Source organism: Rhinatrema bivittatum, chromosome 1, assembly GCF_901001135.1.
Source record: "Rhinatrema bivittatum chromosome 1, aRhiBiv1.1, whole genome shotgun sequence".
NCBI classification, from domain to species: domain Eukaryota; kingdom Metazoa; phylum Chordata; class Amphibia; order Gymnophiona; family Rhinatrematidae; genus Rhinatrema; species Rhinatrema bivittatum.
Window position 1 is genome coordinate 699,989,888 of NC_042615.1, and position 248,450 is coordinate 700,238,337.

A 248,450-nucleotide genomic window follows, 5' to 3' on the forward strand; every position below is an offset into this window, starting at 1 on the left:
TGTCGAGGGGAGCGGTATGACTTACCCAGCTCGCACCAGCCTTTAATTGAGTTTTGTTTTAAGGCAACATCAAAGAAACACTGGGCAAATTGGTTTTCCTGCCGATAAGCTTCCTCCGTCCATCGGAAAGTAGATAAATAATGGCGCGTTTGTAGATATGCGAAAAAGTGCTTAACTGGTAATTTGTAGTCTGTTGCCAACGATGCAAAGTCTCTCACCAGTGGTGATTCCCGGGAGTAAAATTGAAAAATAAATGGTAGTCCTTTTTGTTACCAGGCATCAAAGATAGGGTAGTTTTCACGCCCTGGAAGGAAATCCCGATTACCCAACAATGACATTAAGAGAAAGACTATTCCATTCAGGCCTCCCTGTGCCCTGATCCACTGCCAAGCCTGTCGACATGGTTGGACCAAGCTACGGGGGATTTGTAAATTACGAAAAGTGTTATTACTAGATTGCAATAGATACAGTGGGGACCACGGGGAGACCATGCTGATGACGAACCCCTCTTCACAGTAAGTGTATTGATCTAGGAGCCACTCTCCAACGTAACGAAGTTGGCAGGCCGTATTAAAGAGCTGAATATCCGGCAGGCCCAGGCCTCCCTAGAATGTTCTTTTAATCGTGCCAGTGCAGCTTGTACTTTGTCTCCAAAGAGGTTTTCCCCTGTAAAAGGTAGGTCTGCCAATTTTCTTGAATTTCAGACCTGAGGACAGAAGCCTTTAACCAGAACATAAGAACATAAGAAATTGCCATGCTGGGACAGACCAAGGGTCCATTAAGCCCAGCATCCTGTTTCCAACAGAGGCCAAACCAGGCCACAAGAACCTGGCAATTACCCAAACACTACTACTGATGCAATTAATAGCAGTGGCTAATCCCTAAGTAAACTTGATTAATAGCCATTAATGGACTTCTCCTCCAAGAACTTATCCAAACCTTTTTGAACCCAGCTACACTAACTGCACTAACCACATCCTCTGGCAACAAATTCCAGAACTTTATTGTGTGTTGAGTGAAAAAGAATTTTCTCCGATTAGTCTTAAATGTGCTACTTGCTAACTTAATGGAATGCCCCCTAGTCCTTCTATTATTCGAAAGTGTAAATAGAAACATAGAAATGACGGCAGAAGAAGACCAAACGGCCCATCCAGTCTGCCCAGCAAGCTTTCGCACTTTTTTTTTTCTCTCACATACTTATCTGTTTCTCTTGGCTCTTAGTAACCTTTTTTTACCTTTCCCTTCCACCCCCACCTTTCCCTTCCACCCCCACCATTAATGTAGAGAGCAGTGTTGGAACTGCATCTAAGTGAAATAGCTTAATTTATTTAGGGGTATTAACCACTGCAATAAGCAAGCTACACCCATGCTGATCTGTTTATTCAGACTGTGTAATTCAGTCCTTGTTGATTGTTGCCTGAATATAGATCAACCTTTCTTCATTCTCCCCTGTCGTTGAAGCAGAGAGCCATGCTGGTTATGTATTGAAAGTGAAGTATCAGTCTTGCTCCCCTGCCATTGAAGCAGAGGACTATGCTGGCTTTGCATTGAAGTGAAATATCAGACTTGCTCCCCTGCCGTTGAAGCAGAGGGCTATGCTGAATATGCGTGAATTGTCAAATTTCCTCCCCTGCCGTTGAAGCAGAGAGTTATGCTGGATTTGCATTGAAAGTGAAGTATCAGGTATTTTTTGGTTTGGGGTAGTAACTGCTGTAACAAGCCAGCTACTCCCCTGCTTTTATGTGGTTACAAATTCTTTTTTTCCACATTTTCTCTTGCCGTTGAAGCATAGATCAATGTTGGAGTCGCATTATTGAATAAGGATATTCATCTCCAGGTAGTAGCCATCATTACCTCAAGCCACCCCCATGCCTCTTCTCTTCATTCACATCCTCTAGACTTTATGGATTCACATCTACTCGTTCAAGACCTCATGATCTTAAAGACCTCTTTCCCTGTACGTACCCGGATCAGTCCAGACTGTGGGTTGAGCCTCCTTTGCAGCAGGTGGAGACAGACAAAAACTGAAAGGATGCCCTATATCAGGACAGAGCCTATCCTTTAACCCAGGGGTAGGGAACCTATAGCTCGCGAGCCAGATGTGGCTCTTTTGATGGCTGCATCTGGCCTGCAGACAAATCTTTAATAAAAAAGTAAACATTTTAACAAAACCTCCCACCCTCCTGAACCCCCCCCCCCCCCCCAAGACCTGCCAAAAGTCCCTGGAGGTCCAGCGGGGGTCCAGGAGCGGTCCGGGAGCGATCTCCTGGACTTGGGCTGTCGGCTGCCAGTAATCAAAATGGCGTCGACGGCCCTTTGCCCTCACTATGTCACAGGGGCTACCGCTGCCATTGGTCAACCCCAGTGACATAGTGAGGGCAAAGGGCCGTCGGCGCCATTTTGACTACTGGCAGCCAACAGCCCAAGTCCAGGAGATCGCTCCCGGACCGCTTCTGGACCCCTGCTGGACCAGCAGGGACTTTTGGCAGGTCTTTGGGGGGGGGGGGGGTCAGGAGGGTGGGGGATTGTAATAAATTAATTTTGGAGGTCTTGGGGGGTGTCAGGAGGGTGGGGGGTTTTGTTAGATTTTTACTTTTTTATTAAAGATTTGTCTGCGAGCCCTGGCCCCCGCTGGACCACCAGGGACTTTTGGCAGGACTTGGGGGGGGGGGTCAGGAGGGTGGGGGGTTGTAGTATGTAGGTCTTGTATGGCTCTCACGGAATTACATTTTAAAATATGTGGCGTTCATGGCTCTCTCAGCCATAAAGGTTCCCGACCCCTGCTCTAACCCTTCAGTATTCATCTGTCTCCAGCAGCTCACCCTTCGTTCTCTGCTTTAGGCTAGTCAGCCTTTCTTTCTTCTCTTCTTACAGATCAAGCAAGTACTTCTTCTTTTTCCTTTTCTTAGTGATTTTTTCTTTCTCCTGTGGGAGACGGTTCCGTCTCCCAGCTCTTGCCGGTCTCAGGGGGGCTTTGCCCCTTGTGCGCTGCATAGCCTGAGTCCGTTCCGCTTCCAGGTGTGGGGACAGAGTCTCTCAGGGTCTCGCCTCCCCCCCCCCCGACTGCCGAAAGGGTTTAGAAACCCGACTGCTGCGCTCAGTTATAAAAAGAAGCTGAATAAATGGAAGAGAGAATTTCAGTTTCTATCCTAAGTTGCAGGTATTCCCCTACCTCCAACTTAATTGCAGCAGTAGACCCATATTTTTTTCTTTTTCTTTTCCTTCTTTGGGTCTCAGGAGCAGGGCCGGTGCAAGGGGATTTGGCGCCCTAGGCGAGCCTTCTCCCTTGCGCCCCCCCCCCCCCCCCGGTCTCGGCCCCGACCCTTACCTCATTCTCGATCACGCCCGCTGACTGGGGTTTTCTGGGTCGCAAGCAGGTTGGGCACTGCTTGCGGCCTGCCAAACTCCACTCCTCTTTGCCACCACTTGCGGCTCCATATGGCTCGCACCCAGTGGCGTACCAAGGGTCTCCAGTGCCCGGGGGCCAATGCATGTGTGTGCCTCTCCAGCATCCCCCCCCTTAATCCTTCTTATACTAATGCTTAAGGTCACAGAAAATCAGTGGTGTCTCCAGACAGAAGAATTGGGGGGGGGGGGGGGGGGGGGCGCCAAAATGACATTTCTTCATCTCACCCACCTCTATAGCATGGATCCTGCTTTAAAATTGGTTATTAAAAAAAAGTGTTAATAAAAAAGTCCAAAGGGTCCTCTGCGTTATTTTAAAAAGCTGGCCAGTTTCACACTATAAAATTATGTTGATAGCCTCAGTCAACTGATTTTATGTGGCTATGAGAGTGAAGTCAGGAATATATAGGAAGGGACAGAATGTCAATATAAATCCTGTACCTCCAGTTCTGTAACTCTGTGCATCCACTGAAATTCCCCCAAACAATGGAGCTTGGATGTTTCCCTTACAGCTCATCATACTGAAAGATATTTTCAAATTCTGGTGTCACTTCACAGTAACAGCAGCACAAACAGCTTCCACTGCCAGGCACATTGTGAACTAACACAAAACACCACAAAAAAGACACTCAAAATCTATACTGCAATCCCATCATAACATAACAGTAATAACACCAAGGACTCAAACAACAATAACCCTACCTGTGAATAAGCAAGGGTAAATATTACACTGGGTCCTAGAATACCAATACTCCACCTACTGAGGAAACAAAACAAACCCGATTGCTATAGATCCCTATGCTAGCAGAATCTCTCATCATGGTCACACACACAGAGCAGAGACAGACCCTCACCAAATACAGAATACAAAATAAAGGAGCACAAATTAGAAAAAACTGAAATGGAAACCCCAAGAAGCCAGACTCTGTGTATTAACAATGGAAAAACAGAACCACCATTCTTCATAAAACAAATAAAATCAAGAAACATAAAGCATCAGTTATAATAGTAAAACCATACTAATAAAATAATATTTTAAAACTACTGATAAATAGAATTTCTATTAATTAAAATCATATACATTTTTTACAATTTCCTAAAACCAATAAAATATTTCAAAACAGCACATATATCAAATAACACACAATAATTAAAACTAATAAGGATTTTAAAAAGCCCCTGCTGTCCATACATGGGAGCTCTTGATTGAGGTTATCCTCTCTCTCTCACACATACTCACATGTCCATTCTCTCTCACACATACACTGTCACATACATACACATTCATGCTCTTATACCCAACCATAACCTCTCGCTCTCACAGACACTGACACACTCAGGCTCTAAGGCACTCTCTCCCCCTCCACACCCTCCCCCCCCAAACTCTTACTCCCCTGGATTTTCTCATACACACTCATGCTCTCACTGGCTCCCTCACATACACACAAACACACACTCCCAGGCAAGCTTCCAATCATTCTCACACAAACACACACACACACACACAGGCAAGCTCCCAGTCATTCTCACACTGACCCCCAGGCGGGCTCCCATTCATTTTCACACCACTCCCTCCCCATCCCCCAGGCATGCACACATTCATTCTCACACCCAGACCCCCAGGCAGGCACCAATTTATTCTCACACATACAGCACAAACAGGCAGGCATCTATTCTCACACATACAAACCCCAGGAAGACACCCATTCATTCTCATACACAGACACACCCTCAGGCTGGCACCCATGCATTCACACACATACACCGCCAGGCAAACTCCCATTCATACACACACTAAAGGCAGAGACCCCCCTCTCTTTCTTTTGCCAGCAACCTCAGAGCCTCTCTCATTCCTCTGCTGCCACTGTCACTGTTGCTGTATGGCTATTGCGGAGGTGCTGATTGCTACTATTGGCACTGAAGCCCATTCTGCTGCCTCCTCTGTGCAGGCCTCATGGTACATTGTGAGATCCGCATAGAGAAAGTGCTACTCTTGCACATTCCCAAAGATTACATGTTCCAATCAGTAAAAAATAATTTATTTTTTTTTACATTTGCTGTCTGATCTTAGTTTTCTAATCAGTTGGTCACAGGCTTTTTTTTTTTCCACCTTCCCTTTCTTATTTTTTTTTGCCAATTCCTTTTATAACATATTTCTTTTCTCTCCATCTGTCTTCTTCCCTCAAACACACAGTCAGGTTTCTCATTCTCACATGCTTTCTCTCTCTCTCACACACACACATACACAGGCACTCACTCTCACATGCTCTCTCTCATACAATCATGTATACACCGTCTCTCTCTTGCACATGCTGTCTGACTCTGGCACACAGGCTCTCTCTCACTCCCACATGCTGTCTTGCTCAAGCACAGGCTCTCATTGTCACATGCTCTCTCTCATACAATCATTCATACACACAGTCTCTCACTGGCACATGCTGTCTGACTCTGGCACACAGGCTCTCTCTCACTCCCACATGCTGTCTTGCTCAAGCACAGGCTCTCACTGTCACATGCTGTCTCTCTCACACACACACAGAGGCTCTCACATGCTGCCTCTGCAAACATTCAGGTCCTCACTCCCACACACAGTCTCTCAACTCATCTCATACACGCACACATACACACTGTACAAACCCTCAGTCTCTCTCTCACCTCTGGGCCTCCTCTTCATGGCCGCTGCAGGATGGGCTCTGCAGCGGCCCCGGACTTCTCGAGCCGCGCTGCTCCTCTTCTGTACGCGGCTGATGATGCTCCTCCTCTTTCCTGCCCCCGCGGCTCCGGCAACATTTTTCTTCCGGGGCCGCGCGGGCAGGAAGGAGGAGAAGCTCCTGCATTGGCTGATGATCCTCCTCCTTCCTGCCCGCGCGGCTCCGGCAACATTTTTCTTCCGGGGCCGCGCGGGCAGGAAGGAGGAGAAGCTCCTGCATTGGCTGATGCACCTCCTCCTTCCTGCCCGCGCGGCTCCGGCAACATTTTTCTTCCGGGGCCGCGCGGGCAGGAAGGAGCTGGAGCACCAGCATGTTTAGACGCGATTATTTTCTTCCGGCCGTGGTGACTTGAGCTCCACCACGGCCCCGCCGATCTTCTTGCTGTGTGTATTCGGCACACAGCATAGCAGTAGTTCACCGCTCAGCCGCTATTGGGATGACGTCCACCGGCGGCCATTGGCCATCAGCGGCTCGGCGCCCCCTAATGCTCAGCGCCCTAGGCGATCGCCTAGTTCGCCTAGTGCTTCCGCCGGCCCTGCTCAGGAGGCATTGAACCGGCAGCAAGACAGGCAGGATAGCAGGTTTCCCCCCTGCTTCACTCCTGGCCTCCAGGCTGCCAATCACATTTTTTCTCTGCAGCCTTTTTCCTTTCAGAGCGGCTCTGTCTTTGCTGCGGCAGGCAGCCTGCCTCTTCTCTGCAGCCCCCCTTCGAGTTTTTGGCGAAGGGGCTTCTTCTGGGCCTCGCTGCCGGGTGGGGAAGGTCCCCCCTCGGCAGGGAAGGCAAATTTAGCATGGGGATCAGTTCCCCAGAGCTTGGCCAGGCAAGGTTCTCCTCGGTTTATCTTTGTTGTGGTCGGGCGGTTCCCGAGGGTCTGACAACTCATTCACTGCGTTCTTGAGCTACTTCCTGGGTGAACAGTCACTGGATCTGTCCGTAGGGGATTGGCAGTGCGGACACTTGGACGTCCTTCCTTATTTTTGATCGACGCTATCGCCCAGATGTACAAGCTCCGCTTTGGTTCTTTTGGGCTACAAGTACTTCGAGCAGGCCTGTCGTGGTCCCACCCGTTTTAGGGAAGTTTTGGTACATCCCACAGTCTAAACTGATCCGGGTACGTACAGGGAAAGGAAAATTAGTTCTTACCTGTTAATTTTCATTCCTGTAGTACCACGGATCAGTCCAGATGCCCTTCCCTGTATGTTGTCTTTGTCTGTCCTCTCGAAGCTTGTTTCTCTTACAGATTCTTCGAATTCCACGTCTCTTTTTTAGGCATAAATACTGAGCAAATACACCGGAAGCCTTGGTTGCCCAAGCACCAAGTATATGCAAGAGCGATTAGTCATTCCATATACCTTACATAGAAACATAGAAACATAGAAATGACGGCAGAAGAAGACCAACCGGTCCATCCAGTCTGCCCAGCAAGCTTCACACATTTGTTCTCATACTTAACTGTTTCTCTTGGCTCTTAGTAATCTTATGTTCTAATTCCCTTTTCACCCCCACCATTAATGTAGAGAGCATTGCTGGAGCTGCTTCCAAGTGAAATATTAAGTTTGATTAGTTGGGTAAGCGGCAGCATAGCTCTCTGCCATGAAGCAGAGGGCAATGCTGGAAATGTGTGAAGTATCAGTTTTTCTTTTCCCCTGTCATTGAAGCAAGGAGTCATGCCGGACATGCACCGAAAGTGAAGAATGCCTTGAAAGTCACATTAACTATCATCAAATATTGAAAAGCCTAATAATTGGTAATACCTATAAGCCCATGAACCCATCCCTGTTTTTTTTTCTTTTTTTCTTTTCTTTTTTTAATTGGGAGATGGATGCCCTTCATCCTTCTACTCTGTGAAGGTGGACACCTACCACCGGCCACTGGCATCCCGCTCCGTTAATGCCTCTGTGGCTACTGCCGCTCCATGCAGTGTTTTACTACCTGCTCTTTATATGCGTCCTCTAGAACTGATGGATCCCATCCCTGGGGTTTTTTATTATTTATTTAATTGGGAGATGACAGCCCTCCATCCTTCCGCTCCGTGAAGGTGGACACCTACCACTGGCCACTGGCATCCCGCTCCGTGAATGCCTCTGTGGCTACTGCCGCTCCGTGCAGTATTTTACTACCTGCTCTTTATATGTGTCCTCTAGACCTGATGGATCCCATCCCTGTTTTGTTTTTTGTTTTTGTTTTTTATTTAATTGGGAGATGACAGCCCTACATCCTTCCGCTCCATGAAGGTGGACACCTACCACTGGCCACTGGCATCCCGCTCCGTGAATGCCTCTGTGGCTACTGCCGCTCCGTGCAGTATTTTACTACCTGCTCTTTATATGCGTCCTCTGGACCTGATGGATCCACAATATTTATCCCATGCCCCTTTGAAGTGCTTCACAGTTTTGGACTTCACCACTTCCTCCGGAAGGGCATTCCAGGCATCCACCACTCTCTCCGTGAAGAAATTCTTCCTGACATTGGTTCTTAGTCTTCCTCCTTGGAGCCTCAGCTCGTGACCTCTGGTTCTGCTGATTTTTTTCTGTTGGAAAAGGTTTGTCATTGTCTTTGGATCGTTAAAGTTTTTCAAGTATCTGAAAGTTTGAATCATATCACCCCTGCTCCTCCTTTCCTCCAGGGTGTACATATTTAGATTCTTCAATCTCTCCTCGTATGTCAACCGATGAAGACCCTCCACCTTCCTGGTCGCCCTTCTCTGTACCGCCTCCAACTTGTCCTTGTCTCTTTGTAGATACGGTCTCCAGAACTGAACACAGTACTCCAGGTGAGGCCTCACCAAGGACCTGTACAAGGGGATTATCACTTCCCTTTTCTTACTCGATATTCCTCTCTCTATGCATCCCAGCATTCTTCTGGCTTTTGCAATCGCCTTGTCGCATTGTTTCGCCGACTTCATATCATTAGACACTATCACCCCAAGGTCTCTCTCCTGCTCCGTGCACATCAGCCTTTCCCCCCCCGTCGAATACAGTTCATTCGGATTTCCACTCCCCAAATGCATGACTTTGCACTTCTTGGCATTGAATTTCAGCTGCCATATCTTCGACCACTCTTCCAGCTTCCTTAAATCCCGTCTCATTCTCTCCACTCCTTCCGGCGTGTCCACTCTGTTGCAGATCTTAGTGTCGTCCGCAAAAAGACAAACCTTACCTTCTATCCCGTCCGCAATGTCGCTCACAAAGATATTGAACAGGACCGGTCCCAACACCGATCCTTGCGGTACACCACTTAAAACCGCTCTCTCTTCAGAGAAAGTTCCATTTACCATCACGCATTGTCTTCTGTCCGTCAACCAGTTTGCAATCCAGGTCACCACTTCGGCACTCACTCCCAAGCTTTTTGTTTTATTCACCAGTCTCCTGTGCGGAACCGTATCAAAAGCTTTGCTGAAATCCAAGTAGATGACATCTAGCGCTCTTCCTTGATCCAATTCCTTGGTTACCCAGTCGAAAAAGTCAATCAGATTTGTCTGACAGGATCTTCCCCTGGTGAATCCATGCTGCCTCTGGTCCATCAATTCTCCGGACTGTTGTTCTACATCTGCTCCATTGAGCTTTCTGGTTACTTGCTTGATCCTACTTTGGTTTTGTTGTTTTCTGCTTTGACATACATTATACTGAAGGGTTAAAGGATAGGCTCTGTCCTGATATAGGGCATCCTTTCAGTTTTTGTCTGTCTCCACCTGCTGGAAAGGAGGCTCCACCCACAATCTGGACTGATCTGTGGTACTACAGGAACAAAAATTAACAGGTAAGAACTAATTTTCCTATCATATCCCCCCTCAGTCGTCTCTTCTCCAAGCTGAACAGCCCTAACCTCTTCAGCCTTTCCTCATAGGGGAGCGGTTCCATCCCCTTTATCATTTTGGTTGTCCTTCTCCGTACCTTCTCCATCGCAACTATATCTTTTTTGAGATGCGGCGACCAGAATTGTACACAGTATTCAAGGTGCGGTTTCACCATGGAGCGATATAGAGGCATTATGACATTTTTCGTTTTATTAACCATTCCCTTCCTAATAATTCCTAACATTGTTTGCTTTTTTGACTGCTGTAGCAACTGAGTCAATGATTTTAAAGTATTACCCACTATCATTCCTAGATCTTTTTCCTGGGTGGTAGCTCCTAATATGGAACCTAACATCGTGTAACTACAGCAAGGGTTATTTTTCCCTATATGCAACAGCTTGCACTTGTCCACATTAAATTTCATCTACCATTTGGATGTCCAATCTTCCAGTCTTGTAAGGTCTTCCTGTAATGTATCACAGTCCACTTGTGATTTAACTACTCTGAATAATTTTGTATCATCCGCAAATTTGATAACCTCTCTCGTATTCCTTTCCAGATCATTATATGCTAATTGGCCTTCCAACTATCACCACCAAACCACTACAAATGTTGCAGAACTCGGCTGCCAGGATTCTAACCAACACTAGTAGAGGAGAACACATCACACCTATACTAAAAAACCTACACTGGCTCCCTATCAAATCCAGAATCATATTCAAAGTACTAACCATAACCCACAAGACCATTCATTCCCAAACTTCGCTAGATCTAAGCTGCCCACTTCGTCCTCATGCATCATCAAGACCAATCAGAACCAGCTACTTAGGCACCTATTATGCACCTCCAGCCAAGTCATTGCTCAAGAAACGTGCATTCTCGACTGCTAGCCCCTTTCACTGGAATGCCCTCCCCACTGACCTTCGTCTTGAAACTTGTAGTCGAACGTTCAAAAAGAAGCTCAAAACTTGGCTTTTCACAAAAGCCTTCACTTAAAGATCTCTCCCCGAGCCATGACTCAGGGCTAGACTTATTCTCGCATTTCATAATCCCTTATGCTAGATGTCTGATGCCGTAACTATTTCATCTTATAACTTTGCCTCATGATTCCACCTGTTAGATGTACGTTATGCTGCACTCATGCTTATTAAGTCAGATGTAAACCCAACTTTTTGGTGACTTATTTGTAATTATGGGCATTTATTTATAATGATTTATAATAATTTAATTCTTGTTCTCTGCTTTATCTAAAAGTTCTAAGTTCTTACGAAGTTATCCCTGTTATTTGTACCCACTTGTTTGATGTAATTTCCAACTTTGGTTCTATGTAAACTGACGCGGTATGTACTAGTACATGAACATCGGTATATAAAAGCCTTTAAATAAATAAATAAAATATATATATTGAAAAGCACCGGTCCAAGTACAGATCCCTGAGGCACTCCACTGTTTATCCTTTTCCACTGAGAAAATTGACCATTTAATCCTATTCTCTGTTTCCTGTCTTAACAAGTTGGTAATCCACGAAAGGACATCGCCTCCTATCCCATGACTTTTTAGTTTTTGTAGAAGCCGCTCATGAGGGACTTTGTGAAACGCCTTCTGAAAATCCAAATACACTACATCTACCGGTTCACCTTTATCCACATGTTTGTTAACCCCTTAAAAAAATGAAGATTTGTTAGACAAGACTTCCCTTAGGTAAATCCATGTTGACTGTATTCCATTAAACCATGTCTTTCTATATGAGCTACGATTTTGATCTTGAGAATAGTTTCCACTATTTTTCCCAGCAATGAAGTCAGGCTCACAGGTCTATAGTTACCCGGATCACCCCTGGAGCCTTTTTTAAATATTGGAGTTTCATTGGCCACCCTCCAGTCTTCAGGTACAATGGATTATTTTAATGATAGGTTACACATTTTAACTAATAGATCAGAAATTTCATTTCTGAGTTCCTTCAGTACCCTAGGATGCATACCATCCGGTCCAGGTGATTTGCTACTCTTTAGTTTGTCAATCTGTCCTACTACATCTTCCAGGTTCACAGTGATTTCGTTCAGTTCATCTGACTCATCACCCCTGAAAACCATCTCTGGAACTGGTATCTCCCCAACATCCTCATTAGTAAACATGAAAGCAAAGAATTCATTTAGTCTTTCTGCAATGGCTTTATCTTCCCTAAGAGCCCCTTTATCCCCTCGGTCATCTAATGGTCCAACCGACTCCCTCTCAGGAGTCTCATTTCAAATACTCTCTTCGCCTGTCTTATCAATGTTTTACACTTAACTTGACAATGCTTATGTTTTATCCTATTTTCTTCAGATGGATCCTTCTTCCAATTTTTGAAGGATTTTTTTTTTGGCTAAAATAGCCTCTTTCACCTCACCTTTTAACCATGACGGTAATCGTTTTGCCTTCCTTCCACCTTTCTTAATCTGTGGAATACATATGGACTACGCCTCTAGGATTGTATTTTTAAACAATGTCCAAGCCTGTTGAACACTTTTAACCTTTGCAGCTGCACCTGTTTTTTTTTTCTATTTTCCTCATTTTATCAAAATTTCCCTTTTGAAAGTTTAGTGTCAAGCTGCAGATTTGTCCCCCTTCCAGTTATTAGTTTAAATTTGATGATCACTATTGCCAAGTGGCCCCACTACCGTTACCTCTCTCACCAAATCCTGCATTCCACTAAGAATTAAATCTAAAATAGCTCCCTCTCTTGTTGGTTCCTGAACCAATTGTTCCATGAAGCAATCATTTATTACATCCAGGAACTTTATGTCTCTAGCAAGTCCTGATGTTACATTTACCCCGTCAATATTGGGGTAATTGAAATCTCCCATTATTATTGCACTGCCAAATTGGTTTGCTTGCCTGATTTCTCTTAGCATTTCATCATCTATCTGACCATTTTGTCCAGGTGGACTGTAGTATACTCCTATCACTATACTCTTACCCAACACACATGGGATTTCTGCTCATGAGCATTTAGTCTCTTGTATGATCTTTATCCTGTTGGACTCTATACCCTCCCGGACATAAAGTGCCACACCCCCACCAAGTTGATCCTCCCTATCATTGCGATATAATTTGTACCCTGATCTAGCACTGTCCCATTTGTTATCCTCCTTCCACCAAGTCTCTGTGATGCCGGTTATGCCAATCTCAACATTTGCTGCTATACACTAACTCTCTCATCTTACTTCTTAGACTTCTGGCATTGGCATACAGACATTTCAAAGTGTGGTTTTTGTTTGTTTTAACAACCCGCTTTTCAGTTGTTTGGGATAACTTGGAAATCATTAGCTTCAGTGATTTTTTACATATAGTCCATATGCCTATGTTTGCTTTTAATGGAACTTCTCTGTTGGATGCCCTCTCTATTTTCATTAGAATCCTTCAAGGATACATTTCTCTGAACCATGCACTACTGAGTGACTGTCTGCTTTCCCCCTTGTTCTAGTTTAAAAGCTGCTCTCCTTTTTGAAAGTGTCAGCAGCTTGGTTCCACTCTGGATAAGGTGGAGCCCATCCTTTCAGAAAAGTTTCCCCTTTCCCCAAAAGTTTCCCCAGTTCCTTACAAAGCTGAATCCCTCTTCCCTGCACCATCGTCTCATCCACGATTTGAAACTCTGGAGCTCTGCCTGCCTCTGGGGATCTGCACGTGGAACAGGAAGCATTTCAGAGAATGCCACCCTGGAGGTTTGGGATTTCAGCTTCCTACCTAAAATCCTAAATTTGGCTTCCAGAACCTCTCTCCCACATGTTCCTGTCATTGGTACCCACATGTACCATGACAGCCGGCTCCTCCCCAGCACTGTCTATAATCCTATCTAGGTGACGCGTGAGGTCTGCCACCTTCACACCAGGCAGGCAAGTTACCAGGCAGTCCTCACGTCCACCAGCCACCCTGCTATTTCTAATAATCAAATCACCAACTATGATGGCCTGCCTAACCCTTCCCTCCTGGGCAGTAGCCCTGGGAGACTTGTCCTCAGTGTGAGAGGACAATACATCACCTGGAGAACAGGTCCTTGCTACAGGATCATTTCCTGCTACACCAGGGTGATGTTCTCCTACTGGGAGACCTTTCTGATCCAAGGCAGTACTGGGGCTGCCAGACTGGATTTGGGACTTGGCTATTATGTCCCTGAAGGTCTCATCAATGTACCTCTCTATCTCCTCAGCTCCTCCAAGTCTGCTACTCTAGCCTCCAGAGATCGGACTCGTTCCCTGAGAGACAGGAGCTCTTTGCACCGAGTGCACACATACAATCTCTCAACAGGGGGTAAAAAAATCATACATGTGACACTCAATGCAAAAGACTGGAAAGCCCCCCTCTTGCTGCTGGACTGCTGCCTTCATCTTAGTTTTATTGAGTTCCTAGTTAAGTTTAGGATACTAAGGGAGTTGGAATGAGAGTACTTTAAATTTACAGGTGAATTTACTAATTAATCAGCTAGTATCCTACAAGGGGATAATTAAACTTTCAATGAGGGCTGGTACAATAGTATGATTTAGGTAAGACTTTGATTGATTTTTAATGAGAAAGTGTCTCGTGCCTAAAAATCAAGGGTTGAGTGGGTGGGAAAGACAGACACTAGAATTAACTATCTCTGGCTTGCTTATTACCTCAGACACACACAAACTCTAAAGAATATCTCTCTTAATTTCAATTTCTCCAAACTGTTATAAGCCCAAAAATTTCTGAAAGCTATACTTACCAATCCTCTTTAACCACCGTTAAATTAATCTTCACTCAGTTAATGGAAGGGTTTGAGATTCGCGCGCCGTTAGGCACCAGCTTCCGGTCCTCCTCTACTGCAAAGGGTGCGTGGCCTCTGGAAGCTGGGGCTGTGGAAGTCAATCCCTGGATCGCTTGTGGCGACCTCTGGACTCCTCTCCTGAGGAATACTGGGAGCAGTATATGCAGATGAGCCTTCCGGTCCTCCTCTACTGCTAATTCCCGTTGCAGCCATCCTGGACGATGTTTCAAAGCTGTCATAAGCTGCATGAACTTTGTGCTTTCCTGCCTCTAGGCCCTTATGAATGATGTTAGTAAGGGAATCTTGGTATTATTGAGGGAGTGACTCAGACAATTCTTATATTTGTTTTCACAAATTGCGCTGATATTGAGTCATATACAACTGATATGATGCAATTCTGGAGACAAGCATTGACCCTTGGAACATTTTTTGGCCAAGAGTATCTAAGAATTTTTGTTCCTTCCCAGGAGGCGTAGACAAGTGAGGGCGGATTCTCTTTGATTTCTTTTGGGCACATTCCAGCACTACAGACTGGTGTGGGAGCTGAAGTTTCTGGAAGCCTGGTATGTGCTGAACCAGGTAAGTGGCGACAGTCCACTTGTTTACTGGGGGTATAGAACAAGGGTGCTCCCACAACCTATGCTGAAGATCCACAAGTACTTCATGCACAGGGATTGCAAGAACTTCCTTAGGAGGATCTACAAATTGCAAAACCTCGAGGGTTTTCTGTCTGGTGTTCTCTTCTGCTTCTAACTGGAAAGGTATGGTATCTGCCAGTTCCTTTACAAAATTTGAAAAATAGAGGCCCTCCAGTGGTGATGGGTCTGATAGAATATCCTCTGATGAAGAATCTGTGTTTTCTTCCTCCCAGGTGTCTGAAGAAGGTCACCGTGGAGTGAGGAATAAAAAGAGGCATCGGAGGTTTCATTGGCGGCATCGATGGTGGAAAGAAGGGAACCGATGGAGGACTCGGGAGTCTCGGCTGTGAAATACCCGAGGGTCCCAGGATTGGTTCGGGCATCGAGGAATCCCTTGAGGCATCATCTTCCCTGGGGTTGGAAACCGGAGTTTTCGTACCCGATGATTGCTTTGGAAAGGCACCGTTAAGGGCGTCGAGCCTATCGAATATCGGTGCTAACAGGGAAAGGTCTGGTGTCGGTATCGGTGATTATATCGGTGTTGGTGGAGGCAAGTTTCAAAATAAATCCTTCTTCAGGAGTCAATGTTCTTGTAACCATAGTTATTCCCCTTTTGGATCATAAACATCTTCCATTTCGTCACTCATTCAATTCCTGTTCGGGCAAAAACGCCTCCTCAAACACATTCAGTGGCGGTCTGACTATCCGCCATCTTTCTCCATATTATAAAGTCACCTAGGAATACCTGGAGCACCAATCAGAATCACAAAATTCAAATTAAAGACACCCAGTCCAGTTCTTCATTCAACCCATAGGGTTGTTCCGTCTTCAAGTTGTAAATCCAAAGTTGTTCACAATAGTTTAATTTAGCTGACCGATTTCCTTCCCCTTTGGGTATATGATCAATTACTGTCCACTTTAGATGTTCAAACTTGTGGTAAGCTTCTACACAGTGTGAAACGAGCGGAGCTGTCATATTGGTAGTGTTTAATCTCGACCGATGTTCGATCATTCTTTGCTTTACTGTTCTGCTTGTACGCCCAACGTACCTTATAGCAGTACCTTATAGTGTGTACACAGGATCTATTATAGCATCTATAAGACAACATTGGCATGTTTTGGCCTTACACCACATTTTTCAGGATATTCCACTTATAGCAATCAGCAGAGGCAGAAACATCAGAGATCGGCTTGTTCATGCAGGTTTGAGAAACAAAGTTCCGACCAGATGGGGAACTCATAACAAATGTGGTCGGTACACAGTTTGCGCTTTTACCACTGAAGGCAGCAATTGGGTTGATCATCAGAAGGAGACATGGTACCAACTGTACATTGGACAATGTAGTACATCCCCATCTGCCCACTAACGTGTTCAGGGGTGTAAGTGCTGCTGGGTGCAGGTTACCCACCTTCAGAAAAGTTAGCACGTTACCTCACTGCTTAATTTCTATCCTCTTGCCACTAGGGATCCCTGTATTTATCCCACACCTTTTTAAAGTCTGTCATCATTTTTGTCTTTACCACCTCCTCCAGGAGGGCATTTCAGGTATTCACCTCCCTTTTTCATGAATAAATATTTCCTGATGTTGTTCATAAGAACACAAGATCAATCTAGCCTAGCATCTGACTGCAGCTAGTCCCAAAAAATAGATCCAATTTCTCATCACTCACTCCCAGCGACAAGTGGCAGGTCTCCCAGACTCTCCTGGTTATTAACCAGATAACTTATTAACACATTACAAAACAAATCTAGACAAATTACAAAACAAACAATAAAATAGCTAAACAAGACCCTGTAACATAGCTTGTAATCTAAAGCAAAGATGTCAGAAGGCTTATACAGGCCTAATTGTGCTGCCATTCATAGATTGCTTTGAGGATGGCAAAGCCTATTTGTTCATAGAGACCAGTTCCATGTAATAAGTTAGATAAGCCATGGAATGATTGCCCATCATCAAATAGGGCATCTGTTGATGCCTGGTTGAATATAGAGGCTTCTAGTTGCTTCCAAAGCAGACTAATGAAAATTTGTTCTTAAGCTCCTCTAGAAGGGCATTCCAGAGAAAAGGGCCTGCAACCCCAAACATATTCGCATGACTTGGCAAGATGGACTGTTTTGTTTAAAGATATGTCTAAGTATCCAACAGGGCGACAGCCATTAAGAAGCAGTCTCAGAGATTATTGATATAGTGGGTTAAATAGGTAACCACCTCTACTTTACACACCAATGCGTTAATTGGTATAATATTTTCTTAACTGGTTGGTATCATAATTTTATTTCATATATGTTGAGACTGAAGTCTTGAAAGTCATGTGATTTTTAGTAAACTGAGCCTAGAAAACAAAACTCACTGATGAACGTCAACATACTTTTTGACCGTTTACACACATTCTAGCATTTCAGCAGACATTCTGGCATTTCAGTAACCTTGGATAGTTTTAAAATTTTGGTCATTGCAGTAATAATCTTTTAACTAGTCTGGTTTCATAGAAAACCCCTTTTCAAAGCATCCCTACAATCTCCCCTTTGACACATTTAGTATAACATAATACAACATAGGCACCAATACTTAGGGAATAATACAAGTCTTACTTCTATTATAATTAGATAAGCAGCAGCTTGTTGAAAGAGTAGAAAATACCTATAAAAAGAACATGATGACCGATTTAAATAGTAAATATAAGAAGGTCCATTGGGACTAAATTCCATGACTTGGGTCATCAGGATACAAGATAATAGTTTTATTGCAGGTGAGTTTGGCCCTTTGCACACACGTTACCACTTGAAATAGGGAATATTGACATTAAGAATCATTTTTGGTTTTGAATTCAAAGTGGTCATCCCTAGGGAGGAGGGAGCAGGAAATGGCCAATTGTCTTTTGCAGTACATTAGTTAGATTAATGTAAATACGTCTGCTGGTTAGAGCAAATGTAAGCTAGTAACATAATATTCTAGCTACTTCTATAAGACCAGCACAGAGCTTAGCTAGACAGTAGAAAACACAAACACAGGCAAATTGAGTCTTCATCTCCGCCCCAATACTGCATTATTCCTATCTACTTTTGACACAATTAGGGAAATGTTTGACAAGAATCTAAAATACTTCTTGGTCTTAATTGATTTATCTGCAGCTTTCAGCACCCTAAACCACCATATTTTTCTGTGCTGTCTCAAATCTCTGGGTATCTGTTCCACCATTCTCTTCTTTCTTAATCGACGGTCCTTCAGAGTGGTTACACGTAACTCATCTTCCTCCGTTAGGTCACTAACTACTGGTGTCCCTCACTTTCTCCTACTCTATTTAATATCTATCTTCTCCTTCCATGTCATATCCTTTCACAGTTGAACATCTCTTTCAAACTATATGCTGATGGTTTCAATTGTTTTTCCTATTACCTCCACCTTTGCAACTGCATTTGATAAACTCTGGCATTGTTTTTCACAAATCAGTGAATGGCTGTCTAGCAACAGCCTAGTATTGAATCTAAAAAAAACAGAGATACTGTGGTCTATATTCAGACACTAACCAGACAGAAAAGTTAGCTAGATAAGTTTATCTAACTTTGGAGGCATATTCAACAGTGCAGCCACACTATTGAATATAGCTGGTTATCTTAATTAGTTAGCTGGCTAACTTTAGGACAATTCTTTGACAGGACCAGTCTTAGGGGCTGATGCAATACTGTGCGCTGCGGCTAATAAATGGCTTAACATGCGACCGGACGTGTGTTTTGGGCCTGCGTACATAACCCCCGATGCAATACGGGGATTAGCGTGTCCAAACCACTGCATAGCTAGTAGCGCTCAAAACATGTAAATTCCATGTAGCTGAGGCTATTAGCTAATATTCACAATGCAAAAAATTTCCCATGTGGCCAATGTGCCTATTGCAACACATCAAGTTTTATGCCAGCATGGGGTTGGCATAAAGATCTGTCATGGTCAAGGGCTCAGTGATAAAAACAAAAAATCCTGCTTTCTGTGATCCTATTAGTATTGTAGCGATAATAAGTAGGAGGAACCACAGAAAGCAGACTGAAGTGTAAAAACACAAAAAGTCTCAGGTATATTGTGCCAGTAGCAGGAGAAAACAGACGCTCGTACTGAGCATCCATTTTCCCAACCTGTACTTGACAGCCACCCGATGCAGAGGAGGCACTAGGGATGCACAATTTTCCCTAACTCCTTTTTAGCATGACCCATCATTTAAATATTGCATCGCACACCCATGAGAGGTGGCTGGGAGCGCATTAGGAAAATAGGCGCCCCATTTTCTACACACAAATATTGCATCGGACCCTTAGCCAGCTAAGTCATCTGGCTAACTCTGAATATCAGTTAGCCGGTTAACTTAGCCAGCTAACAACTTCTCCCAGTTACGCCCCTAACTTATCTGGCTAAATTCTAGCCTCCTAACTTATTAGCCAGCTAGAATAACTATTATGTTATCTGTCTAAATGACTTTTGAATATGGACTTCATTGTTTCTCTCATGCTCTGAGACTGTCTATACCTTCCTGCTGGCCCTTTAAATATGTTATCATCCCAATTAAATGTGAAGCTTGGGATTTAGGAATTCAGCTAGATTTGGCTCTCTCCTTTTACCCACATATTTAGCTGTTGGTTCACAAATTGTTTTTCAAACTCCACATTTCACGCATCATTAAGCTGCTATTAAATTTGTCCAATTTTAGTCGTGTTATACAGTTAAAAAAGCAAACAGAATGTTGGGAATTATTAGAAAGGGAATGGTGAATAAAACGGAAAATGTCATAATGCCTCTGTATCGCTCCATGGTGAGACCACACCTTGAATACTGTGTACAATTCTGGTCGCCGCATCTCAAAAAAGATATAATTGCGATGGAGAAGGTACAGAGAAGGGCTACCAAAATGATAAGGGGAATGGAACAACTTCCCTACGAGGAAAGACTAAAGAGGTTAGGACTTTTCAGCTTGGAGAAGACACGACTGAGGGGGGATATGATAGAGGTGTTTAAAATCATGAGAGATCTAGAACGGGTAGATGTGAATCGGTTATTTACTCTTTCGGGTAGTAGAAAGACTAGGGGGCACTCCATGAAGTTAGCATGGGGCACATTTAAAACTAATCGCAGAAAGTTCTTTTTTACTCAACGCACAATTAAACTCTGGAATTTGTTACCAGAGGATGTGGTCAGTGCAGTTAGTATAGCTGTGTTTAAAAAAGGATTGGATAAGTTCTTGGAGGAGAAGTCCATTACCTGCTATTAAGTTCACTTAGAGAATAGCCACTGCCATTAGCAATGATAACATGGAATATACTTAGTTTTTGGGTACTTGCCAGGTTCTTATGGCCTGGTTTGGCCTCTGTTGGAAAACAGGATGCTGGGCTTGATGGACCCTTGGTCTGACCCAGTATGGCATTTTCTTATGTTCTTACAGTCATTAATTCTTACTTCATCAGATATTGTAATTCTCTCTTATCTAGGTGTGTTCCATGTTCCATGGTATCTGAAATAGCATTTTTTTGAACTAAATGTTATGATTCTCCAGTTTTTTCTGTCCTTTATTTCCTGGCTACTCTAGCCCCCAAGTTCATTCTCCCTGTTATTTGTACCTGCGCTTCGGCCTTTCTGTTATATGGTTATGTTCAGTTAATCCCTAAGTTTGATGTAAACCGGCCTGATATGAAGCTTGTCATGAAGTTCAGTATAGAAAAATGTTAAATAAAATAAATAAATAGGTCTACCCCAGTCAACGGACAGCTTTACAAGCTATCCAAAACTCTGGAGCTATTTTGTTCTCTGGAATGCCCCTATATCTCTGATTTTAGCCCAGCTTCACTGGCTTTCTGGCATGTAAGATTTAAAATTCTCACATTATTTATCAAATCAATTAAAAGCCTTGCTCCCAATAGTCTACCCAAGCATGTCATTTACTGTCCACCCTGTTCCTTACGCTCAGTATCGAAGGGCTTACTTGTTATCCCCACTTTTAAAAAGATACGTCTTGTCCAGTCCTGTGAGCAAATGTTGAGCATTGTGGGTTTTCAGTTGTGGAATGAACTCCTTGCATTCCTCATGAGAAGGACCTACTATGCTTTAGAAATTTCTGAAAACCCACCTGTTCTCTGTTTCAAGCCTAGCTGTCCCTTTCAGCTTCTGCGATACTTGGGGTCTGTGATATATCAGGTTGATGAAAGGCTATGTTTAACTTTTATCTTTTATTTAGAAATGTTTTAATTTAAATGTGTCTTGGTTTATATGTTTATTGTATGTTTACTGTAACCTGCTGAGCTCTATGGATCAGTGTGCTATAAATTTTATAAATAAATAACTGGGCCTACTAAAATAGATGATTTCTCCCTTTTGTTATTTTCCCAACCTGTTTAGCTAAACAGATCTTTTCTTTTGCATACCTTGCCACCACAAACCATCATTAACACTTATACATACCCTTAAACAACTTAGAGCAAGTCCATATTCAATCAAATGCTTCCTAAAAGGAGAACTTTAATTTCTGTCTTGTTATTCATGATCACCCTGATAAGTAAGAAAACTTCTTTTTGAGACTCTATCAGTCCCTTTGCTAGTTTTGTTAGTTATTTGCTCTACAATATAGGAGAAGTTATCACAAGTGCTTCCAGTTCATATACTCTAAGGTTGGGAATTAAGTAAAGCATAAATTTGAGACAACTGAAAGGAAAATTAGTTCTTACCTGTTAATTTTCGTTCCTGTAGTACCACAGATCAGTCCAGACAGTGGGTTGAGCCTCCTTTCCAGCAGGTGGAGACAGACTAAAACTTGCAGGATGCCCTATATCAGGACAGAGCCTAGTCTCTCACCCTTCAGTATAACGTATGTCAAAGCAGAAAACAATAAAACCAAGAATAGGATCAAGCAAGTAACCAAAAGCTCAATGGAGCAACCATAGATTAATGGAGAAGCATAGTATACCTATACACTCTTGCATAAACTTGGTATAAAATAACCACCAAGGCTTCCGGTGTAAATGCTCAGTAATCTTGCACCAAGGAAAATATGAAATCTGCAGACCTGCAAGAAAACAAGCTTCGAGAGGACAGAAGAGACAGGGAAGGGCGTCTGGACTGATCCGTGGTACTACTGGAACGAAAATTAACAGGTAAGAACTAATTTTCCTTTCGTGTACGTACCCGGATCAGTCCAGACAGTGAGATGTACCAAAGCTTCCCTAAACTGGGTGGGACCGAGACAGTCCCGCTCGAAGCACGTGCCACCCAAAGGAACCGAACACCGGAGCGTGTACATCCAGATGGTAGTGCCGAGCAAAAGTATGCAGTGACGTCCAAGTGGCAGCCCTGCAAATCTCCTGCGGAGAGACAGACTGACTCTCCGCCCAAGAAGTAGCCTGAGAACGCAGAGAATGGGCTTTCAGACCCTCAGGAAGTGGACGACCCTGACAAAGATATGCCGAGGAAATGGCTTCCTTCAACCACCGCGCAATCGTGGTCTTAGAAGCCTGTTTACCCCGGTTGGGACCACTCCAAAGGACGAAGAGATGGTCCGAAACGCGAAAGTCATTGGTGACTTGAAGATAACGAAGCAAGACTCGCTTGACATCCAGTCGACGGAGGTCGTCCCCAGCCGAACCCACAATCTCCTCCGGAGAGAACGCGGGGAGTTCCACCGACTGGTTGTCGTGAAAAGCGGAGACAACCTTAGGCAAGAAGGAAGGAACTGTCCTAAGAGAGACCCCGGAATCAGAAAAACGCAAGAAGGGCTCCTGACAGGACAGCGCCTGAAGCTCGGAAATACGACGAGCAGAGGAGATAGAGACTAGAAAGACAGTCTTAAGAGTAAGATCCTTGAGCGTAGCGTGGCGAAGAGGATCAAAGGGAGCCGCACAGAGAGCACGAAGGACGAGGTTGAGACTCCAAGATGGACACGTGGCCCGAGAGGGAGGGCAGAGGTGTCTTAACGCCTCTCAGGAAACGAATGACGTCCGGGTGAGCAGCCAAGGGTGACCATCCCCCCCGACCCAGGAGAGAGCCAAGCGCAGAGACTTGAACGCGTAAGGAACTGAAGGAGAGACCCTTAGAGAGACCCTTCTGAAAGAAAGAAAGAACCAAAGGAATCGAGGCGGAGCACGCCGGGACGCCCGCTTCCGAACATGCGGACTCAAAGACCTTCCAGATGTGCACATAGGCCAGAGAAGTCAACTGCTTCCGGGCTCGCAGCAGGGTGGAGATGACCTCCTCCCTATAACCCTTGCGCCTCAGGCGACGCCGTTCAAAAGCCAGGCTGCTAGACAGAAGCAATCGGCCTGGTCGAAAAATACAGGCCCCTGCCGGAGGAGACGAGGGAGATGACTGAGGCGCAGGGGCCCGTCCACCGCTAGATTGATGAGACCCGCGAACCACGGCCTTCGCGGCCACTCGGGAGCGACGGGAATCACCGGACCTCGGTGGAGTTCGATTCTCCTGAGAACTTTCCCTACCAGAGGCCACGGGGGGGGGGGGGGGGGAACATGTACAGAAGCACGTCCGCCGGCCAAGGGAGAGCCAGAGCATCCACGCCCTCTGCGCAGTGTTCCCTCCAGCGGCTGACGAACCGATTGGCTTTGGCATTGCACAGAGCCGCCATGAGGTAGAGATGAGGAGGACCCCACATGTCCACTATCAGAGCCATGGCCGCATCCGAGAGTTCCCATTCTCCTGGATCGAGCGACTGCCGGCTGAGGAAGTCTGCTTGAACATTGTCTTTTCCGGCGATGTGAGAGGCCGCAAGGCACTGTAGGTGACGCTCCGCCCAAGCGAGTAGGCGGCTGGCTTTTAAGGCTACCAGGGGACTGCGAGTGCCCCCTTGGCGATTGATGTAGGCGACTGTGGTGGAGTTGTCGGACAGGACTCGCCTTGTCGCGGATTAGCCTTGTCGCGGATCAGAGGAAGGAACTCCTGAAGGGCCAGGCGGACCGCCAAAGTTTCCAGTCGATTGATGTGCCAGCGCGACTGAGTCTGGGACCATGTCCCCTGAGTGGACTGAGATAGGCAGACCGCACCCCAGCCCAATAAGCTGGCGTCCGTGGTTACTATCGTCCACTGTGGAGCTTGAAGAGGCATCCCTTGTAGGAGATGAGGAAGGGACAGCCACCACTGTAATTCGTCGGCAGTAGACTCCAAGAAGGGAAGGACTACGTGGAACTGCTCAGACACTGGTTGCCAACGAGACAGCAAAGTTTTCTGTAATGGACGCATATGAGCAAAGGCCCAGGGGACCAGATCGATGGTAGAAGCCATGGAGCCCAGGACTTGGAGATAATCCCGGGCCGTCGGTGAAGATAGCGCAATCAAATTCTGAACCTGACCGATCAGTTTGAGGGCTCGTGCCCGAGGTAAGAAAACCTTGCCTACTCGGGTGTCGAAGTGTGCTCCCAGAAATTCCAACTTCTGGGAGGGCTGAAGCTTGCTCTTGGAAAAGTTCACTATCCACCCGAGAGAGGCAAGGAGCTCCAGGACTCGATCCACCGCCCACCGGCAAGAGGTCTCAGACTTGGCCCGGATGAGCCAATCGTCCAGATAGGGATGAACGAGAATCCCTTCCCGGCGCAAGGCCGCAGCCACTACTACCATTACCTTCGTGAAGGTGCGAGGAGCGGTCGCGAGGCCGAAGGGGAGAGCTCGAAACTGGAAGCCCTGGTTGAGAATGTGGAATCGGAGAAACTTCTGGTAGTCGTGGTGGATTGGGATATGAAAATATGCTTCTGCGAGATCGAGGGAAGCAAGGAACTCTCCTGGACGGACCGCCGCAATGACCGCCCGCAGGGTTTCCATGCGAAAGTGGGGGATCTTGAGGGCCCGATTGACCCTCTTGAGGTCCAGGATTTGGAAGGACCCGTCCTTTTTGGGCACGGTGAAGTAAATAGAATACTGGCCGGTGCCAATTTCCCTTTCTGGGACTGAGACCACTGCCCCAGATCCAGAAGCTTGGAGAGAGTCTGGACCACCGCGTCCCTCTTGGCCCGGCCGCAAGGGGAGAACAGAAAGAGATCTGGAAGTTCCCTGACGAGGTCGAAAGTGTACCCGTCTCTGATAATGTCGAGGACCCACTGATCCGAAGTGATTTTGACCCATTCCTCGAAAAACAGGGAGAGGCGTCCGCCGAGGTAAGGGACCGAGGGATGGGCCGGCTGAACTTCATTGTGTGGCAGGTTTAGCGGTGGTACGCATGGGCTGGCCCTCGCGAAAGGGCCACCTGCCACAAAAGGACTGCGACCAGAAGACCCCCTAGGAGTACCGCCCCACCCTCGAATAGCGAAGCGACGCTGAGCCCTGAAGCGAAAGCGAGAGGCCGTGAAGGACAGAGAAGCCTTAGGGCGGTCCTCTGGAAGCTTATGGACCTTGTTGTCAGCCAAGGAGTCCATAAGCTTGTCGAGGTCCTCACCAAAGAGCATCTTACCTTTGAAGGGAAGCGTGCCCAGCCAGGTCTTCGAGGACTGATCAGCCGACCAGTGGCGAAGCCAAAGGAGCCTCCGGGCAGCCACTGCTGAAACCATCGCCTGGACACGGACCAAATCGTAGAGGGCGTCCAACACGTAAGCGATTACCGCCTCCAAACGTTCGGCCTGTTCTGCATCACCTGGCGGAAGCTCCTGGGCGCAGAGTAACTGTTGGACCCACTGGAGGCCTGCCCGCATCATAAGGCTGCTACAGCAAGACGCCCGAACCCCGAGGGCCAGGACGTCGAAGATGCGCTTCAGGTGAGCCTCCAGCTTATGATCTTGCGAATCCTTTAGGGCCGTAGAACCTTCCACCGGGATCGTGGTGTGCTTGGCCACTGCAGAAACATAAGAATCCACTGATGGATACCGCAACAGCTCCAAGCCCTCTTCCGGGAGGGGATAGAGCTTATCCATCGCACGCCCCACCCGGAGCGAACCCTCAGGCGCCTCCCATTCCCGTAGGATAAGGAGCTTAAGCATGGGGTGGAAGGGAAAGGCCAAGGCCGGAGCCCTCCCAAAACCGGGTTCATATCCTTAGGAAGTGAGGCCTTGAGATTATCCACGGAGGGACTTTCCAGACCCAGCTCCTCCAAAACAAAAGGGGAGGAGGGGCTCTAGCTCCTCCTTACGAAAAAGACGAAGGGCTCTGGGGTCATCCCCCCTCTAGGGGGGGGGGGTGGGCATCTGCCGAATCCGAGGAAGCAGCGGGGTCTGAGGACCCAGGAGACACCGGGGGAGGGGAGCACCCCCAGGACCACCCGCACCCAAACTGGTCCCTGAGGCTCTGCAGCCGGTCCAGAGGTCAACGGCGCTGCGCGAGGGATTTTAGACCGGGGGGGGGGGGCGGCTTTCATCCATTTCATGCAGGCTAGCTAAATAAGATTTGTGCATGAGGACGAAATCCGTGAAAAAAGGGACCCTGGATTTACCGGGGGGGGGGGGGGGGGTGTGTGTGTGTGTGTGTGTGTGTGTGTGTGTGTGTGTGTGTGTGAGGGAAGGTCAGGACCCCCCTCCTGGGAACCCGCGGTGGCCAAATCAGGGGTTAAATCGAAAAAATCCGGCCCCCCAGCCCCAGGGAGCACTGAAATCGGCCCGGACGAAAAATCCAAGATGGCGGCCGTTCCCAGGCTCTGCCGACCCGGGAAAGGCCTAGCCATGCCGGGAGGAGTGAAGCCCCGGGCTAAATTTGCTTGTCCTGCCGAGGAGGGACCTTCCCCACCCGGCAGACAAGCAGAGCAGAGGCCCTGCCGCGAAAAACACGAGGACGACAGCCCACAAGAAACACAGGCTGTCAGCCGGGACATAGCAACCTCGGCTGAGGAAAAAAAAGCTGAAAAAACAAAGCTTGATTGACAGCCTGCACAGCAGGAGAGAGCAGGCAGGAACCTGCTGCCTTCTGCTTCTCTGACTGCCGGTTCTAATCCTATACTGACCAGAAAAAGTTAAAAAAGCTGGTCAACTCCTGCAAATAAGTTAGAGGTAGGTGAGTACCTGCAACTTATTGAAAGTTAAAACTTTGAAACTTTTTTTTTTTTTTTTTTTTTACTGAGCGCAGCAGCGGGTTCAAAACCCTCTTGGCAGCCAGAGGGGGAACGAGGCCCAGAGAACGTTGGTCCCCACACCTGGAAGCGTACATGGACTCAGGACTAAGCAGGGAAACCCCCTCCTGCAAAAGGGGACAAGCCTCCCTGAGCCGGGCAAGAGCTGGGAGACGGACGTCTCCCACACAAAAAGGCACTAAAGGCGGCAAAAATTCCTTCAGATTCACTTTCTATAATTTTTATTTTTTTTTTTAAAACAAGAACCAAAAGAAATACTTGCTTGAACTGAAAGAGAATCAAGAGGCTGACTAGCCTACAGCAGAGAACCGAAGGGGAGATGCTGCACCTGCTTGGAGACAGACGAATACTGGAGGGTGAAAGGATAGGCTCTGTCCTGATATAGGGCATCCTGCAAGTTTTAGTCTGTCTCCACCTGCTGGAAAAGGAGGCTCAACCCACTGTCTGGACTGATCCGGGTATGTACAAGAATGGATTTTTATGGGGGTTAGTCTTCTGTTCACTCAACAATGGATATCTGAATAAGTGGAAGCAGAAGTAATCATAGAAACATTGGCATAATTATGAATAGAGAAGTTGGGAAAGGTGTATCCAAGGGTGACTCGAGAAGTGTCAGAAGATATTCTTTTGAAAGTTCTTTTTTTCATTCAGATAAAAGACTTCCACAGTTCTTAAAAAGTTACTTGTCTAGTAGTACGAATAGAAGATACACTTGCCATTTCTTTTCTGAAAATGTATATGATTTTGGGTCATCCATATAAACCATGATTTAGTCAAGATGAAGCAGGTTCAAGAACAAGATCAGTAAGGACTTGGCAATTACTGTCAAAGTATTATTCGGCAAAGCCAAAAAGTTTGGAAGCGGATGATTCTTGGAACTAAAGAACAGATGATAAATGTTAGAAGTTGAAAAGTGTGTCTTATTAAAGTTCCAGGATTGATATTGATAGACCCACTGTGACAGTTGTCATTAGTGGGTTGCCCCAGGAATGAATGGCCTTGGATCTGGAGAGGTATATATCCAGGCCGATGACAATGGAAGCAGGAACTTTGTGTCTTCCGTCAATGCTAACCACCATCCCTTCAGGTTGGGCCCTTCGGTGTTGTTGGATGGTGAGGCATGAGAGGCGTGGGTAGCCGTGATGCAAACAAAGCGAGGGAGGCCTAGAACTGAGCAAGGAACTGGAACACATCAGGAAACCAGAAGCCAGGGAGAAGACTAAGCAGCAGAGCAGGCTGCAATGTCAGATTAAGTTTTCCCAGAGTAAGAGAACTGAGGTAGGAGCAAGTTTTGGCAACTAACTGCTGAGACATTAGGATAAACTTCAAATAATGTAGACACGTGCATAATCATCCTCATGAGGTCATGATGTTTCATCTGGATTGTACTGGAAACACCATTCAGCTGAATCAAGAATATGAGACAAATCAGTTTGTAGGGTCTGAGATCAGAACATGGCCTTTGAGGGGTCCAACAAATTATGCAAGTAACTTAGACTAGTCTCCTGGCAGGCTTTGTACACCATAATACATTTAAACTTCACACTGCAAACTCACCAATGCTGGTGTAATATGTGCCTTCCATAGGATATGCGTAATCAGTCTAGAGGTTACATTCTAAATAGTTTAAAGTACTAGTGGTGACTTCATAGGCAAACCATTATAATGTTACAATAACAGAGAGCTAAAAGAACCAGACTTTGAACAACAATCAGTGTCAGTTTTACTTAATACCTATCTCAAGGGTTTTACAACTCACAATTTGAAGAAAGTGACCTTCAAGATTTTCCTTAACTGGGGTTTAAAATGGTAACTTTGTATCCAGTATTATCCCTAAATCTTTTACTTCTGATTGTAATGGAAAGGCCCTTCCATTAATCCAGATAGAGAGTGCATCCGAGTAGAATATTCTGACTTACCCAAAGCAGTTCAGTTTTAGCAAGGTTAAGAACAATCTTGTTGGAAATCATTCATTCTTTAATCTTACTCAAACAATGTGTTATTTGTTCCTTAACATCTATTTCTGCACCATTCACAGGGAATAAGCGCTGAATATCATTTACATTGAATTAAAATTTTATTCTTATTGTCCTAAATAACTCTCCTAGTGGAGCCAAGCACTAGTCCTGGGGGAATTCTGCGCTACTGCGGAGCACAAAATTTGTGTAGAATTCTCTCCCTGCGCAGAATTTCCATTTCTGCGCAGAAAATAGCAGAGGAGACCCCGGCATACCGCAAACGGAGCGCGTCCCATGTGTGCTGCGGAACATGCTCCGTTTGCAACGAAGATGAATGCCCCGGCGTGCAGATCATGGCAAAATGGAAGGCCCCTGTGTGCCGCGAATGGAGTGTGCTCTACTCGCGGCAAAGAAGGAAGGCCCCGGTGAGAGAGAATGAGTAATATCTTACAAGCATTCACATTCTGGTGCTGGGAGTTGGAATATATCATTAGTAGTGTGAACAAAAATAAAACTGTTCTCTGTCTCCATCTGCTGGTGAGGAGGCAAAACCCAGGAGTCTGGACTGATCCGGGTACGTACAGAGAAGACTGGATGGGCCAGTTGGTATTTTTCTAATATCAATTACTATGTTACTATAGAAAAGCAGAAGAGGAGACTTTTCTTGCCCATACTGAAAATAATGCAAGCATACAGGTGAGCACAAAAAAATAGGCATATGCAGTTTCAATGTGGGTATCTGTCACTATGTCCCCTCTTTTACCTCCTTCTCTGGCGCCTATTAAACTATCAGTAACAGTGGTAAACTTCTCACAAGTCAGGCTTGCTTGAAGAGCAGCAGTAGGAGCCTTGTCCCCTCTAAAAGACAGTACTGAAAGGATACCATTTGCCAGGACAGTGGCAGGGTTGGGCTCCACTGCTGATATTCTGGAGCTGGAAGAGCAGCATCCCACCACCTGCACTACAGGAAATTTAGTTTTGAAACTACATGTGTTATGAGGGAAGTGTTTTTCTTCATAGCACAGAGTGAACACTAGATGCCAGAAAACATTTTGACATTTTTAAATCCTTTATCTTCCCAAATCTTAAATAAGGTTTATAAGCTACAAAGAACATAAAATTCAAATATGTTTATAATAATATTCCTTAATTAAGACAGATCAGTCATGACTTTCTAGGAACTTCTTTATTGCTATGTTCACATTTAATCTTATATCAAGAAGGTTTTCTATGTATTTCTTCAGTAAACTGAAGTACTAAAACAAAATAAAATGTCTTGCCATAACAAATCTGCAAGAATGGTGATTAAAAAGGAAATTAATATTTTTTATCTGTGTCGGAAAGTAATTCAGTAGAGCAAAGTCACAGGGTCCTAGATAGTAAAGATTCCAAATGTCAACTAGTGCTCAAAGCAGACAAATGCATATTTATATACAGTACATAAAGCATATAAAACAAATTAAATTATGTAAACACTATAAAAAAAAATTTCTAGATTTAGGTTAACAGAAGCAACGACTCTCATACAAATACCATGATCAAGGGGCAGCTTCAACTTATTTACACAGCTATCAGCTGGGGTATATAGACTGGATGAAACCCAACTGGCCAAACTGATGGCTGACTGTGGTTGTTCACCTGAACAAAGCACTGCCTCTTAGTTCTCTCTCAGCCTCATTAGATGGGCTCAGGACCAAAGGGTTTTAAAACCAGTTCCTAGGCTCCCCAGTGGAGGCCTGATAATTACTGGTGTGAAAAGGTCACTAGTGAAAATGGGATTGCAACAAGAATTTTTATACAACTGCATATATTGCTTCTCTTATGTATCATATAAAGAATATATAAAATCAAAGAAAATAAAAAATACATATTTGAATCACCAAAGAATTACAGCCATACTATTTAATTTTTTTTTCTCACAGAAAATTTTACAACTCATTCATTTTCCTTAGAGAGATTTTATAGTCGAGGTAAAGCTGAGGCACACCTCATCCAGTTCAGTCAAATTCTGGGGTTTTCTCCAGCTTTAGAACAATGGCTTTTAACTGTGGATCCTCTGCCCAGTTGACTCGACTGCCAATGATAATGTTCTGAAATAAAAAGAATCAGTTGAAAATTAATTCATTTATTCTCCGTCATGAAAACAGAATAAATTCTTGTAAAAATGTCCAAAGGATAACAAACATTTTAAGATCATCTTCAGTGTCATTGTAACCATGTGTCCAGTAGAGCATCTGCATATTGAGAACTGCGGGGGATTGGACTTTTTACCCTTATGGAAAGCAATTCTTGCTTACTTATTGTATCAAAATGACAAATAAGAAAGCATAATTGCTTACCTGTAATAGGTGTTATCCCAGGACAGCAGGATGTAGTCCTCACATATGGGTGACGTCACTGGAAGGAGCCCTATCATGGAAAACTTTGTCAAAGTTTCTAGAAACTTTTGACTGGTATACTGAGCATGCCCAGAATGCCATGATCCCTCGAGTCACAGGGGTCTCCCTTCAGTTTCGTGTGTAGCAATAAGCGTTAGCAAAAATAAAATCAGAAAACGTACCGGACCCAAATCCGCGGGGTGGCGGGTGGGTTTCGTGAGGACTACATCCTGCTGTCCTGGGATAAAACCTATTACAGGTAAGCAATTCTGCTTTATCCCAGGACAAGCAGGATGATAGTTCTCACATATGGGTGATTAGCAAGCTACAGGCAGAGTCATTCTTGTGTTGGACCAACAGCAAATAACTTGTGCAACAGGCACAACAACTGATGTATTGTTGGAAGCCTGAATCACAGTAGATTGGATGTGGAAGGAGTGGGGATTCCGCTGGAAACAAGTTCTTTGTCCATAGGCTGAATCTTGTCGTCCTTCCTTGTCCAAACAATAATGAGCTGCAAAGGTGTGAAGAGAACTCCATGTTGCAGCTTTACATATGTCAGCTATTGGTACTGAACGATAGGGTGCTACTGAGGTTGACATTGCTCTTACTGAGTGTGCCTTTACTCGCCCTTGGAGAGGAAGGCCTGCTTTTTCATAGCAGAACTCTATACAATCTGCAAGCCAGTTAGAGTTTGTTTGCCCACTGCTGTACCCGGTTTGTTTTTATCAAAAGAACGAGTTGAGTGGATTTCCTATGGACTGCAGTGCGGTCTAGGTAATATGCAAGTGCACATTTACAGTATAAGGTGTGCAAAACCCTCTCACCTTGGTGAGTGTGAGGTCTTGGGAAGAATGTGGGCAAGACTATGGACTGATTCAAGTGGAATTCCATAACTACCTTGGGAAGGAATTTTGGATGAGTATGTAGGACTACTTGGTCATGTAGGAACCTTGTATATGGTGAGTATGTGACAAGTGCTTGTAACTCACTAACCCTTCTAGCAGATGTAATAGCTACTAAGAAGAGAACCATCCATGTAAGAAACGTAATATCGCAGGAATCCATGGGTTCAAAAGGAGAACGCATGAGTCTTGTTAGTACTACATTAAGGTTCCATTCTATGACTGGTGGCCTTAACGGGGGTTTTAGGTGAATTAAACCTCTCATAAACCTATTGACAAGGGGTTGTGCTGATATCGGTGCATCCCCTATTGTATGATGGTAAGCTGAAATAGCACTTAAATGTACCCTTACTGATGTGGTCTGGAGACCAGAGTCTGAAAGGTGCCAGAGATAGTCTAATAAAGATGATGTGGGGCAGGAAAAGGGGTCAATACATTTCTGTGCCCACCACGTGGTGAATCATTTTTCGTGTGGAAGGTTTACATGAAGCTACGAGCACTTTAGACACATTAGTTGAAAGATTGAGTGGTTGTAGGATCAAGCTCTCAACATCCAGGCTGTTAGAGCTAGGGATTGAAGGTTGGGATGGCGCAACCTGCCCTGATCCTGAGTTATGAGAGTGGGAGCTGTACCCAGGCGAATTGGTTCTCTGATGGATAGGTCAGGAATTATGGGAACCATACTTGTCGAGGCCAATAAGGGGCTATGAGTATCATTGACCCTTTGTCCTGTTGTAGCTTCAATAGAGTTTTGGTTATTAGCAGTATCGGGGGATACACGTATAGAAGGCCTGAGTTCCAGGGGTGAGCAAAGGCGTCCCTGGCGAATTTGTTGGTCCGCTTGGTTGAGGCCTAGTTGCCCTTTGTTGCCTAGGCTGTCTTCTCTGCGCTGCTCTGGATGCCCTACCACGGGGTGCTGGTGGATAATACCTCCGTGGTCGGTAATAGGGTTTTCTGGTGTCTTTTCGTACTGTTATACATGCAGAAGATGGTATTTCTGTTGGAATAGCAGAGAGCTGGCGCAGAGTTTCAGAGTGTTCTTTTAACTGTGCTACTGCATCTTTAACCTTGCCCCCAAAAAGGTTATCACTAGCACAAGGCAGATCTGCTAGCTTTTCCTGAACCTCAGGCCTGAGGTCAGAGGCCTTCAAGCCAGGCCCACCTAAGTGCATTGATTCCAGTTGCAGCCATCTTGGACGAGGTTTCAAAACTATCATAGGCTGCACAGACTTCATGTTTGCCTGCTTCTAGGCCCTTGTGTATGATGTCATTTACTGAGTCTTGATATTGTTGAAGTAAGGACTCATAGTTGTTGCATCTGCTTCCAGAGATTGCGTTGATACTGAGTCATATATAATTGATATGACACTATCCTGGAAACAAGCATTGATCCTTGAAAGACCTTTCTGCCCAGGGTGTCTAAGAACTTTTGTTCTTTGCTAGGAGGTGTTGATGAGTGGGGACGTATCCTCTTTGCCTTCTTCTGGGTCGATTCTACCACCACAGATAGGTGTGGGAGTTGGGCCTTTTGGTAACCTGGAATATGTTGTACTAGGTAGGTAGCATCCATCCTTTTGTTTACCGGTGGGATTGAACATGGGTGCTCCCACAGTCTGTGTTGTAATTCAACCAGGACTTCATGGACTGGAATTGCTAAAACCTCCTTAGGAGCATCCACAAACTGCAGAACCTCCAGGTTCTTCTGCCTGGTGTCTTCTGCTATTAGTTGAAAAGGAATAGTATCAGCCATCTCCTTTTCAAAGTTTGAAAAGGAGAGGTCCTCTGGAGGCGACTTCCTCCTTTCTTCAGGTGGGGATGGCTCAGACAGTATATCTTCTGATGAGAAATCAGTGTCTTCCTCCTCCCAGGTGTCTGAAGAAGGGTGTTGTGGAGGAGTAGAGTGCGATATGAACATCAATGGTTTTTGCGGTGGCACCGATGGAGACATCGGAATTCTCGGCCGAGAAATCCCAGACGGCCCTGGAATGGGTTCAGGCATGGGAGAAACCTGGGAGGCATCGTCTTCACTCTCAGGGACCGGCATTTTCGGTGTCGTTGGTTGTGTTGGAAGAGCTCCGATGAGGGCATCGAGCTTCGAAAGTATTGGTGCGAAAACTGAAAGGTCCAGCATCGGCTCAGATGGCATTGATGGTTAAAGGTCTCGAAGAGCATCTTTAACTGCCTGGAGGATAAAACCATTCAGTTTCTCCCATATAGCTGGTGATGTCAGAGCAGTTATAGAGAGTGGCAGAGAAGGCGGAACCGGCACTTCCACAGTTCCCTGTGGGAGCTTGGTACCGGGCACCGTTACCAGTGGGGGACGCCTTGGAGTGAGAGGCATCGATGGCTCTTCCACTCGAGACCTTTTCAGCGATGGTTCCCTTGGCATTGACAGGGTTCCCGGAATTGATGCGACATCGGATCTCTACGTCTGTTGATGACTATGGCGATGCTTCTCCCGATATTCGGTGCTTTTCTTTTCAAGCATCGATGTAGATTTTACCAATGACCGGGATGGAGTCAGTGATAATCTGTCACCGGAGCAGTCAGGATGATGCTTTTGAACAACAAATATTTTTAGCCGCTCCAGCAGGAGACGACTGAGTCTATGTTGATGGTATTAATTGAATATGGAAGAGATGTTCCATCTTCTCCTTACGGGCTCGCCTGCCTTTGGCCGTCATTTCAGCGCATTGTGGACAGAAGGACACATTATAATGACTCCTCTAAACATTCAGCCCTTAACCATGCCTTTTGTATATAGCATTTAATTTGTATATTGTTTAACCATTTCTATTCTTTCCTATCTCTTCCTCCTTTCTCCAAGTTCTGCTACCCTTGTTAAATGTAACTGCACCTTCGGTCACCACAGTTCTAGTTTGATATATATTCTGCACTCCCGTTTTATGTAAACCAGCAAGATATGTTTTCAAGATTGCCGGTATATAAAAACCTTAAATAAATAAATAAATAAAAATAAATTATGAAATTCACCCAAGCACAGCACACACTCGACATGCAGGTCGGTGATAGACATAGTGTGAGGGCAGTTCAGGCATTTTTAAAAACCCGTTGCAGTTATGAAGGCCGGACAGCTGTCGACGGCCTTCTGACAGAAAAATTTTGTTTAACCGGAATTGACCGGGAAAAACCAAGTACTCACCAGCCGGTGGAGACAGGGAGACCCCTATGAAGGGGATGAAATGACAAATTTTAAACTTTTTTTCTCTTAGTATTTTGTGTGAGAAAAGTCACACAGGGCTCCTTTCACTGTGATGCTAACTGCAGCGCAGAAAAACGAAGACTGAAGGGAGACCCCTGTGGCTCGAGGGATCATGGCTTGCTGGGCATGCTCAGTGGGCTCAGTATGCCAGTCAAAAGTTTCTAGAAACTTTGACAACGTTTTCCGTGATAGGGCTCCATCCAGTGACATCACCCATATGTGAGGACTATCATCCTGCTTGTCCTGGGATAATATCCATACTGTAGCAATTAAATATTTTATAGCTAACTCATACTTGAAATTCTTTGAAATGATAACTCTCTCATTGGAATAACAAAGACCCATTGTTTAGTAAGAAATATGTTAGTATAGACTTGTGTGCTGTTTTAGAGGAACTGGGAGTATTATTTTTTTGAGTTGTGCCATATAGGAAAATTATGTTCTTACCTGATAATTTTCGTTCCTGTAGTGCCAAGGATCAGTCCAGACTGCTGGGTTATGCCTCCCCTCCAGCAGATGGAGTCAGAGAGAAAACTGAAAGCACCCCCTAGATATACTGGTGTGCCACCTGCAATCCTTCAGTATAATCGATAACAAAGCAGAAGAAGTAACAACTCCTCCGCTAAATGATTAGCTATGGCAACTGTCTAGATCAAGTAGTAAAACTCTTTAACATTATTAACATTCTTCAAACAAACCAACCCCATCGAAACAAAATGGGTATCCACTTACCCAAAATACCGGATACCTGAAAGAGCTGGTAAGAAAAGGGAATCGAGCGGACTCTCCTGAAAACACAGAATTCGGGTGGGCGTCTGGACTGATCCTTGGTACTACAGGAACGAAAATTATCAGGTAAGAACATAATTTTCCTTTCCCTGTACGTACCAGGATCAGTCCAGATTGCTGGGATGTACCCGAGCCGACTTAAATGGGGTGGGACCCAGAGAGTCCCGCTTGAATTACACTGCTTCCAAAGGAATCAGCTGACGGCCCTCGAACATCGAGCCGATAATGTCGAGCGAAGGTATGCAACGACTTCCACGTGGCCGCCCTGCAAATCTCTTGGCTAGAAACCAGCTGACTTTCCGCCCATGAGGTAGCCTGAGAACGCAGTGAATGGGCTTTGAGTCCTTCAGGGACAGACTTACCACAACCAATGTACGTGGATGCGATCGAGCTCTTCAACCAACGGGCAATAGTCGCTTTGGACGCCTGCAGCCCCTTCTTGGGGCCCTGCCACAGAACAAACAGGTGATCCGACCTTCGAAAGTCATTGGTGACCTCCAAATATTGCAGGAGTACTCGACGAACATCCAAACGTCTCAGATCCGAACCTTGAGCAGACTCTAGCTCTGTCGCCGAGAAAGAAGGCAATTCCACCGTCTGATTAACATGAAAAGCCGATACGACCTTAGGTAAGAAGGAAGGTACCATACGCAATGACACACCGGACTCCGAAATCCGCAAGAACGGTTCTCTGCAAGAAAGAGCTTGTAGCTCCAATACCCGACGGGCGGACGCGATGGCCACTAGAAACACCGTTTTGAGAGTTAAATCCTTTAAGGAGGCCCGCTTGAGAGGCTCAAAGGGGGCCGCGTTGAGGCCTTTGAGAACCAAGTTCAAATTCCAAGAAGGACAAGGAATCCTAAGCGGAGGACGTAAGTTCTGAACGCCACGTAAAAATCGTGCTATATCTGGGTGACACGCGAGAGAGGACCCGTCAACCTTACCCCTCAAACAACCCAGAGCCGCTACTTGAACCCTCAGAGAGCTGTAAGCCAAACCCTTCTTCAATCCATCCTGCTAAAACGTAAGGATTTGACCTACGGAAGCTCGGCGTGGCGAAATGTTAGAGACACCGCACCAGGAGTCAAACACTTTCCACACTCTAGCGTAAGTAAGCGTAGTAGAAGGCCTCCGTGCACGAAGAAGCGTGGAAATGACAGGTTCCGAATATCCCTTCTTCCTCAACTGTCTCCTCTCATAAGCCAAGCCGCCAGACAAAAGCGATCCGCCAGATCAAAAAATACCGGTCCCTGTAAAAGGAGGTGCGGAAGATGACCCAGACGTAAGGGCCCGTCCGTCGCGAGATTGACTAGATCCGCGAACCATGGCCGTCTTGGCCACTCCGGGGCCACTAGAACCACCCGACCACGATGTGATTCTATGCGTCTTAACACCTTGCCTATCAGGGGCCATGGAGGAAACACATAGAGAAGGATGTGACGAGGCCATGGAAGCACTAGCGCATCCATGCCTTCCGATCCGTGTTCTCGCCTTCGGCTGAAGAACCACACTGCCTTTGCATTTAGCTGAGTCGCCATCAGGTCCAGACGCGGAATCCCCCACCACCGGGTGATGAGACTCATTGCCTCGGCTGAGAGCTCCCACTCTCCGGGATCCAAGCGTTGTCGACTGAGATAATCTGCCTGAATGTTGTCTACTCCTGCGATGTGGGTGGCTGCGATGCGGAATAGATGACGCTCCGCCCAGGTCATTAACGACGCTTCTGCCGCCACCGGCCGACTCCTCGTGCTGCCTTGGTGATTTATATACGCTACCATGGTCGCGTTGTCCGAGAGAATCCATACCGCCTGACCCTGCACCATCGGGAGAAGGTGGCACAAGGCTGGACGTACCGCTCTGGTCTCCAGACGGTTGATGGACCAAGAGGCTTGGTGAGGGGTCCACGTTCCCTGTACCGCTCTGGATTGACAGACCGCTCCCCAGCCTGAGAGACTGGCATCCATAGTCACAACAACCCACAGAGGAGGATCTAGGTCCACTCCCTGCAAGAGATGGTCCGGGACCAACCACCAAACTAGGCTTGACCGTGCCGGCTCCAACAGTGGCAACTGGATGCTGAAATCCTCCAATCTCTGGTCCCAGTGAGAAAGAAGAGCCGTTTGCAACGGACGCATTTGCGCAAAAGCCCACGGCACCATTTCTAGAGTAGAAACCATATGCCCAATGACTTGCAAATAATCCCAGGCCGTGGGTAACGGGAGATCCAGCAGGTTCTGAACCTGAACCATCAGGTTTTCCATTCTCTGCTGCGTCAGGAATACCTTGCCCTCCAAGGTATCGAAATGTGCTCCCAAAAATTCCAAATGCTGGCTCGGAACGAGCTGACTCTTTGCAAAGTTGACTACCCAACCTAGCGATTGAAGTTGCTTCACTACCAACTGGACCGCTCGCCTGCATGAGTCCTCCGACTTTGCCCGGATGAGCCAATCGTCGAGGTAGGGATGCACCAGTATTCCTTGACGCCGCAGGAAGGCTGCGACTACTACAAGAACTTTGATAAACACTCTCGGAGCAGTGGCCAAACCGAACGGGAGGGCGCAAAATTGGAAGTGTTCTCCTAACACCATGAACCTCAGGTATCTCTGATGACACTCTCTGATCCCAATGTGAATATACGCCTCGGCCAGATCTAAAGAAGCCAAAAATTCTCCCTTGTGGACGGCCGCAATAACAGATTGTAGAGTCTCCATATGAAAACGAGGAACGCGCAGGGCCTTGTTTACTCTTTTCAAATCCAGGATCGGCCGGAACGTGCCTTCCTTCTTTGGGACCCCGAAGTAAATGGAATACCGGCCCGTCCTGGTCTCGTCCGGTGGAACAGGCAACACTGCCCCCAGGGTCCGGAACTGGTCCACAGTTTGGGCTATAACCAGCTGTTTTTCCCGAGGACCGCAAGGAGATATCATAAAAAGATCCCGGAGGGGCCGAGCAAACTCCAACTCGTAACCGTAACGAACAACGTCGAGGACCCACTGGTCTGAAGTGATCTTGACCCATTCCTCCAAAAACAGGGACAACCGACCTCCGATGCGTGGAAGGGAGGAATGGGCCTGCGCGCCTTCATTGCGAAGGTTTGCCGGCGGCCAGATTCTGCGAGAATCCCAATCGCTGCGGCCGCCTGCCTTGAAAGGAAGGAGTTCAAGACTGAGACCTAGGCCCCTGCTGCTTCTGGGGAAAAGGACCTCCCCTTCCCATGCGAAACCGGCGTAGCCCCCGAAAGCGGGTCCGCGAATTTCCGAAAGAACGAAACTGCCGGGGCTTGTTCTCCGGCAACTTATACACCTTATTGTCTCCAAAGTCTTTGAGTTGATCCAACTCCTCACCAAACAACAACTTCCCCTTGAAGGGAAAGGAGGCTAGACGCGATTTAGAAGAGGCATCTGCCGACCAACGACGGAGCCAAAGTAAACGCCTAGCTGCAACCGCCGATGACAGTGCGGGCCGAGGTTCTCAGCAAATCATACAAGGCATCCGCAGTGTAAGCGACTGCCGCTTCCACACAATTGGCTTGTTCTGCTTCGTCCGGCGGGAGCTCCTGTGTGGTAAGCAATTGTTGAATCCAGCGGAGGGTGGCCCTCTGGACCATACTGCTACAAGCCGCTGCCCGAACTCCCAATGCAGCTATCTCAAAGATGCGCTTCAATAGGACCTCTAACTTCCGGTCCTGGAGATCCTTCAAGGCTACCCCTCCTGTGACGGGAATGGTAGTATGCTTAACCACAGCTGTGACTACCGAATCTACCGAAGGGACCTTAAAGATATCCAAAGATTCTGATGGCAGAGGATATAACTTATTCATTGCCCTGCTAACACGCAAGGACGCTTCCGGAACTTCCCATTCCTTAGAAATGAGTTGTAATACCTTGGGATGCAAGGGAAAAGATTGTGGAGGGGCCCTGAGACCCGCCATAGCTACATCCCCTGTGGAAGTATCCGTGTCTTGCTGCGGAGCCGGGATTTCTAACTCCTTCAAGACATGAAGGATCAAAAAATTAAGCTCATCTTTGCCAAACAGGCGCAAAACCAGTCCCCTTCCAGGGATCCTTGCTCGTCTGAGACTTCTGTCCCAGCGCCATCCTGCGAGCCTTGGGTGAGATCCGGGACCCCCGGATCCCCTGTACCCCCAATAAATGCGCTCAGGCTTTTTCTGTAGCCACAGCCTTCTCCTGAGCCCCTGATTTTTCCTGAACAGGAGCCAACTTGGGAACCTTTGCAGAGGGGGGGGAGGTTCATCTGGCTCCCAACCTGCTGCTGCCTCTAAAAACGCTTTGTCATCAAAAGCACAAATTCTGAAAAGGTACTTTCCTTTTAAATGAGCCCCCCGCGGGTCTTGCTGGGGGGGGGGGGGGGGCTCGAGGAGGTTCAAAGTTGGAGCCACTGCGCGGGCTTAACGCTGGCGGTGAGAGAGGAAAAGAATCCTCTTCTTCCGACGTGAATCAGAAGACTGCTGCGTGTCAAAGATGGCTGCCGGCTCATTTTCAGTGGGAGGCGGGGCCGAAGAACGAGCTACAGACCGGCTCTCCCGCCGCGCCGAAGAAGACACTGACGTGCTGCTGCAGGCAGCGCTCGGCCCCCGGGAGGGTCCCTCGCCCCCGCCCTCCCACAGGCCATGCAGGCCGAAGAACGGGGCATCCCGAAGCAGGAGAGAAAAAGCGCGCCAAAAGTTAGTCCCCTCAGCAATAGCTAGTAATGCCGGGTGACCTCTGCCACCCCCTCCGGAGTCCCTGGTCGATTAGTAAGAAGCGCGGCAGGCTAGGGCTATAGTACAGAGCACTGCCTGCTACCAACAGGCCTTATGTGTCCCTTTGCTCTCTCTTTTTTTTTTTTTTTTTTTTTTTTTTACAGCAAAAAAGAAAAGCCCTCTTCAGATGAAAACACCTGGTAGAATTGCGGGGGGGGGGGGGGGGGGGGGGGGCAGGTGACCGGCCCACCGGTAAACTCTCCCCCAGGACCAAAGGGATACACAGCTTCCGGGCACTTTAGTGAGAGCAGTGCTCTCAACGCCTGCCTTTACGCTGCGCTTAATGTAACAGGACTACTAACTAAAAATCAATAGCATTCTACTTTTTTTTTCTAAACTAAGAAAGAAAGAAACTAGTTGATCTAGACAGTACAGACAAGATAATAATAAATTACACCTGAAACTTATTTTAGTCAGGACAGACAGGACCGCAGGTTATGCCTCTCAATCTGCTGGAGTCAGAGGAAATACTGAAGGATTGCAGGTGGCACACCAGTATATCTAGGGGGTGCTTTCAGTTTTCTCTCTGACTCCATCTGCTGGAGGGGAGGCATAACCCAGCAGTCTGGACTGATCCTGGTACGTACAGGGAAAGCCTGTTTCCTTTCACTAGTCAGAGTAGGGGATGGGTTTGGTCTGCATTAGGGACTTATTACATTTGTTTTATTATGCTGTTGAAATGCATTGTATTGCTTTTATAATGTAAACGGCTTTGGGTTCCTTTCTGAGGGAAGGTGGTATATGAGCATGATATTGAAATAAATTAGAATGCCTGCCAAAATGGGTGATAAAGTTCAGACCCAAGCAGCTCTCTAGAGATCTTCCTTCCAACCTGTAACTCTCCGAACAATAGGGATTTGGTGGGGAGAGGGGGAACATATTTAGTTTTATCCAGTGATATGAATGTTGTGCCAAGCCAACTAAAATTTTAATTTCCACTTAGAACAGTGTAGATCAGAAGTATCAGACACAAATGCAGTAGCCTACAAAAGTTTGTTTACAAAATTTTAAAAACAGTGTATCTTTTGCCAGAGACTAATTTCCTATAAATTCAAAAACTAGAAACAAAAAAATCTCAAATGTAAAAAAAAAAAAAAAGGAGCAGGATACTAATTGACCAAGGGAACAACAAAAATATCGTACAATGAAAATGTGCACTCAATCCCTCTGAGACAAACTGTGTTGGGGCTACACATTATAAATGAAAATTTTCAAAGCTATTTCCACAAGTAGAACAATGCTTTACCCATGAAAGCAGGAACTTTGAAAATTGCCCACTCCATGAGTAAAGCAAAATTGCTTACCTTGTAATAGGTGTTATCCCAGGACAGCAGGATGTAGTCCTCACATATGGGTGACGTCACTGGCGGAGCCCTATCACGGAAAACTTTGTCAAAATTTCTAGAAACTTTTGACTGGCACACTGAGCATGCCATGATATTCTCAGCCACAGGGGTCTCCCCTTCAGTCTCGTATGTAGCAATAAGCTTTAGTAAAAATAAAATAAAACATATCGGACCCAACTCCGTGGGGTGGCGGGTGGGTTTCTTGAGGACTACATCCTGCTGTCCTGGGATAACACCTATTACAAGGTAAGCAATTTTGCTTTATCCCAGGACAAGCAGGATGATAGTCCTCACATATGGGTGAATTAGCAAGCTATAGGCTGAGTCATTTTGTAGAGAAGCAACATTGAAGTATTGTTGGTAAAAATGAGGCAGCCAAAAATCACAGCAGGTTGGATGTAGGAGTTGGGATTATACAGGAAACAAGTTCTTTAAGACAGATTGTCCGTAGGCTGAATCTTGTCATCCTTCTTTGTCCAAACAGTAATAAGCTGCAAAGGTGTGAAGAGAACTCCATGTTGCTGCTTTACATATGTCAAGAATTGGCACTGAACGATAATGTGCTATCAAGGTTGACATTGCTCTTACTGAATGCACCTTTACTCGCCCTTGGAGAGGAAGGCATGCTTTTTCATAACAGAATTCTATACAATCTGCTAGCCAGTTGGAGAGAGTGTGTTTGCCCACTGGATTACCCGGTTTGTTTGGATCAAAAGAAACAAAAAAAGAGTTGAGTGGATTTCCTATGGACTGCAGTGCGGTCTAAGTAATATGCTAGCGCACGTTTACAGTCCAAGGTATGTAAAGTCCTTTCACCTTGGTGAGAGTGAGGCTTTAGGAAGAATTTATTTATTTATTTATTTTAGTTTTTTCTATACCGGCATTCGTGAGGGTATCACATCATGCCGGTTTACAATAAACAGTGTGAAAAGAAAAAAAAAATGTGGGCAAAACTATGGACTGGGTTCAAGTGGAATTCCGTAACTACCTTGGGGAGGAATTTTGGATGTCTACAGAGAACCACTCTGTCCTGAAGGAATTTTGTATAGGGTGAGTACGTGACAAGTGCTTGTAACTCACTAACCCTTCTAGCCGATGTAATGGCTACGAGGAAGATAGTCTTCCATGTGAGAAATTTAACATCACAGGAATTCATGGGTTCAAAAGGAGAACTCATGAGCCTTGTTAACACCAGATTAAGGTCCCATTCTATGACTGGTGGCCATATTGGTGGTTTAAGGTGAGTTAAACCTCTCATAAATCTACAGACAAGAGGTTGTATGGATACTGGTGCATCTCCCATCTTGTTATGGTAAGCCGAGATTGCACTTAAATGTACTCGTACAGATGAGGTCTGGAGACCAGAGTCTGAAAGATGACATAAGTAGTCTAGCAAAGAAGGTGTGGGGCAGGAGAAAGGGTCAATGTCCTTTTTGCATGCACCACAAAGTAAATCTTTTCCATTTCGAAGAATAGGTTTTTCGTGTGGAAGGTTTACGTGAAGCTATAAGCACTTGAGACATTAGTTGAAAGATTGAGCGGTGGTTAAGATCAAGCTTTCTACATCCATGCTGTCAGAGATAGGGATTGAAGGTTGGGATGGCGCAACCGGCCCTGGTCTTGAGTTATGAGAGTGGGAGCCACACCCAGGTGAATTGGCTCTGCGATTGAGAGGTCGAGAAGTATGGGAAACCACATTTGTCGAGGCCAATGTGAGGCTATGAGTATTATGGACACCTTGTCCTGTTGAAGCTTCACTAGAGTTTTGGTTATGAGCGGTATTGGAGGATACGCATATAGAAGACCTGAGTTCCAAGGGCGAGCAAAGGTGTCTTTGTGCAGAGGTGTGTTTGTGCAGAGAGCAGAACTTTTCCACTTTGTGATTCAGGTGTGATGTAAAGAGGTCTATTGTTTGTTGTCCCCAACGTTGAAAAATCCTGGTCGCTACTAAGGGATCCAGGGACCATTCGTGAGGTTGGAACTGATGACTGAGGCGATCTGCAACTACGTTGTGGATGCCCGCTAGATAAGTGGCCCAGAGAAATATGGAATGTGTCAGGGCCCAGTCCCAAATCTGTGCTGCTTCTTGACAAAGGAGATACTAGCCAGTACCTCCTTGTTTGTTCAGGTACCACATGGCTACTGTATTGTCCGTTTGAATCAGAACAGTCTTGTGAGAAAGGCAGTCCTTGAACGCATGCAGAGCATAACGTATAGCTCGAAGTTCCAGGAAATTGATTTGAAATGTAGCTTCGAGTTTTGTCCAAGTACCCTGGGTTTGCAGATTGTCTATGTGAGCTCCCTAACCGAAGGTGGATGCATCTGTAGTTAAAGTTATCTGTGGGACTGGTTGCTGGAAGGGTAGGCCCTTGCGCAAGTTGTCTCTGTTGATCCACCAAAGGAGAGAAGAACGTAGTTGGTGGGTTACTTGAATTGGAGACGGTGGTTGAATGGCTTATATCCATTGGGACCTTAATGTCCATTGGGTTATTCTCATGGCTAGTCTGGCCATAGGAGTGACATGAACCTTGGAGGCCATGTGGCCTAGTAAAGTGAAAAACTGATGAGCTGTTGCTTGTTTCTGCGAGTGTTTCTGCCTGATCTTAGGGTAGGAAAGCTCTTGAAAGGATGGTGTTCAAGTCTGCCCCGATGAACTGAAGTACATAAGATGGGATGAGATGGGACTTTTGGTAATTGATGAGAAACCCTATCGAGTGAAGCAGAGTAATTGTTTGACTGAGAGAAGCCAGAGCTCCTTAAAATTGACTTCTGATGAGCCAGTCATCTAGGTTGGGGAAAACGTGTACAATTTCCTTGTGTAAGTGTGCTGCTACTATTGACAGGCATTTCGTGAACACTCTGGTTGCTGAGGCAAGTCCGAATGGTACTACTCTGTACTGGAAATGCTGTTGACCCACCAGAAAACGTAGATACTTGCGATGAGGAGGGAATATTGGAATGTGAGCATAAGCGTCTTGTAGATCCAGAGAACAAAGCCAATCTCCTGTTTGAAGAAGGGGAAGCATGATACCTAGAGAAACCATCCTGAACTTTTCTTTCCTTAGAAATTTGTTGAGATTTCTGAGGGCTAGAATGGGACGTAGGCCTCCTGTTTTCTTTGGAATGAGGAAATAACAGGAGTAGAATCCTCTGCCCTGCTGAGTCCGGGGCACCAGTTCTATTGCTCTGGCTCTCAGAAGGGTGGATAATTCTGCTTGCAGATGAATTATGTGATTTTCGTTTTGCGAAAAAGGTTTTGGAGGAGAGTCTCTTGGAATTGAGAGGAAAATGAGTTGGTAACCTCGTGATATTATTGAGAGTACCCATTGGTCTGTTGTTATCTGTAACCAATGGTTGTAGAAGGAGGAAACTCGACCTGCTACTGGCAGGCTCAGTTTGGGGATGAGGAGATGGCTTTTGCTCTCTGGTGGTGGCCTCAAAAACCTGCAGCCAGTCCCGTCTGCGGTGGCGGTTGAGGCCTAGCGGTTCTAGGCTGTCTGGGCTGAGATCTTTGCTGTGGGCGAGAAGATCTACCCTGGATGCCGGTGGATAATACCGCCTCTGCCTATAGAAAGGTTTTCTGGTTTCTTTCCTTGGTGGATGGTGAGACATTGATGAGGAAGAGTCTTGCGGGATAGACGATAGTTGGCACAATGTTTCTGTGTGTTCTTTTAGTTGAGCCACTGCGTCCTGGACCTTTGACCCAAACAGGTTGTCACCTATGCAGGGTAAATCCACCAGCTTATCCTGTACTTCAGGCCTGAGGTCAGAGGCTTTTAGCCAGGCCCAGCGGCGTGCACCGATTCCTGAGGCTGCCACTCTTGAAGGTGTTTCAAAAGTTGTCGTAGGACTTCATGCTTTCCAGCTTCAAGTCCTTTATGTATGATAGCCTGAGCTACATCCTGGTACTGAGGTAGGGAATCAGTGAGTTCCTGCATCTGCTTCCATAGATTCCTTTGGTATTGCGTCATATATAATTGGTAAGACGCTATCCTGGAGTTAAGCATAGCTCTTTGGAATACCTTTCTCCCTAGAGAGTCCAGGAATCGATGATCCTTTCCTGGTGGAGTAGAGGAATGAGGTCGTACTCTTTTGGATTTCTTTTGAGCCAACTCAACTACTACAGATTGATGCGTTAACTGTGACTTTTGGTAACCAGGAACATGTTGGACAAGATATGTAGTGTCCACTCTTTTATTAATTGGTGGAACATGGATTTTCCCAAAGCCTGTGTTGTAATTCCAAAAGTACTTCGTGGGTAGGAATGGCCAGGACCTCTTTGGGTGGATCTATGAATTATAAGACTTCTAAAGTCTGCTACCGTGTATCCTGCTCAGACACTACGGTGAAATGGATTGTGTCTGCCATATCTTTTATGAAATTAAAAGGACAAAGGTGGAGACTTTTTCCTTCCTTCAGGAGGAGATGGCTCAGACATGAAGCTTTCAGATGAGGAATCAGTATTTTTCTCCTCCCATGAGTCATAAGGCACTTGTTTTGAAGGAGAAGTAGGAGAAGACCTCAGTGGAAGTGATAGAACCAGTGGTCTGAAGAGTCCTGAAGGTCCCGGTTGAGGATCATCAAAAGGGTTTTGTCCAGGAATGTCCCCTATTCTTCTAGGATTAGTAGGGATAGGTTGCAGTAGGATGGCACCGACGAGGGCGTCAAGGCTATCCACTAGCATTTTAAAGATGGAGCATTCCGGTTGCCCTGGAGCCCCAGGCATGGGTACTGGCATCTGTGTTGGTCCTGTTTTTGGGGATGGCCCCGGCATCGGCTCTGGCGTCAGCATCGACAATGGTGTCTGCATCGATGGTCGATGCTCCTGGAGTGCTTCTCGTACCGCCTGGCGGATTAATCCACTCAGTTCCTCCATAATAGCTGATGCAGGCAGAGCAGCTATACTTGGTGGCGGTGGGGGTGTCATCGGTCCTACCACAGGGCCCTGTGAAGGTTCGATGTCCGGCACCTCGATAGAAGGTGAACGCCTCTGTGTCGAAGGCCTCTGTGTTTCTTGTAAGTGAGGCCGCTTGGCTGTTGACTTCGTGGGGATAATAGAGATTCTGGAATCGAAGGATGTTGATGCCGATGTTTAGACTGGTGCTCCGAGGTTTTTTCTAGGCCCGATGCCATGGATGGGGTCGGTGATGAGCGATCCCCTGAACCATCCAAACAATGTTTTTTTTGTTTTTTCTTTTTTTTTTTTTTTTTTTTAAGGATTATCCTTTTTGAAGCTCCGGCCGGAGATGACTGAGTGGACTTCGATGTGGAAGGTATTAGTTGAAGGTGGAACAAATGTTCCATCTTTTCTTGCCGTGCTTTGCGACCTTGAGCGGTCATTTCTGCACATTTTGGGCAGGATGAAACATCATGAGACTAGCCCAAACAAAGTACACACTCGAGGTGTGGATCCGTAATAGACATGGTCCGATTACATTTGGGACATTTCTTGAATCCCGTGCCCATGATAAACCGCGACAGTCTTCGTTGGATATCTGACAAAAAATTTATAAAACTCAAATGAGTCGGAAAGGAATTATTGTACTCACTGGCTGGTGGTAAAGCAAAAGAGACCCCGATGTGGGAGAGAAAAATGAACTTTTAATCTGATTTTTAGTCAGAAATTGTGTGAAGAATTTCATACAGGGCTCCTGCTCCGCGATGCCAAAAGCAGCGCGGAAAAACGAAGACTGAAGGGAGACCCCTATGGCTGAGAATATCATGGCATGCTGGGCATGCTCAGTGGGCTCAGTGTGCCAGTCAAAAGTTTCTAGAAACTTTGACAGAAAGTTTTCCGTGATAGAGCTCCGCCAGTGACGTCACCCATATGTGAAGACTATCATCCTGCTTGTCCTGGGATAAAATCATTCACAGTGCTGCTAAATACCTAATTTTACCCACAGCGAAAGGAGGCGTTTCCAGGGGAGCAGCAGGTACCTGGATGCCTTTACATTTTCAAAGTGTGTGCAGAACTTTATCCCGAAAAAGTAACAGTACAAAAGACGAGAAAGCTGTACAAGCGCTTTTTCTAAAGTAATATAGAAAGGGAAAGTTTTCCCTTTGAAGAATGGAGCAAAGTCCACAGGTTAAAAAAAAACTCTCTACACCTCTGTGGGTAGTTTGAAAATTGCCCTCTATTTGTTGCAGGTTTTGGGATTAAGTGCTTACATAATACACAATTTTAAATGTGTTCCACCAGGCATATGATTATATACAGTACAGATACATCTAAAGACAGTGCTATACTATTCTATATGAGAGCTGCTAGACTGCTTTCTTTTACGTATATTTGCAGTGATTTGTTTAGTGTGCCATTCCTTTTTTCATTTACATTTGAGCACAGTTTGCCTTTTCTGTTACATAAAAAAAATTCCATCAAAAATTTGTTAAACCATAAACTTGTGAAAAAAGTGTCATTGGACTTTTTACAGTTCCTAAATTTAATCCTTAAAAGAAAACCTCATTTTTTTGCATATGTTCTTGTTTGCAAAATTTTCCACCTTGCAGAATTTTTAGCATATTAACACTTTGGGCAACAGTCACACTGTTTCAAAATGGTGTAAATAGACCTACTTTTAGGCCTTTTGACTTTCCACACAGTTCAATAATCTGGTCAATAATCCTAAGTAGGACTTCAGCATTTAGTTGGCTTTGCAGTTCCTTCCCACAAGAATGATTTTTCATTTTTATGTCTTTTCTGTCAATGGCCACATCAAATTCTTACAAACTAAACACTGCAATTTTTTGACTGCCTGATTACAGGATGGCTATAATAAATCAGAATTATATATCTCCTCCTCAAAACTTCCATACTTGATAAACTAGCAAATTAGCTATTCCTATATCTTGTGACATCACAAGATTGATCCGGTATTAATTGGCATAATCATCTCAATTACTAGGTCTATGCCATCATCCAAGATACAAGCTTGCATAGCAGAAGAATTTGAATAAACTCTTGTAACTCACAATCATAAACCATGAAGTTCTAATGAGTATGGCATAACTATGGACATCTGTGTATAACCTTTAATCTCCCTAATTCTTTCTTCACTATCTGTTAGTTCTTTTATTATAGAGCTTTGAAGGATACTACTCAATGTCTTTTCTCATATCAGCAAGTTCCTAACTCCTCTGAGTTCTGCTAGTCCTCAAATAATATCCAGTCACCTAAAAAGATCTTTAATTCTTAAATAAATAAATAAAAAGTAGTGACATTTAGGAAGAAGAGGATGTATGGAACTGTTCCGTGTCCCTACTGTGCAATTTCTAATTTACCTGGAAAACATTCTGAACCAGCGTGCTCATCTCGATTTCTTTTTTTAGGATGTAGCGTGTCCTTTTTAACTTCTCACTTTCCATATCTTCCAATTCCTCTGTTCGCTTCTTCTTCATGATCTGAAGTTGCAACAGCTTCTCTACGCCAATTTCTTTTAGTGCTTTTAAGATATCAGTAAAATATTGTACACTGCATGAAACTAGCTGCACAACAGATCATACAATTGAAAAGTGAATTATAATCTGTGCTTCTGGGACAGACTCCATAGGTCATAATACTATGTGCAGGGAATCTAATGTTTGGTTTCCCCATCTGTCAGAGCCAGCTCAGCCTGGGTGTACCATAGAATTGATGAATGGGTGGCACAAGGATTATACTTCAGAGGTGGCACCTCTCTAATTCTCAAGTTGGTGAGGGTCTCCTGAGCCACTAGGGCATGCTATTTGGTGATACTGATGATGGGGTGGATATATGGTATAGGTGACAGCAGCAGAAACTGTTTGCAAGCAAAAGGGAAAATTATAACAAAAAAAGCTGTACTTTAAAATACTGAAAACTTGAACAAGACTTCATGAGTACAGAAATAAGATTGCTATTCATCATTCATGTCGGCACACCTGTTTTAGTACTTACAATTTCACAAACAAATGCAACTGAAGCGATTACAAGTCAGTTTTCCCTGACTACCTGAGAAAGTGCATCAGCCCTGCCAATTAGGCAGTGCTGTATGCATTTACAACTCAACTGTGTTTAAACAAACATTCCACAAGTAGTATATTTATGGCTTTCAATAATTTGGAAAGAAAGAAAATAGCATGAATCAAAACTAAATAGTGGCATCCTCTGAAGGAGAAATTTAGGCTTATTTGTTATTTTCCTTTCCTTGAATCCTGCTAGACCAGTTTAAACACAATGTTATCTTGCCAGGAGATGGAGACAGAACCGTAACCTTTTCACTTACACCATCACTGTTGTAAGGAATAGTGCAGCACAGGAAATTCCTAGTATTCTTATGTCAAAGCAATGGAAAGGTAAAAAACCCTAAGAAAGCAAGTGTTGCTTACCTGTAACAGGTGTTCTCACAGGACAGCAGGATGTTAGTCCTCACATATGGGTGACATCACAGGATGGAGCCCTGTACGGAAAACATTTCTGTCAAAGTTTCTACAAAGCTTTGACTGACACTGGCACACTGAGTGCACTGAATATGCTCAGCCTGCAATTATCCCTGTGAGCCACAGGTGTCTCCCTCAGTCTCGTCTTATAGCTAAAAGCGCAAGCGAAACTAAAATAAAAGTAAAGACTTATACAGACCCAACTCCGCGGGGTGGCGGGTGGGTTTTGTGAGGACTAACATCCTGCTGTCCTGTGAGAACACCTGTTACAGGTAAGCAACACTTGCTTTCTCACAGGACAAGCAGGATGGTAGTCCTCACATATGGGTGAGTACCGAGCTGAGGATGCCCGAGAGTGCACCAAATGCACCCAAGACGCGCGAAGGGCGCGATGACGTGGGTAGAGTTTGGAATGGAGGGCATCCGGAAAGCCTTAAAGGGTTGTTGCAAGATCCACTGAACAAACAAAACAGCCCAAGACTTCCTAAAGGAATTAGTCACCTTCAAATATCTGAGAAGAATGTGACAAACATCCAAATACTACAGAACTATCTGTCCCCTACCATTAATTTCCTTTTTGGGTAAGGAGGATAGTACTGGATGAAAAGAAAAGTCTAAACAGAGAACTCCAGGTAAGTTCTTTGCAAGATAAGGCCTATAATTGCAAAATACGCCTGGCTGAACATATGGCCACTAAAAAAAAAAAACCAAAACATCTTAAGTAAAGATCTTTCAAAGTGGACCCACCAGTACACTAAGAACTAAATTAAGATCCCATTGGGAACTAAGGCTCTAAAGGAAGGATGAATACATTTAAACTTTGGGAATAAAACATATATGAGTGGGAAGCCACAAACCCCCTTCAATCTGACCCTTGTAAAAAGAGATAGCTGTCACTTGAACTCTCAGGGAATTAAAAGCCAACCCCATCTAGAGGAAGGACAAAATAATTAGAATATCCGCTTGCCAGGGCAAAACAGACAGATCTTTGTAACAATCCTTGAAAAGATGTTAGACCTGAAGTTAAGCCAATGAAGTGGAATTCTTATGCACCTTTAAGAAAGAAGAAATCACTGCAGAAGTATATTCCTTCCTGCGCAAGTGAACCCTTTTCAAATACCAGATCATAAGATAGATTGGAGCTGGATCCTCAATGAGGACTGCGCCTTGGTGTAACATGTCCCAAGTACTGGGCAGAGTGAGAGATCACCAGCCTGCAACCTCATCAGATCTGGATACCATTGTCTTCTTGGCCAATCTGGATCCATTAAGTTGACTATAGACATGTGATTCTCTATTCTTCTCAGAATCATGCCTATAAGAGGCCAAGAGGAAAAACAAACAACCTTGTGTCTTTTGGCCATGCTGGATTAAGGCATTGATTCTGCTAGAACCCCATCATTTCCTGTGGCTGAAGAATTCGATGGCCTTGGGAGTTTTTGAGTCACCAATGGGTTCATGTGAAGGAAGTCCCCTTGGTCTACTATCCTCTGAAAAGTTTCTTGGGTGAGCTGCTACTCTCTGGGATTTAATGGATTCCTGCTCAGGAAATCAGCCTATACGTTTTCTACTTCCACACCGTGAACTGCCAAGAATTGTAAGAGGTTTTACTCTAGGGATGGCCAGCTCTGGTCCTCAAGAGCCACAAACAGGCTGGGATTTCAGGATATCCTTAGTGAATATACATGAGACAGGTTTGCATACAGTAGAGGCAGTGCATGCAAATCTCATGTATATTTAGTAAGGATATCCTGAAAACAAGGCCTGTTTGTAACTCTTGAGGACCATAGTTGGCCACCCCTGTTCTACTCTGCCCACTGGAACAGCAAGCTTGCCTCTTTGACCACCTTCGGGCTCAAGTGCCCCCTAGCCTGTTCACATAAGTGTTATGGTTAAGCGGTGTTTGGGTGGATTCTTGGGTACTGTGGCAGATGATTACTCCCACGGGGAGGAGCCTCATGAGGAGCCACAGTACTGGGCTAGACTCAGGATGCACAAACACAGAGTTTGTTCTTTTATTATAGAGCTTTGAAGGATACTACCAGAGGTGGCAGTAGTGAGGTAGTCTGGATGTAGCAGTTTCAGGACCCTCGGCAGAGGGGACCCTTCTCACCCCATGGGTATAGGGGAATTCCGGTGCAGGTTTCCCAGCAAGGCATACTGTGGATGAGATAGAGTTAAGACTACTTACTAGATGGTTGCTGTAGGTATGCGATTCCACCAGGTTGAAGTAGATGGCAAAGGCACCGAAGCAGGGAGAGCAGGCCCTCGAGGAGCGAGTACCTAATCCCTGTAAGGCACCTGAAATAAAGCAGAGGGCACCCGAGGAGCGGGTACCCAGGTTAGCAATTACCCCGAAGGGCAGCGAGGGAGCTTCCAGCGGCAGCACAGAAGCAGCAGAGTAGCTTAGACCGGCTGAGACCAATCCTTTGCTAACTCAACGAGCTAGCGAAATAGTACAGGCTATATACCCGGATGGCGTGACATCAGTAGAGGGGAACGCTCCCGAGGTTCGCGCCGATGCTGGAATAAAGATGTGGGTTGCGCGCGCGCACCCTAGTAGGGTCCTTGGGAGGAGCATGGCGGGAAGCAGCACCATAGCCGTTCCGGGGACGGAGTGGACGGCTTGTAGACGCAGCGGTAGCCATTTTCCCAAGGTAAGCGGGAGGAGCCATGAACAAGGTGAGACAAACGGGGCGAAGCAGTCTAGCACAGACAGATGCAACAGTACTCCCATTCAAAGGGCATCCTCCAGGCTTCCTACCAGGTCTTGGTTTCTGTGGATGCATTCTGTGGAATTCTTGAAGCATCTCTTTATCCAATGTATTAGCCAAAGGTGTCCAAAAGTTAACTTCAGGTCCATAACCTTCCCATGACAGGAGGTATTCCCATACTCTGCCTCTTTTTCTTACATCAAGGATAGCATCTACCTTGTATTTGATGTCTTCTTTTGCATCTATTGGTATAGGTTCAGGTGTCTTGTTAGAGAACTCACTAAGGATCAATGGCTTCAATAGTGAGTCGTGGAACGCATTATGAATCTTCAATGTAGGTGGTAGCTTCAGACTATAAGTGAGATTGCCTAATCGTCGGAGAATGGAAAAAGGTCCAACGAAGCGTGGAGCAAAGCAAGCTGAAGGTAGATTAACTCTTAAGTGCTTAGGGATAGCCAGACTTTGTCACCAGGCTGGAAATCTGGAGCCTTGCAGTGGTGAGCATCATATCCTCTCTTAGCTCGGTCCTGCTTTGAGAAGCATCTCTTTGGTCTGAGTCCAAAGTTGTTGAATATCTTTAGCAGTAGACTGAGCTGCCGGGGATGACACGGACAATGGAAGTGGCAGTGGTGGCAATGGTAGTCGTCCGTAAACCATACCAATACAATCACGAATACTGTTCAAAACACTTTCCATCATCCATAAAAGCCTCATAAATGAAAACCTCCACTGGATCAACCCGCCTCTTCTTCCCCATACGTCCACAAGACCCACTCGCCCTGCCCTCCAAGGAACACTCCTCACGCCCTCAATCAAATCCACCAAACTTACCTCCACTATGAACAGAGCCTTCTCCCTTGCCGGCCCCACCCTATGGAACTCCCTACCTCCAGACTTACGCACAGAGACCTCCACTCCTAAATTTTAAAAAAAACAAACTAAAAACATGGTTGTTCCTTCAGGCCTACCCCTCACAATCCTCCACGAAGAATCCCTAAATTCCTTATATTTGAACCTCAGCACTTGGTTAATATAACAGTAGCAGTCTCTCCACTCTCTTCCACCACTAATCCTCAACCTATTGTACCCCCTGTTTCTGCCTGAGTTTTTATTACCGCTCTCTTCTTCGTTCTTTTTTCACGGTCCATTCATTCTCCATTCATATTGTCGCTCTGGAATGACCATGAACTGCTGTACCTTTTGTATTATAGTTCACCTCTATCTAGTATTATAGTTTTTCAGTTTTATATGTAACACATAGCTCCTCGAAGTTAACATTTAGTTATTTTACTGTTCCTTGCCTCATATATCTGTTACTGTTCCATGTAAGGGCTCTGCCTATATCTAAATGGCTCTGCCTAAATGTTCCTAGTTATATGTAAACCGATACGATGTGCAAACGGCTGTTGGTAAGTAAGTAAATAAGTAAATAAATAAATAAATAAATAGATAAAATAAAATAAACCACTTCGAATGGTATTGATCCAGTGGATGTTGCTGGATGAGGGATGATGGCAAATTCAGCCAAGGGCAACAGTTTACTCCAATCATTCTGGCGAGTGTTTACGTAGGCACGAATGAACTGCTTGAGTGTCCTATTCATTCTCTCTGTTTGCCCGTTAGATTGTGGATGGTATGCTGAGGTGAAGTCGCGAGAAATAGCAAACTTCTTGCACAATGCCTTCCAGAACTTAGCTGTGAATTGGGCTCTACGGTCGGAGACTATGTGCTTAGGCATGCCGTGTAGGCGGAAGATGTGCGTGATGAAGAGCTTAGCAAGCTCCATGGCTGTGGGTAAGTCAGGGAGAGCCACGAAGTGAGCCATCTTTGAGAACCGATCTACAGTTACCCAAATCGTGTTGTTTCCTCCTTAGAGTGGTAAGTCTACCACAAAGTCTGTAGTAATGTGTGTCCATGGCTCGTCTGGAACTGGTAAGGGTTGGAGTAGACCCCAAGGACAACCAGGTGGCGTCTTCTGTCTGGCACAATTAGCGCAGGAAGCAACGTAGGAGAATGTGTCTTCCTTCATGGTGGGTCGATAAAACAAGGAGGCAGGCGATCTAAAAAAGCCGTGAGGGCAACACACACAATAGATGCCTGGTAATGTCCGTTAAAATGCTTTATTTAGGAGACTTGTTGATCCAATACACGCAATGCCCGACTCAGGCTGAGTTTCGCCCCCCCATATGGGGGCTGTCTCAGGGGCTACAATAAACAAATAATGATTACTGCTTAAAAACTAAAAGATGTACATGACTTACATTTATTTATTTATTTATTTAAGGCTTTTTTTAATATACCGCAGCACGTTAACATAAACATCACCTCGGTTTACAATGAACAATAATTCAGCAACAAGCTTTACAATCAAATGAATTTAGAATGGAACATAACAGATATAAATTAAAACCAGTGAACAAATTAAAATCATATAATACAATGGAAACGTACTTAACAGGTGAAGGGTATATAACAATACAATTATATTTATAATTTGGGGAATATATAACAGGAGATGTATATAACTTGGGAGTCTGTATTTTTGGATCGATCCATGGATCATAAATAGTCTTTACAAAAGTAAAAGTAGTGCAAACATTTAGATCAATGAATGTAGATGGAGTTATTGTATGTCTGCTTGGAGAGTGAACGATAATTGTATGTGTAACATATTTAGCAGTTTCTGAGGGGGAGATGTTCATTAAGTGTAGGCGTGTTAAATAAATAAGTAAAAAATAAGAATAAATAAATAAACAAATAAATAAATTTATTTGTGAGATGTAGTTATAACTGTTCTCACAAATGCTGTGCAGAAGACCAGATTTACATTACAGGTTCCTAATTCCAAGTAAGCATATTATATTTTTTTCTAATTTTATTATGTTATATCCTTTGAGCCACCTGACTTTCACCTATTTTTTCACATTCATTCACGTCTTCACATTTAGGTTTACAATCGTTCTGACACAGGCTCTTATTTACTGTTTGGTTCCTGCCTAAGTCATATGCACACATTCACAACATTTGGTTTCTTTTGACTCATTTTGTTTTTCATCACCTCAGTTTATTAATATTTTCATTTTTTGTTCCCTCTCCTGTCTGTTTTGTCCTACTCACTCAGGTAAAATCATCTATATTGCTATCTTATTATGATTGAGTGGTCATTTCAAATCTCACTGTCAGCACACACCTATTTAGGAATAGTGTTCTACTTTAAATGTCACATATCTGTTTCATATCCAGTTGTTACCTTTTAAGTATTTATTTGTTATTATTTATGTAAGTCATGTACATCTTTCAGTTTTTAAGCAGTAATCGTTATTTGTTTATTGTAGCCCCTGAGGCAGCCCCCATGTGGGGGGCGAAACTCGGCATTGTGTGAATTGGATCGAGAAGTCTCCTAAATAAAGCATTTTAACAGACATTACCAGGCATCTATTGTGTGTGTTTCCTTCAAGGTGGGCCACCAGTAAAAAGTCTGCAGTTTAGACAGAGTTCTGCGTTGACCAGGGTTTCCAGCCAGTTTGGAGTTGTGAGCCCATGCTAGTAGCTTTTTTCTGAGGTTCTTGGGTAAGACGGTTTTACCTGCAGGTACTGAGTGAGTAGTTGCCAAAATAACTTTTCGGGTCGATATGTTGTGGTTCCTCTGGGATATCCCTCAGAGAGGAATGAGTGAGATAGGACATCTGCTCTGATGTTCTTATCTCCAGGGCGGTATTTTAGCACAAAGTCGTATCTGTTGAAAAACAGAGACCATCTCACTTGCCTATGGTTTAGGCGCTGTGCGTGGCGGAGGTACTCCAGATTCTTATGTCTGTAAAGACTGTGATCTGATGTTGCGCTCCTTCGAGCCAAGGTCGCCACTCCTCGAATGCCATCTTTATTGCCAGGAGCTCTCTCTCTCTTATTCCGTAATTTTTCTCTGCTGATGAGAAAAGGTGGGAGAAGAAGGGACATGGGTGTAAGGCCTTGGAATCACCGGCCTGGCTTAGCACAGCCCCTACACAGACATCTGAGGCATCGACCTCAACGATGAAGGGCTTAGTGGGATCTGGGTGTTGGAGACACGGCTTGCTCGAGAAGGCATCTTTTAGTTTCTGGAATGCAGTTATTGCCTCCGTAAACCAATTGGCAACATTGGCACCTTTCTTCGTCATAGCTGTAAGCGGAACAGTGAGTGAGGAGTAGTTCTTGATGAAAGTTCTGTAATAGTTGGTGAAACCTAAGAAACGTCTGAGAGCCTTCAGACCAGTGGTTTGCGTCCAATTCTTAATACTCTCCAGCTTCGGTGGATCCATCTGGAAGCCTTGGTTGGAAACAATGTAGCAATGCAATACCTCAATAGACAAGGTCCTAATGTTTGCTCACTATATATTGCACTTCAAATTTTTAATATATACTATTTCTTTATTCATATTCTTTTCTTCAATATTACAAATTTCCTTAACTAATAACCCTATATAGTAACCACTTATACAAAATTACTAAAAAAAAAACCCAAAATTCATTCATCCGGATTCAAATCACACCCCATTCATACTTACCCCCACCCCTTAAAAATACAACACAATCCTTCAAATCCCAGGTATATTCATAAAAACATTCTTATCCTATTTGCATATAACACACTTAACAGAATTGTGAACTGTAGAAAACTTAGCAGCTATAATCACTGTCGGGAAATGCCCCGATCCCTTGTTGTGAATGAAAATTAATTTTTTATACGGGACTAATATTGCATCTTTTGTAGATTTCACAAAAATGTCCACTTTTCTTATATTACTTTCTCAAACCAAAACCATATATGGATCATATTTCTTCTTTTGTAGATATCAAATGGGGGTCCATTTTCATAAGCCACTTCCCTTTGATCTTCTTCTCTAATAGATGTCACAAAGTCCACTTTTCATTTATCCATGTAAAAACATGGATAAATGTTCCAATGGAATCCATTTTCTTTTTCAGCTTGCTTTGACCATACCCACAGCTGTCTTAAAACATGACAGATGCCATGGCGTTTCGGCGGCTCCTTGCCACCTGCATCAGGGGACAGTTCACAAAAATATTCCGATTTTACCAATGAAAAAACAATTCCAAGGAGTATCTCAGCAGCCCTTATGACTCAATTTCATGAGCGGGAATATCCCCAAATATCTTCAAGCCTGCTCTCAGCATTCCAAACGCTCTCTGCTAACGGCGGCTGCTCAATCAAGGACCACACAGGGAGCTAGGACTGGAAGCCTGCTCTACCAGAGGAACAATCACTGGAATTGTTGCCCTAGGAGTGGAAGGACTACTTCTACCAGGGAAATCAATCTGAAGACTGTTGTCCTGGGAGCAAACCAACCATGAAATTAGTTCTACCAAGAAAAGCCTGAAGCCCATAACTTGGGAGCAAGAAATCCTGCTGCACCTCCCACCATCTGCTGGAGACTGAAAATACTGGCAGTTTCCTGTTCTGCACTATTCCTTATAGCAGTGATGTCACTGAAAAAGAGTTATGGTTCTCAGTCTTCATCTGCTGGCATGTCATTAACCCCCACATCTGGACTGGTCAAGTAGGAAAAGAAATAACCATTAAAATCAGAAAAAAAACCATCAGTTAATTCATAGTAAGATGCATATTAGTCTGTGTACAATATTTCAAAAGTATACAATTATTGAAAAGGTGACTGACTGAATCTCAATTTTCTTCTTTCCTTGATAAAACCATGGTACTGCATCCCAAATAGTCCGGGTACAGAAGGTGGGCACAGTACAGGAATAGCACTTGCAGGCCTTGTTAACGATATCTCCTTATGTCTAGACAGAAATGAGGCAGCCCTTCTAGACTATCTAGAATTGAGCTCAGCTTTCAATACAGTGAATCACCAGTTACTACTCAATTTGAAATTGGTACTTTATAAGGAACACCACCCTCTTATGGTTTAAATCATTCTTAGAAAACCACTCATACAGTGTCAACTGGAATTCTGGGATCTCTGCCCCCTGTTCTTTACATCTCTGTGGAAAAATCGAAGCACGGTCTGGTGTGGCTCCAGGCCTGGAGGGATTTCCCGTCCTCCAATGAATCCCCTTCATCATCTGTGGTGTCTGGGTCCCTGTCAGGGATACCCTTGGTAAGCCGAGGCATGCTGACAGGGCTGGGAGGGCGAGGTCTTCCCAGCTGGGGCTCAGCCCAGGCAGGGGCAGTAGTTGATTGCGCCTGAACAAAAAGCTTGAAGGCCCTGAAAGAATTCTAACCAAGAGAAGGCCGCCGGGTCCATATTTAGCCCAGGAGGAACCGGGGTAGGGACTGCTGAACTGCCCTCTCCCGGGGAGAACACAGCCCCGGAATTGCTCAGGTCTGGGGTCCTGCCAGATAAGGTCGTGGCTGACCTGTCCTCTGACTGGGAGGGGCTGGACTTGGAAAAGTTCTGAGTCTTCAGCCCTCCCTGGGCCTCCTCACAGTGCTGACAGGAAGGATTCCAGGTCAGACTGTGCAGTCCTAATATGGCAGGCAGCACAAAGGGAGAGTCGCTTGAGCTTCTTTGCTGCCAGAGCCATAACACTCTGTAGCTTGTGCGTTCAGCATGCACAGACTCGCCTTGGTGCGCATAAATCTAAGTGGCCAGTTGTGCACTAAAGTGTGCGTGCGCTTATGCGCGCATGTTAGGCACATAGAAGGCCGGCTCGCACCAAGCATACCGACGAAGGGGGGGAAATGGCGCCGCACCAAACTGCGCACAAGATGATGCCGCTGTGGGCCGCCACGTAGAATGTCCACCAAGCCTGAAGTGGGGCCTAGCCCATCGGGGGGCTGCTCAAAACATAAGAACATAAGAAAATGCCATACTGGGTCAGACCAAGGGTCCATCAAGCCCAGCATCCTGTTTCCAACAGTGGCCAATCCAGGCCATAAGAACCTGGCAAGTACCCAAAAACTAAGTCTATTCCATGTAACCATTGCTAATGGCAGTGGCTATTCTCTAAGGGGCGGATTTTCAGAGCCCTGCTCGCGTAAATCCGCCCAAAACTGGGCGGATTTACGCGAGCAGGGCCCTGCGCGCCGGGAAGCCTATTTTACATAGGCCTCCCGGCGCGCGCAGAGCCCCGGGACTCGCGTAAGTCCCGGGGTTCTCGGAGGGGGGCGTGTCGGGGGGCGGGCCCGGTCGTCGCGGCGTTCCGGGGGCGTGTCGGCAGCGTTTGGGGGGTGGGTACGGGGGCGTGGCTACGGCCCGGGGGCGTGGCCGCGCCCTCCGTACCCGCCCCCAGGTCGCGGCCCGGCGCGCAGCAGGCCCGCTGGCGCGCGGGGATTTACGTCTCCCTCCGGGAGGCGTAAATCCCCCGACAAAGGTAAGGGGGGGGGGGGTAGACAGGGCCGGGTGGGTGGGTTAGGTAGGGGAAGGGAGGGTAAGGTGAGGGGAGGGCAAAGGAAAGTTCCCTCCGAGGCCGCTCCGATTTCGGAGCGGCCTTGGAGGGAACGGGGGGAGGCAGCGCGGCTCGGCGCGCGCAGGCTATACAAAATCGATAGCCTTGCGCGCGCCGATCCAGGATTTTAGTGGATACGCGCGGCTCCGCGCGTATCTACTAAAATCCAGCGTACTTTTGCTTGAGTCTGATGCGCAAGCAAAAGTAGGCTGATCGCGCTTCTTTTAAAATCTACCCCTAAGTGAACTTAATAGCAGGTAATGGACTTCTCCTCCAAGAACTTATCCAATCCTTTTTTAAACACAGCTATACTAACTGCACGAACCACATTCTCTGGCAACAAATTCCAGAGTTTAATTGTGCGTTGAGTAAAAAAGAACTTTCTCCGATTAGTTTTAAATGTGCCCCATGCTAACTTCATGGAGTGTCCCCTAGTCTTTCTACTATCCGAAAGAGTAAATAACCGATTCACATCTACCCGTTCTAGACCTCTCATGATTTTAAACACCTCTATCATATCCCCCCTCAGTCGTCTCTTCTCCAAGCTGAAAAGTCCTAACCTCGTTAGTCTTTCCTCATAGGGGAGTTGTTCCATTCCCCTTATTTTGGTAGCCCTTCTCTGTACCTTCTCCATCGCAATTATATCTTTTTTGAGATGACCAGAATTGTACACAGTATTCAAGGTGCGGTCTCACCATGAAAGGATCGGGAACAACGTTGGTAAGGCGTGCCGAGCTAGGAGACCAGAAGAAAGACTTACCAAAGTCCTTCCAAGTCTCTGGATAGGAGGAGTTCTTCTCTACCTACCTGGACTCAGCGCTTACCGGCTGAGTTACAGAGATGGTTTCTGGCTGCAGGGGGAGAGGGCTTAGGCAATCACTGCTATGCTCGGCTTCCTGCATCCGCTGCCTTTCAGCTGCTTCAGCAGCAAAGTCCATGCCGGGAGCCGGCTACCAGACAAAGGCACACCTCTGAGGGATTTCGGAAATCACCTCAGGAATTCACAACTGGGGGAGGGACCCTTAGGTATTACCGCAGGAGAGTGGGCTCAGTCTTCCTCTCAATTTAAAGGTAAATTTCTTCTTCAAATTAGAGCTGTAATCCCGCTAAATACCGCTGCTGGTGTGGGGATAGTGTCTAGATCTGCTAGGAGATGGAGAGATACTGAATGGCTGAGGTCTCTGCAGGGGTATACCTAGGGTGATGTCAGCTTCAAAACCTGACTCCGTCTCCATCTGCTAGCAGGGGAGCATATAACCCAGTGGTGCAATTGGATAGAATGTGGTACTTATAGTCATACTGATCATGTGTTATCCTGAGGTTGTGAGTTAAAAACCTTACCTGGTTATGTGCTCCCCTGCTAGCAGATGGAGACAGAATCAGGATTAAAAGCTGACGACACCCTATATACACCCCTGCAGTGACCTCAGCTATTCAGTATTCTCTTCCAAAGATATTGCGGACATACTATTGAAAAAAATTAATTTTAACTTGGATACAACTTAATACTTGATTAAAAACTTGATTAAAAAACTAAAGACCGCATGCTTATATTGACTTTACAATAATTTACTTAATGGTAATCTCATGACTTTTTATTGTACATCATTCTGATTTGCTTATTGCAACAAGATGCAATTAATCAAAGTATTGAATAAACTTAAACATACAAGTACCAATACCCAAAAAAATGAAACCCATGCCACACTACTGAACATGGTAAAAACATCCAACCATCTTAGCAATCCTCTCTACATAACCCACCGAAGACCTCTCAACACAAACTCCTAGATATACATTCATATAGGCTTAGCACAATCACTATTTAACAAGGGCCCTTTGGCAACGACTAAGGCCTTCTAAAGCATCACTCACTGCCATTTTCAGCCTTCAACACCTAACAATGTCTGACATCCCAGTAATATGGGTAAGAGGAAACCATGTTCACCTCAGAATATATAGAAAGCAAAAGGACAAGTGCAAAGATAAACATCAACCACCTATCAAAATTGTCACAGTTACCACCTTCCCATCCAGAAAGAGGACTTCTTACACCTGCTCAATACTTTTTAAAAAACAATTTATAGACAATACAGTCTGTATCTGATCTAAACATGTGAATAAAATGACGGTAAAAGCCAGAAAGATGCTTGGCTGTACTGGGAGAGCAATAGTCAGCAGAAAAGGGAGGTGATATTGCCCTTGTATAGGTCCCTGGTGAGACCTCACTTGGAATACTGTGTACAGTTCTGGAGACCTCGTCTTCAAAAGGATATAAATAGGATGTAGTCTTGAGATCATGTAATGCAGTAAGGTGATCAGACGCACGATTTCCCTTGCCGGCCCTGCTGATTCCATCCCGGCCCATCTAAGCCCCACAAACTCACTCTGCACTACATGAACTGCTCCATCTTCAAGGCGAGACCCTTTATTACATAAATTCTGGCAATATATCTTCCCGGACTGCAAAGAAGGACAAGGAAAAGGAGAAGGCCCGTCCACCAGATCAGGCCCTGGAGGAGGAGAACACTAACCTGGAGGCCACCCCAATTGCAGCGCTTGCAGAAATAAAAATCGGCAATAAGAGAAGTATAGGGACTCGAACTGCTAACAATCTCAAACCAATTGCAAGAACTGACAGCTTCTATAACGGGGTTTGAGCCCCGGTTTGCTGTGATTGAGCAGCGCGTTTCTGACATACAGGACGACCAGACCGATACCAGACGGGAACTCGATGCTCTGAAAGCCGTGGTGACCAAACAGGCAGACCGCTTGGAAGACTTGGAAAATCGATCACGGCGCTCGAATTTGCGGTTTGTCGGGCTATCGGAAAAAATAGCTGACAAAGACTTAGCGTCCTTTCTGGAGGAATGGCTTCCACGTGCCTTGGAGATCTCACGGGCGCATGGGCCCTTAAGAGTTGAAAGGGCGCATCGCATAGGCCCTAAAAGGGCAGACAACACGCGACCTTGAGTTACTATTGCCAAGATTTTGAATTTTCAACATAAAACAGAAATTTTACGAGCTGCTCATTTCGGATCCGGTCTGATGCATGAAAACTCCAAGATACTTGTCTTTCAGGATTTCTCAACGAATCTCAGCCAGCAATGACGGGCCCTTTCGCCATTTGTGCTCGCCTCTACGTGCTGAAGATTAGAGCAACCATCGTTTACCCGGCACGTCTACGAGTTCCCACAGCGAATGGAGTGCGGTGGCTTAATACACCTGAAGAAGCGCGGCAATTCTTGGCAACTTTGGATCGGTCTGCCTCGTTGGAGGTGGGCGCATCGGGTTTGGACCTGTGATCCTTTAAACGGCTGCTCCGGCCGGGTGCCTGGGTAAGACTTGTGGGGTCCTATGGACGGCGACTGCTGAGACTCTAGCAAGTATCCTTGAGTTCTCTTAGCAGTTCATTTTTCTTTACCTGAGACAGTTTGAGTAGTCTGATGCCCCTGAGTGTCCCTTGCAATTTTTCACTGCATTCGGATGTTACAGAAGAGCGCGTTCCGATTGACTTTTGCATGTTTGGTGCACAACCGCTCATTTAATGTTTTTTCCCTGATGCCCATGCTGTGGTACCAGCAACTAAGCTAACATCACTCTCACTCTATGGGTTTACTGCCTTCTTTTTTTTTCAAATAGTTGGCTTGTTTGTGATATTGGTCTCTTTTGCCCTCTCAGAGGCCAGTTCTTAGGGGTGCAGCCATGCCCTGATTTATTGTATACTGTTCGGGGATTGAGATGTGTGCTCGATGAATGTGGGGGGGAATGTACCTGTTATTCCTAAAATTTTCCTGTTATAAGTGAATTGTATAGCTCATGGAATAAGTTGTTTGTACATCGGGGGGGGGGGGGCTGGTATTTATCCGGGTGATCTATCAAGTTGAAGGGATGTGTTTCTCAGTATTCATGGGGAATGGGGGGTGGGTGAGGGAGGGGAGGGAGCTGGGGTTTAATTTTATATGTTGATTGGTTTCAATACCTTGATGTGGGTTTCAACATTCAAACTGATATTTCTATTGTGGCCCGGGAGATAGTGCTGGGTGGTACGGGGATCTCAGCTTGGAGGATCCCTGTCTTTCAAGACCATTTCATTTTTCTCATTTCACTCTCTGTGGTATTAGAAGATGGCTAGGCAACATACTCGTATGATCTCCTGGAATATTTGTGGTATTAACTCGCCAATTAAAAGGACAAAAATTCTCTCGCTTCTAAAGAAAAAGTCCACGGATGTGGTGTTTCTCCAAGAAACGCACCTCATGGATGTAGAACACCAGAAACTTTGCCGGGATTGGGTAGGGTTGGTACATTTTGCCTCAGCCACTACCAAATCTGGAGTCGCTATTCTAATCCATAAGCGTTTGCCATTTTCCGTTAAACTTGAAATTAAAGATCCTCAGGGTCGCTATATTATATTAATTGCGGAGCTCTTTGAACACCCGTTGGTGCTGTGTAATTTATATGTACCCAACAATCCACCATTGGCGCTTTTTTCAGACTATTCATGACCAATTAGTACCCTATATGAACTTAGGCCTTCTTGTCGGGGGGGATTTCAACACCATTAGGGACCCTCAATTGGACAGGGGGGAGCCGTGGGTAAGGGGAGAGGTCATTGGGGTAAACCTTTTTCCCTGTTCGAACAGGAATTGGATTTATTGGATGCCTGGCGTACCCTGAATCCTACAGCCGTTGACTTTACACATCTGTCAAGGGCACACGCCACGCACTCTCGCCTCGACTATATTTTGCTAAGTAGCAACTTATTCCCCCAACTTACCAATGTGGGCATTGATGACGTTATTCTCTCAGATCACGCCCCTATTTGGGTGGAGTTTACCTGGTCTGGGGGCAATCCTATGACATTTCATTGGAGGTATCCATATTATTTACATGGAGACACAGTTTCAGGTGCATATTCAGACTCGCTGGAAAGAACATGCTTCCCATAATTTGCAACATATGGGGGACCCAGTGTTATATTGGTACACCTCTAAGGCCGTCATGAGAGGGGAGATTATATCATATGTGGCTCACAGGAAGAAAATGTTAGACAAACGGATTTTCACCCTCAGCGCGCAACTTACGGGGGCCAAACGAACTTTGATTTCTGCTAATACTCCGGCTCATAGAGCCCAATATCTTTCAGTGCAAAGTGCACTTAACTCTCTGCTGCACCAGAGGGCGAAGAAAAGTGTTTTATATTATCAACACAAGCTTTTTCAAATGGGGAATAAACCGGGCAAACTCATGGCCAATTTACTTCGAGCCAGCCGCGCCCCAGCTTTTGTGGCTGCTCTAAAATCCCCTATGGGACAGTTGGTCACTGAAACTCCCAGGGTTTTACAAGTATTTAAGGACTATTATGCTAATTTATACTCTGCTGGCCCTAGAGATATGGATAAGTGTCGCCAGTTCTGTGACAACATAGAGATACCTCAACTCACCCTGGAGCAGCAGGGTCAACTCAATCAACCGATCTCGGAAGCCGAAACTAGGAAGGTTATTTAGCAGGCTAAGGGTTTTAAGGCCCCTGGGCCCGATGGGTTTACCACTTAGTATTACAAGGTTTTAATGGATTCTTTGATAGGCCCTCTTACTAATACTTTCAATGCCCTGGTGGACAATGGTGTATACGCGGCCTGCAGCAATGAAGCACTCATTACCTTGATTCCTAAGCCGGGGAAGGACCCACAATCACCTTCTGCTTATCGCCCCATCTCCCTCTTAAATGTGGACCAAAAGCTCCTGGCAAAAATCTTACCTGACAGACTGGCTTTGCTGCTTCCCTCTTTAATTCGACCGGACTAAGTGGGCTTTGTTCGGAAGCGGTATGCTTCTACGAATATTTGACGAGTTCTGACTGCTATGGCACTTTGCACACAGTTCCAAGAACCCTACTTGGCTCTAAGTTTTGATGCAGAAAAAGTCTTTGATAGGGTGGAATGGGAATATTTATTTTACATCTTGGATGCAATGCATATCACTGGTTGGTTCCAGAGTGCAATTCGCCTTCTCTACAGAGACCCGGTGGCACGGATAGTGGTGAACCAATCTTATTCTGACACGTTTTCTATTTATCGTGGCACCCGTCAGGGGTGCCCCCTATCCCCTTATTGTTCTTATTACAATTTGAACCGCTCCTTCTGGCTAGTCAAGCCGCCCGGACTGTAAAGGGGGTCAGATTTCAGAGTCAGACTTTTAAATATACGGCTTTTGCCAATGATCTCCTAGTTTTTCTAACTAACCCTGTCGCGTCCCTACCACCCCTGTTGTCCCTTCTCAGTGGGTTTGGGTCCTTCTCCGGCTTTCGCTTGAATTGCGATAAATCTGAAGCACTGGCATTTCCAGCTACCTTGCGGAATAATTGGGGGGGGGGGGGGGGGGGGGGGGGATCCTTTTCTGTTGCTTTGGACTGCGGGAAGCATGCGTTACCTGGGCATTTACTTATCCATTGACCTCCCGCAGCTTTATGCCTTGAATATACACCCCTTGGTTACCTATACTTTGGAATGTTTGTGGCGATGGGACTCCTTACCGCTGTCACTAGCCGGCCGAACTCAACTATTTAAAATGATCATTATGCCTAAATGCTATATGTCTTTCAAAACTTAGTACTTCGGCTCAAAATCTGAGACATTCACAAACTGGAGGGCGGTATGAGGGTGTTTTTTTGGCGGGGGGGGGGGGGGGGGGAGTCTAGAATTGCATTGAAACATCTCCAGAGTAGGTGGGGCAAGGGGGGCCTTAGTGTATTTGACCTATGTTTGTATAATTGGGCTAGCAATTTAAGGGTGGTCCGTGAGTGGTTGATTGGGGAAGGATTATACATCCATTTAGCTACTGAACGGGAAATCTGCGGGGCTCGGGACTTACGTTATACCTTACAAGCTGCCTGGGATAAATTGACTATACCCGAACCGTTGGCTGGCTTGATACGCCCGATACGATATGCTTGGTTTCGGTTGTTGAAATTATTGCAACTCCCCCAGGGATGTGCTTTCTTCCTCCCCTACAGGGAAATCCTGACTTTTCTCCTGGGTCAACCTCCATAGTGTTTAGGCGCTGGGCAGCCCGAGGGATTACGCAGGTGGGACATGTTATGGATAATACAGGGCGCATGCTTCAACCCACTCAATTGTCCACGCTTTATGGGTTTGGGAATATTTCGGTGTTTTCATATCTGCAACTTTCTCACTATGTACGTTCCCTGCCGGCGGCTGGTTTTCGGCCAAGTGTATTTCAGGCTATTGTGGCTTGCTTTTTACTAGAGCGGGCTACCGTGCCTTCTCTTTCTCATTATTATAATCACCTGAGAAAGCTCACTTACCAGAACCCATGCTCCGACCTAGCGGAACTCTGGAACAGGGACAGGGAATTCCAGGTTTCGGCCACTCAGTTGGGAACTTGCTTTCAGCGTATTGCGAAAGTGTCTTCCAACTCATATTATCGGGAAATGCAATTTAAGTTTCTCTGGAGGGCATACGTATCCACACAAGTGGCGTTCCACTCTAAACTAGTTCCGACTGCCATCTGTGGGAAGTGCAATAGGGAGGAAGGCACTCTTTCACATATGTTTTGGGGATGTCCCGTAATCCAGCAATTCTGGAGGCGTATTATTTCCTATTTGGCTGGGATGTTGGGTGTACCTTTACAAGCCCCCCCCCTTATGATTCTCTTTGAATATATCCCCCTTGTACGCATTCGGGAAGCGGGGCATCGTATGTTTTTTATGAAAGCTTGCTTTGTAGGTAAACGACTGATTCTCCTTCAGTGGCGAGACACAGCGGCACCCTCTTTTTGGGCATGGCGGAATCACTTACACAGACTCTTCTTGAGCATTTGGGAGTCGTACATCCAGGTGTTACCACACAGGGCGTGTAGCTTGATTTTGAACAATTGACCGATGTCTTCAACCATGGATGACTGGGTCGTTGCACCTTCAGTTTCTACATCACAGTATGACTGTTGGGGGATGTTTGACTTGGGGGGGGGGGGGGTAGGGTGGGTTGATGTTATTACTTATTCTTTGGTATGTAATTGCACTCTACCAGTTCTACTGATAGTTGGACACTGAAGTGTACCTATGTCCAGCTGTTCTGTTCTTGTTATGTGTAAAATGCAATAAAAATTGTTTAAACTAAATAGGATGTAGTCTTAAGATGGTGGCTACTAAAATGGTCAGCATTCTTCATTGTAAAACATATGGGGATAGACTTAAAAACCTAAATGTATACCCTAGAAGAAAAGCATAATAGAAGAGATATGATAGACACATTCAAATGTCTTAAAGGTTTCCATGCACAGGAAGTGAGCCTCTTTCAATGGAAAGAAGGCTCTAGAATGAGGGTTCATGCGATGAGGATGAAAAGGGGGTAGACTCAGGAGTAATCTTAGGAAATATTTCTTACAGAGAGGGTGGTGGACATATGGAATAGCCTCCCAATGGAGGTGGTGGATACAAAAAAAGTAATTGAATTCAAGAAAGCATGCGATACAGGGGTTCTCTAAGGAGGTGATGGGAATTTTAATGCTAAATTAAATTGTATGGATGGGCAGTCTAGATGGGCCACATGGTCTTTTTCTGCTGTCATGTTTCTAATCTAAAATTCGTGGCCATGTACAATAAAAACATATTACAATAATATAATAAAGTCAATCAACTAAAATACAATTAATAACAAAACCAGCTGAATCTTCTCTCAGACATTCAAATCCTGAATGTAAAATTGTACCTTCTGTGATCTTAACAACTATTGTGAATTTTAACACATAGACCTAAGTAAATGACAGAACAGTAAACAAGAAATTGCCAGTGATCCATGACATTATATATGAGCTAATCTTAGATACTGTAGGGATAATTGAAACATGGCAAGATGAGGCATGAGAAGTGTTGTTGAACAAAACTATGTTCAGAGGGCTTCTTCATCCTACACCAACCTAGATAAGGAAGACACAGAGGAAGTGGCAGTCCTATTCCAAAACACAGTCAAACTTCTCTCTCAGCGAAATCAGAATGCTTGCTAGCCCAGCTAGGAGGCAAGAATCCAATAGGGCTCTTGGTGGTCTACCAACCCTCTCAAAACAACATATCATCCATTCAAAAACTACTAAAGCTCATCTGATTCTAAGATTCCCTAAGCTAGTTATTATGGGCGACTTTAACCTACATATAGAAAACCCAGTATCCCACATGGCTGATTTCCTTGCACTATACCAACACTAGGTCTCTCTCAGGTTGTTAAACTCCTAACACATGAGAAGGGATACATGTTAGATTCAGAATATCACAAGGACCTACCACTCCTAATTACGTTTTTGTTATGCAGCAACTTTAAACAGCTGGACATGACAAGATCTCAAAGTAATCTGGAACAAGAAATGCAATATCTTCAAAAACCTTTAAAATGTTGATTTCACCCATGGATGAAAAGCTATTATTTGTAACAAACCGGGTAAAGGTATGGAAGGAAAACCTGGCAAAAGTTCTGGACAAAATTTCCCCACAAAAAAAAAAAAAAAAGTAGTCCCTTGCCCTCCTTACAGCTGTTTTCCTTGGTACACCAAAGAACCTCAACTTTTAAAATGACTAGGGAGAAGACGACGATATGGCACAAAGTATACCTCGAAGACAAACTACAATCAATGTAAATTGCACATGACAACCTACCATAGAGCCATAGCTAAAGCCAAAAGAGGATACTTCTCTCAATCCATTGAACAAGACCCAAACCCAACCAAGACTTAAGAACATTGATGATTTGTTGGTCTAGATCTTAATTATTAACCTATTTATGAATTCATATTTTAATTGCATATTTGAGGGCTTGATTTTCCAAAGCATTTACCCCCTTAAAACTGGGTTTTACACATGTAAAGCAAGTTTGCTTACTGTAAACTGTTTCCATAGATAGCAGGATGAATCAGCCATGCTGTCTTGGGCTGTCCGTCAGGCTCGGGAAGGTGGAGCTTCTCAAAGCTATTACACAGAGTTCAGCTCTGTGCAGCTGTGCGTGAGTTCCCGTGCAGGAGAAGCAGATTCTCCTCAGTTTATAATATATATATATATATATATATATATATATATATATATATATATATATATATATATATATATATATATCAGTAGATGACTTGAGTCCTTTTACGTGGCTGTCCAGGGAGGCGGGTGGGTCAGCATGGCTGATTCATCCTGTTATTTATGGAAACACCGTTTTCGGTAAGCAAACTAGATTTTCCCGCACTTGTAAGTGCAGTATAAGCGACATGTGCTCTAAGCTTCCTCAGTAATGAGGTTCATACATATACTTACTCAGTCTCTTCTTTCTAATTTCAAACAACTGTTCTTCTAATGCACGAGCTTCCTGTATTATTAAACACAAATAACAAATAGTGGACTTCTCAAATATGCAAACTTTAGGAAAATATGTGCATCTTAAGTTATATTCTTCCCAAACAAGTAAGAAGCAATAGAATTAGTACTTTCTGATTTCTACCTATAAATTATCAGGAAATTAATTTATACAAAAAATTATTTTATCTTGCTTCTTGCTTTGTTGATTGTGATAAAAAAAAAAAAAAAACAACAGAGGTAGAGAAATCTCTGGCACTAGTTTAACCAAAATATATTTGCTGCTGCAGCTCAGGAAGAGACTCTGCCTTTCTCAAAGGGAAGGAGACATTGCCATGGAGCCCTGCTACATCAGTATGTTGGGAAAAAGGATCAATCTGTGACTTAAGAGGTTGGGGAAGGATGATGAGAAAAGACCAAGGAATGGGTTTAGTTTAAAAACAATGCTGTATTTGAATTGTAATCAAGAAACAGTTTAAACATAAAAAAAAAAAGATGAAGAAAAATCCAAGAAAGTAAACTCCCCTATATTGCCCTTTAACCAAAAATTAAAAAACAAAAGTAAATTAAGAATTCAACCACACAAAAAAAGTGAGCAAACAAAATAGGGAAAGAAAAACCATTCTTAACGCCTAAAAGATTTGGGCTGGCACTCAAGTTTTCTGAATATTTTTCCATGTTGATCATAACCATGCTGTATGTTTTTGGGTCATTTACTTCACCATCACTTTACAGTGCACCACTGGATGCAGACCTCACCAGCTACCCTCCCCATTCATTTGCTGAGTGTGCTCTTACCCTAAGGAACTCCAAGAGAGCTCTTTGAGAAGTTGTAATGTGTTACAGGATTATTTACAAAAGCTGTTATAATACACTTATTTAAAGGTGGGATCAACAACTTTGTTCTTGATGTTGAATTTTTTTCTGTTGTATTTTTCCTTTTACCTAGAACTGGGTTTGAACTGGACATTTTTCTGTGTGTACTAAATAGATATGGCTTATGTCTGTTGCAAGAAAGATAATAGTAGAGATTTGATAAAAATTTGATTCCCTGAATCAAGCTATTTGCTGAAACAATGGCTGCTGTCTGGACTTTTTTGTCCTACAATACAAGATAATTGAAAGAGTCTAATTTGGACCTTTTAGTCCTGCACCTGGATTTGTTTTGTCCTATAAGAAAAAATGATTAATATTAAAACATCCAAAATTCATAATAATAATTAGAATTGAACTTTTTCCAGTAGATCAAGTGAAAAATACTATTAAACCAGTAGTACGTAATTTACGCAAAATATAAACTTCTGATACTTTCTATTGAGTCATACTGATAAATTTTAATATATTTTACTTTTACTTTTGTTCTTCTTTGGTTATGGCCAAAACCTCTACTTTAAATTATTCAGCTGTTCCTGCTGTATTTATACTTTATATACACACCATATGGCAGTGATTTAAGCCATTCAACTTATCTTCTTTAAATTATAACATCCTTGATTTTTTATTTCATACTTTCTGTAAAAAAATACAGCTGGGGTTCTGATAAAAGTTATGCTCAGAGGGGTCAATATTCAAAACTGACCGGTTAAGTAACTTAGGCCCTATTTAATAAGCTTTTTTTCCCCCATAGACATAAAATGGGGAAAAGCCTTTATTAAATAACCCCCTTAGTCAGTTAGAACTAACCCAACTAAATTACAATAAATATTCAGCGATACGGCTGTATCCATATAACTGAATGCTTAGCTGGATAAGTCTAACTGGCTAAGTTTACACCTGCTCTGTGGCACGTATAGGTGTACAGCTTATGCGGTTAAGTCCGAATATCAGCAGTTAGCCACAAAAGTTGTATGGCTAACTTGCTCTGTTCCGATCTGCCCACCCACAACTTTTGCAGTTAACATATTATCCATATAATGGACTTGTATGGCTGAAGTCCCGCTTATCCAGCTAAATAGCGCTGAACACACTTTGAATATTGACCTCAGAATTGTTGGCATGGCAGAGTAAGAGGGTCTTTTAAGAATGTTAAACTTATTAGAGAAGAATTTTAATTTTGTTTCAACTGCCAAACATTTAAAATACCAATTCTCCTAGTACTGTTGCTTTAATATCATTGGTTATTTGCTAGAAATGATTACATACAGATGGTACTTGCCTGTTGTGATTTCAGTATTGAAGAACAAAGCGTTAGCGAGTGTTTTACCACTTCCAGGATCATCCTATCAGACCAAAAACAAATCATCAAACCCTGGCTACGTAAGCTAGCGTTATAAAGAATAAAGAGTGGTTTTACATTACATAAAGGTTTTATTCTTAATAATCATGAGTGGCAGAGGGATGGATGGAGGGGGTACACGGATAGATGCTGACTCTGTGACATCAGTATCTGATAAGCTAGAGATGGTGAAATTTCTCCTTACCTGAATATTTCTTTTCCTTGAGCCAGTCAGACCAGTCCAAACACATGGGTTATGTTCACCAAGTGCAGATGGAGACAGACTAACAAGCTTGCTGACAGTCACTCCTAAGGCCTCATGCTGACATCAGCCTACCAGTATATTCTGCAAAAGCTAAGATACTGTTCACCAAAAACTCTCACTCGGGGGCTTCAAAGAATATATGAACCAATGTAACAAATCTTAAACCCTGAAATATCCATAATGACAATTAACTTGGAATTTATCTCTGAGTAAGAAACATCTCAATATCAATTACATAAGAACATAAGAAAATGCCATACTGGGTCAGACCAAGGGTCCATCAAGCCCAGCATCCTGTTTCCAACAGTGGCCAATCCAGGCCATAAGAACCTGGCAAGTACCCAAAAACCAAGTCTATTCCATGTAACCATTGCTAATGGCAGTGGCTATTCTCTAAGTGAACTTAATAGCAGGTAATGGACTTCTCCTCCAAGAACTTATCCAATCCTTTTTTAAACACAGCTATACTAACTGTACTAACCACATTCTCTGGCAACAAATTCCAGAGTTTAATTGTGCGTTGAGTAAAAAAGAACTTTCTCTGATTAGTTTTAAATGTGCCCCATGCTAACTTCATGGAGTGCCCCCTAGTCTTTCTACTATCCGAAAGAGTAAATAACCGATTCACATCTACCCGTTCTAGACCTCTCATGATTTTAAACACCTCTATCATATCCCCCCTCAGTCGTCTCTTCTCCAAGCTGAAAAGTCCTAACCTCTTTAGTCTTTCCTCATAGGGGAGTTGTTCCATTCCCCTTATTTTGGTAGCCCTTCTCTGTACCTTCTCCATCGCAATTACATCTTTTTTGAGATGCGGCGACCAGAATTGTACACAGTATTCAAGGTGCGGTCTCACCATGGAGCGATACAGAGGCATTATGACATTTTCCGTTTTATTCATCATTCCTTTTCTAATAATTCCCAACATTCTGTTTGCTTTTTGACTGCCGCAGCACACTGCACCGACGATTTCAATGTGTTATCCACTATGACACCTAGATCTCTTTCTTGGGTTGTAGCACCTAATATGGAACCCAACATTGTGTAATTATAGCATGGGTTATTTTTCCCTATATGCATCACCTTGCACTTATCCACATTGGATGCCCAATTTTCCAGTCTCACAAGGTCTTCCTGCAATTTATCACAATCTGCTTGTGATTTAACTACTCTGAACAATTTTGTGTCATCTGCAAATTTGATTATCTCACTCGTCGTATTTCTTTCCAGATCATTTATAAATATATTGAACAGTAAGGGTCCCAATACAGATCCCTGAGGCACTCCACTGTCCACTCCCTTCCACTGAGAAAATTGCCCATTTAATCCTACTCTCTGTTTCCTGTCTTTTAGCCAGTTTGCAATCCACGAAAGGACAACGCCACCTATCCCATGACTTTTTACTTTTCCTAGAAGCCTCTCATGAGGAACTTTGTCAAACGCCTTCAGAAAATCCAAGTATACTATATCTACCGGTTCACCTTTATCCACATGTTTATTAACTCCTTCAAAAAAGTGAAGCAGATTTGTGAGGCAAGACTTGCCCTGGGTAAAGCCATGCTGACTTTGTTCCATTAAGCCATGTCTTTCTATATGTTCTGTGATTTTGATGTTTAGAACACTTTCCACTATTTTTCCTGGCACTGAAGTCAGGCTAACCGGTCTGTAGTTTCCCGAATCGCCCCTGGAGCCCTTTTTAAATATTGGGGTTACATTTGCTATCCTCCAGTCTTCAGGTACAATGGATGATTTTAATGATAAGTTACAAATTTTTACTAATAGGTCTGAAATTTCATTTTTTAGTTCCTTCAGAACTCTGGGGTGTATACCATCCCGGTCCAGGTGATTTACTACTCTTCAGTTTGTCAATCAGGCCTACCACATCTTCTAGTTTTTAAACAAACTCTTCCTGAAATATACAATAGCCATCAATCTCATTTGGCAGAAAAGAGAGGATTGTGACTGGTCTGGCTGGACTTAAGAAAAGGAAATTATCAGGTAAGAATACATTTTATTTCTCTTACCTTTCAGCTAGACCAGATGCATAGGATGCACCAGAGCTGCTTTCCCCTTGAGTGGGATACTGCCAAACCTGCTCTTAAGACTTTGGATCCAAAGGATGCCTCCTCTCTCACCTACACATCCAACCAGTAATACTTCAAGAAGGAATGTAAGGAAGACAAAGTTGCCACTCTACAAATATCCACTGGCGAAACTAGTCTAAGTTCAGCCCAAGAAGTCGTATGCGCTCTGGTAGAATGAGCGCTAATTTTCTTAGGGAGAGCAAGACCCTTGTCAACGTAGGCGACCCTGATCACTTCCTTTACTCAATGTGCCAAAGTGGTTTTAGAAGCTGCAAAACTGTTCTTATATCCTCCATAAAGAACGAATCAGATGATCAGACTTTCAGAAACTGTGATCTTCAGGTAGCAAAATGAAATAGTTCTCACCTCTATAGTTCAAACTCCTCCCTGTCTGACTCCCTAAGGAAGGAGGGAAGACACCACGTGGCCACGATGAATGGAAAAAATCACTTTTGGAAGAAAGGAAGGAACTATAAAAATTTTAATCAGCTCATTTGTGAAAACCAGAAAAGGTTCTCTGCATGAAAGCACTTGCAATTCAAATTCTCCTTGCTGAGCATATAGCCACCACAAAGATAGCCTTAAGAGTAAGCAGCATAAGTGACAGCTTCTTCAGGGGCTCAAAGGGAGACTCCATTAAGGAGGACAACAACAGATTCAAATCCCAAGATAGAACCAGAACTCTCATCAGTGGCCTGATATGCTTTACTCCCTTAAGGAGGCAAGACACATCTGGATGGGATGATAGACATTGACATAAACACAACCCTAAAACATGCAGTCACTGCTACCTGCACTTTCAATGAATTCACATCAAGTCCTTTAGGCAGTCTTACAAAAATTGCAAGATATAGTAAAGAGGCCTCTCTCACTGAAATATCATGAGATTCACACCATATTCTTAGGGAGGCAGATTTTTTTCTAGAATGCAAGAGAGTCTGAATGAACTCACTAGAATAGCCTTTAAAGACTAGACATGACCTCTCAAGGGTCAAGTTGTAAGACAAAATAGAGCTGAATCTTCATGCTGCACTGGACCTTGAAACAGCAACTCTTTTGGACTAAATCAACAGTAATGAATTGCCATCCAACAACCTGACCAGATTTGCATACCAAGGACAATGTGACCAGTGAGGAGCTACCAGGATCATCAGTCCCCAAAAGCTGAATATTTTCTGAATGACTCTGCTTAGCAAACGTCATGGAAGGAACATGTACAGAAGATACTTCAGCAGCCAAATCTAAACTTTAAAAAATGTATTTATTTATTTTTATATACTGGTGTTCGATTTTACATTCCAACAAAATCCAAGTTTGCAGAACTGCTTTTTCCTTCTGCTGAAAAACTTCTTTACCTTTGTGTTTTTCTTGGAAGTCATCAAAAGTCCATCACTGGCTGGCTCCACCAGTTCACTATTTGAGCAAACGTCTCTTGTGACAGACACCATTTCCTGGGATCCAAAGTGCAGTGACTCAAAAGTCTGCCTGCACATTTTATACTCCTGCTATATGGAACTCCAAAAGAATTTTCATATTCTTCTCTGCCCATTACAAGAGGGGAGCAGCTTCCACTAAGTCCTGAGCATTCTTGGTCCCCCCTCAATGCTTCACATACGTTACTAACATCAAGATGTCTGATAACACCTTATTGCTTGCACCGGAGAAGATGAGCAAAATGGAGCAGTACCAAACATATTGCTCTAGTTTCCAAGTGTTATGGTTTCACCTGCTGTGCAGCCTCCCCTCCACCAGGGGTCCTCAGCGGGCACTGCTCCCAGCTGCACCAGTTGCCTCCTCTCTGGTCATCTGATGCCTCAGCACCAGCCCTAATTATCCCTACCTGTACAGTCCTTCAGTGCCTCTTCATTGACTCATCTTGGCTCCTTGACTTGGCCACCTCCTTCTTGCTATTCTACCTTGCCTTGCAGCTTACCCAGGCCTCCTGCCTTGCTCTGTGGCCTCCCTGTCCTCCTTGCGGCCTCCAGGCCTATTAGAGTTACCTTGTCCAGTCTCATGCCATGCTGGGCTTTTTTGTTCCCTGTTGCCTGTCCAGTCTTGGCCTTGTCCACTCCACTCCTCATCCAGTCCTGTCCTTGTCTTGCCCTATACAGTCCAGTCCCTTGTATGTTTTCCCAGACCTTGCCCTTGCCTCTGGCCTTGTCCTCAACTCCAGCCTTGTCTATACTTAGTCCCAGTTCCCAGCCAGTACCTGTATCCAGCTTCCAGCCAATATCTGAAGCACCATGATGTTCGCCAGGAGGAAAGCCCTACTGGCCCCAAGAACCCAAACGGCTCACCCTGCGGGGGAGGGGGGCTGGTTAGGCAGAAGAACAACACTAGTCCCACCCTGCAGTACTGTACTGCTTCTGCAGGGGTGCTCCTTGACTCCAGCCCGCTGTTCTGTGACATCAAGTGGTTGATGGACCATCGATCCTCCTCCGCTGTTTAAGTGCCCTGAACCACTAGACTCCTAGCAGACTGGCGCCTGCTGTGACAGTAATCCAGGAGGAGAATTTCAATTCTACTTCTTGCTCAAAGTTCTTGGGCGACAACCACCACTGAAGGCTGACTTTCACTTGTTGCAGAACTGTCAGTTGAATTGAGTAATCCCATCTGGATAACAAAGCTTTTTTCAAAAACCTAATGTGCACTCTTGCCCAATGAACCAAACCCAAGGCTGCAGCCATGGAGCCTAACAGTTGGAGATAATTCCACACAGTCTGTTTCCTGGTTGACTAAAGACTAAAGCAACCAACAAGGACCCTAGCTTTTATGGTCTGGGGACACAAATAAGCATGAGGGTAACTTGCTGATGTGGCTGTTACTACCCTTAACTAATAAGCTTGATACTTTTGATGCAATTCCAACATTTCTTTCTGCTTCAACGGCAAGAGATAATGAGGAATTGGACGTAGACAGCAATAAACAGGGGTTTTTTAATCTGAGAAACTGATAAGCATGGGGGTGACCTGAATAGTGCAGTAGATACTACCATAACCTTGCTGGGCAGACTGGATAGACTATTTGGTCCTTTTCTGCCATCATTTCTATGTTTCTATAACACCATATTTGATTCTGCAGTTTCTGAATTCATTAAACAGCTGAACCCATCCTCTCTTGTGTCAAAATTAGGTAGTCCAGAAACCAAGAAGGCTGTGACTTGCTTTTTGCAAGTTTATTATCCATCCCAGTTCCTGCAACAAGCAAACCATTCTGGTTGCTGCCTCCTTACTCTCCTGCACAGACTTTGCACAAAACAATCATCGTCCAGCTAAGGATGAACCAGATGTAAAGTATGCTGGTGCCACCACCACCATGGAAAAGGTAACTTTTTTAGCCACTATGGCTAAACTGAAAGGTAGCACTTGAAACTGAAAATGACTTTTGAGCACCATAAAACAGATAATTCTGGTAGATACCCTAGTGTGAATGATATTCAGAACCCACTGATCTGATGTAATTTGGACCCATCTCAAAGAAAGAGTCAATATCCTATCCATTCTATAGGATATTGGTGCCACTGAGTAGGAACTGAGTGGCACCAAGACTGCTGCAGCCACTCTCCTTTCCATTCCTATTTGAGGATCAAACGCAATGCTACCTATTAAAAAGTCATACTCTGGCACCCCCAGAGTAAAGTCCTTACTTGTTCTTTCTGGAAACTCGAAATCTAGATCTATACTGCGATTGACGCAAAAGGCTTTTTGGTTTATCTTCTGGAAACCTGGGCACTAAGACTCTCCATAGGTTTTAGCCAACTTCAAGATTCTCCCCAAGCAGTAGTTTCCCTATGAAAAGGGACCTTGGTTAGATTATTCTTCGAAAACGAATCCGCCAACCAATTACAAAGCCCCAGGAAATGCTTTGCTTCTATAATGGAGGCCATGCTTCTTGCCAAAGTTTGAACCAAGTCAAAAGAGACATTTGCTTAAAAGGATGCCCCCAGTTCCAAATGAGATGACTCATCATAATACCACCTCAGAATGATCTGAAGTCCTTTCCTGCATGCACTGGGACAAGCACAAGATTGCCCCTGCAACAATAAAGCTGCACACTGCCACTTGCAGAGCCATACTGGAAGCGTCAAAAGCTTGTTTAAGCACACAGACTTATCCTTCCTGTCCTGCGCATCCTTAAGAGCTGCACCCCCCTCCACAGGAATAGTTGTCCTTTAACTGAGCAAACCAAAGCTTCTATCTTAGGAAACCTCAGCTTTTCTTTCTTGAGAGACCAATGGGTATAATTTTGCCAGAGCTTGTCCATCTTTAAAAGCTGTTTTTCGACTATTCCCATTCTAGCTCAACATGATCCTTCACCACCTTGGGTAAGGGAAATGACTTGGAGGGTTTGTGCAAATTAGTCATAGAGAACCTCTGATGCCTCTGGACAATCCTGCATTCTTTTCTCTCTAATATTCAGAATTTGCAAGGACAGAGAAATTAGGATCTCTAGCTCTTCCCCGTGAAAGAGCCTAACCATAGTGGAACTTTCTTCCCCAGAAAGACATTCACCTTCATCCAACTACTCTTCTCTGTCACTGCCTTTAAAGTCCCCAAAAGAGAAGTGTCAGGCTTGAGGGATTTATCTCCTTCCTCCTCCTCTCCTTATTCTTTTCCTACCAGTACCTCTTACCCAGTACTCTGGGTGAGAGGTACCAACAAAGAGGGCCCCAGAATGATCTGAAGTCCTTTCCTGCATGCACTGGGCTCTGCTCCATATAAAATGCCTGATGAAGGCATTTCAAAAATTGTTCTGACAATGTGGCCCAGGGGGAAGAAGGAATTGCTGCAAACGAGGACACTGTTCCTTTTAAAGGGAGTCATCTCCACAACACTGGGAAAATTAGTAACCATGTTCTGCCCCTCAGGGATACAAGGATAGTTCTGGCAAAGTCTCCGCAGAGCTCATCCCAAACATGTCTGCTGTTCCCACCATGGCAGCAAGAACACTGTTGGGAAATGACTGAATCAGATGTCCTGCCAGTGTGGGCCCCCTTCCCACACGCCAAGAAAGCAGACTGCTGCGCCGCCCTGTCACCTCCTTTGAACAAATCACAGCGCACCAAGGCTTCCCTCATCAACTGCAGCAAATCATGGGTTTCTTCTCACACTCAAAAGGGATCGCCATAAGCGCCACTACTAACTGTCAAAAATAAATGATTACTGATAAAACAAAATTTCGGAGCCATTCACCCAAGACCAGATGAAAAATATTTTAGCATTGAAGATCTCCAGGCTCCCAAACCTTCCCCTGCTTCTGATTACTGCCTCTCTCACTTTTTTTTTTTTTTTTTTAAACTTTATAGCTCAGTCAAGAAGAAACAACCAGAAACAGGAAGGGAGGTTATCACTGCCTCCTCTATCTTAATTTTATTATTTTGGAGGACTCCTAAGAAGAGTTTGGGGGAAGGGAGAGCAGGAAGAAATTAACTGATAAAGCAAATGTTGCTTACCTGTAACAGGTGTTCTCACAGGACAGCAGGATGTCAGTCCTCACATATGGGTGACATCACAGGATGGAGCCCAATCACGGAAAACATCTGGCAAAGTTTCCAGAACTTTGACTGGCCCCTACTGGGCATGCCCAGCATGGCGCTAACCCTGCAGCCAGCAGGGGTCCCCCTTCAGTCTTGTTACAAAGCTACAGGTAGTGCCGAAAAATAAAATAAGAAACGAACCCAACACCGCGGGGCGGTGGGCGGGTTTCGTGAGGACTAACATCCTGCTGTCCTGTGAGAACATCTGTTACAGGTAAGCAACATTTGCTTTCTCACAGGACAAGCAGGATGGTAGTCCTCACATATGGGTGAGTACCGAGCTGAGGATGTCCGAACATGCACCAAATGTATCCAAGGACGTGGCAGAGGCACAACAACTGGGGAGGAATTTGGGAGAGGGCATCCTGAACTCCACCGGGCAGGCGGATGGGTGTTGGTACGTCACATCGTAAATAGGTTACGCAATACAGACTGGCCGAAGTTGGAATTTTGTCTTCCGGCTTTGTCCAAGCAATAGTATGCTGTAAAAGTATGGAGAGAACTCCAGGTGGTAGCCTTGCAAATATCAGGAAGCGGCACTGATCGGAGGTGTGCTACTGAAGTTGCCATGGCCCTCACAGACGGGCCGATACAGTAAAGTCTGCGGGAGAGCAGACGACGCCCGCTCTCCTGGCGCGCGCGATTCTGTATTTAAATTAGGTGACACGGTAAAAACGGGGAAAAGGAGGCGCTAGGGACACTAGTGCGTCCCTAGCGCCTCCTTTTTGACAGGAGCGGCGGCTGTCAGCGGGTTTGACAGCAGACGCTCAATTTTGCTGGCGTCGGTTCTCGAGCCCGCTGACAGCCACGGGCTCAGAAACAGGATGCCGGCAAAATTGAGCGTCCAGTTTTCGGCCCGACAGCCACGGGCAGATTCAATTTTTTTTTTTTTTTTTTAACTTTTCGGGACCTCTGACTTAATATCGCTATGATATTAAGTCTGAGGGTGCACGGAAAAGCAGTTTTTACTGCTTTTCTGTGCACTTTCCCAGCGCTGGAAGAAATTAGCGCCGACCTTTGGGTCGGCGCTAATTTCTGAAAGTAAAATGTGCGGCTTGGCTGCACATTTTACTTTCTGTATCCCGCGCGCATACCTAATAGGGCCATCAACATGCATTTGCATGTTGAGGGCGCTATTAGGTGCCGCGGGTTGGACGCGCGTTTTCCTCCCCTTACTGAATAAGGGATAAGGGAAAACGCGCGTCCAAGAGCAGGCTAACAGCGTGCTCCGGAGCTCACTGTACTGTATCGGCCTGAGAGTGTGCCTTAACACGGTATTGAAGTGGAATACCTGCTTGCTGATAACAGAAGGATATGCAGTCCGCTAACCAGGAGGAGAGGGTCTGCTTACCCACAGGCTGCCCTAATTTGATGGAACGGAAAGAGCCAAACAATTGAGTGCTCTTTCTGTGGGGAGCCGTGCGGTCTAGGTAGAATGCTAGAGCCCGTTTACAGTCAAGGGTATGCAGAGCCTGCTCTCCTGAATTGGAGTGGGGCCTGGGAAAAAAGGTTGGTAGTATGATGGATTGATTGAGGTGAAAATCCGAAACTACCTTAGGTAAAAATTTAGGGTGAGTGCGGAGTACTGCCCGGTCCTGCAAAGTTTAGTGTAAGGCAGATAGGTAACTAGGGCCTGTAATTCACTAACTCTGCGAACTGAAGTGATTGCCAAAAAGAAAATCACTTTCCATGTGAGATATTGAAGTTCACAAGAGTGAAGAGGCTCGAATGGTGGTTTCATGAGCCAACCCAAAACTAGGTTAAGGTCCCAAGAAGGGGCCTGAGGACGCAGTGGAGGCTTAAGGTGAAGCAAGCCTTTCAAAAAACGTGTTTCCAGGGGTTGAACTGATATAGGGACATCCCCGACACCTTTATGGAAAGTGGCTATCACAGTGACATGCATTCTGATGGAAGACGTTTATAGACGTGACTGACAAGTGCCAGAGATCATCCAGAAACTTCGGAATTGGACAGGTAAACGGGTCAAGGGCCTGAGAAGAGCACCATGACGTGAATCTGTTCCATTTGTATGAGTAAGATTTTCTTGTGGAAGGCTTCCGTGAAGCAATCAGGACATGGGAAACTGGTTCGGAAAGGTTAAGTGGTTGAAGGATTAACCTTTCAACATCCATGCCGTCAGGGACAAGGCTTGAAAATTGGGGTGGCGAAGGCACCCGTTGTTATGAGTGAATAGAAGCGGGTCTGTTCCTAGAGGAATGTGCCTGCGAATGGAGAGATCCTGAAGTATTGGAAACCACACTTAGCGCGGCTAGTGGGGTGCTATCAGGATCATGGTTCCCTTGTCCTGACGTATTATTTATTTTATTTATTTAAGTTTTTTCTATACCGTCGTTAAGTAGCTTCCGTCACAACGGTTTACAGTAGGCACATAAATATAGTTATGCTGAGACATTAATTTACACAAGTGCCATATCGTTTCGGTACATAGTTTTTTAAAATAACATAATTGAAATGTGATATAATATTGTTTGGAGTGTTTTTATTTTTTCAGAATTAAAGTACTACTAACTTATAAGTGTCACTTTATCTTATAGAAATGGGTGATAAAATAAAGTAATATAGAATAAAATACAGCTCCACACGTATTGATTGTGGTGGTGTGTGTTTGATTTTTCATTTGTTGCTACGTAACTTCATGAGAGTCTTCGAGAGAAGTGGAAGTGGAGGGAATGCGTATAGGAGACTGGTTTGCCCATGAGAGGGAGAACGCATCTCTTGGTGGATAATGTTGGCTGCGAGTGAGAGAGCAGAAATTGCCTACTTTGCGATTCTGCGGTGATGCAAAGAGGTCTATCTGAGGATATCCCCACTGCTGGAAGATGGAGTTCGCTACTGAAGGGTTGAGAGACCATTAGTGTGGTTGAAAAGTGTGTCTCAACTTGTCTGCCAACACATTGTCCACTCCCAGCAAGTAGGTGGCTCTGAGGTACATCGAGTGGGAGAGGGCTTCCGCCCATATCTGTGCAGCTTCCTGACACAGAAGGTAGGAGCCTGTCCCTCCCTGTTTGTTGATATACCACATGGCCACCTGGTTGTCCGTCTGGATCAGGATGACTTGATTGGAGAGGCGATCCTGAAATACCCTGAAAGCGTATCCGATTGCTCTTAACTCCAGGAAATTTATTTGGTGTTTGGCGTCCTCTGGAGACCAAGAACCTTGTGTCTGCAGATTGGCCACGTGGGCTCCCCATCCGAAGTTGGAAGCATCAGTGGTGAGAATTATTTGAGGGCCTGGCGCCTGAAAGGGCAATCCCTGTAGAAGATTGATTTGATTTGTCCACCAGGCGAGAGACAGACGGAGTAAGTCGGTTATGTGGACTATGGTCGACAGAGGCTGCATGGATCGAGTCCATTGTGACCGCAGAGTCCACTGCATGACTCTCATGGCCAAACGGGCCATTGGGGTGGCCTGAACTGACGCCATGTGTCCCAGGAGGATGAGAAAACTGTGTGCAGTCGTTGAGTGTTGAGACTGCAGCCGATGCGCCAGAGACACAAGAGTGAGAGCTCGTTGTCGAGGTAGGAAAGCCTTTGCCTGCAAGGTGGCCAAGTCTGCCCCAATGAACGATAAGGTTTGAGATAGGACTAAGCAGGATTTGTCGTAATTGACGAGAAATCCGAGCGAAATGAGAGTGTGTAAGGTGAGATTGTAGGGATGACAGAGCAGCTTGCTGAGTTGGAGTCCTGATTAACCAATCATCTAGATAGGGGTAGGGTAGACGTGAACATCTTGAGTCCTGAGGAAGGCTGCAACTACGATGAGGCATTTTGTGAAGACTCATGGTGCAGACGCGAGGCCAAATAGAAGCACTCTGTACTGATAGTGCTTGTGGCCTACTAGAAACCTCAGGTATTTGTGATGAGATGGAATGATCGCGATATGAGTGTAAGCATCCTGAAGGTCTAGAGAGCAGAGCCAGTCTCTTCTTTGTAGAAGAGGAAGAAGAGAGCCCAAGGTTACCATCTTGGAGGTACTTGTTTAGGGCTCGTAGATCCAGGATTGGACGAACGCCTCCCGCTTTTTGGGGATTAGAAAGTACTGGGAATAGAACCCTAGGCCTTGCTGAGGGGATGGTACTGCTTCTATTGCTGCGGACTGGAGTAGGAGGGAGACCTCCTGTTGCAGGAGCAGTGAATGGTCGGATGTCTTCCATGTCATTAGAGGCGGGGAATCTGGCGGGATGGAAAGAAACTTGAGATGATATCCTTAAGCTATAATCGCTAGAACCCACTGGTCTGAGGTGATTGTGCCACTTCAACAACAAATGGCACTCAATCGACCTCCCACTGGTATGTGGGTTAATGGAAGCTGGCTGCTGCTCTCTATGCGAGAGTCAAAAGCCCGAAGCAGGGCCCGGCTGGGGGGCTGTTTGTGGCTTTTGTTTCCGGGTCTGACGAGACTGTGCTTTGAGAAATGGTCTCGTAGAACGGGATCTGGCTGGTGGCGGGTAGGACTTCTTCGGTCTGAAGAATGACTTTTTAAGAGTCCTTCCGGAAAGGCTGTTTGGAAGGATAGTCCGAAGATATCAAAGAAAGCTGTCTTAGAGTCTCATGATGATCCTTTAATTCAGCCACTATCTTTTGAATCTGCTTGCCAAAGAGATTGTCCCCTACACAGGGGAGGTCAGACAATCTGTCCTGGACTTCAGGGCGAAGGTCTGAAGACTTGAGCCAGGCCCATCGTCTTGCTGAAATAGCAGCTGCAGATACTCTGGTTGCAGTGTCAAAGATGTCATAACATGATCTGATTTCATGTTTGCCTGCCTCAAACCCTTTGTTAACTAGGGTTTGAAGTTGTTCTTGAAGTGACTGAGGCATGGAGTCTGACAAGTCTTGTATCTGCTTAAAAATGACCCTATTATATTGGGTCATATAAAGCTGATAAGCGGCAATTCGAGAGATCAGCATTGATCCTTGAAAGACTCAGCGACCAATGGCATCTAAAAAGTTCTGTTCCTTGCCAGGGGGAAAGGAAGTGTGAGGTTTTGACTTTTTTGCTCTCTTTTGCACAGATTCAACCACCACAGATTGGTGATCCAGTTGAGGCTTCTGAAAGCCTGGAGCTGACTGCACCAAATAGGTAGTGTCAGCTTTTCTGTGGACTGGGGCAATGGAGCCAGGATGTTCCCAGTTCTTCTTGAGGAGGTCCAGAAGAATTTGGTGGATAGGGATGGAGGTTATTTCCTTGGGAGCATCCAAGAATTGGAGCAACTCCATCATCTGGTGTCTATCATCCTGTTCAGTCTGTAATTGGAAGGGAACCAATTCAGACATTTCCTTCACAAAATTTATGAAAGAGAGGTCTTCTGGAAGAGAATGCTTTCTACTCTCAGTGGGTGAAGGTGGTGATGGCAAATCATCAGTGTCTGGTGAGGAGTCATCAGGTATCATAAGGATCAATACCTGTCCCTCTAGGAACTAGAGGGGGACGGGGTGGTTGGATACCTGAAGGCCCTGGTCTAGGCTCCGAAGGCATCGAAGGAATAACCGGAGGCACCGATGAAGGCATTGAAGGCCCCGGCACGGGCATCGATAGGATGGTTCGATGGCGCCGGACGTATTGGCACCGATTGAATCGGTGGGGATGGCCGTATCGGCCTCGAAGGCTGAGGCAAAACTCCCGATGGAGGGATGCGGAACGGTGTTTCTCCTCCTGGTGACAGAGTAAGCGGGGAGGGCACCGGAGCCATCGGTGGAAAAGCGGCAATAAGTGCTTCCATCCTGGACAGCAGCAGTGCCAATGCTGCTGGAATCAGGTCGATGGTCGGTTCCGCAATCGGTACCGATGTCTGAGGAACCTGAAGTCGTTGCATCGCCTTGTCGATGGCCTCCTGAACCTTCCGGTCTAGTTCTTCTCGGAGACCTGGAGCAAGCAGCCCTGGCTCCAGAACAGAAGAAGGAGGCAGAGGCATAGCTAGAGGGACCACTGTTAAAGGCGGAGTCGTGGCTCCCGATGCCCTGTTGGGCGAGAGTTGCCTCAGTGACCCGGTCGCCAAAAAGGTCAGTGCCTTTTCTGGACGGGGTATTTTTCCAACGGCGGATTGGATGATGGCGAGGTCGATGATTTCGCTCCCTTAATGGTCAGAGTCTTACGGTGCCGATGGCGATGTTTCTCCCTACGATCCCCTCGGTCCTGAGGGGGAGTAGAGGGTGTCGAAGGCCGAGAAGTCGTTGATGCCGGACGGTCACTGGCTGGTGGTCGATGCTGGCGCGAAGTTGACGGTGCCGGTTCAGACGATGTCGATGCAATGGACGGAGTTGGGGTTTGAGCACGGAAGAGAAGTTCCATCTTCTCCATTCTGGCCTTGTGCCCTTTTGGTGTTATTAGGGCACATTTGGTGCAGGGTCAAGACATTGTGCTCTCGTCCAAGACACATTACACAGACTTTATGGGGGTCTGTAATGGACATGGTGAGAGTACAGTCCAGGCACAGATGAAACCCTGACGCCATGGCCATAGAAAAAAATCGAGCCGCTGTACGGTCGACGGCCAGTAGGCCGCAAGGGCCAAACTAGACTGTAATCCACGGAAAAATGGGTAAAAACTTACCGGAGTACTGCGGTCTGAAAAAAGTGAAAGGAGGGACCCCTGTGGGGCAAATTAACTTTTAGCAATTCCGTGAAAAAAATTCCTGTCAGGAATCTCTGCAGAGCTCCTTAACCGCGAAGCTACTGCTGCACGGAAAAAAAGAAGACTGAAGGGGGACCCCTGCTGGCTGCAGGGTTAGTGCCATGCTGGGCATGGCCAGTAGGGGCCAGTCAAAGTTCTGGAAACTTTGACAGAAGTTTTCCGTGACTGGGCTCCATCCTGTGACGTCACCCATATGCGAGGACTACCATCCTGCTTGTCCTGTGAGAACGTTTAACCCAAACCTACATCTAGAAGCCCTCTGAGTTCAGGAAACTGCTCAACTGAGGAAGGGAGTAAGTGACTCATCTCAGGAACTGTCGTCCAAGAACTAAAATGTTCTTTCATTGGGCCCAACCTGGCCTCAGTTAAGAGGACAGGATGCTCGCCTTCCATTTACTGGAGACAGAATATTGGCAAGCTGAGGTTGGCACAGGAGCTTATAAAACGTGATAAGAGCAAGCTTGTTAGTCTGTCTCCATCTGCTGGTTGGTGGGCATAACCCATGTATCTGAACTGTTCTGGCAGGAAGATAAGGACAGTCTGCTACAACATTCTAGCCAAATTTTAGAGTTCTGTTCAAGGTATAGAGCCGTTGCTTACCTGTTACAGGTATTCTCCTGGGCCGCAGGATGTTAGTCCTGCACACTGAGCATGTCCAGCATGCCACTATCCGCACGTCCATGAGAGGTCCCCCTTCAGTCTCGTAACAGAGATAAAAAATATGAGTGAAAAAATAAAACAAAACGCAGGAGAACCCAACTCTGCGGGGAGGAGGGCAGGATTCCCGAGGACTAACATCCTGCTGTCCTAGGAGAACACCTGTTACTGGTAAGCAACTGCGCTTTCTCCTAGGACAAGCAGGATGGTAGTCTTCACATGTGGGTGAATACCAAGCTCCAGGCTGCCTTCGTGAATAGGAGAGATCAACAGTTGCCGAACAAGGTGCCAATTGGCACAACGCAACTGCAGCTCTGCTGGCTGGCAGGAGACGGCTTGGCATCAACCAAGGGCACTAGGCTGGAAGAGTTGGGTTCAGGTGTGGAAAAGATTGCGCAGGATAGACAGACCAAATGCACTGTCCTGTCGCCCACCTTTGTCCAAGCAGTAATGAGCCGCAAACATGTGAAAGGAACTCCACATAGAGGCCAGATAAATTTTGACGACGGCATCTGCTTGCAGATGAGCCACCGACGTTGCCATGGCTCGCACAGTGAGCTTTGAGACCAGTCAGCTGAAGGCCCGCCTGCACATAGCAGAAGGCGATACAATCTGATAGCCAGTTGGATAAAGTATGGTTACCCACCACCATGCCCAGCCTATTGGGATCAAAGGACACACAGAGCTGAGTGGACTGTCGGTGCCCGGCTGTGTGATCTAAGTAGAAAGCCAAGGCCCTCTTGCAGTCCAGAGTATAACGAGGCCTGGGAAAGAAGGTGGGAAGAACAATGGACTGAGGTGAAACTCAGTCACTACCTTAAGCAAGAACTTCGGGTCATATGCAACACCACACGATCATGGGAAAAACGCATGGATGGCAGGTATGTGAAGCTCACTGACGCTACGAGCCGAAGTAATCGCCACTAGGAAAATGACTTTCCAGGTAAGGAATTTCGGATTGCAGGAACACAGCGGCTTGAAGGGAGGACGCATGAGCCATGCAAAGACAACGTTAAGGTCCCAGGATGCAATAGGGAGCCGAAAAGGGGGCTGCAACTGAAGTAAGCCCCTCATAAAATGACCCACCAAGGGCTGTGCTGATATTGGTATGCCAGCGATGCTTCGATGGTATGCACCAACCATGCTGAGATGGAACATGACTGAGCTAGTTTGGAGCCCAAACTCTGAAAGGTGCCACAAGTAGTCCAACAGTTTCGGAAGGACATGTGAATGGATTCAGGGCATGCTCCGCACACCAGATGTAGAATTGTCTCCACTTTGAACTGTAGGACTTCCTGGTGGAAGGCTTTCTAGAGGCCACCAGGACCTGGGAGACACTGACTGAAAGTTTCAGGGACTGGAGAATTATGCTCTCAACATCCACGCTGTGAGGGCCAGTGCCCGAAGGTTCAGGTGGCACAGGGCGCCCTGGTTCTGAGTTATCAGATCGGGCGCAGTCCCCAGCTGAATAAGGTCCAAGACTGACAGATCCCAAAGAAGGGGAACCAGACCTGTTGGGGCCAATAAGGCGCCACGAGGATCATGGTCCCTCCGTTCTATTGAAGCTTCAGCAGAGTCTTCAAGAGGAGCGGGAGAGGAGGGTATGCGTACAGCAGACCCTTCCCCCAGTGAAGGGAGAATGTGTCACAGGCCAGATGTCCGCCACCTAGCGAGAGGGAGCAGAAGCTGTTCACCTTGTGGCTTACAGGGAGGCGAAGAGATCCACATCTGGGGTACTCCACTGACGGAAGATTCTGTTAGCCACCCCTGGATTGAGGGACCACTCATGTGGCTGAAAGTAGCGGCTCAGCCAGTCTACTACCAAATTTTGCATCCCAGGCAAGTATGTCGCCCGGAGAGAGATCCCCTGTGACAGAGCCCAGGACCACACCTGCACTGCCTCGTGACAGAGGAGGAATGAGCCCGTGCCTCCCTGTTTGTTGATATACCACATCGCTACCTGGTGATCAGGACTTCCTTGTGGGACAACCGGTCCCTGAACACCCAGACAGCATAGCTCCAGGAAGTTTATTTGATAGCGGGCTTCGCAGGCAGTCCAGAGACTCTGCGTGAGGAGCCCGCTGACATGGGATCTCCAGCCCTGAGACGACGCATCTGTAGTGATTAGCACTTGAGGCAGTGCTGCCTGGAAGGGAATTGCCTGCTGCAGGCTGGAGATGTTCTCCCAACAGGACAGGGACGTCCTCAAATGCTCCGTGACCAAGAGAGCAGTCTCAAGGTCCTGGGAGGCCTGTTGCCATTGCATCCGTAGGGTACACTGTGCCCCGTGCATGTGCCAGTGGGCAAGAGGGGTAACATGAGGCTGCCATGTGGCCAACAAAGCAGAAGGCAGGCAGTCACATGTTGGTTACTGCTCACAAAGGTTGCCAGGGAGATGAGTTCAAGGGCCCAGTCGTGAGGCAAAAACACTTTGGCCTGCACTGTGTCCAGCCTCCAGCTGTTGAGAAATGGGCAGATTTGAGACTTGGAATAGTTGATCACAAACCCCAAGGATTGCAGCATCTGCACTGTTAAAGCCAGAGCACTCAGGGCCCCTGGGCAGGAGTCGCTCTTCATCAACCAGTCGTCTAGGTACGGGAAGATGTGCACTGCACGACACCAGAGGTATGCCATCACCACTAGACACTTGGTGAAGACACGAGGGGCTGAAACCAGCCCAAAAGGCAACACCTTGTACTAGTAGTGAGCCCTCCCCACCACGAAACAGGGGTATTTCCTGTGGCCGGGGAAGATCGCTATGGGAGCATAAACCTCCTTGAGATCGAGGGAGCAGAGTTAGTCTCCTCTCCTGAGGAGAGGCATCAGCATACCCAGAGAGATCATCTTGAACTTTTCTTTTAAGAGAAAAGTGTTCAATTCCCTGAGGTCGAGAATGGGGTGCAAGCCCTCGCTTCTCTTTGGTATAAGAAAATACCTCGAACAGGACGGGCTCTATCACTCCTGCTGCGAGAAGGGCGAAGAGTTCTGTCTGAAGTATAGCCTGCTGGGCGGATGAACCCCAAAATGGACATGGGGGAGAGGTCTCTGGGAGCCGTTTGAAGTTCAGTCGGTACCTCTGACGGACTATAGTAAGGACCCATCGGTCTGAGGTGATTTCCTCCCAGCAATGGGTGAAGCTGAGAAGCCTGCCCCCTACTGGGAGATCTTGCGTCAAGGGTATACTCAGCTGACTCATGCTCCCTCACTGCCAGTCAAAAACCCCGAGGCTGGGGCTTGCGGGGGACTGGCTGAGGCCTGGGTGCTTGCTGCTGACGAGGGCAGCCTCTAGACCTAGTGTGCAGCATGCGAGCTGTGGAGACCGGAGGATAATATTTCCTCTGCCTGTAACAGGGCTTCCTGGAACTGGGTCTGGAAGATTTCATGGCAGAGAAAGGGGCATCTGAGGTGCTAGCAGAGAGCTGTGAAGGTTGTCATGGCGGTCCTTCAACTGGGCCACCGCATCCTGGACCTTATCCCCAAAGAGGTTGTCACCTGTGCAGGGGAGGTCACCTGTGCAGGGGAGGTCAGCTAGTTTTTCCTGCTCCTCTGGATGGAGGTCAGAGGCCCTGAGCCAAGCCATCCTATGGGCACCAATACCCACAGTGGCTACATGAGTCACAGTTTCAAAGACATCGTAGGTGGACCACACCTTGTGTCTGCCAGCCTCCAAATCTTGCAGGACAATAGCTGAAAGTCCCTCCTGCTGCTGCAGGGTCTCTGCGAGATCCTGGACCCGCTTCCACAGGTTCCAGTTGTACTGAGTCATGTACAACAGGTAGGTGGCAATATAAGCGATGAGCATAGCGCCCTGGAAGACTTTGCGGCCCAAGGCATCAAGCTCCCTATGCTCATGCCCAGAGAGGCCAAGGTGTGGGTATGAGAGTGCCTGGCTTTAAGGGCAGACTCCACAACAACCAACTGGTGGGGGGAGGTGCCGCTTCTCATAGTCCACTGCTTGCTGCACCAAATAGATGGCATTCGTCTTCCTATTGACAGAGGAGATGGAGATCGGGTGCTCCCACATCCAAAGGAAGAGATCCTTGAAGATGTCATGGATGTGAACCGCCACGATCTCCTTAGGAGCACTGACAAACTGGAGTACCTCCAACATTTTGTCACACATCCTCCTCTGTAAGCAGTTGGAAGAGAATAGCCTCGGCCATGCCCTGACAAAGCCCACGAAAGACAGATCCTCCAGAGGGGACCAATGCCGCTCCTCAGGCGGGAAGGCTCAGAGAGGGAGTCGTTCGAGTATTTATTTAGTGCTTTTTTATACCGGCATTCATGATACAGATCATATCATGTCGGTTTACAAATAACCGGGGTTGTAGCCTAACTATTAACATGATATAGAGAAGACAAAAAGTTACAATGAACAGGGGTGCAGGAACTGGGAAGAGGAAGATATAGCAGACAGTAACTAGATAACCATATCAATTATTTACAAAGTGTTGAGTGATCGGTCGTGACAGCTGGAGAGGCTCTGGGTTTATGGAAAGGCCTGTTTAAATAAAAAAGTCTTAAGCCTTTTTCTGAATGTCAACAGGCAAGGTTCTTGTCTGAACTCTGGGGGAATAGCATTCCAAATGGTTGGTCCCGCTGTGGAAAAGGCCCGTTCTCTAGTGGTTAGATGATGGGTGGATTTTGTTGGGGGGGGGGGGGGGGCATGCAGGGATCCTCTGAAGGCTTCTCTGATCAGTCTGGAGGACATGTGAAGTCTGAGTGGGAATTGAAGATCCACGGGGGCTTGGTTGTGAATGGTTTTGTGGATGATGGTAAGGGACTTGTGTAAAATTCTGAAGCTGATTGGTAGCCAGTGCAAATTTCTGAGGATGGGCGTGATGTGGTCTCTTCAGCAAGTATTTGTTAGGATTCTGGCTGCCGCGTTTTGAAGCATCTGCAGCGGTTTGGTAGAGGAAGCAGGGAGACCTAGCAAGATAGAGTTGCAGTAGTCTATTTTGGAGAATAAAACGGCTTGGAGTACAGATCTGAAGTCTTGAAAGTGCAGCAATGGTTTAATTCTTTTTAGTACCTGCAGTTTGTAGAAGCAGGTACTAAAAGCAGTACTAGAAGCAGTATGATTAATTAATTTTTTTAGATTTAGACTTTTGTCGATTAATACTCCCAGGTCTCTTGCGTGGGAGACCAGGGAATTGGGTGTTGGTATTTGCGGTGTATCGCTGTCGTCCGGGGAAATGATGAGTTCAGTCTTGGCTGAATTGAGTATTAAGTTTAACTTATTGAGGAGGAAGTTGATTTCTTGGAGGCAGATGTCCCAGAACTTGAGAGTTTTTGTAATAGACTCTGATATGGGGATCAGGATTTGGACGTCATCCGCATAAAGATAGTGTTTTAAGTTTAGGTTTGTTAGTAGCTGGCATAGGGGAAGGAGGTATATATTGAAGAGAGTAGGGGATAAGGAGGAGCCTTGGGGAACTCCTAGTGATGAATTGATGCGAGGGGATTCTTTATTATTGATTCGGACCTTGAAGCTTCTGTTGGTGAGGAAAGATTCGAACCATCTAAAGGCGGTTCCTGTTATCCCGATATTGGATAGTCGATTGATGAGGATGGAGAGGTTAACGGTGTCGAAGGCCGCCGAGAGGTCGAGGAGTATCAGTAGGAAGGATTGTCCCTTGTCCAACCCATGATAAGGTGGTCCGTTAGAGAGAGGAGGAGGGTTTCGGTGCTTAGAGCTTTGCGAAATCCGTATTGGGAAGGGTGCAGTATTTTGTGGTCTTCAAGATAGTTAACAAACAACTCTCAGACTATCTTTTCCATGATCTTGGCTATGAATGGCATATTGGAAATGGGGCGGAAGTTGTTGGGTTCTCTAGTGTCTAGGTTAGGTTTCTTGAGGAGAGGTTTGAGAGAAGCGAGTTTTAGAGCGTCCGGGAAGATTCCTTGAGATAGTGAGCAGTTTATGATATTGGCCAAAGGTTTGGAGATAGTGTCTGGTACCATTAGAAGTAATTTTGTTGGTATTTGGTCATATGGGTGGGAGGATGGTTTCATTTTCTTTATTATAGATTCAATCTCCAAGGCGGTAGTGGGTTCAAACGATTCAAGTGCGAACCCTTTGTTTGAGGCATGGTAGGAGCAGGGGGAGCGGTAGGGCTTGCAGGCAGGAGGGTCAAGAGCTTGGCGATTTTGCTTTGGAAGAAGGTAGCAAGTTCGTTAGCTTTAGATTGTGCCTGGTCGTTAGGAATGGGTGGGGTGCTGGTTTGTGTGAGTTCCGATATGTAGGTGAATAGTGCTTTGGCGTCAAATACAAGGTTGTGAATTCTTTGAGCATAGAAATCTCTTTTTGTCCGTAGGATGGTGTTTCTGTAAAGGTGGAGGGCGGATTTGTAGGCAGATAGTGTGCTGGGGCAAGGGGTCTTGCGCCATTTGTTTTCTTTCTGTCTGAGATTTTGTTTGAATTTTCGGAGCTCATTGGAGTACCAAGGTTGTCTTCTGTGCGAGGTAGGGTTGATTTTTGGAGGAAGACTCTGTGCAATCGTCCCCCCGGGAGTCATAAGGCCCTTCCTCACTAGGGCCAATGCAACACAAGCGAGGCCTGTGGGGATATCAGTCCTGGGCTCCGAAGGTCACGAGGGCACTGCGGAAAATGACAGCTTTCCTGGCATAGAGGGGACTGGAGGCTGCGGGAGGCCAGAAGGTCCTGGTAAAGGCTCGGGGAACCAAGGCCTCGGGAATGTGATACCTGCTGCGTCTTCCATTCCGGAGGGGCATCGGTGCCGCTGGGGAAATCGACGGCCCCTCAAGCACCGGTTGCATCGGCAGGGCGCCTAAGAGAATATCTAGATGTTCAAGCAAAGGTGCTAGGATAAACGGTGGGGGCTCCGGCACCAGCATGGGGGCCAGTGGCATGGGCGGCTTGATGTTCTGAAGAGCTCTGAGCTCCATGGTCTGCACTCTGCGGTCCAACTCCTCCTGAAATTCCGGGGAGGTGAAGGCTGAGGGAGGGTGACGAGGAGTCACCGGCTCTTCCTTGGTCCTCAGAGGTGGCACGTGCCCAGCACAGATATCAGTGGGGAACACCTAAGACTCCCAGGGACGTTGGAGGATGGGGCCTCCGATGGCTGAGGTCACTTTGGTGGCAGTGTGGCTGCCGCTGGTACCGTACCTGAACTACACGTCAACAGTGACCAGTGGCGATGCTTGCAAGATCTCCCACGGTGCTCAGCCCAGTCTTTCCCCATTGCCAAAGAGGTGGAGGATCCTTACGTCCAGGATACTGGTGAGATCATGGAGGATCGGTCACTTTCCCCGTGATCCTTCGAAGAGGTGGAGAGAGGAGTAGTGCGAGGGAGTGTATCGAAGGGCTCCCCTTGATGTCGATGACTCAGACGCGGATGGAGCAGACTTTGCGGGGCCGAAAAGTTTCTCCATCTTATCAAGGCACACACGACGCCTTTTTGGGGTCATCTGGTCACACAGTCGACATCCACAGACATCGTGCGAGGCCCCCAGGCAGAGGATACAAACCTCATGTGGATCTGTGAGGGACATGGTCCACGGGCACAGACGAAAGCCGGATGCCATAAAAGCTACCCAACGTGCGGTCGATGACCGGCAGTCACCGAGAGGCGAAATGCCGGGAATTGATCGCAAAGAAGAGAAAAAACAGTGACTTTAACCTACCACGCCAAGGAGGCACCGATCGTGAAGGGGGACCAGACAAGGGAACTGGGAAAAAACACTGTACTTTCAGCAAATAACAAGAAAAGTTGGAGCTCCACGAACCACGAGGTAACTGCACCGCGGAAAAGAAGAAACTGAAGGGGGACCTCGCGTGGACATGCAGATAATGGCATGCTGGGCATGCTCAGTGTGCAGGTCAAAGTTTCTAGAAATTTTGATAGAAGTCTTCCATGCCAGGCTCTATCAGATGATGTCATCCACAAGTGAGGACTACCATCCTGCTTGTCTTAGGAGAATCGTGCATTCTGCTCATAGCAAAATTAAATTCTGTGGTGCATACAGTATCTTATACTGTTAGGTCTGTTTCAGCAAAGAACAAGGGTTTAGCGCTATTAACTAGGAGCAAAAAACACGGCGTGTATTTTCTCTCTGTCAAATGCCCCATCCACCACTTGGGAGCTTCTAAAAGTGCAAACAGTTAGTTGTCAGAGGCACTGTAAGAAGAGATATGAAGGAAGAGATACACAGCACCCATAATCCATTTTCTCAGCTTCTAGTTAATTCTGCTAAAACCTCAGAAACCAAGCAAAGAGGCAGGTCACCTTACAAGTATCATGGCTATATGGCTGCTCTATCACAAATCCTCATGGTTATGAGATAGACCACAGCATGCCATGTCCTCACTTCCTGATCAGGTTCTGTTGATATCAGGCATTTTTTCAGTGAACTATAATGCATTTGATTTGTGAGTGCTTGGTTCATTTTGCTTTATTTTGTGGATTCTGGGTATAGGTATTGAAGTTTCTGGAATTTACTTTGAGTTTAGTTTCTTCTCTTTTGAATTTATGTTTTATCAATCATTCATCAAATACCACAATTCATTTACCTCTACATGCCATGCACCAAGCAATATTTCAAAATGTAAACAGCAAGCAGTAATACTCATCCTATACTAACTAAACATTATACTACAATACTCGAACTCCCTACAAGCAGCATTGTCAGAAAGTTATAAAATTACCTTACATATATGGAAATTGATCAATATTATTGGCTATGTCACAAATGACATTAACAAACACACACAAGAAACAGATCAGATTATAGATGGTGTGCTTTTGCGCAGTTTTGAACCTGGTTGTAATTAGAGATTTAGGTGAATTACAAAGGAGTAGTTTAAAGATTTATAAACTCAAAAGTAAAAATTGTAATTGATATTTTATGGGTATTTTTACATTATATGCAATTATGAAATATGTGGAAGGCTGTCATTTTAACAAAGGATGCTTTTTAGACGGGGAACATTTATTTCTCAAAAAGTGAACATCTGCTGCTTCCAGCAATGAGATTTTAATATGCAAATGCTAGGAATACAGTAATTAAAATATAAGTATCACCTCTGATCATTCATTTTCTTTTGATCTCTAACAGTTTAATTCAATGGTATTCACATCCTTGAGGGCTGCACATGGGCCAGATTGTCAGGATATCTCTAATGAATATGCATGAGATATATATGCCTACAACAGAGGCAGTATTCATGCAAATATCTCTCATGCATATTCATTAGGGATATCCTGAAATCCTGATCCATTTATGACCCTTGAGGACTGGAAGCAAATACCCAGTGGTCTAAGTCCATGTTTCTTGATAAAGATGTAAATAAACTACTACGGCCCTTGCGGAGACGCCATCACTGCTCAGCTGCAGGTTAGTAAGCTGTTCCCTCATAAATGCTGAAATTTCTCTGTAAGCCACTGGTCGTGGCTACTTGGCAGCAGCTCCTTTGAATATCCCTCCGCAAGGTGCCTGTTTCTCACCTTTGGCAATTCCCTTTACTGATTCTTTGGAACATATGGTAATTTTGTCTCAGTGTCCTCTGGGCCTCTCTCCCTCCCGACGCAGCCCATGTGGCAAAACACGGCCCGTGTCGGGGGACTGAACCTTTACTCTAAGTATCGTTGAATAAAAGGTGGAAACATTTGCCTTAAATCTTCATTTTTTTGATTAATTCACTACAAGGATCCGTGATCCTTCAGCGCTGTACCATTTTTACTTATGGTTAATCACCACTAACGTACACTGCTCATCGTCTCCACTTCCTATTGAATATTAAACTGTCATCTTAAACTCAGAGTTAAGGAAGAGCCAAAAAAAAAAAACCTAAACTGCAACTTACTTTGATTCATTGTCATTTTCTTGTAATCTGCTCAACAGAGCATTTGCCACCTGGATTCTACAGTAAGAAAGAGAGCAATGAAATCACACTGGTTACAGAAACTATTAGAACAATGCAAAAGCTACATTACTGCAACTCTAAAATTTAAAGCCTAAGCTCCAATTATTGATTTTGGATTTTTTCATAAAAAGCTGAAGGCACTTTTGTTCAGGAGGTGTTCTTTGGCATTGAGATGCTAGTTATTTTCTGCAGATATGTGCTCAGAGTCCAATGCTTTCAAGATGTTTAGCAAGTATTTGTTGTTTGTTCATTTTTTTGCATAATTGTTTTCCTGTAACCTGCTTAGCACGGCGGGTCTGATCTAGGTGGAAAGCGCAGTTGCTTACCTATAAATGATGTTCTCCTAGGACAGCAGGATGTTAATCCTCACATATGGGTGACATCATCCGATGCAGCCCGGCAAGGAAAACTTTTGTCAGAGTTTCTAGAAGCTTTGACCAGCGCACTGAGCATACCCAGCACGCTGCTATCTGCGCGTCCACGCAAGGTCTTCCTTCAGTCTCGTAATACAGATGAAAAATATGAGCAAAAAATGAAATAAACCGAAAGGAGAACCCAACTCCGTGGGGAGGCGGGTGGGATTCCTGAGTACTAACATCCTGCTGTCCTATGAGAACACCTCTTTCAATTCCCATCTGAGAACTCTTAAGAACAATTTTCTTAGCACTTCTGCTTGTAATTGTTCATCTGGAATATAGCTCAACAATTACAATGTTAAATGGCCTCCTGGACAGGGGAATGTCTACTGTGCAAGAAGCATGTGTGATGCTGTATACATCACTAGCATTACACACATATTCCATCACTGAACAGATGGTTTTGTTATAAAACAAGTTTTAATCTACTTACCTTTGCAATACCAATGTTTTGTTATGGCAGGAGGTTCTTGCTTTCTCTATTTCTCTTTCCAGCTCTTTAGCGCTATTGTAAGGAAAATGTGCAACAGAAATTTTAAAAAGTCACTCAACCAATATCTACAGAAAAAGAAATACATAAAGACACCAACCAAAAAAAAACATTTTGATAATCTTAAAAAGTAATCTTTTGAGCACCAAAGAGCTTGAAATCTGGAATGTGTGTAGCTGATGTATTTTTCTAATAGAAAAGGTGAATATTTCAGAGCTCTAGCCTTGGCAAAGAAAGCTGTTGTATAAGTAGCAAGTTCTGGGGAGGATAAATCCTGGGGAGTAATAGGCATTTCCCTGGAAAGTACTTGCATACCTGCCACTTGTGGAGCAAGGGATAGTAACCCCAGTCCTCCTGAAGTGGAAGCTTCAGAGGGTAGAGCTGAGGAAGCCACAAGCCATAGGGTTTGAGCATAATTAGCTTCTTCTGCAATGGAAGCCAGGTTCAGTGCCACCCCTTTGGCTACTTGACCCTCTAATGCAATCATTGCGAGGGGCCTCGCAATGATTGCATTAGAAGGAGAAGGCCCTGTGTCACCGTCGTATACCCGGACGAATGAGCCTGGGATATTGGAGACACATTGGGCACTGCAGGTCACACACCTATGGCCCCAGTTCATAGTACCAACAAAAGAAAGGAGAAGAGAGAACTGAACCCTGTCTGTACTTAACTTATACGAAGAGATGCTGCTTCAGAAGGATCCCTTGACTTGCTGGGGAGCCTCAGCTCTTCCATTTTTCTTTTTTTGGGAGGGGGAACATTTTCTCCACAGAAAGGTTGGGAGTGAGACTGGGGCTCTGCCTTGAGACTCCCTCTCTAACCTCTCCAGGCTGAACTAGGCCAGAACCCAAGAGCCGCCTACCTAGGGTGATCTACCAGGCCCAATGGAGAACCTGAGATTAGCACAGAGGGCTTGCTCAATTAGGAAGATAAAACCCCGGGAGGCTGGCTCAAGTAAGAAAATCAGCCCTGCACAGACTGCTTCTCCAGGAGCAGACTAGATAAACTGAACTAGATTAAGGCCTAACCTTAGGCCCTGGGAGACAAAATCCAAATACATCAGTCCTCACGTGCTCACTATCTGCTGGAGAGAGAGCCTACTGGCAAATGCCTGGCCAAGGATGATTAAAACTCACATGAAAAGTGTCTAATATCCTATATTCTATAGTATATTGAATTATTGGGGAAACAGAGAACTCCCATATGTCTGTGTGCTACTCAATCATAATTTTTTGTAAGCAACAATTTTTTTAAGGAGGAAATGGAATGTTTCATAAATCTTTAAAGCATTACTGGCTTGTAATGCTTTATGGTAGCTTTAATCATGAACTTTCCACCTCCAACCTTACATGATTTTTTGTGAATATTAAGGTGCGCATAAAACATTTAAATGTTTAACAACTGTGGTAACGTTAGAGTGCCAAACTTGTAATGATAACACCAACTTATATTAAGAGCAACTTTTATAAGTCGGTGTTATCATTACAAGTTTGGCACTCTAACGTTACCACAGTTGTTAAACATTTAAAAGTTTTTTTTTGTTTTTTTTTTATAATGGAAAGTTTATTGAACAGTTCAAACAGTAATACAACCATTACAATTGTGTATATTAACAACGGCAGTCTAAGCAGTTATAAAGACAATAAGGAAACAGTCATATACCATACAAAAGTGGCAGTTACGGATAAACTCCTCAAAAACCCAGAAAGTGTAGCCCACTGTACCTTTGAAATTAGACATGTATCGGACACGTATGTAACGCTACTGTCCATACCCCAGATGGAAAAGGCGAGAAGAAATATATGCAAGTATGTTGGGAGCTAGAAATCGTACCCGATCCCAGCAGTGTAGGAGCGTCCCCCATCAGGAAAACCCACGCACCGAAATCTCAGGAATGTATATACTGCGTGGATAGAAAGAAAAGAGATAACCATAAGACAGGAAATTGGCATAAAAAATTTTATAGACACCTCTGGGGAACCAAAGTCATCAGTGAGGGACATGGGACCCAGCCGTTGCCAACATTGTCTCCCTCCAGGTAAGATACGGTTGCCATAACCTGTGAAACCGGGGGAGCTGGCCCCGCTTTTGAGCTGTAATCTTATACAGGGAACCCATAGCGTCGAGTTTCCGATAAAGAACTTCCCTATCGGGGACTCTATCCTGCTTCCAGGAGGCCGCCAGGGTACATCGCGCTGCTACACAATATTGATTAATTAACAGACACTCATATTTGGAACCATCAACCGACATATTGAGCAATCCCTGAACAGGGGTTAAAGTGATCCGTTGGTGCAAAGTATAGAAAATGGTATCCATAACATCCTTCCACAGTCTCTGAACATGAACACACTCCCACCATAAATGGATAAAAGTTCCTATGGAGCCACACCCCTTCCAACATTGGGCATCAGAACTAAGACCTGCTTTATGCAATCTATGAGGTGTCAGGTGCCATCGAAAGAGTACCTTGTATCCGTTTTCTGTAAGGGAGGTAGCCACGGAACTACGTTTAGTATTGGAAAATATCTGATCCCACTCCTCAGGTTCCAATGACCGTCCGAGCTCCGCCTCCCACTTGTGGGCATATGCGGGTTTCCCTGGCAATGCGCCCTGTAATACCATATAGAGCTTGGACAGTCCCCCCTTGATACGGTCAGCTAGGTCACACCAACCCTCAAATTGGGACTTGCCCCGTCGAAGGTCCCCCAATATGTGTTCCTTAGTCATGAAGTGCCGAATTTGGTGATAATAATATAGTGTAGAATGCGGGATAGAGTATAGCTCCTGGAGGTGTGAGAAAGACAGGACACCTTCACCTTCACATAACTGCCCCATAGTGTGCAGACCCCTCTCCCTCCAGTAACGAGCAGAAGTCGATTCCCAACCTGGAGAGAATCGAGTATGATAGTATAAATGAGTGTGGCAAGAATATTGTCTGCGCCCTATGATAAGATGTTTCCACTTTCCCCAACATTGAAGGGTCGTTTGTAGAGGGTCAGTAATGCTGCCCCTTATCTTCAAGGTCGATCTAGGTTGCCAAAGAAGGGCCTGTAGGGGTATGTCGCCCATTAGGGATTGCTCAATATCCACCCATCCGGGCCTCTCAGCTTTTTTATACCAAGACAGAATGCAACCAAGTTGAGCAGCAGCATGATACCACTGTAGATTGGGGACCCCCATCCCTCCCCTCAATTTATGTCGATACAATGTCGCCCGTGCTACTCGAGGTGGCCGCCGTTTCCAGAGAAAAGCAAAAAAACGTCTCTGCCAACGTTTTAGTAGAGCTGTCGGGACGGGAATAGGTAAGGACTGAAATAGATAATTAAATTTGGGTAGAATGGACATCTTCAAAATAGCTATACGGCCAGTCCAGGTAACTGGTAGGCCATCCCAGATATCTAAATCTCGAAACACTTTAGCTACCAATGGGGAATAATTCAAGCGAAACAAGTCCGCCAGTTTAGGTCCTAAAAAGATTCCTAGATATTTGATTTTGGCACCCGCCCACTTAAAAGGAAAAGATTGTTGTAACTGAGCCACCTGGTCCAGGGGCATAGTAACATTCAACACCTCCGATTTAGCAAGGTTTAGTCGAAAACCGGAAACCAAACTAAATTCCCGAAGAAGGGCCACCACCCCATGTAATGATTGTGCCGGCTGGGATAAGGTAAATAAAATGTCGTCCGCAAAGAGAGACAATTTATGATCCATCGCTCCCACTCGGACTCCCATAATAGTCCCCGCTGCCCGCACTTTAGTGGTGAAGGGCTCTAGAAACAATGCGAATAATAAAGGGGATAACGGACAACCCTGTCTCGTTCCTCTTTCGATTGGAAAAGGGTCCGAATATACCCCATTAATTTTAACTCTGGCTCTTGGCCTATCATAGAGTTTAAGGAGCCAATTAAGAAATTTGGGGCCAAAATTCATTCTCTTCAATGTTTTAAACAAAAATTGCCAATGGACCATGTCGAATGCTTTTTCAGCATCGACCGCCAACAAAACCGCTGGAGTCCCAGTCCGAGTGACTTGCCAAATGAGATCCACAATTTTCCTGACATTATCTGCCGCTTTCCGCCCGGGAATAAAGCCAGCCTGATCCCGGTGAACCAACTTATTCATGACTGAATTGAGGCGATTGGCTAAAATTTTTGCAAGTATTTTTAAATCTATGTTGATCAACGAGATTGGGCGATACGACCCGCAATCCACAGGATCCCTCCCAGGTTTGGCCAAGATGGTAATACCCGCGACATTCGCCTCAGAGGGTAGTACTGCCTCCCCTTGCAGTGCATTAAAAGCTTCCAGTAAATATGGGGTAATCTGAGAGACAAACTTTTTATAAAAAGAACCAGTATAGCCGTCCAACCCCGGGGCCTTATTAGGTTTAAGGTCCTTGATAGCAGATAATATTTCCATGGGTGTTATAAGACTTTCGAACCTCAGCCTCTCAGCCTCAGAAAGAGTCGGAAGGTCGGTGTCTGCCAGGTAAGCATCAATATTATCATCTACAATTAGAGAATCCGCAGAATAGAGGGTACCATAAAATTGTTGAAATCGATATTGGATAGCTTCAGCAGAATCCAATAAGGAACCATCTAACGCTTTAATGCGCGTGATTTGACATTGAGCAACTTGGCGTTTTAATTTCCGAGCCAGCAGACATCCCGCTTTATTACCCCACTCAAAGTGTTCCTGACGTACCAATAGCAACTGGTGCGCTATGTCTCCAGCTCGCAACAAAGCTAAATCGTTACGAGCTTGTTGAAGGGAAGCATATACCTTAGTGGATAAGGTGGCTTTATGTTGTTTTTCGAGGCTTGCAATCTTAGACAATAACGCATCAATTTTTTCGCCCTTCACCTTCTTCTGATAGGAGGCTTGTGATATTAATCGGCCACACAGCACCACTTTTAAACAGTCCCACAATACCGGCGGTGAATGAGAATGTGGAGAATTAAATTGCTGATAATCTGCTATGGCAACCTTTAAGGTTTGACAAAACGATTCATCATCAAGCAGGGTGTCATTCAGGCGCCAAAAGCGGAGGCCTGCCTTTTTATTGTGTATATGCAATGTAAAACCAATAGGTGCATGGTCGGACCAAGTGATAGGGCCTATCTTTGGATGTGCAGCCTGCAGACACAATACTTTATCTATTAGGAAGTAATCTATACGAGAATACGTATTATGGGGATGGGAATAAAAAGTATAATCCCGCTCATTAATACTGCGGTGCCTCCAGATGTCTATTAAATCCCTATCTCGAAGGAACTTTCGAAGGGATTTACGATCGTACGATGTTCCTCTGCCCCCTCCCGCTGAATTATCTACATGCGGTTGTAATGTGAGATTGAAGTCACCCCCTAGGATGAGGTGTCCAGGGGCTAGAGTATCCAAAACCTCACCGGTCTGAACTAGAAAAGCGTGTTGGCTGGTATTAGGAGCATAGATATTGAAAAAAGTGTATGTGGTCTTCTCTACCAACAATTGTAGAACCAAATATCGCCCCAAAGGATCAACCACCGTCTTAGTAACTGTGCCCTGGATATCTTTGTGAAGTAAAATACTCACTCCAGAGTATTTCGCAGATTTAGAGGCAGCAGCATGAAACTGATGTGGATATTGAGCCCAAGATAGTAAGCGCTCATGTCGTTTCTTAAGGTGAGTTTCTTGAAGAAACAAGATATCAGCCCCAAGCCTCTGCACATCATTGCGGAAAATCCGCCTCTTATAGGGGTTATTCAGCCCTTTAACATTGAGGGACCATATGGTTAGTTTCGCCATGATTGAAAAAAAGAAAGAGAGAAACAACGGCGCCACTCATCCATTTCCCCGAAAGGACACGAACTAGGTACCTGCTCCCAGCACAAAATCCCACATGCTTCCCGGGGGTATCCTGTTGGACGAACCTAGCATAAGAATGATGCAGTGGACAGAAAACTAATAGAACAGTAACTCCCAAAAGCCCGGTATACACATGCAACTGGAACTGTGTCATACTTTCTGTTCCCTCTTGCCCTCTCCCCCCCATTCCCCCCCTCCCCCCCAAGTCCCAATGCACTCCACAGACCAGTGCCCAAGCCACTCCTGTGTAGGCTAAGAAGGACATTATCAGCTGCAGAGCCCTCCCCTACCCCCTCCCGAGCCTCCATCATTTCCAAACAACCTGGTGATATACGTATAACCAGCAACCAAAGAAACAAGAAATGGTAATAAACTCAGTCTCAAAATATGAGATAGTCTCACGTCCCGCAACATGAGTCTGTCCAAGTATGGAAACTCTGGAACTGGGACAGATCGCTCATCCTGCCCCCTGATCCGGTGCAGGAACTCGTTCTCCTGATTGTCTCCGCAGGCGTTTGCCGCCATGGCGCACGCGTTGCCATCGTGGTGTTTCCAACACGGATTCCGAGGGTTTCTTCGCTGGGGCAGTATGCTGCACCTGGTGACCGGCGGCTTTGAGTACTGCCACTGCTCCTTCCACTGTTTCCGTTTTCGTCGTCGAGCCATCTATGGTGATTGCAATTCCAAAGGGAAACAGCCAACGATACCGGAGACCTTCCTTGCGCAGCACTGCTGTGACTTCCTTAAATTCCATCTGTTTCTTGAGAGTCATGGGGGACAGGTCGGCGTATATTTGTATGTTATTATTCTCCCACGCCCAGGAATTGCGTTTTCTAGCAATTTGGAAGATGCTGTCTTTAGTAGTGTATTTAGTGAAGCAAACAATTATGTCCCTAGGCTTTCCAGGTAGTTTTTGGCCCAAGGAGCGGTGAGCCCGGTCCAATTCAATTGTATCTGCTGGTAACTCTGCAGTCCCGCCGCCATCTTGAGCAGATAAAAAGGAGCAAAATCTCTGAATCGTGGCCCCACAGTCAGCGTACTTCTCATCCTCGGGGATACCTCGAAACCGCAGATTATGACGCCTCCCACGATTGTCAAGATCTTCTAGTTTGGCAGCAAGTGCGGTATAATCCGCCTGAGTTTGAATTGAACTGTGGTGTAGCTCCTTAAGTTTAATAGCATGCCCCTCCAGTCTCACATCGCAGTCATCCGTACGCCGCCCGATCTCTGCCATCTCCTCCCGAATCTCTGTCATGGCCTGTTGCAGTTCTTGCTTATATTCTTTAATTTCTCGGTGCAGATCCCCGAACCAGCAGCGGAATTCCTCCCGGGTGGGGTGAGTAGATGGTGCCGCGACTTTCTCGCCCGGGTCCCGCTCCTCACCAAAATGGCGCTTACCCGTGTCCGGGGCTTCTAACACTGCACCAGGCCCGCCGTCGGGATCATCATCGGGAACGTAGGCAAACTGCTTCAAATCTGGCCCCTTTTTTTTCTGAGCCATCCTCAAGGCTGCAGAGACGGATCGCTGCTAAGTTTAATCAAGTTCACCAGGTTGAACGCTGCGAAAAAGCTGCAAAACGGCTCGGGGTGAGCGGGAGCTCGAGGTCATGCGGCCATCTTGCTCTGCAGCGAGAGCGCCCCCTCAAACATTTAAAAGTTTTATGCGCACCTTAATATTCACAAAAAATCATGTAAGGTTGGAGGTGGAAAGTTCATGATTAAAGCTACCATAAAGCATTACAAGCCAGTAATGCTTTAAAGATTTATGAAACATTCCATTTCCTCCTTAAAAAATTGTTGCTTACAAAAAATTATGATTATGAGTAGCACTCAGACATATGGGAGTTCTCAGTTTCCCCAATAATTCAATATACCATAGAATATAGGATATTAGACACTTTTCATGTGAGTTTGAATTGCTATTGATATATTAAGTGTCTTTCAGTAAGTTCCTTGCGGTGCATAGTTTCTTTGGCCAAGGATGATGACACAAGGGGGAGATGTGTTCTCTATCTCCATCAGTTGGCAGGTGGGAAATCTCACTTTTAAAGGCTGGTCTAGTAGTAGGATAAGGAATAGATAATTAAATAATTGTAAACCTTCCTGAAGAAAAAATTTGCATGACTGGGTTTGGGTATCCTGTCCTACATAAGGTCCAAATGTTTTTGCATTTGGTCTTCATCATTAAAGTTAGTAAGAATTCATCATGCCACAATCAAAAGGAATTTCAAGGGACCTATCAAAAGGAGTGGTCGATATTTGTCTAGACAGGGTTACAAGACCATTTCTAAACCTTTGGGGCCTCCATCCATTTTCTGTTAAATGGAAAAATTGAAGACTACACCGATTATACCCAGAAGTAATTATCCTACCAAGATCACCCCAAAAACAAACCAGAAAATCATCCACAAAGTCACAAACAACCCCAGATTAACATCTAAAGATCTGCAGATGTTTCTTGCTGTGTCTGATGTGAAGGTTCATATATCAACCATCAGAAAAAAAAAACTGAATAGGAATGCTGTTCATAGAATCATAGCCAAGGAAAAAAACCATTGCTGCCCACCTCAGGTTCACCAAAGAGCATCTGAATGACCCACAAGACTTCTAGAATAATGTTTTCTGAACAGATGTATCAAAAATTGAACTTTTCAATCACAACAACAAATGTTTTGTTGGAAGATAACCAAATACTACCTCTATCATGATTGTCAAGCATATATGGTATGAAGCTGCTTTGCTGCATCAAGAACTGAGCAGGTTGCCATCATCAATGGAACCATGAATTCTGCTTATATCAGAAAATTCCAGAGGAGAATGTTAGGCTATCCATCCATGAGCTGGAAGTGTGTCATGCAGCAAGTAAATGACCCTAAATATTCAAGTGAATCTACTACAAAATGGCTGAGGAAGAGATTTTATGTTTTGGACTATCCATGTCAAGAGTCCTGATCTAAACCCTATAGAAATGTTGTGGTAAGACATGAAGCAAGCTAGCTCTCAAAAGTCAGAGATCTGGCAGGCCAGTCTTGGAATGAGTTTAGAGTTAAAAAAAATCTCTAATATGGACTCTTCTTTGAACAGGATTCAAGAACGGATGGTGTTGATGGAAATCAAAGTTAAGAGCCAGTTTGAGCTTATCAAGGGGCTACAATCTCAGTTTGAGGGGATTTCTGAGTTTAATGCTATTGTTGCACAAGACTTTTTATTCATCATAAGATGGAGTTTGTGAAAATAGAGCATAGCAACTTAAGAGTTAGTTTCCCTCAAATTCTGTATATTGCCCCAAGAAAAATATTGAAAAAATAACAGATTTTGCATATACTAATGGACATGGATCCTCCAATAAATATCATATTTTCCCTTTAAAAAGCATGAAGATGTTGCTGCTACCATACAGGCCGTTTCAGTAAAGCCTGCTCTCCTGGCATGCGCAGGGGCCACTCGCCTGTGCGTGCGATGCAGTATTTAAATTAGGTCCGGCAGTAGAAACGGGCAAAAGGAGGCGCTAGGGACACTAGTGCGTCCCTAGCACCTCCTTTTGGCCCAGAGCAGCGGCTGTCAGTGGGTTTGACAGCCGACGCTCAGTTTTGCCGGCGTCGGTTCTCGAGCCCACTGACAGCTACAGGCTCGGAAACCGGATGCCAGCAAAATTGAGCGTCCAGTTTTCGACCTGACAGCCGCCGGCCGACTTCAAATTTTTTTTTCTTTTTACCCTTTGGGACCTCCGACTTAATATCGCCATGATATTAAGTCAGAGGGTGCACAGAAAAGCAGTTTTTACTGCTTTTCTGTGCACTTTCCTGGTACCCAAAGAAATTAGCGCCTACCTTTGGGTAGGCGCTAATTTCTGAAAGTAAAATGTGCGGCTTGGCTGCACATTTTACTTACTGAATCGCGCGGGCATACCTAATAGGGCCATCAACATGCATTTGCATGTTGAGGGCGCTATTAGATTCGGCGGGTTGGATGCATGTTTTCCACTCCTTACTGAATAAGCGGTAAGGGAAAACACGCGTCCAATGACAGGTCAACAGTGCGCTCCGTCAGAGCACACTGTACTGTATTGGCCTGATAGAGAATAATTCTCTAGTTTCCATGGACAGTTTGAACTTGATTGCCTTCTTAGAGGCCTCCAGTGAAGATGTTTCTAAATAGGCTACTCTACTGATTTCATTTGTCTTTGAGTTTGGTGGACTCATTTATGGGTTGTTTCGATATAAAGATGCTTTGTTTAAGGGTCAGCAAGTATGGGATTTTCCCGACCTATGCAAGCAAACTCAGAACAGAAGAAAATCTTTCCTCCAGCTGCATCAGATTAGGAGGATTTCTGGGGTGATTTCCTCCAGAGATATCCTTCTAAATGTTTGATTAAAATTTCTAGTGCCAAGGAATCTTTTCTATGACCCTAAACAGCTGCATGTTTTTCTGGATAACAGCTTGATCTCTAGTTCTGTGCCATCTTCTGGGATAGAGGGTGCTTGATGCAATATTGTACATATGGTGCTTTCCATTCGCCCATTCTATGTTTTTTTTCATTTTTTTTCTTTGCTGAATGTATTCTCCCTTTGTTTCTGTGTGATCCCCTCCATTGTATTTTTGAGAGCTTATAGTGAGTGAGCAGATATTTTTTTCTGTAATTAAGGTTGCTTTGGACTTATTTCTGCATGTTACATTCTGTTTTCTGGACACGTTTTTCTTTTTTTTTTTTTTATGTAGAAATATTTAAAAAAAAAAAAAAAAGTCAGAGTTGACAAAGTTCTATATGGAAGAAATAGGCCAAAATCTTTCAAGATTATCTATTAAAGAAAACATTTAGTTGGCATTATTGCTGTTCAAGAAGGTGCCACCAGTTATTAAATAACTGGTTCACATACTTTTTCCAGAGATACTTATTGTTAAATAAAAGCAAGTTTGCTTACCGTAAAAGTGTTTTCCATAGATAGCAGGATGAATTAAGCCATGCTGTCTGGGTGACGTCATCTGATAGCACACACAGAGTTCTCTCCCCAAGTATTCAGAGCTTTGCTCTGCTGCACCTGCGTGGCAGTTCTCATGCGAATGCATGGTCAGTTACTCCTCAGACAATGATTAAGCATTAGGCAAGTGCTATGCAGGTTGTGAAGTAAAAGGGCTGTCCAGGGAGGAAGGCGGGTTCGCATGGCTAATTCATCCTACTATCTACGGAAATCAGTTTACGCTAAGCAAACTTGCTTTCTTCCATCAAAAAGCAGGCTGAATTAGCCATGCTGTCTGGGGAGTTCCAAGATTAGGATTGCAAACTGTACTGAATACAGTAGAACTATAGCTTAATCTATTATTTTTACTTATTTATTTTTACAACACAGCTCCCCATGCATAGACCTTTTACTTAAGTACACTACTCTTTACCACTGTACATATGTTCCTTAGTTTATTCCCTGTTACAGTTTAGCCTGTTTATGAACGTCCCCAAAACATTTTCCTGTTAACTTGTTTTAATGTATTTCACCCATGAGGTGATTGTTTAGTTCCATGTAAACCGGTGCGATATGTATTGTATACAGGATCACCGGTATATAAGAAATTAAAAATAAATAAATAAATACTCAAGACCACTTGTCCGCTGCACTGTCCAAAACAGCAAGCTGGTCCAGGCAATAATGGAAAGTGAATGTGTTTAATGAGGACCATGTGGCTGCCATGCAAATTCCTTTGACAAAACATTGTGCAGGTGTGCAACCGAGGAGGCTGTGGCCCTCACTTGGTATGCTTTAATTGAGCCGGTCAAGGAAGACTGTGTTGCAAGGTAGCAGTGCTGAATGCAGCAGGAGATCCAATTACATAGTGTCCCTTTTGGTTACTGCCACTCCCAAGGCTTTCAGATTATAGGAGACAAACAGTTGTGACAATTTCCTATGGCTTTGAGTTTGCTGTTTATAGTAAGCCAACGCCCTTTTGCAATCCAGGAGTATGCAAGTCTTTCCCTTTTATTCTTGTGGGGTTTCGGGAAAAAGGTGAGAAGTGCAATGACTTGGTTGATACAATCTTGGGCAGAAATTTTGGATGTGTTCGAAGAACTACCTTATCATGGAAGAAATGTAGATATGTACCTCACTCACTTTTCTCGTTGAGGTGGCTGCTACTAGAAATAGCACTTTCCAGGTTAGAAGCTTTAATGGAACTGATTATGCAGGTTTGAAGGGATCCTTCAAAGATGTCAACACCACGTTTATGTCCCACAGGACGGGCAGTTTTTGAAGAGGAGGCCTGAGATGAAGTCCCTTCATAAATCGAGATATGAAGAGGTGAACCGCGATGGAAGAATATGCATTTTTATCAAGGTAGGCTGCAATTGCACAGATGTACTCTGACAGAGGATGTTGCTAGTCCAGTCCTGATCAAATGAAGCAAGTAGGTAAATAATTCTTTCGGCAAAGATTTTAAAGGGTCAATAGAGTGAAGGGTATACCATCTCATGTACCGTTTCCATTTGAATGAGTAGTTGTGACAAGTTGATGGTTTTCTGAAAGCTATGAGCATCTCCTGAATTGGGACAGGAAGGGCTAGTTTCTTCAAAATGTTGCATTCAACATCCATGCTGATGACACAAAGTCTGCAAAGAAAGAAGGAGTGACCCCCTTCCTGAATCAGAAGTTATGGATCATGAGCCAGAGACCTTGAACTCTGTATTGAATATTGCACGAGAAAAGCATTCCAAGGCAGTCTTGGCCATACCGGAGCTATGAGAATCATCTAGGCTCTATCCTGAATCAACTTTTGAACTGTTCGAGAAATAAGAGGAATTGGTGGAAAAGTCTGCAAAAGTTCAGCTGCCCATGAGATCAGGAAAGCATCCAGAGCTTCTCTGTGTTGACTGGGCCGAAGGGAACAAGACCTCTGCAACTTCCTGTTGTGCTCTGTTGCAAAAAGGTCTCTCTCAGTCAGGCCCCAATCAAGGAAGAGATTGTCGACTATCGTCTAATTCAGGGACCACTCATGCAGATGAACCACTCTGCTTAGTCGGTCTAGCACATTTGCCAGACCCAGCAGCTATATTGCTTGAAGGGAAATAGCCATCGACTAGTCTAACTCCCAAATTAAGATACTTTTCCAGCACAGCATTCACGAACCGGACCTTCCTTGCTCATTTATGTAAAACATAGCTACCTGGTTGTCAGTGTGAATCATTAATGATTTGTTCCGAAGCAGGTGGCTGAAAGTGATGAGTGTGTTTGATGGCTCTGAGTTCCACTAAGTTAATTTGGAAGGTACTCTCCTCCAGCAACCACAGACTCTGTGTCTTCTACTGAGCAGATGTGTTCCCCATCCCTGGGCGGATGCATCGGGAGTTAAAATTAACTGATAAGGAGGTGCCCCTTCAGCCAGGACACTTGATTCTAGCCACCATGCTATGTCCTTCTTCAAGGTTGTTGTTATGGACAATCTGATCGTCAACGGGTGAAGATATTGCGACCATTGACTCTTGAGATCCCACTGAAGCCTTCTCATATACAGCTGAGTGTGGGAAACAACATGGATGGCTGTTGCTATATATCCCAGTAAGGTTAGTATTTGCTGCTCAAACGTCAACATATGAAGCAAGAAGAGTCCTAGATGACACATCCTTTGGATCCTGTCTTCCAGTAAGAAGGCACTCATCTGAATGGAGTCTATCCTGGCTCCTATGCACTGTAGGATCTAAGATGGTTTGAGTACCGATTTCTCATAATTGATTAGAAACCCTAAGGTTTCGAGGCATTGTATGGTCCTCTGCAGATCAATCTGTAGGGATGATGGGTTGAGAGAAAATTATAAGCCAGTCATCCAGGTAAAGAAAAATCTGAATCCCCTGACGACAATTGAGCCACAGCCACTACAAGGCAGTTTGTGAAAAGCCTGGGGGCAGACGAGAGAACAAAGGGGAGTACCCTGAATTGGTAATGAGCAGAGTTCTTCTGAAAGCAGAGGTACTGCCAACAGGAAGGGTGTAACATAAGTGAGTGTAAGCATCTTTCAGGTCCAGCCAGCACATCCAATCATTTGGCTGGATGAAAGGTAGAATGGACTTTAAGGAAGTCATCTTGAATTTCTCCTTTTGAAGATGTTTGTTTAGAGATCTGAGGTCCAAGACAGGATGCAGACCCCTCGAACACTTTGGAATGAGAAAGTACTGGGTTTAAAAGCCAGTGTTGATGGTATGATCCGGTACCTGACTGATGGAATTCTGTTGCAACAATTTCTGAATCTTCTGTTGCAATAGTTGTGTCTGAGATTGATCCCATGGTAGAGTGGAAAGGTGAGGGAGTTTGGGATAATTTCTAAAATCCAGATGGATTTCCTTGACAGACAATACTGAGCACCTACCGATCGGAAGTTATCTTCTCCCACTCAGAGTAATAGTGTTGAATTCTGTTCCCAACCAGGATGGGCTGTGGCTGTTCCTTGCTCAAAAACACTGCATAGGCTTAGCCACAGATGGCTGCGTCTGCTTGTGCTGGCTACGATCCCATGGACAATCACTAGGCTGAGTGGGTTGGATTGAACCCGCAGTTGCTGGTAAGCTTGTGTGCGATAAGCACGAAACTGCTTATAGGGATTCCTTTGGTAGTACTTCCGGTATTGAGGATAAAACTGTTTAGAAGCTCCCAAGGTGTCCAGTGATGTTGACAGTGACTGAACCACCATATTCTGTTCTTTAATCAGGGAAACTGTCTCCCTCAGCTTGTCTCCAAACAAGTTGTTTCCCAAACAGGGCAAACCTGCCAATCGCTCATGAGCATCCTCCTGTATGCTGCTAGTACACAACTAGGCCATGTGCTGCGCTGCAATTGATAATGCTGATGTATGGGAATAAGTTTCAAATCATTTGTAGACTGCTCTGAGGAGGTGACATATTCCCTCTTCAAGGTCGTGAAGAGGCTGTAGAGATATCTGCTCTCCCATCTCCAAGCGAATGAAGGGCTTCAGCAACTGAAGACATTCATACAAGTAATGTACCATGCACCATGTAGAAATGATGATGCTGAATCCTGGAAGTTCAATAAGTATATAAATCCAAGAAGCAAGGAAAAGAATAAGCCATTTAAATTGTTCAAATGTATGATTAGCCGATATGCAATGTTGTACAATGGGTGCCTTTAAATTTACGTTTTTAACTCTGCTTTTATGTTCGACTAATCGAACACGAATTTTTCGCTTGGTGCGACCAATGTAGATCTTCAAGCTTGGACATACGAGACCATAGATTACAAAAGCATGAATTTTTGGAAAAAGCCACACTGTTAGGTAATAGATTTCTTGAAAGGGGATACCCGCAGCAATCCATTAAACGTGCCTTTAAAAGAGCCAAATATTCTGATCGCGATGGATTATTACAATACAGAAATAAAATGCAAACCCCAAATCTTATATGCATATTAGAACACTGATTTAACATATCAAATTAAACAGGCCATTTGCCGCAATTGGCACGTATTTAGTCCGCATCCCATCTTCCAAGCATCTCCCATGTTTGCCTACAGTCGTGGAACTAACATTAAACAATATATTGTCAGAGCGGCACAATGCATTGAACACATTCATAGCTCTATGGGTCAAACTCCATGTGGCAACTGTAGCTTTTGTGCTCAAGCCATCACAGGTGTTGAGTGGTATGACCCCATCAGCCAAGTCAAAATTTTCTGAAAACAGAACTTGGACTGCAATTCAGATTTTGTAATCTATGGTCTCGTACGTCCATGCTTGAAGATCTACATTGGTCGCACCAAGCGAAAAATTCGTGTTCAATTAGTCGAACATAACAGCAGAGTTAAAAACGTAAATTTAAAGGCACCCATTGTACAACATTGCATATCGGCTAATCATACATTTGAACAATTTAAATGGCTTATTCTTGAACAAGTTACCCTATCTTGGCGTGGCGGTGACAGACAATCCACACTTAATTTTAAAGAAAATCAGTGGATCCACTGGCTACATTCAGTGGAACCCATGGACTTGAACGAAAAAGTCGAATGGTTCTCCTTAATCTGACAGCGTGCATACAAAATGTTTCCACAGTGACATATATACCCTCATTTGGACAGATATCCTGGTCCTTTGATGACAGCGAGCGAGTTCAAAATGGCGCCTTAGTGACGTACATACCAATATTTGGATAGATACTTCGGTCCTCTTTCGTCACTTCCGGCTGTCAATCTTAACAATTGGCGGGATTTAGTTCTTTAAATGCCAGCGTCTTCTTTTTGCCGCCGTCAATGATAGACCTCTCACGGCGGGGCAGCAGGCAGCTTTTTGGCATCTCGCAAGTAAGCTTTTTCATTGTTCAGGTATTGTAAAAAGTAGGCGAATTCTTACAACATGTCTTATGGGCAACATTTGCTCTTCCTTCAGCGTTCATTGAGAATATGGTCGCAGTGACACAAAAACTTTTAATTTGAAGTAAGTGTTCTCTGATATTGGTGCCATTCCTATATGATGTTCTATTTTAGGGTCTAATAATATACACTTTTTTTTCTTAAGTTCACAGTCCCCGTGCCGGCATCAAGAATCTTCCGATTCCCTGAGGAAGGAGTAATCTCCAAAACACCGTAGTGTCGGATATCATTGGACATTATCACCAAGCCCGGCTCATTATTCTACGTGGACTGTATGGTTCGCCATTACTAGTAAATTTTGGACTAGAAGGCGATTTGACACATCTATAAGATAAGTGTTTTCATTGCTGATAACTTCATCTTTGAAGAATCCCTCAAGTACTGTTTAGCTTCTATTGGAAGCATTGCCAAATCATTCTTAGTGACCAAATTAAAAAGGCCTAACGCTCCCCAGAGCTTTGAGTCTGTAGCTTTTTGGGTACATTATATGAGGTCAATTTGAAATTCATTGACCCAAACATATATTTAGCAGGATACATTTATTGTGTTACTAGTGTTTTCCTTGCTTCTTGGATTCATATACTTATTGAACTTCCAGGATTCAGCATCATCATTTCTACATGGTGCATGGTACATTACTTGTATGAATGTCTTCAGTTGCTGAAGCCCTTCATTCGCTTGGAGATTGGAGAGCAGATATCTCCACAGCCTCTTCACGACTTTGAAGAGGGAATATGTCACCTCCTCAGAGCAGTCTACAAATGATTTGAAACTTATTCCCATACATCGGCATTATCAATTGCAGCGCAGTACATGGCCTAGTTGTATACTAGCAGCAAACAGGAGGATGCTCATGAGCGATTGGCAGGTTTGCCCTGTTTGGGAGACAACTTGTTTGGAGACAAACTGAGGGAGACAGTCTCCCAGATTAAAGAACAGAATATGGTGGTTCAGTCACTGTCAACATCACTGGACACCCTGGGAGCTTCTAAACAGTTTTATCCTCAATACCGGAAGTACTACCAAAGGAATCCCTATAAGCAGTTTCGTGCTTATCGCACACAAGCTTACCAGCAACTGTGGGTTCAATCCCAACCCACTCAGCCTAGTGGTTGTCCATGGGATCGTAGCCAGCACAAGCAGACTCAGCCATCTGTGGCTAAGCCTATGCAGTGTTTTTGAGCAAGGAACAGCCACAGCCCATCCTGGTTGGGAACAGAATTCAACACTATTACTCTGAGTGGGAGAAGATAACTTCCGATCGGTAGGTGCTCAGTATTGTCTGTCAAGGAAATCCATCTGGATTTTAGAAATTATCCCAAACTCCCTCACATTTCTACTGTACCATGGGATCAATCTCAGACCCAACCATTGCAACAGGAGATTCAGAAATTGTTGCAACAGAATGCCATCAGTCAGGTACCGGATCATATCATCAACACTGGCTTTTAATCCCAGTACTTTCTCATTCCAAAGTGTTTGAGGGGTCTGCATCCTGGTCTTGGACTTCAGATCTCTAAACAAACATCTTCAAAAGGAGAAATTCAAGATGACTTCCTTAAAGTCCATTCTACCTTTCATCTAGCCAAATGATTGGATGTGCTGGCTGGCCCTGAAAGATGCTTACACTCACTTTTGTTACACCCTTCCTGTTGGCATTACCTCTGCTTTCAGAAGAATTCTGATCATTACCAACTCAGAGTACTCCCCTTTGTTCTCTCGTCTGCGCCCAGGCTTTTCACAAAATGCCTTGTAGTGGCTGTGGCTCATTTGTCGTCAGGGGATTCAGATTTTTCCTTACCTGGATGACTGGCTTATAGTTTCCCCCAACCCATCATCCCTACAGATTGATCTGCAGAGGATCATACAATGCCTCGAAACCTTAGGGTTTCTAATCAATTATGAGAAATCGGTACTCAAACCATCTTAGATCCTACAGTGCATAGGAGCCAGGATAGATCCTTCCTCGGAGAAGCATTAACATGCAGCTTCGATTTCTTTGCATTTTTTAGGGCGGATTCCATTACAACAGAGGCAAGGGGCAAATTTCAGCATCCCATACATTGGGGGATCTTTGGAGATGGAACTTCAAATCCAACTTTCTTGTTACCAGAAGGTTGGAGGATGGAAATTCCCATGACTGACAGGAGAGCATCCAGAATAGCATGGGAATGCAGGGCAGAGGGCTCAGCCAGCCCATCCAGGAGCTTTAATATTCTTAAAACCTCCGAGCGAGGATCGGGAATCTTCCTGACTTCCACCTTTGGCAGCCCTCCAGCGGGGAAGAATGCTCTGGTGGTTCCTCTGGAGGTTCTGACAGGATTCCTGTAGAGCTGGAGGGGGAGTAAACTTGAAACTGGTCACCTTGGTGATCCAAAGGTGGAGAGTCAGGACAAATAGTTTCATTCGACAGATCCAAACCAAGGAGACTGTTCCTCTTGAAGTTGTTGGACAGAGGCCATTTGAAGGGGACTCCTCTGATCATCTTGGCGATCAGATGCAATGTTGTAACGTGGAAGCTCAGCTGGTGGCACCTGAGGGTGTAACAATGAAAAAAGATTAATAATCATGGAAATTTGCTGCATAGCCTGATTGGTTTGGCTTACAGGAGACCCTTGCAGAGAATGTCTATTGCTTTCTGCTGGTGAAATTGGCTTCAGTCTGGAAGGAGCCAAAAGATCGGTATAAACCTCTTGATCGTCCTGTGGAGATGAGGATGCTGAGCTTAAAGGAGTAAGATCTGAAAGGAGATGATCATGGTCTAGTCGATAAAGTGTCCAGAATTGGATACATGAACTGACTATTCTCCCTCTTCCTTTTATGAGAGGGTGTCAAAGTCTTACTTTGTAAATTGGACTTGAGGCCGCTTAGAAGAAACTGATTGGGAATGTCTCTTTTCCAGCGATGCAGTCTGCTTCTGGGTGCCCTTCTGTGTCACATGTTTTTGCTTCGAAGCAGTGCTTGTCTTTGCAGCATCAGTGCTATGTGTGTTGCGTCATGTCGTGCCGACGCTACCATGTGCCGCTTCGACACAGGCCTTAGTTTGCATCGCTTCATCGCGACTCCCACTCTGAGTCATTCTCTAATCCTCGTGATCCGAGGCGCCGTGAAGTTTTTGTCGTGACGTGTGCACAGATGCCTTCTTCCCCTCGGTGGCATGAGGCCTGCTTGTTGTCCAGGCCCTAGCAGAGATAAGTTATGACTTTCAGTGAGGGACATGATCTGTCCGCACTGACAATACTTAAAGCCTGGCTTTTTGGACATGTTTTTAGCACTTAAAAGTGCGTTTCAGGGATCACTTGTGCAAAAGAAATTCTGAGGAGAAAAACACATCTATGGGAAGTGCAGAAAAATATTGACTTAAGGAGTAAGAACTGCCATGCAGGTTCAGCAGAGCAAAGCTCTGAATACTCAGATGACATCGAATGACGTCACCCGGACAACTAATTCAGCCTGCTTATCGATGGAAAATCAAACTATATCCTTTTTGTTAGAATTATTTATTCAGTGGGGTTCTCTATCTTATCAGGTTTATATTAGGATCTAATTTTGTTTTGAGTATTAATTGTGCTAAAATACAGACCATTCTAGGGTGTTCAAAAACCTCTATATATGATAGAGATATATACAGACATATATATATCCATCCAACATTACCCCAATCATTTATAATCAATAAAGAAGATCCATACAACTAGAACATTTACATTTAATTAATAGAACCCATTTGCTTGCAATAAGAAGATACAGTATTAAGGAAAAACATACGTCTCCATTAACTTCTCTTCTGGGATAAGGTCAAGAACGCTTTCTTCACCTGCAACCCAAAAACATTTTCCAATTATATAGCAAATGGAAGTAAAGGCAATAAGGACTCAAACCTCTACTGCCCATATTTACACTAAATGCAATAAAGACCAAACAGTAAATCAAATCAAGTTTTGCTCACACAAAGCCCTACTGTGCAGCACATATACAGTGCATGAAAAGAAATTGTGAACCAAGTTACAGTGAATACAGTGCTCATGCCAGTTGAGATCAGCATCAAAATATATTAGAGCCTGAGAAAGAAAGGCAAGGTCAAAATTTCTTCCTGGATGTTGAAAGAAACAGAAGCTAATATGTGTATGGCTACATTATGACATTTTACGTTAAAAAGGTTTCCTTCATCAGAAATTAATCAATAATTGCCATGTCATTGGACAAAAAAAACATGCTAGCCTACTAAAATGATCACTAAATGGAAGGTCTGGCAACAGTTTATAGAGCTCAAATTCATCAAATAAGTGTCTTAACTTGAATAACTATTGAATAAACTTTCAGCAAGCATTACAAAAAGATCTTTGTGTGTTTTTAGAACTATAAAACATGATTAATGTCCTTGGTATATCCTCAATTCCATTGAAATAAAAAGGAAGCCTATTGAATACTTTTGAAGAGATGGCTAAAACTGTTTTTACCCTTTCTCCACCATCTCCTAGCATCATACACCTGCCGGCAAGGACAATAGGAAGCTTAAAAATGTATATTTTTCTTTAAAAGGAAAAAAGAAAAAAGACTCACTTATTTTTCTAGGAAGAAATAATGATCTGACAGCGTATTTATTTATTTAAAAGTTTTTATATACCGCGCCAAGGGGTAGTAGTCTATCCATCTAGGCGGTGCACATAAAACAAACACAACTTTGTAACAATACAACAAGTTAAAATATAATGTTTATATTCAAACTACAATAGTTAACAGTAATTATAACAGTATTAAGGAGACCATTGAGATATATTATAAGCGCGAGTGAATAAATACGTTTTCAGAGTTTTTTTTAAATTCATTGCAGTTTACTGTTAATCGAATATATTCTGGAATTGAGTTCCATAATATAGGACCTGTAACTGAGAATGCTCGTTTTCTTGTCCGTGCCAAGCTAGCTGATTTTATTGATGGAATTTCCAGAATGCACTTATCCATAGACCTGAGCTGTCTGTTGGGTTTATATAATCTCAGTATTGAGCATAACCAAACTGAATTAGGATTATGTATCAGATTATGGACAAAATTTTATATGTAATACGGAAAGATATTGGAAGCCAGTGCAATTTATACAGTATAGGTGTAATATGGTCTCTGCGTGAAACATTGTATAACATTCGAGCTGTTGCATTTTGGACAAGTTGTAGTGATGATAGCGGTAAACCAAGATATAACGCGTTGCAGTAGTCCAATGTAGTAAGGATTGGGTAACTTGACGGAAATCATTTGGTAGCAGTAATGGTTTTATTTTCTTCAGCATATGTATTTTGAAAAAAGATTTTTTTTACTACTTCTGAAATGTTATTGGATAGTGATAATCGAGAGTCTATGATCATTCCTAAATTTTTGGCATGTGGTTTAATAGGTATCAGTTTATTTTTAAATGTGAAAGACTGGGGTGGTTGATGAATTGATTCAGGGACTGTAGATAGATAAATCAGTTCTGTTTTGGTGGTGTTTAATTTTAGTCTGTTGTAAGATAGCCATGTTTTTATTGTTGATAGATAGAGTTGAAGTAGAGAAGAGTTGAAGTAGAGAAAAGGTTTTTGACCAATAGCCTGAAAATGGAACTATGAATTGTATATCGTCAGCGTAAATTTTGAAATTTAGACTTAGACCTGCAAGAAGTCGACACAATGGTAAGCGATATATATTGAATAATAGAGCAGAAAGTGCAGAGCCTTGAGGAACACCTGTTTTGGTTGTGTACCATTCAGATTTTTGTTTACCCATAATTATCCTTTGAGGACGATTTGAGATGAAAGAGGAAAACCATTGTAAAGCTAAAGCATTTATATCAATTTGTGATAAGTTGGCTAATAGAATGTCATGGTTAAGAGTGTCGAAGGCTGCTGATATAGAGTAAAACAAATATATAATTTGTGTGTGATCAATGTTACACAGTAAGTGACGGATATGGTAAAATTGTTCTGATTCTTTCCTTGAGTCCAGCTAGACCAGTCCATTACCCTTGGGATTTTCCCACTCCTCAGCTGCTGGAGACAGAGGGGTACATCTCCTTCATGATCTCATTCTTGGTTAAGAGGGGGGAATGGCTGTAGACCTTGCTGGTAGCCGACTGTCAACACAACCAGATGAAGACCACATTCTTACCCCTTTTTCTTCCACATATATATACAAAAAAATGGCATTAAAACCTTTAAATATCAGAGCCAATCCTAGAGGTATCATCTATAAAAAATATAATTTGAACCCCTTATGTATCTACAGGTATATATTGTGCTTCCTTATTCACTACTTCCTTATAATAATGAATCCAAACTCCTTCAGCTATAGTACAAAATTCTTTATTTTTTAACCACAATATTTTTCAGAACTCAAATAGTTACTCCTGGGGGAATTCTGCACACAAAAACTTAAAATTCTGCAAACTTTATATTGATCAAAATAGACTGTCATGTAAATTGTGTTAAGTAATTACTCGTTAAATTAATACAGAAAAAAAAGTTATTTCTTAGAGATGCAGAATTTTAAATATTTGGAGCAGAATTTCCCTAGAAATTCACTCTAAGGGTGTCCCTTCCACTCGCTCTCCCTACTCCCCTGGCCACTTTGCCCTCTCAGGCACCAACTCTTCCACCTGCCAGTATCTCTCTCTTCCACATCTAGGTTCAACCCCTTCCACTATCGCCAGTTCCAAAGTTTGACCCCGTTTCTCAGTACTGCCCCTCACACACATGCTCCCCCTCTCTAGTACATATACAAACACCCTCATACAAGCTCCCTCACTCTCTTGCACATCCCTCTCGCTGCTCTCACCCTCCCCTCCCCCACACCCCTCTCCCTCTCCTCTCACACACATTCACTCTCACCAGGCCTTCAGCTTCATCGGGCCTTCAGCTTCGCCGCGAATGATGCGCCGTAGCCTTCATCTTCGCTGTGAGCAAAGCGTGTCCCGCGGCACACAGGGGCCTTCATCTTCGCTGTGAATGGCGCGCCTGGGCCTTCATCTTCGCGCGCTCTGTTCGTGGCATGCTGGGGTCTCCTCTGCCATTTTCTGAGCAGAATTTGGCAATTCTGCACAGGGGGGGAATTCTGCGCAAATTCTGTGCTCTGCGGTAGCACAGAATTCCCCTAGGACTAAATAGTGAATTTCAATCCCTTAAAAATAAAGACATGCACATTCACAACCACATTCAGATATAGTCTCAGAAAATACAGAAATATACCAAATTAATCATAAAATATCCCTCTAAGGTGGTATTAACCTGCATGTCCAACTGAAAATGATATCACACTGTGACAAACAGTTCAAAATGTCCCAACAAAGGCCTCCGTTTCGCCCAAATTGGGCTTCTTCAGGATATGTTGCCACAAAATGTCACAGTAAATGAACCCTAAAATAAGTGTTCTTGAAATACTCAACCGGTAGAAAACATCCAAAGGATGAAAGTTTCTTTAAATGCCCAAATGAGACATTGTTGGACTTAATATTCTGTAATTGCAACCAGATTACTTTATACTGTTAATACATTAATAAAAACTTGTACCGCTAATGATATCGTATGGCAGGTTACATCTAGAGTGCTTCTCTTCTTTGGATCTCATAAGACATGAACAGATTCTCTCTTAGTGATGTTTAATCATTGTATCTTGATCTGCCATGCAGGCAAACGAGAGGAACAAGCATTTCAAATGCTATGCTGAAAAAATATGCATATTAACTTATATGCAAATAAAGTTTGCATTCTAGAAGCTCACCAGTGCAAGACATCACCAGGTATACTAATTCATATGCACTTGGGGGGGGGGGGATATACTTCCCTGTGTGCATCTTTGTGTTCCTTTATCCTTTTTAAATGCTCATTTTTTGTCTTTATTTTCTCAGCCATAATTGGTTTCTTTTTCCTACTGTAATTTACCTTTTCTTACATAAAAGTTTGCTGCCTTTGGATAGCTCTTTTTAATTTGGCCCACTGCTCCACGTCACCTATCTCCTCCTTGAGGTACGTTATTATTTTACCTAAGTCTATGTTTTTGAAATTCAAGACCTTGATCTTTAAGCAGCTTCTCTCCCTCTTGGCCATTATATTAAACCAAACTGTCTGATTATCACTGGTAAATTTACAGGTGGAAAAAACTTCTCTGATTTTTTTCGAGGTTTCAGTCAATAAGATGCCATCACAAAAAGGAGACCAAAGATACCTCTTTTTTCTTTTTCAAAACATTCAAAGGACATTAGTAATTTTATATTGCTCTAGGTAAATGACCTCATATAGGCAAATATTAAACGGAGCCTTAATATAAAGGAGTATGCCAAATGGTAAGTAGTATGTATCGCACTACCTCTCAATGTATAATCATCGGTCATTCAATAGTATTTTTTTCATTTTTATGTGTCGTTTCATCTTGAATATAAGTTAACTTATTTTGTGTCAGTTCACCTTAATAAAACTCATAAATCCTTATCAATTCTTCAAGAGTTACTTATTTTCATAATATCATGTCGCTACTTAGCTTATTCAAATGACGTAAAGTGAAGAAACTGTTCGACTCTGTGCCATGAGGATAAATTGTGCCCGACACTGTCCGTGTTTCGGTTTTTCACCTTCTTCATAGGGCCATGATTTATTTGTTCAGGATGGTTTCCGTGCTCTGATGATATGTTTCTTCATGTTGAAGAAACATATCATCAGAGCACGGAAACCATCATGATATGTTTCTTCATGTTGAAGAAACATATCATCAGAGCACGGAAACCATCCTGAACAAATAAATCATGGCCCTATGAAGAAGGTGAAAAACCGAAACACGGACCGTGTCGGGCACAATTTATCCTCATGGCACAGAGTCGAACGTTTAATATTTGCCTATATGAGGTCATTTACCTAGAGCAATATAAAATTATTAATGTCCTTTGAATGTTTTGAAAAAGAAAAGAGAGGTATCTTTGGTCTCCTTTTTGTGATGATTATCACTGGTACCAGGTGGTAACCTACCCAGACACTTGAGACATTATCTCCATTTGTGAATAGCAGATCCAGCGTTGCTCCTCCCCTTCTGGGTTCCTTTAAAGGGCATCCATAATCTCTCTACTTCTTGTAGTTTCTGCAGCAGGGATACTCCAATCCACATCTGTCAGATTAAAAATGTCTAATGAGCAGTACTTCTCCCTTCTCTCCCACCTTTTGGATGTCTTCAGCCAGATCTCTGTCTAGTTCTTCTGACTGATTTGGTTGCCTGTAGACCACACCAGTGTAAATGGAAATGCCATCTTTTTTTAAGACAGCTCACAGTGCGTCTTCCTTTCCCCACACCCCCTGCATTTCAGTTGCTCAGATATTGTTTTTGACATAAAGAGCTACTCCTCCCCCATTTCTGTCATCTCTATCCTTTCTCAAAGGCTATAGCCCAGTATGGCCATATCTAATTGATAAGACTCACTGAACTATACTTCTGAAATAGCAACAATATCCAACTCAGCCTTCACCAACAGGGCCATACATCTGGGGAACTGAAGGGAGGCGCCCTGCTAGGAGCTTATTAGGTTTGAATACCATGTCCTCCTTGGCCAATTTGAGGCTACCAATATCAACTCCAAGGAGTGACCTATCTTCTTTTATCACCTTGCCTATTAGAGGCCAGGGTGGAAATACATACAGAAGTCCACCCTTCAGTCAGAACCAGACCAAGGCATCTATCCTGCCTCTTTTCAGCAATTGAAGAGTCTGTCCACTTTGGCGTTGGCTTGGGTTGCCATTAAGTCCACCACTGGTGGTCCCCATTGTTCCAGTATGAAATGGAAGGCTTCCTGGCTAAGCTCTTACTCCCCTAGGTCCAGCCTGTTCCTGCTGAGGAAGTCTGCTTGCACATTTTCCTTTCCTGCAATATGAAATGCTGACAACCAGGACAGATTATTTTCTAACCAAATGCGTGTTCTGCTTGTTTCCTCCACAAGCCTGATGCTGCGAGTGCTCACCAGCTTGTTCGCATATGCCTTGGCCATGGCACTGTCTGAAAGGACTATCTGCCTCTCTCTTTATCTTTGGTAGGAAGGCTGGAAGTGCCAATCTGATGGTCCTCATCTCCAATCTGTTTAGTGGCCATCAAGCTTCCTTATCCGACCAACTACCTTGGAGCAGCTGGCCCTGGCAATGTGGCATCTAGGTATACCCCCCTTTATGAGGGGTGGTTCTAGGTATACCCCCCCTTTATGAGACTGAGATGATCCAGCCACCAGTCCAGACTTGCTTCTACTGATCGGGAGACCCATTGGCAATGGTCATAATTCTGGGAGGCTGGAGACCAGTAGGCTAGCAGTGACTGTTGCAATGGGCGCATTGGGCCAGAGCACATGAGGACCAAATCTGTAATGGCTGTCATTTGCCTTAATAGCTGAAGATAGTCCATTAGCAATGGTAACATGGAATAGACTTAGTTTTTGGGTACTTGCCAGGTTCTTATGGCCTGGATTGGCCACTGTTGGAAACAGGATGCTGGGCTTGATGGACCCTTGGTCTGTCCCAGTATGGCATTTTCTTATGTTCTTATAGTCCCTGGGAGAATCTAAGGTGTGAAAACACTCATTTGCTCTATTTTATTTTGGTGACCCTCATGTTGAAGAGAGCGCCTATGAACTCTAGGAACTGTGAGGGGTCTAAACTGCTCTTTGTACAGTTCACCACCCAACCCTGTTTCTCTAGGAACTGATCTTCAGTTGCTGAAGCCTGCCAGTTCTCGACTGTTATTGCTCTGTTGAGCCAATCATCCAAATAGGGATGAACAAATATCCTTTGTTTACGCAGGGCTGCAGCTACTACCACCATGACCTTGGTGAAGGTCCTTGGGATAGCTGCAAGCCCAAAGGATAAAGCTTGAAACTGATGACCTAAGAGGCAAAGATGGAGATTTTGAAAAGGTGGTCTGCTGGGAATATGGAGGTAGGCCTCTGCCAACACCAGAAATTTTTTTTTGACTGCTGCCATGACCGAACGGAGGGTCTCCATTCTGAAATGGGGCTCCCTCAAACATTTGATTTGTATCAAGAAAGTCGGTATATAAAAGCCTTTAATAAATAAATAAATAAATAAATCTGTTGACCCCTTTTAGATGTAAGACAAGACAAAAGGTACCATCCCCTTCTTTGGCACTACAAAATAAATCAAATATGCTGCTTGCCCCCTCTTCTGGAACGGGATTGAAACTATAGTCTCCAAGTCCCATAGCCTTTGCAAGATTGCTTTAACTACAGCTCCTTTGATTTGCAACATGCATGAGGAACTCAAATACATTTGGCACTGGGGAGATACACTTGGTGATGTATCCCTTAAAACTATATCCAGGACCCATTGGTCTGACGTAATCTGGGCCCACACTGCGTAATATCACAACAAAAATCTACTTATTGGTATTACTGTCAGAGGGGCCTACTGAATATCATTTGCAGAGGGTGACTGCTACCTGCAGCTGCCTGGTCTGTCCTTGGCCTCTGGAAAGCCCTAGGATTTACATCATGCCATATGTGAGGCTGCTAGCTCCAACAAATTACCCTTGTGCTGGTACTTGAAATGGTACCGTCTAAGTGTGGTTGGCTAGCCTCTATCCTCTCGGATCCTTTGGGGCTTGGTTTCCCCTAAATTCTCTCCAAATAGTAGTCCCCCCTTCAAAGGGGATCTTAGAAAAGCACAATATGGACTCTGAATCTGCTGCCCAATTATAGAGCCAAAGGCCTTTTCCTGGCTGCCACCCCGGAGGTGACTGATTTAGAGGATAATCTAATCAGATCATACACTGCATCTGCCAAAAAGGCCACTGCCGACTCCAGACATGTAGTTTCTTGACTCTTGAGCAACTGCTGAATCCAGTGTAAAGCTACCCAGGCTACGTAGCCTCCATAAATCAAGGCTTCAATCACCATGGCTCCTGTGGAGAAGGTCTGTTTTAGGACTGCTATCTTCCCGTCCTTTAGAGCTATACCTCCCTCTACTAGAATGGTAGTTCTACGGGCTTCCATTGACACTAGCACATCAACTTTTGGAATCCATAATAGCTTGTTCTGGTCTTTCATAGGGAGAAAGTACAACTTTCCCACACCCTGCCTCCTCTAAGTGCCCCCTCCCCCCATGGGGCATCCCACTCTACCAAGGCCCTTCGCTTTAGGGCTTCATGCAGGTGGAAGGCTCTTGAAGGCTTACTTTTTCCCTGAAAGATGGGGGTTGCCTTTCAAGAGGGTCTTCCACTTTAGCACCTGAAATCATCAAGGCCACCTGGACACTAGTAATGAGAGCCAACAGCTCCTCTTTTTTCTCCGAAGAGCACAGCTCCTCCTCCTAAGAGCTTCGGAGTGCACTAAACGCTGATTCATCAGCAGACCAGTGCTTTTCTGGTTTGACCATAAGGGAGTCCCTTGGCATTCAGGGGCCCCAGTTTGTCTGTCCGATGACCCCTGTTCTGGGGACCTAGGTCCAGCAGTAGCACCAGGTTTCTCCATAGTGCAGTAGTCCTGGAGCGAGAGTACACAGAGCGGGAGCGTCTGGTAACATGGAGAGATTAGCATGGAGGATTTCTTGCTAACTCGTAGAAGGAATCGTGAGCGGAGAACACTGCTGGATAAATTGCTGTGGGGCTCCTTAAAGGGACCAGGCCTTGTGCAGGAGAATAGCCATTGCCATTAGCAATGGTTACATGGAATACACTTAGTTTGTGGGTACTTGCCAGGTTCTTATGGCCTGGATTGGCCACTGTTGGAAACAGGATGCTGGGCTTGATGGACCCTTGGTCTGACCCAGTATGGCATTTTCTTATGTTCTTATAACAAACAGCAGGAATCTATATTCAGTCTGGCTAAATCAGAGCTTCCCTCCTTGGTTGTAGGCTTGGCGGGGGTTAGCTTCTAGCAGCCTTCATTCCTGGAGCTATTCAAAACCGATGAGTAACTGGGGGGGAGGGGGGGGATTTACCGGTGGGCCGGTCCCTCCCCACCTGGCCCAGAGAAGGTAGTAAATTATTCCTTTGGTGAGGCCTCAGCTTCTAGCTAATTGCAGTGTTAAAAAAAAAAAAAAAAAAAAAAGAGGGGGGGGGGGGTTTCTGCGGCGCATACGGTTATTTTTAGGCTTCCCTCCTCTGCGCCACAATGTCGCGCGCCTCATGTTGTGGTGCGGCTCTCCCGCGAAAACCTCTGCTCCCGCTGTATCCCCAAGGGAAAGGGCCTGTCAGCAGCAGCGGCCAGCGGAAGCCTTCAGCATGGTCCCGTGGTGTGGGTAAACTGCTGCTAGCTCGTGGAGCTAGGTCTACTCCGTTCCTGCGGAGCGTAGGAACGGCAGCCATTTTGTGTTCTTTTGATGCTGCAGCAGATTTCTCTGCAGGGGGAGGGGATCTCCCTCTGCAGCTGGGTGGTGCGGGGAGCGTCGGGTCCAGGTGACCACTCATCCATAGGAAATCCCTCTCCGGTGGATCCGCTTCAGGCTGATGCAGACGAGGATTCAAAGCGCGTGGCGCTTGTGGAGGGGGATGATCCTTGGGTCCTTCAGTTGTTTCGTAGGGATGAATTAGAGCCGATGATCCCGCATGTCCTCACAGAGCTGGGGGTTCAGGTCCCACAAGTGCCGCGGAGACAGGACACGAGTGGATCTGGTCCTTTCTGGTCTACACCCCCCTGGCTAAAACTTTTCCTTTTCATCCCATGTTACTCCAGCTTATGTTCTGGGAGTGGGATACTCCAGAAGCTAGCCTTCATGTGGGGCGGGCTATGGGTAAGTTGTATCCGCTGCCGGAGGATTCTCTGGACCTCCCTCAGGGTTCCGAAGACTGATGCGGCTGTGTTGGCGGTCACGAAGCATACGACTATTCCAGTTGTTGGGGCGGCGGCCCTTAAGGATCCCCAGGATCGTAAACTTGAAGTTCTTCTCAAGAGAATCTTTGAGGTATTGGCCCTTGGTGTTAGGGCAGCAGTTTGCAATAGTTTGCTGCAATGCGCGAGCCTCAGGTGGGTACAACAGCTCCTGAGTGCCAGGGAGCTTTCCCCGGAGGAGTCGGAGCAGATGGATCCTTTGGAGGCGACAGTGGCGTATGGCGCCGATGCTTTTTATGATCTCTTTCGTACTTCCCACACGATGGCTTCCGTGGGGTCGGCCCACAGATGTTTGTGGCTTCGTGATTGGTCGGCCGATGCTTCGTCCAAGTCACAGTTGGGAGCGCTTCCCTTTAGAGGGAAATTCCTTTTTGGAGATGATTTGGAGCAACTCATTAAATCCTTGCGGGATGATAGGTTGTACAAGCTCCCTGAGGATAGGCCTAAAGCCTCCAGGGGTTTCGGTCTTTCCCATTCTCATTGTAGGGGTCAGCACCGGTTTCGTCAGTCTAGACCACCCACCTCTGGCCAGAGGCAGCCATCAGGAAGGCCCCAATCTTGGGCTCATTCCTTTTGAGGCCATAGACCTGCCCGTGATGGTGTCGCTCCGGGTTCAGTGGGAGCTAAGTCCTCACAATCAAATAGCGCCAACCCATTCCACCATTCCGGTCGTAGGGGGACGGCTATCCCTATTTTACGAGGTCAAAATAACATCGGACCACTGGGTTCTAAACATCACAGAACACGGTTACGAGTTAGATTTTGTTCGTCCATTGAGCGACCTGTTTCTGGTGTCTCCCTGCAGGTCCTTGGAGAAACGACGCCATGTGACTCAGATGCTTCGTCGGTTGGTAGACCTAGCGGCTGTGGTCCCAGTTCCTCCGGACAAGCAAAAGGACTGGAAGATATATTTATTTCGTGGTTTCCAAGAAAGGGGGGGGGGGGGGTCTTTCCGCCTGATTTTAGACCTAAAGAAGGTCAACAGAGCCCTTCGAGTGCCCCATTTTCGAATGGAGACTCTACAGTCCGTCATTGCCTCCATCAGAGGAGGAGAGTTTTCAGCTTCCCTCGATTTGTCGGAGGTATACCTACACATAGGGATTTGCAAGGACCATCAGAGATATCTACGTTTCATGGTCCTTGGCAGGCATTATAAGTTTCAGGCCCTCCTGTTTGGGTTTGCCACTGCTCCCTGTACCTTTACCAAGGTGATGGTGGTGGCTCTTCGGCGAGAAAGGATTCTGGTTCATCCATACATGGATGATTGGCTTATTCGAGCGAAGTCAGAGGACCTATACAGGAAGGCGGTTGGCAAAATGGTGCAGACCCTTCGCTCTCTTGCGTGGATCAATCCTGCCAAGAATCATTTGTGTCCTGCACAAATCCTGAATTTTTTTAAGAGCACGGTTTGATACTCTGATTGGGAAAGTCTTCCTTATGCAGGAGTTGATAGACAAGCTGTCGTCTCAAGTTCGTCGTCTCTTGTCCCTGCCAGTTCCCAGGGTCTGAGATTACTTGCAGGTGCTTGGTTCTATGGCGGTTCCTTGGGCCTTCGCTCATATGGGACCGTTGCAGAGGGCTTTGCTCTCATGTTGGGATCCCAGATCAGAGGAGTTCCAGATTCCCTTGCCGATCCAGGAACCCACCAGGTCCAGTCTCGATTGGTGATTTGACTCAAGGGGTGGATCTGGAAGTCCCTCAGTGGATCATTGTGACAACGGACGCTAGTCTCTCCGGTTGGGAGGAAGTTTGCCAATCCCAAGTGGTGCAAGGCCAATGGACACAGCAGGAGGTGCAGTGGTCCATCAATCGCCTGGAAACAAGAGCGATGTGACTGGCCTTGCGGAAATTCCTTCCCCTCATCCATCAGTCAGTGAGGGTGCTGTCTGACAATGCGACGATGGTAGCATACACCAACCAGCAAGGAGGAACGAAGAGTCGTCCAGTAGCCTCAGAGGCGGACAAGCTCATGGCCTGGGCGGAGCAAAGTCTGGCCAGGTTAGCGGCTTCTCACATTGCTGGGGTAGATAAAGTTCAGGCAGATTTTCTGAGAAGTCAGCGGCTGGATCCTGGAGAGTGGAGCTGACCGAGGAGGCGTTCAAGCTCTTCTCTCATCGGAGGGGCGTTCCCTGCTTGGATTTAATGGCGACTCGGACGAATGCCAAGGCGCCTTGCTTCTTCAGTCGCAGAAGAGAACACAGGGTGGAAGGAGTGGATGCTCTTCTCCTTCAGAGGCACCGCACCATTCTACTCTTCGCCTTTTCTCCTTGGCCCCTGGTGGGCAAGGTCTTAAGAAGAATAGAGGCCCATCCTGGGACGGTGATCCTTGTAGCTCCGTTGTGGCCATGGAGGCCATGGTTCGCAGATCTAGTCAACCTAGCAATATTTATTTATTTATTTATTTAGCATTTTTATATACCGACTTTCCAATAACAGAATTACTGATCAATTCGGTTTACATTTTAACAGAACAATAACATTGACAAGTAAATGTCTTACAAAGAACAGGTCGATATAACTTGGATAAGTAAATATGGGGTTAACCAGTAAAGATACATTGCCTAATATAGGTATAAGTAAAAGATACAGTGCCTAATGTAGGTTAAATAAACAGTTGCTAATTATAAGACTAGGTTATGTCTTCGACTGCCATAGATTAAGTGAGTTCTATAGATGATCTAAATAGCAATGATGATCTAAATAGCAATAGATGGTCCGCTCCGTCTAGGTCATCTTCCAAATCTGAGGCAAGGTCCGGTATTTTTCGACCAGGCGGATCACTTTTGTCTAGCAGCCTGGCTTATGAGGGGAAGCAGTTAAGAAAGAAGGGTTATCCGGATACAGTCATTTCCACTCTTTTGCGGGCACGTAAATCATCGACCTCTCTTATGTATGTCCGGGTCTGGAAGGTTTTCGACTCTTGGTATAGTGAATTGAAGGTTTCCCCTCAGCACGCCTCAATAGTTCAACATCCTCGCCTTCTTACAGGAAGGTTTGGCGAAAGGGTTAGCTTACAGTTCTCTAAGGGTTCAGGTGGCGGCCTTAGGCTGCTTACGAGGAAAGGTGGAAGGAGCGTCCCTAGCAGCTCATCCTGATGTAGTGCATTTTCTTAGAGGTGCGAAACACTTGAACCCTCCCTCTCCAGGCTGTTTGTCCCTCTTGGAGTTTGAATTTGGTCCTCCGAACATTGTAAAAACCTCCTTTTGAACCACTTAAGTGCATTACTTTAAAAGGACCTAACGCTAAAGATGGTTTTTTTGGTAGCTATCTGCTCGGCTAGGAGGGTGTCAGATTCAGGCCCTATCTTGCCATGAACCTTTTCTTAGGTTTTCAGACTCTGATATATCCCTTCGAATGGTACCATATTTTCTTCCCAAGGTTGTTTCGGCCTTTCACATGAACCAGTCTGTAGAGTTGCCGGCTTTTCCGGACTTGGATCAAGAATCTCCTCATTCTCGCGACTTGAGGAGGTTGTATGTCAGGCAGGTACTTCTGCGTTACTTGGAGGTCACTAAGGAATTTCGACTGTCAGATCATCTCTTTGTCCTAAGAAAGGACATAAGGCTTCCAAGGCCACCATTGCCTGTTGGTTAAAGGAAGCTATTGCTTCAGCTTACATATGTCACGGGCGCTCGGTTCAGGACGGTCTTAAGGCTCATACGCTTCGGTCTCAGGCTGCATCCTGGGCAGAAAGCCAGTTGGTCTTGCCCCAGGAGATCTGTAGAGTGGCGACTTGGAAATCTTTGCATACTTTTACTCGGCATTACCATTTGGATGTTCAGGCTCTGGACTCCGAAAGTTTTGGGAGTAGTGTTCTTCAAGCGGGACTTTCTAGGTCCCACCCCATGTAAGGCAGCTTGGGTACATCCAAGCAGTATGGACTGATCAGGGTACGTACAGGGAAAGGAAAATTTGTTCTTACCTGCTATTTTTCGTTCCTGTAGTACCACAGATCAGGCAAAAAAACAAAGGGATAGGTCACGTGATGCGGTGAGCCGGGTGAGTCGCGTTCGCCTGAGCTCCGGGAGCTGACCCCCGAAAACGGAAAAACACCGCCGTTAACGCGATCCCCTAAGAGCCGAAAAGCTGCATACAGGACGGAGAAGTGCAGGGCCGACGAATTTTGGCGAAAGCGGGGGACACAGACGAAATAATGGCCTCAAAAGCGCCTAAAAAAGACAAGCTTAAGGCAGTCGGAGCCGAAGACAAAATGGCGGACGGCGGCAGCTCCGTGGAAATAATGGCGGGCGAAGACAGAGGGATCGAAAAACTCACAGCAGCGGTGGTAGCAGCGCTGGACCACAAATTTGCAGGGATTAACGAAAACTTGACAGCCCTAAAAGAAACGCTGGGGGACATCGGGCGTCGGATTGACATCGCAGAAGGCAGAATTTCTGTAGTCGAGGAAGATAACATGGCGATGGCAGCAAAAGTGACCGCGTTGGAAACAGCAGTGAAAGCAGCAGAGGATAAACTAGAGGACCTTGAAAATCGGTCAAGAAGGAACAATTTAAAATTTATGGGCTTACCGGAGTCGATTCTAGAGGGTGACCTGAGCAGTACATTGGAAGGTTGGCTAACACAGGAACTGAAGCTTACTGACATGGAGGGTAAGATAAAAATTGAAAGAGCGCACAGATTGGGGGCAAGGAGGGATTCGGAGAGGAGACCACGGCTGGTTATTGCCAGATTTCTCAACTGGGGCCAGAGAGCTGTAATCTTGGCTGCTTATAGGAAGCTTAAAGCAGTTCAATATCAAGGGAAAAAGATCATCATCTTTCAGGACTACTCTGCCGCAGTGGCAGCCAAGAGAAAGCTGTTCTCCAAAACGTGTCAGGATTTGTATAACCAGAATATGCGCTTTGCACTGCAATATCCAGCTACGCTTAAGATTTGGAGTGAAGGAAAAATTTTCTCTTTTGACTCCCACCTTAAAGCGGAGGAATGGATGGCCAAAGGTTCAGGTCATACTTGAAACGAGAGGCTTGCAGCCCCAGCAGCAGGACCTGTGGTATTTAGCCATAATGCTAAAGGCAAAGACATGGAAAGCTTTTGCTTTTGTTATCTGCGGTTGTCCATGGTTTGGTTGTTTCCTAAATTGTTATGTTCCTATGTTCCTGAATTTTATGTTTGACACTAACTAGGGTGTTTTCGGGAAATGGTTTAACAATCCTAAAGTTATCTAACCAAGGGGAAAATTAAAAAGGGGATTTTGGTTATAAGATCCGGTTCAGCCACTTAAGTAAGGTATGCATGAGGGGGCCTGTGCCTGAAATGTAAACTTCTACAGATACAAAAGAGGATTTCAAGTGCAAATTCTTGCAAAACCGTATCATAGCAAGTTCCATAAATTAGTCCTCATAGGATGTAGGGTCTGGTCTATAGGTCTAATCAGAAAGGTTCGTATATAGGTGACGGTATCAAGAATACCAAATATAATGACAGATTTAGTAAGATAGGTGGTAAAGTCTGGCAGGGAAACCTAAGGTAGTGGACAGGGGGGGACGCTCCCGAGCACAATTAACACGGACCTCGACCCCCAAGGATATGGGGGTGGTAACACAGAAGGGGGATTTCAGAACTCAAGAGGGGGGGAAGATTCGGAGAAATAAGGAGAATTTAGGAGGGGGAAGGGAGGGAGGGGGTGGTAGGGGAGGGTTAGGGGGATCTGATACACGCACTGGACGAGCATTAAGGGATATAGCTGGGTTCGCTAACAATCACGTTGCAAATATACGAGTCCTGGGGGCCCAGGCTGGGAGGCCTCGAGGAAAAGACATTGTATTTCAGGTACAACAGTGGTGCATTTTCGAATTAGAAAAATGACAACACTCAGATGTGGGTCATGGAATGTGGGAGGTATTGGTTCGCCGGTGAAACGGCAGCAAATACTTAGCGCTTTACAAAGAAAAAAAATAGGAATTGCATGTCTGCAAGAAACTCATTTGACTGCAGATGAAAGCAAAAAATTGAAACGTAGCTGGGTGGGACAATGTTTCTTCTCCCCAGCAATACACAGAAGGGCGGGAGTCGCCATATTAATTCACAAAACCGTCACACTAGAGGTGACTCACCAAATCACTGATGACGAGGGAAGGTATTTAATATTGGTTGGAAAAATTAAGGGCAGAGAGTATACTATATGTACAGTGTATGGCCCGAACTCTTATTCTCATTCTTTTTTTCAGGTACTGGTGGCCAAACTAATTTCAGTTGCCAGGGGGTCGCTAATACTCCTGGGAGATTTCAATTGTGTCAGTGACCCACTGATGGATAGAACAGGTCCGGGGAATCTTAAAGTGGGACGGAAGGTAAAAGGTATTGAATACTTATGCGTGGAATTGAACTTGATGGATATCTGGCGCACCCTGCACCCAACCGAACATGATTACACTCATGTGTCGAGAGCACACGCTACCCTGTCAAGGATTGACTATGTTTTGGTAGACGAAGCTCTCTTTCCTAAGATCAGTAAAGCTGATATTGGCCCCATTGAGATCTCTGACCACGCAATGATCTGGATTGACCTCAAAAGTGCAGAGGCTCATCCCGGTTCTATGCTTTGGAAATTTCCAGGTTATCTAGCTGATAATCAGAAACTTAAGGATTTCCTAAAAGACAAATGGAGGGAGTATGAGTCCCATAACCAGCAACATAAGACTGACCCGGTTTTATATTGGGCAGCTGGGAAAGCGGTTATGCGTGGCGAAATTTTAGCCTACCAGATCGCTAGATCTAAAAACATGCACAATCATATTAAAAGCCTGGAATCACTACTTAAGATAGCTAAGTCACGTATGATAACATCTAACACTGGGCAAGCTAGAGCAGAATATCATGCCATTCTGCACTCCTTAAACGATTGGTTACATAAGAAAGCACAGCAAGCGATTTTATTTGGAGAGCATAAATTATTTAGATATGGCAACAAAGCGGGTCGGCTCTTAGCTGGTATGATCAAGCTAGCTCGAGGGAAAACATTCATAACTAAGCTTAAAGATAAGCATGGAAAACCCATTACCAAGCCTACAGACATTTGTGCCGCATTCCGCGACTTTTATTCAAAGCTATATACCGATGATAGACGAGGTGGTACGGAACATGAGGCAGAATTTTTTGGAGATCTAGAATTACCAGGTCTTTGACCTGAGCAACTAGACAAGTTAAATCAGCCAATTAGCTTGGTAGAAATAATAGGAGCGATCAAAACTAGTAAAAGAGGCAAAGCGCCAGGGCCTGATGGCTTTAGTGCGGAGTATTATAAGTCATTGCTATACCAAATTGCTCCAGACCTCTTGCTATTTTTTAAGGAGGCGCAACAGAGACGGCAGTTTCCTAGTGATTTTACTAGGGCCTATATAACTGTTTTAGAGAAGCCGGGCAAAGACCTGGCGCTCACATCTTCATATCGCCCAATTTCCCTGTTAAATTATGAAACCAAGCTATTTGCAAAAATTCTGGCGGATAGACTCGGGCAGGTCTTCCCAACTATAATTACCAACAATCAAGTGGGCTTTGTACGGGGCAGGGCGATCAGTACGAATGTCACTAAGCTACTGATAGCCTTGGAGGAGTGCCAAGCTAATGAAGTCCCAGCACTAGTAGTTGGATTTGACTCCGAAAAGGCGTTCGATAGGGTGTCTTGGCCTTACCTATTCTCTGTGCTTGACAGATATGGGATCCAGGGAGACATCGTACGCAACATTGCTATGCTATATAATGCCCCGACATCGGCTATACTAGCTAACGGTCATGTGTCAGAAGATTTCCAATTATATAGGGGGACGAGACAGGGATGCCCCCTGTCGCCCTTGCTATATATCCTAACAATTGATCCTTTGTTAAGAAAAATTGAAGAGGATCCAACTATTACTGGGTACAAGTTGAGGACACAGGAATTTAAAGTTTCTGCCTTTGCAGATGATGTGTTAGTATTCCTAACTAGGCCGCAGCATTCATTACAAAAGGTACTGGAACATCAAAGGTCCTTTGGAATGTTTGCCGGGTTAAAGATGAGGAAAAATCTGAAGCCATGGACATAGGGGTCGGGGTCAAGACAGCTTGGACAGGGACCTTTCCCTTACGATGGGTGAATCAGTCTATGCGGTACTTAGGGCTACAAATCACTAGAGAGGTGGGACAACTCAGAGGGGCAAATATTCGGCCATTACTTGAGAAAATGGAAGGCAGATTAAAGACCTGGGCTTCGCTTCCATTGTCTTTAATGGGAAAAATAAGCTTGCTAAAGATGATGGAACTACCGCGCTGGCTTTATGTGCTCCAGCAGATTCCATTCTGGCTGACCAAAAAGGAGGTGCAACTAATCAATCGGGCAATACGAAATTTTGTGTGGGGAGGAAAAAGGGCACGCGTATCCTTGATATCCCTGATGCGCCCCTATGACCAGGGTGGCTTATCTTGCCCCAATTGGAGAGAGTACAATTTGGCCTGCTTGCTACGACATATACAGGACTGGCTGCGGGGCACAAGTATGTACACTCCGTATGAATTTGTTAAGGAGTGGACCTATCCCTTTAGACCAGAAAATCTACTCCAAATTGAAGCAGCAAGAGTTCCGTCATCTTATAAACGTAACATAATACTACAAGAATGTAGAAAAGCTTGGAAATTTTTGTGTACAGAAAAATTGGGATGTTCAGGGTTAAATATGCAGTTTTTGACCTTCAGAGGTAACCCACTATTTGAAATAGGGCTCTCAAGCCCAGTGTTCCGAGCATGGGAATTAAAGGGATTAACTAGAGTGGCACAGCTGTGGGACGAGAGCATTGGGTCTGTGCGGAGTTTCAGTGACATACAAGAAACCTTTGGTATAGACTCGAAAGATTTCTATGCCTATCTGCAAGCTAGACACCATATGACTACCATGCATAGACCTTTGGGAAGCGGACAACAGTTGAAGATGTTACCGGACTTCTTTATTCCTCCGGGTAAAACTTTAAAATCTTGCTCACACTTCTCCAGAGCATTAAGAGACTTAAGACAAGAAGAGACTCTGGTGGCAATCCAAACCACGTGGAAGGACCAGGCTGGAATTTGCTTGACTCTGAAGGACATAGAACGGATATGGTTGGACTGTTTGAAATCTACAGAAAATGTCCTTTTGAGGGAGACAGGATACAATGTTTTACGTTGCATGTACATGTCCAGAACCAGGATGTTTATTGCCAAACTCAGCAATACGGACAAATGTTTGAAATGCAGCCAAGAACCAGGATCACTAATGCACATGTTCTGGCATTGCGCCAAAGTACAGCAGTATTGGACACAGGTGACTGATGCACTGAGCCAAATTTTACAAATTGCTGTACCTCTGAAAATGGAGGTTTGCCTACTACAATTCTTTCAAGGCACATTGGACAATTTAACAGATTGGGACAGTTTATTCTTGAGGAAAGCATTATTAGTGGCGCTACCACCCATCATGACTGAATGGATTACCATGGATATGCCACGAGTTGAACAGTGGAAACACAGGCTCTTCAAACTTTTGCAATTTGATTATATGACAGCGAACCTCAAATCTCCAGAGGCAAAAACAAAATGCCAAAAGATTTGGGATAAATACTGGAACACTCTCACATTACCCATGCAAGACTGTGTTAAGAAGGGAACTATCCCTTAACTGTACGAAACGGACTAAGGAAGTAATGATCACTGGATGTACGGATCCCAGGGTGGGAGGGGGGTGGGGGAAATGGTCAAGGGAGGAAAATTAAACTTCGAACTGCAATATAGCACAGCTCACAAAACCGCTAGGTAGTTTGACGAATTATTGTATACCAGATGTATGTATGAGATCAAGCGTATGTAATATGCGAAAGGTTTTGTTACTATGGTTTTCTTTTACGATGTAATAAACATTTATTACAAAAAAAAACAAAACAAAGGGATGACCTTTTTTCGTGGAAGGAATTTTATTTAAAAAGCCCGACTCTGGCCGAGTTTCGCCAAACAAGGCTGCATCAGGGGCTCATATCTCAATTGCTGATTACATAGAACTGCATATCCTATGCAATAAGTGGGACGGCAAGCCAAAACCTTAGTTGTGCTCTCACTGCGACTTAAGCTAGTGTGTCAAGTTAGGTATAGTAATCCTGCTGTCTCCAATCTTAAAGTGTAAAGAAACTCTTACACCGCAACAGTTTACCACAAGCAAAGATCTGTTTATAGACACTATAAACTTGCCACACTAGCTTGACACACTAGCTTAAGTAGCAGTGAGAGCACAACTAAGGTTTTGGCTTGCCGTCCCACTTATTGCATAGGATATGCAGTTCTATGTAATCAGCAATTGAGATATGAGCCCCTGATGCAGCCTTGTTTGGCGAAACTCGGCCAGAGTCGGGCTTTTTAAATAAAATTCCTTCCACGAAAAAAGGTCATCCCTTTGTTGTTTTTTTTGACTTGGCTACGTGGGACCGCCTCCCGATTTGTTTTATTGTACCACAGATCAGTCCAGATGCCCGCCCAGAGTAAAGGTTGTGCAAATGGTGAGTCCGCTCGAATCCTTTTATCCTTCATTTTTACTGAAAGATTGCGTAGCAGAACAAAGTTTTCAGAGTGCTCTTCACCTGTATATAGTTTTTTGTAATCCATTTCCTTAGATTTGATCTAGCCATTGGATTTGGATTGCTGTTAAAAGTTAAAATTCAATTTCTGCTTTGATACTGTTTAAACTGAAGGGGGCCACAGGTGGTGCACCGTACTTACAAGGGGTACCCTTCAAGTTTTTCCTGTCTCCATCTGCTGGAAGGGAGGCAAAACCCAGCAGTCTGGACTGAACCGTGGTACTACAGGAAAGAAAATTAGCAGGTAAGAACAAATGTTCCTATATACACGGCCTGGACATGTATATTGGGTATCCAGAACTTTTTTTTTTTCTTAAGATTTTATTATTTGCATGATGCTTTCTGTGGTTCTTCCTATTTTGTATCGCGACAATACTAACAGGAGGAACCACAGAAAGCAGGATTTTGGGGTTTTTTTTGGTATAGCCCTTGACTGTGGCACCCTCTGACTTAATATCACGGTTCAATTATGCCGGCGTCCGTTTTCCAGGAGCGGCGGCTGTCAGCGGGTTTGAGAACAGACACCGGCAAAATTGAGCGTTGGCTGTCAAACCTGCTGACAGCCGCCGCTCCTGTCAAAAAGGAGGCACTAGGGATACGTTAGTGTCCCTAGCACCTCCTTTTACCACGGGCCCTAATTTGCATGGGCCACCCTTCTGAATCGCGTGCCCAGGAGAGTGGCCTGTGCGCGCGCTGGGAGAGTGCTCGCCCGCTCTCCCGCATGTTTTTCTGAATCAGCCTATTTGCAAAAAACATCAAAAGACAAATGTCTTGTTGCAGCTCATCCAAGCATCTTACTATGATAACAAGCTATTACAGCAGTGCATCAGTACACTTTTCATGTTTCTAACAATTTGCATACATACCTGCTTCCACTACTGTACAATATTCCATACATTGATGACCAACTTGCTCCCCAAGACTATAAGAGGAAAAAAAAAAACCACATACCACTGTTTAGTTTTTTTTTTTTTTTAATACATTAATCAACTTGTCTTGCTAATATGGATGTGAATTGCTCTTCTAGACTGTTAATATTATTCTGTCTAATCCCTGCCAGGCATAAGAAAAGGAAAATTGGTTCTTACCTGCTAGTTTTCGTTCCTGTAATACCACAGATCAGTCTAGACAAGCAGGTTTTATTAATCTCTACCAGCAGATGGAGTAGAGAACAAAAAACTTTGGGCACTGCCACATATGAGTGTGCCACCTGCAGTCCCTCAGTATTAATCGATACCCAAGCCAAGATAAGAAAAAATAAAAAGAGCGAACGAGGCTCCCAACATGGATACCCCTGACTAACTAGATAGCCATGCAGAAACGCTAAACCTAGAATCGAAGCCAAAAAATGGCAAATCTGCTTTGTAAATAAATACAAACCATCTACAGAAAGATCATTGGTGTGGGCTCAATACTATATCAAATATAAAACTAGTGAAAACCAACCCTATTAAATTGAATTGAATTTAAACACCAAAAGCACCTGTTATATTTTCTAAACTTCTAATCACAATTTTTTTAAAAATTGTTTTAGGATGAAGGTGGAGACCGCCGAGTAGGAGGATGCGACTGAACACCGATGGACCTTTATAGCGAATTTGACCCTAACAGTGAATAAACATCTTTTCGGCAAAGTCAAGACAACCCTTGAAAAAGAAAGTTTTTCGAAACTTGTACATGTCAGGGGTTTTTTCCATACGCATAGAGCTTAAGAATCTTTTAAAGCCAAGTACTTGCGGCAGTGGCCATTAAATTAAGAAGCCTTTGTTGGCTCGATATATCTATCTTATTGAAATTATGAAAAATTGGGTGAATTTTTACACATTTGAGCACAACTAAGATTAATACATGGGAGGTTGGATGGTGAGTTTATGATTAAAAATGGAAAAGGTTTGGCCAGGATGGTTGCACCTTTATAATATATGAAACCACCACCTTCATCCTAAAAAATTTTTCAAAAGAATTGTGATTAGAAGTTTAGAAAATATAACAGGTGCTTTTGGTGTTTAAATTCAAATCAATTTAATAGGGTTGGGTTTCACGAGTTTTATATTTGTAGATAAATACAGCAATAGACCAAGCAGTCTTTCGGCAGAGATCTTCAGGGCGGACCTCTGGACTGATCTGTGGTATTACAGGAACGAAAATTAGCAGGTAAGAACCAATTTTCCTTTCCTGAACATACCCAGATCAGTCCAGACAAGTGGGATGTACCAAAGCCCTCTTACACTGGGCGGGAACCCGAAAGACCTGCTCGAAGAACACTCTCTCCAAAAAGGGACCACCTCCGGGGCCCGCACATCCAAACGGTAATGCTTGGTAAAAGTGTGCAATGAAGACCACACCACGGTTCTACAGATCTCTTGGGGAGACACCAGCTGACACTCAGCCCAGGACATCGTCTGAACTCAAGCTGAATGTGCTTTAAGACCCACTGGAACCGCTCTTCCTTTTGATACATAAGCTGCAGAGATAGTCTCTTTCAACCAACGAGACAAAGAAGCAGATGCCTTTTCGCACTTTTATGCTCCCCCCGAACAGGACAAACAAATGATCAGAACAAAAAGTGTTAGTGACTTTCAAGTAACATAATACCACCTGTCTCACATCCAAAAGGAGAAGTTCTCATCCCATCGAGGGATCCTGAACAACTCCACTGATTGGTTTACATGAAAAACCGAAACCACCTTAGGAAGAAACGAAGGTACCATACTCAAGGACACTGTATCGGATGATATCCGGAGAAACGGATCACAGCACAAAGCTCCTGCAATTCCGAAATCCTTCTAACCAAACAGATAGCTACAAAAAACAGACAAGTCTTCAGCATCAGGATCTTCCAGTGGGAGCACTGAGAGGAGAGGATCCTCTTGCTGGTGGCTGAAAGGAATCAGTAAGTTTTTGCTTGGGACATTGTCTTTTTCAAACGTATTGGGGTAAAGTTAACTATTTGGGAATATTATTTAGTGTGTTTGTGCTTTTAATAGTCAGTAAGGCAGCAAATAAACAAGTTAGACTATTTTTAAATGGTCAGTCAGTAAGGCAGCTAGTAAACAGTAGTTAGTGTGTTTATTTTTAAAAGTCTGTAAGGCAACTAGTAAGTAGAACTGAGTGTTTGTATTTAAAAAAAAAAATTAGCCAGAAGCTAGAAATAAGCTAGGAGTAATGTATACCTAAGTAAAAAGGTTGAAAAGTTCAGTTCAGTTACTCACTTTGGAAAGGTGTTGAGGTAGTGTGATTTGGTTTGATTAGGTACCAACATTTGATAATCAAGAGAGCAGTGAGTCATTCTGGCTGACTGAAGTTAAACTGTTTGGATTTCCCAACCCACCCACCCCTAGTTCATCCTTTAATTTATAGGCAGGTGCCACTTTCACAAAAAAAACAAAAAACAAAAAAAACTTTGAGAGTTTGATCAGTCCCTTGTAGGCCACTACCAGACATATAGTGAATTCACTAATACATTTAAAGGACGTTAATTAGACATATTCCTACTCCCATAGCAACCTAAAACTTAACTAGGAACTGAACAAAATTGAGATGAAGGCAGCAGCCCAGCAGCAAGACGGGGGCTTCCCAGTCTTTTGCATCGAGTGTCACATGTATGATTTTTTACCCGCCGGTGAGAAGTTGTACATGTGCATGCGATGCAAAGAGCTCCTGGCTCTCAGAGAACGAGTCCGATCTCTGGAGTCTAGAGTGGCAGACCTGGAGGAGCTGAGGCAGTCAGAGGTATATAGATGAGACCTTCATGGACATAGTAGCCAAGTCCCAACTTCAGAGCAGCCCTGGTGCTGCCTTGGAGGAAGGTCTCATGATTGGAGAGCATCAACCGGGTGCAGCAGAAAAGGATCCTGTAGCAAGGACCTGCTCTCCAGGTGATGCATTGTCCTTTCGCAGTGAGGATATCTCCCCAAGGCCTACTGCCCAGGAGGAAAGGGTTAGGTCGGCCATCATAGTTGGTGATTCGATTATTAGGAATGTAGACAGCTGGGTGGCTGGTGGGTTGAGGAGCGCCTGGTAACATGCCTACCTGGTGCGAAGGTGGCGGACCTCACGCGCCACCTAGATAGGATTTTAGGCACTGCTGGGGAGGAGTCGGCTGTCGTGGTACATGTGGGTACCAAAGACATAGGAAAATGTGGGCGGGAGGTTCTGGAAGCCAAATTTAGGCTCTTAGGTAGAAAGATTAAATCCAGAACCTCCAGGGTAGCATTCTCTGAAATGCTCCCTGTTCCACGCGCAGGTCACCAGAGGTAGGCAGAGCTCCGGAGTCTCAATGCGTGGATGAGACGATGGTGCAAGGAAGAGGGATTCAGTTTTGTTAGGAACTGGGGAACCTTTTGGGGGGGGGGGGGGGGGGGGGGGAGTCTCTTCCGAAGGGATGGGCTCCACCTTAACCAGGGTGGAATCAGACTGCTGGCGCTAACCTTTAAAAAGGAGATTGTTCTAGTTTAAAAGCTGCTCTAAGGGGAAAGCAGACAGTCGCTCAGCAGCGCATGGTTCGGAGAGAGGTATCTTCAAAGGATACTAATGATGCATTAGAATTAGGGCATCCCGACTGAGGTTCCAATAATAAGAAAAGTAGTCCAAGTGCCTGTAACTAAAAACTCACCTGAGCTAAAAAATTCTAACTTATCCCTATCAATTAAAAAGCAGAATGAAAATACAAACAAAAAACAAACTTTGAAATGTTTGTATGCTAATGCCAGAACTCTAAGTAGTAAGATGGGAGAATTAGAATGTATAGCAGTGAATGATGCCAGACTTAATTGGCATCTCAGAGACATGGTGGAAAGAGGATAACCAATGGGACAGTGCTATACCGGGGTACAAATTATATCGCAAAGACAGAGAGGAGCACTCGGGAGGAGGTGTGGCACTTTATGTCCGGGATGGCATAGAGTCCAACAGGATAAACATCCTGCATGAGACTAAATGCAAAATTGAATCTTTATGGGTAGAAATCCCTTATGTGTCGGGGAAGACTATAGTGATAGGAGTATACTACCGTCCACCTGGTCAAGATGGTGAGATGGACAGTGAAATGCTAAGAGAAATTAGGGAAGCTAACCAAATTGGTAGTGTGGTAATAATGGGTGACTTGAATTACCCCAATATTGACTGGGTAAATGTATCATCGGGACACGCTAGAGAGATAACGTTCCTGGATGGAATAAATGATAGCTTTATGGAGCAATTGGTTCAGGAACCGATGAGAGAGGGAGCAATTTTAGATGTAATTCTCAGTGGAGCACAGGATTTGGTGAGAGAGGTAACGGGGGTGGGGCCGCTTGGCAATAGTGATCATAATGTGATCAAATTTGAATTAATGACTGGAAGAGAAACAGTATGCAAATCCACGGCTCTCGTGCTAAACTTTCAAAAGGGAAACTTTGAGAAAATGAGAAAAATTGTTAGAAAAAAACTGAAAGGAGCAGCTACAAAAGTAAAAAGTGTGCAAGAGGCGTGGTCATTGTTAAAAAATACCATTCTAGAAGCATGGTCCAGATGTATTCCACACATTAAGAAAGGTGGAAAGGCGGCAAAACGATTACCGGCATGGTTAAAAGGGGAGGTGAAAGAAGCTATTTTAGCCAAAAGATCTTCATTCAAAAATTGGAAGAAGGATCCAACAGAAGAAAATAGGATAATGCATAAACGTTGGCAAGTTAAATGTAAGACATTGATAAGACAGGCTAAGAGAGAATTTGAAAAGAAGTTGGCTGTAGAGGCAAAAACTCACAGTAAAAACTTTTTTAAATATATCCGAAGCAGAAAGCCTGTGAGGGAATCAGTTGGACCGTTAGATGATTGAGGGATTAAAGGGGCACTTAGAGAAGATAAGGGGAATTTGCAATGTATGGATTAGCAAGGTTGAAGCTGAACCTTGAAAAATGAAAAGCTTTGCCTACTGATGATATAGTGCGAACAACTTGGGAGGGGACTTTTCCTATGCGCTGGGTCTCGGAATCTTATCTATCTGGGCATTATTTTACCTAGGGATGTGGAGCAAATCTCAGTCAATTTCCATAAGATATTGACAGAAACGAAAACTTACTTCATGGCTGGTGAGATTTTCCCCTGTCCTTGACAGGAAGGGTGTATCTGTTCCAAATGATTATAGTGCCCAAGTGGCTATATATGTTTCAAACCCTTCCCTGCCATTTAACAAAAAGAGATATCTGTAGATTGGAAACATCACTTCGAACTTACCTGTGGAAAAATGGTAAACCACACATCGCGCTATGTAAATTAATGTGTCCTTGGAAAATGGGGGGGGGGGGGGGGGGGGTATGATGATGTGCAAATCATCATACCCATTCAAGGCTCCCTCTCTGACACCCTTGAATCCTGGGGAAACCATCTCGCTGCCATCAACTCCTTACTTACCAACCTCCACCTTGCTCTAAACACTGCCAAAACTGAACTCCTCCTCATATCTCATCACACACCCCCCCCCCCCCCTACCAATCCCGGACTCACAATTGACTCTGCTATCAAGATTCCTCATGCACAGCCCTGCGCAAGGAACCTGGGGGTCCTAATCGACCAACAACTGAACTTCAAAAAACATATCAGTGCCATACTCAAAGAGGGTTTCTTCAAACTTAAAGTCTTAAAAAACCTGAAACCTCTCCTTCACACTAGTGACTTCCGCACTGTCGTCCAGGTTACACTGGCATCCAAGATGGATTACTGTAACTCCCTCTTTCTTGGCCTACCCTACTCCTCCTTAAAGCCCCTCCAAATTCTACAGAACACTGTAGCCAGAACCCTCTCCAACGCTCATAAATACGACCATATTTCCCCTATACTGAAGGACCTACACTGGCTCCCTATTCCCTCCCGCATCCTCTTTAAATCCCTGACCATTATCCATAAAGCCTTATATTCCCATCACTCCAACTGGCTGGTAGATCCCCTCCAATTTGCCTGCTCGAATCGACCGACAAGGACCACTAACAAAGGGTCCCTCCATGTGCCATCCTTAAAGATAGCACACCTCACAGCTACAAGGGATCGGGCGCTCTCCATTGCTGGACCTATGCACTGGAACTCACTCCCAACCCACCTCAGATTTGAACCTTGCATCACCAAATTCAGAGCCCAGCTCAAAACCTGGCTATTCAAACAAGCCTTTCCCCAACCCCCTTGATGAATATTGAATTGTGATGGATCATGACCTGAATGTGACTATGAACTTGTTCTTATGACATTATAGTTCACTTGTTAATTGTTCCTATGCTTCTCTGCTCTCCTATTGGTTTTTTGTACCTCCTACCCTTCCCCTGTTACTTGTAATTTCCGTTGCTTTGTTCCATGTAAACCGAGGTGATGTTTCAACTAACATCGGTATAGAAAACTCTTTAAATAAATAAATAAAATAAATAAATAAATAAAGCGAAGGAGTCGGGTGGCAGGTTTGAAATTGAAGGAGTCATGCACTGGGATGCATCGGTTGGCGAGGTAGGAGCTCTGGTGACGCGGGCACTGTGACTTGGGGAGGGGAAAATGAAGGAATGTGACATCATGACATCACCGCCCAGGGTGGCTGGATACCCTCACACAGATGCTGGCTCTACATTTCATGCCTGTAGAAAGGACTGCAGCCCCTGAAAAAAATTCCAACCAAGGGAATAGCCACTATTAATTGCATCAGTAGCATGAGATCTTCTTAGTGTTTGGGTACTTGCCAGGTTCTTGTGGCCTGGTTTGGCCTCTGTTGGAAACAGAATGCTGGGCTTGATGGGCCCTTGGTCTGACACAGCATGGCAATTTCTTATGTTCTTAAGAAAAAGGTGAAAGATTCCATGGCAAAAGCAGAGGGCGGCGTTCTAGCATCCACTAAGTACTCCTCCCCTGTTGATGATCCAGTTAGTGGGGGCCTCAAAACCAGGAGAAAAACATCTGACACATCCCACTCTGGTCTCATTCCCACTATTTTAGGGTAGGGCCGGAGAACTCCCCCTGAGCCACCAGGCAGCACCGACACAGTTTAGAGGGTACAATGTCCTAAAATGGCAAGCAGCAAACAGGCTTCTTTATTACCGGCGCTATGGTATGCATCCACCATCAATACCCTCAACAGCATTTGACATCAAAGCGTCAAACTGTGCTTCCGTTCAAATAAGGATATCCAAGAAAAAGGAACATCTATCCCTGGATACCCAACTTGGACACCCAAAAACTGGATGCACAAAAATTTTTGGACATCCAAGTATGCGGCCCCGGCGGACGCCCCACCTGGATACAGGCACGAACCGACCGCAGGCCCAGATGTGCGAACATGCACAGAACAAAAACGTGTGAAGACTGCCACAGCCTACCATGCAGCACCACAGAAAAGCTTCAGAATGGGGCCTAGCCTTAAAAGGCTGCTCAACCCACCAGACTACTGCGATCCCGAGCCCTCCAGGAAGCGGGAAACAGAGTTGGAACAGTGTGCTCAAACTCGGAGACCGGAAAGTGGTGGGATTCTTAATACTCTCTACCCCCTTACTCTCTTGCTGTTGCAAAAATAAATAAAACAACTTCACCTGTGCTCAGCCCGGCTTGGCCGAGTACAGCTCCGGTCTCCGGCTGAGATGGGCAGAGGGCTACGGCCTTTACTGCTATGCATGGCTTCCTGCAACCACTAGCCTTTCAGCTGGATCTCCCATCAGCTATGTCCATGTCGAGAATCAGCTACTGGACCAAGGCACTTGACTATAGGAGCGATCGAATGGATATCACCTCAGGAGAAATTCAAACGAGGGAGTAACCTTTTGGTATCATCTCAGGAGAGTGATGCATATAGTCTCCTTTAATTTCTTCAAAATTATTCAGAGTCGTTAAATCACAAGTGGATTGTGATAAATTGCAGGACTACCATGCGAGACTGGAAGATTGGGCATCCAAATGGCAGATGAAATTTAATGTGAATAAGTGCAAGGTGATGCATATAGAGAAAAATAACCCATGCTGTAGTTACATGTTAGGTTCCATATTAGGAGCTACCACACAGGAAAAAGATCTAGGCGTCATACGGATAATACATTGACATGGTCGTCTCAGTGTGCGGCAGCAGTCAAAAAAGCAAACAGAATGTTAGGAAGGGAATGGTGAATAAAATGGAAAGTGTCTTAATGCCTCTGTTGTCGCTCCATGATAAGCCCACATCTGGAGTACTGTATACATTTCTGGTCGCCGCATCTCAAAAAAAAGATATGGTTGCACTAGAGAAGATACAGAGAAAGGTGACCAAAATGAAAGGGGATGGAATGGCTCTCCTATGAGGAAAGGCTAAAGAGGTTAGGACTATTCAGCTTGGAGAAGAGACGGCTGAGGGGGATATGCTAGAGGCCTATAAAATCATGAGAGGTATAGAATGGGTAAATGTGAATCATTTATTTACTCTTTTGGATAAGAGCAAATTTGCTTACCATAAACGGTGTTTTCCGTAGATAGCAGATGAATTAGCCATGCTGTCTGGGGTACGTCTTTCATGCCACTTGGTGGCAGAGCTCTCTTTAAGTCTAGTAAAATCTTTCAGCTAGGAGCTCCCTCCTGCATGTTGCCAGTATTGCCTCAAGCTCCTCAGTCAGTATCAAAGCAAGTAAGTTAGGTTAGAACTGTCCGGGAAGGCGGGCGGGTCAGCATGGCTAATTCATCTGCTATCTACGGAAAACACCAGTTTACGGTAAGCAAACTTGCTCTTTTCATGTAGATAACCATCTGAATTAGCCTTGCTGTCTGGGAGTCCCCAGCTGATGTATTGAGCAGTTGTAATATGTCCAGAGTGTTGGATTTGCCCAATACTAGAGGTAATGGCGGACAGTTCCTATGAAGGCTTCGTTTCAGTAGAACTTGTGCTCTTCTGAAGGATAGTCCGTCCCATTAATGCGTCATCCGCTGCTTGTTTATCCAAACAATAGTGGGATGTGAAAGTGCGTAACGATAACCATGTCGCCGCTTTACAGATATCTATGATTGGTACTTCATGGAGGATGGCTATTGAAGTTGCTATTGCGCGTACCTGATGTGCTTTTGGTGTTGCAGGTAACATCTGTGATATTTGAGCATAGCAAAACTGTATGCATTTGGATGTCCATGTCTCTGTTACCGGCCGTCCTTGCGAATTTGGATTGAATGAAATGAATAGTTGGATGGCCTAGTGGGAGAATCTTTTGTAGTAAGCCAGTGCACGTTTACAGTCTAGAGTATGTAGTTTGCTATTATCATCATTGTGATGAGGTTTTGGATGAAACGTAGGTAAGGTGATAGTTTGGTTAATATGGAAACTGGAGATCACCTTTGGAAGAAATTTCGGGTGTGTCCGTAAAGTCACTTTGTCATGGTGAAATTGAAGATAAGGAGGGTAATGAACCAGGGCTTGTAGTTCCACTTATCTGTCTCGCTGAAGTTAATGCTACCAAAAAAAAAAAAGAGTACCTTCCACGAGAGGTAACGAAGGTGACAAGTTTCTAAAGGTTCGAACAGTGGAAGCATGAGCTGTTCGAGAACTGTGTTAATATCCCACGGCACCGGAGGTTTCTGTAAAGGTGGACGTAGGCACAATACTCCTTTCATGAATGTCGAAACTAAAGAATGACATGAAATAGGCTTTCCATTAAGAGGGATGTGGTAGGCTGCGATAGTGCTTAAATGTACCCGTAAAGAGGAAGCGGAGAGTCCGTCACTGTATAGGAGATGAAAGTATGAAAGAAATTGTTCTGGTGAGCAAGTGAATGGGTCTGTTCCTGTGGATAAACACCAGGAGTTATAGCGAGTTCATTTTCTTTGGTAATTGAGCCTTGTGGAAAGTTTCCTTGAGGATAGTAATATACCCTGGAGCAGCGGTTCTCAACCGGTGTGTCGCGACACACCAATGTGTCACCAAGCACCGGCAGGTGTGTCGCGGCTCCCGGTGTCCCACTGCCCCGCTTGTGCTTCCCTTCTCCCCAGGGGCAGGACTGAAGAGTGGAAAGATGCTGCGTGCCACCGCCGACTGAAGACTGGAGAGACCTGCGCGCCGCCTGCGGGGCCGAAGAAGGGAGAGACGCTGCGTGCCGCTGGCGGGGCTGAAGAAGGAAGCGATGCTGCGCGCCGCTGGCGGGGCCGAAGAAGGAAGCGATGCTGCGCGCCACCGCCGGCAAAGACTAGCGAGACCTGTGCACCGCCGGTGGGGCCGAAGAATGGAGACACTGCGCGCCGCCACCAGCAGCTGAAGAGTGATCTGTGCGCCACCGCCAGAGGCCAGGCCGGCGGGACGAAGAGCAGAGAGACCCTGCACACTGCCGGAGGCGGAAGGAGAGACATTGCACGCCGCCGGAGGTCAGGCCAGCAGCGACTGATAAGTGGAGGCCAGGCTTATTGGGCCAAACAATGAGAAGAGGCTCCATGTGAGCTTGTGTGTGTGGTAGATTGGGTGCATGAGTGGCAGCTTTGTGTGTGTGTGTGTGTGTGTGTGGTAGAATGGGTGCAGGAGTGGCAGCTTTGTGTGTGTGTGTGTGGTAGAATGGGTGCACGAGTGGCAGCTTTGTGTGTGTGTGTGTGGTAGAATGGGTGCATGAGTGTGTGTGTGGTAGAATGGGTGCATGAGTGGCAGCTTTGTGTGTGTGTGTGTGGTAGAATGGGTGCATGAATGGCAGCTCTGTGTGTGTGTGGTAGAATGGGTGCATGAGTGGCAGCTCTGTGTGTGTGTGGTAGAATGGGTGCATGAGTGGCAGCTTTGTGTGTGTGTGTGTGTGGTAGAATGGTACCTGGGTGCATGAGTGAGAGCTTGTGTGTGTGGTACAATGGGTGCATGAGTGGCAGTTTTGTGTGTGTGTGTGTGTGGTACAATGGGTGCCTGGGTACTTGAGTGGCAGCGCTGTGTGTGTGATAGAATGGGTGCCTGGGTGTGTGAGTGGCAGCTTTGTGGGTTGTGGTGGAATGGGAGCAAGAGCATTTGTGTGTGATTGACAGCTTCTATGTAAGTGACAGAGCATTGTGTGATTGAGAGACTGGTCAGAGGTGATGTGTTTCTGTGAGAGACAGACAGAGATTGGTCAGCGAAGTGATTGGTGTGTGTGAAAGAGAGACAGAGACTGGTCAGCGAGGTGACTGGGTCTGTGTGAGAGACAGAGACTGGTCAGGGAGGTGACTGGTGTCTGTGTGAGGAAGAGATACTAGTTAGGGAGGTTACTGGTCTGTGTGAGACAGGTTGTGGGCCCTAAGGAAGAGGACTGTGAGGACAGAGCTTCAGCAGCCACTGCTGCTTCTGGTGAGTGCCTTTGGCCTTGGCCTGCGAGGGAAAGGAGAGGAGAGTTGCTGGAGAGGGTAAGTAAAGGTGGCTTTTTAAGCTTATTTTTCTTGATTGACTGCCATTTTAATTATTGGGTATTATGTGATGTGTCTGCTGTTTTGAAATATTTTATTGATATTTGGACAATGTGTAATCATTTTTATGAGTTTTTAATTGTTTGATGTTATTTTGTTCATCAGCTGTTTTATAACATTTATTAGTATAGTTTTACAATTGTTTCTAAGTGGGTTTCTATCTATAGCAACTTGGCTTGCTCTGTTTTCCTAATAGGAGGTGTATTAGTGTTTAGGGCCTGGTTAAATATTTGTAGTGGTAAATTACTATCTTTTCATAAGGCCGGGGTATTGTGCCTGCCAGTAAAGAGAGAGTTTGTTTTGCTTTTACTGAGATGTCATCAGAACCAGAATATCTTTTTTTGTATGGTAAGTTGTATGGGTAATGCCCTAGTTCTGCTTTGCACCCATTTTTGGGGGTCGAGGGGGTTCCTGAGGATGCAGAATGTATATTTACATTTTGCCCCGTGACGGTCACATGTTCAGTGTGTCACACATGTGAGAACCATCTGTCAGGTGTGTCCTGGCCGAAAAAAGGTTGAGAACCACTGCCCTGGAGAGCAGGAGAGATGTTCAAATGTTGGTATGCGAGCCTCTCAATCTCCATACCGAGAGGTGTAAGGAAGAGTGAAGGGGATGTAGCAGTGATCAGTTGTCCTGTGTAAGAAGGCGATCGCTGTCCCCCCCCCCCCCCAGAGGCATTGGATTGCAAATTGATAGGTGTAGGAAGTAGCTGTACCATGGCTGCCTTAGCCATGCCGGTGCTACGTGTATTAAGATCCGCTTGGTCTTCGATACACCTCTGAATTGTTCGAGCGATGAGAGATATCGGAGGAAATGCGTACAATAGATTGTGTCCCCAACTGATTAAAAAGGCATCTGGAGCGAATCTGTGTGGCTCGGGTAAACGGAGCAAAAAGTCTTTAGTTTTGTGTTGACATCTGTTGGAAAGAGATCTATGGATGGGAGACCCCAAATTGAGAATATGTGACTGGTCACTTCTGGGTTTAGTTCCCATTCATGGGGGTGAAAATTCCTGCTGAGTCTTGTCTGCTCTTGAATTGTGAATGCCTGGTGGATAAGTCGCCTGTAGGGAGATGAGCCTGCAGTGGGCCCATTCCAGAATCTGAACAGTTTCCTTGCAGAGGTTCCATGAACCGGACCCTCCTTTGTCGATGTTAAACATTGTAACTTGATTGTCCGTGTGAATCATTACAATTCTTTCCTGAAGGAAGTTTTCGAAGGCTCGAAGGGCGTAACGTACCGCTCGCAGTTCCAAGAGGTTTATGTGCAGTGTCCATTCGTATGAAGTCCACTGACCTTGTCTCTGTAAGTGGTTCAAGTGTGCTCCCCTTCCTGTGGGGGATGCATCTGTGGTTAGTATGATCTGATGTCGTAATGGGCGTAAGGGGGAGCCCGTTTGCAGTTTTTCTGGAAGTATCCACCACTGCAGATCATGTTTCATGCTGTTGATTAATGAGATGGGGGAGGGGGGGGGGGGTCGACAATGGTTGGAGAAATTGGTCCCATTGATGTTTTAACCCCCATTGGAGACTGCGCATATGGAGGCGCGTATTTGGAATCACATAAATGGATGCAGCCATATGTCCAAGAACAGTGAGGACCTGGCGCGCTGGCACTATCGTAATGTGAAGAGTTGTAGCTACCGTTGAGAGGGTTAACGCTCTCGGATACGGCAGGAATGCTTTGTCTTGGACTGTGTCTATGAGGGTTCCTATAAACTGTTAAGTCTGAGTGGGTTCCAGATTTGATTTTTCATAGTTGATGAGAAGGCCTAGATTGTCTAGGCATGAAATCGTTTGAAGAAGATTGTCCTGTAATAGTGCTTGATAGCCTGCTACTATCAGCCAATCGTCTAGATAAGGGAATATCTGCACCCCATGTAGTCGAAGGTGTGCCACCACCACTGCCAGGCACTTGGTGAACACTCTTGGGGCAGAGGAAAGGCCAAATGGAAGGACTTTGTATTGGAAGTGTTGATTTTCCATCTGGAAACACAGGTAACATCTGGAATTGGGATGCATTGGAATGTGTGCATATGCATCCTTCAGGTCCAGTGAACACATCCAATCCTTGGGTTGAAGAAAAGGGAGAATGGATTTGAGAGAAGTCATTTTGAATTTCTCTGTCTGAAGATATTCCACTCACTGGAATGCTCTACCTACAAACCTCCGCCTTGAGCCCTGCCCCTTTAAATTCAAGAAAATGCTATTTACTTGGCTTTTCCACCAGGCATTTCCTGACTAGTTCCTTGTAACCACCGCCACAGTCACCCCCCCCTTCACCTTGCATATAACCTAATCCCCGCTCTAAGTACTATGTTAATATGTTATCACTCTAGTTCTACTTTTCAGGCCCACAAATAGAGCCTCCTCCTAGCTGCAGCATCTTTGTTGCAACTTGTTATTCTTGTTGTCCCCTACCCCTCTCCCTGTTCATTGTATTTTCCACTTATTGTTCAAATGTAAACCGATATGATGTGCCTTCTAATATCGGTATAGAAAAGCTGGCAAATAAATAAATAAATAAATAATATTTGTTGAGTGAGCGGAGGTCTAAGATTGGGCGTAGTCCTGATTTCTTGGGAATTAGGAAATATTGGGAGTAAAACCCTAGATATTTCTCCGGGTAAGGTATCTTCTGAATACAATTGTTCTGTAAGAGAAGTTGTATTTCTTGCAGAAGATGAAATTTCTGAGATGCAAAAGCTTTTTGATGGATTCGATGTGGAAGGGTAGGAAGGGAGGAAAAATGGAGAGAATATCCTTGTTGTATTATGGATAGTACCCATTGATCCAATGTTATCTTGCTCCAGGCTGGAAGAAAATTGGATAATCTGCCCCCTACTGGTGGTGGTGGCAGAACAATCTTTAAAAACCTGATGCAGGTTTTGCTGGTTGAGGATCAGTCTGTTGTCTAGGTTGACGGGGGTTTTTGCTCACTGACGAGGTGCTGGTGGTTGATACTGTTATTGCCTTGGTGGATAAATGTTTGAGGTTTATAATATGGTTTCCTGTAAAGAGCAGGATTAGTGTATTGACATCATGTTGTGGTGGAATTCTGAGGTGCTGTTAAAGAAAGGACTGCAGTTTTTTGTTCCTTACGTTTTGTAACAGTAGCTGTAAACTGGTCCCCAAACAAATTATCCAGGCGACAAGGTAAATTTGCGAGTTTGTCGTGGACATCATCACGAATAGCACTGGAGCGTAACCATGCAAGACGTTGTGCCACTAAGGCATTTGCTGATGATTTAGCAGATACTTCAAACCCCTCATGTACTGATCTTAAAAGAGGTCTTAACCCTTCTTCCAAGTTATACTATGGAATGGGTAATGTGTTATCCGGAGATCCTTGTTGTAGGTGTGGTTTTAATGCCTGAAAGCTCTCAAATTGAGCTATATAAAACTGATGATTTTGTATCCTGGCATTGAGCATTGCGGATTGGAAGGACTTCTTAGCGAATTTATCTAGGGACTTATTTTCTTTAATTGGAGGAGTGTTAGAATGTATTTTTGCCTTATGAGCTTTCTGCATTGCAGATTCAACCATGACTGATTGGTGTGGAAGTTGGACTGCAGTATGAAAGGCAGAATCTTTCATCCAGTATTTAATGTCTACCTTTCGAGATGTTGGAGGGGTGGATAAGGGAGTGTCCCATGCTTTTTCCTTTAAGCTTGTTAAAACCTGGTGTTGCGGCAAAGCCACCGGCTCATTGGGAACATCAAATATTTTCAGGATGCCCAACCTTTCTTGTCGGGGGGTCTGGGATCCTCTTGGTTTCAATGTTCAATATCTGACCAACTTTCTCAAATTGAGAATATGAGAGGTCCTCCGGAGGGGAAGAAGGTTGTGGAGGTAAGTCTGGTGGATCAGAGGGGTAACCCATTGAGGAGTTCGAGGTAGTATCTGAATCTGAAATGTCCTCTGTTATTGGTAACTGTGAAGGTGGGAGGCTTTTTGGCGCCGTACTAGGTAATGCTGGATCTTCTGAAACAGTTAATGGTTGTTGTGGAAGACCTGTGTGTGGTACTGTCGATGTTGCTACCGACTGTAAAAATTAATTAAGAATGGTGGTGATTTGAGACATTGCTTGTGTCGCTAATGCCAACACAGATGGCTGTGGAGATGGTGCAGGCATTAATGGTGGTTGTGAAGGCAAAACATTTCCTGGGATCTGTGTAGCAATGGGTGATACAGAAGCAGAAGACGATGATCCCGGTAATAGAGATGTGAATTGGTGATAACTCGCCCTCTGATTCTACCAACAAGGGTGTTGAAACTTGTTTCTTCCCTTTATGACCAGAATGGTGCTTCTTTGGCAATTTAGGAGTGGGCTGCGTTGGGGAAACCTCCGGTACGTTGATAGGAGTGGGTTGCATCACAGGTGGTCGCTCGAAGCAGATTGCGTCACAATGTCCTCTCTGCGTCGATGTCGAAAGCTAGTGGTCAAAGGACGGTGTCCTGACCTGGGTGGGGGGGTCAACTGAAGAAGCTCTCCTCGATGACGGGTCCTTCTGTCTTCGCTTCGGACCTGGAGAGGAGCGAACAGAGGCTTCAGAAGTGGCATATGAGCCTGAAGCTCTGGACCGTAAATCTTGGATCTTTGCGGCTCACTGTCTTTGAGCCCGTGGGAACATGCGTCCGCAGTCCACATGGTTCTGTTGATCATGTTGAGGTCCGAGACACAGGTAACAAGATGAGTGGCCATCTGTGGCAGACGTAATTTTGCCACACGAGCAAAATTTAAAACCTGGAAGAGGCATAGCTCAGCAGACCTCAGAGATGTTAAACTGCTGCTTTTTAAAAAATCTTTTCTTTTAACTTTTGTCAGAGTTTTTCCCTCACAATTTCAGTTTCTCTCAGGAGAGAGGAGCTCCGCAAGGCTAACGGTCGCGCGGAAAAAAAAACCTGACTGAGGAGCCTGAGGCAATACTGGCAACATGCAGGAGGGAGCTCCTAGCTGAAAGATTTTCTAGACTTAGAGAGAGCTCCCCCACCTAGTGGCACGGAAGATGTACCCCAGACAGCATGGCTAATTCAGATGCTTATCTACATGAAAATAGAAGGACTAGGGGGAAATTCCATGAAGTTAGCAAGTAGCACATTTAAAAATCAGAGAACATTCTCCCTCATTCAGTGCACAATTAAGCTCTGGAATTTGTTGCCAGAGGATGTGGTAAGGGCAGTTAATGTAGCTGGATTTAAAAACGGTTTGGATTAGTTCTTGGAGGAGAAATCCATTAATTTTATTTATTTAAAAGTATTTATATCCCATCCCTCCCAAGTTCGGGTCGGGTTACAATTTTACATACATAAGTCATTTAAATAACATTATTAAAATAATAAACAGACATCTTTAAAAGGAAAATACATGCAGGCTTCAAACAATAAATAATTGAAAGCTAAACTAAGATATAACTAATTTGCTTGTGAAGTTTGGCATAGATCAGGAAAGGCCTGAATAAAGAGATAGTGTTTGATGGCTTTCTTGAACAGGTTATCTGAGATTAAACGGACTTCTGGAGGGTTTGAGTTCCAGAGTATGGGTCTAGCAACTGAGAATGCACGTTCTCTGGTGAATACTAGTCTAGTAGTTTTCGGTGATGGGACTTGAAGTAGGAGTTTTGTTTTTTGAGCAGAGATTCCTACATGGGGTGGTTATGTGAAGAGAAGCAGAAAGCCAGGAAGTGATATTACTGTAGATAATTGTGTGAAGAATCATCAGGGTTTTAAATTGTATATGCCATTTAACAGTCAGCCAGTAAAGTTTGTGAAGGACCAGGGAAATGTGTTCTCGGAATTTGGTATTATGTATATTATGTTTAGTAACTGTAATGGATGAGTAGTGATTTGTGGTAGGCCTAATAGTAAAGAGTTGCAATAACCAGTGCCGGAGAGAATTAGTGATTGTACAATTGCGCGGAAATGAACCAGATCAAATAGTGGTTTTACATGTCTCAGTAGCTTTATTTTCTAGACAGAATTTCTAAAGAAAGTTTTGGTGTGTGAGTTAAGGTTCAGTTTTGTGTCGAGGATAATTCCTAAATTACTATATGTATTGTACAGTTGTCATATTGAATGGAAGAGGGGATGCTTTTGAAGCGAGGATTTCCTATTAAATCAAGTGGACTTAGGGAATAGCCACTGTTTTTACTGGCATTAGAAACATGGGATCTACTTAATATTTTGGGTAATTGCCAGGTACTTGTAACCTAGATTGGCCACTGTTGGAAACAGGATGCTGGGCTTGACTGACCCAGTATGGCAACTTATGTTCTTATGGAGCCATGCTTCGTTAAGTTCAGCAAAAAAAGCTAAGGCATATTTTTTCAGCCAGGCCTTCTCATAAGATCTACATCTTCAACCTAACTTCCAGAACCCTTTGTGAAGGACTGTGTTATACACAACAGGGACACAACTGGGTCTTGAAACTATTTACAAATGGTATTTCCTATACGGGATCCCAATTCTTCATTAAATTGCAAATTCTGATTTGACTGTAAGCTGTTCTATTGCCTCTATTTAATTCAATTTATTGTAATCTGCCTTGAAACCAAGTTTGAGAAAAGCCAGATGTTCATAAATAAATTGCGACTAATCTTCCTTCCAAACACAGCTCTAACACTTCTGCCTTCAGCACTATTCACACTTAAAGCAGACTGAAGAAACACTACATTATTCCCCACCACAGTTGGGTGACAGTGTAATATTCAGAGAGATGCAAGCTGTGATAGCTAGGGAATAGTACATCCGGAACATCTCAGAGAATTTTGCAATAGAAGCAAAAACAAAAATCACAGCCACTCTTTTCAAAACTGGAGATTCTTCTTTCATCGGTCTCACCCAGAGATGAAAGCAGCCCCCTCCTTGGGTTATTGTGCTACCAGGATGCTGCTATCACAGGCCTCTTGAAGAGGCAGTCTATAATGGAAGGGAGAAGAGCAATACACTGTAACCTGCCAGAGCTGCCTGGGAGAGCTTTTCTTCCAACTGCCTCCCCCCAGAGGAGAAAGGCCCTATCCCTAGATTCCTGTGCCTCCAGGATACTGCTCCCGCTGAGACTTCTCCCTTCCACCCACAGACATCATCATGTACCTCTGGAACAAGTGGCTGGGAGAAAGCTTCCTCAGGAGTGAATTGGGAGAACTGGGTGTTTTCTTAGCTGGGCTGGCAATATTTTGTTTTTTAGGTTAGCAGCAAGAGTGGATATTTTTGGATCTTCCTTTTTTCAAATTTAATATTAATAAGTAGATTGTTGTGTGGGATTGTAAGTTTAATTTATTATTTTTGTCTGTATTTTGGGGTAGAGTATGTTTTAGGATTTTTTACCACTATATTTTATAATGTGGCTTGCCTGTTGTAAATTTTGTATTATTGTTTACAGGGGGAGGTAATGTTATTTTTTTCTTAAAGATGTGCTGTGCTTGAGACAGTTCCTGCGATGCTATACAACTATACGAAAAAGGAGACATGATGGAAAACCAGCAGGTAAAATGGGGAGCAGAGCCAATGACCTGCCATTGCAGGAAGGAAAAGACAAGCAGGCCTGAGGTAGGTATGAGAAGCGCAGAGGTGGGGAAAAAGCAGTAAGAAGAGGAAAAAAATATAGGAAAGGAAACGGGGCATTAAAACCATATTTTGTGGGACACCATAATTTAGAAACTTTTTTTGCACCAGTGCTTCTTAGTAAAGGCTGTGGGCAAGTTGCGTTTCTTCCTGTTTTCACCTTACCTTTTTGGTGACTACCTGCCTGAAATGTGTAACAATGGCTATATGGCCACTTGTGGGATTATAATGTGTGCCAAATTCATTCAGGCATTGCAATACAGTGCACTCGCCTGAGTTGGCCGTGCATCCATAACCCCTTATGCTACAAGGGGATTAGCACGTTCAAAACGCACATCCAACCCCTGTGAAGTTAATAGCGCTCATCTCCCCAATTAAAAAAAAAAATCTGCGCCCCATGCACACATTTTTACCTTCAGAAATTAACACTGGGTGCCCCGGAGAGGTTGATCAGCACGTGTTGGGAGAGCAGGCGCTCAATTATGAACAGCTGTTTCCCACCCACCCACACACACACTTTGCATCGGCCTGTTACTGCATTCCCAACCCCTTCTCTTACCTCAGTGTGACCAAAACTGAAGTATTCCACTTTTTGGGGGAGGGAGGAGGAATGGAGGGCTGTGATTAGTCTGGATTTGTCAATAGGCATCCATAATGTTTGTGCCTAGGGCGGCACACATTTAGGGGTAGCAGGTTGGCTAAGATTTGCTGCCTTCCAGCTCTGCTGAAGCTCATTCAATAGAGAGCAACCCTCTGCTACCCTATAGTAAATCCTTGCAGAAGATGGGGGGTGAAAACACCAAAGTGTCTAGAAGCAGAAAAATCCTTAATCTGTTCCTAGTGGTGCTGGTGGCAATTTCCTGATTTTACTTATTACAAGGCTATCAAATGTCATCTTCACCTGAATCTAACATCATGCCTTGCGCCCACCCATAAATTACTTCCTTCTACTTGTTTCTCTAGCGATACCAGCCAGACTCAGCGCTGAGCTTCCCCACAGGCTCTAGTACAGAGCCAGTCCAGCCACCAACCTGAGGAGCTTCGGGAAATCTTCCTTGAGTGAAGTAGGGAGCCGAATCACCGGGGCCTGCGTAGCACGTACGCTCCCCAGCTGCTCGCACACAGAGTCCAACACTGGAGGCGACAGAGGCTTTTCCATGCTGCGGCCGGTTACTGGCAGCCCTTTCACGCCCCTCTGCTGCGGCCCACGTCCACGGAAACCACAGCAGCCTAAACGACCACCGTTCGAAATTCGCGCTCCCGGAGCGCACACCTAAGCTATCTCGGGAGCCAACCAATTAGCCAGCGCGCAGAACGGAGCACTTCGTACACGAGCACGCAACGGCCCCTAACTCTAGCCCAGTGTTGCCAACCTCGCTTATTTACCGCGAGATTGGGCTTCTTTTCCTAGTCATTCGCGGTTTTTTTTCCGATTCGCTAGTTGCTTTTAATTGGGCTATTTTTTCTGCCAGTCGCGTTTTTTTGGGCTTGTTGGGCGGGACTTGTGCTCTGAATCATGTTACAGTGATTGGCTGCTGCTGCGATGAAGCCTGTCCATAGCAGGCACACCCTATCCCTATATTGCAGCAGTAAGCCAATCAGAGCAGGAGCTGCAAGCCTTGTTGATGCACACGTCAGAAGCACATTTTGTGGGCAGACCCAGCCAGCACAGCATCGCACGTAGGCAAAACGGTAAGGCCAGCAGCACAGCGTTGGAGAACAACAGCAAAGGAATCCAGAGTGTGCAGCTACGGCCAGGTATTAGGAGGGAAGGAGTTAGTATGTTGGGAGAGGGTAATGAGTGTGTGGGGGCCGGGGATGTACTGGGGGGGAATGAGTGTGTGGGGGGCCAGAGATGTGAGGGGAGGGGAATGAGAGTGTGGGGGGGCCAGAGATGTGAGGGGAGGGGAATGAGAGTGTGGGGGGCCAGGGAGGGGAATGAGAGTGTGGGGGGCCAGAGATGTGAGGGGAGGGGAGGGGAATGAGAGTGTGGGGGGCCAGAGATGTGAGGGGAGGGGAATGAGAGTGTGGGGGGCCAGAGATGTGCTGGGGAGGGGAGGGGAGGGGAATGAGAGTGTGGGGGGCCAGGGAGGGGAATGAGAGTGTGGGGGGCCAGGGAGGGGAATGAGAGTGTGGGGGGCCAGAGATGTGAGGGGAGGGGAATGAGAGTGTGGGGGGCCAGAGATGGGAGGGGAGGGGAGGGGAATGAGAGTGTGGGGGGGCCAGAGATGGGAGGGGAGGGGAGGGGAATGAGAGTGTGGGGGGCCAGAGATGGGAGGGGAGGGGAATGAGAGTGTGGGGGGCCAGAGATGGGAGGGGGAATGAGAGTGTGGGGGGCCAGGGAGGGGAATGAGAGTGTGGGGGGCCAGAGATGGGAGGGGAGGGGAGGGGAATGAGAGTGTGGGGGGCCAGGGAGGGGAGGGGAATGAGAGTGTGGGGGGCCAGGGAGGGGAGGGGAGGGGAATGAGAGTGTGGGGGGCCAGAGATGGGAGGGGAGGGGGAATGAGAGTGTGGGGGGCCAGAGATGGGAGGGGAGGGGAATGAGAGTGTGGGGGGCCAGGGAGGGGAGGGGAATGAGAGTGTGGGGGGCCAGAGATGGGAGGGGAGGGGAGGGAATGAGAGTGTGGGGGGCCAGAGATGGGAGGGGAGGGGAATGAGAGTGTGGGGGGCCAGAGAGGGGAGGGGAGGGGAGGGGAATGAGAGTGTGGGGGCCAGAGAGGGGAGGGGAATGAGTGTGGGGGGCCAGAGATGGGAGGGGAGGGGAATGAGAGTGTGGGGGGCCAGGGAGGGGAGGGGAATGAGAGTGTGGGGGGCCAGAGATGTGAGGGGAGGGGAATGAGAGTGTGGGGGGCCAGAGAGGGGAGGGGAGGGGAATGAGAGTGTGGGGGGCCAGAGAGGGGAGGGGAATGAGTGTGGGGGGCCAGAGATGGGAGGGGAGGGGAATGAGAGTGTGGGGGGCCAGAGAGGGGAGGGGAGGGGAATGAGAGTGTGGGGGGCCTGGGAGGGGAGGGGAGGGGGGAATGAGAGTGTGGGGGGGCAGAGATGGGGAGGGGGGGGGAATGAGAGTGTGGGGGGCCAGAGATGGGAGGGGGGGGAATGAGAGTGTGGGGGGCCAGAGATGGGAGGGGAGGGGAGGGGAGGGGAATGAGAGTGTGGGGGGCCAGAGATGTGCTGGGAGGAGGGGGGGAATGAGAGTGGTGGGGGCCAGAGATGTGCTGGGAGGAGGGGGGGGAATGAGAGTGGTGGGGGCCAGAGATGTGCTGGGAGGAGGGGGGGGAATGAGAGTGGGGGGGGGCCAGAGATGTGCTGGGAGGAGGGGGGGGAATGAGAGTGGGGGGGGCCAGAATGTGCTGAGAGTGGGGGGGGCCAGAGATGTGCTGGGAGGAGGGGGGGGAATGAGAGTGGTGGGGGCCAGAGATGTGCTGGGAGGAGGGGGGGGAATGAGAGTGGTGGGGGCCAGAGATGTGCTGGGAGGAGGGGGGGGGAATGAGAGTGGGGGGGGCCAGAGATGTGCTGGGAGGGGGGGGATGAGAGTGGGGGGGCCAGAGATGTGCTGGGAGGGGGGGGGGATGAGAGTGGGGGGGGCCAGAGATGTGCTGGGAGGGGGGGGATGAGAGTGGGGGGGGCCAGAGATGTGCTGGGGGGGGGGGGATGAGAGTGGGGGGGGGGGCAGAGATGTGCTGGGAGAGGGGGGATGAGAGTGGGGGGATGAGAGTGGGGGGGGCAGAGATGTGCTGGGAGGGGGGAATGAGAGTGGGGGGGGCAGAGATGTGCTGGGAGGGGGGAATGAGAGTGGGGGGGCAGAGATGTGCTGGGAGGGGGGAATGAGAGTGGGGGGGCAGAGATGTGCTGGGAGGGGGGTATGAGTATGTGAGGGCATTAACTGCTATAAAAAAATAAAATGTTTCAATCTCATGTGTTTTGGGCTTTTTTTGGGCTTGTTTTTTTGGAAAAAAGTGCTTGTTCTTTCATGAAAACCTGGCAACACTGCTCTAGCCCTGCACTCCGCGTGCACGGCAAGACCACGCATACCACGTGACTTCCTGCCTAGCCTTGGTGCGATTCTTTTCTTTTTTTCTCTCTCATGGGAAGGATGTGCTTGATATAGCTTTGAAAGAGTGCAGGTAAAGCTGGAGTTCAAGTAGTCTGTTATTCAAAAACACGAAACATGAACAGACTGGTAGTCTTTAGCTGCTGTCAGAATTCATGTTTATGCTGGAGTGATTCCAAAAGAAATACATTGTAATTATGAAACGAATGCAGCCAAAAAACAGGATAGGTTTGAGGGCTTTTTAAAGGAAATATCCTTGCCTGATCTGTTAATTTTCCCTGGCGGGGTCAATATAAAAAATGAACTTGAAACATTCTGTTTAATTTATAATTTATTCTATGCATTGAGGAGTTTAGGGCATGATTTTGGATTCCAGGTTTGTTTTGTCCACTATATTTCATTTAATTCAGTTTGATTAGGATTAGTTGGCAGGGTGTTTTAATGGCAAAAACAGGCACTCTTAATCAGCTTGAAGCTGTACCGGGTTTGAGTTTGAAGGAAACTATTGATAATTAGGTGCTGAAGAGATGTTCAACCACCTGTGCGTATTTCAAATGCTTAGTAGGGATGTGCATAGCCTACATCGCTCGCATCTGCTTGCCCTTAATCTGACAGCTTGGATTTTGAGTACTAAATAGTTTCTTCATTGATGAGATCCAGGGAGATACATGTACTCATTTCAACCAGGAAACCATCTACCATCTGCTTCCACTTGAAGTCATACAACTTCAAGTGGAAGCAATTTTCCTTGTGGTATACGGTAGTCGCCCTCGACCCATTCTCTTGTGAACCCAAGCATTTGCTCAAATACTTAACACACTTGTCATTGGGTCTTAGAACCTCATCAGTAAGGGTCCATCTCAGTGCTATTACCATCTTCGACGTACTGCTGAAAAACAGGCCTATTTCTGTTCATCCTTTTGGTTTCCAAGTTTATGAAGGGCTTATTATTTATTTTATTTACCACAATATATTGAAGTGTAACGCAAAGATGTGTGTGGATCCTTAAACTTCAAAAGAGGAATCAATCAATATAAGAGGTGCCAAGCGCCATCAGTCGTTATGAAGTAGAGGGATGTAGATGAAATACAAGTAGATCCCCCAACATGGATCCTGTTTTGCCACTCCAGCTGCTTTGAGAGGGACAGAATCCCAAAAAATAGTAATTTAAACATGTGACATGAGAAATAATGTCGCTTGGCATCTCCAGCTTGTGTGTGAAGAAGTTCAAGTGGCTTAAAAGACCCCCAAATCTCATAAACATGAAATAAGGAATTTGGAGGGTTATTACTGTGACCTGCAAGATTGCAAAACAGCTTAGAGCTTCTCACAGCTAATAGTCTTTTTTAAGCCAGCTGGACCTTTTCACATGCAACCTGGAGATGCCAAGCTATATTATTTATTTATTTATTTATTTATTTAAGATTTTTGTATACCGACATTCGTTATGCAAACATCACATCGGTTTCCATGTAACATAAAACTGGCCAACAGGGCTTTACATTGAAACTGATTATAGAACTGGGGAGTGGTAAGAGGGGGGAAACATGAGGGAAAGCTTATATCAATGTTTTCTTATATTTCTTATATCAATGTTTAAATTACTAGTTTTGGGATTCTGTACGCCCCCCCCTTCCCGATGCAGCCAGCATGTGAAACACAGTCCATGTTGGGGGACCTACTTGATTTTCATTTATATACCTCAACTTCTTAAAGACTGATGTCGCTTGGCACCTGTTATATTGATTCCTCTTTTGAAGTTTAAGGATCCACACACATCTTTGCGCTACACTTCAATATATTTGGTTTCCCCATTGTGTGTACCATATAGCTTCTCCATCTTTTATTTAGACATTTTATATACCATTGTTCCATGTAAAAGATCACAATAGCTTACAAAAGTAACATTCATAGTTATAAATCATTTATAGGGATGTGAATCGGATCCGATATCGGATCCGATTCTGGTTCCGATTCACATCTCTATAGATGTGAATCGGATCCGATATCGGATGTGAATCGGATCCAATATCGGATCCGATTCACATCCCTATAAATCAACATATCAAACTTCCAGTTTCAAAATTTGCTGTTCCATGGGATCTCTGTGTAGTCCTGACGCAACTCATTGAGCCTTTGGAGCATCTTTGTTTTAAGTTTTTAATGTGGAAAGCAGTTTTCCTGGTAGCCATTATTTCAACTAGGTGTGTCAGCAAACTTCAGGCCTTGTTTTTTAATTCATACATTCAGTTTTCCTACAAGTGTGGTGCTCTGCACTTGCCTTTTTCCTGAAAGTGGATTCTGCTTTTCATATCAACCAATCCATTGTCTTGCCTATTTTCTTTCCTAGACCTCATGGTATTGAGGGAAAAAGATCCTTCACACACTGGACCATCAAGCTTTTCAGCTGTTTGTGGTTTTCATTTGCAAAAGACTGGGAGTAGCTGTTGTCAAACATATGATTTCCAACTGGCTAGCAGACTGCCTTGCATACTGTAAGGCAGCTGGCCTTCAGGTCTAAGACTCCAGGGTTCACCAAATCAGAGTGATGGCTGCTTTGTTGTCCATCTCAGGGCTGTTTTCATTGAAGACATCTGCAAAGCTACAACTTGGTCATCAGTGCATTATCTTTATATTGCACTTCTGCCTGCACAACCTGTCCAGGGTTAACAGCAACTTTTGACAGGCAGTTCTGCATAACCTTTTCTCAAAATAGTTCATTCTCCATGGAAGGGCTGGCTGGCTTGTTTGTAAGTAAATGCTCGACCATGCAACCTCAGTTTGGGACACCCCGCATGTCATGGATAATTGAACCCTGCTTATCGATGGAGAAAAGCAGGTTTGCTTACCATAAACAATGTTCTCCATAGACAGCAGGATGAATTAGTCATGCTTATTGCCCGCCTGCCTTCGTGGAGAGTCAACTATCTTGCAGTGCTAAGCTACGACGGAACCGAGGAAACTCACGAGGCAGTGCTCATGCAGGAATCCCTGCACATGCTCAGTAATCTCTAAAAGCTCTAAAGAGCTAGAGAGAAGGATCTGTTTGGTGCTGGTAGATGATGTTACCCATGGGTCATCTTGCTATCTATGGAAACCACTGTTTACAGTAAGCAAACATGCTTTTGCTTCCTTAGAAGTAAATGTAATGTCTTCCCTGTTTTCCATTATAATTTGAGTCAAGTTTTTTTTTTTTTAAATCTTTTATTGGTAGGATCCACATATAGCACTAAAAGAACACTGCATCTTTTGTGAACATAAGATTATTTGACACACACAATAATCTCCTCTAATCATGCTATACATTTTTCTGTTTTAGCCTTACCCATCTTCCCTAGATTCACACCGATTTTTTTTTTTTTTTTTTATAAAGGGCTCCAGCAGTGATCCAGGAAACTACAGACTAGCAAGCCTGATATCTGTTCTGGGCAAAATGGTTGAAACGTTTTTCTTAAAAGCAAAATTACTGACTACATAAATAGACATTATTTAATGGGGAGAAATTAACTTGTGTTTTGCAAAGGGAAGTTTTGCTTTACCAATTTACTAGGTGTAAATAAACATGCAGACAAATATGGGCTTATGATTTTATAGGCGCTCTGATGTTTATTTGGGGGATGAATACGATGTTTTTCCGTTGATAAGCGCGTGAAAGAACCATGCTGATTGGATGCGACAGCTCCCAGCAGCGCAGTTCGGAACCTTCTCCAATAGCAGAGCTTTCTGCTTTGCTCATGCGCGGGTGTTCCCGCGCAAGTACCTCAGTCGTCATCAACGGTTTATCTCAATTGGGTTTTTTCCGTTTCACATGCGGATGCGAATCTTTCGCCTCAGTTGCTGTGTTTTTTTTCGTTTATGCAAAATGTCGGCAAAGAAGGCCCCCAGGTTTTAAATATTGTTCCTGTGGGCATATCATGTCCGCCACGGACAGACATAATTATTGTTATCTATGCCTTGGTCTGGAGCACGACCAGACCTTCTGCAGGGACTGCAGCCGCATGTCTTCCCGTGCCCGGAGACAGAGGGCTGAAAAAAAATCGCCAGACTTAGTGGAGAGATGGGCTTCTCGCATTCAGGGAGCTATGCACCCTCTCCACGGATCTCAACCCACTCCTCACTGGGTCCGATGCTGCAAGCTCCTAGAGATACCCGAAAGAGGGCATTCTCTGAGGACCCAACGGCTCAAGAAAAAAAAAAGAAAAACCATCACATAGCGCCTGAAACCAGGCCCAAAAATACAAAGGCCAGTGTTTCAGTGATGCATCCAGTGCCGGTGAAGCCGTCCAGTTCGATGAATGGCAAACCCACACACCTTGCTGTGGAACGGGCTAAAATGGGGCCTGCAACTCAGACCACCGATTCCTCGATGCACAATGCACCCGGGAGCGAGGCATCTACACTATACTATGCAGTAGTAGCGTCGTGCAGAACAACTGCACTGTTCCACACTTCACCTGCGTTGTCCCAGGAAACTACTGCATCGTCCAGGGAAAAGATTGCATTGACCCATGAAGCAAAGCGTCTCACAAAGCACAAACATGACTCAAAGAAGCCACCAGCGCCATTTGAACTTGTTTCACATGAAGCTAAACAATGAAGCTAAACAGCTTCTAATGATGCATTCAAGATTTCTAAAGCTGCCACGAGAAAATCTTGACCATCAGGACCTACTGCTATTTTCCAGCCCCTCGGCTTGACCACCAACAGAGGGAAATACCCACAGATCTCCATAGTGCTTCTTGGGACCAAATGTCCCATGACCTAGAGGTAGTGGTGGATGTGGAGCCCATTCTACAGACTTTTATGCCCAGGCTGTGATCCCCACGGCCCAGATCCCCTTCTATTATCTCCTCGGGATCTCATTCTGGCTTATCCTGTGAGTCCAGCAGAAGACATGAAATCCCTCAACTTCAGGAACCACTATACCCTTATTGGTTTAATGCATTGTTGCGGATACATAAACCAGCGAGATGCTTGAGATCATCTCAATTAAATTTGTTAGAGGTTCCTTCGGTTCGTCAGGCACAATTATTTAATACTAGGGAGACTTCTTTCTCGATTGTGGCACCCACTCAATGGAATCTTATTCCTTTTGACTTAAGATCCTTGGAAGATGTTAAGAAGTTCAAAATGTCTTTTAAAGAATTTCTGCTTAGCCATGCGTATAATGTGTAACAACGCGGTATGAAGGCTTGATTATGTTTGATAACATAATACAGATATGTCAGTAACATGGATTTTCTCTTTTTTGGAGATTATATCAGGATGTCTAAATTCTGCGATTGTGTATGTATATGATATACTATGATATGGAATTACCAATTATTTATGGTATTTTGTTATTTAGTTTCTGTGAAACTAATAGTGTTGTTTGTATTTAGTTAATTTTATTATGTATGTATTCATGTACATCGCCTAGGCCTTTTAGTGTTAGGCGATTTAATAAATTTTAATAAATGAAATGAAAATGAGGTGAAGGAGCCACTAGCTTTCAGACCTCTTCATTCTCCTGTCCTTGATATTTATAAAGCAGCTGTGCAGCCACGCACAGGCCGCTGCTCTGTGTCTCTAGCTGATGTCACATAACATCCGCTTCCAAAATCGCCAAGACGTAGCTCCACGAAGGTCATACAACAGATCTCGGCTGTTCTTGACTGGCTTCTTTTCTTCTCATCATCCAGAAGTCAGTCACCAAAATTTAACATCCCAATTTCAGAGCATCGCAAGATAGGCCAAGGACCAGTTTCTCCACAAACCAGTCAGCACACCCCAAGGCAAAACCCAGGAAGTTTGGAGTCCCGAGAAGATTCCCTTGATCAAGATGAGGCAGACAGACCAGATTTCCCTCCTCCATAGCAATCGCCTTCAATGTCTCAGACCTCTTCTGGTCTCCCTTCTGATGAAGCAGAGGACCTCCGGAGCATACCTCCCCACCTGAGGATCTCACATATCCTAAGTTTGTGGAGAACATGGGAACAATATTGAATGTGGAGATCCAAAAGATCTCAGACCCCCGTAAAGAGGTTTTTGGGCTCTTAAGAATTCTAGATGTTCCTTCTGAGCCAGGGGCTTTACCTCCTCATTCTGTATTGGAATCAGTACTTCTTAAATCTTGGGACTCTCCTCACTCCAACTTGCCAGTAGCTAGGAAGCTGGATCTGAAATACTGCCTTAAAAAATCTCAGTGCTTTGACCCAGTTCACCTCCCACACACTTCAGTAGTGGTTGAGTTGACTATGAGGAGGGCAAAAAGGTTGAAGATACATGCCACCTCCCTGCTGGGAAAAGACAATACGATACTAGATGACTTTGCAAAGAAGATCTTTCAAAGCTCAATACTTACCGCTTGAATCCAGCAGCATCAGTTTTATATGGTGCAGTACATATATGAATGCCTACAGCTTCTAAAGTCCTTTATGCGCTCCAACACGGGTGCGCAGATCACTCCTCAACCATTAATGGACCTTGAGGTAGGAATCCATCATCTCCTCCTCTCTGTCTGAATCATTTGAGACTACCTTAAGAACCTCCTCATCCACATTAGTGGCTCGTAGAACATCTTGGTTGTGCGTGAGCTCAAATCAGGGGGAGACGTACATGACAAACTAGCAGATCTCCCTTGTCTAAGAGACAACCTCTTTGGAGATAAGCTCCGCGAAACAGCACAAATTAACGAACAAAACGTAACAGTGCAATCCTTCACTTTAACAGCAGACCATTCCACTACTTTCAAACACCAATTCTTGCAGTACAAAAAGCCGTACTATCCACGGAAATCATACAGGCAGTACACGTAGTATAGATCTACTACTTATCAACAGCCTCGTTCACAAATTTCAAATAACTCAGAGAGCATGCCCACGGGATCGTAGGCAACAGAAGCCCCCCTCGGCAATCTATCCCTAAAAATCAGCAGGGTTTTTTAAGAAGGCCATGCAGCCAGTGATGCCCAACACAGCCTCTTTCACTCCAGTAGGGGGCAGACTCTCCAACTATTGAGAAGCTATTGGGTTTTGAATATAATCTGCTAGGGGTACCACTTGCAATTCAAGGCCCCCCCCCCCCTGTTTACTCCAGCTACTCCCACCGACATCTCAGCCAAATTCCCCTCTTACAAAAGGAAGCAAACAAGTTACTAGCGTAGAAGGCGATTCAGACCATACCACCATCTCGCCACAATACGGGATTTTACTCCCAATACTTCCTAATTCCCAAACGCATGGGGGATTTGCGACCCATAATAGACCTCAGTCTGCTCAACAAAACACTCGAGGGAGAAATTCAAGATGACAACTTTAAAGACCATATTCCCCTCTATTCAGCAGGGAGATTGGATGTGCTCTCTCGATCAAGGATGCCTATATGCATATACCAATTCACTGTGCATGTTGGTACTACATTTGATTTCAGATAGATAAGGTACATTACCAATATAAAGTTCTGGCTTTTGGTCTTTTTTTCTGCCCTGCAAGTTTTCACCAAGCATTTGGCAGTGGCTGTGGCACACCTTCACTGCAAGGGTTTATGAATCTTCCCATATCTGGATGATTGGCTAATAGTTTCACCCGATTCACAAGATCTTCAAAGAGACCTTCAAGTCACCATTCAATGCCTCAAAGGTCTAGGCTTCCTCGTCAGTTACGAGAATGCATTCTCCAACCAGCTCAGATCCTTCAATTTATAGGAGCAAAAATAGATTCCATTCAAGAGAGAGCTTTTCGGCCCAAGGACAAGTTGAAACATCTCCAGCTTCTGGCATTACACTTAAAAAGCAAGTTCAGAGCCACTATATGTTTGCTGCCGAAGCTATTTGGCCACATGGCGGCAGCAATCCACATGGTACCTCTCACCTGACTGCATATGAGAAGGTTACAGTGGGGTATAAAAATCAATGGATTCAAGGATGTCAACCAGGGTATGGATCATGGCTTCCATGAAAAGAGACACATACTGGTGGCTACAACCAAAATCACTAACACAGGGAGCTTCTCTTCGACCTCTACCCCATCAGTTGATTCTTACCCCAGATGCTTCCACCACAGGCTGGGGTGCACACCTTCTTCATTATCAGACCCAGAGGTTATGGACCCCCGAAAAATCCTCATATCAGATCAGCCTCCTAGAGCTGAGAGTTATTCGCAGAGCTCTGGTGGTATTCAAACATTTCCTCACAGGGAAAACAATAATGGTCCATTCAGACAACCAAGTTGCGATGTTTTACATAAAAAACAAAGTGGATCAGGTTCACTGATCTTCTGTAAAGAGGCAACACTGACATGAGAATGGGTGACCAAACGAGCCATATACCTACAGGCGATGTATGTTCCAGGAATAGCAAACATGCAAGTCGACAAATTCAGCAGAGTGTTCCACTCACGCGTTGTCCCTCAACCAAAACGTGGCTGACAATATCTTCATCGAGTGGGGAAGACTTTCCATAGACCTATATGCAACCCAGTACAACACAAAGGTGGAAACATTTTGCTCTTTCCTTCCCTGTCTGGACAGAATTTTCTTTCTATGGGGCATTTTTAAACCCCCATTGAATTTGTCTTTGAAAATTTGCAGCTGGTGCTGTGGGAAACTTTGCACCTGCTTTACAATAGATGCAGAGTCGGCACCAAAAATCAAAATGAATTCCTGGCATGGCTGCTGGCCTACCTTTTTGCTTTCTAGTTACCCAGATAAAATTGTTTGAAATCTGCCCTCCCCATGTGGTTACACTCAAGAAACTCAAACCATCCTCCCACCCATCAGACCCATTACCAACACATCTCCTCATAGCCAGACCAAACACCATCTCAAAACCAATTTCAGAAATTATTAACACATCCCTTTCTCAAGGTTTAGTTCCTAACCAGTTAAAATTAGCAATCCTCAAACCACTACTAAAAAAACCAAACGCCTCTCCATCGGACCCAGCCAACTTTCGTCCTATCGCAAACTTACCACTCATCGCCAAATTGATGGAGAAAATTCTCAACAAGCAACTGTCAGAATATCTGGAAGATCATAACATTCTATCACCGGCTCAATATGGTTTCCGAAAACGCCTAAACACTGAATCTCTATTACTATCTCTCACCGACACCATCCTCGTCAACTTGGAGAAAAAACAATCTTACCTGCTTGTTCTTCTTGATCTTTCTGCTGCGTTTGACACGGTAAAACACACTATACTCATAGACCAACTAGCCAATATAGGGATCAAAGGCACAGCTCTAAGATGGTTTCAGTCCTTCTTAAGCAACAGATACTACAAAGTCAGAATAAACAACAAAGAATCGCATCCAGTACTTACAGATCAAGGAGTCCCGCAAGGATTCTCACTTTCACCCACCCTCTTCAATATCTACCTCCTTCCTCTTTGCCACCTACTCTCAAACCTCAAGCTTACCCATTACCTCTACGCAGACGACATACAAATCCTGCTCCCGATTACAGAATCCCTTCAAAAAACCATCACATACTGGAACGAATGCCTACAGCCTATCAAAAACATACTCTCAAGCCTCAACTTAATATTGAATGCCAATAAAACCGAAATGCTCATTGTCTCCCGGGATCCCCTTACAATCGCATCTAGCCTCGCTCCACCAAACTCAAATAGCAATTTCTCACCTGACGTCAGAGACCTTGGAGCCTGGCTAGACAACCATCTAAACCTAAAAAAGTTCATAAACACCACCACAAAGGATTGCTTTTACAAACTGCAAGTCCTCAAAAAACTTAAACCCCTCCTTTACTTCTCCGACTTCAGACTAGTACTACAATTCATCATATTATCTAAGCTCGACTATTGCAACTCCCTTCTGCTAGATCTACCTATCAACACCATCAAACCATTACAGATGGTACAGAATTCCGCTGCTAGAATCCTTACAAGTTCTAACAAAAAAGATCATATCACCCCAATCCTGCGTAACTTACATTGGCTTCCTATCAAACACAGGATACTCTATAAGACACTCACAATCGTCCACAAAGCAACATACAAACTGGCTCCTATCATGCTTAGCTCTCAACTTCAACCGCATACATCTTCCAGACCAATTAGAAGCACATACAAAGGAACACTGCATGTCCCACAAGTAAAATCAGCATTGAGCAAACGAGCACTATCTTCAGCAGGCCCCCTCCAGTGGAATGTGCTCCCCCCAGATCTAAGACTAGAACCCAGTCACCAAGAGTTTAAAAAAAGACTAAAGACCTGGCTTTTCCAACAAGCCTTCCCAGACTCTTAATGCTACTTAGACGGGAGGACTTCCTAAATATTAGGTATCCCCAATTTATGGACACTTCACCAAGTCCTACTATCAGGACTCTGCAACTGTTCAATCAATCTTTGAGTACAAAAGTTCATCATTTTTATTGTATTTATACTGTAGCTTTAACATGTTATTATTTCTACATTAAATAGTTAAATTGTATATATTATACTCATATATTTATTTATTACTATGTTAAATTGACATTCGGTTATAATGTTCCATCTGTTCTATGGTTCCATGTAAAGCCCCTTTCTCCTCTGGGCAGTTCATCGTTTTATGTAAACCGGAGTGATTTGTGGTTCTCACAAGAACTTCGGTATATAAAAATTAAAAATAAATAAAATAAAATAAATAAATGCAGCAGTCACTATAATGTGAAAAATCCTTCATTCTAAGTCTGTGAAACAGATCTTGTCCATGCCTGAATTTGATGGTAAGATTTAACAAGGAAAACATCAGCTGAGGGAAAGCTAAGGCTACTATTTTCCACAGGACAATAAATCATAATGTTCACAGAAGCAGCAGTCAGCTATCTATTATTACATACAATTTACTTTTACAGTAAAACCATCTCTTTTAAAAAGAAAAGACTGTATAGAATTGCAGTTTCTGCTGGCTAAAGTAGCTTAGCATGCAAATGGCACATTCTCTTCTACTAATAGAGTTCTTTGGATGCTAACAATGGGCCGATGTAATAAGACCCGGGCAAAATAGGCGTTACTTATAAGCATGGATTTTGATCACCGCGAGCAGCTAAAGCTGGTGCTTACACGGGATGTAAAAAAAATAAATTATGCAGATGCTTTGCGTGCGAAAATCCATGCACTCATGAAGAAATGCACGCACATAAGCGCAGTAAGGCCCTATTTAATAAGCGGCTGCATCCACACCAATAATCTGCACTTAAAAGTGAGCAAGTGGGTCTCCCTATTCAGTTAAAGTATGACACTATGTGTTGCAGAAAAAATGGCAAATTTTCATGGGTGATAATTCACACCACATGGCAGCAAGATAGGTGCTCAGTTGGGCACGAATCTGGATGCTCGGGTGCCCAGAAAGGCGCCTAGCTAATCACGAATCTTGTCACTTGGGCACTAAGATAGGTGCTCATCTAGGTGTTTGGGTGCCCAGAAAGGCACCTGGTTACTTACCAATCTGGCTGCTCAGGGACCCATAATACGTGCATAAAAGCGAGTGAGGGAATGGGTCTCCCTATTCAGTGAAAGTATGACCCTGGAATGTATTTTTAATATTTCGAATAACTGTGTGCTGCAGAAAACATGGCAAATATTTTCATGGGTGATAATTCACATCGCATGTCACGTGCCAAATCTTTTGCTGCTGTCATCATTTGGCAAACCTGCAGGATACACCACAGGATCAAGAACAGCTGAACACAATCAGAAATCTCAGTCATAATCACACCAGGGCTGCACGAACATACAACCATACCACACCAATGCAAGCAATGGAATAAAATGGCCCCGAGTTGGCGCTGTCACTTAACTCGTGTCCTGAGCGTGGCAGTAAAAAACCCACACTTGCATTAGCACAGCTCCCTGCATTGCCCATGATTAGGTAATTGCCTCCTTTGCATGCAATTAGCATGCATTTGTGCAGGAAAAAACCACGGGTCAATAAGTGTGTTCGTATACGCTTTTCCCCCCCACCACATAGTCCTTATTATAACCCCATATAGGGCTTTGCATGGGAAAACGCGTATACAAATGTGTACATGCGTACACAAACTCGTGGCAGCTTCAGGGCACCTTATTCCATCAGCCCCAATGTGCTTTATATTGCAGACACTTCAGGAGCATGTTAAACAAAAGCTTGTGACATCTAGTGCAACTGTTACTGACCTCTTAGGAGCAAATAAGATTATGTAATTTGCGCAGGGATCAAACATGATTTTGTATCCAGTCCTGCCAGGCCTTTCTTCTTGATCCAAGAGTTTACTCCTGCTCCTTTAGCATTCCAACTTAACAGAACTTGCTTCTGTTAGCTTTCTCATTTCTAGCTGTTTTTTTTCCCATTTTATATCCTTTTCTCAACTCACTAGCTCAGTTACTGCAGCAACAATCCTCTGCCGTGGGCCACATAGCAGGTTTCTCTCTGGAACTCTGCAGTGGAGCCACATTAGGGCCAAGAGGTGTCCTGCTGCACAATGACTGGATTCCCTCCCTTCCTTCAATCACATCACTCTTCTCTCACCCTGCTCCCTCCCCATCTGTCGCCTCACTAACCCCACTCCCTTCTCTTATCCCCTTTCTCCACTGCCCTTATATTAGCATTAGTCATTCGGTGGGTCCGGGTGCCTTGCCTCCTTTCCAGTGGCATCGTTCATTGGGATAGGTAGCGATGCCTTTTTTCCCACTGCGGGCCTAGCCTCCCTGTTCATGGCATCTACCATGGCCACAGATAAAAAATAATAATTTGCTCACAAGCAAAATAATTCCAACTCGCAAGCCATAGTTTGGGAACCTGTGGAAAAGAGGAAGCTCTTTCTTCTACCTCTGCTCTCTATCCTCCTTTGTAGGCTCACTCTCTTCCCTTCCATATTGCTCTCTCTTTCGTTCTTCCTCTCCATTTTCTCTATTTTTCTCTTTGTTTTGTTCTCTCACTTCCTTCCTATGTATTATTTTTCCCTCTCCTCCTCTGTGCACTTTCTGCTGTTCTTGTCTCTCTCTTCCTTGCTCTGTCCTCCCTCGCTCCTGTTTTGATTTTAGTCAGGCTGGCAGAATAACACGAAGGGCCTGTGACAGAGTGTACCGACAACTCCCTCATTCTACCTTAAGGAGCCTGGCTCAGATACCTAACCCCGTTCTTCTTAAGGCACAAGGGATTCTGGGTAAAGGGAGGTTCCCTTCACCCTACCATAAGTACCCAGGCCTAGAGAGCTAGAGGAGGCCTTGCGGGGTAGTGGAAGAACCTCACGGGATATCTGTATGCTGTATGTCTACCTAATATGTGTTCTTGATGTACATAAATAGACAATGCAGTCCAGCAGCAAGTTTTTATTTGCATAGATAAAAAACATTTTAAAAAAATCTATGCGTAAAAGACAAAAATCATATTAATTGCTGTTCAAATAAGAGCAGAATGGTACTTGAATACCTCCAGGTTACAACCTAAAGAATGGTTAGTACCTACAATAGAAGAACTGGACACCAGAGTTTGGCAATTAAGTTATAATACCCCGTAATGGTTTTTATGTTTAGGCATTGGGGATATATACACAGACGTTTTGGTCACTATAGTTTACCTAATGTGTGTACCTGATGCAAGGTGAGCTTTACTTTGATTTATGCACTTGTAATGCTCTGTAAATAATTGCGCCCAAATCAAGTTAGTCAAGTCTTGTAGTATTCCTGAAACTGTTCCTGCAGCCACAGGCAGCCCAAATGTGCTACAGGGTCATAAAGGAGAGCAGGAAGCACCTGTGTTTCTGCTGCTGCTCTTATCTTCCCAGCTGGCTACTAGCTTCATTTCTGAGAACCAACAAGCAATGGAGAAGGTGGGAGTAGCAGCAGTACAACTTTTCCCTTGGCCACTTGCTTATACCAGCATCCAACAGAGGCTCATTTAAAGAACCACTGGTGATAGTTTAGCAGGAGCAGCTGCAGCACAGTGCAGTATAGGTTCAAGCTGCAACCCATGGGCTGAAGACCACTAGCCCAATTCAACTTCAATTCATTTTTTTTTTTATTATTATTCACATTTAAGTAGTCACAATACTATAAAATACCCAAGGTGACAAATATAAAAATAACATAAATCAATACAACAGTATAATAAATAATATTACTTATTACAATTATAATCAATAAAAGCACAAGTACAGAGACGTTTGAGCTGGTGAGAAACTTACTGACTCATCACAACATCACTTCTTTTATAACAAGCTCAAGACTGATATTCTTGCATTGATCAAACTCATGTTTTACTCTACAAAAATATAAAACTTTTTAATAATTCTTATTCATTAAAATAACTGAAATATTTTGACTCATTTTTCCACATTCATTATTTACGTCAAGTATGATAATGTGTTTATTAATTACTACTTTAAGAAATAAACTTAGTGTTACATCATGAGTTCATGCTAGAGAGATAACGTTCCTGGATGGAATAAATGATAGCTTTATGGAGCAATTGGTTCAGGAACCGACGAGAGAGGGAGCAATTTTAGATCTAATTCTCAGTGGAGCACAGGACTTGGTGAGAGAGGTAACGGTGGTGGGGCCGCTTGGCAATAGTGATCATAATATGATCAAATTTGAATTAATGACTGGAAGAGGAACAATATGCAAATCCACGGCTCTCGTGCTAAACTTTCAAAAGGGAAACTTTGATAAAATGAGAAAAATTGTTGGAAAAACACTGAAAGGAGCAGCTACAAAAGAAAATGTGTGCAAGAGGCATGGTCATTGTTAAAAAATACCATCCTAGAAGCACAATCCAGATGTATTCCACACATTAAGAAAGGTGAAAAGAAGGCAAAACGATTACCGGCATGGTTAAAAGGGGAGGTAAAAGAAGCTATCTTTTGCCAAAAGATCTTCATTAGAAAATTGGAAGAAGGATACAACAGAAGAAAATAGGATAATGCATAAACGTTGGCAAGTTAAATGTAAGACATTGATAAGACAGGCTAAGAGAGAATTTGAAAAGAAGTTGGCTGTAGAGGCAAAAACTCACAGTAAAAACTTTTTAAAATATATCCGAAGCAGAAAGCCTGTGAGGGAGTCAGTTGGACCGTTAGATGATCGAGGGGTTAAAGGGGCACTTAGAGAAGATAAGGCCATCGCGGAAAGATTAAATGATTTCTTTGCTTCAGTGTTTACTGAAGAGGATGTTGGGGAGATACATGTACTGGAGAAGGTTTTCATGGGTAATGATTCAGATGGACTGAATCAAATCACGGTGAACCTAGAAGATGTGGTAGACCTGATTCACAAACTGAAGAGTAGTAAATCACCTGGACCGGATGGTATACACCCCAGAGTTCTGAAGGAACTAATCAAATTTGCAGATGATACAAAATTGTTCAGAGTAGTTAAATCACAAGCAGATTGTGATAAATTGCAGGAAGACCTTGTGAGGCTGGAAAATTGGGCATCAAAATGGCAGATGAAATTTAATGTGGACAAGTGCTTGTGATGTAACTAATCTGAACAATTTTGTATCATCTGCAAATTTGATTACCTCACTTGTCGTATTTCTTTCCAGATCATTTATAAATATATTGAAAAGTAAGGGTCCCAATACAGATCCCTGAGGCACTCCACTGCCCATTCCCTTCCACTGAAAAAATTGTCCATTTAATCCTACTCTCTGTTTCCTGTCTTTTAGCCAGTTTGTAATCCATGAAAGGACATCGCCACCTATCCCATGGCTTTTTATTTTTCCAAGAAGCCTCTCATGAGGAACTTTGTCAAACGCCTTCTGAAAATCCAAGTACACTACATCTACCGGTTCACCTTTATCCACATGTTTATTAACTCCTTCAAAAAAGTGAAGCAGATATGTGAGGCAAGACTTGCCTTGGGTAAAGCCATGCTGACTTTGTTCCATTAAACCATGTCTTTCTATATGTTCTGTGATTTTGATGTTTAGAATACTTTCCACTATTTTTTCTGACACTGAAGTCAGGCTAACCAGTCTGTAGTTTCCCGGCTCGCCCCTGGAGCCCTTTTTAAATATGGGGGTTACATTAGCTATCCTCCAGTCTTCAGGTACAATGGATGATTTTAATAACAGGTTACAAATTTTTACTAATAGATCTGAAATTTCATTTTTTAGTTCCTTCAGAACTCTGGGGTGTATACCATCCGGTCCAGGTGATTTACTACTCTTAGGTTTGTCAATCAGGTCTATCACATCTTCTAGGTTTACTGTGATTTGGTTCAGTCCATCTGAATCATTACCCATGAAAACCCTCTCCAGTACGGATATCTCCCCAACATCCTCTTCAGTAAACATCGAAGAAAAGAAATCATTTAATCTTTCCGCGATGGCCTTATCTTCTCTAAGTGCCCCTTTAACCCCTCTATCATCTAACGGTCCAACTGACTCCCTCACAGGCTTTCTGCTTCGGATATATTTTAAAAAGTTTTTACTGTGAGTTTTTGCCTCTACGGCCAACTTCTTTTCAAATTCTTTCTTAGCCTGATTATCAATGTCTTACATTTAACTTGCCAACGTTTATGCATTATCCTATTTTCTTCTGTTGTATCCTTCTTCCAATTTTTGAATGAAGATCTTTTGGCTAAAATAGCTTCTTTTACCTCCCCTTTTAACCATGCCGGTAATCGTTTTGCCTTCTTTCCACCTTTCTTAATGTGTGGAATACATCTGGATTGTGCTTCTAGGATGGTATTTTTTAACAATGACCATGCTTCTTGCACACATATTACTTTTGTAGCTGCTCCTTTCACTCCTCACACATGGGTGACATCTGATGAAGCCTGGCCTGGAAAACAATGTCAAAGTTTCTAGAACTTTTACTGTGCCTCACTGAGCATGCCCATGCATGCCAGTATGCCATGTGTTCATGTTAGTAGAAAGACACAGAAACCAACCCTACAGGAAAGTGGGCAGATTTCGTGAGGACTGGCATCGTGCTGTTCTCAGATAATACCTGTTACAGTTAAGCAACTCTGATTTCTCCAAGGACAAGCAGGATGGCAATCCCTAGCTACAGGTTACCGCCAACAAAAATAGAGAAAACAAAATAGCAAGTGCCATTTTATTCTCAACCTATGATGGGCAGCCAAGAACAAAAACAACAGGCCTTAGGAGGGAAAGGAGTTGGTTCTACACCTCAAACAAATTCCGCAGGACAGATTGGCCAAACCTACTGTCACACTGGCCATCCTTATCCAAACAGTAGTAAGATGTGAACGTGTGAAGAAAACTCCACTTTGCAGCCTTGCAGATCTCCTCTATGGGGCCTAATCACAGGTGAGATACCAATGCTGCCATGGCTTGAACAGAGTAAGCCTGAAATGGCTCACCAGATTCAAGCCCACATGGGCATAACAGAAGGAAATGCAATCTACTAGCCAATTAGATAAAGTCTGTTTGGCAATAGCTTTCCCAAGTTTTCTGGTATCAAATGAAACAAAAAGATGGATGGACTTCCTATGGGCTTCAGTTTGCTCAAAGGGAGAAAGCCAAGCTTTCTTACAGCCCAAACTATGCAGTGCTTGTTCACCTTGGTGGACATGTGGCCTGGGAAAGAAAGCAGAGTTGCTTACCTGTAACAGGTTTTCTCACAGGACAGCAGGATGTTAGTCCTCACATATGGGTGACATCATCAGGATGGAGCTCAATCACGGAAAACTTTTGTCAAAGTTTCTAGAACTTTGACTGGCACCTACTGGGCAGGCCCAGCATAGCACCAACCCTGCATCCAGCATGGGCCCCCCCTGTCTCGTCTTATAGTAAAAATACATGCGAAAAATAAGAAAACGTAACGAACCCAACACCGCGGGGTGGCGAGTGGGTTTTGTGAGGACTAACATCCTGCTGTTCTATGAGAACACCTGTTACAGGTAAGTAATTCTGCTTTCTCACAGGACAAGCAGGATGGTAGTCCTCACATATGGGTGAGTACCAAGCTGAGGATGCCCGAGCAATGCACCAAATGTACCCAAAGACGTGCAACAGGCACAACAACTGGGGTGAAAATTTGGTTAAAAGGGCATCCTGAACCCTGATGGGTCGGTGGAAGGCTGTTGGTACATTAATTGGCAAATAAGTTGCGTAGGACAGACTGGCCGAAGATGGAATCTTGTCTGCCAGCCTTGTCTAAACAATAATGGGCTGCAAAGGTATGGAGAGAACTCCAGGTAGCAGCCTTACAAATGTCAGTAAGTGGCACCGAACGGAGGTGCGCTACTAAGGTCGCCATGGCCCTGATAGACTGTGCCTTGACACGGTCTTGGAGCGGAATGCCTGCCTGCTGATAGTAAAAGGAAATACAGTCCGCTTCCCCACAGATTTACCCAATGTGATGGTATCAAACGAGACAAACAATTGAGTGAACTTTCTGTGGGCGGCTGTACGGTCTAGGTAGAAAGCTAGAGCACCCTGTACGGTCTAGGTAGAAAGCTAGAGCCTGTTCTCCTGGATTTGAATGGGGCCTGGGAAAGAAAGTGGGTAGTATAATGGATTGATTAATATGAAACTCCGATACTACCTTAGGCAAAAATTTAGGGTGAGTGCGGAGTATTACCCTGTCATGCAGAAGTTTAGTGTAAGGCGGATAGGTAACTAAGGCCTGCAAATCACTAACTCAGCGAGCGGCGGATCGCCAGGAGAAAAATCCACCTTCCAGGTGAGATAGCGGAGATCACAGGATTGGAGAGGCTCAAACGGCGGTTTCATGAGCTGCCCCAAAACCACGTTAAAGTCCCAAGAAGGGGTCGGAGGGTGCTATGGAGGTTTTAGGTGCAACAAGCCCCTCAAAAAGTGTGTTACTAGGGGTTGTACTGATATGGAGACATCCCCAACACCTTTATGGAAGGCGGCCACCGCACTGACATGCACCTTGATAGAGGAAGTTTTCAGGCCTGACTCTGACAGGTACCAGAGATAGTCCAGAAACTTCGCTGTGGAACAAGTGAAGGGGTCGATGTACATGGAAGTGCACCATACCGTAAACCTGTTCCATTTATAGCGATAAGACTTTCTTGTGGAAGACTTTCATGAAGCTATCAGGACACGGGAAACCGGCTCTGAAAGGTTAAGAGGTTGAAGTATTAACCTTTCAACATCCAGGCAGACAGAGATAGGGCCTGGAGGTTGGGGTGACGTAGGCATCCATCATGCTGAGTGATCAGAAGCGGGTCCTTCCCCCAGAGGAATGTGCCGGTGAATTGATAGGTCCTGAAGTATTTGAAACCACACCTTGCATGGCCAGTGAGGGGCTATCAGAATCATCAATCCCTTGTCCTTTCACAACGAAATGAATGGAAGTGGAGGGTATGCATAAAGGAGACCGCTGGTCCACGAGAGGGAGAAAGCGTCTCTTGGCTGCAAGTGTTGACTGCGAGTGAGAGAGCAGAAGTTTCCTACTTTGTGGTTGTGGACTGACGCAAAGAGGTCTATGTGAGGGCAACCCCAGTGTTGGAATATTGAGTCCGCTACTGTGGGGTTGAGGGACACCTCATGCGGTTGAAAAATGCGACTCAGCTTATCTGCCAACACATTGTCCACTCCTGGCAAGTAGGTAGCCCTGAGGCACATCGAGTGGGAAAGGGCCTCCGCCCATATCTGTGCAGTTTCCTGACACAGGAGGTAGGAGCCTGTTCCCCCTTGCTTGTTGATGTACCACATGGCCATCTGGTTGTCGGTTTGAATCAGGATGACCTTGTTGGTGAGGTAATCCTGAAAGACCCTGAGAGCATATCTGATTGCACGAAGCTCTACGAAATTTATCTGGTGTTTGGCTTCCTCTGGAGACCAGATGCCCTGAGTTTGCAGGCTTGCAACATGTGCACCCCAGCCGAGGTTGGAGGCATCTGTTGTCAAGGTTATTTGAGGTTCTGGAACCTGAAATGGAAGGCCTTGAAGAAGACTGAATTGGTTTATCCACCAAGCCAGCGATAAGCAGAGCTGGTTGGTGATGTGGACAATGGTGGACATTGGCTGAGAAGACTGAATCCACTGCGATTTTAGAGTCCACTGCATTACTCTCATGGCAAGGCGGGCCATCAGAGTGACATGCACCGAGGAGGCGATATTACCCAGTAAGATCAGAAAATGACGTGCAGTTGAGTGTTGTCGAAACTGCAGTTAATGGGCCAGAGAAGCGAGAGTGAGAGCCCGATACCGGGGTAGGAAGGCTTTCGCTTTTAAAGTGTCCAAGTCGGCCCCTATGAACGATAGGGTTTGAGATGGAACTAGCCTGGATTTCGGATAGTTTATGAGGAACCCTAGGGAGATCAGGGTATGCAAAGTGAGACGTAGGGACGTCAGTGCAGTTTGATGAGTGGGAGCCCTGATCAACCAATCGTCGAGATAGGGGTAGACATGGACACTTTGAGTCCAGAGATAGGCTCCTACCACGATGAGACACTTGGTGAAGACTTGTGGGGCAGATGCTAGGCCAAATGGCAACACTCGATACTGGATGTGCTTTGGGCCTACTAGGAACCGCAGGAATCTGCGATGTGATGGAGTGATTGAGATGTGCGTGTAAGCGTCCTGGAGATCTAGACAGCAGAGCCAGTCTTCCCTTTGCAGAAGGGGAAGTAGAGAATGCAAGATCACCATCTTGAACTTCTCTCTCTGTAGGTATTTGTTTAAGGCGCGAAGGTCCAGTATTGGGCGAATGCCACCTGACTTTTTTGGGATTAGAAAATACCAGGAATAGAATCCCTGGCCCTGCTGGGAGAAGGGTACTTGTTCTATTGCCCGGGACACGAGAAGGATGGAAACTTCCTGATCGAGAAGGTGAGAATGGTAGGATGTTTCCCACGTCAGCCGATGTGGGGAATCCAGTGGAATGGTGAGGAAGTTGAGGTGGTAACCTTGAGTCACTCAGCTAGTACCCACTGATCTGTCATGATCATGTGCCATATGCGGGTGAAGTGGCACAGTCGACCTTCTTCTGGTACGAAAGGAAGAGGAGGCTGGGCACTGCTCTCCAGAAAGGAGTCAAAATCCAGATGCTGGGCCTGGCTGAGGGGCTGGCTGTGTCTTTTGGGTCCAAGGTTGTCTGGATTGACCTTTTTGGTAAGGCCTGGAGGGACGACCTCTGGAAGCCAGAGGGTAATATCTCCTTGGTTTATACGCAGGCCTCTTGGAGTCTCTTCTGAAAGATCTCTTGGAAGAAGAAGAGTAATCAGAAGGTACTAAGGAGAGTTGGCAGATAGTCTCATGGTGGTCCGTGAGCTGTGCCACTGTTTCTTGAATCTTTTCTCTGAAAAGATTATCACCAGCCCAAGGTAAGTCAGCTAACCTATCCTGTACTTCTGGTCTGAAGACTTAAGTGAGGCCCATCTTCTTGCACTTATTCCTGCTACAGAGACTCTAGAGGCAGTGTCGAAGATGTCGGATGCAGCACGGACCTCATGCTTGTCAGCATCTAGACCTTTCTGAGCAAGGGTATGAAGCTGGTCTTGAAACTGTTCCAGTAGAGATTCAGAAAAATCTTGAATCTTTTTTTAGCAGGTCCCTATTGTACTGTGTCATGTACAATTGGTAGGAAGCAATGCGAGAAATTAGCATTGAACCATGAAAAACACATCTGCCCAATGCATCCAGGGACTTTTGTTCTTTTCCTGGAGGTATAGAAGAGTGAGGTTTGGACCATCTCGCTCTTTTCTGGGCTGACTCCACTACCACTGAGTGATGATCTAGCTGAGATCGTTGAAAACCAGGAGCTGACTGTACTAAGTAAGCATCATCTGTCTTTCGATTGACAGGTGGTACAGAACCTGGGTGCTCCCAATTTCTTTTTAATAGATCAATAAGGATCTCATGTACTGAAATAGACATGATTTCCTGAGGAGCATCAATGAACTGAAGTACTTCCAGCATCTTGTGCCTGGAGTCCTCTTCTGTCTGAAGCTGAAATGGAATTGTTTCAGACATCTCCTTTATAAAATTAATGAAAGGTAAGTCCTCTGGAGGAGAATGTCTTCTTTCATCAGGAGGAGAGGGCTGTGAAGGTAGATCATCAGTGTCCTGGGACGTGTCATTGGTCCAGAGATCATAAGGCTCGTCACCAGCTCCCATGGGATCATCAGATGGGAGAAATGGTGCTAATCCTGATGGTTCAGGCCTAGGCACTGATGGAATCGGAGGTGGCACCGAAGGCATCTATGGAATCTGAGGTGGCACTGAAGGCATCGAAGGCATCGACGGAGGCACCAATGGAATTGGCGACATCGATGGACACGTCGATGGCAGCACTCCGGAAGGCGGATTGGAGATCGGTGTTTCCTCTTCATCTGACGATAAGGGGATCGGTGTGGAAGGAATCAGGGCCACCAATTCCCTCGGATCCACCGGTGGAAAGGCACCAATCAATGCGTCCATTCTTGCCAGCGGCAGTGCAAAAGCCATAGGTATTGGGTCGGTGACTGGCTCAGGAACTGGCACCGGTATCGATGGAGGTTTGAACCCCTGGAGTGCTTGTCCGATGGCCTCTTGGATCATCCGATCCAATTCCTGGCGGAAACATGGAGTGTGGAGCCCTGGTTCCGGAGTAGGAGGCAGCACTGGCGTAGCCAGAGGGTCCACAGGTGAAAGTGGAATCGCGGCTCCCGCACTTGTCCAGGTGGGGAACGCCTCGGTGACCCAGACACAGAAGAGGATGGGGCCTTTTCTGGACGGGATTTCTTTGTCGGTGGCTCAGACAACGTCGATGCCAAGGGCTTGCCTATATCGGTGGCCTGAGCTTTTCGATAGCAGTGTCAATGTTTTTCACGATGCTCTCCCTGGTCCTTTTCCCACGGGGAGACAAAAGGAGTCGTCAAAGCCGGTCAAGCAGCAGCAATTTCACGGTGGTGGCGCGAAGTAGATGGCACTGGTTCAGACGACGTCGAAGCTATAGATGGAGTCGGGGTTTTAGACCGAAAGAGAAGTTCCATCTTCTCCAGTCAAGTCTTGCAACTGTTTGGTGTCATTTGGGCACGTTTGGTGCAAGTTAGGATATCACGGTCTGACCCCAAACACATCACGCAGACCGTATGAGGGTCAGTGATGGACATTGTTCGAGTGCAGTCGGGGCACCAACGGAAACCAGATGCCATGGCCTCGACAAAATTTAGCCGCGGTGCAGTCGATGGCCAGTAGGCCACGAGGGAAAAACTCAACGGGAATCGACCGCAAGCAGGTAAAAAAACTTACCGTTCGACTGCGAAGTCGGTCGAACTTACCCCACAGGGGTACCCCCACAGGGGGACCCCTGTGGGGTAAAAATTTTGAAATTTTTTTGAAGAAGTTCCATGAGGAAAAATTCCTGTCAGGAATATCTGAAGAGCTCCTTAACCTGCGTGGCTACTGCTGCGCGGAAAAAAGAAGACTGAGGGGGGACCCCTGCTGGATGCAGGGTTGGTGCTATGCTGAGCATGACCAGTAGGTGCCAGTCAAAGTTCTAGAAACTTTGACAAACGTTTTCCGTGATTGGACTCCATCCTGATGATGTCACCCATATGTGAGGACTACAATCCTGCTAGTCCAGTGAGAATGCGGAAAGATTATGTAAGGGAATGCGGAAAGATTATGTAAGGGAATGCTTGCTTTGAGCCTACTCAGCTCAGAACAGGTTAACTCTCTTACAGGGCTATAGAAAACACCTCTCTGACACAAGATTAACGTATCTTTTACAGAGCTGCAGGGAGGCAGGTATTCCTTACAGGGTCCCAGAGAACTATGCCCCTGAAACACACAATTTACAATTACGTAGCTCTTCTTTCAGGCCGATGCAGTATCAGTGCATAGAAAGCGGGCACTCAACGCTGAGCGCCCACTTTCTTTATGTGCGCCCAAACACCTCTCCCGGGGATAAGATATTATATTCAAATGACCTGCCGTGCTAGGGAAAAACGTGTGTCCCTAGCACCTCAGGTGCCTAGGAGACATGGCTGGGAGCCCATGTCTGATCTGCCCTAAGCTCCCTTCCAAGGTCTTGCCTCCAATTGGTCCTTTTCACTGACATTTGTCAGTGAAAAGGACCAATCCCCTTTCAGGACATCCTTCTGAAAGGTGATTGGTCCTTTCACTGACGTGACAGTGAAGGGACCAATCAGCAATAAGTGAAGGAGTGAATAAATTAATATTAAGTGCGCGACACTTTAATATTGATTTATTCACTCCGTCACGTAGTATGTACTGCTTTTCTGTACACTTTTTTTTGGCCACTCAGAAATTAACACCAGCTCTGTGCTGGCATTAATTTCTGAGCATACAAATGAGCAGATTGGGCGTACATTTTTTTTCTGCATTGAGGGGAATACATAATAGTGCTCATCAACATGAATTTACATGTGATGAGCACTATTGTCTATGTGGGCAGTTGCTACATGTTTTGGGACACGCGAAACCCCCGTTTTGCACTGGGGGTTATGGCCGCGTATCCAAAACACGTGTCCAACTGTGCGTTGAGCCGTGCGTTGCGGCCAGTGTCCCATACTACATCGGCCTGTTTGCTTGCCAGGTGTCTTCCAGCAAAGTAAACAAAAAATGGTTCCCAGGAATAAAGGTGTAAACAGATGTAGATTAGCTACACGACAAAGCATTTGGTGTTGGTTTGTGCCCGTTCCAGAGAAGCTTCACAAAATAAGGTAAGAGATGCAGCAGACTGTAACAGACTAGATGAAGCGAATGAAGGACGCATTCTGCAACCCTATGCTCTTTTATAGAAGGGACTGCAACATGCAAGGAACAATGCATTGCATTGTTATTATTCTTGCTGTTTATATATGTAATTTTATCTTGCATTATTCTCATAACTGAGTACATAAAATAAACATTAATTGTCCTGGAATCTACAGTCATGCTGACTTGCTATGTGGAGTGTGAGAGTGTAGTGTGAAATGTCTCATGTACCGAATCCTGTCAGAGGAAGAGAGAGTCTGCAGGATACTGGCTCTTTGTGTTCTTACTACATCCACACAAACAGGCCGATGCAGTATTAGCATGCGTTAAACAGGTGCTCATGACTGAGCGCCTGCTCTCTTAAGGCGTGCCCATCCACCTGTTCTGGGCGCCCGATTTAATATTTAAATGAGCTGCTGCAGGAAAAAGGAGACGCTAGGAAAAGTTTGCGTTCCTAGTGCCTACTCCACATCGGGTGCCCAGGAGAGCTGGCTGTCAGCGGGTTAGGAAAACGGATACTCATTTTTACGAGTGTCCGTTTTCCTAACCTGACCTCGGCACCCTTTTTTTTTTTTTTAACGATTCTTCTTTTTTGGTTCCTCCGACTTAATATCGCCAGTATTTTCTGCTTTTCTGTAAACTTTTGGGGTTCCTCAAGAATTAATGCCTGCTCCGGGGCAGACGTTAATTTTTGAGAGTAAAAATGTGCAAGTCGGGCACACTTTTTTTTTTTTTTTGCATTGGGGGGTAATAGCTAATAGCCTCATCAATATGAATTTATATGTGATGAGCGTTTTGGACACGCTAACCCCCATTTTGCATTATGGACATGCATCCAACTGCGTGTTGAGCCGTGCACTGGCCGCAGCACACGGTACCGTATCGACCTGACAGTGTGAAACAAAATAGAATACTGACAAGATAAGATGGAATTCTGACACCACTTTATATAAGAACTTCAGATAGGTGTTTAAGACCGCCCTATCATGAAAAAAGTTGTTCCCTGTACGTACCTGGATCAGTCCAGACCATGGGTTATGCCTCTCTTCCAGCAGATGGAGACAGAAGAAAACTTGTGAGGCGCCCGCTATTACCCAAAAGCGCCCTCTGCGTCCCTTCAGTATTCTTCTGTCTCCAACAGATGAAGGCTATTTGAACCTGTGGTTCCCACTTAAATTTTCAAATCCCTTTCAGGAAAGTTTGGAGAATAATTGTTTCTTCCCTTTCCTCTCACAGTGCTTGCTTTCTTTTGAATGGATCAAGTTAAAAAAAAAAAAGTAAGTTCTTTAGTCTATCAGGAAGCAGATAGGAGGCTTTTCAGTTTGCCTGCCTTACAGCTTGCATATGTATCTTGAGAATATCTTTGTATTATTACTCAGGTAGATTTACTTTCTTTTAAGTTTTTCCTCCGTTCCTGGCCTTAGGGGTGCAAGCTGGTGGTCCAGCCGCTCCCCCTACCCTAAGACTGGCTGACCCAAGAGGCGCCATTCCTCGGGGCTCTGTGAGCTGAGAGGCGCCATCCTCAGCTCTATTTAAAAAAAAAAAAAAAAAAGCAGTCGTTCAGGGAGAAGTTTTTTGCTCCGTTTAATTTCTCGGCGGCTGCCAGGAGCGCTTTTGGGGGCAGTTTTCGTCAGCGGCTCAGCTGTTTCCTTCCCCCATGCGCCGCCTGCGGGGAGCCTGGGACTTGGCTCTCCCGCGAGGGGATCTGTTCCAAATGCCTCCCTGGCAGGGAGGGCTCATCAAGGGCAGGCAGTGGACCGGGCAAGTCAGGTTTCAGCCCATCTTCCTTTGGAGGGGGTGGCCCCATTCCCGCTGAGCGCGGGAACGGCGGCCATTTTGAATGCAGATGCGTCTGTGTCAGCGCATCCACAGGGCAGCCCTGATGCCGATTTCACTCGGCCTCCGCCTGTTTTGACCCCCAGTGGACCCCCCGGGGGACCCCTCAACTTCGGGGACAACTCCAGGGCTCAGCTCCTTCATTCCCCCAGATAGGGCCCATCCCCCACCTGCCTTTTCGGCTGATTTTATTTTATTAATGCATAACCCTTACCTGGCCCGCATGTTTCAACAGGACAGCATTCCTTCTTGGGGCTCCCCCAAGGTAAGCAGATTGGAGGGTGCCTGGGATGTTTCGGGGACTCCCTCAAGTTCTACTTGGGTCCGAGTAGTTCCCATTCTCAACTTGCAAGACCCGGCTCGGGTCGACCTGGATCCGGACCAGGATGGTGCTGCGGACCCGGTTGGAGCTTTGTCCAGCATGCACGTGGAGGGGGATGATCCCAGAGTCTTGCGGCTCTTTAAAAGGGATGAGCTCGAACCGCTTATTTCCCATGTACATTCTGAGTTGGATATAGATGCGCCTCAGGACCCCCCAGGCATGAATACGAGTGTGTCAAAAGGTGATCCTGTTTTAGCGGGACTGCGTCCTCCTGCAAAAACTTTTCCTTTTCATCCCATGCTGCTGCAGCTGCTTTCCAGGGAATGGGATTCTCCTGACTCGAGTCTCCGAGTGGGCCAAGCTAAGGATAAGCTCTATCCTCTCCCGGAGGAATTCTTAGAACTTCTTAAAGTTCCAAAAGTAGACGCGTCGGTGTTGGCGGTCACTAAGAGGACCACCATCCCGATAACAGGGGAGACAGCTTTGCGCGACCTGCAGGATCGAAAACTGGAAGTATACCTCAAGAGGATCTTTGAGGTGTCAGCATTGGGTGTCAGAGCAGTGTTCTGCAGCTCTCTAATGCAAAGAGCAGGTCTGAGATGGGTACAGCAATTGCTCGGTATCCAGGAGTTGCCGCCTAGAGAGGCGCAGCAAGCAGAAAGCCTGGAGGCGGTGATTGCTTATTCGGCGGATGCACTTTATGATCTCTTGAGGGTCCTGGCCAGGTCGATGGTGTCGGCAGTCTCAGCCAGACGTCTCCTTTGGCTCCGGAACTGGTCAGCAGACTCTTCTTCCAAGGCGCAGCTTGGCTCTCTCCCTTTTAAGGGTACATTGTTGTTTGGAGAAGATTTGGAGCAGATTATGAAATCCCTTGGGGAGAATAAAGTACACAAGCTTCCAGAAGACTGTCCGAGGAATTTTCGAACATTCAATTCCTCTAGAGCCCGTTTCAGAAGCCAAAGGCGTTTTTTGCAGTGAAGACCTGTTTCTCAACGTTCTCCGTCAACCAGGTCTCAATCTTGGTCTCATTCCTTTTGTGGACGCAGATCCCCTTGGCGGGGGCTTGCCACAAGGAGCCACTTCCAAGGCAACACAATGAAAGGTCGCCGACCTACTCCTCATCGCCCAGAGTCGGGGGACGGCTCTCCCTGTTTTACGAGGAGTGGGTCAAAATCATGTCGGATCAATGGGTCCTGGATATTCTACAGCATGGTTACGTTTTTGAGTTTGCTCGGCCCTTAAGAGACAGGTTCCTGTTGTCCCCCTGCGGACCATTGCAGAAACAGCTAATCGTGTGTCAGACGCTCAACAGACTATTTGACCTTGGAGCCATTCACCCAGAACCGCCGAAGGAGCTAGGCACAAGCCACTATTCCGTCTACTTCGGGTTCCCAAAAAGGACAACGTCTTCAGGCCCATTTTGGATCTCAAGACAGTAAATTGGGCACTAAAGGTCCCACATTTTTGGATGGAAACCCTACGTTCAGTGATAGCGGCGGTTCGCAGTGGGGAATTCCTGGCGTCCTTAGACCTCACTGAGGCTTATCTCCACATTCCCATCCACAAGGCTCATCAGAGGTTTCTCCAGTTCAAGATTCTGCATTACCAATTTCAAGCCCTGCCCTTCGGTCTGGCAACCGCACCCCGTACCTTCACCAAGGTAATGGTAGTGGTGGCAGCAGCTCTACGGAAGGAGGGTGTCCTAGTTCATCCCTACCTGGACGATTGGCTCATTCGGGCAAAGTCCCAGGATCTTTGCAAGCAGTCAGTCGACAAGGTATTGCATCTCCTGAATTCTCTCGGATGGGTGGTCAATTTTGTCAAGAGCAGTCTTACACCGTTGCAAACACTGAATTTCTTGGGAGCTCATTTCGACACCAGTATGGGCAAGGTTTTCTTGCACCAGGATCGGGCGCTCAAACTCATTTCCCAGATACAACGTTTCCAGAGTCTGACACTTCCCACGGCGTGGAATTATCTCCAAGTACTGGGCTCCAAGGCCTCCACCATAGACTTGGTACCCTGGGCTTTTGCACATATGCGACCTTTGCAGAGGGCGTTGCTCTCTCGCTGGAAGCCGGTGTCTCAGGAGTTCCAAGCCCCCTTACCGCTTCTGGATCTGGCCAAGAACAGCCTGGGCTGGTGGCTCAGTCTGGATCATTTGCTCAGCAGTGTAGACCTGGAAGTCCCACAGTGGGTGGTCATCACCATGGAAGCCAGTCTCTCCGGCTGGGGGGCAATGTGTCAAACTCAGGCGGCGCAGGGACACTGGTCATCGGAGCAGGCGAAATGGCCGATCAATCGGCTAGAGACCCGAGCAGTCCATCTCGTCCTGAAACGATTTCTCCCTTTGGTGCGCGGCATGTCTGTGCGGATCCTCTCCTACAATGCTACTACGGTGGTATACATCAACGGCAAAGGAGAACGAAGAGTCGGCACGTCTTTCGGGAGACGGTCAAGCTCATGCAATGGGCGGAGCGTCACCTCCTGCGTCTGGCGGCTTCTCACATAGCGGAAGTAATCTCTCTTTCCCTAACCTTCCTACGACTGTCCTCTCTCCTCTTTCATTACTGCTCCCCCTTCCCCTCCCTGTTTATTGTATTTCTCTCTCTTGTTATTTTGTTACAATGTAAACCGGCATGATGTTCCGACGAATGTTGATTATATAAAAATCAACAAATAAATACATAAATAAATGTGTAAGCGGATTTCTTAAGCCAGCAGATGTTGGATCCCAGAAAATGGGAGCTATCCGGAGAAGCAATGTCACTCCTGGTCGGGAGGTGGGGGCCTCCCCACCTCGACTTGATGGCCACTCTAAGGAATGCGAAGGTGCCCCACTTTTTCAGTCGCAGACGGGAACACGGGGTGGAGAAGGTGGATGCTTTGGTACTGCCCTGGCCTCACGACGTTCTACTTTACGTGTTTCCCCCATGGCCTCTGGTGGGAAAGGTTCTACAGAGAATAGAGGTTCACCGCGGAACAGTGATTCTTGTAGCACCAGAGTGGCCAAGAAGGCTGTGGTTTGCAGATCTAGTGAATCTAGCGGTGGACGGTCCACTTCGTCTGGGACATTGTCCCTGACTCCTTCGTCAGGGTCCCGTATTTTTCGACCAGGCAGATCGCTTCTGTCTTGCAGCCTGGCTTTTCAGAGGAGAATGAGAAAAAGAGGCTATTCAGAGGAAGTCATCTCCACACTTTTGCAGGCCAGGAAGACTTCCACCTCCATTTCTTATGTTCAAATATGGAAGGTTTTTGATTCCTGGTGTGACACTGGGGGGATTGCTTCTCGTCGTGCATCTGTGGCTCAAATCCTCTCTTTCCTGGGCTCGGTAAGGGTTTGGCTTACAATTCTCTTCGGGTTCAGGTAGCAACCCTTGGTTTGTTCATAGGGCGTTTGGATGGAAAACCTCTGGCATCACATCTGGATATTGTCCGCTTCTTGAAAGGTGTCAAACACTTGAGACCTCCGGTCCTTGCCCTGTGTCCTTTGTGGAATCTGAATTTGGTGCTACGGGCTTTGGGTGGCCCACCTTTTGAGCCGCTGAAGCATTCTACGCTCAAGGATTTAACTCAGAAGACTGTGTTCGTTTCCATTTCTTCAGCTCGCAGAATATCTGAACTGCAAGCTTTGTCTTGTAGGGAACCCTACCTGCGATTCACGGATTCGGGTGTCACCCTGACCACAGTGCCATCTTTCTTCCCAAAGGTGGTATCCTCGTTTCACCTCATTCAGTCGGTGGAGCTTCCAGCCTTCCAAGAGGATGACTCCAGGGAGCTGAGGCGGCTCGATGTTAAGTGAGCGCTCCTTAGTTACCTGGAAGTCACTAACAATTTCCATCTTTCGGACCATCTGTTTGTTCTCTGGAGTGGCCCCAGGAAAGGACAATAGGCCTCAAAGACCACTGTTGTTGGCTGGTTGAAGGAAGCCATTGTGGCCGTGTATATCGGATCAGGTAAGCATCCTCCAGATGGTATTAAAGCACATTCTCTCCGTTCTCAGGCAACTTCCTGGGTGGAAAGTCAGTCGATGTCTCCTCAAGACATTTGCAGAGCGGCTACATGGAAGTCACTACATACCTTTGCGCGCCATTATCGACTAAATCTAATACTACCGGGGTTGGGTTAGTTTGGTGACCAGGTCATTCGAGCAGGACTATCAAGGGCCCACCCTATGTAGGGAAACTTTGGTACATCCCATGGTCTGGACTGATCCGGGTACGTACAGGGAAAAGAAAATTATTCCTTACCTGCTAATTTTAGTTCCTGTAGTACCACGGATCAGTCCAGACGCCCACCTGCTGGTCTTCTTGTTAGATGATTTCATGAGCAATATTATCATTTTTTGGGTAGCCTGCTCGCCGACATCATTACGGAGTGGCACTGCATTTGCAAGTTGTAGGCTACAGAAACTATATGGCCTAACGACATCTTGTATATAGTTCCCTATTCAGTTGGGATGTTATTTTTGCTTGATCCATTCACCAGTTAGTTCTGTGTTTTGTTCTGCTTTGATATTCTTAATACTGAAGGGACGCAGAGGGCGCTCTTGGGTAATAGCGGGCACCTCACAAGTTTTCTTCTGTCTCTGTCTGCTGGAAGGGAGGCATAACCCATGGTCTGGACTGATCTTTGGTACTACAGAAACGAAAATTAGCAGGTAAGAAATACTTTTCTTATATAACGTGGAGAAGTAACCAAAGCCTAAAGTTCACTGTTTTCGCATGCTGAAGTGACTGCCACCAAAAATTTGAAACGTCCAGGTCAAGTACTTCAGGTCACAAGAGTATAGTGGCTCAGAGGGAGCTTTCATTAGCTGGGACAGAATCACATTGAGATCCCAAGACACAGTGGAAGGTCTGTTGGGAGACTTCAGATGAAGCAGGTCCCGCATAAACCAGACAACAAAAGGTTGTACAGAAATGGGTTTACCTTCTACATGGCACCAATTGCACTAAAGTGAACTCTTACTGAGTTGGTCTTAAGGCCAGCCTCTGATATAGTTGTAGAAGGTAATCAAGCAGTTTTTGTGTGGAGCAAGGGAAAAGATCAAGTATGGGATCCTTAGGCTCACACCTCTTCCATTTAAATCCATGGGACTTTCTAGTGGAATCCTTTCTTAAAGCCAAAATAACTTGAGACACACCTCCAGGAAGATCAAGGGGTTGCAAAGTCAACTGCTCAACATCCAGGTGGTAAGGGTCAACCTGAAAAGATCTGGGGAAGTTCCTAGTCTGATTGGTTCCTAATGGACATCTCCCTAAGCAGTAGGAACCGGATCTGTCTTGGTCAAAAAGGTAATATAAGTATCATAATTCCTCTGTCTTCCTTGAGCTTCAACAGTCTTCACCACTAGTGGAATCATAGGATACACATATAGCAGACCTATGCCTCAATCTGACCAGATTGGAATTGTCCCACCCCCAGGACAGGTGATATGGATGCTGTCCCGTAGGTCTTAAGAGGCCTGCAGCCACTGTGACCAGTAGGTCCAGTAGGCTCTCATATGAAGTCAACTTGCTCAGATGAGATTCAGTGTAGTTGATATCAAACCATAGTAACTCCAACAAATATGCACATTGATTCTGCCACTCTTAGCTGAGATGTATTCTTGACCAGCCAGGCATTCAGATAGTGGCAGATGTACACCCACAGCTTGCGTAGATATACCACCATTACGGCAAGGCAATTGGTGAAGACATATGGGGCTGACTCGGCCAAATGACAGAATGTTATAATGGAGATGACATTCTCCCACAACAAATCTGAGATATTTCTGTGACCGTGGAATATCTCTTATGTGGGTGTAAGCATCCTTTAGCTTGTAAGAGCATAACCAGTCCTCTTTTTGTAGAAAAGAGATTAAGACGACCAAGGAAACCGTTTTGAAATTTATTTTTTTTTAATAAACTCATTCAAGGGCCTCTGTTTTCTTCAGAAAGAAGAAATACTTTGACTAGAATCCCTGCCTTCTTTTCCCTGATGGAACGGGCTTGACCACATTGGCTTGCAAGAAGGAGGAGAGATTCTTCTGTAGCAGTTCCTGATGAGATGAATGACCCCCAACAGAGGTCAATATGGTGGGATACCCAATAGATTCAATCTGTACCTTCTTTTGACAATACTGAAGACCCATATATCTGCAGTTACCATAAAAGGCAACAGGCAATGCTGATGTGCAGAGATTTCTGTTTTCTTTATACCCTCACTTGCTATATTTTCTTTTTTTTTTAATTTTATGATATGTTTTATAATGTAATTGTGTATGTTTCTATTGTAAGCTGCCTCAGGCATTTTCCTATAGAGTACAGGATAGAAGTGTTCTTAAATAAATAAATAAAATTGCAGCTTGCCTTTGACAGGAAGGTCCTCTGGCATGGGCACTGGGATGCTGGCCATGTTCTCTGTGATCCAGTTCTGTCCCAGGTTTTGACTGGATTGTTGTTTGGAGCTAAGGGGCCCATTGTTGCCATGGACAAGCATGTGGGGACCTGCTGTTGATCGGACTGAGGGGGGTGGAGGATAATACCTTTTCTGCCCAACTCTTGGGTACCTTCTAGATGAGGAAGTAGAGACCAGAGTGCCAGTGGAAAGTTATTGGAGCACTCCACAGTGCTCACATATTTGTGCAATCGCTTCCTTTATTTCCAAACAGATCTTTTGTATTTGGCAAGTCAGCAAGTCGTTCCTGAGGCCTGCAGCTAGGTGAATCTGCGGATGCCAATCCCCATGGCAGAGGCTCTTGATACCATCTCAAAAACATCAAAGGTTGAGTGGACCATATGTTTTCCACACTACAAATTTTTATCCACCAGTGACTGGAGGGCATCTTGCTGCCTTTGAAGGCACTGTTTAGTTAGCCTCTATATCTGCTTCAGTGGGTCCCGTATGTATTGGCCCATGAAGAGCTGGTAGCTATGTGGGCATTGAACATAGCTTCCTGGAACACCTTCCTCCCAAGAATGTCCAGAGTCCTGATCCTCTTGACTTTCTTGAGAGTGGATTTGACTACCACAGATTGGTGCAGAAGCTGTCTCTGGTACTATCCAAGAGCCTTCTTGACAAGATAAATCGCATCTGCCTTCTTTTTGACAGGAACAACAGACAGGGGGATTCTCCCACATCCTTGGCTGTTCCTTCTGAAGAATTTTGTGCACTGGGATTGCCACGACCTATTCAGTGGGGCTCCATGAACTGAAGAATACCCAGCATCTGTTTCTGGTCTCACCCTCAATCTGTAAAGTAAATGGAATGAACTCTGCCATTTTCCCGACAAAAGCTGTAAAGGAGAGGTCCTCAAGATGGGACTTCTTTCTCTCTGACGGAGGAGAAGAGTTGGAGGGGGAGACCTGTCGACTACTCTTCTTCAGAGGGGTATGGCTATGACTACACTGACCCCATGAATACTTCAAATCCAATTTCCCTTCACCTGCTGGGGGTGAGGACTTCTGTGGTGCCCAATCCTCCGCCAAGGACCCCAAGGAAGGTGCTTCTGGCTGTTTGGGCCTGGATCCTTGATGGTCTGGGGAAGCTTCCTCCCGTCGAGGAGCTGGAGATTAGCAATAGGGCAGTGAGCATTGACCCTGATCTCCCTTTGGGAACTGGTATTAATCCTAGCACCAGCACTGATGCTGGTGCTAGGATTGGTAACATGGCAACCAAGGGAATCCAGTGACAGTGCCTACCCTGGTGTGCTTGATACCATGGCACAGAAGTCCTGCAGCGCCTTCTCCGAGGCTTGCTGGATCTTTTTATTCAATTCCTTCTCAAAGAAGCTGATGCCAACACCAACTGAGAGGCAGGAGGGGTGACCACATCCTCCCTCTAAACCGAGACAGATATTACTGGCTGACAGCAGGACTGCTGTAGGCTGTCGCGAATCCCAGGATTTCTGGGACGATGAGCTCTCCTCACAATGGTATCACTTCAGGGGATTCTCAGAAGATGCTGAACCATTTCTGCTCCCGGCATCAATGGAAACCAATGCTTCTTCAGCTTCCCTCAATACATTTAATGGAAAAGGTAGAACGTCTTGCCTTCTTTGAGTGGGAAGAGTCAGATGACCACTGCCATCAAGAGAACAGATGGTCTCCACTCCTCTCCCCCCCAACCCTGATGGTGCTACCTCCACCAATGCAGCTCTAAGGTCCCTCAATGTCAATACCAGTGGCTTGGTCTTCCTGTGCCTGAAATGCTTTTCCATCAGCTCCAAATGGACCCACCGCCCTTTAGGGTCATGGCTGCACATCTGTGACACCCATGGACATCATGTAATGCCCCCAGGACCAGGATACATCTATCATGAGGATCTATGATAGACATAGACCTATCACACTGGGAGCATTGCTGGAACCCACTAGACATGTTTGACTGAAAAAGAATCGAAGGAAAATCAAACTTGATGGTGACGGTGGATCGATGCACACCTCTCCGGCACAGACCATGTACCACCACGGAACAGAGTTGAAATGAAACTTACAGAAATACTCAAAAAAACCTACCTTTAGAACTATAAGACAACCGTGAGGCTCTGTGACAAATGATTCTGCAGCCAGGAAAAAAAACCTGAAGGCCTAGGAGAAGAGCGAGGTAAAATAAAAATGTGACCTGTGGGCTCTGTGGAAAAAGAAAGACTGAGGGGGTCCACATGTAGACATGAGGCATAGTGGCATGCATAGGCATGCTTAGTGAGGCATAATCAAAGTTTTAGAAACTTTGACGTAAATTTTCCAGGCCAGGTTCCATCGAACGATGTTGCCCACGTGTAAGGACTGGCATCCTGCTTGTCTTCAGAGAAACAGGTAGATCAAATCCAGACTATGGATCAAGGGAATATATTCACTTCAATAAATCAAACATTAAGGGCCTCATTTTCCAATATCGCATTGGTATCGCAAAAGGCTGTTATCGCAAGTTGCACTATTAGCCCAATTTGTTACCCAGGTAAAGAGTCCATCAAGCTAGGTTGAGAGAACATTGCACAAATCTCATCTTGGAGTGAGTTTCCTCACTCCGTAGGTCATCAAATCTTCACAAGAGACCACTGTTCTGTTCGTACGTCTCATGTTGAATGTGAAAGTGGCCCGTAACCCCCTACACTAATACTTAACCCTCACCTCGAGTAACTAGGTGGGCCTCCCATAGGGATACAAATACCTGTCTAGGGAGGAGGCACTATGGCAAGGCTCTCGCTCGCTCTCTCTCTCTCAGCCTGCATCATACTGAAACAGGCCTGTCAGGAGACATCGTGAACCGTGATAAACCTTTACCGGCCTGTAGTGCACAACGTAATGCAAATGAAAGAGGTGTAGTTATTGGCCGCATTAGGAGCCGCGCTAACAGTGTGGCTGTTTCGCGGCACACGATAAAGCCTCCCTACTTTACATTTGCTCTGCCCTCTGAATATGAAATTAAAAATTTGCATTCGCAAATCGCGTTAACTGCTGTTAGCGCGATTTGCGGAATTATCACACGCGGTAACTCCTTGGAAAATGAGGCCCTAAGTTTGCCAAAGTAAAATACAATTCTGTATCACATTCATCACTATCAGGCTGATACAGTAAAAGTCGCGGGAGAGCGGGCGATTCAGTAAAAAAAAAAAAATTAAAATTAGGGCCTGTGGTAAAAAGAGGCGCTAGGGACACTAGTGCGTCCCTAGTGCCTCTTTTTTGACAGGAGCGGCAGCTGTCAGCAAGTTTGACAGCTGATGCTCAATTTTGCCGGCGTCGGTTTTCAAACCCGCTGACAGCCACTGGTTCGGAAACTGGGCACCGGCAAAACTGAGCATCCGGTTTTCAAGCCGCGACCTGATTTAAAAAATTTTTTTTATTATTTTAAATTTTGGGACCTCCGACTTAATATCACCATGATATTAAAAGTTGGAGGGTGTACAGAAAAGCAGTTTTTACTGCTTTTCAGTGCACTTTCCCGGTGCCGGCAGAAATTAACCCCTACCTTTAGGTAGGCACTAATTTCTGAAAGTAAAATGTGCAGCTTTTACCCCTTACTAAATAAGGGGTAAAGCTAGTGCGTCAAACGCACGTTAACAGTGTGCTCCACCGGAGCGCACTGTACTGTATTGGCCTGTATGATAGGACTGTTGGTGAACAGCCATATTAAATGGGTGACACAGTCACGTATATTTAATAGAAATGTCGGGAGAAAAAATATATTAAAAACCCTTTAAGAATCCATAATGGTTTGAGAGTGATCCCATTAATCCTTACTTGAGCTCTACTTTCCACATGCAAATTGCAGACTATAAATTACATACTGATAATAGTATTATTAAAGTGGTAAATTCATCTGTACTAGGCTGTAATAATAGAATTTATTGATCACATAGATCTACAGACAAACACTGCATTGCACATGATAAATCAAGATGCTGCAAGGTCCCAGAGAAATTACAATCCAAGGCTGCAATGGGAGGTTATGTACATTGCTCAATGTGTCTGAAGGTTTCACAGTCCTGTGCTCACACAAGGAATCAAATCCCACTGCTGCTCCACAAGTTACATCACCCTAAAGTGCCTCCGATACAAACTCAGATTGTGAACCCTCTGGGACAGAGAAATAACCATAGTACTGACATGTAATTCACTTTGAAGTGGCTGAAAGGCAGAATATAAATACAATAAAGTGCACACAAAAGATGTTCTTAAAGGAACTGTGGTATATTAAGAGAAAAAAAACAAACTAAACTAAAACATGACTTATTAGGCTGCCAGCCTCTGAAATAGTGTGTGGAAATTGTTAATGATAAAGGTTAACCAAAGAAAAGACCTAAATGTGTTCCTCTTTGAGACTTTGTAGGCAAGAAATCAATGCTACAGCCCAGATTCTTCAAAAGCAGTTTGGACGCACTCCCCTGCAGTCTTTGAATAAGGGCCTGCAGCTCCCGATTCAGGTTTTGCAATTCTTCATTTTCACTCATAGTAATGTTTCGCTCCTTTAAAGTCAAGTCTCTTTGCCACCTGACCAAAGCCAGTCTCTCTTCAAGTTCCTGTAAGCTGAGAGAGAACAAATTGTGTAAGAGATCTCTACTGCTCTCAGGATGCAAGATTGGCTGTTCCTACTTGTAAAGAAATTCAGGTGCCGGCGCAGACTGCTTTCTACAACCGCCCCTTAATTTTGGAATAAACATAAGAACATAGGAAGTTGTCATATTGGTTCAGACCAAGGGTCAATCAAGCCCAGCATCCTGTTTCTAACAGTGGCCAATCCAGGTTACAAGTACCTGATTCCATGCTACTGATGCCAGTAATAGCAGTGGCTATTCCCTAAGTCAACTTGATTAATAGCAGTTAATGGACTTCTCCTCCAAGAAATTATCCAAACCTTTTTTAAATCCAGCTACACTATGCAACATAACATAACTCATAACCTGCATCTACCTATCTTTTTAACTTTACATGCCCTACATTACCCTCACTTTTACAGTATTATTTGAGTATATATTGTTTTAATATGTATATATATTTTAGTTGTTGACTTTGATAGTTAGCATTTTATTGTAATGTATTTTGTTTTTCTGCTTTCCTGTTTTACAAACTTATATAAACGGTTGTGATGGTCCTGAACGACGGTATATAAAAATTATTAAATAAATAAATAACTGTACTAACCACATCCTCTGGCTACAAATTCCAGAGCTTAATTGTGCGTTGAGTGAAAAAGAATTTTTTCTGATTAGTTTTAAATGCTAACTTCATGGAGTGCCTCCTTATCCTTCTATTATCTGAAAGACTAAATAACCGATTCACATTTACCCATTCTATACCTCTCATGATTTTATAAGCCTCTATCATATCCCCCTTCAACCGTCTCTTCTCCAAGCTGAACAGCCCTAACCTCTTTAGCCTTTCCTCATATGGGAGCTGTTCCATCCCCTTTTATCATTTTGGTCGCCCTTCTCTGTACTTTCTCCAGTGCAACTATATCTTTTTTGAGATGTGGCGACCAGAAATGTACAAAGTACTTAAGATGCGATCTCACCTTGGAGCGATACAGAGGCACTGACATTTTTCATTTTATTCACCACTCCCTTCCTAATAATTATTCTGTTTGCTTTTTTGACTGCCACAGCACATTGAGTTGACGATTTCAATGTATTATCCACTATGACACCTAGATCTTTTTCCTGGATGGTAGTTCCTAATATGGAACTTCCAACAGACATCAGGCTGCAGCCTAATTATTTGACTTTAGAAGGAAATTAAAAACATGGCTTTATCCATCAGCATTTTAACAGGTTACTAATTTCTTTCAGGTAGTAATATTAGTTTGTTAATTTTGTACCTGTTTATTTGTATTGTTGGCTTAAAAATTAAAATGTTAATTGTACATCACTTTGGGCACCCAAATTAGTTGGATAGGCCTAAGACACTTAAATAAACAAAATAAATAGCAGTTCTGATAGAATGAAGTTAATTTGTTAGTCCTAACAAAGTCTGATTCAAGCGGCATCAGCTAAACAATACCAAAATGAATAGTACTAATAACAGTCTTTGCAAACATTCCTCCCTTAAGCAGCAGGAGCACACTTAAAAACCAAGCAACACAGATTACTGAATCACTGGGGCTGCTAAAATATACTTTTCACAATCTTCTTTACATAGTAACTGAATTACAGACACTGTGCCTGACACATTTCTCTCTCCGTTCCCTTGTCTGATTTGTTATACTTCTGATTCATAAATGGGATGCTCCTGGTGACCGCTTTGGAATAAAATTGATTGATGGCTAGACACATGACATGAAAGAAGGGTTTCAGGAGCTATTTACATAGTTCTTTCACAATCCAATTTTACAGAATGTGGGAGCAGGTGCAAAGCATGCATTTGAAAATTGTGTAACCCAGTTATTGGTTTAGGAATTAGAAATGTACAAGGTGTAAATCCTATATACCGGTAATACTTTATAATCAGCAAAATCATTTGAGAGTTTAATACTGTGTTTTGCATGGCACTGTTTCTCTCCATAATGTATGCCTTATTATATTATTTGTAGCATTAAATAAAAAAAAGGTTTTTCTTCACAGCTGGTGGCTCTACGCATTTGTTGAATCATAACACTTTCACTTCCTTAACCTAACTCCGCCACTTTTTTTCTTATGGGTAGTGAGAATTTTCAAAGCATGGTTTTACACAGGTAAAGCAAATGTTGCTTACCGGTAACAGGTATTCTCACAGGACAGCAGGATGTTAGTCCTCACATATGGGTGACATCATCAGGATGGAGCCCAATCACAGAAAACTTCTGTCAAAGTTTCCAGAACTTTGACTGGCCCCTACTGGGCATGCCCAGCATGGCACCAACCCTGCAGCCAGCAGGGGTCCGCCTTCAGTCTTATTTGAAAGCTACAGGCAGTGCCGAAAATAAAATAACAAAATGTTACGAACCCAACACCGTGGGGCGGCGGGCGGGTTTCGTGAGGACTAACATCCTGCTGTCCTGTGAGAACACCTGCTACAGGTAAGCAACATTTGCTTTCTCACAGGACATGCAGGATGGTAGTCCTCACATATGGGTGAGTACCGAGCTGAGGATGTCCGAACATGCACCAAATGTTCCCAACGGTGGGCAACAGGCACAACAACTGGGGTAGAATTTTGTAGAGGGCATCCTGAATCCCACCGGGCCGGTGGAAGGGTGTAGGTACGTCACGTTGGAAATAAGTTACGCAGGACAGACTGGCTGAAGATGGAATCTTGTCTTCCGGCTTTGTCCAAGCAATAGTGGGCTGCAAAAGTGTGGAAAGAACTCCAGGTGGCAGCCCTGCAAATGTCAGGAAGCGGCACCAATTGTAGGTGTGCTACTGAAGTCGCCATGGCCCTCACAGAGTGTGCTTTAACATGGTCTTGAAAAGGGATGCCTGCTTGCTGGTAGCAAAAAGATATGCAGTCTGCCAACCAGGAGGAGAGAGTCTGCTTCCCCACAGGTTGCCCTAATTTGTTGGGATGGAAAGAGATGAATAACTGAATGCTCTTCCTGTGGGTAACTGTACGGTCTAAGTAGAATGCTAGAGCCCGTTTACAGTCAAGGGTATGCAGAGTCTGTTCCCCTGGATTGGAATGGGGCCTGGGAAAGAAGGTAGGTAGTATGATGGATTGATTTATGTGAAACTCTGAAACTACCTTGGGTAAAAACAGGGTGAGTGCGGAGTACTGCCTGGTCTTGCAGGAGTTTAGTCTAAGGCGGATAGGTAACTAGGGCCTGTAACTCACTAACTCTGCAAGCTGAAGTGATAGCTAAAAGGAAAATCACTTTCCATGTGAGATATTTTAGGTCACAGGAGTGAAGAGGTTCGACTGGTGGTTTCATGAGCCGACCAAGAACCAGATTAAGGTCCCAAGAAGGGGCTGGAGGACGTAAAGGTGGCTTGATATGGAGCAAGTCCTTTAAAAAGCGTGTTACAAGGGGCTGTACTGATATGGGATCATCCCCGACACCTTTATGGAAGGTGGCTACCGCATTGACATGCATTCTGATTGAAGAGGTCTTTAAACCTGACTCCGACAAATGCCAGACGTAGTCCAAAAACCTTGGGATTGGACAGGAAAAGGGATCAAGGGACTGCGAGGTGCACCATGATGCGTACCTTTTCCATTTATAGGAATAAGATTTTCTTGTGGAAGGCTTCCGTGAAGCAATCAGGACACGAGAAACCAAATCTGAAAGGTTAAGTGGTTGAAGGATTAACCTTTCAACATCCATGCCGTCAGAGACAAGGCCTGAAGATTGGGATGGCGTAGGCATCCGTTGTTTTGAGTGATCAGATGCGGGTCCGTTCCCAAGGGAATGTGCCTGCGGATGGATAGATCCTGAAGTATTGGAAACCACACTTGGCGTGGCCAGTGAGGTGCTATCAGGATCATGGTTCCCTTGTCCTGACGTAACTTCACGAGAGTCTTCGAGAGATGAGGAAGTGGAGGGAATGCATAGAGCAGACCGGTTGCCCACAAGAGGGAGAATGCATCTCTGGGCTGAGAGCGCTCGTTCCGAATGAGGGAGCAGAAATTGTCGACTTTGTGGTTCTGAGGGGACGCAAAGTGGTCTGTCTGGGGATAACCCCATTGTTGAAAGATGAAGTCCGCTACCGAGGGGCTGAGAGACCACTCATGCGGTTGGAAGACCCGACTCAGTTTGTCTGCCAAGACATTGTCCACTCCCGGCAAGTAGGTGGCCCTGAGGTACATCGAGTGGGAGAGCGCTTCTGCCCAAATCTGCGCAGCTTCCTGACACAGAAGGAAGGAGTCTGTGCCTCCCTGCTTGTTGATGTACCACATAGCCACCTGGTTGTCCGTCTGAATCAAGATGACGTGGTTTGACAGGCGTTCCTGAAAAGTCCTGAGAGCATATCGCATTGCTCGAAGTTCTAGGAAGTTTATTTGATGTTTGGCTTCCCCTGGAGACCAAGACCCTTGTGTATGTAGATTGTCCACGTGGGCTCCCCACCCGAGGTTGGAAGCGTCGGTGGTGAGGATGAGTTGAGGATCTGGCACTTGAAAGGGCAGTCCCTGGAGAAGATTGTTGTGATTTTTCCACCAGGCGAGAGACAGACGGAGTGAGTCGGTGATGTGGACAATGGTCGACAGCTTGAATCCATTGTGACATCAGAGTCCAATGCATGAGCCTCATGGCCAGGCGGGCCATTGGTGTGACATGGACTGAGGACGCCATGTGTCCTAAAAGGACGAGGAATTGGCGAGCTGTTGCTGTATGCTGAGACTGCAACTGGTGAGCGAGAGACACGAGAGTTAGCGCTCGTTGTTGAGGTAGAAAAGCTTTTGCCTGCAAGGTGTCCAAGTCTGTCCCAATGAACGACAAGGTTTGAGATGGGACTAAATAGGATTTTTCGTAATTGACGAGAAATCCTAGAGAAATTAGAGTGTGTAAGGTCAAATTGAGGGACGACCGAACGGCTTGCTGGGTTGGAGCCCTGATTAACCAGTTGTCGAGATAGGGGTAGATGTGAACACCTTCTTTCCTGAGAAAAGCTGCGACAACCATGAGACATTTGGTAAAGACTCGTGGTGGCAATGCTAGGCCAAACGGAAGCACGCGGTATTGATAGTGCTTTGGGCCTACTAAAAACCTGAGGTACTTGCGATGAGCTGGAGTTATTGCAATGTGTGTGTATGCGTCCAGAAGGTCCAGAGAGCAGAGCCAGTCTCCTCTTTGCAGAAGAGGTAGAAGCGAGCCCAAGGTTACCATCTTGAACTTTTCTCGCTGTAGGTACTTGTTGAGAGCATGTAGGTCCAGAATTGGACGAACTCCCCCGGATTTTTTGGGGAACAAAAAGTATCGGGAATAGAACCCTAGGCCTTGCTGCGAGAGAGGGACGGGTTCTATTGCTCTTAACTGGAGAAGAAGGGAAACCTCCTGCTCCAGAAGGACAGAATGGTTGGATACTCTCCATGCTTGCAGAGGTGGTGAGTCCGGTGGAAGAGCAAGAAAGTTTAGGTGGTAACCCTGAGCAATGATTGCTAGCGCCCATTGGTCAGTTGTGATTGATTGCCACATGCCGTGAAAGTGGCACAATCGACCTCCCACTGGTATGCTTGGCAGAGGAATCAGGCTGCTGCTCTCCAATTGAAAGTCAAAAACCTGAAGCAGGCTCCAGCTGGGGAGCTGCCTGCGGCTTATGCTTTCGGGCCTGGCGAGGCTGAGGTTTTTGAGAAGGCCTCATAGTTCGGGACCTTGCTGGTGGAGGATAGTACTTCCTTGGACAGAAGAATGACTTCTTGGAGTCCTTCCTAAAGGTCTGTCTTGAGGGGAAGTCGGAAGGTATCGATGAGAGCTGTTTAAGGGTCTCATGATGGTCCTTTAATTCAGCCACTATTTGCTGGATCTGTTCACCAAACAGATTGTCTCCTACACATGGCAGGTCAGACAGCCTGTCTTGTACTTCTGGGCGAAAGTCAGAAGATTTGAGCCAGGCCCATCGTCTTGCCGAAATGGCAGCTGCAGACACTCTAGTAGAGGTGTCGAAAATATCGTAAGCTGTTCTTATCTCATGCTTTCCTACCTCAAACCCCTTGTTGACAAGGATTTGAAGCTGTTGTTGGAATTGGTCAGGCAGGGTTTCAGAGACATCCTGTATCTGCTTGAAAATGACCCTATTGTATTGGGTCATATACAGCTGGTAAGCAGCAATTCTGGACATAAGCATGGCACCTTGGAACACTCGTCGACCAATATTGTCTAGGAACTTGTGTTCCTTAACAGGAGGGTAGATGAGTGAGGCTTCGTCCTTTTTGCTTTCTTTTGAGCCGATTCCACCACCACTGAGTGGTGGTTGAGCTGAGATTTTTGAAAGCCGAGGGCTGATTGTACTAAATAGGTAGTGTCAGCTTTTCTATGGACTGGGGCAACGGATCCAGGGTTTTCCTAGTTCTTTTTGAGGAGGTCAAGAAGAACTTGATGAATGGGAATAGAAGTGATCACTTTAGGGGCATCCAGGAATTGGAGGCACTCCATCATCTGGTGCCTATCATCCTGCTCCATCTGAAGCTGAAAAGGGACTAACTCTGACATTTCCTTCACAAAATTAATGAAAGAAAGGTCCTCTGGAGGAGAACGCTTTCTACTTTCAGTAGGAGAGGGAGGTGAAGGTAAGTCATCAGTGTCTGTGGAAGTATCATCACCCCAGGCGTCATAAGGATCAGCAGACTGACCTGTAGGACGAGAAGGGGGTTGGATACCTGAAGGCCCCGGCTGAGGCTCCGATAAAATTGAAGGAATCGCCGGGGGCACCATGGACAGCCTGGAAGGCATCAGTGCCGGTATTGAAGGCATCGATGGCGCCGATGTGCGTATCACCCCCGATGAATGAATCGGTGGCGAGGGACGAATTGGCATCGATGGCTGAGGCAGTACTCCCGAAGGAGGAATGCGGAACGTTGTTTCTCCCCCCGATGAAGCTGTCAACGGGGAGCGCACCGGAGCCACGGGAATCACCGGTGGAAGGGCGGTCATGAGCGCCTCCATCTGGGATAGCAGCGGTGACAGTGCTGCTGTCATCAGGTCGGTGACCGGTTCCACTCTTGGTTCCGGAGGAATCTGGAGCCATTGCATCGCCTTGTCGATGGCCTCCTGGACCAGCCGGTCCAGTTCTTCCCGGAGACCTGGAGCAAGCAGCCCCGGCTGCGTGACGGAAGAGGGAGACGGAGGCACAGTTGGAGGGACCACCTTTACAGGCAGAATCACGACTCCCACACCCAGATCAGGTGAGGGTGGCCTCGATGTCCCGGTCGCAGGAATGGTCGGTGCAGGAATGGACGGTGGCGAGGTTGATGATTTTGCTCCCTCGACGGTCCGAGACTTACGATGCCGATGGCGCTGTTTCTCCCTACGATCCCCTTGATCTTGAGGGGGAGAAGAGTCAGCTGAGGGGGGATATGATAGAGGTCTTTAAGATCATGAGAGATCTTGAACGAGTAGATGTGAATCGGTTATTTACTCTTTCGAATAATAGAAGGACTAGGGGGCATTCCATGAAGTTAGCAAGTAGCACATTTAAGACTAATCGGAGAAAATTCTTTTTCACTCAACGCACACTAAAGCTTTGGAATTTGTTGCCAGAGGATGTGGAGCTACGAGGATGACATCTGCTGGGTGTATCTCCACTCTCCTGAGCACTTTGCCTATCAGCGGCCAAGGAAGGAAGACGTACAGCAGCACGTCGGTCGGCCAGGGCAGCACCAGGGCATCTACCCCTTCTGCTCCTGTTTCTCTGTGGCGACCGAAGCGCGGAGCCTTGGTATTCTGAAATGCTACCATGAGATCCATGCGGGGTACGCCCATGTCGCATATGAGCTGGAAAGCTTAGTCTGCGAGCTCCCATTCCCCGGGATAGAGGCGGTGCCGACAGAGAAAGACCGCCTGAATCTTGTCGAGTCCTGCTATGTGAGATGCTGCAATACTTACTAAATGCTTCTCCGCCCAGCTGATCAGCTGCCGGGCTACAGTGGCCACTGGTTGGCTCTTGGTTCCCCCTTGGTGATTGATATAAACCACCGTGATCGCATTGTCAGAAAGAATTCTGACTGACTTCCCTTAAAGGAGAGAGCGGAACGCTTGCAATGCTAACCACAATGCCCTGGTTTCCAGACAATTGATCGACCACTGAGATTCTTCCTGGGACCATTGTCCCTGCACTGACTTCCTCAGGCAAACCGCTCTCCAACCGGAGAGGCTGGCATCCATGGTCACCACTGTCCATTTGGGCACCTCCAGGGGAACTCCTCGGGATAAATTGTCCAAGATAAGCCACCAATCGAGACTGGAGCGCACCGTATCCATAAGAGGGAGAGGTAAATGAAACTGTTCGGAGACTGGATTCCAACGTGAAAGCAACGCTGACTGTAAAGGATTCATATGAGCAAAGACCCAGGGCACCAGCTCCACGGCGGAAGTCATGGAGCCAAGAACCCGCAAATAATCCCACACTCTGGGAAGATGATTGGTCAATAAGTCCCGCACTTGTGCTTATAGCTTGACAATTCGGTCTGAGGTAAGGAACACTCTCCCCTGTTGAGTGTTGAATAGAGCTCCCAAAAACTCCAAAGACTGGGTGGGCACCAGTCGGCTCTTGGCTAAGTTGATCACCTAACCCAGTGATCGCAGGAGTTGAAGCACTTTGCGAATTACCAACTGGCTGAGCGACTCCGACTTTGCCCGAATTAGCCAGTCGTCCAGGTATGGATGCAGCAGGAATCCCTCTCTGCGCAGATGAGCCGCCACCACAACCATTACTTTGATGAATGTTCTGGAAGTGGTGGCAAGACCGAAGGGCAAAGCTCGAAACTGAAAATGGCGACCTATCACTGAGAACCTCAGAAACGTCTGGTGGTCGGCCCAAATGCCTATGTGAAGATACGCTTCCGTTAGGCCCAGTGATGCCAGAAACTCTCCTTTTCTTACCGAGGCAATAACTGACCGTAACGTCTCCATGCGAAAATGTGGCACCCTGAGGCAGCGGTTTATGCACATCAAATCCAGAATGGGTCAGAAGGACCCCTCTTTATTGGGGACTACGAAGTAAATGGAATAGCGCCCTTTTCGCTGCTCTGCCTGAGGAACCAGGGTGATGGCGCAGAGTTGCAGAAGGTGTTGCAAGGTATCTTTAATGCCTGTCATTTTTCTTCATAACTGCATGGGGAGACCAGAAACCGCCCCAGAAGACTGTGTGCAAAATCTAAAGCGTAGCCTTGATTTATAACAGTAAGGACCCACTGGTCCGACGTCACCTTGACCCATTCCTCGTAAAACAGGGATAATCTGCCCCGGACAGCTGGAACCGATGAATGGGTCATCGTCCCTTCATTGGGAAGACTTGGCCCCAGATGCGGACTGGGTAGCCCTGGTTCTGCTAAAGCGTCGGCCACAAAAGGGCTAAGACCAGGACTGTTGGCGACCGGACTCTTGCCGAAAGGAAGAAGCTGGAGCTCTGGATGGACGAAATCTCTGATTCTTTCTGAATCGAGACCGTGAAGAAAAGGAGCCTCTCAACTTGAGCCTATCCTCTGGCAGTCGGTGAATCTTGTTCTCCCCCAGGGATTGAATCATATCCTTGAGGTCCTTGCCAAAAAGCAATTTATCCTTGAAAGGCAACGACCCCAGCTGAGCCTTGGAGGAAATATCCACCGTCCAGTTTCTTAACCACAGGAGCCGACGAGCCGAGACTGCCGACACCATGGATCTGGCCGAAGTCCGTAACAGATCATAAAGTGCATCCGCACTATAAGCGAGCAAAGCTTCCAGATGCCCTGCTTGCTGTGCTTCTGCATCAGAAAGACCAGCATTAGCCTGAAACTGCTGAACACAGCGAAGGCACGCTCGTAAGGCAAATTTGTTGCACACAGCTGCCCGCATTCCCAGTGCCGAGGCTTCAAAACTTTTCTTGAGCTGTAGCTCCAACTTTCTATCCTGCAGGTCTTTTGGGGCTGTAGCACCCATAACCGGGATTGTGGTCTTTTTGGTGACTGCGGACACCACTGCGTCCACCTTGGGGACCCACAGTATGTCAATTGCTTCCTCCGGAAAAGGATATAGCTTATCCATAGCTTTGCTAACTTTCAATCCCAGATCCGGGGTATCCCATTCTCTATATAGCAAGTCTGTGGCAGAAAAATGAAAAGGAAAGGAAGTAGCCGGGCCCCTCAGACCCAACAACACTGGTCCATGGCCCCTAGGATGCCTAGCTATCCAAGTATGATAGGGATAAGCGGAGCCAACTCCTCCCTCCTAAACAGACGGACCAGCTTAGGGTCTTCTCCTTCCACAATGTGAGAGCCTCGTGCTGGATCCTATGGATGTTGATCAGAGTCTGTATCCACACCCATCGGAGGATTGCCCTGCGGATCCTAGTCCCCTGGGTCCATACCCTGACCCGTGGAATCAGTATCGGTCTGATGAACCCCTGTACACAAAGGGCGCATTGCTTTGGAGGACCCAGAGACTCCCATAGACTTAGACCGCTTTCGAGAAAGAGACTTAAGACCACTAGAGGAAGTTTTATCCCCAGCCTGCAGCTTCCCTTCCCTCCTGGCCTTAAAAGTCTTATGGAGAAATAAAATAAACTCCGAGGAGAAGTAGGAAGAGGAGGAGGAGCCAGAACCCCCTCGGGGCTATCCTCTGTTGCAGGTGAGAGAAGCTGTAAAGGTTCGCTCCCTCCAGGAAACCCTGGCTGAGGAGAGAGAGGAGGCGGGAGAATCCCCTCCCCCATAGCTGCACGAGTCGCTGATCTAAAAGACTCCAAAATGGCCTCCGTTCCTGCGCTCAGCAGGAACGGATCTGCCTCAGCTGATCTTGGTGCAGCTAACACAGAAGGAGCTCGGGCAGCCTTGCCTTTAACCATTTTTGCGGCCCCAGAGGATCCCTCCCCCTGGGAAGACACGTCGAGCACAGCCCCTCCCGAGAAAGACGTGCACGAGTCAGGGAGGGAAGAGAGAGCCGCAGCGCCAGTGACACTGACAGAAAATGAAAGAAAATCAAAACTTTTTTTTTTTTTAAAGACTTGCCCAGCAGTGGTCCACGGTCCTGAACCGGCGGGGTGGAGTGATCCGGGCTTCCCGGTGTCGCACAAGATGGCGCCGGCCGTCCATTGTTCCTACCATGTGACAGGGGCCGACCAATGGCACCAGTAGCCCCTGTGACATAGTAAGGGCAAAAGCTATCGGTGCCATTTTGAATACTGGCAGCTGACAGCCCAAGTGCAGGAGATCGCTCCAGACCCCTGCTGGACCACCAGGGACTTTTGGCAAGTCTTGGAGGGGGGGGGGGTTGTAGTTAATTAAATTTAAAGGGTTGGGATGGGGAATGGGGACAAAAAAAACATTTTATGCCCTACCCTAATTTGCTCCATAAGACGCACAGACGCCCGGGAACAGAGCCGGTTTAGCACACCATTTTTTTTTTTTTTTAATTTTCCCGCTCTGAATCCTAGGTGTGTCTTATGGAGCGAAAAATACGGTACTTTTACCTATGGATTTTGCACCAATTTTCAAAGAGAAGTGCACGCATACTTTCCCTTTTGAAAATTGCCCAAGGAAATAGCAGGGATCATCAAGACACCCTTGGGGTCCCCCCCTGGCTCCCCATATCCAATGGTACAAAAGCATAACCCTCATACCCCACAACAATACAATACTATAACTTATTAACTTATGCAAATAACAATATAACGCACAATTGGAAGTAATGGCCACAGCCATTTATTAGATATCCTGACAAAGAAATCTACTTGAGGGCCGAGTCCATACTTTCTGCCTGGGCTATCTCACAAGGGAGGTGCCAAAAAGTTGCGTATGCTGGTGTCGCCCAAGCAGAATGCTCAAGGTCTCACTTCCGCAAGCCCTACTGGGTAGGATCAGGCTAGGAGACATCCCAGTAAGCTGCCTCGCTGCAAGCCAACCGGGGATCCTCCTCTGGATTTTTCACTATGTTTTTACTTTCTGTTTTTGTTTCCAATTTTATTTCTTTGTTTTAATTTGTAATGTTAGTTTTTATTAAATTTGATTATTTTACAATATTTTATTTGATTTCATATTTTTTATTGTCCCCATCTTATGTTAATTTTATGTATGTATTTTATGTTCATCACTCAGACCTTCATTGTGTTGAGCGATTAAAAAATGTAATAAATGTAAATGCCACAATCCAGCCAGCAGCTAGTCAAGGCCCCGTCCCCAGGCCTGACACCTCTCGCTTTGAAGGCTGCTAATGAAGTGACCTTAGCCACCGACTTTCGTTTGTGGCTCCTTCCCTGAGCCATACCCATCTGTTGCCACTATACCTCCCATCCTGGACTCAGTCATCCTGGCACAACAGGCTAACAAAATTCAACAACCATCTAATTAACAAACTGTGTCTCACCACAATGATAAGAGTGGGCTGGGTGGATAAGTGACCAGACCAGGATCTAAGGAGGCAGAGGACAGGCTGCGGAAGCCAGCAGGATTTAATTTTCCCACCGGTCCCGCATCCTACTGATCATCACGCAGCCTCTCTCATCCAATTGGGAGGTTTGGCGCCAGGTCGTGACCCTGTAACATCAGTGCAACCTGGTACTGGACCAACGAAGAGGGGCTGTGTCATAATGTCACGACGACATGGGACCTGATGCTACCCCCCGCTTCCTGTCACTCTCCCCAAATCACGAGGCTGGCACCGTCTTAATGGGAAGAGACACCGGCAGAAGAGTCATTGTGGCCGTGGCAAGTGCAGGTAAATATGGGGAAGGTCCAAAGAAACAAACCGGAAACTGATCCAACGTTGCAAGTAGCGACCAGAAGAACAAGAAGATCAGTGGTGAATTTATTAATAAGTAAAAAACCCGACTCAGGCCGAGTTTCGCTCAATTAAGAGCTGCTTCAGGGGCTGTTGAATAATGATAACGGTGTTAGCAGCACACATTTAGATGCAATGTCCTTAAAATCCAGTAGTGTGTTAAAACCTTCTGTACAAGCAACAGAATTTTAAGTTTTACAGCAAGGAATCTGCATGGATAATTGGTAGTGCATTACTACGGCTTTGTTCAAAAAGTTGCTTGTACAGACGTTTTTAACACACTACTGGATTTTAAGGACAGCATCCGAAAGAGTGCTGCTAACACCGTTATCATTATTCAACAGCCCCTGAAGCAGCTCTTAATTCAGCTAAACTCAGCCTGAGTCGGGTTTTTTACTTATTAATAAATTCCTTGGTGTTACCAATCTTGTTCTTCTGGTAAATATGGGGGGTCATGGAAGCTCGTGGGAGAATGAAGGAGGGGGGGGGCCTACCAGCCAGCTGCCTCAGGTGCCAATTATTAGCGCCAGCTATGCATTTGCACTGGGGGGCTGCCCATAAAGTAGTGGCAGAGATTTGCACCCTTTTTTGGGTGCAGATTCTTTTTTCTGACCAAATATACAGGTGTTGCTGCTTCTCCTGACCTAACCCCCGTCCCGGGAATGCCTCCACTGCAATGTGGGCAAAATGTCTGTGCAAACGGGGTGAGTGATTTTCAAAAATCCCTTTTACACAGGTAAATGACTTTTGAAAATTACCCTCTAAAGGCTTTATGCACTTTGGTGATCACTGCATTATAGCACTACAGTAACGTACATTCAATAATGAAAACCTTTAACTTCATCTGGAGAGGTGCAGTTTAAGTTTCATGGGAACGGTGGCATTAACATGGATTTCTGCATTAATACAAACTTTACGACATGCAAATGAGCTGATTGGCAAAATTTTACATTTAATTAGCCCATTTAGATTTTAATGCAAGAAATCTGCATTATAACAGGGAAAACAGCATTATGGGTAACATGAATTTATTAATACAGCTTTAGTCAATAGGCCTCTTAATGGCCTTCAGTTCAGAACATGGCAGCAGCTCAAAAAACTTACTTGGCCAGATAGCTGGTTTTTAAATATTGCATTTTTTGGGTCAATCGTATGTTTTCTTCTTTCAGTGTCTTGTCTTTAGTATGAAGAAGCATCACTTCTTTTAAAACCCGCTTCTTGTCAGACAGTGGTTCACCTACAAAATGAAGAAAAATAACTCTGAAATGCATTTGCAAACAGTTCTCCAAGAATTCTCCTCCTGCTCCTTTGGGTGTCCAGCTTAATTGGAAGCTGCTAAAGCGCCCTTAGCCTCCTCTGCTGTTGTCTGGGGTCTGTCCCCATTTTTATTCCTTTCTGCCAGTCACTGCAGCAGCAATCTTTTTGCTGAGGCTCTCCTCCAAAAACTCTTAATGAAATTTAGTTATCATGACATCAGAAAAAAGTCCTCTCCTGGATGAAAAACGGGATGAAAGACTGAAAACAAATAGTAGGACAAAACGGTTATTTTTCAAATTGGTGGAAGGTAAACTGTGCTGGGACCAGTACCATTCAATGTACTCATGAATGATCTACAAAAAAGGAGTAAACCGTGAAATACTCCAAGTAATCAATCCCATGCTGATGTAAAACTGCAAAGACATCTAACAAAATTGTGAGCATGGGCAATAAAATGAGTTTCACAGAAACAAGTAAGAATTTACTTTTTCTAATATATTTCTTTTTGGGTTCAAACTAATAGGTACATTTACTAAGATACACTAACGGACCGATACAGTAAAATTTGCGGGAGAGCCGGCGCTCTGAGGTGAGTGCCCGCTCTCCCAACGCGCGCCCAGGCCACTCTCCTGGGTGCGCAATCCAGTATGCAAATGAGGGCCTATGGTAAAAAGAGGCGCTAGGGACACTAGCGCGTCTCTAGCGCCTGTTTGACAGGAGCGGCGGCTGTCAGCGGGTTTGACAGCCGATGCTCAATTTTACCGGCGTCGGTTCTCGAACCCGCTGACAGCCACGGGTTCAGAAAACGGATGCCGGCATAATTGAGCGTCTGTCTTTCAACCTGCGGGCCGCTGGCCAATTTAAAATTATTTTTTTTTTATTTTGGGGCCTCCGACTTAATATCGCTATAATATTAAGTCGGAGGGTTACAGAAAAGCAGTTTTTTCTGCTTTTCTGTACAATTTCCCGGTGCCGGCAAGCGTTAATTTCTGAAAGTAAAATGTGCGGCTTGGCTGCACATTTTACTTTCTGTATCACATGGGAATAACTAATAGGGCCATCAACATGCATTTGCATGTTGCCGGCGCTATTAGTTTCGGGTGGGTTGATCGCGCGTTTTCGACGCGCTATTACCCTTTACTGTATAAGCGGTAAAAATATCGCGTCGAAAACACTTAGCCAATCGCAGGCTAACAGTGCACACTTCCGGAGCGCACTGTATCGGCCTGAATGTAATTAATGCACGAAAACTGCATTTATTGCACATAAATTGTAATATCGTGCAAACAATCGCATATTGCAGCAATATCGCATGAAATTTTTTTTTAAATCCTCCCCATTGAAATTACTTGCTTTGCATGCATTTGCAAGCATAAAATTTCCAAATGCATGTAAGCCAGATATTGCATAGGTAATTCTTTGCTAATAAAATAATGTAGCTTCCCTCAAAAAAAGCAAACCATGTTATTTTAACAAAAACTCAGGAATTGTAATTAACTGATCCGGGGCAGCATTCTGGGGATGCTAACGCGCATCCTGATGTCTCCCAAATGCTTCTTAAAGGGCCTGCAGCGGTCCTAAATTCAACCCCCCCCCCCCCCCCCCCACTCCCTAAATGCAGTAACTCTCCCAGAAATCTGTTTAGAGCCCATCCACCCCCTTGCCGCCTGTTAAGGTGGCGCAGCCTTTAAAAGATACAAAAATAAAAATGAATGTTATGTGGTGATGCCCTGCCCCACCTTCCCAAACCCCTCCCATTTATTTAAATTTGGCCTCCAAACCCAAATTTCTCCTCATTCAAACCCCCTCAACCCTCTAGTATTAGCCTCCTCCAATTCCCCAAACCAGCCCAACATAAAACAAAATCCCTGGTAGTCTAGTGGCCCCACCCTCACTCCCCCCTTTCAGATAAAAGGAATCCGTGGTAGTATAGGGACCCCCCTCATATTAAAAAGGTACGCTGGTGGTCAAGGAGCAGCCTGGCGCACCCACTGGGCTCCAAGCTGATCGATGCTATTTTCCACGTGATGGGGAAAAGGCAGGTCGGCAACATTTTGGAAAATGGCATTAACTGGCCAGGGGCCTAGGGGGCGGTCTGGGCCACCACTGGACCATCTGCGTACCTTTTCATGATAAGGTGGGGGGGTCTGGGGAATTTCTAGCCCACCAAGGATTCCTTTTATATGAAAGGAGTGAGGGGGCCACTAGACTACCAGAGATCTCATTTTAAATTTGGGGTGATCCGGGGACTGATGTGAAATTTAAATAAAGGGGAGGGGTTTGGGCATCGCCCCACAATATTCACATTATATATATATATATATTTTTTATTTTTTTTTAAGGCTAAGCTGCCTCGATAGGAGGGGAGGGATGGCGGAATTACACAGACCTCGGGGGGGGGGGTTTGCAAACAATGGGAGGGAAAGTTATATTTGGGCAACATGACCCTTTAACATGATGACGGCCTTAGGTGAAGTGGGCCACCATCACACCTTTCTCCCCGTTTCCCCGCAATATTTATTGTGGGGTTTTTCCACAATAAAAAATATCACGGGGAAATGGCTGTGATAATTTAGTAGGGAGGGGCCCGATATTGTGGGAACACCTCTGGGGATAGGGAAATCTCTACAGTACCTGAAAGTTATCCATTTTGAAGTGCCTTAAAGGCAGAATATAAATCAGATAAATAAATCCTTTTCTTCATATTTTTTCAATTTTGAGCTAGATCCATAAATTTTATGGGAAAACATTTCAAAGCATTTCCATTTTGATATACATATTCCTATCCTGAAAATGTGGTTGCTGTAGGTTGAATGATGCGGGAGATTGTGTATTCTCAAACAGATACTCATACACAAATGAAACAAACACAAACATTTTGGGGGGAAAAAAAGCACAAAAAAAACAAAGGGATAAGGGAAAGGATGAGGCAATGTTCTAATTTTTTCCAGGGTGTGGGCGGATATGCTGTAACATTGGTCACATGTTTATTTTTATTTATTTTATTTTTATTTATGTGCTTTTATATACTGTTGTTTGGAACTGACCACAACAGATGAAACAACGATACATATAACTTTATGTCGGTGACTATATATAGTGTTTAACAGAGAACATACAATGTTTAACAATATTAATGGTTAACATGAAATTTTAACATGAAAGTTTAACATAATATTAACGGTTATCATGAAAGTTTAATGAAAGTATACTGATTAACAAAGGTATGGTGTAGAAGTATATATGATTACAGATTATGATCTGTATAGTGGGTTACGTTTGAGAAGGGAGATTACAAAGGGATGGGATGGTGGTAAGTTTGATAGTTGGTAGTTGATGTTCTATGAACAATGTAGTTTTGATGTGATTCTGTTATTGGGTGGTGTGAGTGAGATGGGTGCTGACTGTGCAAATTTTTAATTTATCCAATGCCCTCTCTATAGGCTTGTTGAAATAGCCATGTTTTGAGGTGTTTCTGAATACTTTTGTATCGCTCTGTAGTCGTAGGTTTTCTGGAAGTTTATTCCAAAGGGTTGGGCCTACCACTGAAAAGGCTCTTGCACGAGTTGTGGTGAGTTTGGCTGCTGTAACTGGGGGAATTTCTAGTAGAGCTTTGTTTGCTGATCTAGTGTTTCGTCGTGGTATGTGTGTGCGTATTGTGTCGTTTAGCCATTTGATTTCTTTTCGGTATATGGTTTTATATATCATGGTTAGTGCTTTGAATTCAATCCTTTTGTCCATGGGGAGCCAGTGCAGTGCTTTTAAGACGGGAGTGATGTGGTCTGTTCTTTTGTTACCGGCAAGGACTCTGGCTGCCGCGTTTTGTAGGACATGGAGTAGTCAAGTGGTTGCTTTGGGTAGGCCTAACATCAGGGAGATTTGCTCATGTTGAGGCAGAGATTCGATTGATTTAGAAAATTTTTAATGTTGTTTAGATATAAGGCTGCGAGGTTGAGTGCGTTCTCGATTGTGTTTGTTATTGGTTAGATGAGTTGTATGTCAACGGCATATATAAAGTATGTGATGCCGAGGCTAGATAGGAGTTGGCATAATGGGAGAAGGTAGATGTTGAATAGAATAGCAGATAGTGATGATCCTTGTGGTACTCCAGTTTCTAGTGGTGTTAGATCTGATTTGGAATTGTTAATTTTAACCTGGAATGTTCGGTTGTGGAGGAAGGATCTGAACCAGTTTAGAGTTGTCGCGGTTAGTCCGATTTCTTCTAGTCTGTGTATTAGGCATTTATAGTCGACTATGTCGAAGGCTGCCGATAGGTCAAGTAGTATGAGTAGGTAGCTCTGGCCATTTTCGAAGCCTCTTAAGACTGTGTTGGCCATGTTGAGCAGTTGTGTCTCTGTGCTGTAGTGCTTCCTGAAGCCGTGTTGGGTTGGGTAGAGAATGTTATTCAGTTTCAGATGTTCGTTGAGTTGTTTTAGTACTGCTTTTTCGGTTAGTTTGGCAATGAGAGATAAATTGGATATGGGTTGGTAGTTATTAGGATCTGAGGGGTCTAAATTCTTTTTCTTTAGTATGGGTTTTATTATAGCGATTTTCAGGCAGTCTGGTAAGGCTCCTTCTTCTAATGATTTATTTATGATGTTGGTGATTACTATTATGGTTTCAAGGTGTTTGAGTGGATTCTTGGGTACTGTGGAGATGGCCCAGTGAGTGGTTGAGGCGGTGAGGGAAGGAGGGGACACAGGGATGTGGCGACAAAAGACTGTTTCTACTATAGAGCCACTAGCCAACACAGAAAACCCAAGCTTTGTCTTTCTCTTTCATTCTCACCATCTTTCTCTTCTCAACTTTCATTTCTTCATCATCTCTTCTCAATCCTCCCAAGTTTTTCTCACATCTTTCAGCTCTTGCCTCTCCCCCTATTTTTCTCATTCCTAGCTTTCCATTCCTTTTTTCTCCCAACCCTCCCACTACCTTCTCCATCCACACACCATACATCATCCATTCTAATCCCTTGCCATCAACAACCTTCCATATCCTCGCCTCCTCCTTCCCCATCTCCAGCATCCACCTTTCTGCCTCCTCCTATGGATAGACATGGCTTCATGAGGAAGAGACAACATGGATTTAACAAAGGCAAGTCTTCCTTACCACTTTTGATAGGAATTTTGGATGTGTATATAGTACCACTTTCTCATGATAGAATTGGAGGTAGGGAAGAAAATGAACTAAAGCTTGACTCTACATACAGAAGTAATCAATATCAAAAAGACTACTTTCCAAGTTAAATATTTAAGTTATGCTGTGTCCAAAGGCTTGTATGGGGCCTCCATCAGGGCTGCTAGGACAACATTTATGTCCCAGAGGTTTACGAGTAGGAGGACAGAGATTTAGAAAGCCCCTCATGAATTTCGAAATCAGGGGATGCACGGAGATTGGGGGATCCTTCTTGCCGGTGATAAAGTACATATCAGTGCCATTGTGGCCTATGAAGTTGCGAAACCCAGTTTGGCTACGTGATGTAAATACACTTCTAGCTGCCATGGAGTACAAGTGACGGGATCAATTGAATGGTTCTTGCACCATTTATTATATCTGTTCCATTTTAAGGCATAACTTTTTCTTGTTGAAGGCTTTTGAGCGGATAACAGTATTTCTTTAATATCGGTTTGCAGGTTCCAGTGTGCTATAGCAATGTGTTTAACTTCCATGCTGTGAAGTTGAGAGAAGACAAGGATATTGGAGGGAGCCCTTCTCCTGGGTCAGGAGGGTTGGGCTGCTCTCCCCAGCTTTTGTGGAGGACTTGTTGAAAATTGTACAAGATACGCATACCATGGTTATCTTGGCCATGCCAGAGCTATTAGTATCATCTTGGACCCATCCTGTATGCACTTCTGGATTGTTTTGGAGATCAATGGAATTGGAGGAAAGGCATAGAGAAGACCCTTGTTCCATGAAATTAAGGTGGTGTCTGGTGCTTCTCTGTATTGGCTAAGACAAATAGAGCAGAAAAGTTCTACTTTTCTGTTGCCCTCTGTTGCAAAGAGATCTATCCATGGTCGTCCCCATCGAAGGAAGAGACTGTCTACAACTTCATGTGTCAAAGCCCAGTTGCAGGGGTGGAAGATTCTGTTTAACCTGCTTCCATATTCTCTATTCCTTGGATATATGCTGCTTGCAATGTTGCTCCATTGAGGTCTACCCAGTTCCATAACTGTAGGGCTTCTTGACACAGGTTTCAAGAGCCTGTTCTGCCCTGTTTATGTCGAACATGGCTCTTGGTTGTCCATGTGGATCATTATATGCTTTCCCCAAAGCAAGTGCTGAAACACTCAATATGTAGCGCATTGCTGATGAAGATGCACTCCCCATCCATGAGGGGATGCATCTGTAGTTAGGATTACTTGGTGATAGGTTGTTTGAAGTGAGGCCCCACTTCTCCAATATTTCTGGTAGTAGCTACCAACATATGTCTGATATCATTTGGTTGGTTATTAGAACTGGGATTGTCAATGGTTGGAAAAATTGATCCCATTGAAATCGTAGCCTCCATTGGAAGTATCTCATGTGTGGAGGACTATACGTATTACTGCTGCTATGTGCCTAAGAAGCACCAAAACATGACAAGCCATTGTGGAGTTCTTGCGACTCAATAGTGTCACCAAGCGGAGGGTTATAGCCCTGTCTTCGGGGAGAAAAGCTCTGGCTTGAATAGTCTCTATACAGCTCCTATGAATTGCAGCAATTGAGCCAGTTGTATGTTTGATTTTTTATAGTTTATCAGGAAACCTAGTTGTTCTAGGCACTTTATGGTTCTTTCTGTGTCCGACCGTAGAGTTTCCTTTGAAGGAACTGTGATTAACCAATTGTCTAAGTATGGGAATATCCATATTCCTGATCGTCACAAGTATGCCACCACCACAGCTAGGCATTTTGTGAAGACTCTGGGGGCAGAAGAGAGTTCAAACCAGAGAACCTTATATCGACAGTGCTTGTCCCTCAGTTTGAAGCAGAGGTATCGCCAACACAATAGGTGTATGGGGATGTGAGTATATGCATCTTTAGAATGGAGGTTGGTAGTATTGTCCCCAGGGAAGTAATTTTGAATTTCTTCAAATGGAAATGTCTGTTGAGCACCCTGAGATCTATGATGGGGCGAAGGCCCCCCGATTTCTTGGGAATGAAGAAGTATTTGGAGTCATACCCCTAATTATATTGGACAGGGGTTAGCTCTCTGATGGAATTTTGGATTTAGTAAATTTTCAATTTCCTGGGGCAGGATGATCAGATGGAACTGACCGGGACCACCCTCCTCCGAATGATCCCTGATCCGCCCACTTACTGCCCGGCCTGCACCCGACGATCTCGCTGAGGATTTCAGCCTGCTAGGCTGCACAGCCTGCTCATATGCAGCTGCTGTTGCAAAAGCAGACAGCTGCCAGTGACTTTTTTTTTTTTTTTTTACAACAAAGATTTAAAGGCCCAGACACAAAGGAAAGCACAAAATAAAAATAAGGGTACTTCCCTGTCCTGGGCAGGCGGAGGGGCTTCGGGCCCACCGAGGGAACCAGATCACTGGCTGTCAGTGGTCCTGAGGTCGCGGGCTGAAGCTAGCCAGGGGCATCCAATCTCCCATTCGCCCAGCTCAACCCATGGGACGACCCTTCTGCAGGAGCCTGTCATCTCGGGGAGCAATTTTCCTTAAAATATCGTCAGTACTGCAGGGTTAGCACCTCTACCATCTGCTGGAGGTAGAGAAATACTGAGGGACTGCAGGTGGCACTCTCGTATATGTGGCAGTGCCCAAAGTTTTGTTCTCTACCTCCATCTGCTGGGAGGGATGAATAAAACCTGCTTGTCTGGACTGATCTGGGTATATTCAGGAATGGTAAATGGAGCCTATTCTGAAGAGAGAACAGTGTAAGTGGAGTACCACAAGGATCAATGTTGGGACCGGTCCTGTTCAACATCTTTGTGAGCGACATTGCGGAAGGGATAGAAGGTAAAGTTTGTCTATTTGCGGATGATACTAAGATCTGCAACAGAGTGGACACGCCGGAAGGAGCAGAGAGAAAGACATGATTTAAAGAAGCTTTAACAGTGGTCAAAGATAAGGCACCTGGGATTTAATGCCAAGAAATGAAGAGTCATGCATCTGGGGTGTGGTAATCCAAAAGAGCTGTATGTGATGGGGGGTGATGGGCAGATGTGCAAGAAGCAAGAGAGGGACCTTGGGATGATAGTATCTAGCAATCTAAAGACAATGAAGTAATGTGACAAGGCAATAGCTAAAGCCAGAAGAATGCTGGGCTGCATAGAGAGAGGAATAACCAGTAAGAAAAAAGAGGTGATAATCCCCTTGTACAGGTCCTTGGTGAGGCCTCACCTGGAGTATTGTGTTCAGTTCTGTAGATTGTATCTCAAAAGTAACAGAGACAGGATGGAGGCGGTCCAGAGAAGGGCAACAAAAATGGTGGTGGTGGTGGGGTCTCCATCAAATGACTTATGAGGAGAGGTTGAAGGACCTAAATATGTATACCCTGAAGAGGAGGAGGTGCAGGGGAGATATGATACAGACCTTCAGATACCTGAAAGGTTTTAATGATGCACAATCGACAAATCTTCTCCGTTGGAAAGAAATCAGTAGGACTAGGGATCACGTAATGAAACTCCAGGGAGGACGACTCAGAACCAATGTCAGAAAATATTTCTTCACAGAGAGAATGGTGGATGCCCTCCCGGAGGAAGAGGTGAAGACAAAAATGGTGAAAAATTTCAAAGGGGCATGGGATAAACACTGTGGATCCCTAAAGGCTATAGGATGGAAATGAAGAAAAGAGTGCATGGGGGTAACTTGCTGGTGTGGTGGTTACTACTCTTAACCAATAAGCCTTCATTCCGTTGATGCAACTCATTATTGCTCTCTGCTTTATCGGCAGGGGTAAAGAGGAAAAGGGGAATTAGATTCAGACAGCAACAAACAAGGACACTGAATTTTACGGTCTGGGAAAACAAATAAGCATGGGGGTAACTTGCTGATGCGGCTGTTACCAAGGTGTCACCCACAGTCTGTCAGTATTATGCAATGTCAAAGCAGAATGGTTCAAACCAAACTATATACAGGAACTGTAAATTTAAACTGAATCACTGACCCCAACGATAAACCAGACCCGTTAAAAAGGGTAAATCGGATTGATCTGCAGATCGGAAATAAACAAATGTGGAAATAGTGGACTCTCCATTACCTTTATGCAGTAAGTGGGCGGGACTCTGGATTGATCCGTGGTATTACAGGAATGAAAATTATCAGGTAAGAACCAATTTTCTTTTCCCTGTACATACCCGGATCAGTCCAGACTCCTGAGATATACCAGAGCTTTACTTACCGGGGATGGGATCCGGAGAGGCCCGCTATCAGCACACCTTCTCCGAAATACCTCCCCTCGGATCCTGGACATCCAGCCTGTAATGCCTCGCAAAGGTATGCAAGGATTTCCATGTAGCTACTCTGCAAATTTCCTGCGGAGAAATCTGTTGACATTCCGCCCAGGAAGCCACCTGAGAACGTGTGGAATGCGCCCGAAGCCCCACTGGTAAGGGACGACCAGGCAGGAAATACGTGGAATTTATCGCCTCTTTCAGCCATCGGGCTATCGTGGTCTTAGACGCCATATTACCCCTCTTTGGTCCACTCCAGAGGACAAAGAGGTGATCCGAGGCTCGAAAATTGTTGGTAACTTCCAGATAACGCAGCAGAGCCCGCAAACATCCAACTTTCTCAAATCCTTAGAGAGAGGATCCGACCTGTCAAGATTGGAAAAGGATGGGAGTTCCACTGATTGATTCAAATGAAAGGAGGAAACTACCTTTGGGAAAAAGGAGGAAACTACCTTTGGGAGAAAGGAGGGAACCGTCTACAAAGTAACACCTGAATCTGAGATTTTTAAGAAGGGCTCCCTGCATGATAATGCTTGCAGCTCGGACACTCTGGGGTAGATTTTAAAAGAAGTGCGATCAGCCTACTTTTGCTTGCGCATCAGACTCAAGCAAAAGTACGCTGGATTTTAGTAGATACGCGCGGAGCCGCGCGTATCCACTAAAATCCTGGATCGGCGCGCGCAAGGCTATCGATTTTGTATAGCCTGCGCGCGCCGAGCCGCGCTGCCTCCCCCCGTTCCCTCCAAGGCCACTCCGAAATCGGAGCGGCCTCGGAGGGAACTTTCCTTTGCCCTCCCCTCACCTTACCCTCCCTTCCCCTACCTAACCCACCCCCCCGGCCCTGTCTACACCCCCCCTTACCTTTGTCGGGGGATTTACGCCTCCCGGAGGGAGACGTAAATCCCCGCGCGCCAGCGGGCCTCCTGCGCGCCGGGCCGCAACCTGGGGGCGGGTACGGAGGGCGCGGCCACGCCCCCGGACCGCCCCGGGCCGTAGCCACGCCCCCGTACCCGCCCCCAAAACGCTGCCGACACGCCCCCGAAACGCCGCGACGACCGGGCCCGCCCCCCGACACGCCCCCGACACGCCCCCCTCCGAAAACCCCGGGACGTACGCGAGTCCCGGGGTCTGCGCGCGCCGGTAGGCCTATGTAAAATAGGCTTACCGGCGCGCAGGGCCCTGCTCGCGTAAATCCGCCCGGTTTTGGGCGGATTTACGCGAGCAGGGCTCTGAAAATCCGCCCCTCTATGAGCAGAGGAAATCGCCACAAGAAAAACCACCTTCAACGTAAGGTCTTTCAACGTTGCTCTTTTCAAAGGTTCAAAAGGCAGTGTACACTAGGTTCAGATTCCAGGATGGTCATGGAGAACTCACCGGCGGTCTTTGCCCCCTCTAAGGAAGCGAGAAACATCAGGATGTGCAGCAACGGCATGCCCCGAATGGCCCCGCGCAAGCAGCCAAGAGCTGCCACCTGGACCCTCAAGGAACTACAGGATAAGCCCTTAGCTAACCCCACCTGAAGGAAACATAAGATATCTGACACGGACCCCCGGGTGGGTACATTACTCCAGTCAACACACCACAACTCAAAAATCTTCCAGACCCAAACATAAGACAGGGAAGTAGAAGCTTTGCACGATCTCAGAGTAGTCACTACTTGTTAGTGTTCGTGGTAGTTGTGAGTGGATCCTTGGGCCAGTGGCAGATGACCACGCCCCCGGGGGAAGATCCCGAGAGGGACCACCGGTCAGGCTCAAAGTATGGAGCCATCACACACTAGTTCTTTTATTAAACAGTATATCGAACCACTAGAGGTGGCAGTAGTGAGCTGGAAGTGCCCGGCTGGGCTGTAGACCCTCAGGTACTGGAACAGTGATCCTGGAAAGCTGAGCTGTAGAGAAACTGAATATAGTGAGTAGGCAGAGTATGCAGAGTTCAGGAACAGAACCTTGATGGTAACACTCACACAACAGTCTCTTAGTAGCAGCCCAGGAGCTGGAAGGAATTAGGCCCTCGAGGAGCGAGTACCTGGTTCCAGGGAAAGCTCTGAGAGAGAGATGGTAACTCACTGGTGTAGTAGGCAGCGATTACTTCCTGGCAGAAGTGGTATTCAGGAGCAAGTCAGGGAATGTAGGCCCTCGAGGAACGAGTACCGGTTCCAGACTGCGATCTGAAAAGTGAAAGCGAGGCCCCCGAGGAGCGGGTACCCCTGGTAAGTCCGAGGAGGCAGAGTAGCAAGGTATGCGGAGAGTGACTCCCATCCGCCAATACCTGGAGGAAAGCCCTTGCTATCTCGATCCGTTAGCGATTTCTGAGACCTTAAATATCCGGAGCGGATGTCACCTCAAGGGGACGCCCCTGAGGTTCGCGCCATTGCTGGTACTTGAGTCGGGACCGCGCCGCGCGCGCGCCCTTAGGCTGCTGGGAAACATGGTGGTATGTAGCGTCTAGCCGGTCCGGGGACGCCGGAGAGGAGCGGCAAGAGGACACCGTGGCAGCCAAACTTCCAACAGGCAAAGAGGGAGTCGCCAAAGAAGTAAGGTGGGCAGAGTGGAGACATTGGGCAGCGACGGTCGCAACACTACTGCGTCGGAATAGCCTTTGCTCTTTAGACGCTGCATCTAAAAAGCCATGCCGCTAGATAAAAGCGATCGACCTGGTCGAAACAGAAGGACCCCTGCTGAAGGTGGTTTGGGAGACACGGGAACTGTAGAGTGCCCTCCACCGCGAGATTGACCAGATCCGCAAACCACAGCCAGCGCAGCCATTCAGTTGCCACCAGGATCACGTCCGCTGGGTGCACCTCTGTGCGCCGGAGCACTTTGCTGATTAGCGGCCAAGGAGGGAATACGTAAAGCAAGACAGTCGTCGGCCAAGGCAGTACAAGCGCATCCATGCCTTCTGCACCTGTGTCCATGTGGTGTGCAAAGAAGAGCGGAGCCTTGGAATTCTTGAACATTGCCATCAGATCCATGCAAGGCGTGCCCCATCTGTCGCAGATGAGTTGAAAGGCTCCGTCCGCCAGCTCCCACTTTCCTGGATCGAGCTGATGCCGACTTAGAAAATCCGCGTGCACATTGTCGACCCCGGCTATGTGGGACGCAGCTATGCTGACTAGGTTCCACTCCACCCAGCTGACAGGCGAGCTTCCAATGCCACCAGCCGATTCTTGGTTCCTCCCTGGCAATTGATGTAAGCCACCATGGTCGCATTGTCAGACGGCACTCTGACCGATTTCCCCTTGACGAGAGGGAGAAAGGCTTCTAACGCCAGTCGTACTGCTTTGGTCTCCAGACAACTGACGGACATCGAGACTCTTCTGGAGACCACTGCCCCTGCACTGATTTCCGCAGACAAACCGCTCCCCAACCGGAAAGGCTGGCATCCGTGGTGACTACAGTCCATTCCAGAACCACCAAGGAAACGCCACAGCTCAAATTCTCCGAGAGTAGCCACCAATCCAGACTGGACCGAGCGGACTCCGTCAGTGGAAGGAGTCAATGGAATTGTTCGGAAACTGTACTCCAACGGGAAAGTAATGCTGATTGCAATGGCCGCATGTGAGCGAAAGCCCATGGAACCAGTTCCAGAGTCGAGGTCATGGAACCTAGAACCTGCAAGTAATCCCAGTCTTTCGGAGGAAGTTTGGATACAAAAATCCTCACTTGTCCCTGTAACTTGATAATGCGGTCGACATTAGGAAAACTTTCCCCTGTCGGGTGTCGAACAAAGCTCCCAAAAATACCAATGATTGGGAGGGGGATCAGATGACTTTTGGCCCTGTTGACCACCCAGCCGAGTGTCTTCAGCAATTGCAGCACGCGCTGGATCACTGCGTGGCAAAGAGCTTCCAACTTCGCCCAAATCAGCCAATCGTCCAAGTATGGATGCACCAAGAAGCCTTCTCGGTGTAGTTGCACTGCCGCCACCACCATCATTATTTTGGTGAATGTCCTGGGAGCTGTAGCAAGGCCAAAAGACAGAGCTTGAAACTGGTAGTGCCACCCCAGAATGGAAAATCTCATAAACTTCTGATCCGCCCTGATCCCGATATGCAAATATGCCTCCGTCAGATCCAGAGATGCCAGGAACTCTCCCGGATGAACCGAGGCGATGACTGAATGCAGCGTCTCCATGTGGAACCGGGGGAATCCGAAGACATTTGTTGACCCCCTTTAAGTAGAGTATGGGCCTGAAAGACCCCTCTTTTTTGGGGACGACGAAGTAAATGGAGTAATGGCCCCTTTGCTGCGCTGTTGGAGGAACCGGGACAATTGCGCCCAGAGCGTGAAGATGCTGCAAGGTTTGCTTTACCGCTTGATGCTTTTCGGCATATCCGCATGATAAGACCAGGAACCGTGGACAGCGTCAGCGTGCAAAATCTAAAGCGTAGCTGTGTTTTATCACAGATAGCACCCATTGGTCCGATGTGACTTTGGCCCATTCCTCGTAAAACAGAGACAGTCTGCCCCCTACCACTGGATCCGAGGAATGGACCGGCTGGCCATCATTGTGAGGCTTTCCCACCTGTGGTAGTCTGGGAAGTACCAGGTTTGCCGAAACGCCGCCCACGAAAGGGCTGCGACCATGCTTGCTGTCTTCCCGAACTCTGTCAAAAGGAAGAAGCGGGCGTATGGGGCGCTCAAGATCTTCGACTCCTGCGGAATCGGGACCTAGAAGAAAAGGCTCCTCTGGACCTTGGTCTGTCTTCTGGTAGCCTGTGAACCTTATTCTCGCCCAAGGACTGAATCATGTCTTCCAGCTCCTTTCCAAAGAGTAACTTGCCTTTAAAAGGCAAGGATCCCAACTGAGATTTGGAAGAAACATCCGCAGATCAGTTCCGTAACCACAATAATCTCCGTGTCAAGACAGCCAAGACCACGGAGTGAGCAGATGTCCATAAAAGATCATAAAGGGCATCCACACTATAAGCCACCACCGCCTCGAGGCGGCCTGCCTGAAGAGCTTCTTCCTCAGACAGTGCCTCATTAGCCTGCAGCTGTTGCATCCAGCAGAGTCCTGCCCTCAAACCAAAATTGCTACACATCGCTGCTCGGACCCCAGTGCAGAGACCTCAAAGATCTTCTTAAGGTGTAGCTCAAGCTGTCGATCCTGCAGATCCTTGAGGGCCATGGATCCCGTGACTGGGATAGTAGTTTTCTTCATGACTGCAGACACTGCTGCATCCACTTTTGGAACTCGAAGAATCTCCAAAGCCTGCTCTGGTAGAGTATAAAGCTTACCTATTGCTTTCGTGACCTTTAACCCCAAATCTGGGATATCCCATTCCCGGAAGAGGAGGTCCATAGCTGAGAAATGGAAGGGAAAGGACGTAGGAGGACCCCTCAGGCCCAACAACACAGGATCCATAGATCCTACCCGAGACTCTTCTGGAGGCGCCCCAATCCCTAATTCCCCCAAAATGGCGGGAATGAGAGGGCCAAGTTCCTCCTTGTGGAACAGGCGGACCACCTTTGGGTCATCTCCGTCAACAATATGGAACTGTTGAGCAGCACTCTGCTGCTGATCCCCATCGCCCTCTACCCCCCTCAGGGGCTGGGCCAGTATGTCTGGACCCTCCTGGTCTGGGCTATCAGAGGACGTGTCCAAATCGAGCCACGGAGCATAAGGGGTGCTTTGTTTTTAAGGACCCCCCTTGCTCTTCAGACCAGGGCTGCTTTTTTCCCTTTGAGGGTGGTATGGAGAAAACCCCGGGTTTAGATGCCTGCCTTTTTGTATCCTTCTGGGCCTTAAAGGCCTTATGCATCGCTAAAATAAAATCCGATGAAAAAGAAGAGGAAGAGGCCTCAGAATCTGCCCCCGTATCCTCCCCTTGCGCCGTAGGATTTTTTCTGGCAGGTGAAGCAGGCTGCGGAGCAGGCTGCTAGGGAGACAGTGGAGGCGGGGAATTCCCATCCCCCATCGCGATTTGAGCCGCTGAGGAGACTGAGCCTAAAATGGCACTTGTTTCTTTTTTTTTTTTTTATATTTAAATCTTTTATTGGCAATGTCATACATCCTAGACACAAGCCGCTGGTACAAAACAGTGAGAACAAGTACGCAAAAATTGTGAAGGAACCAGCTAACAGTAAACGCCAGTATGTATAAATGAGATCCCCGAGTCCCCCCCCTCCCCCCTGAGAGGTGTACAACCAGATGCAAATTATAGATGACAATGCACAGAAAACCACATTAAGATGCATGTAGAGGACAGTTGAAAAGCCGAACTCAACACTAGGCATTAGATCAGACGCCACTCTCCTGCAAATTACAATAGACCAATCACAGTAAGCAATGTTGCCAGCGTTCATATAGTCCCCATGTCTTATGAAAGGAATGGAATGACTTATTTTTGTAAGCCGTGATACGCCCCAAACTATGCATATTTTGAACAGAAGCTTGTATCATCTGCAACGTTGGTACTCGTGGATCCTTCCATAGTTGAGCTATTGAACATCTCGCTGCTGTAACCACATATTTAATAAAATAGTCATGATATTTATAGCCGTCCTTCCTGTCGTCATTGAGCAGTGCTTGTGCTGGGGTCAACTGAAACTGGGTTCTCAGTATGATAGCAATCCACTCAGATACCAGGGTCCACAGTTTCTGTATTTCAGAACACGTCCACCAAAGGTGAAAAAAAGTCCCCTTTTCTCCACAGCGCTTCCAGCAAAGACCGTCAGAGGCCGGTGTAATGTGTTGTAGGTGGATAGGAGTAATATACCACCGAAAGAACAGTTTATAACCATTCTTGATATGCAGAGCTGAAATTAAGCCTTTCTGCAACCCCTGAAACACCCTCAACCAGTCCTCCGCCACCCAGTCACATTGCAGATCCAATTGCCAGGCTTTGATATGGGGTGCTAATAGGTTAAATCTACCACTCAGTAAATTATAGAGATTAAAAATATGTTTATCAACGCGATCCGCTTGGCGGCACATATTTTCGAATGTAGGTATGCCCTTTGTCAGTTCGCCTGCCACCTGTTGCCTTAGGAAATAATGTCTGATTTGCAGATATTTGAACTGATCCCCCCTAGGCAATTGGAACCGATCCCTGAGTATTGCAAATGGGATCAGCCCCCCCTGGCTCCCAGATATGGGCAAATTGAGTTATACAAATGGGATCAGCCCCCCTGGCTCCCAGATATGGGCAAATTGAGTTATAGATGGCACTTGTTTCTGCGCTTCATGGCAAGGGCCTTGAGGCAGAAGCCGGCACGTCCCCGAACGCGATCACCACTGACCGCCTGCGAATAAGCACTCCCCCCAATTGGCTCTGATGTTCCCTCACCTCCGGGGATGCAGGCTGAACACAGCCCATCCCTCTAGAGGCGAGCGCGCCCGGAGCCGCATGCTGGACAAAGCGGACCGCGCGGCATGAGGAAACCGGAGAGGAAAAATAAAACTTTTTTTTTTTTGTAAAATGGAGAAAAACGGCACTCTGCGCTGACCGACCGCCACGGCAGAAAAGGGAGAGCCCCAAAACCCACAGCTAAAACGGAACAGCTTTGTTTTTTTTATTTATTTATTTATTTAAATCAATCCAACCTGTCCGGCAGTATTCGGGTCTGGGTCCTGAAGTGGTCCTGTTGGGGTGAGTGATCTGGGCTCCCCGGTATCACCCCAAGCTGGGCTGCCCCTTGGCAAAGGAAGGGCCCGTGACCCTGAGCCACAGCTGCCTGCAAGACCAGGGAGGATGGTCCCCTCAGGACCTGCCAACCCCCTGGGAGGCTGAAGAACGGACTCCTTTCACTTTTTGCTTTTTTTTTTTTTTTTTTTTAAAGAATCAGTACAGACTGTGAGTGTTGCACCTCCACCATCTGCTGGAGACAGAGTAATACTGGCAGACTGTGGGTGGCACCACTGCTGGAGGGGAGGCAAAACCCAGAAGTCTGGACTGATCTGGGTACAGGGAATGGCAAAGTACACATCACTAAAGATTTTTTGTCATTTCAGTTGATGAAAGGAACAAGAGGAGAGTGCTCTGGCTAAACCTTCTGTGCAGTTTTAAAAATGTTAAATTGTATAAAAAAAAGTTCCTAAGAATGCTCATCTTGCACCTTTTATCAACTGAAGTGACAGAAAATCTTCAGTAATGTGTACTTTGCTATTTGTGTATGTAAACCCCTCCAAGCCCACTCAGAATTAAAAGTGCCCATGTTACAGGGGTATACATAGTTGAGTGATATATTGTTCTCTAGAGGCTCGCTCTCTCTCTGCAAATGTGACATTTACATACTAACGTGCGTTGTGCTATTTAACGCGCATGTTAGGGTGTTATTGCATGCGGAATGATAAATGACTCAGTTGATACTCAGCTGTGATGTTACCTGCGTAAGAACACAGAAACAAGATTTGACCCAGCTGTTTTATTCTGCTCCTTTGAGCCATTTGGAAAGAGACTTCTACTGCAGTTCCTTGGTCTTACCTACACTAGCTGGCAGACATTCATTAACTCTCTTTTTCTAATCTTATAGTAGAAGCACTAGCTAAACATTTTGTGCAGTTTTAAAAATGTAAAGTTGTAAATAAAAAAAAAAAAAAAGGCAGCCCCAAAGAGCTATGAACCTCGGGTAAAATAACATTGGCTTTGATCATTGTAACACCTGCTGCTACTCCTCTATATTTAGACATTTTAACATTTTGGCGTATTCAATCAAGACTTGTATTTGAAGATAAATAGAGCTAGTGGGGCCACTTTACTATGCCACATGCGGGAAGGCAGAGAAGCTATGCCCTGGGCTAAAAGTGAAGATGTAGTATCCACCCTTAAACTCCAACCACTTTTTCACAATAAGGAAAAGGAACCAAGTTCAAAAAGGTTGCGGCGGGTTGGTAATCTGGTATAAAATCGCCACTGGGCAAGGGGCTAAAAGGATTGCACAGAAGGAGGCGATGGACAGGCATCACAAGGAAAGACGGTTGGGACAGCTCTAACGGAAAAAAAGAGGAGAGGGTTACATGAGGGAGAAGGGTACTAGCTCTTACTTTGGCTAAAAGTGACTCTCTTCCGCCCGGGGCTCATCCTGATTTGCACACAATCGCCCCCCATATGCAATCAGTGTGTTCCCTGTTACAGGTCTCGCGACTGCGCGAAAAACGAAGTTAATTAGCTATGACCGAGAGGAGCCGCCCCTTCACATCTCCGAGGTTACAGAAAGCAGGGGACACTGCGCAAGTGCAGATCTCGGCGGTGAGCCGTGCTTTGGGAGAACCGGTGGGGCGCTGCGAGCAGGGGCGTACGCAAGCGCAGAGACCGCGGATAAGCTGCGACTTGAGAAAAACGGTGGCCTTGAATAAACGGAATGCGCAGGCGTAGAGCTCCTCGGGAGAAGGGTCTAGTGAGCTAGTGCACTGTAATTATTTATTTGTAGTAGTAGGTTAGCAGTACTGCTTTACAAGGTGGGTTCGCCCATCCTGGTGCTTAAATACTTCAAGAAAGCACGATATGGTATGCGATCCTTTATTGCCTTACTACTTGCCGTGATGTAGCGGCTGCTACAACAGGAGGCGAGAAAATAAAAACGGTTTGGAAAGCTAATAAACCTCAGATTGTAACAGCCCCGGTTTGCCGTGTCCTCTGTGAAGCGATTCCTTTTTATAGTAAAGGAGTTGCCTTTCACAGTATTTGTACAAGGGGCTTGTAAATAAGTGATTCAATTATTTGCAAGCTTCATGGAGCCGGGCTGTCATATGCATCTATACAACGCTGAGTAGGACTAGTAGAACTATAGAAATGTTAAGCAGTAGCATCATTTTGTTAAAGCAATATGTTTAAGCACCTGATGTATTAAAGCGTTTTCCCCTTTTTCTATCCAGGAAAAACGCTTAGTACTAGGGTTGCCAATTTCTTATTGTTAAAAGTGGTACTGCACCGTCTTAGAAAATTATATAGTGAACACAATGAGTTGGTGAAACAATTTCTGTTCTTTATTTTACGAACTTGCAAGTACGGGTGTCATAAGCAGGCACACCCACAAAGCAAAAACAACTTACTATTGTACATTCGCTTATCCTTTTACTCCTCCCCATCTCAGGATACTCAGCCTATCCAATGCCTTCATTTCAGTGTTACCTCTTCTTCAGGCACTTTCTCATGCATCTCAAACTTTCCTTTTTTCCTTATTTTGCTTAACCAACGTATTCTAATGCCAGGTTTCAACTTTCAAAGTTAACCTATTGTTTCTGTGTCTTTTTCATATTTGCCTACTTGCTGTTCTTAAATGGCTATTTTTCTTGTTAGTTTCGATGCTATGAGAAAAATCTCATTTCTCTTGTTAGATTTTCATAGCTGAACAAAACTTTTTGTTAAAATCAGATACAAGGAGGAATGTGGAGGAGATTCATCCTTACACATTCCTTTTCTTGTTTGTAACTATATGTGCCAGCCTTAGCACAATGTATTATGCTGTGTAGGTAATGTTTCTCAGCAAGCAGGGGAGAAAAAGGGGGGCTGGTTAGGCTTTAGCAACGTGTCCTGCTATAGCTTTCTAAACATTTTAATATAATAAAGGAATACAATTCTACTTCTATATTGCATTTACCATCTGTAATAGCAACATTAGTGAGCCCTAGCTCACATTATGGAAAAATACTGGCACCGGCCCTGCCCTTTCAGCTCCTCTATCCCTCACTTGCTCAGATCTCCCCTCACTCCACCTACCTTTCTTGTTGAAATCGAGCTCATCTGAGATCCCTTACCCATGTTACACAGAAACTTTGAAATGACGGCAGAAAAGGACTAAATGATCCATCCAGAACAGGTCCCAAAACCGATCACTGTGGCACTCCAATTAACCTTGTTCTTTTGTCAGAGTAGGTTCCATTTACCATTACAAGCTGTCTCCTGTCAATCATCCAGTTTCCAATTCACGCTACTACCTTGGCACCCACTCCCCAAGCTCCTCATTGTGTTCACGAGTCTTCTATGTGGGAGCGTATTAAAAGCTTTACTAAAATCCAAGTAAATCACATCCGGCGTTCTTCCATGCTCCAGTTCTTTAGTTACCCAATCAAAAAATTCAATCAGATTTGTCTGACAGGACTTTCCCCTAGTGAATCCATGCTGCCTCAGGTCAAGCAATCCACTGGATTGTAGATAGTTCACTATCCTTCAGCAGAGTTTCCATTAATTTTCCCACCACCCAACTGAGGCTAACCGGCCTGTAGTTTCCAGCCTCCTCTCTGCTCCTACTCTTGTATTAGAGACCTTAGTAAGGCCTTGTAAAGCACCAAGCACCCAACTCATACACATTACCCTCCCCAGCTCTCCTCTCACCCCCACGTACATGGTGACAGCAAAAAAAAAAAAAAAAAGCTGGCTCATCTCTCCAGCCAACGTGCTAAGATAGAGTATGATCATTTGTAATATATCTTTCCTTATCTGGGAGGTACTCATATACTACATAATGCCCCAGCTTCCACCAGAGTACCCCTGTACACTTCCATCAAGGGACACAATGTATTTTACTCTCCCTAGCTTATCCTTGGCACTACTCATGCTCGGAGTAAACTTTGGCAGTGGCAGTTGATGTGCCATAATGCAATTTAAAAGCTGTAACAGCAGCAGACTACTCACTGCTACCAGTGGACCATTCGATCCCAGCATGAGTTTCCTTTTCAGAGGAAGAGGAGAGGATGCTTCCGTCATCCTGCCAGGTTTAAAACTAGAAGCTTCCTAAATTACTGGCTTTTAAGCTGCTGGCTTGAAACCTTTACTGGCAGCCAGCCTGGGCAGAGAATAAACAGGTCTTAAGTTTTCAGTACTCATGGTCTTAGTTTCCTATGACAGGCTGGATAGGGAAGTTGGTCTTTTTTTGCTGTCGTCATCTGATCAATTATGCTATGACCACAGGCTAGGCTTTTCAAGTTCTCTGAAGCAATGTAATAAAGCCTATGCTAAAATCAGAGTTAGATTTTAGCACAGGTTTTTTTTTTAAGGCATGCTTTAAAAAAAATGCAGCCCCCCATAGAATGCACAAAACTAATGACATGCAAATAGACCAGGAGTTAAAAAAAAAAAAAAAAAAAGCTAAAAAAAACAATACCTGCCAAGTTCTCAGAACTCCCAGGTGGAACTCCCTTCCAGGCTGGACCAGCAAGATATCTCTCTTTCCTCTCTAGCCAGGCCAGATTGGAACACCTTCCCTCTCATTTAAAAAAACAAACAATAAGTTGGGCTAGAGTAGAAGAGACACACAAGCTCACCTCTCGTACTTGGCTAACCGGTATTGAAAATTAGAGGGAAGGCAGCCCAGTTTTGTTATTTAAAATGGGAGGCAATTTTTGGAGGGAAAAAGGGGAGGGTTTTCCACTCCGGGCAGACTTATTTTAATGTTAGAGGGAGAGTAGTGGGGGAGTGGGTCCACTGCAGCCCTGTTTGGTCAACGTCAATACGACTCCAGCATTGCTCTATGCTTCAACGGCAAGAGGAAATGTGGTAAAAAGGATTTGCATTCACAAAAAAACCAGGGAGTAGCCTGCTTGTTGCGGCGGTTACTACCCCAAACCAAATAAGTCTGATTCTTCACTTTCAATGCATAACCAGCATACAGGGGCAGATTGGCCTATCGTGGGATCGGGCAGCCCCCGGTGGGCCGGTCGCTCTAATCACGTGGTCTGCCGAGCGTGTGACAGAGTTGCGCTCGGCAGACCATGTGGTATCTCCGGGGCAGCAAATCCCCAGGCTGGTCATCATCGCGGATCCGCCCCTGCCAGCATAGCTCTCTGCTTCAACTGCAGGGGGGAAAGAGGATTTATATTCAGGCAACAACCAACAAGGACTGAATTACATAGTCTGTGTAAACAAATAATTATGGGTGTAGCTTGCTTGTTATGGCAGTTACTACCCCGAATCAATTAAGCCTGATACTTCACTTGGAATACATATCCAGCTTCAACGGCAGGGGGGGGGGGGAGTGGAATTATATTCAGACAACAACTAACAAGGACTGAATGGCAGGCTGGGTAAACAAATAAGCATGGGAGTAACTTGCTTATTGCGACAGTTACTCCCCCTAACCAATTAAGCTAGATACTTCACTTAGATGCAGCTCCAGCACTGCTCTCTACAACAATGGCGGGGGTGGAAGGGAACTAGAACCAAAAAGTTACTAATAAGGGCCAAGAGTAACATAAGTATGAGAGAAAAAAAAAGTGTGAAAGCTTGCTGGGCAGACTGGACAAGCCGTTTGGTCTTCTTCTTCCATCATTTCTATGTTTCTATGGTCTGCTTGAGAGAGGACTCACCTGGCTGCCTATGCATTAAATTTCCTGCAGTAAGGAGGAGGTGCAGCAGGCAGCTTCTCCCCTAGCACATCTTGAATTGCAGGGTAAGAAAAAAAAATATTAAACTTACCTGATGATTTTCTTTCCTTTATTTCTGCTACACCAGTCCAGAACACTTGGGTTTGTCCCTCTTCCAGCCAAGAGAGACGGAGCACTAGCTTTATTTATGTATATTTTTATGATATCACTATTACTAATATGCTATGTCCTGAATTAGGTAGGCTACTATTTTTAGTCAGAGTTTATGTAACATGCTGAGGCCATTTCACTTTTTTTGGATCTTGTTTTAGAAGATGGGGGTCTTCTGAACTTTTTCTTGCTGTAGAGTTCTGTATTTATTTTATTTTAGTATAGGTTTTTGGAAGGATGTAGCAGAAATAAAGAAATTTTTTCTTCATCTTTCTGCTGCTACATTAGTCCAAAACACTTACAGGCCGATACAATATGGGCATGCGAAAAATATGTGCTTATGATTGAGCGCGTGCTGTCCTAACTTGTGTCATTCTACCTCTCCTGGGCATGCGAGCAGTATGCTAATGAGCTGCTGTGTTAAAAAAGAGGTGCTAGGGGAAATTGGGTCTTCCAAGAGCCTCAGCATTGGGTGCACAGGTTAGGAAAATGAACGCACAATTTTACAAGCATCTGTTTTCCTAACCCGTGCACAGCCCCAGGTTAGGAAGATGGACACTCGTAAATTGAGCATCCGTTTTCCTAGTCTTGACGGTGGTCAGGTTTTTTTTTTTATTTAAAAAAAAAAAAATTTTCTATGTTGCTGTTTTCTGTGGTTCCTCAGACTTAATATTGTGACTATATTAAGTCAGAGGATTCACAGAAAAGCAGTATTTGCTGTGCTTGCTTACCTCTGTAAGGACCTAAACCATGGAATTCCCTACCCAATCATATCCGCCAACTCACCACAAAACATGGTTATTCTCACAAGCCTTTCCTAACCCGCAATGCTAACCCATTCCATAAAATTGTACTACCCATCTTTATTTATCAGAGACTAATTTCTAGTCTGTATCCAATACTTTTTAATGTTATTTTTTACTTCATTTGATTATTATGTATGTTTCTTGTAAACTTAGATCCACTTTGTGTGTGTATATGCAGTATATAAAAACCTTTTCAATAAATAGTACATATGTAGTGGTCTGTATGTACAACACTTACATAAAATAAAGTTGCTGAATACAGTAGGATGTGTGCTAAAAAAAAGTAAAAAAGTGCACATTGGACATTATTTATTTTAGTGTGTGTGTGTGTGGGGGGGGGGGGGTACTAGCTACTAGCATTCATCACATGTAAATACCATGTTAATGAGACTATTAGCTAAGCACTGATTTGGACATGTATTTTGGACGTGCTGATCCCCTTATTGCATCAGAGGGTTATGGACGCACATCTAAAAACAGACATCCAACTGCGGGTTAATCTGTGTACTAGCCTGATCATCAGCCTGTTAGGAAGTACCAAAGCCCAAATACACCAGGGGTGGATGAATAATAATCCTGCTTTCAATAAGCTTAATCAACTAGCTGCTTTCACAAAGATATCCAAAATATAGGGTTTAGAAAACATATGTAAAGGCAACATTGAAACAGGTTTTCAAACATCTGCTGGATTTACAGAACTTTGTGCCCTGCGTGACTACTGGGTGCTCCCTGCCCAGAGGCAATGATATCCCCACTGGCCAGGTCGAGAGCCCAGACTTCCTGGGACCAAACAATTTCCTCATTTTGACAAGGTGTGTGCAGTGACCCTTAGATGTCATCTGGGCACAGAATGAACACCCCTGGACCTTGTGCAACACACCCAAGCACAGATACAGATCTCACGGGGGGGGGGGGGGGTCTGTAATGGACAGTCTGGGGGTAACTATGGAAACCAGATGCCAAAGGGGGGGGGGGGGGGGAAATGAGCCATCAATAGCCCACAGCCAGGAGGAGGCAGCAGAGCCTGTAAACAACCATAGAGAATGGGGACCTTACTGCAACAACCTCTAAGGCCAGGAAGAATTGAAGGACCCAGCCAGGAAAAGTAGTGAGAAATGCAAACATAGCAGTTTTCAAGAGAAAAACCCAGCACAAGCTCTGCATCCATGAGACAATTGCTCCACAGAAAAGAGGCTGAAGAGGGTCCCCACATGGACAGTGGAATGCTGTGTGCCAAAGTTTTCCATGCCAGGCTCCATCCTTTGTCACCCACTTGTGAGGACTACCATCCTGCTTGTCCTAGGAGAAAGACCTTTCCTATAGGCGTATCAAAGCACTTAGAGGTACTCCAGCAACTGCACAGGGACCAACTTGCTCTTTAAGAAATTCACCACCCAGCCCAAAGCCAGGCCACCACTGCAGAACCTGTTGAACCAGGCACCAACAACTACTTTGAACTTTGCTTGAATGAGGCAGTTGTCCAAATACAGATGCACTAAGATGCTCTCTCCGCAGAGCAGCTGCTGCCACCACCACCTTGGTGAAAGTTCACGATGCCATCACTAATTCAAATGGAAGCGCACAGAACTAAAAATGCTGTCCTCTCACCACAATGCTCAGAAAACACTGATGTCTAGCCAGATGGTAATATGAAGATTGAGATGAGAGAAATTCTCCTTTGTGGACTACAGCTTTTTGGGTCATATTCATCTTGTGATTGGGGTGAGAAGTACCCTCCTCCTTTGGCTCCACAAAATAAGTTTAAATACCATCCACAACCTCGCTTTCCTTGGGGCACCAGAACTATTGTTTCTAGCTTTCAAAGCCACTCCAGTATGGACAAACTATTTCTCCTTTGGTGTTGGAGGCACAAGGGGGAGGCCATGTGGCTTCAAGCATTGGGCAAGTAAATTCTAAGGCAAAGCCATCTTTATGACTGTCAGGACCCAGTGGCCCATGTCTTGGTTCACACCTTGTTTAAAAAAAAAAAAAAAAAAAAATATATATATATATATATATATATATATATATATATATATATAAAAGCCTACCTCCTCTGGCTTCCTGGCTAGGCTCACACAAGCCCCAAAAGGATTGCAACCTACCCACCACCATCTTTGATTTTATGCAACCTCAGAGGGGAGTATCACTTCACATCAATTTCTGCCTGGTTGGGAATTTTTTTTTTTTTAATCATACCACAATTTATGCCCCTTAGACTCACCCAAGCACTTTAAAGGCAAACTTCTTGAGCAAAGACCTGGAGCAGTTAGTAAAGGGAAGATTCCTCAACAGCAGCTGACCCATTGCACAGCCACAGGAACAGTCTGGCAGAGACTGCTAACATTCTGGGTGAATATGCACAACAAGTCCTACAAAAGGTATCCCGAATGTAGACTACCCCAACCTCCAATTGCTCTGCTTCCTTGGCAAGCAAAGAGGTCACTGAGCTCAGAACCTAGATTTGTTGCACCCAGCCCAAGCAAGCACATACCATGAAGCTATTGCACTTTGCAGCACAGACTTCAAACATCTAGAGATGCATCTCCAGCTACTGGCCCTGACTATAGTTTCACCATTGGCCTACAGCATTTCAGCCTGGCTTCTAGAGTATCCCACGCCTAGCCTAGGGAAAGGCTTTCACTGGGCCCCAGAGCCTCTCAATGATGGGATCAACTCCCTCATGCTTGAACTGCTCCTGGACCTCTAATACCAAACTGTTTTAAGACCTGGGGAAACAACTCTTCCTTCTGGAGAAGATGAACAAATCAGGATAATCCCTTCTGCCAGTGGAATCTCATTCTTCCTAGAAGAATATATTGTAGAGAGGGAGCAAGTAATCTTCCCTCAACGTGGCTGGTGCTCCAGTCCTGCACTTACAGCTGGGATAGAGTTGGGGGGTGGATGCCCAATTCTAGGCCCGAGTTTCACCCAGTGAAGGGCATGACAGTTTCAGAGTGCATTGCACCAAATGAGACAATTTGTTTTTAACAGGTAAAAAAAAACCACTTAAAAACTGTGCCATTTGTTTCCCATCCTCTCACTATCCCATTAGAAAAAGGCTCATGATTATTTTGTATAGGTTATTTTTCTGTGTGTTTATGAATCATATTGTTAAAATAATTACAAAATTATAGCCCCTTAAGCAGTCCTTCACTGGGCAAAACTCAGGCCTAGAGTCAGGCATTCTCAGATTGTTTTTAATAAACCGCTTTTGAGGACTGCAGCATTGCCTTTTCATCCCTCACAGCTCTGCTAGACCAACTTCCTTCTTGTTTTCTGGGTTGATTGTGGGGGGGGAGAACCACACTGTGCACCTTACATGGGCAACTTGACCAAGGTAGTTCCCCTCCCCCCCAACCAAATAAGCATGATCTGCCAGAAATGCCACCCTAGCATTCTGAACCTGTAGCATCCTCTGATACCATGTTAAGTTCCTGCACAGCTGTAAATGGTAGGGGAAGAAAATCCCTCCCCTGTTCTTTCCAGTACTCTAAAATGACTGCCAAGAGGTACAGGCTGTTGAGCCTTCACCCCAAAAAGTGGATTTGTTCCCATCTGACAACATAGTTGCCTTTTCCTCCATGTACACCACTTGCAGAATGCCATTGCTTTTAGGTGCACTTTCTGGGCTGAGCTGGCCCAGTAGTTTTTCGTGTACTCAGCCACTGCATGTGGTTAAGATAGTACCATGAAGGATACACAAGTTGGGCACCGAGGTTGCTCTGACATGAGTTCCCAAGTGGCTGCTTTATTCCAGGCTTAGTGCCAAGAAGAGGTACTTTGCTCAACTCCACTGTAGGCCTACCTAAAGTGCACAAAAAAAAAAATCACTGCATGCAGTCAGTAACCAGACCCTAGCTGCCCCTTGCATGCAGATGTCTCTCACTATAAGCCTGTGACTACAGCTATCTCCAGATATGAAGCCCATAGAAAATTCACTTTCCCTAATCTCAATGGCTGAGATGGCATTGTGTGCAGGGAAATGATGTAAGCAGCACCACTGGTTTTCAGTCTCCTCACCTAGAGAAAGAGGCAATGGTACTGCTGTACTGGAGGCTGGTCCCTCACTGTTCCTAACACCTCCAGGTTGTGCATGGCTACTGGAGCTATACTGAGGGACTAAGTATCACACTAGTAACAGGCTCGCTGCTTTTGTGCAGTATCTCCCAGCAGGGAAAAACCCCTGCATCTGGACTAATCTGGGTGATAGAAAGTTACATTAGAACTTAACTACTAGGTTAGAGGAATGAAAAAGCAAGACAACCCCAATGTGCAGTGGAAGATAAAACACAGAAAGATTGTCAATTGGCAGATGAGAAAAATGAAAGGCAGCACCGTAGTTAGAAAGGGACATATGGCATCTAGAACAATGTTCAATTAGGCTGCATGGCCCTCTGCTAGGATGGAGGGGAGGTCTGTTCACTCAGTAATGGGTGAACTTGAACCTATTTACCCTCCACTTAAATCCTGGCTGGGAAATACTGGTGTGGGTGATTTCAGTGTGCCTTGGCTAACCTGCAGGTGTGGCCCAAGAACTGCACATGAAAGGTTGAGCAGAGGGGGTCCGAGCAGTGCTTAGCTGCTGCTTCCCTCTTACATGCCAGACATGCAGGTATTGTGCTATTATTGCAGATGCAGGACAGCAGCAGCAACTAGTAAGCACTACTCAACACTAGTGGCTCCAAGGAAGGTGAACAGGAAGAAGCAAAGGAAAATTAGTTCTTACCTGTTAGTTTTTATTCCTGTAGTACAGGGGTCAGGAACCTTTTTGGCTGAGAGAGCCATAAACGCCACATATTTTAAAATGTAATTCCATGAGAGCCATACAATATGTTTAAAACTAAATACAAGTAAATGTGTGCATTTTATGTAAGATCACACTTTTAAAGTACAATAAGTCTCTGAAAATATTACACCAGGCCTTAAGACACTAATACATCTCCTATTAGGAAAACGGACCAAGTCAGGCTGCTATAGAGTCCTACACAGAAACTACACGCCAGCAGAAAACCTCACCTGAATCACGTGCTGTCCCTCACCTAACATAGAATAAAGAGACCAAAACGCATAACAAGAAGCATGCAGAAAAAACTGAATTGGAAACTGCAACAAGCCAGAGTCTCTGTATGCAGTGTAACAAAGGAAAAAAGAAACATCACCCATCCTTATAAAACAAATCAAGAAATATAAAATCAGCAGTAAAACTGTACTAACAAAAAGAACATATTTCGAAACAGCTGATGAGTAGAATATCCAATAATTAAAAACTCATATAAAACATTGCCAGATACCAACAAAATATTTCAAAATAGCAGACACAAAGACCCAGTAATGAAAAATGATACAAAAATTTATTTGTTCTGCATACCTGGGAATGTTTGATATCCAGGTGTCCTGAGATTGTTCTCAATTAGCAGGAGGTGGGGTGGTTTGCTTGGAACTTTCTCCTCTCTCAGTCACATACCAGCGCGCTCTCTCACACTGGCTCTCAATGACACACATGTTCTCAGTACTCACATATACACATGTTTTTTCTCTCTTATATAGGTTCTTAATTACACATTTACACACATGCTGTCTATCTTTTCACGCTTACACACACACACAGGCTTTCAATCACATAAATACATGCTTTTTTCTCACACACAGACTCTCATTCACATGCTTACAAACATGTCCCCTCTCTCATTTACACACAGGCTCTCACATACTCACATGCTCCCTCACCTAAATCAGCTCTCACACACAGACACACAACACATAATCTCTCTCTTACTTATACACACAGGCTCTTAATCATACATACACATGATTTCTCTCACACACAAAGGATCTCAATCATACACACATACTCTTTCACACAAACAGGTTTTCAATCACAAGCTTACACATACAGGTTCCCAATAGTAAACTTACATTCATGCTCTCTCTCTCTCTCACAGGCAGGCTCTCAATCACAGACACACTCTTTCACATGTGCAGGCTCTCAATCATACACACACACACACACACACACAGCCCCCCCCCGCGGCCCGGAAGTGGAGAGTATCGGGTGCGTGCGCGGGAAGAAGAGGCCACGCTAGTGCGCTCGGCATCGGCCCGAAGAAAAGAAGACTGCAGCGCGGCTCGGAGGAAAATGAAGAGGTTCAACCGCAGCCGATGGGACTCCGCCTCCGCGAGTGCTGAAAATGAAGGAGGTTAGCGTTGGGAGGAGGCTGCTGCTCCGCGAGTTCCCGGGATGGGGGAGAGAGAGTGAATGCTTGCTCGCTCATTCACTCTCTCTCCCCCCCACCCCGGGAACTCGCGGCAGCAGCAGCCTTCTCCCAACGCTAACCTCCTTCATTTTCAGCACTCGCGGAGGCGGAGTCCCATCGGCCGCGGTTGAACCTCTTCATTTTCCTCCGAGCCGCGCTGCAGTCTTCTTTTCTTCGGGCCGATACCGAGCACACTAGCGTGGCCTCTTCTTCCCGCGCACGCACCCGATACTCTCCACTTCCTCTTCCGGGCCGCGGGGGGAGGGCGGTAAGAAGAGAGCACGCCGGTGCCGCCGACTCCAGCTGTCCTGCCGCGTTCCGCCCAGGCTGACAGCATTTTAAGCTCGGGCGGAGGAGGACCGGGGAGCAACTGGGTCAGCGGGAAAGTGTGGTGACACTTGTCTGCGAGCCAGATGCAGCCCTCAAGAGAGCCATATCTGGCTCGCGAGCCATGGGTTCCCGACCCCTGCTGTAGTACCAAGGATCAGTCCAGAGTGCTAGGTTATGCCTCTCCAGTAGATGGAGTCAGAGAAAAGCACCTCCCATATAACTTGGGGTGCCACCTGCAATCCCTCAGTATTATTGATATCAAAGCAGAAAGAATGGCTGTCGCTACAATTTTCATAGTCTATTATGTGTAAACATGCTTTATCAACCAATGACTAAATCAAGTTAAAGCTAAATCTGTTAAAAAGGTAGAACGTGTATGAATGTGTAAGAAGAACAATTAGAACTATATTTGTGCCACAAAAATAAACTGACTTGCCTCATAACCTGTCAAGAGAAATATGAATAGCTGACTGGACGATGTATGGGTGGGCATCTGGGCTGATCCTTGGTACTACAGGAATGAAAATTAATAGGTAAGAACTAATTTTCCTTTCCCTGTACATACCAGGATCAGTCCAGAGTGCTGGGATATACCTAAGCTGCCCTAAGATGAGTGGGACCTGGAGAGGCCCACACAAAGCACACTGCTACCAAAAGAATCCACGCTCGGATCCTGCACATCTAACTGGTAATGTTTAGCAAATGTGTGCAGGGATTTCCAAGTGGCCACCCAACAAATTTCTTGAGGTGAGACACCTTGGCTCTCTGCCTTTGATGGCACCTGTGAACAAAGCGAATGCGCCTTAAGCCCATCAAGGACTGGCCATCCATGACAAATATAGGCTGAAGTAATAGCATCCTTCAACCAGTGGGCAATGGTAGCAGTTGAAGCTTTAGTCCCTCTTAGGGCTGCTCCACAACACAAAAAGATGATCAGACAATCGAAACGGAGTTGTGATCTCCAAGTACTGCAAGAGGGCTCTGTGGACATCCAATCTCCTAAGATCCTTATTCTCACCTGGAAACACCGGTAACTCAACCGACTGGTTGACATGAAAGGCTGAGGCTACCTTAGGCAGAAAGGAGGGTACTGTGTGAACAGAAATACCAGAATCAGAAATACACAGAAAAGGCTTGACAGGACAAGGCTTGGAGCTCCGAAACCCACCTAGCCAAACAGATAGCCACGAGAAACACTGCTTTAAGTGTCAAGTCTTTGTCGCTCACTTCAAGGGCTCAAAAGGTGGCCCGCAAAGGCAATGGAGAACCAAATTTAAACTCCAGGATGGACAAACTGCGTGTACTGGTGGTTTCGAGTGCTTGGCCCCCTTCAAAAACCATATCACATCTGGGTGTACAGCAATGGAAATACCCATCAACCTTACTGCAAAGACCACCCAAGGCTGAAACCTGAGCGAACTGTAAGACAAACCCTTCTGTAAGTCTTGACAGGATGTGAATAGTGGCCTGTCGTGGGGACAAGCTCAACCCGTGACACCAAGAATCAAAGACCTTCCATACTCGAACGTAGGTAATAGAAGTAGAAGTCTTCCTGGCATGAAGAGTAGAAATAGCTGCCTCCAAGTAACCCTTCTTTAACTGCTTCCTCTCATAAGCCAGGCCTCTAGTCTAGACAGTCAGCCTGATCGAAAAATACTGGACCCTGCCTTAGGAGGTTGGGTAGGTGATTGAAGTGTATCAGACAGTCTACCGCTAGATTGATCAGATCGGCAAACTATGGTCGTTGCAGCCACTCTGGGGCCAATAGAATCACTGGCCCCTGGTGAGGCTATGCCAGTGGTCCCCAACCCTGTCCTGGGGGCCCACCAGCCAGTCAGGTTTTTGGGATATCCACAATGAATATGCATGAGTGAAAATTTACATGTTATGGAGGCAGTGCATGCAAATTCTCTCATGCATATTCATTGTGGATATCTCAAAAAACCCAACTGGCTGGTGGGCCCCTAGGACAGGGTTGAGGACCACTGCTCTATGCAACAATACCTTTCCTATCAGTGGCCATTGAGAAAAGAGG

At 45.4% G+C, this 248,450-nt stretch overlaps 1 protein-coding gene across 4 annotated transcripts; it reads right to left on the reverse strand.

Annotated features, from left to right (window-relative positions):
* Positions 1-30,469: 30,469 nt before the first annotated feature.
* Positions 30,470-161,803, reverse strand: CENPH (centromere protein H). Of its 4 annotated transcripts, none has more exons than XM_029575747.1 (9): positions 161,369-161,802; positions 141,275-141,330; positions 119,751-119,799; positions 99,718-99,789; positions 98,809-98,865; positions 73,729-73,792; positions 71,535-71,586; positions 49,980-50,140; positions 30,470-31,388 (listed from the first exon to the last, which is right to left on the reverse strand). In XM_029575747.1, exons 1-9 carry the CDS (start codon positions 161,494-161,496, stop codon positions 31,296-31,298), a joined length of 732 nt encoding a protein of 243 aa, XP_029431607.1. In that variant the 5' UTR covers positions 161,497-161,802; the 3' UTR covers positions 30,470-31,295. The 4 variants fall into 4 exon arrangements, with proteins under 4 accessions (XP_029431607.1, XP_029431627.1, XP_029431615.1 ...); XM_029575767.1 differs by lacking the exon at positions 161,369-161,802 and adding an exon at positions 160,897-161,103; XM_029575755.1 differs by lacking the exon at positions 98,809-98,865 and having other exon boundaries at positions 161,369-161,803.
* Between the last annotated feature and the right edge of the window lie 86,647 nt (positions 161,804-248,450).

What these genes read in the sequence shown, in the direction of transcription:
- CENPH (XM_029575747.1), bottom strand. Translation starts at nt 161,496, where the DNA reads ATGGAAAAGCCTCTGTCGCCTCCAGTGTTGGACTCTGTGTGCGAGCAG. An exon ending in GATTTCCCGAAGCTCCTCAG is followed by an intron (nt 141,331 to 161,368) that starts GTTGGTGGCTGG and finishes TTCCTCTTATAG; the next exon opens with TCTTGGGGAGCAAGTTGGTC. An exon ending in GAAGAGAAGTTAATGGAGAC is followed by an intron (nt 99,790 to 119,750) that starts GTATGTTTTTCC and finishes TCCTTACAATAG; the next exon opens with CGCTAAAGAGCTGGAAAGAG.